This window comes from Diuraphis noxia, unplaced genomic scaffold (assembly GCF_037042655.1).
Source record: "Diuraphis noxia isolate RWA-SAM2 unplaced genomic scaffold, SU_Dnox_SAM2 contig0003, whole genome shotgun sequence".
NCBI lineage: Eukaryota > Metazoa > Arthropoda > Insecta > Hemiptera > Aphididae > Diuraphis > Diuraphis noxia.
In genome coordinates, this window is record NW_028301713.1 from 21232304 (window position 1) to 21453091 (window position 220788).

The following is a 220788-nucleotide window of genomic DNA, read 5'->3' on the forward strand; positions in this document are numbered from 1 at the left end:
AATGTTCCTTAATAATTTTATTAAAACATAGGCATAGGTCAAATGAAAAAAAAACTTATCATTTGAATTGGAAATCAGAAAAGTTTAACCTATAAGGTTAAATACTAAATTTTATTAAGATGGATTGTTAAATAAAATATTTATGACTCGTTATAAAATGTTAACTATAAATTATTGGTTCATTAAAAAATATATATATTAATATTAATATTAAGAATGGCAAAATATACATGTTATATTCTTTTATCTAAACACTATAAATAACTTTTTATATACCTGAATATTATGTAATACATTTCCGAATTGTGTATGTTTCCTGTTAAACGAATTTCTATAATTTGTTTAAATAATGATTGTCTCATATTAATAGAAACACGTTGTATATAATATATATATTACATCGAATATCACTGCATTTACCAGTATAGTATTGGCAGTCAATGTTTAACACTCGCCCGAAACACTTGGGTACCACCGCGCACGTACATTTAGTGTTCCGCGGTGTTCGTTATCTTTCACTAAATAGTAAAATATATATTTGAAATACATTTTACTATTTTTAGTACATTTAATGCGTTTGTTACAAGATATTATATGACATAATATTGAAAATAAAATAAACAATATTATTTATAGTAATATGAACTAATTAAACGACTATTAATATTAGTTAAAATATCACACCTGCGCTTGTAGAATAATTTTGTAGGGAATCAAACAGAAGAATACCATTAATCGGTAATAATAATATGTCTAGTGCCAATGTCCAGACCAGTTCGTATAATAAGTTCTACATACTGTTTCAGGTAATATATTTGAACAGTTGTATTTTATTAATTATATAATAATTTTTATGAGTTTTAATTTTAGATTATTGGATTAACACTAATATTTTATGTATACCAATGGATTGTTCAATATCGGGGAGGATTTAGTTTCACTGAACCTAAAAAAATATTCAATTGGCATTCAATATTGATGACAATTGCATTCGTTTATTTATTTGCAAATGGTAAGTTTAGTGAAAATGTATTATTTAATAAAATTTATAAAAATTAACTGTTTAAAATATTTGTTCCAAATTAATTCAAAATTTTTAAAAATTTAATAATAGGTATTAGGTAAAAAGTTAGGTGTAATGTGCATTCGGAACTTATATAACATGTAACCCTGGATTACAGTGTACGCGAGCTATATAGGGCATGTACCTATAGGGTTTGACAATGGACGGGGCTATATTTTTTCAAGTAAATACTAAGAATATTCCGAAATTTTTATTGTTAAATTAATTTAATTACCAGCCCTGTGAGATGTTACAAATATTCACTCATTTTTAATTTTTAGCAACAAAACGTTTCAAAATTCACATTTGTGGAGCTCTGACAAAATAAAAAAAAAATTATGGAGGAGGGTGGAAAATAATGATTAATTTAATTTTTGAAATAGCATTATGATACCTAATAGAATAAAATTAAGTTCGCAAATGTTGAATAAACAAAACATATAATTACTGTAGAAAATGATCTACATTTTAATTTGAAATACTTCAATTTTCTTATCTAAATATGATTTTGAATGTGTTATTTACAGTATTTATTTATTTATTTATTTTATTTTTAGCTATTCTTCATTATCGTACATTTCAGAATAATACGAAACGAAAATTAAAAAACCAGCATGCTATTATTCATGGTTGCATATTAATCCTTATTGTATTTGCTGGATTTGCTGTTTTTATTTCACACCAATATGCTGATCCTCCAATTCCTCATTTATATTCTTTACACAGTTGGTTAGGAGTTATCACTGTTGTAATGTTTTTAGCCCAGGTAAGTTCGCGATAGATGAGTTGATTCCCGAGACCTATTTTATGCATTAGTTGATTTCCGGGTAGGTATGAGTTGATTCCCTATTGTTGTATAATATCATTACCTGCAGATACCAATTTATAAAAACATGTGATGAACATCTTTACCAAATTACTAGATTTTTTTATATTTGTTTACTAAATTACTAAATTTTTTTGTATTTTTTTCTTTAATAACTAAATGTTTTTAATAATTTTTTTAATAAATAATAAATATAATATTATAATATAATACAAAAAATAAATTTATAAATAAAAATTGAATGATTTTCAAAATATGAAAAAACTAAAAAAAAAAAAGAAGAGAAACTTGTCAACCAACCAGTTGTGATGGTGTTTCTTGAGTTATGCTAATAGGCTAAATATTTTATTAAACATCGAAAAAAATATATAATGACCCTGGAATCAACTCAACGGTATCGGTGCACGTAAACAGGTACCTGTGAATCAACTCGTAGGCAGCCGGTAAGTTTACCTAATATATAGATATAATAATAATAATAATAATATTTATTCATGGAATTCAATACTAATTACAATATAAATGAGATAGTAAGAGCATGCAGCTTGTTAAAAATGAAACACAAAATATAAATTTGAAATAAAAGTATAATATACCTAAGTATTTAATATAACAACTAATAAGTATATAAAATGTAATGAGCAATTACAAAAGTATTGAGTTAATTTTATAAGTAATTATACATACAATTAAACTCTATATTAGGTATATGAATAAATAAAATAAAATGAATAATAGTTTTAACTAAAATATATAAGTTTTATGGAAATTCGTTGAAAGATAAATTGAAATAATTTATATCTTTAATAGTATTATATCTAGGCCCTATATATTAGTGCCTTTTTAAGACATTGCATAATATGGAGAATTCAAGAAGTAATTATTATTTTAGTGTTTTATAGTTAGAATAATATAATAACTTATTGTGTGATCCCATAAAAGTATAAAGTTAATACGTCTCAGTAATTCAGAACAAACGATTAAATTATTTTGATTAATTTTAAAGTTTTAAACCTACAATGTACTTTTAGAATTGGTAGATTAAAATAACCTTCAACATCTGCAGACTGCAGTATCCTCTGAATGTGGAATTCTTTCGACGTGGCATTTAAATAAAAAGAATCTTAAAGAAGATATTTTGAGTTACAGCTACCTAGGTAACATTATTATAACCTTAAGAGTTCCATAGCCGCAACTGGAGGCCAAACATTGGGGGTGCTAAAATTATGTAGATGAAACAGGTCCGTGGAGGCTACGCCTAAGTAGCATTCTTCAATTTTATAATTACTATAACCAATCTTAAATGCCCTGTAAAAACATAAGCACACTAATATTTAAGTATCTAAACAGTAATATACCTCATAAATATATTAGGTATATTACCTATATATTCATATAATTACCTAGTATAAACAGATAAAAATGTCAATGTTACATAACTAATTTTTGATACAGCCATATTATATAACTATAATCATCATAAATAATTCGTGTTTCCACCAAAAACGCCAAATAAAAAAACTATCTTACTTATAACAAAGAAAACTTTTTTTATATGATTTTTCCATTTTTTGTATTTTTGATCTGGGGGTGATAAATTAACGGTTAGGTAAGCACCCCCTAGTTGCGGAGAGTTCCATATTCCTAATGTGATGAGCGAACCAATAATGAGCAATAGGTATAATAATTTTAAAGAACTTTCGTCCTGAAATTCCCTATAGGTCCATTTAATATGCCGAATTTCTGAATTTTATTTAATATAAAGTCAATATGGTTAGTTAGGTACTAAAAGACAATTTTGGATCAAAATGAATATCAAGATCGTTAACTATAATAATTAAAGTTGTAATATTGTACTGTTAGGTCACTTAAATAATAGTTTACTAGAACAGTATTATTATTCAATAGAAACGAAATATTTATATTTTATTAATTTATTTAGTTTTAAAGATAAATTATTTTTTACACACCAAGACTGATTGTTATTCAAATCAAAATTTTGCAAGCATTCTGTATCTTTTGAATTCTTTATCTCCTACAATATTTCTATACATACAAGGTGTATAAAAAAATTATAAATTGTAATTAGGTTATAATTATAACTGATAAACGATAATATATTATATGATAAAATCAGCGAGATGATAAAATATTTTACATAATAAATCTGTAGCAGTGTTTCTATTTTTTTTATAGGTACCTTTTTTATAGGTAGTTATAACAATATTAAACAGTAGTTAAAACGTTTCCAATTTTAGGAACATCTTATATATAAATTGAATTATTGATTAGTAATGTTTTAAAATATTGCATTTTTATAATGTTATGTTATAATATTTTATGTTATACAGCTTTTTAGTGGACTCTATTGTTTTTTGTATCCGGGAGTAGCTGCACGGCATAGAGAAACTTTAGCACCTTATCATGTGTTCTTTGGCATTTCTAACTTCGTTTTAGCAGTTGCAACTGTGGTACTAGGATTCTGTGAAAAAATTATTTTTTCCTTGTACGTATTATTTATTTTTAACGTAGTTAAATGTTTTTTCCTATAATTTCACTATTTTTTACAGAGAAAATCAATACAAAAAACTCCCGGCAGAAGGTCAGCTTGCAAACATTTTAGGTGTTCTTTGTGTATTTTATTGTACATTAGTGGTTTATATGGTTACTAAACCTGAATTCAAGAGACGCCCTAATCCAGAATTTGAGTCTCTACTTAAATGATGTTTTAGAAAACGTAAGTTTTATACTTCTGTGTTTTTTCACTAAAGTGAAATATTATACTGATGACTGAATTCATAAACTATAAAACAAATTAATATTTTCCATTTATCCAATTTTTATTATTTTTATACTTAGATGTATTTTGCAAATTGACATCGTTCGATATTTCGATATTCGTTCAGTGTTAGATATTTGTATTTAAATGCATAATTAGCCTACGAATCCTGTAATTTATTAGTAACTGGCCAACTGGGTATTATAAGTACCAACCAATTACTTACTAATATTACTTTGTATTTCTGTTAGTGATGCACACATATATTTCAAATGACAAGGGGTTGCATCGAAAAAGTATACATATCAAAAAATTTTATATATTGTATTCATTTTTATATTTCTATACGTAAAGTAAAAAAAAACTATGTGAAGGGGTTAACACACAAACCCTAACGGCATGGACGCCCGCTGGAAATTTATCAGGGAAGGGCATAATGAAATCAAAGACCATAAAATGTATCAAAAAAAGTTTATTCCTTGAAAACTACAAAATGTGTAAGAAATGAAAAGATATGAAAGATATGAAATCAAACACCGAAAAGTACATTAAAAAATACATTCCTTGCAAACTAAAAAATGAGTTAGAATTATATACTATTTATTCGTTATTAAATAAAAACTGAAGTCTTCGTTATTCTTGTTCTATTGTAAACCTTGTTATTAACTTTTCAATGAATTTTTCTTTTCTTAAATTAATTCTCTCACGATGGACACTTAACATACATAGGTCATTTAGATTTAATCGGTCTTCACCCGTCGTAGACCGGCGCCAAGTTTTAACTCTTCGTAAAGTGCTAAATGACCTTTCGGCTGTACAACTTGTAGCTGGCAAAAATAGAAAAATTTCTAATGCAATTGTAATATCAGGGAAAAATATTTTGTTATGTTATAGTAAATCTATTATGTCTATACTTTGGCATTCTTTTTTATGCCATAAACTATACCAACTATTTCACTTTCAGCTAACAGATTTTCAATTTTATAAAAAATATAAATATTAGTTATGCTTTTAGTGTACTCTTGTTTGTGTATCGGTCATCTTAAGTGGCTTTAGGCGATTAATATTAATTCACAAAATTTAAACATAATTAATTTTGCGCGATTAATGTAATACATCGTTATTTTGTACGCCTTAAAAGTTAAAATGTATTGTTATTATGATCAACAACTCCACACACTAAAGTAAAAATATCGATGAAATATTTATTTAAATCAAAATAAAAGTTAAAATTCAACATTCTTTTTGAATTCTAGGAAGAGGAAAATGCCCCGTCTTGCCCTCCCTCCGGACACCAATGCCTAACGGGCTGACCCACTTATGTGAGTACACCGTTAATATCGCTGCAGTATAATAACGTGCTGCAATTGTATGGAGAAAATAGAGATTCCTCGCTCTATCAAAATGATTGTCAATATTGTATAAATTACCTATATTTTAAATTTAATAACCGTAGATTAAGTGAATAAACTCATAAAATGTTGTAAAATAGTATAGGAGTTGATGACGAAGTTTTGTATTATATTATATTTATAAATAATTTATAACTATGTAACTTATATTATGACCACAACTCCAATGTAAATTGTAATAAGTTATAATGTACAAATAACATAATATTATATATAATATTAATTTAAATTAAATTAAATTAATTTTAATGTTTAGGTAAAAAAGTTAAAAAATATATATTTTTATTTAATTATTTCCAAAAAAATTAAAGATGGCCATTTTGTAGAGTTTATTTTTCTGAAAATATTGACGTTTCAACATTTTATTTTCATTAATTTCCTGACTTTTAAATTTTTCTAGTTTTTAAGAAATAAAATATGATTATAGTTAATTAATAACTATTAAGAACACGGAAAGTATTCGGCTGGCCGTATGGGAATGCGCGCGGCGCGGCGGGTCATATCATGTTTGATAACATTACGGTGTTAAAATAATTCGCAATTTTTCTCGAAATTGAAAAAAATATTAAAAATCAGGAAATTAATAAAAATAAAATGTTGAAACGTCAATATTTTCAGAAAAATAAACTCAACAAAATGGTTATCTTTAATTTTTTTTGAAATAGAAAAATAATAAAATATATTTTTTAACTTTTTTACCAAAACATTAAAATAAATTAAAATATGAAATAATTGTAGTTCTTATCTCTAAAACCAAAATTTCGATATCAGCATTATTTCGGGAGATATCGCAATGGGTAAATCCTCACGGGACACCCTGTATATATATATAATAGCCAATAGTAGGTACCTACAACGTATCTTACTTCGTCTAGGTTTGATCTGGCGTTGTCCCCCCGGGGAACATTTGATAAACCTACAGTCTACTATAAAAGGTATAAATGTATAATATTATTAATTTTTTGTTATATTAGAAATGCTTAGTAAATTTAATTATAGTATACCAGATATTTATATAATATAAATTTACTCATGATGATGTTCACGAACATTAGATTTGATGTAGATCAAACTCTTAGGCCGCCGCCCACTTGACAAAATAACAGTAATAATATCGTTCACGATTTTTTATTAGTAGGTATTCTTATAATATAATATATTATTTAATTATTAGTATAGGACCAAAAAATACAAAATAATGACTATGAAATGTCAAATTAAATGTACATTTTTCTTTTTTATGGCATGCCAATAAGAAGCGGCGTCGAATTGCGTCCCTAAATGATATTTTGTCCGAGTTGCGTCCGCGATTTTGTCACGATACATATACGAGTTGCGTCCACAAGTTTTTCAGCGACTGAGAATAATGTTAGGTGATAAACTCATAGATGGTATAAATATCTCAATTATTATCGAAACCTTATTATCTGTCCGGGAAATTATAAATACACCCTTACACTTTATTGTTGGAAATTAATTCTGTTTATGTTAGCATCAGTCACACTTCGACATTCCATGTTCGACAAATCAACACAAATTTAACACGTTTTAGTTCGTTCAAAAATCGGCATACAAAAATTTACCCATTTTATAAAATAATACACAATTACAGCTTTTAACTACAGCATTTCATAAAATTTACATTTCATTTTAGAACAATAAATAATTTAATATATATAATCATTAATTACAATACACATTAAACCACACCATTTATACAAATGGCAGTCCTCAGTCTGTAAAAGGGGGAAAGAAAATATGTACATGGAGTATAGGTATGTATACTATTAACCAGGACGCAACTCGTACTTGTCGCGAAAAAATTGCGGACACAACTCGGATGTGTTGTGCAAAAACCACGGACGCAACTCGGATATCGCGATGTATATTTTCGTATTTTGGGATGCAATTCGTATGCAGCCCAAAGTAGACGTTTTACAAAAACAAAAAAGGTTGGAAATTGGAATGCACACACTGCCTTTACATCAAACAGACAAAATGTTTTAAATGTGATGACGAGCCTCGGCGATTGTTTTCCCGCAAACACGTCATGAATTTTGTTTTCCGTTAGTACCTGCAGGTTAGAATATGCTCAACGTCACGATTTTCTGTTATCACCAAAATAAAACCAAGCGTATACGTATTAGCTGTTTAGTTTTTTCTCGTTATTATTCGCCTAAAACCGAGTGCTCAGGACGCTTTTGGTTCATCCACCAACAAATCGTTTTTTAGACCATTGGAAAATTGTTTGTCTAACCAAATCGCCTACCCATGTATTTTTCAGTGTACCGGGGCTACTTGGTGCTGGCGTACACGCTGGTTGTGCTCGCCATTCAAATGTTTGCATGTTTTCTTTCCACTATATTGGTCGATTACCGGACTGGTACCGAGATGAAGACACTCAAAGTCGAAGTGTAAGTATATTGATGAATGTGGTGCAAACCATTTACGCCCATCGCGCATCGCACCTTTTTTATAACCCACTTGCGCCCGAAATATTTTTAATAAAAATTTGTTAAACCCATGCGACGTTGCCAAACTGTATTTTGGAATACAAGCAATATTATTTATTACCTTATAAAGTTAAAACTATTGTACATATTATTTTTACCGTTTTAACTATTTTTAATTTTTACGTTACACTCTTATCGGTATTATCGAATATCGGTCCATTTTATCTTAATTAGAAGTCATGACGACTCTCACTTCCCTCTTTGTGTATGCGTTGTGCGCCTTGTGCAACCTTTTTTTTTTATTATACAGAGTGATTATTTTATCAAACAACACTTATATGGTGTTTGTGTGTAAATACCACCTAACATACACCTATAATACACAAACACCACCCAAAACCACCCAACTTTGGGAGGCTATATCTTGTAAACGGATTAACGAAAAATTAAAATTTAAACGTGAAAATTCATTGAAAATATAGCCTTTTTAGTTTATGAAATTTTAAGTATAGGTTGCAGTCATTTAAAAATCAAAAGTTTATAATGAGTGTTGTTTGATAAAAGAATCACCCTGTATTATGCGTGTGAAAAAAATCAACAGTATTAATTTTTATAATAATTGTATGTAGGTAGGTAACTAACCATATATTGTATTTTATGTGAGATAAATTATGACTACAGTAAATCAAACTTAGTGTGAATTAATATTAAGGGTTGTTTAACTTAAAATTCCTTAATTTAATGTTAGTTATTGTTATATTGATTAATTTTTTTAAACCCAAAATTTTGAAAAAATTTAAAAATTTAAATTATATTATAAAAGACAATTATAATTATTAAATTACTAAATTACTAATAATTGTCTAAATAATAGATTATAACAGAGGTATTCAAACTTTTTCAGCACGCGGCTCCTTTGGGTGTTCACAATATGTTTACGGCTCCCAAATTATTATGAAAAAATTGAAACAACACAACGGATACAATTTGGGAGATATGTTATATAGGTGATAATAACAGTGACTTTAGTACTAGAAATAAAACTTCAAATGTTCGAATCGTAAGATGTGTCGTTTTCATTTCAATAATGATTGCAGATAATATTTATAATAATTATATACAGGACCTAGGTATATGATGTATGGTTTTCAGTGCTTTGACGCGGCTCCCTTTGCAAACTCTGGCGACGCCCCTGGGAGCCGCGACGCACAGTTTGAATACCTCTGAATTATAACATAATCTACTTAATTTAAGTATTTATCAAGATAAATGTAATCTATATAATAATATGAATCACAGCAGCAACGTTGCATACGATATGGGCGCATATGGGTTATATATCGACAGGTATAGTACCTACTACCTTATCCTTCGGTCGCATCTGTCCATATCCCTCGGTGCGCAAATGTACCATTCTGGGGCGCAAATAGGCTGTAGCCAATGAATGACCTTGTCTCTGGCGGATGAAGCGATGCTTCAGTGCTTTTTTGTGCGACGGTAGCGTTAACGTATGCTAGTTTTTAGGAAAAACTTAACAGCTTATGGTGTGTCCAATAGGACTAATGACTTGGGTCACATAACATTCAATTTCGACACAGATATCCTTTTTTAAATCTATATATTATTTTAAGTATTAATTAAATCGTGTTGTGTGAGTTCATTGTATAAGCACTCAATACTCTTTAAATGTTTGATCCTCGTCTAAAATTATTCAATGTTCCACTTTGAATTTGGATACCGTTATCATCAATCAATTAATTCAATCTTAAAAATATAGTATCAATTTCTTCATATCGAATACAAATTCTACTTTGCAATTTCTGACTTTAGTTATTGATTAATGTCGCAAACAATACGTTTTTTAAAACATTAAAAATTAAGCATTTAAAAAAAAAATTTCAAGCACTTTTTTTTTGGTCTTATTAAAAAAGCCGTAAATTCTGCACAAAGTACCTAAAATCAATTCTTCAAATAATTCAGTTTTTTCTCTAGTAAGTTATTAATTAAATAACATTAACATACATAAATATTATATTATTGCTTTATTTATACTATTGCCTATAATATATTTTGAAAATTCAATCATTGTAATGTATTATTGACTTAACCATATCCATACATCTCACTAGTCTATTCAATTGGAATGTTAAACAATTGTTTGTCTACATGACAGCAGAATACGAGACATCTACAAATGCCTTGAATCAAGTAAACCTTATCTTATTATTATTAATAATAATATAGACATATTAATTTATATAATTAATTGTGTAGCACATACTTTTTAACGTGTTCTGTTATTTTATTTAGGTAATTTTGTGGGACAAAATTATTTTGAGAGGAGAAAACGCCAACTTGCATCTTAAAGATATGTCAACAAAATATTACTTTTGGGGTGATGTTAATGGTTTAAGGTAAATGAATATCATATAATAACGATTTCTTTAAAAAAAGAAAAATTATATGTAATATGTATATTTGTTTAACATAAAAATACTTAGATCTAATTCAGCACTAGCAGATAACAAATATATAGTTAGGTAGGTATTATCATATTAGTATAATATAATGTTATACCATATGTTCTAATTTAAATTTTGATTTTTGATTTTCAATTGGACAATATAGATTATATTTATTTCAAAAAGTTCATTCCCAGTTGATTCAACTTAAAATCACAGAACCTTATGTCGTTGTATAAATAATACTTAAAATTGTTATAACACCATACTTATTTATTGACAATAAATAAAATTCATTCTTTTTCTTATACCTAGGTACCCATTTAATTAAAGTCATTGTTTAAATAAATCATTTCTATTATTATTTTATTTTGATTTTGGAAAAAAATTTGCGTTCAGATTTGTTTTCTTCATTTATATTTTATAATTGTGATAAAACTATATGATTCAATTATTATGATGTTTTACAGAGGAAACAAAAACGTAACTCTAACCCTTTCATACAACATTATACCTAATGTGGGTCGACTGCCAATTGTGGGCGCCATCGGATCTCATTCATTTAGTTTTCCTTCACAATATACACAATGATGACACAACATTGTTCCTGATTTGAATATATGAATATAATATTATGTTATATGTTAATGTATGGTTTTTTCTTCAAAATTATTTTATTATTATCTAAATTTAAGTCCAAATGTTTGTGTTCATGATTTGTTTTGTATTTCCTAAAGTATTATAATGACATAATGATTAATGGCATTTGAATTTAATATAGCAATGGTAATGTGTTAAGTTTACGTAGATGCCAAAATTGTGTCTGGTTCTTTTTCTGTGGACCAAATCACTGGATATTTTCAAAAGTTTTCTAAGTGTCTAAAAAAAAAAAAAAACATCATATATTACCAACAATTAAACCAAAACAATATTAAAGTATGAAATTGTGAAATCTCAATTTTCTAAATCTCCGCAGTCTCTTTCGTCTTTAAAATTCTAAATCCTTATCGAACACTTTGATACACTGTGATAGAATGTAAACTTATATAATCATACTTATATATATATAGGTACCTATAATGTGTCTTACTTCGTCTAGGTTTGATCTGGCGTTGTCCCCCTCCCATCACGGAAACATTTGATAAACCTACAGTCTTCTATAAAAGGTAGGTATATTTGTATAATATTATTAATTTTTGTAATATTAGAAATGCTTAATAAATTTAATTATAGTATACGAGTTCCCAGTGGCGTAGCTAATATAAGTAGCTAATACCTAACCTAACCTAACCCTAACCATGGTCTACAATATTCACTCAAAAGTCTTAAATTGTATTTTACTAACTTTAAATTGTCATCTTTATTTTGTTAGTTTTCTATAGCTTCGGCCGTGCTAATAGGTATTTAGTGCACCGCTGTGTAAAAAATTGATCAGCCCCCCCCCCCCCCGAAAAAAATTCTGGCTACGCCGCTGAGAGTTCCCTTGTATTAAAATTTTAAGTAGGTACCTTACAGTATCCACGTACATAAAACTGTTCGTTTTACGATAATATACCCTATACCAGAAGTGACGAACCTTTTTTGGGTCTTGTGCCAAATCCTTGCAATTAAGGGTTTGAAAATTGTTCACGGGCCCAAAGTTAGTAAGAATAGAAAATATTAAATATAGTAACATAATCAATTTTACATATAGGAGTATTATAACTTTTAAAAAGTTTATAATTTATAATTTATTTGAATTTTTTACAATAAAATTTAAAGAGCAGCATAATTTTTCTCAATTTCAATTTTTCACGACGTCCGATTTAAATTTTATAAACGTACCACTTTTGGCACGCGTGACGTGGATTTGCCGTAAAAATGTGAACAACACGTAATAAAATAATTACAACATTGTAATGATAAATATTTTATGTAAATATGATATCGACTATCGACATACCGTATTTATATGAGTAGGTACGTCATTTACGGTAATGCAAAAATTACAGTTTTAGTTATTACGCTATTTCTCGTTTAACGGAACGTTATTTTTACCGTAAAGTTTAGCGTATGTTTGCAATAAATCTATATTAGTAGGTATTCTTATTACGTATTATAATATATTATTTAATTATTAGTGTCGGAATACAAAATAATGACTTTGACATGTCAAATTTAATGTACATTTTTCTTTTTTATGGCATGCCAAAGAAGACGTTTTACAAAAATAAAAAAGGGTGAAATGCACATTGTGCGTCTGTGCCTATACATATTTAGAAACGGACGAAATGTTTGAAATGTGATGACGAGCCTCGGCGATTGTTTTCCCGCAACACGTCACGAATTTCGTTTTCGGTTACCTGGTTAGAATATTATGCTCAACGTCACGATTTTCTGTTATCACCGAAATAATATTTGATAATATCCATTATCCGTCACCCGTTAAAACCAATCGTATACGTATTTAGTGTTTAGCATTTTTTCGTTATTATGTTCGCCTAAAACCGAGTGCTCAAGAGTCAAGACGCTTTTAGTTCATCCACAGACAAATCGTTTTTTAGACTGTTGGAAAATCGTTTGTCCGACCAAATCGCCTACCCATGCATTCTTTACTGTCCCGGGGCAACTCGGTGCTGGCGTACACGCTGAGCGTGCTCGTCACTCTAACGTTTGCATGTTTTCTTTCCACCATATTGGTCGATTACCGGACTGGTACCGAGATGAAGACGCTCAAAGTCGAAGTGTAAGTACATCGATGAACGACTTTGTCTCGGGCGGATGAAGCGATGTTTCAGTGCTTTTTTGTACGACGGTAGCGTTAACTTATGTTTGTTTTTAGGAAAAACTTACCAGATTATGGTGTGTCCAAAAAGATCAATGACTTGGGTCACATAACATTCAATCTCGACACAGATATCCTTTTTTAAATTTATATATTATTTTAAGTATTCATTAAATCGTGTTGTGTAACTTCATTGAATAAGCACTCAATAAATGTGTGATCCTCATCCATTTTATTCAATGTTCCACTTTGAATTTGGATACCGTTATCATCAATCAATTAATTCAATCTGAAAAATGTAATATCAATTTCTCATGTCGACTACAAATTCTACTTTGCAATTTCTGACTTTAGTTATTGATTAATGTCGCAAACAATGCTTTTTTTAAAACATTAAAAATTAAGCATTTAAAAAAAAAATTTCAAGCACTTTTTTTTTGGTCTTATTAAAAAAGCCGTAAATTCTGCACAAAGTACCTAAAATCAATTCTTCAAATAATTCAGTTTTTTCTCTAGTAAGTTATTAATTAAATAACATTAACATACATAAATATTATATTATTGCTTTATTTATACTATTGCCTATAATATATTTTGAAAATTCCATCATTGTAATGTATTATTGACTTAACCATATCCATACATCTCACTAGTCTATTCAATTGGAATGTTAAACAATTGTTTGTCTACATGACAGCAGAATACGAGACATCTACAAATGCCTTGAATCAAGTAAACCATATCATATTATTAAGTTATCAATTATATAGTTATATTATTTTATATACAGTGAAAACTTTCTATAACGAATCTCAAGGGACCATGTGATTTCTTTCGTTATTGAGAATTTTCATAATAGAGAGTAATTAATAGGTTTTAAATCAAACCAACCATTATAAGTTAACTTAATGTTATTTACATAATATAGAGTTTTTCGTTGTAAAAAGTTTTCACTGTAGATATTTGTGTAGCACATGGTTTTTCTCATGTTCTATTATTTTATTTAGGTAATTTTGTGGGACAAAATTATTTTGAGAGGAGAAAACGCCAACTTGCATCTTAAAAATATGCGAACAAAATATTACTTTTGGGATGATGGTAATGGTTTAAGGTAAATAAATATCATTATAATGATTTCTTAAAAAAAATAAATAAATTATATGTAATATATATATTTGTTTAACATAAAAATACTTAGGTCTAATTCAACACTAACAGATACCAAATACGTTGTTAGGTATTATCATATTAGTATATAATGTTATATGCACTAATTTAAATTTTGATTTTCAACAATTGTGAATTGAACAATATAGATTAAATTTATTTTAAAAAGTTCATTCCCAGTCAGTGGCGGCGCCAGAGGTGGGCCCGGGCCCACCTTAAAGTCTCGAGCCCCCCCCCCCCCTGTGGCTCACCCCAAAAATTAAATTTAATCATACTAGAATACTAAAAAATATCTCATGAATAAATAAAAATATGAAAATATTAAGTCATAATAGTGGCGTGAACAACATTTTGAATGGGTTGAAAACTATGCACTATGCTAAGCCTCATAAATAACGTGTATTTTCCAGCGGCTGAAAATAAAAATAATAAGTTATACTTACTAGTTATTATTAAATATTAATCAATGTTATTAATAATTTTGTTGAGAATTCCAGGAACAACGGGATTAGATTATTAACCAACTATGATAAAGTAATTACAAGGGAAAGCATTATATTTTTAAATACTTTTGATGAATTTACTTTTACATGAATATAATATATTTTGTTAGGAAATAAATACTATAATACATGTTTACAAATCATTGTTTTAGTAAGTTAACCCGATGAAGTGTAAAAAAAATTGAAAAATTGGAAGTTGACCCTCCCCCTCTTGCAATTGCTTGTCATCACTATTGTTTATATATATATATATATATATATATAACAAGTCAACAATTTGGCCCTCCCTAAAAAATTTGGGCCTCAGCCTGGCCCACCTGGTATTAAAATTCTGGCGCCGCCACTGTTCCCAGTTGATACAACTTAAAATCACAGAACCTTATGTCGTAGTATAAATAATACTTAAAATTGTTATAACACCATACTTATTTATTGACAATAAATAAAATTCATTCTTTTTCTTATACCTAGGTACCCATTTAATTAAAGTCATTGTTTAAATAAATCATTTCTATTATTATTTTATTTTGATTTTGGAAAAAAATTTGCGTTCAGATTTGTTTTCTTCATTTATATTTTATAATTGTGATAAAACTATATGATTCAATTATTATGATGTTTTACAGAGGAAACAAAAACGTAACTCTAACCCTTTCATACAACATTATACCTAATGTGGGTCGACTGCCAATTGTGGGCGCCATCGGATCTCATTCATTTAGTTTTCCTTCACAATATACACAATGATGACACAACATTGCTCCTGATTTGAATATATGAATATAATATAATGTTATATGTTAATGTATGGTTTTTTCTTCAAAACTATTTTATTATTATCTAAATTTAAGTCCAAATGTTTGTGTTCATGATTTGTTTTGTATTTCCTAAAGTATTATAATGACATAATGATTAATGGCATTTGAATTTAATATAGCAATGGTAATGTGTTAAGTTTACGTAGATGCCAAAATTGTGTCTGGTTCTTTTTCTGTGGACAAATCACTGGATATTTTCAAAAGTTTTCTAAGTGTCTGAAAAAAAAATATCATATATTACCAACAATTAAACCAAAACAACATTAAAGTCATATATAATTGTATTAAATCTCAATTTCCTGAATAATTTTTGTAATTATTATTAATGAAAAGATAACGTATTTATCATTTTTAAGTATTAAATTTATGAAATAAGTGTAATGTTTTTCTAATTGAATTTTTAATATCATTGGTTAAAAAATATTCATCACTTCATTAATTGAATGAATAAAATTGGTGAAATTATATAAAATATCCAATGTTTTTTTTTTTTTTATAAAACCATAAAGCATAATAATCGTCTGACAGTAATGTAAAAATAATATTTGTCTTTGAAGAAAAGAATTGAGATTCCTCATAATATTGATTTTAAAAAGTGTAGTCACGTTGGTTGCAGTTTATTAACTTAAAAACATTACAGATAATTAACTATTGATATAGTTAGTCTTAATTAAAATAATGGTAAATTGTAATCTAATGTATAATAGGTAAGAAGTATAGTTTTCAAGTGGTAAAAAATTAATTTTTAGATATATGTGATATATGTAGTGTAGTTTATTCTATAAAATAATCTACTCATCTATTTTAAAATTACATTAATAAATCATTAACTTAATTTATATTTACCAACTATCTTTATCTGGAATGAAATAAGTAATAACTGCAGAGTAAACGAATAACTACTAAAAATGAGTCAAGTGTGTTAATGTTAATTTACTGATTTGTACAAAAATTATTAACCAAAATAGTGAGACTAATGTAGTGGCAAAAATTTAAAAATAAAAACAGTCAAAACAGTTACAACACATATAGCTGAGGTGCATTTCTACTACATATTATGATGATTTAAGCATAAGTTACACTTTATTAACATAATCAATTTAGTAATAAAAAATAATATACTTATTAACACATACTTGGTTTTCAGTTTGTAACCTGCCAATAGTTTCTTCTTTTTTACTAGCTTCTTCAGCTTCTAGACGAGAGGCGAGACTCATAACAGCCATCATTTCTTTGATGCGTTCCTCCTGTTGAATGATCAATGCATTTTTCTCTTCAATTGTCTGAAAAACAAAATTTAAAGAAAATAAATTTGGTGAATCTATTTCTTCAACATAAAGTATGAATAATTTTACCTTTGCTGTGAGATTGTTAACTAGCTGGTCGGCACTGGTTTGGGTAACAAGATGTGAAACCTGTGACCTATATTTACTCATGATCATCTCAAGCGCAGTCTGGTGCTCAGCAACCATTGCTCTTAATATTCGGTTTTCTCGTACAATCTCTTGTAGCTGTCGACTCTCGGTGCGTATTGAGTTGACCAGTTCTTCGTGTGGCAAACCTCCCTCTTCCATGTCGTTGAGTTCTGACAAATCGTCTGTATACTAGATAAAAAACGGTGAAAACATTTTAATGATTAACAGTAGGCACTATAGACTTGGTTATAAAAAGACAACTGGTACTCATAGATGGACTTAAGATTTGATTGTTGGAATCTCATCTAATTTTATTGCTTAATACTGTGTTCATAAAACATTTGCATTAAATTCTTATTCTGTAAACTCGATAATTTTAAAATTATAGATATAAGATATTGTAAATAAGAGACCAAGGGGTAAATCTATGAAAAATTCTAGATGTTTCAGGACTAACTAAAAAATAACTGAAAGCCGAGTCTCAGGGTAAATTCATATAATGGTGAGAGGGGGAAGGGGAGACTTGGGTACCAATCACTAGAAACCAACCTCAAGTCTACCTATGCCGGAACCCGTTGTTCGGTACATACATAATAATAATATTATTGTTAATATCTAATCACTTGTTTCATAGCGTCGATCTTCTTGTAGACGAACTGGGCTTGGGACAATAACGAGTCGGCTGCTGTGTCGTGTTCCTTGAGCTTGGACGCCAATCGCTTGGCGTCCGACAATATCTGCTGTACGGTGACGGACATTGCACTGGATCCGGTAGACAATCACAAAGTGTCGATGCAGTGCCGAAATGACGACAAAATAGTGTTAATGTCTTCTTGGCAAATCGCGGCGGACGTCAACGAGACGACGAGACGAGTGTACAACGGATTTTCGAAGTGCCATTGACGAGGACGACGCGTCCGCACTACTACTATTTACGTGCTCCACGAAGGCGACCACGAAACAACGATTGCTATTGCTATGGAAGTGTAAAATGGAATACGGAAGCGTAGGCAGACTAGGCAGTCGAGTAGGCGGCGAGCCCTTAAGGTCTAGGCCGGAGTGGGGCGACGATCGGCGGTACGGAAATTTCCAATCTCGACACGATAGTTTAATGACATTATAGGTACAATGTAATAATATGCAATATACGTCGTGTATATAGTAATATTTATGGCATGATATTGTTTTATAACGCTCGTGTCGTATGATGCGAATAACAAACGGACATGAACACCACAGTCGACAATATTATTTTGTACGCACACCGACTGCTGGTTAGTAAGTACGATATTATCGTTCTATAATGCGCCTCTGATCTTTACTAGTCAGTCACAAGTTCAGTACCTTGGCAAAGTGCAAATCTGTGTTAATAATAATAATATGTTACTGTTGCTCTGCAGTCTGCACACTGTTAATATTTTTACTTTGTTTTTCATTTTTTCAATATTGTTATCATTACACTACCACTGATAAGAGTGATATTACCACCGTTGTTTTGTGATTACCACAATGTAATATCATGCGGCAGCCTGCTGCTGAGCAGCTGCACATCGGCAGTTGGCCGTCGGGCCCGGGGCCTGTCGGCAGATACTGTTTGGCGGCTGCCGAGAGAGGTCTGATTTTTCGGAAATCAAGAACTCTCGCGACGTGTTTGATGACTTCCGTTATTTGTATTTTTATATAATAATATCCATCTAAATATTTTTTCCGTGATTCTTGGTAGATTAAACGGTAATGGACAGCGATATTGTTGATGTCAAACATGAAGTCGATTACGATCAAACATCGGTTACGAATTTTGTGTCAACAAATATCATCAGTCATGATTCTGTCGTGAGTAAATTTCTTTTAAAATTATTTAAACGATAATTATTGGGTTTCGTGATATTTTAGTTTCAAAAAAAAAAAAATCTGATTTACCGTAAATATAAGCTATAATTATTTACCATAATATTTGAGATAATTTTGAATAAAATGATGCATCCATTCTATCTTGAACTCTTAACGTTCTGTTTATATTATTTATAAACAAATTCTCTCGGTGTAGTGAATCAATCAATTTATTTCATCCACTGTAATTTTTAAAATTTAAACTAAACTGGTTTATTATGCGAACGTCAACTAAACCAGTGGCCTGTGGCAATTAAATTATTTTCTTCTTTATTCAAAGTTAGTTTTCTACTGTTCTCATTGAGGTCAACATTTTATCTATCGTCTTATTAGTCTCTGTATGCTGCAATACTATATGATTTATATTAAAGAATTGGCATGGCAATTTAAGTATCATTTAATATTTATACATACCTACAAATATAGTTTATTCTATAATAATAGTAGTTTAATCTATACAATTAATATTATTATTGGCTATTATCTAAATTTGGCCCTAGATTAAAGAAAAAATTTTAAATATAAACAATTACATTTCACTAAATACCTTTTACAACAATACATTTGCCAATTGTTTTTTGTTTTAGGTGATTTGTGGTAAATGCGAAAAACAAATGTTATATCAGGAGTATGATTCTCAACACCGCCAGACTCATTATGGGCTTTGTTGGATTGTAGACGTAGAAGATGAAATTGTACTGTTTAAATTTAAATATTTTTAAAATTATATAGAATTATTTATATACTTTTATATTTTATAGGATTTCTCAGACGCATCAAAAATTCAAGAAATATTAAAAAAAACTACTAACAAATCTAAAACTAAGTCAAAATTTATATGTGAATGGTGCGATACTGTTAAATTGACAATATCTGGATTTTCCAATCATATAACAAAATGTAAACAAAATGTAAGTACCTCAGTACTTATATAATAGCTCTATTTACTAGATAATTTAACAAGTAGGTAATTTTTATTACTTGTGAATAGACTTTCAAACTATTTCCAATAGTATCATTATTTATAGGTAAATAAAAGAAAAAACAAAAGAATTTAAAATTAAATTTGTCACTTGCTATTACACCATATTTTATGGCACACCTAGGTTCTAATATTTAATTACTAATTCAGATCAATAATAATTGTTTATTAATATAAATATTAAATTTACATTTAAATAATTGTAAAAATTAATAAAAATTATTTAATTTGAAACCTATCTTTTTTTATTTATAATATTTGTATACTTTAATTTAATTTTTGGTTTAGTTTTTCAGTGTTGGAATATATAGTTTCTGTTTTGGTGGTGTTTATATGTATGGACCCCTTGTATAAAAATAATTAATAGAAATTTACATCTAAAAATTATGTAATATATAATGATACAGTTTGTTGTCTGTTACTTAATAATATATACTTATAAATTAAACAAATTATACCTCAAATTATTTAATTACAAATTCTCTGTAAAACCTTTTTTTATGTAGAGTATTTATTTATGAATACTAAATAATAATCATTTAACCTAAAAATGCCTTCACTATATTTATTATATAAAAAACATTAATAAGTTGTTATATTATACAAGTTTTTATATATATATTGGTATAGGTACTATGTTCATTGAAGAGTGTTATATTAATATAACAAATTTACATTTATTGTTTTCTAATTTCATGATCAAGGACGTTAGCATGGAATATAACGATACCATGTATAATTGTGCTACTTTTTTTTGTAGCCGTTGGATTTTTGATGTTGATTTGTAATTGGAAAATTATAACAGTTGTGTTATAAAATTTTATATTCCTAATTAATAGCAAAATATACAAATTTAGTTTTTTTTCCTATATTTCTTAATTTTTTAATTTTTGTATCTTTTACGATTAAAAATTTGTCAACTATAAATAGTTCTATGGTATAAAATGTATACACTTAAAAATCTTTTTGTGTTATATTAACGTTTGAAAATTAATTTTCTTTTATAGCCGGTGAAAGTGTTGAGTGTAAATAATGAAATTCTGAACGAGTCTTGTGTAAATCAAAGTACATCATCAACTACTCATAATAATGACTCTATGGTAAGTTATTAAATTAACGTATGTTTTTTTTTTTTAAATATAAATTATATACCCAGTCTTAATTTATATCAATATCTTGACTTTAACACACCTTATGCAAATATGAATAAAATAATATTGGTTTTAAATTTATGTTTATAATAAAATATAAATAAATATTTTAAGCTTAAAAAAATGAAATTATAGGTAAAATCAAGAGTTTATAATAATGTCCTCTATACTTTTTTTTGTTGTTTGGTGTTTATGACTTGCATTCATTACTTATCTGTAGCATAGGTACAGCACTACATACTACTAGCATAGTACTTGCATTTTCAATCATGACATAGTTATTGCAATAAGATAATAAAAAAATGAACAACAGCCAGCAATGACACGCATGAAGTCTATTGAACTTTTATATTTTTTTGTCAAAAACAAATTTGGTAATTTTAATCCTCTTAAATGAGTGGTACACTTAAATTCTAATTATTATCAACTGGAACTAATACAAAATCAAATATTAAAAACTATAACGTCAATCCGATCCATTTAGAATACTAGGCTCAAGTCACACTGTTATTAAAAAATCAATTTTCTTAATTATTATTTGTGTAAATTTTTTATATTTATTTTGTTGAAATACCTTAGTATTAAATTAATAATAACATTTTCAAAATGTCTTGAGTGATATTTTCTTTGTATAGGGTATGATACATGGACAATCGACTATTTTACAAGTACTTACATTTTCAGTTCATTAACAAGTATAGACATATTTAAAGATAATAATAAAAGTTGTGTGTTTTAACAAATTAATTGAATGGTAAAATATATTTTCTTATTCTAAATTTAGAAAAGAAACATAATTATTATTAATTTTAATAACCTGATAGTGTATTTTGATTTATAAATAGTTTTAAAATTAATTGAATTAAAAAGCATATGTATTTATATTTTCAAACTATTATTTTTCAATTATTGTTTTTAGTTATCACATACTTATATTCCAATATTTACTTGTGTATAACATAAAGCGAAACCAAAATATATTCAGTAATACATTCAAATATGTTATTCAGTTATTCTATTTGTTATTGATGTTTAGGTGTCATGTGGTCGTTGTGGAGAAAGTATGATTTATGAAGAGTACATAAATAAACATAGACATACTCACTATAATTTATGTTGGTTAGAAGGTGAAGAAAAATTGGTATGTTAAGATGTTATTTTTAATATTTAAATATATGTAATTTGTATTGTAAATACGTATATTATGATAAATAATTAAAGAAAATTTATTTTTTAGGATTATTTAAATGAGAAAAAAATAGTTGTTTTACTCCGTGAATTTTTACCAAACTCTGTTGTCAAAAAAAAATTTATGTGTGAATGGTGTAAAGATTTGAAAAAAAGTGTGTTGGGCTTTGCTTCTCATGTAAAAAAATGTGCCATAGAACAAAAGGTAATCATTTTTTCGATTATACAATTGTACAAATGTATACTCCACTTTTATTTATGTAATTTTATTAACATGGATATATTTTTCGGCTGGAGGTCAGTAGAAAATTTGAGAAATTAGTAGTGTAAATAATTTGACACTGTGTGGCTCAATCTAGCAAGTTGATTAAAAGTTGTTGGAACTTTTTTTTTTAATACATTAAGGTACTAGGGCTTATGCTATCTATACATAGAGATTTATTTATTTATCTTATGGCATATTTTGACACATAATATACATAAAAAGTTGTAACATGGAATAAAATAAGAATAATAGAATAGAATAAAATAAAATAAAATAATCCATATAAAAAAATAGTCTACCTAAAAATGATGGTAATATAACAATATCTATTGTGTAGTTCAATATTTTCTCTACAATCTGATGTCCAAGGTAGCTATCCAATCAAGAGCTTCACTTGTTAGTCTAAAGAAATCACTCATTTTACCTTTGGATTTTCTTTTAGGACAGTCTGACACAATGTGTTGTATTGTCTGAGCCGCATTTCCACAATCGCAAGCAGGATTATCTCGAAGCTTCTACTGGTGCATAGAATAACCACACCTTTCATGACCGGTTCTGATATGGTTTAAAGATACCCACTCTTGACAGGGTAATTTGAAACCCTCCAGAGGTTGTGTAGGGTTAACGGCTAAGTCAGCATTCTCGAGTGTAAGATTATTCTATGCAGTACGTCATTCCGTGGATGAATTAAAGTTGGTCAGAATAAGGTGCTGTGATCCAGGTTTTCTAGATTTCAGACGTGTTTGTGGGGTGTTGCACAGCATTTGTGATAACATAGAATTGTTTAGCGGATCCTGTTTTACAATTAATCTAACGAGAGCTTACTTTCTTCTAATATCGGGGGGAGAGATATTAAACAATTTATATTTGAAAAGCAGGGATTTGAATACATACACAATCTACATCACCAACTTACTCAATGATATCTTAGCAAATTTACTTGCATATCAAGCCTCATTAATTTTATTTATAGATTTCTTAATCATGGTAGTTATTGGACTTTGTAAAAAAATCAATCCAACTTGAGATTGAAACAAATTTGATTTGGTTCTATTGGTTGTATTATCTTTCGGCGTAAAAACATATCCATGTTTATTATATGGGCAAAAATATTGTTCATGGTTTTATATAAAAACCATCCGCAAAGATATTGGTTTATTTTTTTAAAGCTCTTTTTTTAGCTTGCACTTCCACCTCCTAATGAAACTGATTTACTCCAACCTAAAGACGAAGAAATCAATATTAAAAACAATTCCATGGTATGTATATTTTTGTTTTTTTTTTTACAAAATTACAATGTTTAATTTTATTTATTTTTTCTTATTTATCAAGGTAATTTGTGGTCGCTGTAATAAAAGTATGACGTACAAAGAGTATGAAGATACCCATAGTGCAACACATAACAATTTATGCTGGATAATTGGTGATGAAAAACCAGTGAGTAATTTTTTCTTGCAATTTCGTATAAACAACATATTATGTAATGCAAGTTAATGACTAATAAATAATATTGCACTTAACGATATACACGTGCATAATGAATAGTTATTATTAATTAGGAACTAATCAATATCTTAAATTTTTCTTTTTGAAACTACTATAAATAAGTTTAAATTTTAAGATACTTTATTAGGTTATTTAGGGTATAAAGATTAGGTTACAATACTTATATAGGTGAAAAAAATATATTTATAAAATATAGCAAAATTAATAGCTTATTTTATCATAATTCAAAAAAAAATAATTCTTTAGATTATACATTTTTACTGATTATTCAGTTTTTTTTTTTTACTGAAATTTATCATATTATAGTTACTTATTAATATTAAGTTTGCTGCTGCTAAATTCTCTTTGTTAATTTTGTTTTTTTTTCAATAACAAATAACAGTATTTTGTCATATATATATATATATATATATATATATATATTTCAGATATGAGATATTATAAAAAATTAAGCCAAATAAAATCTATACGTTAGTAGATGTAGCAAGCATTTCCCTTACACCCATGGCAGATAATGAAAGAGATTCAAGTTTTATATTAAACTAAATAGCTTTTTTTGTTTAGGATTTCGATGATGAGAATGCGATACAATATTTGTTACGACTAAAATTACCAAAAAATGCCGCACGCCAAAAAAAAGTTAAATTTGTTTGTGAATGGTGTCAGAATGAAAAAAAAAGTGTAGTTGGTTTTGCTAGCCATGTGAAACGATGCACATCTAGACCGGTAAAACTGATAACTTAATTCATTTTGTGTTAAATAAATATTACATAATTTATACTATAATATATTAGGATAAACTGGGACTGCTCAACCAAAATGATAATGGAAATGATATCAATAAAAAATCTGATATAGAAATTACAAAAGAAAGAGATGATTCAATGGTAAGCTTCAAATGGTATAATTATAATTATTTATAGATGTGCGTTTTCTAAAATCGTAAGTTCAATGTTAAGGTGACTTGTGGTCGTTGTAAAAAAGAAATGACTTTCATTGAGTATCGTACTCATCACTATTCTAAACATTTTAATTTATGTTGGATTGATGGAGAAGAAATACTTGTAAGTATAGTTTATTAAATGGAAAATAATATTATTTTAATCTTTCATATATATATACATATTTTTTTTTGAATTAGGATTTAGAAAACTATGATGCCATATTAAATAAATTAAAACAATTCATACCTTTTAGTGCCGTTCGTAAACGGTCAGTAAAATTATGTTGTGAAGATTGTAAAACTGTTAAGAAAAGTATTTCAGGATTTGCAAGCCATGTAATATTTTGCAATAAAACTCCTAATGTAAGTCATATTATTAAATAATTGTAATATTATTACTGGTAACAGTTCTATCATATACAAATTATCTGAATATTAGTCTATTTTAATATAATTTAATTTTTAGATGCTGAAAGAAGGGACGAATTTTTAAATTTTCAATCATTTAAGTCCTGTCTTCAACTTAACTGTCTTTTGATGATTTTTTTAAAATTCCAATTTTATTTAATACCTTAAAAATGGCAATGCTTAATAATATGCAAGGTTTTGCATGTGTCAAATACCCAACACTTGCTCCCTTTAAATAAATCAATACATGTTTTTTTTCAGGACATTGATCAATTTTTAACTAGGTGTGAAGACTGTGGAAATAAAGTTAAACCATCATCATTAATAACTCACAAAATGAAAAGTTGTAAAGGTATGAATTACATAGAAAATGACAATGATATCACCATGAATAATAAAGTGAGTTGAAGTTAAATTTTTCTAAATAGTAATAACATTAATTATGTATTAAGCAAATAATAATAAATAATTGTAAATACCACTAATTTTATCTTATTTTTTTAGTCAAAAAAATATTTCAAAATGCGTCGTAAAAAAAGGCCTCCAAACGTGTTAAGTTTTCATCCAGATACTAAATATATTACTGAATATTATGTAAGTTATTTATTTTTCACTTATTATAAATAAATACATTTTTTTTAACTATTGTTTTTATAGGATTTTATGTGTCGTTTATGTAATTTTGTTACAATAAGTGTCAATGACATGATTGATCATATTATGAAGATACATGATATTGTTTTAAATAAAAAAAAAGATAGTTTAGACCATTATACAAAAAGTAAGTTCTAATTTTTGTTGGTTCAAACATTTCATTATAATATATTAATTTAATATTATGCCATTGGTGTTTTTAAACAGATACATATGAAGTACACAGAAATATATACTTAAAGCCTTTATTGAATTATTATAATTTGTAAGATCAATTATAACTTAATAAGTAATTACTTTATATTTATTTATTAGAAACATTTAAATTTTTTTTATTTTGTAGCTTCACAAAAACATTTTGGAAGGATGTTTGTCACAAAGATTTTAATCCTGATGTTTTGCTCTTAACTAATGATGAAGCATTAAAGTATATACCCTCCATTCAACAATCTTGTAAGATATTTACATCAAATGATGAACAAATTCATGTTGATCTTTTCAAGTCTGTTTATGTCAATGGTATATTATTTATAGCCGATAGGTATGCTTACTATATTTTTAAATAACCTTACATTTATTTTATAGGTATGCATTGGCTGTTTACTGGCGGTCCTAATTGGGCTATGTCATGGTGTCCTGTTCCAAAAGAAGTTCAAACACAGTATCTGGCAATATCATGCCATCCTAAACCAGATCTAGAACATAAAGAGATGGAAATCTATGAATATCCGTCTCTTGTGCAGTTATGGAGATTTGATTCATTAACAAATGTTATGTAAGCTTTGTTAAGTGGATTTTTATTTTTAAATCTATTAAAGCTTATTATAATTATATTTTCTAATTAATAATATAATATTGATGATATTGTTTAATATTATTGACTTATAAATAATTCAACATTTCTCTCAGTTCTGAATCTGCCTCAACTACGCCACATATGTCATATGGTGTGGCTCATGATTATGGTGCTGTCTGGGATATGGCATGGTGCCCTTCTGGAGCTTATGAACCCCCCCAGAAAATGGGATTGTTGGCATTGAGTACATCTTGTGGAGATTGCCCTGTGTTTGCTATGCCTTTTGTGGATGATATATTAGAAATGTATTGCTTTAAATGGATAACAAATGTATTAATAAAATAAAAACTAATGATATTCAATGAATCTATTTAGGTTTTACATTTACAAAGCGAAACATATAGTAGCAAGAAATTTTGAATGTGAATGGATTGATGGTGGTGTACAATGTACAAAAGTTTGTTGGCAGGCAGTTTCACCATTCAAGTAAGAACAACAGTTTTCTTAATTTCTTATAAACTCTTCATAATATTCATTAAATGAATATTAGGCTTCTTCAACAATATAAATATTTTGATTTGACGATATTGATATCCTATTTTTTTTCTCTCTGAAATTTAAGTATCAATAATAATAAATTGTAATATATCGTACAATATATCAATAATCAATATACATTTTTAATTATAGTTCAAGCAACTATATTTCAAAGCATTGTTATATTATATAATTATTTTAAAAACAATTAATTTACTACTTACTAATCATTATTTAGTGAGTTATATGCATAGATGATATCGATACCTAAATTTATTTTTCAATATCCAAAAATATATTGTTGAAGAAGTTTAATGAATATAATTAAACATTTGGTAAAAAGTTCAACTAAAAATAACAATTTAAATCACATGCTAATATTTTACTACTGTGTATTTCTGTATTGATGATACTGATTAAATAATGTATGCCCCAACCGGTTTTTTTTAATATCACCCTCTGATAATTAAATTGTTTAAACTTTGATAACTGTTGTAGTAATAGTCATAAGATTCTATTTCATTCTATTTTGCTGTAATTAAGAATATTTAGTTATTAATTTTACAATCAAGGTGTTAAAACTGAGAGAAATATTATATACTTGAGGTATGGTAGGATACAGGAGTGGTGTATAATGCTTACTTCATTTACTGTATTTTAAATCTTCTGGCAATACATCCTTAAATTTTTTCTTACAATGCTATTAAAGTTTTAACATAATTTTTCAGAACTCTTATTTGTGGATATTCAAATGGTGTCGTGAGTGTTTTTCATATAAATTTCAAGTCAATATTCTTAGATAATGATATACTTTATCCAAGCCATACTTTCATAGCAAGTAGAAGTAGTATTACCGGTAAGCTTATTATATAGTTTTTAAAATAATTTACTTTCTTATAATGTGAATTACTTTTAAGGTCTTTCCATGAATTATTTTAATACTACAATATTGGCTACTTCAGCAACCGATGGCAATGTAACTCTATGGGATTTGAAGTCTACTGAAAACCCAATCTTTCAAAAGCGATCTTATTGTCCATCAGACTGTACTTGGCTTCAACAGTGTTACACATTGGTATATTGTAGTAAAGTTGTTAAGTAAGTTAGTTGGTTGCATAGTAATATTAAAAATATTTATTGACTGATTTATCATATTATTTTATAGTCCTGTATTTTCAAAAGTTCGTACTATTAATTTTTCAAACTGTGACAATGATGTTGAGGGTTATAATCCCGAGTTATATGTTCTAAAAAGTGTAACTAATAGAAATAAGATACTCGGTGACTGTGATATATTGAAGAATGATAAAAAAATAAATTGTGATGAGGCTGATGAAAACAAAACTCTTAATGAATCCAATATGAGTAGTGATGACGAATCATATAAATCCGATAACTCAAGTACGTATTGTGATCAAGATAATGCAGGGAAGTCTGGAGATTTACAAAAAAACATTGATGAAGAAGATTTTTATGGTCCTACTTTTTCTCAAAAGAGTACTCATTGGGTTTGTTAACAATTTTTTTTAATAAATGTAGATCAGTAAATTGTACAAAATATTTTAGTCTGTATCTACTTCGAATTGGATGAATGTCATAGCAACTGGAAATGAAAATGGAACTATTTATGAAAAGGTGTTTCTATCAGAAACCAATAATATAAGAAAAGGAAACTCAGTAAGTTACTTAAAGTTAAATAGTATTTATTTTTATAGTAAATTAATTTATTTCTACTTTGAAAAAATATTTTTCCACATTTCAAATATAGATACCGTTACACTTGAAGGTGCTACTTTGATTAGGAAACTAATTCAATCTTAAACTATATAGAAAACATTTATGAATATATCATATTTAACTTAGAATAAATACATCACCTTGATCAATAGTCTATGATAGTTGATATTTATCTTTTATTTTAGACAACACTTCAATTGATGGTAAGACCATTATTACCAAATGATAATCCTCAAGAGTATTCTGATGGTTACCGTTTTAAAGAAACCATTAAAACATTTGGACTTGAATCTAAACTTGTAAGTAATAATATTAAATTATGCATTTTAGTTCCTCTAAACCAAAAATATTTTATGTGCTTGTTCTGTTAGTTTCTTTTCAATGAAAATGCACCCAACGACCCAGACGCCAGCAAACCTTTGTTAAGATACCCTCTTGACAATATAACCAAGGTAAACATTATATTCCTAATGTTTTGTATTAAAGTATAATATTTAATAGTTTATTTTTATTTTTAACAGTTATCTTGGAATCAGAATTTTAATTCTTTTCGTTGGTTGGCGATTGGAACACAAAGTGGTTTTACTCTAATTTCACCATCACGAGCAATACCTGATAGTTGTATAGATTCATTTTATAAAACAATTTTTACTCCTATTGATAACATTCATGATACGACTGATATTTCTTTGTAATTATTTTAAACTAAGTCTTAGTTTAAATGACATCATTAAGAAAAACCATTTTTAATATTTGTATTTTATTAAAATATAATTAATTATAATGATAGAATAACCAGATATGTCTATAGTTATTTTGAAGTTTAGTATTCAGTTAATTTTTGATCGACCGGTAAAGCAAGTTACAAAATTCTCATACCATGATTTGACTATTTTCAATTTTGATTGTCTACATTAATCATTTAAGGTCTAAATCAGCGGTTCTCTAACTGTGGTACGCGTACCACTAGTGGTACGCGAAAGACTCCATGGTGGTACGTGGAAGGCTGCATGGTGATAGAGTGGAAAATTAAAAACAAATATTAGATTCTTAGCGTAGCGATGATTTTACAATATTGTGTTTTTTTTTTAATATTCAGATAATAAAGATTTTAGGTTAGATTTCACGGAAAATACGTCAAAAAATAATATGTCGTATAGGTATAACTGTTGATATTGTCGATATTTTTAATCATCAGTGGTACGCGACTGATTGATATTTTACTAAGTGGTACGCGATAAAACAAGTTTGAGAAATTATAATACTTAGGAATTTTTTTATTTTCATTTAGTTTTCCTAAACGTTATATTTGAATGTTGGTATTCTATCCAATGCAATAATCAGCTTAAAAAGTCAAATCTCTGAATTACATGTAGAAAAATAACTTAACAATAAATATTAGTATTTAAGACACCAAAAGATTTAAATAATTGATTTTTGACGAAAATATTATGAATGAAAAATACAATATTATTGGTAATACTGATAGTAAAATCATGATGAATACTATTATTAATATTTAAATACTGTCAGTAAGGATTTACTAAATTATTTGCTTAATACCAAATTACAAAAACCAGTTATATCCAAGATCAAAATTAATGTAATTATTTATTATCTTGAATATTGTCGGTAAACTAAAGAAAATGACATTAGTTACTGTATATTACTTTTACTAAATAATGATGATACATTTTTCTTTGTTTATTAATTTAGTTTTTTCTATTGAAGGAATTTAAAAATGGACATTTTATACAAATTATTGTAATATTTCAATTTATTATTGAACACTTGAATGCATTATAATAATTACAATAATTTTTTTTTCTTATTATGATGGCCTAGTTTGATTTAAAACGACTAATTATACATTTACTTTCAACTTTCTATTTCAATGATACTATGATCAAAGGCACAGACCGAGAATACTTGTGTTAAAGCTTTTAAGTTCCTACAACATTTTATACAAAACAATTGCCCATTAAATCTCACACATTTCTTCACAAGACTGTGCAGCTGCCTTGACACAATTAACCGGGTAGTTAGTTTTATTACAAACAAACAAAAATAATCATTTTATATGAAATTATACAATAAGTACATAAATTGTAATTAATAATATGGGGATAAACTTATAAGAATAAAAAAACAAGGAATACAATTTTAAAATTTATTTTTTTGCATCAATTACATTAAATATTCTTAAACTAACATTTTTTGCAAGTAAATTTAACAAAAAAAAAAAAAAAAAACTTAAAAATAAATTAATAATAAAATTTTCTAGTAAACAACATTTTTTATGAACATTATATTAAAAAACATTAACCTACTTAGTTAGGAGCCATATAACAGTTTTCATCAAGAAATATGAAATCTAATCTAAATATTTTAATAGATGGCATTCCCTTATAATTTGTACTGAAAAACTAAAATAATATAAGTTACATTTTTATTACAATTGATATAATATTTAGACATACATTCTCAATAACTTACATACTATTAAGAAGATTAAAAAATATTTTTATAGTTTCAAAATATGAACAAATGAGACCAAAACAAAAAAAAAGAATTATAAATAAAAATTAATACAGTCATTATTTATTACTTTGCTAAGATTCTAAAACAATAATTATAAGTGATAACGAACAAGCAATAACAATCTATTGTAATCTATCAAATGACCATTACACGTACACCTACAATTATCAAAATGAGTAGATTAACAACAAGTAGATTAATGATTTTAGCGGAATCCGAGTCAGAATTAGGATACCGTATTACCGTACAACCATGTTTAAAAACCTAAATGTTAAGGGAAGTAATACAATTAAATCATAGAGAACATTTATAGTAGTATGTATGGAGTACCATATTCAATTAAATATTGTGGATTTTGGTTGGTTCAATATTAAATAAAAATGTATCTCGTTTAAGACGATTCATTGTATATAATATAACCAGCATCATAATTTATTTCAGCTACTCTGTTTTCTTGTATTTGGATTGCTGTGTAACAATTATCACTGTTTATAAAAGATAGAAAATCGTGGAGATGATTCTACTTAGTGTAAAAAAAAATTGCCAAAGTTACAGGAATCATTTATGTTTCCCTGTCGCTGAACTTCTAAGAGGCCTGTTTGCCTAAGAGGCCTGTTTGCCATGAGTCAAATGCTCTTATACAGTGAACATTTTGATCTATGCAAAATACGTCTGTTAGAACCAAAGAGGGGCAGAAACGTTAAGTTTGAAAGAATTTTTCAAGACAAGACAAAAGATTCTGAATTAAGTAAAAAAATTGTTAAAGTTTTGGTAATTGTAAGTGTTTAGCTGGCACTGAATTTTTAAAGAAACCATTTGCCAGGAGTAATATGATATCACTCAGTAACAAATTCTGTGTGCAGGAACCTAAGAAGGACAGAAACATCAAATTTGAAAAAAATTTCCAGCGCAATACAATTAAATCTATTATAAGTCAACAAATTGTTAAAACCTTAGTAATTGTATGTATTTAACAGGCACTGAATTTTTAAAGAAACCGTTTGGAAGGAGTAATATGATGTAACTCAGTAAAATATTCAATGTGTGAAAAACTTGTTTATTGTCAAGGTTAATAGAATATACAGGTTGTCTCACTTCAGAATTTATGAAAAAAATGGGATTGGGGGAAATATGATCTTGACGTCACTGCTGGAACACTGATGTGGTTCATGTCGTGTTTTGCGTTTTGTGTATGCTCACTAGCAGTCATTTTTAAAGTTATTGCGAGGGTTTTTTCCAAAAATATTTTTCAGTTTTTATATACACAACTGTAATAATAATGAGTGCAAGAGGTGGTTGTTGTAATTGTGCTGTTGCGACATGCGATTTGTATTCAGGAAAAACAAAAAAAAAATAGAATGACTGATATTTCGTTTCACAGGTACCTATTTCATTAATTTTTATAACATTAATGATACTATTTTTTATAATATTTTGTACATAGTTTTTACAATGTTCAGTTAAGACTAACCGATAGAATTCTATTGGTTATCACATGCAATTTTGCCGGTTAGTGTTATCAGACACTAACCAGACATTATAAGAACTACGTACAAAATATTATAAAAAAAAGTTAACAACTATTTAAAATACATAAAATTAATAAAAAAGTTAAAAATCATTTTAAATAAATATAAATTAAAATACCTAGCTATTTACACAAATTATGTATATAAATATTAACATATCCATTTGTGTTTATTTTATTTTGTTAGTTAATTACACTATAATTTTTAGGTTTCTAAAAGAACTTGATGTCCAGAAAATATGGACGCAAAAATGGAAACGGTAAGACGCCTGGAATCCCAGCAAATCTTACATTTGTTCCAAACATTTTAAATCGAAAGACTTTGTTCGTGATCTAAAATCTGAACTTATGGGTAGTAAACCTGTCAGAAGGTTAAAACCTGGTTCTATACCACACGCTGAACTTACCAACTTGTTTTTCTATTACATCACAATCTGCTTTAGAACGCAAGTAGAATAGAAGCAAAATCAATAAAAGAGGTATTATACCTATTATTATATTGTTACATAATAATAGTTTGCCAATTTTGTATTTATGAATAGTAGAAGTATTTTTTTTTTTCATAAACCTTAAGTTAGGTGTAAAGGTAGGAAATTAATTATTAATTATTTTTGTTACAGTCTCATGATCAGTTAATTGCTACTTCTCTTAACACAGAACAAACCACATCCATAGTTAGGTATGTTTGATGAAGCTTTCACTGAAAATGATCAAACTTTGGAACCAAATTATAAAATTATGTTTGACAAGTTATATAAAAAACATCAAAATTTAAAAAGTGAGAATGAAAAACTGAAAATTGAACTTTTATCATACAAAAACTTAGATTTTGATTATAAAAGAATAAATGAAAATCTCAGACATGGCATGAAAATTCTTCAAAAACGTTTGAAAACTTTAAATTCAGCTCTCACACAATCACAAAAATCTTCTTCAAAGTTAATAACAACTCTCACTCAAAATAAAACTATTGCTATATAAAGTAAAGCAAAATTATACTTGTCAACAATATTTACTCTAAATCAATTAGATCTTTTGATGAAGAAGAAAAACAGGTACATTGGACAGGAGAAGAAATATCAAAAGCCTTCACACTAAGATATTTTAACAAGCGAACATAATATGTGTTTGTCAAACATGAACAGCATTACCCACTTCTATATAGGTATATCAAATTTAAATACATTAATATGTTATTCACTTATTTAATAATAAGAATACATGTTTAATAATATTATTTTTATTATTATTTTTTTGCAAAGGACTGTCATCTCTTCAATGATGAGGGAAAAGATATATGCATGAGGAACGGTACTCTTCATGATGTTGTAGTGATCCCTCACTAACGCCTATATTTGAGTTCAATGACATTTGATGACGGTCAGGTTTTTCAAAGGAATAGTTTATAGAGTTTATAATTTGCACAACATTAAAAATTATTAAATGTTTATTAAATAAAAACTAACCTTCGATGGGTCTAAAGGTACCAACTGGTAAAGGGGGTCGGCTTATTGTATGTCACGCAGGATGTGCTCGTTACAGGTTCATTGAAGGGTCGAAATTGGTGTTTCATAGTAACAGCAGAAATACAATCGATTACAACGGCTAAATTAATGGTGAAGTGTTCAAGCAGTAGTTTATTCAATTGCTGAATAACCTTGAAGAGCCATCCGTTATTGTAATGGACAATGCACCATATCATTCTACCCTCAAAGCATCATACCCAAAAAGTAATTGGTGAAAAGCAACGTCCAACAATGGTTAACAGATAAAAACGTTAAATTTCATCCATTAGAAACATTACCGGAACTTTGTCAAGCAGTAAAGTACCTAAAGCCACGAGAAAAAAAATACGAGCTGGATGAAATCACGTTGGAAAAGGGTCATGAGGTAATCCGTCTACCACCTTACCATTGAAAATATAACCCGAAAGAGTTAATTTGGGCTCAGGTGAAGGGCGAAGTGGCGAAAAAAAACAACACATTAAAATGGTTGACATTGAACCTCTAACACATGAAGCATTAGATACAATGACAATAGATGATTGGAAGAAATGCGTCCGTCATGCACAAGAAATTCAAATAGAAGACAGCAAAAAAGAAATTATTCAAGACACCATGATCGAACCAATAACTCTAACCATACTTCCAGGTGACAGTGAGTGAAATGACGACGACGATCAAGATGATATTGCTGAATTTCTACAGTAAATCTTTGCCCTGAGTTAAATGCTCTTATACAGTGAAAATTTTGATCTATGCAGAGTATGTCTAGTTGAACCAAGGAGACGGACAGTTATGTTAAGTTTGAAAGAATTTTTTCAAGACAATACAAAAATGAACGGTAATAAGTAAACAAATTGTAAAAAGTTAAGTAATTGTATGTGTTTCGCTGGAACTGCATTTTTAAAGGAACCGTTTGCCGGGAGTAATATGATATCATTCAGTAACAAATTCTATGTGTGCAGGGTTTGTTTATTGGAACCTAAGGAAGACAGAAACATAAATTTTGATAGAATTTCCAAGACAATATAGAGGAATCTATTATAAGTAAACAGATAACTTAAACATTAGTAATTCTATGTGATTAGGTGGCAATGAATTTTTAAAGGAACCGTTTGCCGGGAGTAATAAGATATCATTCAGTGACTAATTCTATGTGTGCAGGATTTGTTTATTGGAAACTAAGTAAGACAGAAACATAAGTTTGAAAAAATTTTCCAGCGCAATCTAAATTCTATAATAAATTGCAAAAGTTATAGGAATCATTAAAGTTTCCCAGTTGCTGAACTTCTACAGTAAATCAATGCCCTACGTTAAATTCTCTTATATAGTGAAAATTTTGATCTATGCAGAGTATGTCTGGTTGAACCAAGGAGACGGACAGTTATGTTAAGTTTGAAAGAATTTTTCAAGACAATACAAAAAGGATCAGTAATAAGTAAACAAATTGTAAAAAGTTAAGTAATTGTATGTGTTTAGCTGGAACTGAATTTTAAAGGAACTGTTTGCCGGGAGTAAAATGATATCATTCAGTAACAAATTGTATGTGTGCAGGATTCGTTTATTGGAACCTAAGACAGAAACATAAATTCTGATAGAATTTCCAAGACAATACAGAGAAGTCTATCATCAGTAAACAGATAACTAAAACATTAGTAATGCTATGCGAGTAGGTGGCAATGAATTTTTAAAGGAACCGTTTGCCAGGAGTAATATGATATCAATCAGTAACAAATTCTATGTGTGCAGGAATTGTTTATTGAAAACTAAGAAAGACAGAAACATAAGTTTGAAAAAATTTCCAAGACAATATAGAGGAATCTAATATAACTAAACAGATAACTAAAACCTTAGTAATTCTATGTGATTAGGTGGCAATGAATTTTTAAAGGAACCGTTTGCCAGGAATAATATGATCTCATTGAGTATCATTATCAAATTCTATGTGTGCAGGAATTGTTTATTGGAAACTAAGGAAGACAGAAACATAAGTTTGAAAAAATTTCCAAGACAATATAGAGGAATCTAATATAACTAAACAGATAACTAAAACCTTAGTAATTCTATGTGATTAGGTGACAATGAATTTTTAAAGGAACCGTTTGCCGGGAGTAATAAGATATCATTCAGTAACTAATTCTATGAGTGCAGGGTTTGTTTGTTTGGAAACTAAGTAAGACAGAAACATAAGTTTGAAAAATTTTTCCAGCGCAATCTGAATTCTATAAAAATTTGCAAAAGTTATAGGAATCATTAAAAATCCCCAGTTGCTGAATTTCTACAGTAAATCAATGCCCTGAGTTAAATTCTCTTGTATAGTGAAAATTTTGATCTATGCAGAGTATGTCTGGTTGAACCAAGGAGACGGACAGTTATGTTAAATTTGAAAGAATTTTTCAAGCCAATACAAAAAGGATCAGTTATAAGTAAACAAATTTTAAAAAGTTAAGTAATTGTTTGGGTTTAGCTGGAACTGAATTTTAAAGGAACCGTTTGGCGGGAGTAAAATGATATCATTCAGTAACAAATTCTATGTGTGCAGGAATTGTTTATTGGAAACTAAGAAAGACAGAAACATAAGTTTGAAAAAATTTCCAAGACAATATAGAGGAATCTAATATAACTAAACAGATAACTAAAACCTTAGTAATTCTCTGTGATTAGGTGGCAATGAATTTTTAAAGGAACCGTTTGCCGGGAGTAATATGATTTCAATCAGTAACAAATTCTATGTGTGCAGGAATTGTTTATTGGAAACCTATGAAAGACAGAAACATAAGTTTGAAAAAATTTCCAGCGCAATCTAAATTCTATAAATAATTGCAAAACTTATAGGAATCATTAAAGTTCCCCAAAATTCAGCAATTTCTACAGTAAATCAATGCCCTTAGTTAAATTCTCTTGTATAGTGAAAATTTTGATCTATGCAGAGTATGTCTGGTTGAACCAAGGAGACAGACAGTTATGTTAAGTTTGAAAGAATTTTTCAAGACAATACAAAAAGGATCAGTAATAAGTAAACAAATTGTAAAAAGTTAAGTAGTTGTTTGGGTTTAGCTGGAACTGAATTTTAAAGGAACCGTTTGGCGGGAGTAAAATGATATCATTCAGTAACAAATTCTATGTGTGCAGGAATTGTTTATAGGAAACTAAGAAAGATAGAAACATAAGTTTAAAAAAATTTCCAAGACAATATAGAGGAATCTAATATAACTAAACAGATAACTAAAACCTTAGTAATTCTATGTGATTAGGTGGCAATGCATTTTTAAAGGAACCGTTTGCCAGGAATAATATGATCTCATTGAGTATCATTATCAAATTCTATGTGTGCAGGAATTGTTTATTGGAAACTAAGGAAGACAGAAACATAAGTTTGAAAAATTTTCCAGCGCAATCTGAATTCTATAAAAATTTGCAAAAGTTATAGGAATCATTAAAGTTCCCCAGTTGCTGAATTTCTACAGTAAATCAATGCCCTGAGTTAAATTCTCTTGTATAGTGAAAATTTTGATCTATGCAGAGTATGTCTGGTTGAACCAAGGAGACGGACAGTTAAGTTAAGTTTGAAAGAATTTTTCAATCCAATACAAAAAGGATCAGTAATAAGTAAACAAATTTTAAAAAGTTAAGTAATTGTTTGGGTTTAGCTGGAACTGAATTTTAAAGGAACCGTTTGGCGGGAGTAAAATGATATCATTCAGTAACAAATTCTATGTGTGCAGGAATTGTTTATTGGAAACTAAGAAAGACAGAAACATAAGTTTGAAAAAATTTCCAAGACAATATAGAGGAATCTAATATAACTAAACAGATAACTAAAACCTTAGTAATTCTCTGTGATTAGGTGGCAATGAATTTTTAAAGGAACCGTTTGCCGGGAGTAATATGATTTCAATCAGTAACAAATTCTATGTGTGCAGGAATTGTTTATTGGAAACCTATGAAAGACAGAAACATAAGTTTGAAAAAATTTCCAGCGCAATCTAAATTCTATAAATAATTGCAAAACTTATAGGAATCATTAAAGTTCCCCAAAATTCAGCAATTTCTACAGTAAATCAATGCCCTTAGTTAAATTCTCTTGTATAGTGAAAATTTTGATCTATGCAGAGTATGTCTGGTTGAACCAAGGAGACAGACAGTTATGTTAAGTTTGAAAGAATTTTTCAAGACAATACAAAAAGGATCAGTAATAAGTAAACAAATTGTAAAAAGTTAAGTAGTTGTTTGGGTTTAGCTGGAACTGAATTTTAAAGGAACCGTTTGGCGGGAGTAAAATGATATCATTCAGTAACAAATTCTATGTGTGCAGGAATTGTTTATAGGAAACTAAGAAAGATAGAAACATAAGTTTAAAAAAATTTCCAAGACAATATAGAGGAATCTAATATAACTAAACAGATAACTAAAACCTTAGTAATTCTATGTGATTAGGTGGCAATGCATTTTTAAAGGAACCGTTTGCCAGGAATAATATGATCTCATTGAGTATCATTATCAAATTCTATGTGTGCAGGAATTGTTTATTGGAAACTAAGGAAGACAGAAACATAAGTTTGAAAAATTTTCCAGCGCAATCTGAATTCTATAAAAATTTGCAAAAGTTATAGGAATCATTAAAGTTCCCCAGTTGCTGAATTTCTACAGTAAATCAATGCCCTGAGTTAAATTCTCTTGTATAGTGAAAATTTTGATCTATGCAGAGTATGTCTGGTTGAACCAAGGAGACGGACAGTTAAGTTAAGTTTGAAAGAATTTTTCAATCCAATACAAAAAGGATCAGTAATAAGTAAACAAATTGTAAAAAGTTAAGTATATGTTTGGGTTTAGCTGGAACTGAATTTTAAAGAAACCGTTTGGCGGAAGTAAAATGATATCATTCAGTAACAAATTCTATGTGTGCAGGAATTGTTTATTGGAAGCTAAGAAAGACAGAAACATAAGTTTGAAAAAATTTCCAAGACAATATAGAGGAATCTAATATAACTAAACAGATAACTAAAACCTTAGTAATTCTATGTGATTAGGTGGCAATGAATTTTTAAAGGAACCGTTTGCCAGGAATAATATGATCTCATTGAGTATCATTATCAAATTCTATGTGTGCAGGAATTGTTTATTGGAAACTAAGGAAGACAGAAACATAAGTTTGAAAAAATTTCCAAGACAATATAGAGGAATCTAATATAACTAAACAGATAACTAAAACCTTAGTAATTCTATGTGATTAGGTGACAATGAATTTTTAAAGGAACCGTTTGCCGGGAGTAATAAGATATCATTCAGTAACTAATTCTATGAGTGCAGGGTTTGTTTGTTTGGAAACTAAGTAAGACAGAAACATAAGTTTGAAAAATTTTTCCAGCGCAATCTGAATTCTATAAAAATTTGCAAAAGTTATAGGAATCATTAAAAATCCCCAGTTGCTGAATTTCTACAGTAAATCAATGCCCTGAGTTAAATTCTCTTGTATAGTGAAAATTTTGATCTATGCAGAGTATGTCTGGTTGAACCAAGGAGACGGACAGTTATGTTAAATTTGAAAGAATTTTTCAAGCCAATACAAAAAGGATCAGTTATAAGTAAACAAATTTTAAAAAGTTAAGTAATTGTTTGGGTTTAGCTGGAACTGAATTTTAAAGGAACCGTTTGGCGGGAGTAAAATGATATCATTCAGTAACAAATTCTATGTGTGCAGGAATTGTTTATTGGAAACTAAGAAAGACAGAAACATAAGTTTGAAAAAATTTCCAAGACAATATAGAGGAATCTAATATAACTAAACAGATAACTAAAACCTTAGTAATTCTCTGTGATTAGGTGGCAATGAATTTTTAAAGGAACCGTTTGCCGGGAGTAATATGATTTCAATCAGTAACAAATTCTATGTGTGCAGGAATTGTTTATTGGAAACCTATGAAAGACAGAAACATAAGTTTGAAAAAATTTCCAGCGCAATCTAAATTCTATAAATAATTGCAAAACTTATAGGAATCATTAAAGTTCCCCAAAATTCAGCAATTTCTACAGTAAATCAATGCCCTTAGTTAAATTCTCTTGTATAGTGAAAATTTTGATCTATGCAGAGTATGTCTGGTTGAACCAAGGAGACAGACAGTTATGTTAAGTTTGAAAGAATTTTTCAAGACAATACAAAAAGGATCAGTAATAAGTAAACAAATTGTAAAAAGTTAAGTAGTTGTTTGGGTTTAGCTGGAACTGAATTTTAAAGGAACCGTTTGGCGGGAGTAAAATGATATCATTCAGTAACAAATTCTATGTGTGCAGGAATTGTTTATAGGAAACTAAGAAAGATAGAAACATAAGTTTAAAAAAATTTCCAAGACAATATAGAGGAATCTAATATAACTAAACAGATAACTAAAACCTTAGTAATTCTATGTGATTAGGTGACAATGAATTTTTAAAGGAACCGTTTGCCGGGAGTAATAAGATATCATTCAGTAACTAATTCTATGAGTGCAGGGTTTGTTTGTTTGGAAACTAAGTAAGACAGAAACATAAGTTTGAAAAATTTTTCCAGCGCAATCTGAATTCTATAAAAATTTGCAAAAGTTATAGGAATCATTAAAAATCCCCAGTTGCTGAATTTCTACAGTAAATCAATGCCCTGAGTTAAATTCTCTTGTATAGTGAAAATTTTGATCTATGCAGAGTATGTCTGGTTGAACCAAGGAGACGGACAGTTATGTTAAATTTGAAAGAATTTTTCAAGCCAATACAAAAAGGATCAGTTATAAGTAAACAAATTTTAAAAAGTTAAGTAATTGTTTGGGTTTAGCTGGAACTGAATTTTAAAGGAACCGTTTGGCGGGAGTAAAATGATATCATTCAGTAACAAATTCTATGTGTGCAGGAATTGTTTATTGGAAACTAAGAAAGACAGAAACATAAGTTTGAAAAAATTTCCAAGACAATATAGAGGAATCTAATATAACTAAACAGATAACTAAAACCTTAGTAATTCTCTGTGATTAGGTGGCAATGAATTTTTAAAGGAACCGTTTGCCGGGAGTAATATGATTTCAATCAGTAACAAATTCTATGTGTGCAGGAATTGTTTATTGGAAACCTATGAAAGACAGAAACATAAGTTTGAAAAAATTTCCAGCGCAATCTAAATTCTATAAATAATTGCAAAACTTATAGGAATCATTAAAGTTCCCCAAAATTCAGCAATTTCTACAGTAAATCAATGCCCTTAGTTAAATTCTCTTGTATAGTGAAAATTTTGATCTATGCAGAGTATGTCTGGTTGAACCAAGGAAACAGACAGTTATGTTAAGTTTGAAAGAATTTTTCAAGACAATACAAAAAGGATCAGTAATAAGTAAACAAATTGTAAAAAGTTAAGTAGTTGTTTGGGTTTAGCTGGAACTGAATTTTAAAGGAACCGTTTGGCGGGAGTAAAATGATATCATTCAGTAACAAATTCTATGTGTGCAGGAATTGTTTATAGGAAACTAAGAAAGATAGAAACATAAGTTTAAAAAAATTTCCAAGACAATATAGAGGAATCTAATATAACTAAACAGATAACTAAAACCTTAGTAATTCTATGTGATTAGGTGGCAATGCATTTTTAAAGGAACCGTTTGCCAGGAATAATATGATCTCATTGAGTATCATTATCAAATTCTATGTGTACAGGAATTGTTTATTGGAAACTAAGGAAGACAGAAACATAAGTTTGAAAAATTTTCCAGCGCAATCTAAATTCTATAATAAATTGCAAAAGTTATAGGAATCATTAAAGTTTCCCAGTTGCTGAACTTCTACAGTAAATCAATGCCCTGCGTTAAATTCTCTTATATAGTGAAAATTTTGATCTATGCAGAGTATGTCTGGTTGAACCAAGGAGACGGACAGTTATGTTAAGTTTGAAAGAATTTTTCAAGACAATACAAAAAGGATCAGTAATAAGTAAACAAATTGTAAAAAGTTAAGTAATTGTATGTGTTTAGCTGGAACTGAATTTTAAAGGAACCGTTTGCCGGGAGTAAAATGATATCATTCAGTAACAAATTGTATGTGTGCAGGGTTCGTTTATTGGAACCTAACACAGAAACATAAATTCTGATAGAATTTCCAAGACAATACAGAGAAGTCTATCATCAGTAAACAGATAACTAAAACATTAGTAATGCTATGCGAGTAGGTGGCAATGAATTTTTAAAGGAACCGTTTGGCGGGAGTAAAATGATATCATTCAGTAACAAATTCTATGTGTGCAGGAATTGTTTATTGGAAACTAAGAAAGACAGAAACATAAGTTTGAAAAAATTTTCCAGCGCAATCTGAATTCTATAAAAATTTGCAAAAGTTATAGGAATCATTAATGTTCCCCAGTTGCTGAATTTCTACAGTAAATCAATGCCCTGAGTTAAATTCTCTTGTATAGTGAAAATTTTGATCTATGCAGAGTATGTCTGGTTGAACCAAGGAGACGGACAGTTAAGTTAAGTTTGAAAGAATTTTTCAATCCAATACAAAAAGGATCAGTAATAAGTAAACAAATTGTAAAAAGTTAAGTATATGTTTGGGTTTAGCTGGAACTGAATTTTAAAGAAACCGTTTGGCGGAAGTAAAATGATATCATTCAGTAACAAATTCTATGTGTGCAGGAATTGTTTATTGGAAGCTAAGAAAGACAGAAACATAAGTTTGAAAAAATTTCCAAGACAATATAGAGGAATCTAATATAACTAAACAGATAACTAAAACCTTAGTAATTCTATGTGATTAGGTGGCAATGAATTTTTAAAGGAACCGTTTGCCAGGAATAATATGATCTCATTGAGTATCATTATCAAATTCTATGTGTGCAGGAATTGTTTATTGGAAACTAAGGAAGACAGAAACATAAGTTTGAAAAAATTTCCAAGACAATATAGAGGAATCTAATATAACTAAACAGATAACTAAAACCTTAGTAATTCTCTGTGATTAGGTGGCAATGAATTTTTAAAGGAACCGTTTGCCGGGAGTAATATGATTTCAATCAGTAACAAATTCTATGTGTGCAGGAATTGTTTATTGGAAACCTATGAAAGACAGAAACATAAGTTTGAAAAAATTTCCAGCGCAATCTAAATTCTATAAATAATTGCAAAACTTATAGGAATCATTAAAGTTCCCCAAAATTCAGCAATTTCTACAGTAAATCAATGCCCTTAGTTAAATTCTCTTGTATAGTGAAAATTTTGATCTATGCAGAGTATGTCTGGTTGAACCAAGGAGACAGACAGTTATGTTAAGTTTGAAAGAATTTTTCAAGACAATACAAAAAGGATCAGTAATAAGTAAACAAATTGTAAAAAGTTAAGTAGTTGTTTGGGTTTAGCTGGAACTGAATTTTAAAGGAACCGTTTGGCGGGAGTAAAATGATATCATTCAGTAACAAATTCTATGTGTGCAGGAATTGTTTATAGGAAACTAAGAAAGATAGAAACATAAGTTTAAAAAAATTTCCAAGACAATATAGAGGAATCTAATATAACTAAACAGATAACTAAAACCTTAGTAATTCTATGTGATTAGGTGGCAATGCATTTTTAAAGGAACCGTTTGCCAGGAATAATATGATCTCATTGAGTATCATTATCAAATTCTATGTGTGCAGGAATTGTTTATTGGAAACTAAGGAAGACAGAAACATAAGTTTGAAAAATTTTCCAGCGCAATCTAAATTCTATAATAAATTGCAAAAGTTATAGGAATCATTAAAGTTTCCCAGTTGCTGAACTTCTACAGTAAATCAATGCCCTGCGTTAAATTCTCTTATATAGTGAAAATTTTGATCTATGCAGAGTATGTCTGGTTGAACCAAGGAGACGGACAGTTATGTTAAGTTTGAAAGAATTTTTCAAGACAATACAAAAAGGATCAGTAATAAGTAAACAAATTGTAAAAAGTTAAGTAATTGTATGTGTTTAGCTGGAACTGAATTTTAAAGGAACCGTTTGCCGGGAGTAAAATGATATCATTCAGTAACAAATTGTATGTGTGCAGGGTTCGTTTATTGGAACCTAACACAGAAACATAAATTCTGATAGAATTTCCAAGACAATACAGAGAAGTCTATCATCAGTAAACAGATAACTAAAACATTAGTAATGCTATGCGAGTAGGTGGCAATGAATTTTTAAAGGAACCGTTTGGCGGGAGTAAAATGATATCATTCAGTAACAAATTCTATGTGTGCAGGAATTGTTTATTGGAAACTAAGAAAGACAGAAACATAAGTTTGAAAAAATTTTCCAGCGCAATCTGAATTCTATAAAAATTTGCAAAAGTTATAGGAATCATTAAAGTTCCCCAGTTGCTGAATTTCTACAGTAAATCAATGCCCTGAGTTAAATTCTCTTGTATAGTGAAAATTTTGATCTATGCAGAGTATGTCTGGTTGAACCAAGGAGACGGACAGTTAAGTTAAGTTTGAAAGAATTTTTCAATCCAATACAAAAAGGATCAGTAATAAGTAAACAAATTGTAAAAAGTTAAGTATATGTTTGGGTTTAGCTGGAACTGAATTTTAAAGAAACCGTTTGGCGGAAGTAAAATGATATCATTCAGTAACAAATTCTATGTGTGCAGGAATTGTTTATTGGAAGCTAAGAAAGACAGAAACATAAGTTTGAAAAAATTTCCAAGACAATATAGAGGAATCTAATATAACTAAACAGATAACTAAAACCTTAGTAATTCTATGTGATTAGGTGGCAATGAATTTTTAAAGGAACCGTTTGCCAGGAATAATATGATCTCATTGAGTATCATTATCAAATTCTATGTGTGCAGGAATTGTTTATTGGAAACTAAGGAAGACAGAAACATAAGTTTGAAAAAATTTCCAAGACAATATAGAGGAATCTAATATAACTAAACAGATAACTAAAACCTTAGTAATTCTATGTGATTAGGTGACAATGAATTTTTAAAGGAACCGTTTGCCGGGAGTAATAAGATATCATTCAGTAACTAATTCTATGAGTGCAGGGTTTGTTTGTTTGGAAACTAAGTAAGACAGAAACATAAGTTTGAAAAAATTTTCCAGCGCAATCTGAATTCTATAAAAATTTGCAAAAGTTATAGGAATCATTAAAGTTCCCCAGTTGCTGAATTTCTACAGTAAATCAATGCCCTGAGTTAAATTCTCTTGTATAGTGAAAATTTTGATCTATGCAGAGTATGTCTGGTTGAACAAAGGAGACGGACAGTTATGTTAAATTTGAAAGAATTTTTCAAGCCAATACAAAAAGGATCAGTTATAAGTAAACAAATTTTAAAAAGTTAAGTAATTGTTTGGGTTTAGCTGGAACTGAATTTTAAAGGAACCGTTTGGCGGGAGTAAAATGATATCATTCAGTAACAAATTCTATGTGTGCAGGAATTGTTTATTGGAAACTAAGAAAGACAGAAACATAAGTTTGAAAAAATTTCCAAGACAATATAGAGGAATCTAATATAACTAAACAGATAACTAAAACCTTAGTAATTCTCTGTGATTAGGTGGCAATGAATTTTTAAAGGAACCGTTTGCCGGGAGTAATATGATTTCAATCAGTAACAAATTCTATGTGTGCAGGAATTGTTTATTGGAAACCTATGAAAGACAGAAACATAAGTTTGAAAAAATTTCCAAGACAATATAGAGGAATCTAATATAACTAGACAGATAACTAAAACCTTAGTAATTCTATGTGATTAGGTGGCAATGCATTTTTAAAGGAACCGTTTGCCAGGAATAATATGATCTCATTGAGTATCATTATCAAATTCTATGTGTGCAGGAATTGTTTATTGGAAACTAAGGAAGACAGAAACATAAGTTTGAAAAATTTTCCAGCGCAATCTAAATTCTATAATAAATTGCAAAAGTTATAGGAATCATTAAAGTTTCCCAGTTGCTGAACTTCTACAGTAAATCATTGCCCTGCGTTAAATTCTCTTATATAGTGAAAATTTTGATCTATGCAGAGTATGTCTGGTTGAACCAAGGAGACGGACAGTTATGTTAAGTTTGAAAGAATTTTTCAAGACAATACAAAAAGGATCAGTAATAAGTAAACAAATTGTAAAAAGTTAAGTAATTGTATGTGTTTAGCTGGAACTGAATTTTAAAGGAACCGTTTGCCGGGAGTAAAATGATATCATTCAGTAACAAATTGTATGTGTGCAGGGTTCGTTTATTGGAACCTAACACAGAAACATAAATTCTGATAGAATTTCCAAGACAATACAGAGAAGTCTATCATCAGTAAACAGATAACTAAAACATTAGTAATGCTATGCGAGTAGGTGGCAATGAATTTTTAAAGGAACCGTTTGGCGGGAGTAAAATGATATCATTCAGTAACAAATTCTATGTGTGCAGGAATTGTTTATTGGAAACTAAGAAAGACAGAAACATAAGTTTGAAATAATTTTCCAGCGCAATCTGAATTCTATAAAAATTTGCAAAAGTTATAGGAATCATTAAAGTTCCCCAGTTGCTGAATTTCTACAGTAAATCAATGCCCTGAGTTAAATTCTCTTGTATAGTGAAAATTTTGATCTATGCAGAGTATGTCTGGTTGAACCAAGGAGACGGACAGTTATGTTAAGTTTGAAAGAATTTTTCAATCCAATACAAAAAGGATCAGTAATAAGTAAACAAATTGTAAAAAGTTAAGTATATGTTTGGGTTTAGCTGGAACTGAATTTTAAAGAAACCGTTTGGCGGAAGTAAAATGATATCATTCAGTAACAAATTCTATGTGTGCAGGAATTGTTTATTGGAAGCTAAGAAAGACAGAAACATAAGTTTGAAAAAATTTCCAAGACAATATAGAGGAATCTAATATAACTAAACAGATAACTAAAACCTTAGTAATTCTATGTGATTAGGTGACAATGAATTTTTAAAGGAACCGTTTGCCGGGAGTAATAAGATATCATTCAGTAACTAATTCTATGAGTGCAGGGTTTGTTTGTTTGGAAACTAAGTAAGACAGAAACATAAGTTTGAAAAAATTTTCCAGCGCAATCTGAATTCTATAAAAATTTGCAAAAGTTATAGGAATCATTAAAAATCCCCAGTTGCTGAATTTCTACAGTAAATCAATGCCCTGAGTTAAATTCTCTTGTATAGTGAAAATTTTGATCTATGCAGAGTATGTCTGGTTGAACCAAGGAGACGGACAGTTATGTTAAGTTTGAAAGAATTTTTCAAGCCAATACAAAAAGGATCAGTTATAAGTAAACAAATTTTAAAAAGTTAAGTAATTGTTTGGGTTTAGCTGGAACTGAATTTTAAAGGAACCGTTTGGCGGGAGTAAAATGATATCATTCAGTAACAAATTCTATGTGTGCAGGAATTGTTTATTGGAAACTAAGAAAGACAGAAACATAAGTTTGAAAAAATTTCCAAGACAATATAGAGGAATCTAATATAACTAAACAGATAACTAAAACCTTAGTAATTCTCTGTGATTAGGTGGCAATGAATTTTTAAAGGAACCGTTTGCCGGGAGTAATATGATTTCAATCAGTAACAAATTCTATGTGTGCAGGAATTGTTTATTGGAAACCTATGAAAGACAGAAACATAAGTTTGAAAAAATTTCCAGCGCAATCTAAATTCTATAAATAATTGCAAAACTTATAGGAATCATTAAAGTTCCCCAAAATTCAGCAATTTCTACAGTAAATCAATGCCCTTAGTTAAATTCTCTTGTATAGTGAAAATTTTGATCTATGCAGAGTATGTCTGGTTGAACCAAGGAGACAGACAGTTATGTTAAGTTTGAAAGAATTTTTCAAGACAATACAAAAAGGATCAGTAATAAGTAAACAAATTGTAAAAAGTTATGTAGTTGTTTGGGTTTAGCTGGAACTGAATTTTAAAGGAACCGTTTGGCGGGAGTAAAATGATATCATTCAGTAACAAATTCTATGTGTGCAGGAATTGTTTATAGGAAACTAAGAAAGATAGAAACATAAGTTTAAAAAAATTTCCAAGACAATATAGAGGAATCTAATATAACTAAACAGATAACTAAAACCTTAGTAATTCTATGTGATTAGGTGGCAATGAATTTTTAAAGGAACCGTTTGCCGGGAGTAATATGATTTCAATCAGTAACAAATTCTATGTGTGCAGGAATTGTTTATTGGAAACTAAGGAAGACAGAAACATAAGTTTGAAAAATTTTCCAGCGCAATCTAAATTCTATAATAAATTGCAAAAGTTATAGAAATCATTAAAGTTTCCCAGTTGCTGAACTTCTACAGTAAATCAATGCCCTGCGTTAAATTCTCTTATATAGTGAAAATTTTGATCTATGCAGAGTATGTCTGGTTGAACCAAGGAGACGGACAGTTATGTTAAGTTTGAAAGAATTTTTCAAGACAATACAAAAAGGATCAGTAATAAGTAAACAAATTGTAAAAAGTTAAGTAATTGTATGTGTTTAGCTGGAACTGAATTTTAAAGGAACCGTTTGCCGGGAGTAAAATGATATCATTCAGTAACAAATTGTATGTGTGCAGGGTTCGTTTATTGGAACCTAACACAGAAACATAAATTCTGATAGAATTTCCAAGACAATACAGAGAAGTCTATCATCAGTAAACAGATAACTAAAACATTAGTAATGCTATGCGAGTAGGTGGCAATGAATTTTTAAAGGAACCGTTTGGCGGGAGTAAAATGATATCATTCAGTAACAAATTCTATGTGTGCAGGAATTGTTTATTGGAAACTAAGAAAGACAGAAACATAAGTTTGAAAAAATTTTCCAGCGCAATCTGAATTCTATAAAAATTTGCAAAAGTTATAGGAATCATTAAAGTTCCCCAGTTGCTGAATTTCTACAGTAAATCAATGCCCTGAGTTAAATTCTCTTGTATAGTGAAAATTTTGATCTATGCAGAGTATGTCTGGTTGAACCAAGGAGACGGACAGTTATGTTAAGTTTGAAAGAATTTTTCAAGCCAATACAAAAAGGATCAGTAATAAGTAAACAAATTGTAAAAAGTTAAGTATATGTTTGGGTTTAGCTGGAACTGAATTTTAAAGAAACCGTTTGGCGGAAGTAAAATGATATCATTCAGTAACAAATTCTATGTGTGCAGGAATTGTTTATTGGAAGCTAAGAAAGACAGAAACATAAGTTTGAAAAAATTTCCAAGACAATATAGAGGAATCTAATATAACTAAACAGATAACTAAAACCTTAGTAATTCTATGTGATTAGGTGGCAATGAAATTTTAAAGGAACCGTTTGCCAGGAATAATATGATCTCATTGAGTATCATTATCAAATTCTATGTGTGCAGGAATTGTTTATTGGAAACTAAGGAAGACAGAAACATAAGTTTGAAAAAATTTCCAAGACAATATAGAGGAATCTAATATAACTAAACAGATAACTAAAACCTTAGTAATTCTATGTGATTAGGTGACAATGAATTTTTAAAGGAACCGTTTGCCGGGAGTAATAAGATATCATTCAGTAACTAATTCTATGAGTGCAGGGTTTGTTTGTTTGGAAACTAAGTAAGACAGAAACATAAGTTTGAAAAAATTTTCCAGCGCAATCTGAATTCTATAAAAATTTGCAAAAGTTATAGGAATCATTAAAAATCCCCAGTTGCTGAATTTCTACAGTAAATCAATGCCCTGAGTTAAATTCTCTTGTATAGTGAAAATTTTGATCTATGCAGAGTATGTCTGGTTGAACCAAGGAGACGTACAGTTATGTTAAGTTTGAAAGAATTTTTCAAGCCAATACAAAAAGGATCAGTTATAAGTAAACAAATTTTAAAAAGTTAAGTAATTGTTTGGGTTTAGCTGGAACTGAATTTTAAAGGAACCGTTTGGCGGGAGTAAAATGATATCATTCAGTAACAAATTCTATGTGTGCAGGAATTGTTTATTGGAAACTAAGAAAGACAGAAACATAAGTTTGAAAAAATTTCCAAGACAATATAGAGGAATCTAATATAACTAAACAGATAACTAAAACCTTAGTAATTCTCTGTGATTAGGTGGCAATGAATTTTTAAAGGAACCATTTGCGGGAGTAATATGATTTCAATCAGTAACAAATTCTATGTGTGCAGGAATTGTTTATTGGAAACCTATGAAAGACAGAAACATTACTTTGAAAAAATTTCCAGCGCAATCTAAATTCTATAAATAATTGCAAAACTTATAGGAATCATTAAAGTTCCCCAAAATTCAGCAATTTCTACAGTAAATCAATGCCCTTAGTTAAATTCTCTTGTATAGTGAAAATTTTGATCTATGCAGATTATGTCTGGTTGAACCAAGGAGACAGACAGTTATGTTAAGTTTGAAAGAATTTTTCAAGACAATACAAAAAGGATCAGTAATAAGTAAACAAATTGTAAAAAGTTAAGTAATTGTTTGGGTTTAGCTGGAACTGAATTTTAAAGGAACCGTTTGGCGGGAGTAAAATGATATCATTCAGTAACAAATTCTATGTGTGCAGGAATTGTTTATAGGAAACTAAGAAAGATAGAAACATAAGTTTAAAAAAATTTCCAAGACAATATAGAGGAATCTAATATAACTAAACAGATAACTAAAACCTTAGTAATTCTATGTGATTAGGTGGCAATGAATTTTTAAAGGAACCGTTTGCCGGGAGTAATATGATTTCAATCAGTAACAAATTCTATGTGTGCAGGAATTGTTTATTGGAAACCTATGAAAGACAGAAACATAAGTTTGAAAAAATTTCCAAGACAATATAGAGGAATCTAATATAACTAGACAGATAACTAAAACCTTAGTAATTCTATGTGATTAGGTGGCAATGCATTTTTAAAGGAACCGTTTGCCAGGAATAATATGATCTCATTGAGTATCATTATCAAATTCTATGTGTGCAGTAATTGTTTATTGGAAACTAAGGAAGACAGAAACATAAGTTTGAAAAATTTTCCAGCGCAATCTAAATTCTATAATAAATTGCAAAAGTTATAGAAATCATTAAAGTTTCCCAGTTGCTGAACTTCTACAGTAAATCAATGCCCTGCGTTAAATTCTCTTATATAGTGAAAATTTTGATCTATGCAGAGTATGTCTGGTTGAACCAAGGACAGTTATGTTAAGTTTGAAAGAATTTTTCAAGACAATACAAAAAGGATCAGTAATAAGTAAACAAATTGTAAAAAGTTAAGTAATTGTATGTGTTTAGCTGGAACTGAATTTTAAAGGAACCGTTTGCCGGGAGTAAAATGATATCATTCAGTAACAAATTGTATGTGTGCAGGGTTCGTTTATTGGAACCTAACACAGAAACATAAATTCTGATAGAATTTCCAAGACAATACAGAGAAGTCTATCATCAGTAAACGGATAACTAAAACATTAGTAATGCAATGCGAGTAGGTGGCAATGAATTTTTAAAGGAACCGTTTGGCGGGAGTAAAATGATATCATTCAGTAACAAATTCTATGTGTGCAGGAATTGTTTATTGGAAACTAAGAAAGACAGAAACATAAGTTTGAAAAAATTTTCCAGCGCAATCTGAATTCTATAAAAATTTGCAAAAGTTATAGGAATCATTAAAGTTCCCCAGTTGCTGAATTTCTACAGTAAATCAATGCCCTGAGTTAAATTCTCTTGTATAGTGAAAATTTTGATCTATGCAGAGTATGTCTGGTTGAACCAAGGAGACGGACAGTTATGTTAAGTTTGAAAGAATTTTTCAAGCCAATACAAAAAGGATCAGTAATAAGTACACAAATTGTAAAAAGTTAAGTATATGTTTGGGTTTAGCTGGAACTGAATTTTAAAGAAACCGTTTGGCGGAAGTAAAATGATATCATTCAGTAACAAATTCTATGTGTGCAGGAATTGTTTATTGGAAGCTAAGAAAGACAGAAACATAAGTTTGAAAAAATTTCCAAGACAATATAGAGGAATCTAATATAACTAAACAGATAACTAAAACCTTAGTAATTCTATGTGATTAGGTGGCAATGAATTTTTAAAGGAACCGTTTGCCAGGAATAATATGATCTCATTGAGTATCATTATCAAATTCTATGTGTGCAGGAATTGTTTATTGGAAACTAAGGAAGACAGAAACATAAGTTTGAAAAAATTTCCAAGACAATATAGAGGAATCTAATATAACTAAACAGATAACTAAAACCTTAGTAATTCTATGTGATTAGGTGACAATGAATTTTTAAAGGAACCGTTTGCCGGGAGTAATAAGATATCATTCAGTAACTAATTCTATGAGTGCAGGGTTTGTTTGTTTGGAAACTAAGTAAGACAGAAACATAAGTTTGAAAAAATTTTCCAGCGCAATCTGAATTCTATAAAAATTTGCAAAAGTTATAGGAATCATTAAAAATCCCCAGTTGCTGAATTTCTACAGTAAATCAATGCCCTGAGTTAAATTCTCTTGTATAGTGAAAATTTTGATCTATGCAGAGTATGTCTGGTTGAACCAAGGAGACGGACAGTTATGTTAAGTTTGAAAGAATTTTTCAAGCCAATACAAAAAGGATCAGTTATAAGTAAACAAATTTTAAAAAGTTAAGTAATTGTTTGGGTTTAGCTGGAACTGAATTTTAAAGGAACCGTTTGGCGGGAGTAAAATGATATCATTCAGTAACAAATTCTATGTGTGCAGGAATTGTTTATTGGAAACTAAGAAAGACAGAAACATAAGTTTGAAAAAATTTCCAAGACAATATAGAGGAATCTAATATAACTAAACAGATAACTAAAACCTTAGTAATTCTATGTGATTAGGTGGCAATGAATTTTTAAAGGAACCGTTTGCCGGGAGTAATATGATTTCAATCAGTAACAAATTCTATGTGTGCAGGAATTGTTTATTGGAAACCTATGAAAGACAGAAACATAAGTTTGAAAAAATTTCCAGCGCAATCTAAATTCTATAAATAATTGCAAAACTTATAGGAATCATTAAAGTTCCCCAAAATTCAGCAATTTCTACAGTAAATCAATGCCCTTAGTTAAATTCTCTTGTATAGTGAAAATTTTGATCTATGCAGAGTATGTCTGGTTGAACCAAGGAGACAGACAGTTATGTTAAGTTTGAAAGAATTTTTCAAGACAATACAAAAAGGATCAGTAATAAGTAAACAAATTGTAAAAAGTTAAGTAGTTGTTTGGGTTTAGCTGGAACTGAATTTTAAAGGAACCGTTTGGCGGGAGTAAAATGATATCATTCAGTAACAAATTCTATGTGTGCAGGAATTGTTTATAGGAAACTAAGAAAGATAGAAACATAAGTTTAAAAAAATTTCCAAGACAATATAGAGGAATCTAATATAACTAAACAGATAACTAAAACCTTAGTAATTCTATGTGATTAGGTGGCAATGAATTTTTAAAGGAACCGTTTGCCGGGAGTAATATGATTTCAATCAGTAACAAATTCTATGTGTGCAGGAATTGTTTATTGGAAACCTATGAAAGACAGAAACATAAGTTTGAAAAAATTTCCAAGACAATATAGAGGAATCTAATATAACTAGACAGATAACTAAAACCTTAGTAATTCTATGTGATTAGGTGGCAATGCATTTTTAAAGGAACCGTTTGCCAGGAATAATATGATCTCATTGAGTATCATTATCAAATTCTATGTGTGCAGGAATTGTTTATTGGAAACTAAGGAAGACAGAAACATAAGTTTGAAAAATTTTCCAGCGCAATCTAAATTCTATAATAAATTGCAAAAGTTATAGGAATCATTAAAGTTTCCCAGTTGCTGAACTTCTACAGTAAATCAATGCCCTGCGTTAAATTCTCTTATATAGTGAAAATTTTGATCTATGCAGAGTATGTCTGGTTGAACCAAGGAGACGGACAGTTATGTTAAGTTTGAAAGAATTTTTCAAGACAATACAAAAAGGATCAGTAATAAGTAAACAAATTGTAAAAAGTTAAGTAATTGTATGTGTTTAGCTGGAACTGAATTTTAAAGGAACCGTTTGCCGGGAGTAAAATGATATCATTCAGTAACAAATTGTATGTGTGCAGGGTTCGTTTATTGGAACCTAACACAGAAACATAAATTCTGATAGAATTTCCAAGACAATACAGAGAAGTCTATCATCAGTAAACAGATAACTAAAACATTAGTAATGCTATGCGAGTAGGTGGCAATGAATTTTTAAAGGAACCGTTTGGCGGGAGTAAAATGATATCATTCAGTAACAAATTCTATGTGTGCAGGAATTGTTTATTGGAAACTAAGAAAGACAGAAACATAAGTTTGAAAAAATTTTCCAGCGCAATCTGAATTCTATAAAAATTTGCAAAAGTTATAGGAATCATTAAAGTTCCCCAGTTGCTGAATTTCTACAGTAAATCAATGCCCTGAGTTAAATTCTCTTGTATAGTGAAAATTTTGATCTATGCAGAGTATGTCTGGTTGAACCAAGGAGACGGACAGTTATGTTAAGTTTGAAAGAATTTTTCAAGCCAATACAAAAAGGATCAGTAATAAGTAAACAAATTGTAAAAAGTTAAGTATATGTTTGGGTTTAGCTGGAACTGAATTTTAAAGAAACCGTTTGGCGGAAGTAAAATGATATCATTCAGTAACAAATTCTATGTGTGCAGGAATTGTTTATTGGAAGCTAAGAAAGACAGAAACATAAGTTTGAAAAAATTTCCAAGACAATATAGAGGAATCTAATATAACTAAACAGATAACTAAAACCTTAGTAATTCTATGTGATTAGGTGGCAATGAATTTTTAAAGGAACCGTTTGCCAGGAATAATATGATCTCATTGAGTATCATTATCAAATTCTATGTGTGCAGGAATTGTTTATTGGAAACTAAGGAAGACAGAAACATAAGTTTGAAAAAATTTCCAAGACAATATAGAGGAATCTAATATAACTAAACAGATAACTAAAACCTTAGTAATTCTATGTGATTAGGTGACAATGAATTTTTAAAGGAACCGTTTGCCGGGAGTAATAAGATATCATTCAGTAACTAATTCTATGAGTGCAGGGTTTGTTTGTTTGGAAACTAAGTAAGACAGAAACATAAGTTTGAAAAAATTTTCCAGCGCAATCTGAATTCTATAAAAATTTGCAAAAGTTATAGGAATCATTAAAAATCCCCAGTTGCTGAATTTCTACAGTAAATCAATGCCCTGAGTTAAATTCTCTTGTATAGTGAAAATTTTGATCTATGCAGAGTATGTCTGGTTGAACCAAGGAGACGGACAGTTATGTTAAGTTTGAAAGAATTTTTCAAGCCAATACAAAAAGGATCAGTTATAAGTAAACAAATTTTAAAAAGTTAAGTAATTGTTTGGGTTTAGCTGGAACTGAATTTTAAAGGAACCGTTTGGCGGGAGTAAAATGATATCATTCAGTAACAAATTCTATGTGTGCAGGAATTGTTTATTGGAAACTAAGAAAGACAGAAACATAAGTTTGAAAAAATTTCCAAGACAATATAGAGGAATCTAATATAACTAAACAGATAACTAAAACCTTAGTAATTCTATGTGATTAGGTGGCAATGAATTTTTAAAGGAACCGTTTGCCGGGAGTAATATGATTTCAATCAGTAACAAATTCTATGTGTGCAGGAATTGTTTATTGGAAACCTATGAAAGACAGAAACATAAGTTTGAAAAAATTTCCAGCGCAATCTAAATTCTATAAATAATTGCAAAACTTATAGGAATCATTAAAGTTCCCCAAAATTCAGCAATTTCTACAGTAAATCAATGCCCTTAGTTAAATTCTCTTGTATAGTGAAAATTTTGATCTATGCAGAGTATGTCTGGTTGAACCAAGGAGACAGACAGTTATGTTAAGTTTGAAAGAATTTTTCAAGACAATACAAAAAGGATCAGTAATAAGTAAACAAATTGTAAAAAGTTAAGTAGTTGTTTGGGTTTAGCTGGAACTGAATTTTAAAGGAACCGTTTGGCGGGAGTAAAATGATATCATTCAGTAACAAATTCTATGTGTGCAGGAATTGTTTATAGGAAACTAAGAAAGATAGAAACATAAGTTTAAAAAAATTTCCAAGACAATATAGAGGAATCTAATATAACTAAACAGATAACTAAAACCTTAGTAATTCTATGTGATTAGGTGGCAATGAATTTTTAAAGGAACCGTTTGCCGGGAGTAATATGATTTCAATCAGTAACAAATTCTATGTGTGCAGGAATTGTTTATTGGAAACCTATGAAAGACAGAAACATAAGTTTGAAAAAATTTCCAAGACAATATAGAGGAATCTAATATAACTAGACAGATAACTAAAACCTTAGTAATTCTATGTGATTAGGTGGCAATGCATTTTTAAAGGAACCGTTTGCCAGGAATAATATGATCTCATTGAGTATCATTATCAAATTCTATGTGTGCAGGAATTGTTTATTGGAAACTAAGGAAGACAGAAACATAAGTTTGAAAAATTTTCCAGCGCAATCTAAATTCTATAATAAATTGCAAAAGTTATAGGAATCATTAAAGTTTCCCAGTTGCTGAACTTCTACAGTAAATCAATGCCCTGCGTTAAATTCTCTTATATAGTGAAAATTTTGATCTATGCAGAGTATGTCTGGTTGAACCAAGGAGACGGACAGTTATGTTAAGTTTGAAAGAATTTTTCAAGACAATACAAAAAGGATCAGTAATAAGTAAACAAATTGTAAAAAGTTAAGTAATTGTATGTGTTTAGCTGGAACTGAATTTTAAAGGAACCGTTTGCCGGGAGTAAAATGATATCATTCAGTAACAAATTGTATGTGTGCAGGGTTCGTTTATTGGAACCTAACACAGAAACATAAATTCTGATAGAATTTCCAAGACAATACAGAGAAGTCTATCATCAGTAAACAGATAACTAAAACATTAGTAATGCTATGCGAGTAGGTGGCAATGAATTTTTAAAGGAACCGTTTGGCGGGAGTAAAATGATATCATTCAGTAACAAATTCTATGTGTGCAGGAATTGTTTATTGGAAACTAAGAAAGACAGAAACATAAGTTTGAAAAAATTTCCAAGACAATATAGAGGAATCTAATATAACTAAACAGATAACTAAAACCTTAGTAATTCCCTGTGATTAGGTGGCAATGAATTTTTAAAGGAACCGTTTGCCGGGAGTAATATGATTTCAATCAGTAACAAATTCTATGTGTGCAGGAATTGTTTATTGGAAACCTATGAAAGACAGAAACATAAGTTTGAAAAAATTTCCAGCGCAATCTAAATTCTATAAATAATTGCAAAACTTATAGGAATCATTAAAGTTCCCCAAAATTCAGCAATTTCTACAGTAAATCAATGCCCTTAGTTAAATTCTCTTGTATAGTGAAAATTTTGATCTATGCAGAGTATGTCTGGTTGAACCAAGGAGACAGACAGTTATGTTAAGTTTGAAAGAATTTTTCAAGACAATACAAAAAGGATCAGTAATAAGTAAACAAATTGTAAAAAGTTAAGTAGTTGTTTGGGTTTAGCTGGAACTGAATTTTAAAGGAACCGTTTGGCGGGAGTAAAATGATATCATTCAGTAACAAATTCTATGTGTGCAGGAATTGTTTATAGGAAACTAAGAAAGATAGAAACATAAGTTTAAAAAAATTTCCAAGACAATATAGAGGAATCTAATATAACTAAACAGATAACTAAAACCTTAGTAATTCTATGTGATTAGGTGGCAATGAATTTTTAAAGGAACCGTTTGCCGGGAGTAATATGATTTCAATCAGTAACAAATTCTATGTGTGCAGGAATTGTTTATTGGAAACCTATGAAAGACAGAAACATAAGTTTGAAAAAATTTCCAAGACAATATAGAGGAATCTAATATAACTAGACAGATAACTAAAACCTTAGTAATTCTATGTGATTAGGTGGCAATGCATTTTTAAAGGAACCGTTTGCCAGGAATAATATGATCTCATTGAGTATCATTATCAAATTCTATGTGTGCAGGAATTGTTTATTGGAAACTAAGGAAGACAGAAACATAAGTTTGAAAAATTTTCCAGCGCAATCTAAATTCTATAATAAATTGCAAAAGTTATAGGAATCATTAAAGTTTCCCAGTTGCTGAACTTCTACAGTAAATCAATGCCCTGCGTTAAATTCTCTTATATAGTGAAAATTTTGATCTATGCAGAGTATGTCTGGTTGAACCAAGGAGACGGACAGTTATGTTAAGTTTGAAAGAATTTTTCAAGACAATACAAAAAGGATCAGTAATAAGTAAACAAATTGTAAAAAGTTAAGTAATTGTATGTGTTTAGCTGGAACTGAATTTTAAAGGAACCGTTTGCCGGGAGTAAAATGATATCATTCAGTAACAAATTGTATGTGTGCAGGGTTCGTTTATTGGAACCTAACACAGAAACATAAATTCTGATAGAATTTCCAAGACAATACAGAGAAGTCCATCATCAGTAAACAGATAACTAAAACATTAGTAATGCTATGCGAGTAGGTGGCAATGAATTTTTAAAGGAACCGTTTGGCGGGAGTAAAATGATATCATTCAGTAACAAATTCTATGTGTGCAGGAATTGTTTATTGGAAACTAAGAAAGACAGAAACATAAGTTTGAAAAAATTTTCCAGCGCAATCTGAATTCTATAAAAATTTGCAAAAGTTATAGGAATCATTAAAGTTCCCCAGTTGCTGAATTTCTACAGTAAATCAATGCCCTGAGTTAAATTCTCTTGTATAGTGAAAATTTTGATCTATGCAGAGTATGTCTGGTTGAACCAAGGAGACGGACAGTTATGTTAAATTTGAAAGAATTTTTCAAGCCAATACAAAAAGGATCAGTTATAAGTAAACAAATTTTAAAAAGTTAAGTAATTGTTTGGGTTTAGCTGGAACTGAATTTTAAAGGAACCGTTTGGCGGGAGTAAAATGATATCATTCAGTAACAAATTCTATGTGTGTAGGAATTGTTTATTGGAAACTAAGAAAGACAGAAACATAAGTTTGAAAAAATTTCCAAGACAATATAGAGGAATCTAATATAACTAAACAGATAACTAAAACCTTAGTAATTCTCTGTGATTAGGTGGCAATGAATTTTTAAAGGAACCGTTTGCCGGGAGTAATATGATTTCAATCAGTAACAAATTCTATGTGTGCAGGAATTGTTTATTGGAAACCTATGAAAGACAGAAACATAAGTTTGAAAAAATTTCCAGCGCAATCTAAATTCTATAAATAATTGCAAAACTTATAGGAATCATTAAAGTTCCCCAAAATTCAGCAATTTCTACAGTAAATCAATGCCCTTAGTTAAATTCTCTTGTATAGTGAAAATTTTGATCTATGCAGAGTATGTCTGGTTGAACCAAGGAGACAGACAGTTATGTTAAGTTTGAAAGAATTTTTCAAGACAATACAAAAAGGATCAGTAATAAGTAAACAAATTGTAAAAAGTTAAGTAGTTGTTTGGGTTTAGCTGGAACTGAATTTTAAAGGAACCGTTTGGCGGGAGTAAAATGATATCATTCAGTAACAAATTCTATGTGTGCAGGAATTGTTTATAGGAAACTAAGAAAGATAGAAACATAAGTTTAAAAAAATTTCCAAGACAATATAGAGGAATCTAATATAACTAAACAGATAACTAAAACCTTAGTAATTCTATGTGATTAGGTGGCAATGAATTTTTAAAGGAACCGTTTGCCGGGAGTAATATGATTTCAATCAGTAACAAATTCTATGTGTGCAGGAATTGTTTATTGGAAACCTATGAAAGACAGAAACATAAGTTTGAAAAAATTTCCAAGACAATATAGAGGAATCTAATATAACTAGACAGATAACTAAAACCTTAGTAATTCTATGTGATTAGGTGGCAATGCATTTTTAAAGGAACCGTTTGCCAGGAATAATATGATCTCATTGAGTATCATTATCAAATTCTATGTGTGCAGGAATTGTTTATTGGAAACTAAGGAAGACAGAAACATAAGTTTGAAAAATTTTCCAGCGCAATCTAAATTCTATAATAAATTGCAAAAGTTATAGGAATCATTAAAGTTTCCCAGTTGCTGAACTTCTACAGTAAATCAATGCCCTGCGTTAAATTCTCTTATATAGTGAAAATTTTGATCTATGCAGAGTATGTCTGGTTGAACCAAGGAGACGGACAGTTATGTTAAGTTTGAAAGAATTTTTCAAGACAATACAAAAAGGATCAGTAATAAGTAAACAAATTGTAAAAAGTTAAGTAATTGTATGTGTTTAGCTGGAACTGAATTTTAAAGGAACCGTTTGCCGGGAGTAAAATGATATCATTCAGTAACAAATTGTATGTGTGCAGGGTTCGTTTATTGGAACCTAACACAGAAACATAAATTCTGATAGAATTTCCAAGACAATACAGAGAAGTCTATCATCAGTAAACAGATAACTAAAACATTAGTAATGCTATGCGAGTAGGTGGCAATGAATTTTTAAAGGAACCGTTTGGCGGGAGTAAAATGATATCATTCAGTAACAAATTCTATGTGTGCAGGAATTGTTTATTGGAAACTAAGAAAGACAGAAACATAAGTTTGAAAAAATTTTCCAGCGCAATCTGAATTCTATAAAAATTTGCAAAAGTTATAGGAATCATTAAAGTTCCCCAGTTGCTGAATTTCTACAGTAAATCAATGCCCTGAGTTAAATTCTCTTGTATAGTGAAAATTTTGATCTATGCAGAGTATGTCTGGTTGAACCAAGGAGACGGACAGTTATGTTAAGTTTGAAAGAATTTTTCAATCCAATACAAAAAGGATCAGTAATAAGTAAACAAATTGTAAAAAGTTAAGTATATGTTTGGGTTTAGCTGGAACTGAATTTTAAAGAAACCGTTTGGCGGAAGTAAAATGATATCATTCAGTAACAAATTCTATGTGTGCAGGAATTGTTTATTGGAAGCTAAGAAAGACAGAAACATAAGTTTGAAAAAATTTCCAAGACAATATAGAGGAATCTAATATAACTAAACAGATAACTAAAACCTTAGTAATTCTATGTGATTAGGTGGCAATGAATTTTTAAAGGAACCGTTTGCCAGGAATAATATGATCTCATTGAGTATCATTATCAAATTCTATGTGTGCAGGAATTGTTTATTGGAAACTAAGGAAGACAGAAACATAAGTTTGAAAAAATTTCCAAGACAATATAGAGGAATCTAATATAACTAAACAGATAACTAAAACCTTAGTAATTCTATGTGATTAGGTGACAATGAATTTTTAAAGGAACCGTTTGCCGGGAGTAATAAGATATCATTCAGTAACTAATTCTATGAGTGCAGGGTTTGTTTGTTTGGAAACTAAGTAAGACAGAAACATAAGTTTGAAAAAATTTTCCAGCGCAATCTGAATTCTATAAAAATTTGCAAAAGTTATAGGAATCATTAAAAATCCCCAGTTGCTGAATTTCTACAGTAAATCAATGCCCTGAGTTAAATTCTCTTGTATAGTGAAAATTTTGATCTATGCAGAGTATGTCTGGTTGAACCAAGGAGACGGACAGTTATGTTAAGTTTGAAAGAATTTTTCAAGCCAATACAAAAAGGATCAGTTATAAGTAAACAAATTTTAAAAAGTTAAGTAATTGTTTGGGTTTAGCTGGAACTGAATTTTAAAGGAACCGTTTGGCGGGAGTAAAATGATATCATTCAGTAACAAATTCTATGTGTGCAGGAATTGTTTATTGGAAACTAAGAAAGACAGAAACATAAGTTTGAAAAAATTTCCAAGACAATATAGAGGAATCTAATATAACTAAACAGATAACTAAAACCTTAGTAATTCTCTGTGATTAGGTGGCAATGAATTTTTAAAGGAACCGTTTGCCGGGAGTAATATGATTTCAATCAGTAACAAATTCTATGTGTGCAGGAATTGTTTATTGGAAACCTATGAAAGACAGAAACATAAGTTTGAAAAAATTTCCAGCGCAATCTAAATTCTATAAATAATTGCAAAACTTATAGGAATCATTAAAGTTCCCCAAAATTCAGCAATTTCTACAGTAAATCAATGCCCTTAGTTAAATTCTCTTGTATAGTGAAAATTTTGATCTATGCAGAGTATGTCTGGTTGAACCAAGGAGACAGACAGTTATGTTAAGTTTGAAAGAATTTTTCAAGACAATACAAAAAGGATCAGTAATAAGTAAACAAATTGTAAAAAGTTATGTAGTTGTTTGGGTTTAGCTGGAACTGAATTTTAAAGGAACCGTTTGGCGGGAGTAAAATGATATCATTCAGTAACAAATTCTATGTGTGCAGGAATTGTTTATAGGAAACTAAGAAAGATAGAAACATAAGTTTAAAAAAATTTCCAAGACAATATAGAGGAATCTAATATAACTAAACAGATAACTAAAACCTTAGTAACTCTATGTGATTAGGTGGCAATGAATTTTTAAAGGAACCGTTTGCCGGGAGTAATATGATTTCAATCAGTAACAAATTCTATGTGTGCAGGAATTGTTTATTGGAAACCTATGAAAGACAGAAACATAAGTTTGAAAAAATTTCCAAGACAATATAGAGGAATCTAATATAACTAGACAGATAACTAAAACCTTAGTAATTCTATGTGATTAGGTGGCAATGCATTTTTAAAGGAACCGTTTGCCAGGAATAATATGATCTCATTGAGTATCATTATCAAATTCTATGTGTGCAGGAATTGTTTATTGGAAACTAAGGAAGACAGAAACATAAGTTTGAAAAATTTTCCAGCGCAATCTAAATTCTATAATAAATTGCAAAAGTTATAGGAATCATTAAAGTTTCCCAGTTGCTGAACTTCTACAGTAAATCAATGCCCTGCGTTAAATTCTCTTATATAGTGAAAATTTTGATCTATGCAGAGTATGTCTGGTTGAACCAAGGAGACGGCAGTTATGTTAAGTTTGAAAGAATTTTTCAAGACAATACAAAAAGGATCAGTAATAAGTAAACAAATTGTAAAAAGTTAAGTAATTGTATGTGTTTAGCTGGAACTGAATTTTAAAGGAACCGTTTGCCGGGAGTAAAATGATATCATTCAGTAACAAATTGTATGTGTGCAGGGTTCGTTTATTGGAACCTAACACAGAAACATAAATTCTGATAGAATTTCCAAGACAATACAGAGAAGTCTATCATCAGTAAACAGATAACTAAAACATTAGTAATGCTATGCGAGTAGGTGGCAATGAATTTTTAAAGGAACCGTTTGGCGGGAGTAAAATGATATCATTCAGTAACAAATTCTATGTGTGCAGGAATTGTTTATTGGAAACTAAGAAAGACAGAAACATAAGTTTGAAAAAATTTTCCAGCGCAATCTGAATTCTATAAAAATTTGCAAAAGTTATAGGAATCATTAAAGTTCCCCAGTTGCTGAATTTCTACAGTAAATCAATGCCCTGAGTTAAATTCTCTTGTATAGTGAAAATTTTGATCTATGCAGAGTATGTCTGGTTGAACCAAGGAGACGGACAGTTATGTTAAGTTTGAAAGAATTTTTCAAGCCAATACAAAAAGGATCAGTAATAAGTAAACAAATTGTAAAAAGTTAAGTATATGTTTGGGTTTAGCTGGAACTGAATTTTAAAGAAACCGTTTGGCGGAAGTAAAATGATATCATTCAGTAACAAATTCTATGTGTGCAGGAATTGTTTATTGGAAGCTAAGAAAGACAGAAACATAAGTTTGAAAAAATTTCCAAGACAATATAGAGGAATCTAATATAACTAAACAGATAACTAAAACCTTAGTAATTCTATGTGATTAGGTGGCAATGATTTTTTAAAGGAACCGTTTGCCAGGAATAATATGATCTCATTGAGTATCATTATCAAATTCTATGTGTGCAGGAATTGTTTATTGGAAACTAAGGAAGACAGAAACATAAGTTTGAAAAAATTTCCAAGACAATATAGAGGAATCTAATATAACTAAACAGATAACTAAAACCTTAGTAATTCTATGTGATTAGGTGACAATGAATTTTTAAAGGAACCGTTTGCCGGGAGTAATAAGATATCATTCAGTAACTAATTCTATGAGTGCAGGGTTTGTTTGTTTGGAAACTAAGTAAGACAGAAACATAAGTTTGAAAAAATTTTCCAGCGCAATCTGAATTCTATAAAAATTTGCAAAAGTTATAGGAATCATTAAAAATCCCCAGTTGCTGAATTTCTACAGTAAATCAATGCCCTGAGTTAAATTCTCTTGTATAGTGAAAATTTTGATCTATGCAGAGTATGTCTGGTTGAACCAAGGAGACGGACAGTTATGTTAAGTTTGAAAGAATTTTTCAAGCCAATACAAAAAGGATCAGTTATAAGTAAACAAATTTTAAAAAGTTAAGTAATTGTTTGGGTTTAGCTGGAACTGAATTTTAAAGGAACCGTTTGGCGGGAGTAAAATGATATCATTCAGTAACAAATTCTATGTGTGCAGGAATTGTTTATTGGAAACTAAGAAAGACAGAAACATAAGTTTGAAAAAATTTCCAAGACAATATAGAGGAATCTAATATAACTAAACAGATAACTAAAACCTTAGTAATTCTCTGTGATTAGGTGGCAATGAATTTTTAAAGGAACCGTTTGCCGGGAGTAATATGATTTCAGTCAGTAACAAATTCTATGTGTGCAGGAATTGTTTATTGGAAACCTATGAAAGACAGAAACATAAGTTTGAAAAAATTTCCAGCGCAATCTAAATTCTATAAATAATTGCAAAACTTATAGGAATCATTAAAGTTCCCCAAAATTCAGCAATTTCTACAGTAAATCAATGCCCTTAGTTAAATTCTCTTGTATAGTGAAAATTTTGATCTATGCAGATTATGTCTGGTTGAACCAAGGAGACAGACAGTTATGTTAAGTTTGAAAGAATTTTTCAAGACAATACAAAAAGGATCAGTAATAAGTAAACAAATCGTAAAAAGTTAAGTAATTGTTTGGGTTTAGCTGGAACTGAATTTTAAAGGAACCGTTTGGCGGGAGTAAAATGATATCATTCAGTAACAAATTCTATGTGTGCAGGAATTGTTTATAGGAAACTAAGAAAGATAGAAACATAAGTTTAAAAAAATTTCCAAGACAATATAGAGGAATCTAATATAACTAAACAGATAACTAAAACCTTAGTAATTCTATGTGATTAGGTGGCAATGAATTTTTAAAGGAACCGTTTGCCGGGAGTAATATGATTTCAATCAGTAACAAATTCTATGTGTGCAGGAATTGTTTATTGGAAACCTATGAAAGACAGAAACATAAGTTTGAAAAAATTTCCAAGACAATATAGAGGAATCTAATATAACTAGACAGATAACTAAAACCTTAGTAATTCTATGTGATTAGGTGGCAATGCATTTTTAAAGGAACCGTTTGCCAGGAATAATATGATCTCATTGAGTATCATTATCAAATTCTATGTGTGCAGGAATTGTTTATTGGAAACTAAGGAAGACAGAAACATAAGTTTGAAAAATTTTCCAGCGCAATCTAAATTCTATAATAAATTGCAAAAGTTATAGGAATCATTAAAGTTTCCCAGTTGCTGAACTTCTACAGTAAATCAATGCCCTGCGTTAAATTCTCTTATATAGTGAAAATTTTGATCTATGCAGAGTATGTCTGGTTGAACCAAGGAGACGGACAGTTATGTTAAGTTTGAAAGAATTTTTCAAGACAATACAAAAAGGATCAGTAATAAGTAAACAAATTGTAAAAAGTTAAGTAATTGTATGTGTTTAGCTGGAACTGAATTTTAAAGGAACCGTTTGCCGGGAGTAAAATGATATCATTCAGTAACAAATTGTATGTGTGCAGGGTTCGTTTATTGGAACCTAACACAGAAACATAAATTCTGATAGAATTTCCAAGACAATACAGAGAAGTCCATCATCAGTAAACAGATAACTAAAACATTAGTAATGCTATGCGAGTAGGTGGCAATGAATTTTTAAAGGAACCGTTTGGCGGGAGTAAAATGATATCATTCAGTAACAAATTCTATGTGTGCAGGAATTGTTTATTGGAAACTAAGAAAGACAGAAACATAAGTTTGAAAACATTTTCCAGCGCAATCTGAATTCTATAAAAATTTGCAAAAGTTATAGGAATCATTAAAGTTCCCCAGTTGCTGAATTTCTACAGTAAATCAATGCCCTGAGTTAAATTCTCTTGTATAGTGAAAATTTTGATCTATGCAGAGTATGTCTGGTTGAACCAAGGAGACGGACAGTTATGTTAAATTTGAAAGAATTTTTCAAGCCAATACAAAAAGGATCAGTTATAAGTAAACAAATTTTAAAAAGTTAAGTAATTGTTTGGGTTTAGCTGGAACTGAATTTTAAAGGAACCGTTTGGCGGGAGTAAAATGATATCATTCAGTAACAAATTCTATGTGTGCAGGAATTGTTTATTGGAAACTAAGAAAGACAGAAACATAAGTTTGAAAAAATTTCCAAGACAATATAGAGGAATCTAATATAACTAAACAGATAACTAAAACCTTAGTAATTCTCTGTGATTAGGTGGCAATGAATTTTTAAAGGAACCGTTTGCCGGGAGTAATATGATTTCAATCAGTAACAAATTCTATGTGTGCAGGAATTGTTTATTGGAAACCTATGAAAGACAGAAACATAAGTTTGAAAAAATTTCCAGCGCAATCTAAATTCTATAAATAATTGCAAAACTTATAGGAATCATTAAAGTTCCCCAAAATTCAGCAATTTCTACAGTAAATCAATGCCCTTAGTTAAATTCTCTTGTATAGTGAAAATTTTGATCTATGCAGAGTATGTCTGGTTGAACCAAGGAGACAGACAGTTATGTTAAGTTTGAAAGAATTTTTCAAGACAATACAAAAAGGATCAGTAATAAGTAAACAAATTGTAAAAAGTTAAGTAGTTGTTTGGGTTTAGCTGGAACTGAATTTTAAAGGAACCGTTTGGCGGGAGTAAAATGATATCATTCAGTAACAAATTCTATGTGTGCAGGAATTGTTTATAGGAAACTAAGAAAGATAGAAACATAAGTTTAAAAAAATTTCCAAGACAATATAGAGGAATCTAATATAACTAAACAGATAACTAAAACCTTAGTAATTCTATGTGATTAGGTGGCAATGAATTTTTAAAGGAACCGTTTGCCGGGAGTAATATGATTTCAATCAGTAACAAATTCTATGTGTGCAGGAATTGTTTATTGGAAACCTATGAAAGACAGAAACATAAGTTTGAAAAAATTTCCAAGACAATATAGAGGAATCTAATATAACTAGACAGATAACTAAAACCTTAGTAATTCTATGTGATTAGGTGGCAATGCATTTTTAAAGGAACCGTTTGCCAGGAATAATATGATCTCATTGAGTATCATTATCAAATTCTATGTGTGCAGGAATTGTTTATTGGAAACTAAGGAAGACAGAAACATAAGTTTGAAAAATTTTCCAGCGCAATCTAAATTCTATAATAAATTGCAAAAGTTATAGGAATCATTAAAGTTTCCCAGTTGCTGAACTTCTACAGTAAATCAATGCCCTGCGTTAAATTCTCTTATATAGTGAAAATTTTGATCTATGCAGAGTATGTCTGGTTGAACCAAGGAGACGGACAGTTATGTTAAGTTTGAAAGAATTTTTCAAGACAATACAAAAAGGATCAGTAATAAGTAAACAAATTGTAAAAAGTTAAGTAATTGTATGTGTTTAGCTGGAACTGAATTTTAAAGGAACCGTTTGCCGGGAGTAAAATGATATCATTCAGTAACAAATTGTATGTGTGCAGGGTTCGTTTATTGGAACCTAACACAGAAACATAAATTCTGATAGAATTTCCAAGACAATACAGAGAAGTCTATCATCAGTAAACAGATAACTAAAACATTAGTAATGCTATGCGAGTAGGTGGCAATGAATTTTTAAAGGAACCGTTTGGCGGGAGTAAAATGATATCATTCAGTAACAAATTCTATGTGTGCAGGAATTGTTTATTGGAAACTAAGAAAGACAGAAACATAAGTTTGAAAAAATTTTCCAGCGCAATCTGAATTCTATAAAAATTTGCAAAAGTTATAGGAATCATTAAAGTTCCCCAGTTGCTGAATTTCTACAGTAAATCAATGCCCTGAGTTAAATTCTCTTGTATAGTGAAAATTTTGATCTATGCAGAGTATGTCTGGTTGAACCAAGGAGACGGACAGTTATGTTAAGTTTGAAAGAATTTTTCAATCCAATACAAAAAGGATCAGTAATAAGTAAACAAATTGTAAAAAGTTAAGTATATGTTTGGGTTTAGCTGGAACTGAATTTTAAAGAAACCGTTTGGCGGAAGTAAAATGATATCATTCAGTAACAAATTCTATGTGTGCAGGAATTGTTTATTGGAAGCTAAGAAAGACAGAAACATAAGTTTGAAAAAATTTCCAAGACAATATAGAGGAATCTAATATAACTAAACAGATAACTAAAACCTTAGTAATTCTATGTGATTAGGTGGCAATGAATTTTTAAAGGAACCGTTTGCCAGGAATAATATGATCTCATTGAGTATCATTATCAAATTCTATGTGTGCAGGAATTGTTTATTGGAAACTAAGGAAGACAGAAACATAAGTTTGAAAAAATTTCCAAGACAATATAGAGGAATCTAATATAACTAAACAGATAACTAAAACCTTAGTAATTCTATGTGATTAGGTGGCAATGAATTTTTAAAGGAACCGTTTGCCAGGAATAATATGATCTCATTGAGTATCATTATCAAATTCTATGTGTGCAGGAATTGTTTATTGGAAACTAAGAAAGACAGAAACATAAGTTTGAAAAAATTTCCAAGACAATATAGAGGAATCTAATATAACTAAACAGATAACTAAAACCTTAGTAATTCTCTGTGATTAGGTGGCAATGAATTTTTAAAGGAACCGTTTGCCGGGAGTAATATGATTTCAATCAGTAACAAATTCTATGTGTGCAGGAATTGTTTATTGGAAACCTATGAAAGACAGAAACATAAGTTTGAAAAAATTTCCAAGACAATATAGAGGAATCTAATATAACTAAACAGATAACTAAAACCTTAGTAATTCTATGTGATTAGGTGGCAATGAATTTTTAAAGGAACCGTTTGCCGGGAGTAATATGATTTCAATCAGTAACAAATTCTATGTGTGCAGGGTTTGTTTATTGGAAAATAAGTAAGACAGAAATATAAGTTTGAAAAAATTTTCCAGCGCAATCTGAATTCTATAAAAAATTGCAAAACTTATAGGAATCATTAAAGTTCCCCAGTTGCTGAATTTCTACAGTAAATCAATGCCCTTAGTTAAATTCTCTTGTATAGTGAAAATTTTGATCTATGCAGAGTATGTCTGGTTGAACCAAGGAGACGGACAGTTATGTAAAGTTTGAAAGAATTTTTCAAGACAATACAAAAAGGATCAGTAATAAGTAAACAAATTGTAAAAAGTTAAGTAATTGTATGTGTTTAGCTGGAACTGAATTTTAAAGGAACCGTTTGCCGGAAGTAAAATGATATCATTCAGTTACAAATTGTATGTGTCCAGGGTTCGTTTATTGGAACCTAAGACAGAAACATAAATTCTGATAGAATTTCCAAGACAATACAGAGAAGTCTATCATCAGTAAACAGATAACTAAAACATTAGTAATGCTATGCGAGTAGGTGGCAATGAATTTTTAAAGGAACCGTTTGCCAGGAATAATATGATCTCATTGAGTATCATTATCAAATTCTATGTGTGCAGGAATTGTTTATTGGAAACTAAGGAAGACAGAAACATAAGTTTGAAAAAATTTCCAAGACAATATAGAGGAATCTAATATAACTAAACAGATAACTAAAACCTTAGTAATTCTATGTGATTAGGTGACAATGAATTTTTAAAGGAACCGTTTGCCGGGAGTAATAAGATATCATTCAGTAACTAATTCTATGAGTGCAGGGTTTGTTTGTTTGGAAACTAAGTAAGACAGAAACATAAGTTTGAAAAAATTTTCCAGCGCAATCTGAATTCTATAAAAATTTGCAAAAGTTATAGGAATCATTAAAAATCCCCAGTTGCTGAATTTCTACAGTAAATCAATGCCCTGAGTTAAATTCTCTTGTATAGTGAAAATTTTGATCTATGCAGAGTATGTCTGGTTGAACCAAGGAGACGGACAGTTATGTTAAGTTTGAAAGAATTTTTCAAGCCAATACAAAAAGGATCAGTTATAAGTAAACAAATTTTAAAAAGTTAAGTAATTGTTTGGGTTTAGCTGGAACTGAATTTTAAAGGAACCGTTTGGCGGGAGTAAAATGATATCATTCAGTAACAAATTCTATGTGTGCAGGAATTGTTTATTGGAAACTAAGAAAGACAGAAACATAAGTTTGAAAAAATTTCCAAGACAATATAGAGGAATATAATATAACTAAACAGATAACTAAAACCTTAGTAATTCTCTGTGATTAGGTGGCAATGAATTTTTAAAGGAACCGTTTGCCGGGAGTAATATGATTTCAATCAGTAACAAATTCTATGTGTGCAGGAATTGTTTATTGGAAACCTATGAAAGACAGAAACATAAGTTTGAAAAAATTTCCAAGACAATATAGAGGAATCTAATATAACTAAACAGATAACTAAAACCTTAGTAATTCTATGTGATTAGGTGGCAATGAATTTTTAAAGGAACCGTTTGCCGGGAGTAATATGATTTCAATCAGTAACAAATACTATGTGTGCAGGGTTTGTTTATTGGAAAATAAGTAAGACAGAAATATAAGTTTGAAAAAATTTTCCAGCGCAATCTGAATTCTATAAAAAATTGCAAAACTTATAGGAATCATTAAAGTTCCACAGTTGCTGAATTTCTACAGTAAATCAATGCCCTTAGTTAAATTCTCTTGTATAGTGAAAATTTTGATCTATGCAGAGTATGTCTGGTTGAACCAAGGAGACGGACAGTTATGTAAAGTTTGAAAGAATTTTTCAAGACAATACAAAAAGGATCAGTAATAAGTAAACAAATTGTAAAAAGTTAAGTAATTGTATGTGTTTAGCTGGAACTGAATTTTAAAGGAACCGTTTGCCGGAAGTAAAATGATATCATTCAGTTACAAATTGTATGTGTCCAGGGTTCGTTTATTGGAACCTAAGACAGAAACATAAATTCTGATAGAATTTCCAAGACAATACAGAGAAGTCTATCATCAGTAAACAGATAACTAAAACATTAGTAATGCTATGCGAGTAGGTGGCAATGAATTTTTAAAGGAACCGTTTGCCGGGAGTAAAATGATATCATTCAGTAACAAATTCTATGTGTGCAGGAATTGATTATTGGAAACTAAGAAAGACAGCAACATAAGTTTAAAAAAATTTCCAAGACAATATAGAGGAATCTAATATAACTAAACAGATAACTAAAACCTTAGTAATTTTATGTGATTAGGTGGCAATGAATTTTTAAAGGAACCGTTTGGCAGGAATAATATGATATCATTGAGTATCATTATCAATTTCTATGTGTGCAGGAATTGTTTATTGGAAACTAAGGAAGACAGAAACATAAGTTTGAAAAATTTTCCAGCGCAATCTAAATTCTATAAAAAATTGCAAAAGTTATAGGAATCATTAAAGTTTCCCAGTTGCTGAACTTCTACAGTAAATCAATGCCCTGCGTTAAATTCTCTTATATAGTGAAAAATTTGATCTATGCAGAGTATGTCTGGTTGAACCAAGGAGACGGACAGTTATGTTAAGTTTGAAAGAATTTTTCAAGGCAATACAAAAAGGATCAGTAATAAGTAAACAAATTGTAAAAAGTTAAGTAATTGTATGTGTTTAGCTGGAACTGAATTTTAAAGGAAACGTTTGCCGGAAGTAAAATGATATCATTCAGTTACAAATTGTATGTGTGCAGGGTTCGTTTATTGGAACCTAAGACAGAAACATAAATTCTGATAGATTTTCCAAGACAATACAGAGAAGTCTATCATTAGTAAACAGATAACTAAAACATTAGTAATGCTCTGCGAGTAGGTGGCAATGAATTTTTAAAGGAACCGTTTGCCAGGAGTAATATGATATCAATCAGTAACAAATTCTATGTGTGCAGGAATTGTTTATTGAAAACTAAAAAAGACAGAAACATAAGTTTGAAAAAATTTCCAAGACAATATAGAGGAATCTAATATAACTAAACAGATAACTAAAACCTTAGTAATTCTATGTGATTAGGTGGCAATGAATTTTTAAAGGAACCGTTTGCCGGGAGTAATATGATTTCAATCAGTAACAAATTCTATGTGTGCAGGGTTTGTTTATTGGAAAATAAGTAAGACAGAAATATAAGTTTGAAAAAATTTTCCAGCGCAATCTGAATTCTATAAAAATTTGCAAAAGTTATAGGAATCATTAAAAATCCCCAGTTGCTGAATTTCTACAGTGAATCAATGCCCTGAGTTAAATTCTCTTGTATAGTGAAAATTTTGATCTATGCAGAGTATGTCTGGTTGAACCAAGGAGACGGACAGTTATGTTAAGTTTGAAAGAATTTTTCAAGCCAATACAAAAAGGATCAGTAATAAGTAAACAAATTGTAAAAAGTTAAGTATATGTTTGGGTTTAGCTGGAACTGAATTTTAAAGAAACCGTTTGGCGGAAGTAAAATGATATCATTCAGTAACAAATTCTATGTGTGCAGGAATTGTTTATTGGAAGCTAAGAAAGACAGAAACATAAGTTTGAAAAAATTTCCAAGACAATATAGAGGAATCTAATATAACTAAACAGATAACTAAAACCTTAGTAATTCTATGTGATTAGGTGGCAATGAATTTTTAAAGGAACCGTTTGCCAGGAATAATATTATCTCATTGAGTATCATTATCAAATTCTATGTGTGCAGGATTTGTTTATTGGAAACTAGGGAAGACAGAAACATAAGTTTGAAAAAATTTCCAAGACAATATAGAGGAATCTAATATAACTAAACAGATAACTAAAACCTTAGTAATTCTATGTGATTAGGTGACAATGAATTTTTAAAGGAACCGTTTGCCGGGTGTAATAAGATATCATTCAGTAACTAATTCTATGAGTGCAGGGTTTGTTTGTTTGGAAACTAAGTAAGACAGAAACATAAGTTTGAAAAAATTTTCCAGCGCAATCTGAATTCTATAAAAATTTGCAAAAGTTATAGGAATCATTAAAAATCCCCAGTTGCTGAATTTCTACAGTAAATCAATGCCCTGAGTTAAATTCTCTTGTATAGTGAAAATTTTGATCTATGCAGAGTATGTCTGGTTGAACCAAGGAGACGGACAGTTATGTTAAGTTTGAAAGAATTTTTCAAGCCAATACAAAAAGGATCAGTAATAAGTAAACAAATTGTAAAAAGTTAAGTAATTGTTTGGGTTTAGCTGGAACTGAATTTTAAAGGAACCGTTTGGCGGGAGTAAAATGATATCATTCAGTAACAAATTCTATGTGTGCAGGAATTGTTTATAGGAAACTAAGAAAGATAGAAACATAAGTTTAAAAAAATTTCCAAGACAATATAGAGGAATCTAATATAACTAAACAGATAACTAATACCTTAGTAATTCTATGTGATTAGGTGGCAATGAATTTTTAAAGGAACCGTTTGCCGGGAGTAATATGATTTCAATCAGTAACAAATTCTATGTGTGCAGGAATTGTTTATTGGAAACTAAGAAAGACAGAAACATAAGTTTGAAAAAATTTCCAAGACAATATAGAGGAATCTAATATAACTAAACAGATAACTAAAACCTTAGTAATTCTCTGTGATTAGGTGGCAATGAATTTTTAAAGGAACCGTTTGCCGGGAGTAATATGATTTCAATCAGTAACAAATTCTATGTGTGCAGGAATTGTTTATTGGAAACCTATGAAAGACAGAAACATAAGTTTGAAAAAATTTCCAAGACAATATAGAGGAATCTAATATAACTAAACAGATAACTAAAACCTTAGTAATTCTATGTGATTAGGTGGCAATGAATTTTTAAAGGAACCGTTTGCCGGGAGTAATATGATTTCAATCAGTAACAAATTCTATGTGTGCAGGGTTTGTTTATTGGAAAATAAGTAAGACAGAAATATAAGTTTGAAAATATTTTCCAGCGCAATCTGAATTCTATAAAAAATTGCAAAACTTATAGGAATCATTAAAGTTCCCCAGTTGCTGAATTTCTACAGTAAATCAATGCCCTTAGTTAAATTCTCTTGTATAGTGAAAATTTTGATCTATGCAGAGTATGTCTGGTTGAACCAAGGAGACGGACAGTTATGTAAAGTTTGAAAGAATTTTTCAAGACAATACAAAAAGGATCAGTAATAAGTAAACAAATTGTAAAAAGTTAAGTAATTGTATGTGTTTAGCTGGAACTGAATTTTAAAGGAACCGTTTGCCGGAAGTAAAATGATATCATTCAGTTACAAATTGTATGTGTGCAGGGTTCGTTTATTGGAACCTAACACAGAAACATAAATTCTGATAGAATTTCCAAGACAATACAGAGAAGTCTATCATCAGTAAACAGATAACTAAAACATTAGTAATGCTATGCGAGTAGGTGGCAATGAATTTTTAAAGGAACCGTTTGGCGGGAGTAAAATGATATCATTCAGTAACAAATTCTATGTGTGCAGGAATTGTTTATTGGAAACTAAGAAAGACAGAAACATAAGTTTGAAAAAATTTTCCAGCGCAATCTGAATTCTATAAAAATTTGCAAAAGTTATAGGAATCATTAAAGTTCCCCAGTTGCTGAATTTCTACAGTAAATCAATGCCCTGAGTTAAATTCTCTTGTATAGTGAAAATTTTGATCTATGCAGAGTATGTCTGGTTGAACCAAGGAGACGGACAGTTATGTTAAGTTTGAAAGAATTCTTCAAGCCAATACAAAAAGGATCAGTAATAAGTAAACAAATTGTAAAAAGTTAAGTATATGTTTGGGTTTAGCTGGAACTGAATTTTAAAGAAACCGTTTGGCGGAAGTAAAATGATATCATTCAGTAACAAATTCTATGTGTGCAGGAATTGTTTATTGGAAGCTAAGAAAGACAGAAACATAAGTTTGAAAAAATTTCCAAGACAATATAGAGGAATCTAATATAACTAAACAGATAACTAAAACCTTAGTAATTCTATTTGATTAGGTGGCAATGAATTTTTAAAGGAACCGTTTGCCAGGAATAATATGATCTCATTGAGTATCATTATCAAATTCTATGTGTGCAGGAATTGTTTATTGGAAACTAAGGAAGACAGAAACATAAGTTTGAAAAAATTTCCAAGACAATATAGAGGAATCTAATATAACTAAACAGATAACTAAAACCTTAGTAATTCTATGTGATTAGGTGACAATGAATTTTTAAAGGAACCGTTTGCCGGGAGTAATAAGATATCATTCAGTAACTAATTCTATGAGTGCAGGGTTTGTTTGTTTGGAAACTAAGTAAGACAGAAACATAAGTTTGAAAAAATTTTCCAGCGCAATCTGAATTCTATAAAAATTTGCAAAAGTTATAGGAATCATTAAAAATCCCCAGTTGCTGAATTTCTACAGTAAATCAATGCCCTGAGTTAAATTCTCTTGTATAGTGAAAATTTTGATCTATGCAGAGTATGTCTGGTTGAACCAAGGAGACGGACAGTTATGTTAAGTTTGAAAGAATTTTTCAAGCCAATACAAAAAGGATCAGTAATAAGTAAACAAATTGTAAAAAGTTAAGTAATTGTTTGGGTTTAGCTGGAACTGAATTTTAAAGGAACCGTTTGGCGGGAGTAAAATGATATCATTCAGTAACAAATTCTATGTGTGCAGGAATTGTTTATAGGAAACTAAGAAAGATAGAAACATAAGTTTTAAAAAATTTCCAAGACAATATAGAGGAATCTAATATAACTAAACAGATAACTAAAACCTTAGTAATTCTATGTGATTAGGTGGCAATGCATTTTTAAAGGAACCGTTTGCCAGGAATAATATGATCTCATTGAGTATCATTATCAAATTCTATGTGTGCAGGAATTGTTTATTGGAAACTAAGGAAGACAGAAACATAAGTTTGAAAAATTTTCCAGCGCAATCTAAATTCAATAATAAATTGCAAAAGTTATAGGAATCATTAAAGTTTCCCAGTTGCTGAACTTCTACAGTAAATCAATGCCCTGCGTTAAATTCTCTTATATAGTGAAAATTTTGATCTATGCAGAGTATGTCTGGTTGAACCAAGGAGACGGACAGTTATGTTAAGTTTGAAAGAATTTTTCAAGACAATACAAAAAGGATCAGTAATAAGTAAACAAATTGTAAAAAGTTAAGTAATTGTATGTGTTTAGCTGGAACTGAATTTTAAAGGAACCGTTTGCCGGGAGTAAAATGATATCATTCAGTAACAAATTGTATGTGTGCAGGGTTCGTTTATTGGAACCTAACACAGAAACATAAATTCTGATAGAATTTCCAAGACAATACAGAGAAGTCTATCATCAGTAAACAGATAACTAAAACATTAGTAATGCTATGCGAGTAGGTGGCAATGAATTTTTAAAGGAACCGTTTGGCGGGAGTAAAATGATATCATTCAGTAACAAATTCTATGTGTGCAGGAATTGTTTATTGGAAACTAAGAAAGACAGAAACATAAGTTTGAAAAAATTTTCCAGCGCAATCTGAATTCTATAAAAATTTGCAAAAGTTATAGGAATCATTAAAGTTCCCCAGTTGCTGAATTTCTACAGTAAATCAATGCCATGAGTTAAATTCTCTTGTATAGTGAAAATTTTGATCTATGCAGAGTATGTCTGGTTGAACCAAGGAGACGGACAGTTATGTTAAGTTTGAAAGAATTTTTCAAGCCAATACAAAAAGGATCAGTAATAAGTAAACAAATTGTAAAAAGTTAAGTAATTGTTTGGGTTTAGCTGGAACTGAATTTTAAAGGAACCGTTTGGCGGGAGTAAAATGATATCATTCAGTAACAAATTCTATGTGTGCAGGAATTGTTTATAGGAAACTAAAAAAGATAGAAACATAAGTTTAAAAAAATTTCCAAGACAATATAGAGGAATCTAATATAACTAAACAGATAACTAAAACCTTAGTAATTCTATGTGATTAGGTGGCAATGAATTTTTAAAGGAACCGTTTGCCGGGAGTAATATGATTTCAATCAGTAACAAATTCTATGTGTGCAGGAATTGTTTATTGGAAACTAAGAAAGACAGAAACATAAGTTTGAAAAAATTTCCAAGACAATATAGAGGAATCTAATATAACTAAACAGATAACTAAAACCTTAGTAATTCTCTGTGATTAGGTGGCAATGAATTTTTAAAGGAACCGTTTGCCGGGAGTAATATGATTTCAATCAGTAACAAATTCTATGTGTGCAGGAATTGTTTATTGGAAACCTATGAAAGACAGAAACATAAGTTTGAAAAAATTTCCAAGACAATATAGAGGAATCTAATATAACTAAACAGATAACTAAAACCTTAGTAATTCTATGTGATTAGGTGGCAATGAATTTTTAAAGGAACCGTTTGCCGGGAGTAATAAGATATCATTCAGTAACTAATTCTATGAGTGCAGGGTTTGTTTGTTTGGAAACTAAGTAAGACAGAAACATAAGTTTGAAAAAATTTTCCAGCGCAATCTGAATTCTATAAAAATTTGCAAAAGTTATAGGAATCATTAAAAATCCCCAGTTGCTGAATTTCTACAGTAAATCAATGCCCTGAGTTAAATTCTCTTGTATAGTGAAAATTTTGATCTATGCAGAGTATGTCTGGTTGAACCAAGGAGACGGACAGTTATGTTAAGTTTGAAAGAATTTTTCAAGCCAATACAAAAAGGATCAGTAATAAGTAAACAAATTGTAAAAAGTTAAGTAATTGTTTGGGTTTAGCTGGAACTGAATTTTAAAGGAACCGTTTGGCGGGAGTAAAATGATATCATTCAGTAACAAATTCTATGTGTGCAGGAATTGTTTATAGGAAACTAAGAAAGATAGAAACATAAGTTTTAAAAAATTTCCAAGACAATATAGAGGAATCTAATATAACTAAACAGATAACTAAAACCTTAGTAATTCTATGTGATTAGGTGGCAATGCATTTTTAAAGGAACCGTTTGCCAGGAATAATATGATCTCATTGAGTATCATTATCAAATTCTATGTGTGCAGGAATTGTTTATTGGAAACTAAGGAAGACAGAAACATAAGTTTGAAAAATTTTCCAGCGCAATCTAAATTCAATAATAAATTGCAAAAGTTATAGGAATCATTAAAGTTTCCCAGTTGCTGAACTTCTACAGTAAATCAATGCCCTGCGTTAAATTCTCTTATATAGTGAAAATTTTGATCTATGCAGAGTATGTCTGGTTGAACCAAGGAGACGGACAGTTATGTTAAGTTTGAAAGAATTTTTCAAGACAATACAAAAAGGATCAGTAATAAGTAAACAAATTGTAAAAAGTTAAGTAATTGTATGTGTTTAGCTGGAACTGAATTTTAAAGGAACCGTTTGCCGGGAGTAAAATGATATCATTCAGTAACAAATTGTATGTGTGCAGGGTTCGTTTATTGGAACCTAACACAGAAACATAAATTCTGATAGAATTTCCAAGACAATACAGAGAAGTCTATCATCAGTAAACAGATAACTAAAACATTAGTAATGCTATGCGAGTAGGTGGCAATGAATTTTTAAAGGAACCGTTTGGCGGGAGTAAAATGATATCATTCAGTAACAAATTCTATGTGTGCAGGAATTGTTTATTGGAAACTAAGAAAGACAGAAACATAAGTTTGAAAAAATTTTCCAGCGCAATCTGAATTCTATAAAAATTTGCAAAAGTTATAGGAATCATTAAAGTTCCCCAGTTGCTGAATTTCTACAGTAAATCAATGCCATGAGTTAAATTCTCTTGTATAGTGAAAATTTTGATCTATGCAGAGTATGTCTGGTTGAACCAAGGAGACGGACAGTTATGTTAAGTTTGAAAGAATTTTTCAAGCCAATACAAAAAGGATCAGTAATAAGTAAACAAATTGTAAAAAGTTAAGTAATTGTTTGGGTTTAGCTGGAACTGAATTTTAAAGGAACCGTTTGGCGGGAGTAAAATGATATCATTCAGTAACAAATTCTATGTGTGCAGGAATTGTTTATAGGAAACTAAAAAAGATAGAAACATAAGTTTAAAAAAATTTCCAAGACAATATAGAGGAATCTAATATAACTAAACAGATAACTAAAACCTTAGTAATTCTATGTGATTAGGTGGCAATGAATTTTTAAAGGAACCGTTTGCCGGGAGTAATATGATTTCAATCAGTAACAAATTCTATGTGTGCAGGAATTGTTTATTGGAAACTAAGAAAGACAGAAACATAAGTTTGAAAAAATTTCCAAGACAATATAGAGGAATCTAATATAACTAAACAGATAACTAAAACCTTAGTAATTCTCTGTGATTAGGTGGCAATGAATTTTTAAAGGAACCGTTTGCCGGGAGTAATATGATTTCAATCAGTAACAAATTCTATGTGTGCAGGAATTGTTTATTGGAAACCTATGAAAGACAGAAACATAAGTTTGAAAAAATTTCCAAGACAATATAGAGGAATCTAATATAACTAAACAGATAACTAAAACCTTAGTAATTCTATGTGATTAGGTGGCAATGAATTTTTAAAGGAACCGTTTGCCGGGAGTAATATGATTTCAATCAGTAACAAATTCTATGTGTGCAGGGTTTGTTTATTGGAAAATAAGTAAGACAGAAATATAAGTTTGAAAAAATTTTCCAGCGCAATCTGAATTCTATAAAAAATTGCAAAACTTATAGGAATCATTAAAGTTCCCCAGTTGCTGAATTTCTACAGTAAATCAATACCCTTAGTTAAATTCTCTTGTATAGTGAAAATTTCGATCTATGCAGAGTATGTCTGGTTGAACCAAGGAGACGGACAGTTATGTAAAGTTTGAAAGAATTTTTCAAGACAATACAAAAAGGATCAGTAATAAGTAAACAAATTGTAAAAAGTTAAGTAATTGTATGTGTTTAGCTGGAACTGAATTTTAAAGGAACCGTTTGCCGGAAGTAAAATGATATCATTCAGTTACAAATTGTATGTGTGCAGGGTTCGTTTATTGGAACCTAACACAGAAACATAAATTCTGATAGAATTTCCAAGACAATACAGAGAAGTCTATCATCAGTAAACAGATAACTAAAACATTAGTAATGCTATGCGAGTAGGTGGCAATGAATTTTTAAAGGAACCGTTTGGCGGGAGTAAAATGATATCATTCAGTAACAAATTCTATGTGTGCAGGAATTGTTTATTGGAAACTAAGAAAGACAGAAACATAAGTTTGAAAAAATTTTCCAGCGCAATCTGAATTCTATAAAAATTTGCAAAAGTTATAGGAATCATTAAAGTTCCCCAGTTGCTGAATTTCTACAGTAAATCAATGCCCTGAGTTAAATTCTCTTGTATAGTGAAAATTTTGATCTATGCAGAGTATGTCTGGTTGAACCAAGGAGACGGACAGTTATGTTAAGTTTGAAAGAATTCTTCAAGCCAATACAAAAAGGATCAGTAATAAGTAAACAAATTGTAAAAAGTTAAGTATATGTTTGGGTTTAGCTGGAACTGAATTTTAAAGAAACCGTTTGGCGGAAGTACAATGATATCATTCAGTAACAAATTCTATGTGTGCAGGAATTGTTTATTGGAAGCTAAGAAAGACAGAAACATAAGTTTGAAAAAATTTCCAAGACAATATAGAGGAATCTAATATAACTAAACAGATAACTAAAACCTTAGTAATTCTATGTGATTAGGTGGCAATGAATTTTTAAAGGAACCGTTTGCCGGGAGTAATATGATTTCAATCAGTAACAAATTCTATGTGTGCAGGAATTGTTTATTGGAAACCTATGAAAGACAGAAACATAAGTTTGAAAAAATTTCCAAGACAATATAGAGGAATCTAATATAACTAGACAGATAACTAAAACCTTAGTAATTCTATGTGATTAGGTGGCAATGCATTTTTAAAGGAACCGTTTGCCAGGAATAATATGATCTCATTGAGTATCATTATCAAATTCTATGTGTGCAGGAATTGTTTATTGGAAACTAAGGAAGACAGAAACATAAGTTTGAAAAATTTTCCAGCGCAATCTAAATTCTATAATAAATTGCAAAAGTTATAGGAATCATTAAAGTTTCCCAGTTGCTGAACTTCTACAGTAAATCAATGCCCTGCGTTAAATTCTCTTATATAGTGAAAATTTTGATCTATGCAAAGTATGTCTGGTTGAACCAAGGAGACGGACAGTTATGTTAAGTTTGAAAGAATTTTTCAAGACAATACAAAAAGGATCAGTAATAAGTAAACAAATTGTAAAAAGTTAAGTAATTGTATGTGTTTAGCTGGAACTGAATTTTAAAGGAACCGTTTGCCGGGAGTAAAATGATATCATTCAGTAACAAATTGTATGTGTGCAGGGTTCGTTTATTGGAACCTAACACAGAAACATAAATTCTGATAGAATTTCCAAGACAATACAGAGAAGTCTATCATCAGTAAACAGATAACTAAAACATTAGTAATGCTATGCGAGTAGGTGGCAATGAATTTTTAAAGGAACCGTTTGGCGGGAGTAAAATGATATCATTCAGTAACAAATTCTATGTGTGCAGGAATTGTTTATTGGAAACTAAGAAAGACAGAAACATAAGTTTGAAAAAATTTTCCAGCGCAATCTGAATTCTATAAAAATTTGCAAAAGTTATAGGAATCATTAAAAATCCCCAGTTGCTGAATTTCTACAGTAAATCAATGCCCTGAGTTAAATTCTCTTGTATAGTGAAAATTTTGATCTATGCAGAGTATGTCTGGTTGAACCAAGGAGACAGACAGTTATGTTAAGTTTGAAAGAATTTTTCAAGACAATACAAAAAGGATCAGTAATAAGTAAACAAATTGTAAAAAGTTAAGTAATTGTTTGGGTTTAGCTGGAACTGAATTTTAAAGGAACCGTTTGGCGGGAGTAAAATGATATCATTCAGTAACAAATTCTATGTGTGCAGGAATTGTTTATAGGAAACTAAGAAAGATAGAAACATAAGTTTAAAAAAATTTCCAAGACAATATAGAGGAATCTAATATAACTAAACAGATAACTAAAACCTTAGTAATTCTATGTGATTAGGTGGCAATGAATTTTTAAAGGAACCGTTTGCCGGGAGTAATATGATATCATTCAGTAACAAATTCTATGTGTGCAGGAATTGTTTATTGGAAACTAAGAAAGACAGAAACATAAGTTTGAAAAAATTTTCCAGCGCAATCTGAATTCTATAAAAATTTGCAAAAGTTATAGGAATCATTAAAGTTCCCCAGTTGCTGAATTTCTACAGTAAATCAATGCCCTGAGTTAAATTCTCTTGTATAGTGAAAATTTTGATCTATGCAGAGTATGTCTGGTTGAACCAAGAAGACGGACAGTTATGTTAAGTTTGAAAGAATTTTTCAAGCCAATACAAAAAGGATCAGTAATAAGTAAACAAATTGTAAAAAGTTAAGTATATGTTTGGGTTTAGCTGGAACTGAATTTTAAAAAACCGTTTGGCGGAAGTAAATTGATATCATTCAGTAACAAATTCTATGTGTGCAGGAATTGTTTATTGGAAGCTAAGAAAGACAGAAACATAAGTTTGAAAAAATTTCCAAGACAATATAGAGGAATCTAATATAAATAAACAGATAACTAAAACCTTAGTAATTCTATGTGATTAGGTAGCAATGAATTTTTAAAGGAACTGTTTGCCAGGAATAATATGATCTCATTGAGTATCATTATCAAATTCTATGTGTGCAGGAATTGTTTATTGGAAACTAAGGAAGACAGAAACATAAGTTTGAAAAATTTTCCAGCGCAATCTAAATTCTATAATAAATTGCAAAAGGTATAGGAATCATTAAAGTTTCCCAGTTGCTGAACTTCTACAGTAAATCAATGCCCTGCGTTAAATTCTCTTATATAGTGAAAAATTTGATCTATGCAGAGTATGTCTGGTTGAACCAAGGAGACGGACAGTTATGTTAAGTTTGAAAGAATTTTTCAAGGCAATACAAAAAGGATCAGTAATAAGTAAACAAATTGTAAAAAGTTAAGTAATTGTATGTGTTTAGCTGGAACTGAATTTTAAAGGAAACGTTTGCCGGAAGTAAAATGATATCATTCAGTTACAAATTGTATGTGTGCAGGGTTCGTTTATTGGAACCTAAGACAGAAACATAATATCTGATAGATTTTCCAAGACAATACAGAGAAGTCTATCATTAGTAAACAGATAACTAAAACATTAGTAATGCTCTGCGAGTAGGTGGCAATGAATTTTTAAAGGAACCGTTTGCCAGGAGTAATATGATATCAATCATTAACAAATTCTATGTGTGCAGGAATTGTTTATTGGAAACTAAGAAAGACAGAAACATAAGTTTGAAAATATTTTCCAGCGCAATCTGAATTCTATAAAAAATTGCAAAACTTATAGGAATCATTAAAGTTCCCCAGTTGCTGAATTTCTACAGTAAATCAATGCCCTTAGTTAAATTCTCTTGTATAGTGAAAATTTTGATCTATGCAGAGTATGTCTGGTTGAACCAAGGAGACGGACAGTTATGTAAAGTTTGAAAGAATTTTTCAAGACAATACAAAAAGGATCAGTAATAAGTAAACAAATTGTAAAAAGTTAAGTAATTGTATGTGTTTAGCTGGAACTGAATTTTAAAGGAACCGTTTGCCGGAAGTAAAATGATATCATTCAGTTACAAATTGTATGTGTGCAGGGTTCGTTTATTGGAACCTAACACAGAAACATAAATTCTGATAGAATTTCCAAGACAATACAGAGAAGTCTATCATCAGTAAACAGATAACTAAAACATTAGTAATGCTATGCGAGTAGGTGGCAATGAATTTTTAAAGGAACCGTTTGGCGGGAGTAAAATGATATCATTCAGTAACAAATTCTATGTGTGCAGGAATTGTTTATTGGAAACTAAGAAACACAGAAACATAAGTTTGAAAAAATTTTCCAGCGCAATCTGAATTCTATAAAAATTTGCAAAAGTTATAGGAATCATTAAAGTTCCCCAGTTGCTGAATTTCTACAGTAAATCAATGCCCTGAGTTAAATTCTCTTGTATAGTGAAAATTTTGATCTATGCAGAGTATGTCTGGTTGAACCAAGGAGACGGACAGTTATGTTAAGTTTGAAAGAATTCTTCAAGCCAATACAAAAAGGATCAGTAATAAGTAAACAAATTGTAAAAAGTTAAGTATATGTTTGGGTTTAGCTGGAACTGAATTTTAAAGAAACCGTTTGGCGGAAGTAAAATGATATCATTCAGTAACAAATTCTATGTGTGCAGGAATTGTTTATTGGAAGCTAAGAAAGACAGAAACATAAGTTTGAAAAAATTTCCAAGACAATATAGAGGAATCTAATATAACTAAACAGATAACTAAAACCTTAGTAATTCTATTTGATTAGGTGGCAATGAATTTTTAAAGGAACCGTTTGCCAGGAATAATATGATCTCATTGAGTATCATTATCAAATTCTATGTGTGCAGGAATTGTTTATTGGAAACTAAGGAAGACAGAAACATAAGTTTGAAAAAATTTCCAAGACAATATAGAGGAATCTAATATAACTAAACAGATAACTAAAACCTTAGTAATTCTATGTGATTAGGTGACAATGAATTTTTAAAGGAACCGTTTGCCGGGAGTAATAAGATATCATTCAGTAACTAATTCTATGAGTGCAGGGTTTGTTTGTTTGGAAACTAAGTAAGACAGAAACATAAGTTTGAAAAATTTTTCCAGCGCAATCTGAATTCTATAAAAATTTGCAAAAGTTATAGGAATCATTAAAAATCCCCAGTTGCTGAATTTCTACAGTAAATCAATGCCCTGAGTTAAATTCTCTTGTATAGTGAAAATTTTGATCTATGCAGAGTATGTCTGGTTGAACCAAGGAGACGGACAGTTATGTTAAGTTTGAAAGAATTTTTCAAGCCAATACAAAAAGGATCAGTAATAAGTAAACAAATTGTAAAAAGTTAAGTAATTGTTTGGGTTTAGCTGGAACTGAATTTTAAAGGAACCGTTTGGCGGGAGTAAAATGATATCATTCAGTAACAAATTCTATGTGTGCAGGAATTGTTTATAGGAAACTAAGAAAGATAGAAACATAAGTTTAAAAAAATTTCCAAGACAATATAGAGGAATCTAATATAACTAAACAGATAACTAAAACCTTAGTAATTCTATGTGATTAGGTGGCAATGCATTTTTAAAGGAACCGTTTGCCAGGAATAATATGATCTCATTGAGTATCATTATCAAATTCTATGTGTGCAGGAATTGTTTATTGGAAACTAAGGAAGACAGAAACATAAGTTTGAAAAATTTTCCAGCGCAATCTAAATTCAATAATAAATTGCAAAAGTTATAGGAATCATTAAAGTTTCCCAGTTGCTGAACTTCTACAGTAAATCAATGCCCTGCGTTAAATTCTCTTATATAGTGAAAATTTTGATCTATGCAGAGTATGTCTGGTTGAACCAAGGAGACGGACAGTTATGTTAAGTTTGAAAGAATTTTTCAAGACAATACAAAAAGGATCAGTAATAAGTAAACAAATTGTAAAAAGTTAAGTAATTGTATGTGTTTAGCTGGAACTGAATTTTAAAGGAACCGTTTGCCGGGAGTAAAATGATATCATTCAGTAACAAATTGTATGTGTGCAGGGTTCGTTTATTGGAACCTAACACAGAAACATAAATTCTGATAGAATTTCCAAGACAATACAGAGAAGTCTATCATCAGTAAACAGATAACTAAAACATTAGTAATGCTATGCGAGTAGGTGGCAATGAATTTTTAAAGGAACCGTTTGGCGGGAGTAAAATGATATCATTCAGTAACAAATTCTATGTGTGCAGGAATTGTTTATTGGAAACTAAGAAAGACAGAAACATAAGTTTGAAAAAATTTTCCAGCGCAATCTGAATTCTATAAAAATTTGCAAAAGTTATAGGAATCATTAAAGTTCCCCAGTTGCTGAATTTCTACAGTAAATCAATGCCATGAGTTAAATTCTCTTGTATAGTGAAAATTTTGATCTATGCAGAGTATGTCTGGTTGAACCAAGGAGACGGACAGTTATGTTAAGTTTGAAAGAATTTTTCAAGCCAATACAAAAAGGATCAGTAATAAGTAAACAAATTGTAAAAAGTTAAGTAATTGTTTGGGTTTAGCTGGAACTGAATTTTAAAGGAACCGTTTGGCGGGAGTAAAATGATATCATTCAGTAACAAATTCTATGTGTGCAGGAATTGTTTATAGGAAACTAAAAAAGATAGAAACATAAGTTTAAAAAAATTTCCAAGACAATATAGAGGAATCTAATATAACTAAACAGATAACTAAAACCTTAGTAATTCTATGTGATTAGGTGGCAATGAATTTTTAAAGGAACCGTTTGCCGGGAGTAATATGATTTCAATCAGTAACAAATTCTATGTGTGCAGGAATTGTTTATTGGAAACTAAGAAAGACAGAAACATAAGTTTGAAAAAATTTCCAAGACAATATAGAGGAATCTAATATAACTAAACAGATAACTAAAACCTTAGTAATTCTCTGTGATTAGGTGGCAATGAATTTTTAAAGGAACCGTTTGCCGGGAGTAATATGATTTCAATCAGTAACAAATTCTATGTGTGCAGGAATTGTTTATTGGAAACCTATGAAAGACAGAAACATAAGTTTGAAAAAATTTCCAAGACAATATAGAGGAATCTAATATAACTAAACAGATAACTAAAACCTTAGTAATTCTATGTGATTAGGTGGCAATGAATTTTTAAAGGAACCGTTTGCCGGGAGTAATATGATTTCAATCAGTAACAAATTCTATGTGTGCAGGGTTTGTTTATTGGAAAATAAGTAAGACAGAAATATAAGTTTGAAAAAATTTTCCAGCGCAATCTGAATTCTATAAAAAATTGCAAAACTTATAGGAATCATTAAAGTTCCCCAGTTGCTGAATTTCTACAGTAAATCAATACCCTTAGTTAAATTCTCTTGTATAGTGAAAATTTCGATCTATGCAGAGTATGTCTGGTTGAACCAAGGAGACGGACAGTTATGTAAAGTTTGAAAGAATTTTTCAAGACAATACAAAAAGGATCAGTAATAAGTAAACAAATTGTAAAAAGTTAAGTAATTGTATGTGTTTAGCTGGAACTGAATTTTAAAGGAACCGTTTGCCGGAAGTAAAATGATATCATTCAGTTACAAATTGTATGTGTGCAGGGTTCGTTTATTGGAACCTAACACAGAAACATAAATTCTGATAGAATTTCCAAGACAATACAGAGAAGTCTATCATCAGTAAACAGATAACTAAAACATTAGTAATGCTATGCGAGTAGGTGGCAATGAATTTTTAAAGGAACCGTTTGGCGGGAGTAAAATGATATCATTCAGTAACAAATTCTATGTGTGCAGGAATTGTTTATTGGAAACTAAGAAAGACAGAAACATAAGTTTGAAAAAATTTTCCAGCGCAATCTGAATTCTATAAAAATTTGCAAAAGTTATAGGAATCATTAAAGTTCCCCAGTTGCTGAATTTCTACAGTAAATCAATGCCCTGAGTTAAATTCTCTTGTATAGTGAAAATTTTGATCTATGCAGAGTATGTCTGGTTGAACCAAGGAGACGGACAGTTATGTTAAGTTTGAAAGAATTCTTCAAGCCAATACAAAAAGGATCAGTAATAAGTAAACAAATTGTAAAAAGTTAAGTATATGTTTGGGTTTAGCTGGAACTGAATTTTAAAGAAACCGTTTGGCGGAAGTACAATGATATCATTCAGTAACAAATTCTATGTGTGCAGGAATTGTTTATTGGAAGCTAAGAAAGACAGAAACATAAGTTTGAAAAAATTTCCAAGACAATATAGAGGAATCTAATATAACTAAACAGATAACTAAAACCTTAGTAATTCTATGTGATTAGGTGGCAATGAATTTTTAAAGGAACCGTTTGCCGGGAGTAATATGATTTCAATCAGTAACAAATTCTATGTGTGCAGGAATTGTTTATTGGAAACCTATGAAAGACAGAAACATAAGTTTGAAAAAATTTCCAAGACAATATAGAGGAATCTAATATAACTAGACAGATAACTAAAACCTTAGTAATTCTATGTGATTAGGTGGCAATGCATTTTTAAAGGAACCGTTTGCCAGGAATAATATGATCTCATTGAGTATCATTATCAAATTCTATGTGTGCAGGAATTGTTTATTGGAAACTAAGGAAGACAGAAACATAAGTTTGAAAAATTTTCCAGCGCAATCTAAATTCTATAATAAATTGCAAAAGTTATAGGAATCATTAAAGTTTCCCAGTTGCTGAACTTCTACAGTAAATCAATGCCCTGCGTTAAATTCTCTTATATAGTGAAAATTTTGATCTATGCAAAGTATGTCTGGTTGAACCAAGGAGACGGACAGTTATGTTAAGTTTGAAAGAATTTTTCAAGACAATACAAAAAGGATCAGTAATAAGTAAACAAATTGTAAAAAGTTAAGTAATTGTATGTGTTTAGCTGGAACTGAATTTTAAAGGAACCGTTTGCCGGGAGTAAAATGATATCATTCAGTAACAAATTGTATGTGTGCAGGGTTCGTTTATTGGAACCTAACACAGAAACATAAATTCTGATAGAATTTCCAAGACAATACAGAGAAGTCTATCATCAGTAAACAGATAACTAAAACATTAGTAATGCTATGCGAGTAGGTGGCAATGAATTTTTAAAGGAACCGTTTGGCGGGAGTAAAATGATATCATTCAGTAACAAATTCTATGTGTGCAGGAATTGTTTATTGGAAACTAAGAAAGACAGAAACATATGTTTGAAAAAATTTTCCAGCGCAATCTGAATTCTATAAAAATTTGCAAAAGTTATAGGAATCATTAAAAATCCCCAGTTGCTGAATTTCTACAGTAAATCAATGCCCTGAGTTAAATTCTCTTGTATAGTGAAAATTTTGATCTATGCAGAGTATGTCTGGTTGAACCAAGGAGACAGACAGTTATGTTAAGTTTGAAAGAATTTTTCAAGACAATACAAAAAGGATCAGTAATAAGTAAACAAATTGTAAAAAGTTAAGTAATTGTTTGGGTTTAGCTGGAACTGAATTTTAAAGGAACCGTTTGGCGGGAGTAAAATGATATCATTCAGTAACAAATTCTATGTGTGCAGGAATTGTTTATAGGAAACTAAGAAAGATAGAAACATAAGTTTAAAAAAATTTCCAAGACAATATAGAGGAATCTAATATAACTAAACAGATAACTAAAACCTTAGTAATTCTATGTGATTAGGTGGCAATGAATTTTTAAAGGAACCGTTTGCCGGGAGTAATATGATATCATTCAGTAACAAATTCTATGTGTGCAGGAATTGTTTATTGGAAACTAAGAAAGACAGAAACATAAGTTTGAAAAAATTTTCCAGCGCAATCTGAATTCTATAAAAATTTGCAAAAGTTATAGGAATCATTAAAGTTCCCCAGTTGCTGAATTTCTACAGTAAATCAATGCCCTGAGTTAAATTCTCTTGTATAGTGAAAATTTTGATCTATGCAGAGTATGTCTGGTTGAACCAAGAAGACGGACAGTTATGTTAAGTTTGAAAGAATTTTTCAAGCCAATACAAAAAGGATCAGTAATAAGTAAACAAATTGTAAAAAGTTAAGTATATGTTTGGGTTTAGCTGGAACTGAATTTTAAAAAACCGTTTGGCGGAAGTAAATTGATATCATTCAGTAACAAATTCTATGTGTGCAGGAATTGTTTATTGGAAGCTAAGAAAGACAGAAACATAAGTTTGAAAAAATTTCCAAGACAATATAGAGGAATCTAATATAAATAAACAGATAACTAAAACCTTAGTAATTCTATGTGATTAGGTAGCAATGAATTTTTAAAGGAACTGTTTGCCAGGAATAATATGATCTCATTGAGTATCATTATCAAATTCTATGTGTGCAGGAATTGTTTATTGGAAACTAAGGAAGACAGAAACATAAGTTTGAAAAATTTTCCAGCGCAATCTAAATTCTATAATAAATTGCAAAAGGTATAGGAATCATTAAAGTTTCCCAGTTGCTGAACTTCTACAGTAAATCAATGCCCTGCGTTAAATTCTCTTATATAGTGAAAAATTTGATCTATGCAGAGTATGTCTGGTTGAACCAAGGAGACGGACAGTTATGTTAAGTTTGAAAGAATTTTTCAAGGCAATACAAAAAGGATCAGTAATAAGTAAACAAATTGTAAAAAGTTAAGTAATTGTATGTGTTTAGCTGGAACTGAATTTTAAAGGAAACGTTTGCCGGAAGTAAAATGATATCATTCAGTTACAAATTGTATGTGTGCAGGGTTCGTTTATTGGAACCTAAGACAGAAACATAATATCTGATAGATTTTCCAAGACAATACAGAGAAGTCTATCATTAGTAAACAGATAACTAAAACATTAGTAATGCTCTGCGAGTAGGTGGCAATGAATTTTTAAAGGAACCGTTTGCCAGGAGTAATATGATATCAATCATTAACAAATTCTATGTGTGCAGGAATTGTTTATTGGAAACTAAGAAAGACAGAAACAAAAGTTTGAAAAAATTTCCAAGACAATATAGAGGAATCTAATATAACTAAACAGATAACTAAAACCTTAGTAATTCTATGTGATTAGGTGACAATGAATTTTTAAAGGAACCGTTTGCCGGGAGTAATAAGATATCATTCAGTAACTAATTCTATGTGTGCAGGGTTTGTTTGTTTGGAAACTAAGTAAGACAGAAACATAAGTTTGAAAAAATTTTCCAGCGCAATCTGAATTCTATAAAAATTTGCAAAAGTTATAGAAATCATTAAAAATCCACAGTTGCTGAATTTCTACAGTAAATCAATGCCCTGAGTTAAATTCTCTTGTATAGTGAAAATTTTGATCTATGCAGAGTATGTCTGGTTGAACCAAGGAGACGGACAGTTATGTTAAGTTTGAAAGAATTTTTCAAGCCAATACAAAAAGGAGCAGTAATAAGTAAACAAATTGTAAAATGTTAATTAATTGTTTGGGTTTAGCTGGAACTGAATTTTAAAGGAACCGTTTGGCGGGAGTAAAATGATATCATTCAGTAACAAATTCTATGTGTGCAGGAATTGTTTATTGGAAACTAAGAAAGACAGAAACATAAGTTTGAAAAAATTTCCAAGACAATATAGAGGAATCTAATATAACTAAACAGATAACTAAAACCTTAGTAATTCTATGTGATTAGGTGGCAATGAATTTTTAAAGGAACCGTTTGCCGGGAGTAATATGATTTCAATCAGTAACAAATTCTATGTGTGCAGGAATTGTTTATTGGAAACCTATGAAAGACAGAAACATAAGTTTGAAAAAATTTCCAGCACAATCTAAATTCTATAAAAAATTGCAAAAGTTATAGGAATCATTAAAGTTTCCCAGTTGCTGAACTTCTACAGTAAATCAATGCCCTGCGTTAAATTCTCTTATATAGTGAAAATTTTGATCTATGCAGAGTATGTCTGGTTGAACCAAGGAGACGGACAGTTATGTTAAGTTTGAAAGAATTTTTCAAGACAATACAAAAAGGATCAGTAATAAGTAAACAAATTGTAAAAAGTTAAGTAATTGTATGTGTTTAGCTGGAACTGAATTTTAAAGGAACCGTTTGCCGGGAGTAAAATGATATCATTCAGTAACAAATTGTATGTGTGCAGGGTTAGTTTATTGGAACCTAAGACAGCAACATAAATTCTGATAGAATTTCCAAGACAATACAGAGAAGTCTATCATCAGTAAACAGATAACTAAAACATTAGTAATGCTATGCGAGTAGGTGGCAATGAATTTTTAAAGGAACCGTTTGCCAGGAGTAATATGATATCAATCAGTAACAAAATCTATGTGTGCAGGAATTGTTTATTGGAAACTAAGAAAGACAGAAACATAAGTTTGAAAAAATTTCCAAGACAATATAGAGGAATCTAATATAACTAAACAGATAACTAAAACCTTAGTAATTCTATGTGATTAGGTGACAATGAATTTTTAAAGGAACCGTTTGCCGGGAGTAATAAGATATCATTCAGTAACTAATTCTATGTGTGCAGGGTTTGTTTATTGGAAACTAAGGAAGACAGAAACATAAGTTTGAAAAATTTTCCAGCGCAATCTAAATTCTATAATAAATTGCAAAAGTTATAGGAATCATTAAAGTTTCCCAGTTGCTGAACTTCTACAGTAAATCAATGCCCTGCGTTAAATTCTCTTATATAGTGAAAAATTTGATCTATGCAGAGTATGTCTGGTTGAACCAAGGAGACGGACAGTTATGTTAAGTTTGAAAGAATTTTTCAAGGCAATACAAAAAGGATCAGTAATAAGTAAACAAATTGTAAAAAGTTAAGTAATTGTATGTGTTTAGCTGGAACTGAATTTTAAAGGAACCGTTTGCCGGGAGTAAAATGATATCATTCGGTAACAAATTGTATGTGTGCAGGGTTCGTTTATTGGAACCTAAGACAGCAACATAAATTCTGATAGAATTTCCAAGACAATACAGAGAAGTCTATCATCAGTAAACAGATAACTAAAACATTAGTAATGCTATGCGAGTAGGTGGCAATGAATTTTTAAAGGAACCGTTTGCCAGGGGTAATATGATATCAATCAGTAACAAATTCTATGTGTGCAGGAATTGTTTATTGGAAACTAAGAAAGACAGAAACATAAGTTTGAAAAAATTTCCAAGACAATATAGAGGAATCTAATATAACTAGACAAATAACTAAAACCTTAGTAATTCTATGTGATTAGGTGGCAATGAATTTTTAAAGGAACCGTTTGCCAGGAATAATATGATATCATTGAGTATCATTAACAAATTCTATGTGTGCAGGAATTGTTTATTGGAAACTAAGGAAGACAGAAACATAAGTTTGAAAAATTTTCCAGCGCAATCTAAATTCTATAATAAATTGCAAAAGTTATAGGAATCATTAAAGTTTCCCAGTTGCTGAACTTCTACAGTAAATCAATGCCCTGCGTTAAATTCTCTTATATAGTGAAAATTTTGATCTATGCAGAGTATGTCTGGTTGAACCAAGGAGACGGACAGTTATGTTAAGTTTGAAAGAATTTTTCAAGACAATACAAAAAGGATCAGTAATAAGTAAACAAATTGTAAAAAGTTAAGTAATTGTATGTGTTTAGCTGGAACTGAATTTTAAAGGAACCGTTTGCCGGGAGTAAAATGATATCATTCAGTAACAAATTGTATGTGTGCAGGGTTCGTTTATTGGAACCTAACACAGAAACATAAATTCTGATAGAATTTCCAAGACAATACAGAGAAGTCTATCATCAGTAAACAGATAACTAAAACATTAGTAATGCTATGCGAGTAGGTGGCAATGAATTTTTAAAGGAACCGTTTGGCGGGAGTAAAATGATATCATTCAGTAACAAATTCTATGTGTGCAGGAATTGTTTATTGGAAACTAAGAAAGACAGAAACATAAGTTTGAAAAAATTTTCCAGCGCAATCTGAATTCTATAAAAATTTGCAAAAGTTATAGGAATCATTAAAAATCCCCAGTTGCTGAATTTCTACAGTAAATCAATGCCCTGAGTTAAATTCTCTTGCATAGTGAAAATTTTGATCTATGCAGAGTATGTCTGGTTGAACCAAGGAGACAGACAGTTATGTTAAGTTTGAAAGAATTTTTCAAGACAATACAAAAAGGATCAGTAATAAGTAAACAAATTGTAAAAAGTTAAGTAATTGTTTGGGTTTAGCTGGAACTGAATTTTAAAGGAACCGTTTGCCAGGAGTAATATGATATCAATCAGTAACAAAATCTATGTGTGCAGGAATTGTTTATTGGAAACTAAGAAAGACAGAAACATAAGTTTGAAAAAATTTCCAAGACAATATAGAGGAATCTAATATAACTAAACAGATAACTAAAACCTTAGTAATTCTATGTGATTAGGTGACAATGAATTTTTAAAGGAACCGTTTGCCGGGAGTAATAAGATATCATTCAGTAACTAATTCTATGTGTGCAGGGTTTGTTTATTGGAAACTAAGGAAGACAGAAACATAAGTTTGAAAAATTTTCCAGCGCAATCTAAATTCTATAATAAATTGCAAAAGTTATAGGAATCATTAAAGTTCCCCAGTTGCTGAATTTCTACAGTAAATCAATGCCCTGAGTTAAATTCTCTTGTATAGTGAAAATTTTGATCTATGCAGAGTATGTCTGGTTGAACCAAGGAGACGGACAGTTATGTTAAGTTTGAAAGAATTTTTCAAGCCAATACAAAAAGGATCAGTAATAAGTAAACAAATTGTAAAAAGTTAAGTAATTGTTTGGGTTTAGCTGGAACTGAATTTTAAAGGAACCGTTTGGCGGGAGTAAAATGATATTATTCAGTAACAAATTCTATGTGTGCAGGAATTGTTTATGGAAACTAAGAAAGACAGAAACATAAGTTTGAAAAAATTTCCAAGACAATATAGAGGAATCTAATATAACTAGACAGATAACTAAAACCTTAGTAATTCTATGTGATTAAGTGGCAATGAATTTTTAAAGGAACCGTTTGCCAGGAATAATATGATATCATTGAGTATCATTATCAAATTCTATGTGTGCAGGAATTGTTTTTCGGAAACTAAGTAAGACAGAAACATAAGTTTGAAAAAAATTTTCCAGCGCAATCTGAATTCTATAAAAATTTGCAAAAGTAATAGGAATCATTAAAGTTCTCCAGTTGCTGAATTTCTACAGTAAATCAATGCCCTGAGTTAAATTCTCTTGTATAGTGAAAATTTTGATCTATGCAGAGTATGTCTGGTTGAACCAAGGAAACGGACAGTTATGTTAAGTTTGAAAGAATTTTTCAAGCCAATACAAAAAGGATCAGTAATAAGTAAACAAATTGTAAAAAGTTAAGTAATTGTTTGGGTTTAGCTGGAACTGAATTTTAAAGGAACCGTTTGGCGGGAGTAAAATGATATTATTCAGTAACAAATTCTATGTGTGCAGGAATTGTTTATTGGAAACTAAGAAAGACAGAAACATAAGTTTGAAAAAATTTCCAAGACAATACAGAGAAGTCTATCATCAGTAAACAGATAACTAAAACATTAGTAATTCTATGTGATTAGGTGGCAATGAATTTTTAAAGGAACCGTTTGCCGGGAGTAATATGATTTCAATCAGTAACAAATTCTATGTGTGCAGGAATTGTTTATTGGAAACCTATGAAAGACAGAAACATAAGTTTGAAAAAATTTCCAAGACAATATAGAGGAATCTAATATAACTAGACAGATAACTAAAACCTTAGTAATTCTATGTGATTAGGTGGCAATGAATTTTTAAAAGAACCGTTTGCCAGAAGTAATAAGATATCATTCAGTAACTAATTCTATGTGTGCAGGAATTGTTTATTGGAAACCTATGAAAGACAGAAACATAAGTTTGAAAAAATTTTCCAGCGCAATCTAAGTTCTATAAAAAATTGCAAAAGATATAGGAATCATTAAAGTTCCCCAGTTGCTGAATTTCTACAGTAAATCAATGCCCTGAGTTAAATTCTCTTGTATAGGGAAAATTTTGATCTATGCAGAGTATGTCTGGTTGAACCAAGGAGACGGACAGTTATGTTAAGTTTGAAAGAATTTTTCAAGGCAATACAAAAAGGATCAATAATAAGTAAACAAATTGTAAAAAGTTAAGTAATTGTTTGGGTTTAGCTGGAACTGAATTTTAAAGGAACCGTTTGCCGGAAGTAAAATTATATCATTCAGTTACAAATTGTATGTGTGCAGGGTTCGTTTATTGGAACCTAAGACAGAAACATAAATTCTGATACAATTTCCAAGACAATACAGAGAAGTCTATCATCAGTAAACAGATAACTAAAACATTAGTAATGCTATGCGAGTAGGTGGCAATGAATTTTTAAAGGAACCGTTTGCCGGGAGTAAAATGATATCATTCAGTAACAAATTCTATGTGTGCAGGAATTGTTTATTGGAACCTAAGGAAGACAGAAACATAAGTTTGAAAAAATTTTCCAGCGCAATCTAAATTCTATAAAAAATTGCAAAAGATATAGGAATCATTAAAGTTCCCCAGTTGCTGAATTTCTACAGTAAATCAATGCCCCGAGTTAAATTCTCTTGTATAGGGAAAATTTTGATCTATGCAGAGTATGTCTGGTTGAACCAAGGAGACGGACAGTTATGTTAAGTTTGAAAGAATTTTTCAAGACAATACAAAAAGGATCAGTAATAAGTAAACAAATTGTAAAAAGTTAAGTAATTGTTTGGGTTTAGCTGGAACTGAATTTTAAAGGAACCGTTTGGCGGGAGTAAAATGATATCATTCAGTAACAAATTCTATGTGTGCAGGAATTGTTTATTGGAAACTAAGAAAGACAGAAACATAAGTTTGAAAAAATTTCCAAGACAATATAGAGGAATCTAATATAACTAAACAGATAACTAAAACCTTAGTAATTCTATGTGATTAGGTGGCAATGAATTTTTAAAAGAACCGTTTGCCAGAAGTAATAAGATATCATTCAGTAACTAATTCTATGTGTGCAGGAATTGTTTATTGGAACCTAAGGAAGACAGAAACATAAGTTTGAAAAATTTTTCCAGCGCAATCTAAATTCTATCATAAATTGCAAAAGTTATAGGTATCATTAAAGTTTCCCAGTTGCTGAATTTCTACAGTAAATCAATGCCCTGAGTTAAATTCTCTTATATAGTGAAAAATTTGATCTATGCAGAGTATGTCTGGTTGAACCAAGGAGACGGACAGTTATGTTAAGTTTGAAAGAATTTTTCAAGACAATACAAAAAGGATCAGTAATAAGTAAAAAAATTGTAAAAAGTTATGTAATTGTATGTGTTTAGCTGGAACTTAATTTTAAAGGAACCGTTTGCCGGAAGAAAAATGATATCATTGAGTATCATTATCAAATTCTATGTGTGCAAGATTTGTTTATTGGAACCTAAGGAAGGAATTCTCTTATATAGTGAAAACTTTGATCTATGCAGAGTATGTCTGGTTGAACCAAGGACCGACAGTTATGTTAAGTTTGAAAGAATTTTTCAAGACAATACAAAAAGGATCAGTAATAAGTAAAAAAATTGTAAAAAGTTATGTAATTGTATGTGTTTAGCTGGAACTGAATTTTAAAGGAACCGTTTGCCGGAAGAAAAATGATATCATTCAGTAACAAATTCTATGTGTGCAGTGTTTGTTTATTGGAACTTAAGGAAGACGGAAACATAAATTTTGATAGAATCTCCAAGACAATATAGAGGAATCTATTATAAGTAAACAGATAACTAAAACCTTAGTAACTCTATGTGATTAGGTGGCAATGAATTTTTAAAGGAACAGTTTGCCAGGAGTAATGTGATATCATTGAGTATCATTATCAAATTCTATGTGTGCAGGATTTGTTTATTGGAACCTAAGAAAGACAGAAACATAAGTTTGAAAAAATGTTCCAGCTCAATCTAAATTCTATAAAAAATTGCAAAAGTTATGTTATGTTATGTTATGTTAAGTTTGAAAGAATTTTTCAAGACAATACAAAAATGATCAGTAATAAGTAAACAAATTGTAAAAAGTTAAGTAATTGTATGTGTTTAGCTGGAACTGAATTTTTAAAGGAACCGTTTGCCAGGAATTATATGATATCACTCAGTAACAAATGCTATGTGTGAAGGATTTGTTTTGGGACCTAAGAATGACAGAAACATAATGTTTTAATGAATTTTCAGTTTACTACATTGAATAATAAGTATTAGAATTGGAAAAATGTTTAAGTAGTCAATTAGTTTTTGATATGATATCATATTTTACTGTTGTGAATTGTTTTTTTTATAATAGATCTAATTAGAAATTGGTAGTATTTTATTTTATTGGTTATAACTAGTTCTGTAATTAGGTATTTTATTTTGTTATTTTTCATATTTATTTACCTTATCTATTAAAGTTATTATACATTATTTAATAGTATTTACCTTGTATTTACAAAGAGTTGTTAGATGTGATATGATTTTATACCATTACAAAGTTGAAAAAGACAACTAAAAAAAAATGATACATATTTAGGATATATTAATTTGATTGTTTTCTAGTTATCTCAATTATTCATCATTTTTCAATCCAGACTATTTTTAAAATTATAATATTGTATTTGCAATTTACTTGTATTATACCTATGAATATTATTATGTTTTTTATACTTATTTTAAAATAATACATTATTTTATTGTGTAATATTTGGTTTTGTTTATGTCGTAACAAGTGTTGAGACATATTTTATTTAGATTAAACTATTTTATCTTTTTTTACCTATTTAAGCAATTATTCGGTTTTGGTAACTATACTTCAAAAAAATATTAATACGGTTGTGAAATAAATTTATTTTCTCTTGTTAAGGTTGATAATTGATTTTATACCTATTAAGAAGTTGTATGAACAAAATAAAAAAGATCTACAAAGTGATTTTTGATATTTTAGATTGTCTAATTATATTATCCTGTTATGAAATGTTTTTATGATTATTATGGCATATTCAGTCCTGATTACAGTCAAATTAAAGATTAATAAAGATGATAATATAATAATTTATTATTTCTGAAGTATGTAATACTGCAATTATTATTATTAAAATAAGTTAAAACTATGGTTCATAATGTTTATATTTTGCTTTATTTATACTTGCCCAAATTGTTTTGAAGTTAGTTTATGGCTATTGCTATTCGATCTAGTGGTTGAAGTTGTGGTCTTGAGTTTAGTTGTTGTGATTTAATGAACAATGTCATGATTAATGGTTGATAATCTAGAAAAAGGTTTAGTAATTAACAGACATTTTGATAATATACGTGCATATGGATGATCTGCTTGCACTATGTAATTTTAACAATTTATCATACATTTGTTGAACATTGTCTCACTAAATTTGGTACATTATCAATAAGTTACTTGTTATTTAAATCAACAGGTTACCTGAAATGCTTCAAAAAGTCAACTCCTATTATTGGCTTAGTTACATCTGCAATAACAAATTGCCTGCAGTATGGTTGATGTTGACCAAGATTCAACGATATGGTTCTGTTGCCGTAAGTGTTGATAGCTGTACCATGAAGAAATTCTATAGCTGAAACATTTACAATACAAATAGTATTGTTTGAAATGTTTGTAAGGATGAAATTCATAAGCGCTTGGTATATAACTTAAACACGGTTGTTTTGCTGCATACAGTTTAAGATATTAGATTTTCATTGTTTATCTATATTTGATGGTGGTACAACTGAGATCTCTGCTTCATTGTCTACAAGGCACTTTAGCTTGCTTATGAAATCAGTAACAAATAAGCGATTAGTGTGCTTGCACAACCAGTCGCCACTCAACTAGTTTAAATTTTAATTTTTCACGTTGTGGAAGCTCGAGTCCATTTTGCACTAAGGTTCTCACTTGATCCTTAAATTTGGAATGATAATAACATAGCTCATCTCTCATTTTGCTTCTGTCATGATACTTGGACCTTGTTCTTTTGTAAGTCTTGGCGTTCCTTCTCTTTTGGTACAACCCCGTTGACTCAACTCTTTAATTGCTTTGGTAAGTGAAATAATTTGCAGTTCCATAGCTGAATGCGAGTTGGTATGAAATTTGCATTGCTTAACCGTGTTCACGGCTGCATCGGTGTTTGTTTCACTTACTTTGTGGTAGCTTTTTTCAATCATTTTTGAAAAAATAGATAGGTAGCTAGTCTGAACTGGTAGGGAGTATAGTTTGCACATGCACTGGTAGACACTGCAACAATACACTATTCAACATATCATCGGCAAACTGGTCGCCATCTAACTGCTGCTTCTAATGAAACAAGTACGACGGTACGACCTAACTCCAAGTCACGCAATAACTTTTTTCTTCCAATTCGGATAAACGTTCAGTAAGTACTTATTTTTAGATACTAAATATTTATTACTCACTGGTGGTTTTTCTAGAATATCTGATACGTACGTTAGGATGTCCCCGTCGAACGCGTCTACGTAAAAAGAAATTTCATCTCGTCGACAGAGACAATTGCTGTGACAAAACAGGATTACAGTTTGATGAATCACATTTTTGGGTTCTGTAATCAAAATGGGAGTTCTTGAACTGATGTATGGCTGTTGCACTTTCGGTGCTTGTTGTCCGTTTTCATTCATGTTTTTCAAGGTTTACTGACAAGTGACAATCACAATACTAACGTCGAGATTAACACTTTGTGGACGTTTATATATTAATTAACACCAAAAACACCACATTTATGCATTTTGTAATTTATGAAAACTATTAGAATAAGAACATAACTAACAAGTAAGTACAGTGTACGTTAGTATTTAGTACAATAGTACATTACTACGTTTAAGGCCGTTTAACCACGAACTAAGCTTTACTCAAATTACTGGTTTAGCGGTTTTACACAAAAAACATGCTTCTTTTTTTAACAATATGTGAAATAATAACCTAACCTTAAATAAGAGGCATAAATTATCAGTCTGACCAACTGTATCAAAGAACGTACAGTGAGGTATTTTGAGACACAGAAACACAAATGGATCTTCGCGGGAAAACATTTTTTGTATCCGTATATAATATTGCCTATAGATATTTGTAATCTAGGAAAAAAATGACACAGAAAAAAACGTCAAGTAAAAATCGACACAGGTAAAAAACGTCATGGAAAAAAACGCCAAAAATGTTTTTTTTTAATCTAAAAATCACAATTATTATTGTTTTTAAGTTTAATAATAAAAGAATGAGACAATATTATTATGAATAATTTGGTGAAAAACGTCGAATAAATAATAGATTTGAAAAAAAAACAAATTTAGAATATTATAATTATTAAGGTATAGTAGTTATTAGTTATATAAAAAAAAATATATCAATATCGTATAGTATATATTATGCTAATACCTATAATCTGTTTTATTTTCTCATTATAAAAATGTTATTTACCTCGTGTTTATCAGCCTAGATGACTATGGATTTTTCCAATTTGAGGATGTCCAATCTTTAAGTCCGAGTACATTGTTCCGCTACATTTTAATGAACGTTCTTTTGAACATCTCCATGTTATTCGTTTACGTCCTTGATGTTTCATTATATACGTATATCCATCACTCCAACAAATTTTATTCCCACCTTTATTTGATTTTATTACTTCCATATTTTAAAAAAAACCACGGTAATAAATATAACGTATCCACGTCGAAATGTAACTGACATTTAGGATTGACACAACATGTATGAAAGTTTCAGTTTATACCTATACATATACTCCTACATTGACCATTGTTATCCAAATTCATAAATTGTAAACCTTTATTATACCCAATACTCAATAGAATCTATTGAATAGATTATAGGATTATACGTATATGTTTGTATAAATATATATATGTCCGCCGATCATCATGAATAATTCCACTATTCCTCATTGCAAGACTGTCAAATATCTCGGTCTCACATTTGACAGAAAACTCACATGGGGTCCTCACCTCAAGGACAAACGAAAACAATTAAATAGTAGACTTCATCTACTTAGACCCTTACTAAGATCTAACACCAACATTCAAAACAAAATCCTTATATACAAATGCCTCCTCCGACCCTTATGGACCTACGGCATCGTACTATGGGGCCCAACCAAAAAATCAAATGCAAACACGATCCAAGCATTCCAATCAATTTTTCTACGTATCATTGCCAAAGCTCCATGGTACGTAACGAACAAATTACTCCACGATGACTTCCAAATCAAAACTGTCCACGACACAGCCACCAATTTCTATAAAAGATTTCATGGGAAACTCCTCATGAACCACAACCACCTCATCTCTCAACTGGCCTCAAAAACTCTTCCAGGCAACCCAACAAGACGTCTCAAACGCAACTGGTGCAGAGATCTGCTTAACCATTAAAATACATTTATATAAGTCATAAAAAAAAAAAAAAATAATTAATTATTTATTTTTAATTCTTTGTAAAAGGTGACTCGACTGCGAGTCTTCCTTCATTATGTCACTCAAAGTCTTTATATTATTCTTATATCATATTTACTTATTGTATATAATGTACAGATTGTAAATTCTCAATAAACGCCATAATTTAAATAAAAAAAAACAAAATATATATATATCCTATCTACGACAGTTATTTGGAATGGGTTAGATAAGACACTTGGCCTTTAATTGTTGTTACCTATATAGTTCTTAAACTTTTGAACCGACGACGCCTTGGGAACTATAGCTGTTTTAACAATACTTCCACGGCGCAATACTATAATAACACGAATACTGTATACATAACTATATTAATGATATTATAGCTAGGTACTATATTATTATACTATACGATGTTGATATATTTTGTTTTATATAACTACTATACCTTAATAATTATAATATTCTATATTTGTTTTTTTTTCTTTCAAAACTATTATTTATAGACGTAATAATATTATTATGTCTATGGTAAACGCCTATAATATGAGAATCCCTGGTTAAAAAATAATATTTAACAATTTAAGGAGCCAATTTAAATATACATTTTTCAGGAGCCAATTCAAGGATCGAATTTATATTTACCCAAAATTGGGAGCCAATTCAATGGTAGCCAATTTCGTGTCTTGTTTTCTCGGAGTCGTGTTGATCGGTACAACTTGGTAATAATAGTATAGGTACCTAATAAATATTCCCGTCATCCATAATCCATACAACTATATATACAAGATAATATAGATATGATATATTGATTGATTAATTTATATTTCACATTATTAATATTAGGTATATTATATATTATAATATTATGAAATAATTTATACAATGTATATGTACTATTACCAGACTTGTAAAGTACTTGAGTAAAAGTATTCAAATACTTTTTAAGTACTCAAATACGTATTCTAAATACATTTGAAAAAAGTACTTGGGTATAGTATTTGAAAGTATCTGTATTTAAAATCAAATACTATTTTTAAATACTTTTTTCGTCTTACTTTTTAATTATTATAAATTTATAACTTAATTATTCTTATTCTAATTAATTTAAGTAAAATTAGAGTTCTATAAAATAAAAAAAATAATTTAGTTGATTAATAAATAATAATTCAATTTATCTATAAGGTCATTAGGATAAGAAAAAAAGATAAAACATATTTAAAAAAAAAAAAGTATTTGAAAGTATCAGTAAATACTTTTTAAAAGTATTTGTATTTGTACTTAAATACTTTTTTTTTCAAGTATTCAAATACGTATTTTAAATAGTTTTGAAAAAAAGTATCTGCGTATCTGTACTTGAATACTTTTTAAAAGTATCTTTTACAAGACTGACTATTACCTTAGTATTATGAATTAATCCAGTTAATCATAGTTTTTAGTCATGAATGTCGACTGTTGTTATCCTATTTTTTATTATTTGGAAAAATTAAATTAAATAAAAACGGACAATAGTTGTTATGAATATAATATGAGTATACATATATCGACGCAAAATAATTATAATTTGTGTATTACAATCAATAAAAAATAAACAGAGGTAATTAACTATTTATTAACTAATTTCCGTATTATAGAGAGTCCGTATTATTACATAAGGAGTGTTTTTACAGTATTATTATTGTTATATGACGCACTTGGGGTATTTAAAATTAAAAATTTACATGAATAAATAAAATAATACCTATTATACTGACAAATATATACGAATTCATTTTGAATTTGACAATTGACTTCAGACTTCAGACTTCAGAGAGTTCAGTGTTCCAAGGAAGACGAATAAGTTTTCACTTTTCACATTTAGTTAGGTTTATTTGCATATTTTATGAATATCTGATTATTTTTATTTATTTTTTATTAATAAAATATCATATATTAAAGTATTATTATGGAAAATAACGAATTTTGTTAAAATCAAAAATATTATGTAATATGTATGTCTTGATGATTGACATTTCAAATGCTTATAAAAATTGTGAACAAAAAACCTTTTAGAGATTATAACAACAATTGAAAACTTTGTATATGCCAAGCCATTTATTAAAAACTAAAATTTCAAACTTATATAATAATTAACAAATTTTAATTTTTAGAATTATCTTTAAAAACCAAGGATTGCTTAAAATATATCATATTATAATTTACAACCAATTTATATATTATGTACTATATTTTCAGCTATATTTTAAAAATAGTGTTATTTTTCTATAGGTATACTTGAAAAAATAAATAGGTACTTAGTATAAAATGTTGTATTGTATAGTGGCTCTATTGCCTAATAGTTCAAACATAAATAATAGTATTATATACCTAATATGTACGTATGTACTACGTAGGTACTCGTATATATGATATAATTTTTATCAAAAAATAATTTGTAATAGATTGACATAAATGATTAAATAAGTTTTATCAGAGACGAGACTATATATAGATAATAGCAAAATATTTTAATAAATGTAAATAATGTAATACACAGTCGACTCCGCTTTATTGGGACACATCGGTTGCATGTTATTTTGTCCCAATAAAGCGGTTGTCCCAATAATCCGAAATGAAAAAAAAACATACAAATTTATTGAAAAACTGATTTTTTATGTTTTTATTATTACAAATACATATTAGTTATTACATTGTACTTTATTGACTTCTGCAGTATTAAGATGATGTCAGCGCACTATTTGTTTTCTCTTTCTGGCTCACTCGTAACATAGACAAAACGCATATACACGGAATCATTTTTTCTATATCTTGAAGTAATTTTAGAGTAAAACCTCCCATTACAAAAAATATAGAAAATAATATTTTTGAGGGAATGACTTATCGATTTGTCTAAATATTGTCTCTAAATAATTTAAACATTATTTAAATGTACAGTATTTTTTTGTTTATTTTGAAAGTCGAATACAAAGTTAAATATCAATAAAATATAAAATCGATATGTCGTTTCCTCAAAAATATTATTCTTTATCTTTTTTGTAATGGAAGGTTTTACTCTAAAATTACTTAAAGACATAGAAAAAATTATTCTTCGTAAATGCGTTTTGTCTATGTTACGCGTTACGCGTGGGTCAGAGAGAGAAAACAAATAGTGCGCTGACATCCTCTTAATATAACGATATAACCAACCCTCCTCTCAACCTCTTTATTTTTTTTAGGTATTTTTTTTCTCAATTTTTTCTACTTTACCACTTTTTGCATTCATTTTGTAAATTCAATAAAAGATACTATATTCGTAAAAATTTTTCGGAATTACGTTCTGACGAAGTGGTCGACTGTACTGGTACGACGGTCATCCTAGTTCGCAGATGGCATAGATCCAGTGACTTTCGAGTTCCGCCCAGCGCACGTCCGAATACAAGGCTCCTAAATTATTTTTACAATAGCAGTTGAAGAATAAAAGAAATACATGGTCACAATTTTTTTTACAAGCATTCAAATTTTAATTTTGACAGCCTACGTAAAAATCGCGAAAATTCACAAATTATTTTAAGCTAGAAATTCATAAAAAAAAAAAATGTTTTTAAATCTAAGATTTGAAATTTTTTAATAATCTATAATATTATATCCTAGACAATTAAACCGTCTCCGCTCAGAATCGTTTTTCTTATACAATGATGGAATATCATTGGATTCAAATTTAATTCCATCCATTACAGTAACCCGCACTATAATTGTAACCTACTGTACAGCAGAGCGACATCAACTACTTAGCCGTTTTTTTTTGTTTTTCATTTTATAAATTTGAATAGGTAACGTTTTATCCATTAGATTAAAAATCTTAAAAATTAATAAATAAGGTTATCCTTATAATTTGATATAATAATAACTTTGATGTAATATTTTTTTTTACTACCGTTTAAAATTTGAATGTTAAAAAAATGAATGTAATTTAAAATATATGTATATACAAATTATTTAATATTTTAGTTTTTGAAAATGTATAAAACGTTTAACTTTTATAGCTGCAATGATTGACAATTTAAAACAATGTTTCGCGTAAATTGTTAATTCTGCTACATAAATATATAAAAGCAATTATTATACAGTTTTTTAATAATTTTTTTAGTTATTTAAATTTGGATGAAATTGCATATTAATAACCATGGTTACCTATAGGCTATATTGCATGCAAGAATAACAATTTTATAGTTATACTGTAGCTGATTTAATTTTAAAATATTATTATTCGCGATTAGGTACATGAAATTTCTAGAGTGTACCTATATATTCTAATTTTTATAGTTATATAATGTCGTTTATGACTTTTATATTAACACTTTATAGTTTATTGTATATAAGTATATATATATATATATACTATGAATGACTGTGTCAGTACATCATATAATGATGAATCTATATCTAATTTGATGAATTTGGAATTTTTTTTTAATAATAAACAATATAATTAATTATATAGTATACAAAACATCCAAGACTGACAAACCGTCTCCGCTCAGAATCGTGTTTTACATAAATACAATAATACGATATAATGTATCATTGAATTAAAATATAATACCATCCATTATACGGTAACCCACTAATAATCTATTGTACAGCATAGCGACATCAACTTTTCCGCTTTTTTTTTTTTTGTCTACATTTTAAAATGTTTTTACATTTTTTTTAATATACCTATAGACGCTGCATTATGGTATATGCATTAGTAGATGCGTTCTATACTCAATTCAGCCATGATCACGGTGACAAATATAACTCCGTTACGTACGAAATTCAAATATATCCTAGCAAACAATTGCACATGTTATGGAAATAATTTATTTAATTACTCTTTATAGTACCCATATTATTCAAAATTATGATAAATTTATTGTCAAATCATGTATTATTATGATAGGTATCTATAATCTATATTACACTTATTATTTATTAATCAAATCTAAAGATTTCTAATAAATAGCTACTTTCTAAATTTATATTTTTAGAGTGCTCAAAGAAGTTAAAGAATAATAAAATTGTCAGGTGTATAAACACTATGAATTTATAAATGTATGAATTTATGTTTTTTTTAAAAATATTTTTACATACATTTTGTATCAATTACTAAATGTAGTATTACTATTACAGTATAAAGTATATTTTATTTAAATTTTCTTTGATAAAATTTTCGTTTGGGCCATTTTTGGCACTTTTTCAAAAATTATTGTGTCCATTTTTGTAATAGCCAGTGGCGGTAACACTGTTTTCAGCTTTAACCGCAGAATGTTATCAGAATTCGATTGACCATTATTGAGGTTTGTGTGTTTGTTTATTTTCCGTGTTATCTCTTCGTTTGTTTTCTGTGGGCGCCGTGCTGTAACTACTTACTAATTATAAGCTTGTTAATTCAATATTTTTTTCCAGAAATAAATTGTATCCAAAATGATATAACTTTTTCGTTTATAACAGTTTGGTATTGAAATCGTCGCTATTCATCAATACAATTATTTAGAATTTTTACTGACATTAGTGTTCGTGTGTGCGTTCCTTTGAGCATATCTATTTCATTTTTTCATGGCGTTCATGTATATTATGTCCTAATAATCGTTGACAGACAATCCCATCATAATCATGCCGCCAGTACTGAAATGTATCGAAATGGATAACTTCAAGTCCTACAGAGGTCATCATATGATTGGCCCTCTGAAGAACTTTACTGCTGTAATCGGACCCAATGGTTCTGGTAAGTAGTAGTACTTTCATGGTTTGAGAGTTTAAGCATACTGTATCGCCTTATAATTTTTCCATCGTCTGTTGTTTTACAGGTAAATCCAACTTTATGGATGCTATAAGTTTTGTCATGGGTGAAAAAACTACTAGTCTCCGAGTAAAACGTCTCAGCGATCTTATACATGGTGCTTCCGTTGGGCAACCTGTCTCTCGCAGGTATTTGTCTTGCATGATGAATGGTTAATATTTTATGTATTGATTAGTAGAATAATTGACATTTTTAATTTGTTTTTATACAGTGCTAGCGTAACCGCAGTTTTCAAAATGGATATTGAAGGAACCGAAAAACGATTTACTAGAACTGTGCAAGGATCGTCTTCAGATTATCGAATTAACGATGAAGTACATATATATATATATATTATTTTAGTTATATTTTCATACTCAAATTGGTTATTTAAATGTATATTTGGTGTTATTGTAGTCGGTTCCAAATCAAGAATATTTTGCACAGTTGGAACAAATTGGCGTGAATGTAAAAGCTAAAAATTTCTTGGTATTTCAAGGAGCAGTTGAATCAATTGCCATGAAAAATCCAAAAGAAAGAACCGCCTTATTTGAAGAAATTAGTGGGTAAGTGCTTTTATATTAATTTATGTTTTTTTGAAATTCTTTATTTATTTAATAATCATAATTTTTAGTTCTGGTGCACTTAAAGAAGATTATGATCGATTAAAAGCAGAAGTTATGAAAGCTGAAGAAGAAACTAATTTCACATATTTGAAAAAAAGAGGAGTTGCTGCCGAGCGCAAAGAAGCAAAGTTAGAGAAAGAAGAAGCAGAAAAATATCAGAAACTCAAGGATGAATTAGTAAATATAAAAAATATTATTCATTAAATTAGATATAACATATAACCAAATGACTATAAATTGGTAGTACCTGTTACCTGTAATGATATAACTTTTGAATATGTTTAGGCACTAAAAGAAGTTGAATATCAGTTGTTTCGCTTATATCAAAATGAGAATATGATAAAAAACTATGAACAAGATTTGGAGGACCGTAAAAAAGAAGTTGCTAAGATAGAAAGTAAAAAGGAAAAGGCTGAAGAAGTAGTTAAAGAAAAAAAAAAGGAGCAAGGCAAGGCTAGTCGTGATTTGGCTAAAGTTGAACAAGAAATAAGAGAAATTGTAAGTCAAATTAATTCTAATCTTTTACATTATCATAGCTTGAAAGGCAGGATTTATATATTTACATAATATATTTGACCAACAGCTAAATATTATAAAGTATATGTGTATTTTATTAACTAAATTCAATACTAACTTGTTTCATAATTATCAGATATTGATTCCAATTATTGCTATCACTACCTAATATAAGTATCCAACTGATAATCCTTATTTTTGCATATATTTACTTATAGTTATAGAAAATAGTTGCAAATTTTATTTTTTAAATAAATTGAAATATTTTTTCAGATTAAACTTTATTTATCATAATATTTAAGTGTATTCTATCTGTACAAATACCGAGTCAAACTTATTATTGTCTTAATTCAATCGTGTATTTGATTTTAATTTTTAGGAAGTGGAGATTAATAAAAAACGTCCATCATTCATCAAGTCCAAAGAAAGAGTGGCACACATACGTAAAAAATTAAACACTGCAAAAAAATCATTAGCCGAAGTAGTAATGGCCAATGATGCTCACAAGAAGGATATTGATGAATTAGAAGCTGAACTTAAAGAAGTTGAAAAACGGCGTCATGAGTATGAAGAACAAGTGGCTGGGGAAAGTCATAGTCAAGGAAGAGATGTTCAGTTAGAAGATGCTCAGGTTTTGGAATACAATAATTTAAAAATTGATGCTCGCAAACAGTCAGCATTGTTTTTACAAGAACTTGACTCTATCAACAGAGAACAAAAAGCTGATCAGGATAGATTAGATAATGAGTTACGCTTAAGATCAGAACTTGAAAATAAAATAAAACAGAAAACTCATGAAAAAGAAGAGGCCCAAAAGCGAGTTGACAAATTAACCGAACATATTAAATCAAGTGAAAATGCATTGGAAGAACAGAGACGTTTATTTGATGAACTCCGTAAAGATGTTGGTTCATCTAAAGACAAAGTGTCCAAGCTTCAAAGGGATTTAGATAATGTTACTGAACAGTTAGGTGATGCTAAAGTTGACAAACATGATGATAACAGACGTAAAAAGAAACAGGAACTAGTTGAAAATTTCAAAAAAGCATATCCAGGAGTGGTAAGTTTTTTATTGGTCAAAAGTAATTTGTTTTAATTTTTAGTTATTTCCTTAAATTACTGTTTTTAGTATGACCGCTTGATCAACATGTGTCATCCAATCAGCAACCGTTACAATGTAGCTATTACAAAAGTATTAGGTAAGTACATGGAGGCTATTATTGTAGATTCTGAGAAAACTGCACGTTTGTGCATTCAATACTTGAAGGATCACATGCTGGACCCAGAAACATTTTTGCCCATTGATTATTTGCAAACAAAACCACTGAAGGAGAGGTTACGAAACATAAGTCGTCCACATAATGTCAAGCTCATGTATGATGTACTAGAATTTGATCCAGAAATTGACAGAGTTGTTTTGTTTGCAACCAACAATGCACTTGTATGTGAATCTCCCGAAGATGCCAATCATGTGGCTTATGAACTTGAAAGAGATGGAAGATATGACGTAAGATTAAAATAATTAATTTTTTTTGTAAAATTTTTTATACTTTTATTATGAATAACATTTTAAATATTTCTCTTTAAACAAGATTTTTTTTCAGTTGGTTAAAAAATAAAAATAATTTTGTGTTTATTGTTTATAATTATTTTATTAGGCTGTAGCATTGGATGGAACGTTTTATCAAAAATCTGGTATTATATCTGGAGGTAGTTTGGATTTAGCTCGTAAAGCAAAACGTTGGGATGAAAAGCATATGACTCAATTGAAGGCTTCTAAAGTAATGTTTACTTTCAATATATTTTTTATGCATATTATTGTCGAGCCATTCTAATTTTTTTTTTTTAGGAAAAATTGTCTGAAGAATTACGAGATGCTATGAAGAAATCACGTAAAGAGTCAGAACTGAATACTGTTGACTCCCAAATTAAAGGTTTAGATATGAGACTCAAGTATGGAAAAACTGATAAAGAAAACACTGTTAGTATATAATAATATCATTTAATACACGTTTTATGTTATAAAAACTATATTATAATTTATTTTTTTTAGCTTAAACAAATCAGAGATTTAGAGAAGGAATTAAAATTCTTAGAAAACAAGTTAGAAGGAAGTGGAGTAAGTATTTTTTTAGATTTCAAGAGTTGGGTATTATAATATATAGTTGTAAAATTCGATCAATATTTTGTCTTAGCCTCGTATTGAAGAAATTGAAAGAACAATGCGAACTCGTGATATTGAGATTCAATCTATGCGAGGTCGCATGAATTCAGTTGAGGATGACGTGTTTGCTGACTTTTGTCGTCAAATTGGCATGACTAACATTCGTCAGTATGAAGAACGTGAACTCAGATCACAGCAAGAGAGAGCCAAAATTCGTTTGGAGTTTGAAAACCAAAAAAATCGAATAATGAGTCAATTAGATTTTGAACGCACCAAAGACACGCAGAGTAAGTTTAAAAACACTGATCATACAATCACAATTTATTGATCTTAACATATTTTTTATCTAGACAATGTGACACGTTGGGAGAGAACAGTTCATGACGATGAAGATGAACTTGAACGTGCCAAACAGGCGGAACAGAAACAAATGTCTGAAATAGAGACTGATATGAAAGAAGTGGATAGACTGAAAGCTCAGCGACAAACTAAAAAACAAGAAGTAGATCAAATGGATGAAGTGATCAGCAAGGTATGTTAATAAAATATATTTCATTTAGTTATGATTTCGACAATAAGAACATTTCATATTTAGGCAAGAAAAGAAGTCGGTGCTATTGCTAAAGATATTCAAGCAGCTCAAAAGCAGGTGACTAACTTGGAGAACAAAGTAGAAATGCGTAGAGCTGATCGACATGCAATCCTAACTCATTGTCGGGTATGGTAGAGCTCAATGTGATAATAAATTTCATTTTTTGTTTTAAACATATCAATGTTAAATGATTCATTTAGATGGAGGACATTAACATACCGTTATTACAAGGCAATTTGGAAGATATTATTCAAGAACAGTCTGTGAATAACTCCGAAGAACAAGGGCGAGACAGTACAGCCAACACACAAGAGATTTATGATCAGGAAGCAAGGTTAATTATTAACTAAATTAAAGAAAATATATCTATATTTTTTAGTAGATTTATTTTATATTGTGTTACACATTTATAGAATTACTGTGGATTACTCTTCATTACCTGATAATCTCAAGGATTTAGAAGATTTAGATGATATTAAGAAACTGACAGATAAAATGGCCAAGACTTTGTCTGAACAATCGATGAAATTACAAAAGATTCATGCCCCTAATTTTAAGGTAAATCCATTTTAGTTGAAATATGTATTTGATATTTTATTTATCTATTAATATTTGATAAATTTACAATTATAAGTTTAATACAACCACAATATAAATATATTTTTTTATGACATATTTCAAGGACTAACTTCTTATTCTCTTGAGTTTTGACCATTTACTATGAATCGGCTTGTCACAAATTTTCTAAATTTTATCGTAAAAATGTTTATAATATTTCGTCAACATTGTTATTTTCTATTTTGTTACTTGTCTGCGTTTATTTGAATTGTTCAGTTTCTGTTTTGATATTTAAAATTAAATAATTAAATGAAAATGTATGTCAAACAGGCAATGCAAAAATTGGATCAAGCTAGAGAAAAAATGCAAGAAACCGATCGGGAATTTAACACTGCCAGGACTCGTGCCAAGAAAGCTAAACAGAACTTTGAACGTATTAAGAAAGAGAGACACAACAAATTCACAGAATGTTTCGAGCATGTAGCCAATGAAATCGATCTGATATATAAGGTATTTGATTTATTTAAAATATACATTTTTTTTTTTTTAATAATATCAAATTTTGTTTTCAACAGGCTTTGTCAAAAAATCAATCAGCTCAGGCTTTCTTGGGACCCGAAAACCCGGAAGAACCTTATTTGGATGGCATAAATTACAATTGTGTAGCTCCTGGAAAACGTTTCCAACCCATGTCCAATTTATCTGGAGGAGAAAAAACTGTCGCTGCGTTAGCTCTGTTGTTTGCCATACACAGGTAACTTGTGAACGGTTTGATTTTTTAAGCATGCTCACTCCCATTTTTTCCTTTTTTAGTGCATTTATTTAAATTCTGATTTTTAAAACTTTTAAGTAGACTTAAAGACCATATTCTCAAATTTCTGATATTTTTCGTACTTCCTGAAAGGTATCCCGTGGCAATGCCAAATTCTATTTTTTAAATGAGATCACTCCTTTTTTACTGGAAATTATTTAACGGATAATTAATTTCAAAATGTTGGTGTATGCAGTCCTGTAAAGTATACTTTTAAAAAGTATTTGAGTAAATACTCAAATACATTTTTTTTCAAAGTATTTAAGATACTACTCAAATACTTTAATTGTAAAGTATTTCAAATGCTACTCAAATACTTTAAAAAAGTATTTGGAATACTTTTCAAATACTTTTAGTTTTTTAAGTAAGTTTCTAATGATTTATGGTAATATAAACACATAGTAAGTTTATAATAATTTTTATTTTATATTAAGAACATAATGTTTTCAAAATGTTCATCGGTCATACTGCTTCTCTTTTTGGTCATGGTTGCTCTACCCACACTAAGTACCCACTCCACTGAAGCACTACTTGGCTGCGGAGTATTGAATTTAATGAAAAAATAAAATGTTCGAAATAAAAAACCAAAGTATTCAATACAAACAAGTACTTAATACAAAAATACTTAAAAAATTATTTAAAAAGTTATTCAATACTTAACTTGAATACTTTTACTCAAATACTTTACAGGACTGGATGTATGTAAATCAAAGTTCTAATGAGTAGAGTTTCTGAGTTTATAAAATGTTTATACCAAGGACAATAGTCCTTAAAATGGTTTTATAAAAATTAAATTATGTAACGATAGATGTAGTATTTATTATACTTGGATAATTTTTACAAATTATGCTAATTTTTTCAAATCGTCCAAGTCCTACACTATCTTCATAATATCCTTAAAACACATAGTTTACATAATTCAAAAACGACTAGTTTGAATTTTGATTTAGATACATAAAAAAAATTCTTAACAAAAATCTGCTTATTTAAAAAAAATAAATAAAATGGGAAGTTTTTATTTGAAAAACTGATAGTCGTCCTAAAATGTCAAAGATTTCAAAAATGGTCTTAGATTGTGTTTAAAAATTCCAAAAGTCTGGACTTTTATATAATCGTAATTTAACCTTTAAGATGGGTTGAGCATGATTACAAAATCCCCTATTTAACTACGTTATATTTAATTTGTTTGAATTATAGTTCTATTGATTTGTGTTAAAAATTTGTACATTTTACTTACAAAATTTAAATAACAATAATGGACATAATTTATATAGATATTGTTACGCTCATATCTAATAAAAGTTATGATGACTAGTGCTTGAAAAATCACTCTGTATAATGTGATGGACTTGTATTAATTATTTATTCGTAGTAAAAATGTATTCACTTTGGAAATTTTATGAATTCTAAACAAATGTTTTTTTGCAGTTATCAACCAGCTCCATTTTTCGTACTCGATGAAATAGACGCGGCCCTGGACAACACCAACATCGGGAAAGTCGCTTCTTACATTCTACAAAAAAAGACCAATTTGCAAACCATTGTTATATCGCTCAAAGAAGAATTCTTCCATCACGCCGACGCTCTAGTCGGTATCTGTCCAGATGTAAGTAGTTGTATATTATCATCTATTTTGGTGAAATTTCATATATATGCATATATGCGCAAATATTATGAAAAATGTTTGGCGTGGCGCACCGTGTTGTCGGGTCACTATGATAATATATTCAATCATTCAATAAGAGTACGTAACAGTGGTATTTGTTGTCTCCGTCTTACCAGTGCGTAATATAGCAAATTTACGCTCAGCAGAACACTTGTAGCTCTTTTAGTTTAAAAATTACAATGAATCGACCAATTATGAAAGTTGATGGTAAGAACATTATCTGTGTTTGCACGTTGGTTTTTTACGATAATTCAATATTCAAGTGAGTTATGAGCATATATTATACAGTACATTGAAATTCTCATAACTAACTTAAAAATTGAATTATCGTAAAAAACCAACGTACAAACACAGATAATGTTCTTACCATCAAGTTTCATAATTGGTCGATTCACTGTGTAATTTTTAAACTAAAGGAGCTACAAGTGTTCTGCTGAGCGTAAATTTGCTATATTAGCACTGGTAAGACGGAGACAACAAATACCACTGTTCCGTACTCTTAGGATTGCTTGAAGTATGTACAAATTATGCGAAAGACTACGAATAATTGAACGTTACCGTACATAACTGTTTATATTGTATTATAGGTTACCCTATTCCTATCAAAATAAGTTACACTTATGATTCTAATGTTTTTGTTTCATGTTGTAGGAAGGTCAGTGTTTGATCAGTAAAGTGATCATGATGGACCTTGCAGAGTATCCTTTGGCCGAAACTGATGAAAGTATTGCATTTTCTCTACGCTAAGCATTCCGGTTAAACATTGCGGACAATTCGAGGGAATAAATTCGGCATTCTACACCACTTGAATTTTATAAATTTTTAAATACACCTTAGGTTTACACTTTTTATTTTTAAAACTTTTGAACGATTTATGTAATCAGAAGACGTTGTATTACCTTCTAGTTTTTGTATATGTAATTTAAAAACTCACGCCAATGTATTCAATTTGGTTTTTACAATGAGAAATATATATTACGATTAACAAACGCAACACTTGTTCCTGTTTTGTATTCTGTTGTGTAAGTCCTTTGCTCTGAGTATAAATTTTGTACAACCATCTACGCTATACATTCGTGGGCGATTGTGCGTTGGAAATCCAGTGTGAATTTTGGGACACTTGATTACCGACATGATCTAGTGGTTCGTCATGGCGACTTTCTCTCTTCAAACATTTTACCAACGACTCTTTTCCAGGGACATCGTCCAATAATAGGACGAAAATTTAAAAGACTGTGTACTTAGAACGAACTACATAAATGTGCTTGTAAAGTCGTCAATACCATCAAAGACGAATAATGTTGAGCAACTTCCACTCGGTCCATCTCTCCGACTAGAAGTTTGAAAAATTCTTGTTCCCCGATAGATTCAAATAAGCAGCTTAATGTACGTGTTCATTTACATTGAATTCAGTCATATTTCTTGCATTTCCAAATGTCCATTTATCTGAAACAGTAAATAAAAAATGAAAACAGTCTATTTGGCCGAGTGCTGAATTCAAGTTACCATTCAATCTTTCTCACAGTTCTGCATATCTTTTTTGCGTCTCTTTGATGAGTTCGGTCATTTTCGTTTGATTCTTTGATAAATTCAACAAACACAAACAATATAAAACCACCGCTGTTTGCAATATCGGACATGCGTCAATTGTTCGCCGAAAATAGTTCGCGTGACTGTTGCTCGCGCGTCTGATGTTCGCCTGGAAATTATTCGAATACGAAAATTGTTCGTATGTTCACATAACATGAAATAAAAATAAATAAATAAATAATAATAATAATAATATACTAATGATACATAAAAAATAAAATACAATGTTAAATAATTTTTCCACGTTTGTGGATGTCAATGATATTAAGGTTATTGCAATTGAAAATTGTATGCAACACCACGAAGATAATCAACTGTTGTACGGTTATTATAATCTGCGCGTATTTTTTTTTTAAATTTAAAATGTTTTAGATTAATTCCTATGTCTCCACTCGAGCATTATCTGGTACATGATTATAATATGTTCATAACTTTTGACAACTTCGTCATTTTCCACATGGATTCGACCACCACACTTATATTTTTTATACAATGGACATTTCCAATAGGTTTTTGTTTCCGTTTGTTTTTCGCAGTAGAGCACGTAACTTTTATTTACGAGTACCTATATATCTGTACCGCGATCACTTTTTACGTATTTTAAAACCACAGTAATCAGAGGCGTATTTAGGCACAGGCCCTATAGGCCCGGGCCTAGAGCGGCAACATCGGAGGGCGGCAAATTTCAACAATTTTTTTTTACAAAATTGGAAAAATTATTTTTCATTTGATGACATCAAACTCAACTAATTTTTGTTCGCTCAAAATGAATCATATATCTATATATATCTCAATGTATCTTTTTAATATAATATTATAATATAATAAATTGTATATTTAAATACGTTTTAGAAATAATTGTAGGAAGGATGAAGGGGGAGGAAGGAGGCGAATTGGAAAGTGCCTAGAGGCGGAAAAACCTTAAATACGCCACTGACAGTAATTAAATATTTATTGGGGTAAAATAAAATTGGATGGTCAAAAATTAATGTTGTATAATTTTTGTGACAAGTATGTGTTAGTATTAGTATTGTTATTATTAGGTACCTACTCTTCCAGAACACATTAGGATTTTTGTGCCCATTATATTATAATGTTCGACAACGAAATACGTTATCGATATGATTTTAAAACTTCACACATTTCACACTAAACCAAATAGTATATTATTATTTATTAAATGCCGTATGGATTACAAAATATATTACATGACAATCGAGACTTATTATTTTGTTTTTACGAACAATTGTCTCATTCGAATAATTTTCCTGCGAATAATATTGTCACGCGAACAACTGTCGCGCGAACTATTTTCGACGAACAATTGACGTGATACCTGCAATATCTAAGCCCTAGCACGGTATGAAAAGGCGGCAAGAGTTATGCCTATATAAACATTCAGTGAAAATTTCAAGTATCTGCGGTCATTTGTTTCAGAGTTACGCCAAAATAAGAAAGTCGCTAAATGTGAAATCCAGTGAAAATCCAATGTTGTAAACATTTAAATTTCAAATGCTCATAAAAATTTAATTTGAATTTCCGGTGGACATTTTTTTGTGATAAAGATTGAAAAACTTGTAAGGAATCCTGTATTAAATTTTCAAATCTTAGATTTAAAAAGATAAATTTTTTATGAATTTCTAGCTTAGAATAATTTGCGAATTTTTGAGATTTTTACATATTTTGTCAAAATTCAACCTTTGAATGTTTATAAAAAAAAGTTGTGATTATGAATTTATTTTATTTTTCAACTGCTATTGTAACAATATGTTAAGAGTATTGTATAAAATTTTCAAGCTTTACTACCCAACAAATACATTTTTATCGATATTAATTTTAAAAAAAAAACTAATAATTGATCGAAAATTGCAAGTATCTATGAATAGTTCAACTGAAGTCGAAAATGTTTGAAAATTGCATGGTGGATAGAATATACTTATATAAAATTTTGGTGAAAATTTCATGTATCTATGGCGATTTGTTTTAAAGTTACATTAAAAACCAAAATCGATTTTGTCGAAAACTGATTGTGCGTAAAATTTTCCGTTTTTCCCTTAAGTTTTAGTTTGTTTATCCCGATTAAAGTCAAAAATCGAAGCACTTTTACTGCCCCAAAACGCGATGACAGACACAAAAAAAGAAACACACACACACATCATGGTAAAATCAATAATATTCATCGCTAGCTCCGTACAGAATCTAAAATTATAATACAGTTTAATTTAACTTTTAACAATAAAAAATATAATTCAAAAGAAATACTATAATACCAGGTACATTGTCCAGATACGTTTTCGATAATACACTTTAAGATTATTAATTATTCCTTGGTCCATATTTATCCATTGGAATAATAATTAGTTATGAAACTAGAAAGTTTTAAAAATGTCCATCATTTTAAGCGCGGTATACCTTAACTTTAAATTAATAAACATCAATCTCTACCTCAGTGGGTCAAAATCCATTATTATTAGGTGTTCAATAAAAAAAAAAATTGAGGCCACCAAACGAGTGATCAATATAATATCCTTTTTAAGTCGAAAAAAGCTACCACATTAAGTATATTTAACATATAGGTAATCTTATAAAAATCGGCCGAGTAGTTTTCAATAGTCTTTGATATTTTTTGTATATCATATCTGGCTTAAATGAAAATATAAGCCACATAATATTTATAAATTCATCACTAGGTAACCAAAACTATAGTGTTTATTCGTCACAGATATTATATTCATTTGACAATTTGACGCTTTCGTAGATAAACCGTTACGTATTTTTCTTGTATATTGTTATTCACATAATATTGTATAAGTACTATTTATTGTTGCCGATTGGAAACATTTGTTGTATTTCAAGATGATGATGAAATCCTTGATAACAGTGGGTGCCGTCGCGGGAATTGGATTAATGTGGATGAGTGGAAAATATTTGTATAAGAAAACAAGAGCAGATTTGAAGGTAAACAAATTATAATAATAATTATGTCAAATATGTTCACGAGTGGTATTTGGGTTAGATTTTTTTTATAAAAGTTAAACATTTTAAGATCCTTAATCAAATATTACGTCATTTAATAATAATTATAGATAGTTAAAACTTAAAAGTTTAAGTTACATACATTTATACACGCAATCAGTTTTTATAAAATATATTGTTACTTAAAATTTTAGAGCAATCAAGATCGATTATGTTATGGACCTAGTACATTGGCCGTCCAATCAAATCTAGACGATGAAAATCAACTATCCTATACAGTAAGATGAGCATATAATAATTGATTAATGTTTTTTAAATGTTTTTGAGCAATACTTATTAATTTCCTATGTATTTACTCTTGTAAATGTTCAAATTTATTGCGCATTTCATTAAGAATTGTAATTATGTAATTTTTTCAGATCGCGCAATGTTCGAGTGCTGAAATGCCTGCAACTCTGAATTTACTATACAATGAAATATTACCACCGCAGGTAACACATTATTTAAATTTCTCTCGACCCTTATTTGAGATTTCTCATTATTTACCTAACTATATGTGGTGTAAATCAAGAATAAAATACATAATTTAAATTTAGAACTTCCTTCATATATTATTTTACTATAAAAATATTAAAATTTTTAACTAACACGCATCAATTTCAGCCTCATTGCCCGATGATAAATATAGAGTTACAAACAAAATCTATGAACCCGGTTGAACTGCTCCATCAACTTATACCGGGGATTAAATATGAACATGAAATTACGCGCAAGACACCTGTAACTGTTAGAGTTGAAACTATAATACATGGAAAACCTTTTCGTGCACAAGGTATTTTTTTTTTATATTGTAACATACTTCTATTAACAACTGATATTTTTAAATAGAGTTTTTCATCCCTTTAAATATTTCATCTACTGCAGTAAACTGAGATAAATTGTTTTATACAATAATCACTTATTATTGGTATTAAATTATGTTTTACAGGACCAACAAAAAAACATGCAAAAAGGGTAATCAGCATGATGGCTCTGCACTATTTTTACGGGTATAATTATATTTACGATATTCATTACATATCTACCTTTTTCATTAATAAATACATACAATTATTTAATTTCAGATATGATCATGCAATTAGTGTAACACAGGGATGGATTCCTTCACTTAAATCATTCAAAAGGATCCGATAAGCAACACAACCGCAATACCCAATTTACCAATCGTACCTATACTGTTTCTTTTTACATAAAATATTATCTATCATACACAGTGACTTAGAGACTCAACGCCTATATTTAACATTTCATCTTATAGCTCAATATTTTTGTATATATATTATATTTCCAAAATGTATTACATATTTCTTTTATTCCTTTTTTTTTATTATGAGAATATAAAGTGCTTTAAAAAAGAATAATTTCGATGATCTTAAAATTGTTGTCGGACAATTATTATTAGTTCCGTGTTTAAATATAAGTCACGTTTTACTTGTGACATCGTAAAATCACACCTTTCGTATCTAAAATACATGAGTGGTATTTATTTATCACGACTAAGATAACTATAGGGAAAAATTAACTTAAAGTATAATTAAATATTAATCAAAGAACATTTATATCCATCATACACAGTGACTTAGAGACTCAAGGACTAAGTTAACACTCAACGCCTATATTTAACATTTCATCTTATAGCTCAATATTTTTGTATATATATTATATTTCCAAAATGTATTACATATTTCTTTTTTTTTATTATGAGAATATAAAGTGCTTTAAAAAAGAATAATTTCGATGGTCTTAAATATTGTTGTCGGACAATTATTATTAGTTCCGTGTTTAAATATAAGTCACGTTTTACTTGTGACATCATAAAATCACACCTTTTGTATCTAAAATACATGCGTGGTATTTATTTATCACGACTAAGATAACTATAGGGAAAAATAAATACCACGCATGTATTTTAGATACAAAAGGTGTGATTTTATGATGTCACAAGTAAAACGTGACTTATATTTAAACACGGAACTAATAATAATTGTCCGACAACAATATTTAAGACCATCGAAATTATTCTTTTTTAAAGCACTTTATATTCTCATAATAAAAAAATAAATAAAAAAAATATGTAATACATTTTGGAAATATAATATATATACAAAAATATTGAGCTATAAGATGAAATGTTAAATATAGGCGTTGAGTGTTAATTTAGTCCTTGAGTCTCTAAGTCACTGTGTATGATGGATATAAATGTTCTTTGATTAATATTTAATTATACTTTAAATTAATTTTTCCCTATAGTTATGTTATACCTAAGTTATCTTAGTCGTGATAAATAAATACCACGCATGTATTTTAGATACGAAAGGTGTGATTTTATGATGTCAAGAGTAAAACGCGACTTATACATGGTTAGGTTAGGGGGATAGCTCCCTGACTTACTCCCCGTTCTGCATTTTCAAAATTGTTGGGTACACTAATTACCTCGGAGGGCATTAACGTTTTTTGAATTTTGAACTTTTTAAATTTTAGGTTTATTTTTTTCTAAAATTTTATAATTTGTTCACCTGTATAATATTTACTTTTGAAACCACTGTTAACTTTTGATTTTCAAATGGTAACATATAATCAAAATATCATGAATTATTAAAATCATTTTTTTTTCATAAATTTACGTGTTAACATTTTTATTTTTTGTTGATTGGTTTGTGAGATACAGCTCCTTAAAGTATTAGTGATTTGAATTATTTTTCAAATAATTGAAAAGACCAAGAGCTAGTGAGAAATTCGATATTGATGAATTCAAGGTAACGAAATAAATAGCGATCAATTAAAGATTAATATTGTATTTGAACCATAATTATTTATGAATTTATCGACTAATTATTGGATTAATTAGATTTATTTTGTTACCTTTAATTCAGCGATATCAAATTTAGGTATCATTATAGTTTCCTGTTCTTTACAATTATTGGAATAATAGTTTTATTAATTCTTGATATTTTAATTATAGGTATGTTGTCATTTGAAAATCAAAAGTTAACAGTGGTTTCAAAAGTAAATATACAAGTGAACAAATTATAAAATTATATACGGTTTTAGAAAAAAAATAAACCTAAAATTTAAAAAATTCAAAATTCAAAAAACGTTAATGCCCTTTGAGATAATTAGTTTAACCACTTACATGGATCACCCTGTATATAAACAATTGTCTGGCAACAATTTTAACAACACCAAAATTATTCTTTTTTAATCACTAAAATTAAAAATTTGAACTTTAAATGCTTATAAAAAAAAATGTGACTATTTATTCCTTTTATTTTTCGACTGCTATTGTAAAAATATGTTAGGAGCTTTGTATTAAATTTTCTGATTTTCAAATCTTAGATACAAAAGGAAAATTTTTCTATGAATTTCTAGCATAAAATAATTTAAGAATTTTCGTTATTTTTACGTATGTGGTTAAAATTCAAACTTTGAAGGCTTATAAAAAAAAAATGTGAGTATATATTTATTTTATTTTCCAATATTTTTCTATTGTAAAAATATTTTAGGTGTCTTGAATTTCCCGTTTTTACCTTAATTTTTAATTTGTTTATCCCGATTATTTAGAAAAAATGTTGAGAATTTTTTACTTTTGATCCCCCAAAGTACCAACTAGATTAACTTTCTAATCGAACAGGGTCCTGAAGTCGAAAATCGAAGCACTTTTACTAACCTTAAACGTGATGATAGCCACAAAAAAAAAACACATCACGGTAAAATCAATACATTTCTCGCTCCGATCAGAATCTAAAATGTGATCCAATAATATATACGGTCTCTATATATTTCAATGGTCAGCCGTCTATATTTTACGGCCGCACTGGTCACGTGATTACCTGCACAACATGTATATGTCGTAGCCACTTGATGAAATTGATCTTTTCATGAAATGGAAACGGATTTTTTACACTTCGTGAAATTTGAAAATATTTCACAATATGGTCACTTTTTCATGAAATGGTCACCCTAATTTAACATCGTGTAATTTTTTTCATAATGTGGTCGTTCACTTTATGCACTAAAATACAACATTTATTACACACGTAAATGTACAAGCTTTAATAAACATAAATGTAAGTTATTTTTATCTAAAGTTAACTGAAGTTATTATATAGGTATAATAGGTATATAGGTATTACATAATATATTTATATCTATTTTTATCATATTAATCATATTATAATAATATTTTTATTTATTAGAGCAGGAAAATGAATTATGACAACGACTGTTACATTTTAAACCATCTTTAAAACAAACACATCTTTTGCTTTGACAAGCACTTTTACATGAACAACTTAAGAACCCCTGACCACCAGATACAACTTGGACAGTTTCACGCAAGGTTAATTATTTTTGTTTGTCAATCTGTTCAGCTAAAATGAAATTTGCAGTTGCATGCTGCATAATTCCAGGATTAAACCATCCTTTAATAAGACCATGTGTAGTTCCTATTTTATACATCTCATTTTTTTCTTCAATAATGACAGCAATCACGCGAGCAGGTCCGATGGTCCTCTGTCGACTTTTGGAACAGAAATTGTGATGCAGTCATTAATTTTGAACTCTGGAATTACGGCATTGCTAACCTGTATATAAAAACAACAAAATTAAATTATTAATTTTATTTCCTATATCCTATAGATAAACTTAGGTATAAGTACCAAGTACCTGTAACATTTTTTCGGCAGCTTTGTGCCCAGCTTTACGTTCTTCGTGTATTGCATTATTTGTTTTGCACAAATCACAAACATCTTCTGTGGACTCGTTTTTGCACATTTTGCAATATTTAACAAGAATACTTTGTTCAATATTTTCGTTTTCATATTTGCTGTAAATTTCTTCAAGGTCCTCTTCAGCTGTTAATTTTTTTATAACTTCTAACCAAAAGATGTATTTGTTTTAAAGGTAGTTTAAAATGTAACAGTCGTTGTCATAATTCATTTACCTGCTCTAATAAATAAAAATATTATTATAATATGATAAAAATAGATATAAATATATTATGTAATACCTATATACCTATTATACCTATATCATAACTTCAGTTAAATTTAGATCAAAATAACTTACATTTATGTTTATTAAAGCTTGTACATTTAGTATTTACGTGTGTAATAAATGTTGTATTTTAGTACATAAAGTGAACGACCACATTATGAAAAAAATTACACGATAGGGTGACCATTTCATGAAAAAGTGACCATATTGTGAAATATTTTCAAATTTCACGAAGTGTAAAAAATCCGTTTCCATTTCATGAAATGGTCATCTTTTCATGAAAAAATCAATTTCATCAAGTGGCTACGACATATTATATATATTACACTTATTACGAGTATTGCACCAGTCTGCACGCTCACGTGTTCGTCGGCATAATATTATATATATATATATATATATAATATAGTACTTACCCATATAATAATATGTGCGATTAATTTCTGGTTTTCTGGCACGGACAATATAATAATATAATATAATAAATGTCTCACGATAATGCACTGCGGCGACAACAATACACGCGTATAATAATATAATAGGCGCGGCGTGCCATCATAATCGATCAAGTCTCCTCCGCGATGATCTATATATTGTATACATATTGTTATTCTATATAATGTACTTAGTACCTATATATATATATATATATATACATGCCGCAGTCAAGCAGCAGTTTACTCTCTCACTCTGTGCAGTCTCCGATACATTATTATTGCAGTATAGATTTTATAACAATAACGCAATTCGTCCGAGCGATATAATAAAATAAGCCAATAAAAAAAAAAAACAAACGCGACTGCAGCGGCTCTCGCGACGTGCAGCGGCTCTCGCGACGTGCAGCGGTGTGTCCAGGTGTACTCTTTATCATAAACCAATAAATTTCCAGGCACGTACCCCGCCGAAAATAGGTTACCGACGCCTATTGAAAATAAATCCTTAGCCCGCCGCCGATCCCCCCCCCCAGCACATCATCCCCCACCCACTCACCCTTCGGTACATTACATTCTCTCGTTCCGTAATTTTATTTATTATACCTAGTTATTATATAGGTATATATATACGCATATGGCATGCACAACGGTTAATGCACACATAATAAGACAGCTGATGATGTACCTCGCCTAATATAATATTATATGTATATGTATATGAAAATATATGATATACATATCAATATATAATAATAAAATGCAGGTAAGATATATATATATAATATACATGTGTATATTATACATTATACACAGTATACAGTAGACCTGATAGGTAGTGTTGTGCAGTGTAGCGTTTTTGTGCTCCGTTATCTTCTTTTTTTTTATCGCAAACTAGCTTATACTTCTTTTCGGTGCGTTATTTATAGTTATAATTTTACTACCGTAATTTCGTTCACGTTATTCACTATCATGGCAGACCAATTAAATGAAATTTTGGAATCATTAAAGGAGATCAAATCTACACAAACTAAATTGGTAAATGCTGTTAATGATCAAAGTAGAACCTTAAGAAGTTTTAATAAACGTTTTGATGATCTTAATGAAAAGCTTGAAAAATTATCTAACGATAATATTGTGATGAACAATCGTGTCTCGGATCTTGAAAATAAAGTCAAAGCTTTATATCAATCTAATTTAACTACTCATAATGACTCTGATCGTGATATTATTAATGAAATCCTGGACAGACAATCTAGAGCAAATAATATTTTATTGTTTAACTTTCTAGAAAAATTATCGGAATCTACATCTCTAGATACTGATTCCGATCGGTTAAGGATAATATTCAGCAAACTTGATCTCAAATTTGAACCTATTAAATTACACCGCCTAGGTATTAAATCTAAGTGTTAACATTGATAAATGTCCTATATTATATTATATTAGTATTAGTTGATAAGAAAGGGGAACTGATTATGTGATTATGTAATTGATGTTATTATGATTCTTATTATTAAGTTTAGTTTAGTCTCAACAGCCGTACGTTGCCTGTTGTGCGAGTCACGTTGTTCCTAATCATGCAGTGGCGGCCTGGCCAGGTCGGCGAGTCGGCGATCGCCGACTGGGCCTTTGGCTAAATGGGCCCTTACAGCCAAAGCCATTACCCGATTGAGATTATATTATTTTAAATGTTCATAAATAACTTAGTTTGTAGATATTATCTTAAATCGTGTTAGATAGTCGTATTGTGTTATTTTAAAAATAATGAATACCATGCGATAAATACTATAATATATTATATAATATTATAAACCGATAAACAACGGATAAACCACAGTAAGATAAACAGAAAATTGGAACACTATGCCACTATGGTACCTCAAAATTAGAAAAAATGTAAAACTGTAAAAAGGCCCATAGCCATTTGCATTTGCACATTTGCTATTAGTCTTATTGGTCAGGGGACTTTTTAAATTCTAGCCGACTAAAAAAAATGAACCCAGGCCGCCACTGTAATCATGAGCTTTAATAAATAAATGATCAGTAATTTAAGTGTTGTTAATAGTCAGAAGTGGGATAACCAAGAAGAATAAGAAGATGCATTAACAGAAGAACGACGACCAAAACGTTGGGGCAAATATCACGATGAATAATGAAGGTAATGAAAGTAACAAAATATCGACGCCATTTGGTGAGGTAAATTATGACGGGAAGAACGCCGAACATGGAAGAAAGAATCCTAACCTACAAAATACAGACCACAATTATATCGATCGTTCCATAACGAACACAAACGCGGTACCAACAGCGACTAGTGGTATAGACCCAACAATGAAGGCGCTGATAGACCAAAATCAGGTGTTGATAAACAGTTTACTAACCATGAACTTGAGATTACAGGAACGTGATAAAACACCGTCATATGGACCCGAGTACACTGTTATGCCGAACTTTTTAAGTACACTGCCCGAATTTGATGGTCGCGGTGACAAACAATCTGCAGAAGATTGGTTGGCGGCGATAGAGGGAGTTTCTAAATTGTACCGTTGGCCAGACGCTTTCAAATTGGAAACTGCACGTTCTAAGATGACAGGCCCCGCGAGCCATTGGTATGTTGGAAGAACATTCTGTGCGTGGGACGATTTTGTTGTTCAGTTTCAAAGTACTTTTGTTGGATCAAATTTGAACGTGGTAGAACGTATGAAGCGAATGTTGACAAGATCTCAAGGTAATTCGGAAACAGTGGCCGATTATTTCCATCATAAATACAAATTATGTCGTGAGTTACACCTTTCGTTGAGTGAGACAAAACAACAGATTGCAGCAGGATTAAGATCACGTGATTTATGCTATTATCTACTTGCCAGACAGCATGTTGATGAAAACAGCTTATTTTCAGATTTAATGTCTTTTGTGCAAATCAACGACGCGCGATCCGAGTTCTTCAAGAAAAATGATGTAATCAGTAAGAAACCACCGTATACACATAAATCTGATGGGTATAGTTCAAAGACAAGTAACTCGCATAGTAATACTACAACTGAAGATACAATTAACGCTAATGTAAAAAAATATGTTAAGTTGCCACCACGGAATGATAAAGACGAACCACTTTGGTTTAATTGTTCCAAGTATGGTCATGTTTCAAGATACTGTTTAAAGCCTAAGAAACCAAAATGTACAAAATGTGGTAAGTTTGGACATGAAGTAAGTACTTGCATTACAAATACAGTTAATAAAGACTCATCATTAGTATCACTAATAAGTTTGACACCGAACAAAGTAAATGAAAAATATGTTTTCGATGCATTCGTTAATGAAATACCAGTCAAATCATATATAGATACAGGAAGTCAATTGTGTCTAATGCGAAGAAGTGATGCCGAGGATCAAGGGCTGGAGATTGAGTCGTTGCGGAATGACATAGAAGTAAGAGGCTATGGTGATGGAAAACTATTGCCATTAGGAATTGTCACTGTAAGTTGATCAAGCCACATCTCAAGTACCTATTCACATAGTTCCAGATGATGCACAAAATATTTCTTTAATAATTGGCCAGCCATTCATTGAGCAGCCGCATATTGTTCTAGTTAAACGTGGAGACACTGTGCGCATTTATGAAGATCATAAGGAGGGTAATGACATATTTGATATAGATGTTCCTACTCTACCTCCTCGTGTAATGAGTCTGTGGGCAAAAAAATCTGAAGTGATTTCACCAAACCACGTAGGTGTAATTGAAGTACGGTCAGATAATAAGTCACTTAATTTATATGTCAAAGCACAAGTTAGAGAAAATTGTTGCATCCCAAATTGTGTCATAACCACAGATGAGAAAGGTAATGCACGTACACCAATTATAAATTTTTCAACAACAGATGTACAGTTTAAGGAGAACGAAAAGATAAGTAAAGCAATAGTCTGCACTGAAGTAAAGGACACTCATGTAAAGGCGGTGGAAAACGATAAAATGTCAATTAAGCATGGAGACCAACTAACGGACGAAGAGAGACAAGCACTTACAGATTTAATACAGAGATATCGAGGTTGCTTCGCGACGAACATGAACGAATTGGGTATGGTCAAGGGCACAGAATGCGAAATAATAACAACTACAAACGAACCAGTTACTTTCCGACCTTACCGACTAAGCGACACAGAGCGAAAGTTGGTACGGGAGATGGTTGAAGATCTAAAGACATATGGTATAATTTCAGACTCAAGCTCTCCGTATGCTTCACCAATTCTACTTGTTAAGAAGAAAGATGGAGGTAGTCGATTTTGTGTGGACTATCGAGCCCTTAATAAAATAACTGTGAAAGATCGGTATCCATTACCTCTCATAGATGAACAGTTGGACCGTCTATCAGGTATGAAGTTTTACACCAATCTAGATATGTTTTCAGGTTACTATCAGCTGCCCATGAGCAAAGACGCCGCTGAGAAAACATCGTTTATAACGCCAGACGGACAGTACGAGTTCATACGGATGCCGTTTGGTCTAGCCAATGGACCACCTGTATACCAACGAATGATAAACCGAGTACTTGGACCCCTGCGTTTCACAATAGCAATGGTTTTTATGGATGATGTACTAATTCCTAGCCGAACAGTCGAAGAAGGACTTATTAATTTAGAAATTATACTCAAGGTATTTAATGAAGCAAATCTAACATTGAATTTAAAGAAATGTAACTTTTTATGTACAAAATTTGAGTATTTGGGGTTCGAGATTTCGGAAGGAACCATAGCACCGAGTAAACGGAAAATACTAGCCGTGACAAACTTCCCTAGGCTGCGTGATGTTCATAACGTACGTCAGTATTTAGGATTGACTGGTTATTTTAGACGTTATGTACAACAGTACGCACAAATAACGAAGCCACTTACACACTTACTGCACAAAGATGTTGCGTGGGAATGGACACAGGACCAAGAAAAGGCATTTGAAAAACTAAAACAGGTACTCACTAATAAACCAGTGTTACAATTATATGATCCACTTGCAGAGTTGGAACTACACTGCGATGCTTCGCAGCTAGGTCTTGGAGCCATACTTCTGCAAAAAGATCAACAGGCTTTGATGCATCCAGTTGCCTATGCTAGTCGGCAAACAACTGTCGAAGAAGCTCGTTATCATTCTATCGAACTAGAAACATTAGCTGTAGTATGGGCACTTCAAAAGTTCCGCACCTATTTGATAGGAAAGAAGTTTAAAGTCGTCACAGACTGTGCTGCAGTTAGGTGGACTTTCAGTAAGAAAAATATTATACCCAGGATAGCAAGATGGTGGTTACAAACAATGGATTTTGATTTCGAAGTAGAACACCGTGCGGGTGACAAAATGAATCATGTAGACGCCCTATCTAGGAACCCAAATGAATGTGATGAGATGGTAGATGAGACAGAAAAATTATATGTCTTGCTGAACACCATGAACAATGAAGATTGGTTGACGATCGCTCAACGTCAAGATAAAAAAGTGAATGATATTATAAGAATAGTAGGACTGGATGAAAAAAAGATACTGACTAAAGCTGAAAGAAAGGTACAAGATGAGTATTGTGTAGTAGATGGTAGATTATATCGCCGAAATGATGATAAGCTACTGTGGGTGGTGCCAGATAAAGCAAGAAGTCAGATCACAAGATTGTGCCATAATAACGTTGGATATCCAGCAAGTGAGAACACATTAGAGAGATTACGGCGTCATTATTGGTTTCCATATATGAAGAGGTACGTCAAAGGATTTGTTGGATCATGTCTTGACTGTCTCTATAACAAGGTACCAGGTGGACGACGACAAGGAGAGTTACACATCATTGACAAAATTGGGATACCTTTTCATACGGTGCACGTAGATCACTTAGGACCATTTATTAAAAGTAAATTAAATAATTTATATTTATTTGTGTTAATAGATGGGTTCACTAAATTCTCTATTCTAAGGCCAACAAAGAACGTTAAGAGTAGTACTACTGCTAAGCTAATGGAGGAGATCATATCTACATTCGGACCTATGACACGAATAATTAGTGACCGTGGAACTGCCTACACGGGCAAGGAGTTTGAGCAGATGTGTAGAGCTCATAACATCATACATGTGAGAAACGCGACAGCTACTCCGAGGGCAAATGGGCAATGTGAACGTTTGAACCGAACTATTCTATCTATGCTGACAACCACGTGCACAACAGAAACAGATTGGGATAAGGAAATAGGAAGAATACAGTGGAGCATAAACAATGCTCTTAATAGAGCAACTAAGGCTACTCCTTTCGCTTTGATGTTTGGGTATACACCGAGAACGTACGATGGCGACAGGGTGCAGGACCATGCAAATATAGTTCAAGGTGATTCACATGATCTATTAAAACTAAGGACTGCGGCACTGACTTCAATAATTGAAGAGAAAAAAAAGATCCAGGCTCATAATAATACAGAGAAGACAAAAGCTCATAAGTATAGTATTGGTGAATTGGTAATGGTGATGCACCAAGTGGTAGGGCAGCCAGGGGAAACAAAAAAGTTGGCACTTAAGTATAAAGGACCCTATGTTATCACAGAAGTGTTGCCTCATGATCGCTACCGGATCCAAGACCTACCCGAAATACAAAGGACCCAAAAATTCTATGAAGGTGTGGTAGCCATTGATCAAATGAAACCATTTGACAGCACATCATATGGGAGCAGTGATGAACACCATGAAGGAAGTGATGATGAACAGTTCAATGTAGTATCTGAGATGGAGGCTCAAGAGGAAAAATCAACATCAATAGGCAAATCACGGTCCTGTCGAAAAAAAAGAAAACTAAAGTACCTTAAGGATTATGATTTATGAATAATATATACAATATTATTTTTCTGTTAAAATGTATGTATTAATTAGTTTGTATAAGTATTACTACAAGTATTTTATTACTATCCTGTTATTATTGGTTATTATATTAATGTAATTACTTATTCTTTTTTTTTATTTATTTGTAAAACTTTTATTATATTCCACTCTATTAATATTGTTTTTCTGTTAAAATGTATGTATTCATTAGTTTGCATAAGTATTACTACAGTATTTTATTACTATTCTGTTACTATTGGTTATTATTAATGTAATTACTAATTACTTATTCTTTTTTTTATACATTTGTAAAACTTTTATTGTGTTATACTCTACTGAGGACAGAAGAGAAAAGGATGGCCGAATGTTAACATTGATAAATGTCCTATATTATATTATATTAGTATTAGTTGATAAGAAAGGGGAACTGATTATGTGATTATGTAATTTAATATGTTATTATGATTCTTATTATTAAGTTTAGTCTAGTCTCAACAGCCGTACGTTGCCTGTTGTGCGAGTCGCGTTGTTCCTAATCATGAGCTTTAATAAATAAATGATCAGTAATTTAAGTGTTGTTAGTATAAGTATGTCCGCCCGTTAAAGATCACATTATCAGATCCAAAACAAACATTTGATGTTCTTCAGACTCAGTCAACTCTTCGTACTTTACTCGAATTTAAAGATCTCCGATTCTCATCTGACCGTACATTTAAACAACGAGAAACTATGGCTAAATTACGACAAGAACTAGTTCAACGGCGTGAAAAAGGTGAAAATGACATTATTATTAAATATGTTAGAGGCAATCCTACCATTATCAAATCAAAAAACATAATAAGATATGCACCGCTCAAAAATAATCTTATTAATAACTCTCAGTTAGATGTACATATTTATTATCAAAATGCTCGAAGTCTAAACAACAAAATCTCTCATTTAAAATCTCAAATACCAAACTCACTATACGATATATTTATCATAACTGAAACATGGCTCACGGACACTATCGACTCATCTGAACTGGGTTTTCTTGGTTATGAAGTATATAGACATGATATAAATAATTATACCAATTCACTATCCACGCAGTCCGCAGTTCGTTCGTTTCTAATCGCATTATAATCCATAATGATAAAATTGAACTTTTGTTTATTAAAATAACTCTTCCTTCCCATACCCTTATTATCAGTTCAGTTTATATACCTAAACGTTCTAATATTGATGTGTACAATGAATATTTTGATTTTGTTGAAAAAATCTTAGTTAAATTCCCTAAAGCTGATTTCTTATTGTTAGGCGATTACAATCTACCTTCTTCGAATGTTTGTAATGCTGATTTATATTTTAATGATAAATTGTCGTATTAAAATTTTTTTCAGTATAACCATATTTGTAATGTGAAAAATGTTATTCTTGATTATGTTATATCTAATCCACTAAATATTAATATCATATTAGACAACTGTCCTATTAATCCCGTAGACCTCTATCACCCTCCTCTTAGTATTGTTTATAGTCTTAAAAAATGTTGTAATTTAAAGTTTGATGATTTTGTATTTAATTGGAATTCAGGTGATTATCTTTCTATTATATCTTATCTAGGATCCATTAATTGGTCTACCTTGTTTAATTCTAATTCTAATATCAATGAAAACTTAGATACGTTCTTCTATCATACCGATTATGCAATAAATAATTATATCCCTAAAAGCCGTAGACATAAATTTTGTTTCCCAATTTGGTTTAGTAATGAATTGAAAAAAAAAAATTAAAGAAAAAATAAAGCTCATTCCTTTTTTAAGATTTTAAAAACCACCGTTTCATATACCTATTTTTCTGATATCCGTAAAGAATGTAATTATTTAAGATACCGCGACTATAAAATCTTTATTAAAAAGACACAACATTCAGTTAAACTGAACCCAAAATCATTTTGGAATTTTTTTCGATTACAGAAATCTATAAATCAATTACCCTCTTCTGTGTTATATAATGAGAAGGAGGCTAATACTGGTACTGTTATTGTTAACCTATTTAGAGAACACTTTTCAAATATTTATAAAAAAAGCACTTCAAATAATTCTGAAAAATTTATTTTTGATAATTCCTCACTTAATCTTAACTCAATCAATATCTCCAAAACGGAAGTTTTCAATGAACTTTGGTCTATTAAGATAAATTTATCTTGTGGTCCCGATAATATTTCAACTAGATTTTTTAAAGAAACCTCATTTATTTTGTCAGATATTGCAACTTTTTTATTTAATAAATCGCTCCAAACAGGTGTATTCCCAGACAAATGGAAGACTTCTTATGTTACACCAATCTTTAAAAAAGGTGACAGATCTCAAGTTTCAAATTACCGACCAATTTCTAAAAATTCAATCCTCCCTAAATTATTTTCGAAAATTGTTAATAAAAAGATATTTCCCCTTTGCGAAAAAATTATTTGCAATGAACAACACGGTTTTCGACCAAAACGTTCATCTGTAACCAATTTATGTGTTTTCAAACAAACTATCTTAAACGCTTTTAATGATAAAGCTCAGTTAGATGTTGTGTACACAGACTTTGAAAAAGCGTTTGATAGAGTCGATCATCAATATTATTAATATCGTACACAAATTGTTAAATATGAAAATTTCACTTCTAATATAATTAAGGTTGTATCTGGTCTCCCCCAAGGAGATCATTTATCACCATTACTATTTTTTCTTTTCATAAATGACATTGTTAAGGTTTTAAAACATTCGGATTGTTTATTACTTGCTGATGACACTAAGCTTTTCAAAATAATGAATTGTATTGATGATTCTAACAACTTTCAAATTGATTTAGATAACTTTTATAAATGGTGCCACAAGAATGGTATGTCATTGAACATTAATAAATGCTCCACTGTATCATATTCATTAAAAAAATCCACTTTATATTTTGATTACTCTTTGAATAAACTTAGCTTAACCCATAATGATACTATCAAAGACTTAGGTGTGATTTTTGATTCAAAACTGTCTTTTAATAAGCATTTTGATTACGTTCGTAATAAATCATTTATGAAATTAGGTCTTCTAAAACGCACTTGTATAGATTTCTACGATACCTCAGCATTAAAAACTTTATATTTTTCTTTAGTCAGATCTCAAATAGAATATGCTTCATTATTATGGCACACTGATAATATCGGTCAAAATACCAGCCTTTCCTCAATTCAATATAATTTTTTAAGATATTTGTCATTTAAATGTAATGTGGAAAGATCCCCTCATTCGGGATATAATATAATCAGTAATTTTTTTAGAATTGATTTTTTAAAAAATAGATACCTTACATTAAATTTAAGATTCCTATTTAAATTATTGCATAATATGATAGATTGTCCAGAACTTCTTGGAGAATTAAACTTTAAGGTAAATACAATTAACTCTAGAATTAAACATACATTTTACCTGTCAAATTTTAAAACTAAATATGTCACACAGTCCTGCTAACATTTTAATGTCTGCGGGTAACACTGCAATACATTTTGATTTATTTCCTTAAGTACTCACGATAAGCATTTTCTTGTATTTCATTATTATTGTTATTTAAATAATTACTTTCTAAACTACTTATAACTTATTAATTATTATTATTTTTATTTTGTTATTATTGTTATTGGAATTTATTCCGTAATAAAGTAATTATTATTATTATTATATCCCTGACAGCACCCTATTGAAACTAGCGAACGGAAATTTGGTATGTCGTCTGTGTCTTGGAAAATTTTTTAGCTATATACATTTTTGATTATAATACAATTATGATATAAACAAAGTATAAACGATTTGATTGGTTCAGTTAAAAATTTAAAACTTTAACACTTGAGTTTACAATAATAATTTTGTATTTGATGAATAATAATAAGGTGATAGCCAATAAATAGAGCTGGCCCGACATCACAAAACCAAGGTGGATTGATATCAATCTACCTTACACAAAAACAAAACGATAATACAATTCTAAGAATTACGCGTAATTCGTTGTTCATCATTTTCTGGAAGTTCAAATATCATTTTGCTAATTATATAAGATCAATTTATATTACCTATTATCCAATACAAGATGAAAAATACATTACTCAATTTTCAAAGTAGTTTTAAAATATTTCATCATTCATCAACAATGTTTTTCGACACTTCAGTAATGAATATAACTAGATGGAGGGAGGGGTTAGGACACCCCCTTAATATGCCAATGTATAATATATACAGAGTGATCGCATACTACGGTGCTCTACGTGCTTTCATTCTCTAGTTAGTTAAACTACCCATGTTCTTTATTCGATGTCGTAGGTACTTCTCCTTGCACTAATGTCTATACCTATAACCTATATATAATAACAGTTAACTCTGTACCAGTTTAATAAAAACATTTTTGAAATCAATTTTTGAGTTGCGCATAACTGTTTTTTATGTTCATATCTAAAATACTGTGAAACTCTAATATCATTATTATTATTAAAGTTTCGGTGTATGTTTTAGTCTCAAAAAAAAAAAAACCAAACAATTTGGTATGAAAAAACTTACACACTTACAGTACTTTATTTTAATGGTACAACTGTACTTGTGTATTTCCCTCATTTCCGGTACAATTGCAGTACTGCAACCTACAAGTGATGTATAGATTATTATCATTTGGGTTTAGCTATTCATTAAACCTTGTGAAAAAATCATATCGACCACATCATTTATGTAAGGCGTTAAAGTTATTAAAATCTATATGGTTGATACTGAATATTTAAACTCAACAAGTTTTTTAAATAAAACTTTATCTTACGCCCCAGACCCATACTCATTCTGCAGTATATAGTTTTTTGTACCTTGTTCATTCCGTTGCGTTGTCTGGAACTGGAACGCAAATTTAAACAAAATTAACTTTCGATAAAATCGATTTTATATGTTGGTATAATTCTAAAACAAATTACCGTAGACATATGACATTTTCACTAACTGTTTATACTGGCATTTTCTATTCCAAGTCGTTTTAAAAGCGCTGAGAAAAAGAAAAAAGAGAGTAAGTGGCGGGATGTCGCTCTTTTGTACAGTAGGTAGAAAGTTAAATTTCTAAAAAAATAAAAAATATAATATAGGTATCTTAGAAAATACATTCCAAATTAATAAAATCTGATTCATTATGCACGACTCATTCAGTCATTAACTACGACATAAACTATTAAAATTAGAATTAAAGCATACTAGGTACCTACTCTAGAAATTTCAAGTACCCATGTGAACTATAATATTTTTAAATTATAATATAACTAAAAATTGTTATTCTTGGTTCTTAATAATTATGTAATTTCATCCAAATTTGAACTTAATAACTGTACAAAAAACTATGTAGGTACCTATGTATAGTTTTTTTTTGTCACTTAATACCACTAGATTGTAAAAAATTCAATTCATTCCAACATAATCCGGCCGATAAATTCAGCGTTCCCTAAATTGGTGAACACACGGTAGGTATATTATATAAATGATAGATTGAAAATTCGAGAAAATATTATCAAAGTCAAAATAATATGCAGAAAAAAAAACAATTATTTTAATATTAAATGCAATTAAATATAGAGTGCTATAAATCATTCATTTGTCCCGGTAAAAAATCTCATTGAAATTATTCTATGTGTGAACCGATAATTTTACTTTAATATATAAAATTCACGTAGTCGTGTCGTTGATCTGTAGGACTTAAGTTGTAAGCATATAAATAATTTTTGCTGTGTTCGCATGACGGTTTTTGCTGGTAGGTGTTGCTTCTAGTTGGACTTGAGGTATACTGACCAATTTTGTGATCCACACTTGCATGTCAAGGCTTGGCATCATCGATTGCGTTGATTTATGGCGCAGGGACAGCCTACAGTTGTCCGTGATTGGACGTTGCGCGTGAATCATTACGTCGCGGACGCTGATTGGTGCCGTTCAGTTTAATCGGTGTCGGTTTTTACGCCCCACGCAGGTTAATATCCTTGTGATTTGCTAAGTGGGGTGGTGGCCAATTATTCTTATAGATTTTTCCTATTTTTAGCCCATTCATTATTTAATTGGGCGATACTGGTTTGCGCACAAATACCAAAAAGACAACTTGTTTGGGCACAAAACTACCACTCGTTTGGGAACAGTTGAACCGTAACCAAGCACATGGTTTGCGCACTAGTTTAATACCTAGCATATTAATAGTTGTTTATTTATAAGTAAATTATTAAAGTACTTAGGTACATACATTTTCCTTCTCACTTAACAGACTTAGGACTGTCTATGAATATATTCATAGATATGGTTAAAAATGCTTGTTAATACTTGCTTTTTAATAATAATTGTTAATAAATTTATAATATGTTAAAAATGCATGTTAATACTTGCTATTTTATAATAATTGTTAATAAATTTATAATTGTGTACATTTTAATTTTAATTTTAATATAATATGATTGGTAAACGTGTCTATTATTTTCCGTAAAAACAGTTTTCCATTATTTTTATGTATTTCATTTGGTCTATTTCGCCAGATCTATATCTTGTCCATAAGTTTATGCGATGTTCGACTGATTCTATTGACTCCTTACTCCTTATTTTCGTGTGCGCAAACCAGTTGTACATTTAATATAACTGTGTGCGCAAACGAGTTCCGATTTTTCAGGTAAAAATTGTAGAATGTGCGCAAACAAGTTGCAGCCATCTAATTACCTAGTCATATACCTTATATTAGTAACTTCGTATACAGAGTGTCTTATTAATAAAAAACGGAAATATTTTTAATTCTATTTTATTTATAAGACTTACACAATTAATGAAAAAAAAAAATACTGTAGATATATGAAATTCACACCAAATGTTTATTTCATTGATTTCTATATTGGACAAAATTTTCAAAAGTTTTTTAAAGGGAATTTTTATTCTATAAATGTTAATAAAATTTTATTTTTGCCGGATCAAAAAACTTAATAATACAAGGTCCCCCATAAGTTTATATAATAGCAGTAGGCAATAGTTGTAAGATATTAAAAATACAAAGGCACGTTTTTTTTTATATTTTATTAATTTGGAATTTATTTTGTGATACCTAACTACCTATTTTTCTTTTAAATAATAAAAATATAATAAAATTAATACAGTATAAAATATCCTATAGACTGGTAGTCTCCGCTGAGAATCGAATTTCGTATACCATGATATTATTATATCATTGAATTCAAATTTAATACACTATTTATTACAGTGACCTACTTGTAATGTGTAAATGTAAAAAAGTAAAAAAAAAAACGAAAAAGGAGGTTTATATTTGAAAAACTTAAGTTCGTATTGTCACGGGATCAAATTTCAGTGATAGGTACAAAAAATGTCAAAAATTCGAAAAGTGGTCTTCAAATGTAAAATGTCTAAATTTTAACACATGCATAATTTCACCATAAAAACAGGATAATCACGCTTAAAAGATCACCCCTTATTAGTTATTAGATATTAGTTGCCGGACGACAGGTACCTATATACTACCTTCGCTGCACGATGGATATACTCTTTATATACAAATTAAATACAACACATAATATATAACGCTTATTATCGTATATAATATATAACATACAATTTTGTATTGTACGATTTAGGTGTATTATATATAACTACCTACGCACTTTAATGCTTTATAATAATATATATAATATGTATAATAATATGCGGATATTGTTATTATATTCTTGTACATATTATAATAATATATTTTTACGATCCGATTCACTGCGCGTGCGTGTACCTACCTATATAATCATATATTACATTGTATTATTATAATGACGGCGGTCTGGCATAGCGACGGCTGCAGTGCATGTTGCAGGAGGTTATTTGTCGCGAGCTCTAATTGTTCGGGTGAAATTTTTATGTCACCCATATCATATAAATGTAGGTACCCACATGTATAATATATAGTGACCGTTTCGTTTGATATAATAAAAAAAAGAAATACTACGTATATAGAACACATACATAATATGTTATTATATACTGTCCCATTCATATATACGTGTTGCCGCCGTCTTCTTTGCAGTCTACATCATTCAACGCGCCGACCCAAAAACGGTCATCTCACGTGCTGTACATTATATCAATAAAAATAACAACAACAACAACAATAATAATAAACATAATAGAATAATATTATATACAATAATACCTATGCAGTTACCAGCCACCCCCCCTTCTCCATATACGTACACATAATTGTGCAAATACCAAAGACCTATCCGAAACGAGTCTTTTTTAAATTTCCGCCAATTTACTATCTGTTCGACGCGAAATACCGACTGACTCGTGTCCGAGTATTTTTTTTTTTTTATTGATCACAAAAAAACCTCGACAGCAAAGGTCATTATAGTTACTGAAAGTTAAAAAATATGCATGAATAAGTAGTGTTTACAACGATACTTACAAAGATGGATTATAAATGAAATGGGATGTACATTATTTTCAGATTCTGAACGAAGTGATGAATGTATTGATTTTACAATGATGTGTGTGTGTTTTTTTTTTTTGTGTCATTGTACAGCATAACTAGTCGAAATAATACTTCAATTTCAAACTTTGTTGGTGGTTTCCGATGTAAAAGTGAATATCCTTGGTGCATTATATAGAGGTGAAAAGTAAACATTTTCCAATAGTTCTAAAAAAAATCGAGAAAAACAAAAAAAAAAATGACAGAAAAACAGAAATTTTTACGCAAAACCAGTTCGATTTTTTTATATGGTTAAAATTTAAAAACTAATTACTATAAATACTTGAAATTTTCACCAAATGTTTATGTTTGTGATATCTATATTTATTTTAATTTTCAAAAATTTTTGACTTTTTTTGAGTTATTTATAGACCACTGAAATTTTCGATTTTTATGAGAATTTTTTTTTTTGAAGTGCCGGTAAAAAAATGTTGGACGACCAAAAAAACTTGAAAATTTAATACAAGGTTCCTTATGAGTTGTTCTTATTGTAGCTAAAAAAAAATTAAAAATAGAAAGTCACAATTTTTTTTTATAATCATTTATAGTTCAAATTTTTAAGAAATCTGTCGAAAACGCGAAAATTTGCAAGTAATTTTGAAGTTGAAAAATCATAAAATTGTTTGTGTTTATAACTAAGGATTAAAAATACAACACTAAGTTTTCTATTAGTTTTCTTTCAAGTAGCTATAGAGAAAACTCGAAACATCATTATAGGAAAAATTTTAAGAGCGTTTGAATTTTAAAGCAATCACAGTAAGTTCAAATTTTGACTAAATACATAAAAATTAAGGCAATGTTCAAAATATCTTAGATAGAAATACATAAAGTTTTTCTTTTTAATTCTAAGATTTGAGAATTTAATATAAGGCTCATAATATATTTTTACAATAGCAGTTGAATAATAAAAGAACTATTTAGCCACAACTTTTTTTTTACAAGCATTTAAATTTAAATTTTGACAACATAGTAAAAATCACGAAAATTCGCAAATTATTTTAAGCTAGAAATTCATAAAAAATTTTCTTTTTAAATTTTTCTTCTTCTTCTGTGCCTTCACAACTCTGTAAGAGTTTTGGCTGCCACCGTTACTGTTCTCCAATAATCACGATCCTGTATCCTCTCCTCCCACTCTGTTACTTCTAACCTCTCTAGATCTTGTTGCACTCCATCCATCCATCGTTTCTTTGGTCTGCCTCATAAATAATCATAAATTTTTAATTATCTATAATATATCCTAGACAGATAAACCGTCTCCGTTCAGAATCGTTTTTCGTATACAATGATACCTATCATTGCATTCAAATTTGACCTACCCTAGTCAGAGGGCACCCCCAATGTAAAGCAGAGCGATACTCACTTACCCGCTTTTTATTTATTTATGATTATACAATTTAGAGAGTTTTAAAAAATTCAATAAATCAAAATTATTCGTCCGATTATTTGTATTTACAAGTGATATCGAATATACCTAATATCTATGTTCAAAATTTAAATATTCGATATAATTAAGAGGATGCGCTGACCTGTTTGTTCTCTCTCTAGTCTCTATAGTCTACGCGCGACGTAGATAAAACGATTTTACACAGAGCCGTTTTTTTTCTTTTAATGTTTTTGAATAATCTTTGAGGAAAATCACACATTACAAAATCGAAACAGAATAATATTTTTGAGGGAATGACATATCGACTTGTTTAAATATTGTCTCAAAATAATCTCTTATGTCTTTCTCTTAAAAATATTGTCCTCTATAAATTTCGTATTAGGTGATTTCACTCTAAAGTCACTCAAACGATTTTAGGCGAAAGCGTTTTATCTGTGTTGCGCGTGAGTCTGCAGCTGAGGGAGACTAATATTGCGCTGACATCTTATTATACAATACACACTCGCCAAGCTGTTATCAAGATACTCAAAACTCCTCTTTCACTCTATCGAGCCCTCAAAGAACGCTGCTTCAATCTGTACATTTTCACAATATATAAACTTAAGCAATTCACTATAAATAATTTATATTATTACTTGTACTTACATGAAATATTGAAATGCATTTAATAATTTTAATCTGTCTTTTAAACGTAGGCTAAAAACAGTAAAAACCTTTGTTGTTGAAGTTTTTCATAATAATTTTAAAAAATATATACAAAAAATATAAACTCGTCTGTAGGTTCTATTGACACATATAATATTTCGATGATTGTTTACGTGTAAAAAGGTATATTATGCTGTTCGTCGGCGGAGGTTGTCAATATTCGGGCTGAGAGAGGTGGCCCTGCAGTGGCTAGGCGAAAGTATTATTATTTTGGAGAAATTACTCAAAATTTTTGGCCGTTTATCATTGGAAATATAAATATATATATAATATATACTATGTGTATAATATGTGTCTTACTTAATAATAATATGTAACATACCTATACAGTATAAGACTACTTGTTGATTATAGAAAAATGTAATACTTAGTAGGTAATAAAATTAGTACGCCGAAAACATTTGCAGTAAATCGATACAGACGGTCATCGTCGGTCGGTTGCATTGCATTATTAGGAAAACACAAAAACGCAATAGGCTGCAGGTCGGATGATTTTGTAAATTTTTTATCTTTTGCTTTGGTGGAAATGATGTTTGTTATGATTAACAAGTGTGGTGGGTGGATGGGTGGGTATATTGTATACATTTTTGCTCCTAGCCAAAAATGAGTTCAACAAGCCACTGCAGGGAGGTGCAGACCTTTCAGAACTCTCGGAAAAATGTTTAAATGCTTTTCTAAATATTAACCAAATTAAATAAAACTTTTATAAAATATATTTTACGTCATAATATTATAATAAAGAACATTTTAGGTGGGTGGGACAAAAAAAAATATTTAACTTTATTTTTGTCTCCATAATAAACCTTAATAAACATATTATATGTTTAGTACATATTATATTGTTGCAGGGACATTAAATCACGTGATTAAAAAAAAAAAAAAATTATACCTACCCATTTAACTACGCAGCACTCTATGTTAAATTTTTTTTTTTTTTTTAGAAAGCTATTTAATTTCCAAAATATTGTCCAATTACTGCAGAAGAAGCGCTACTGTTGCGACTGTGATTCGTGACTGTTTATTTTTTGATTAATACATTATTACGTGCTCGGAAACAGTGTAAACTGCCATCTGAAGGGAAGTAAAACTATAGCTAACCTACCTATAGTCACATTGTTAAACAAAAACTGAGAACAGCTCGTAACTGATTTCATAAATCGATAGTTTGTCATCATCATTGATTTCCTGTAAAAATTTCAAAATGTTTTCAACCTTGCTGCAATCTCCGTCTCTCCGTGTGTTTTGCATTTATAGTAATTTACCTTATGTCCATTTATTTTTGCGTGCCATTTAGTTATGCAATAGAATGATATTATTTGAATATTAATATACTTTTCAATATTTTCTATATTTAATTTTTATAATTATAGCATTGAATCTCTTCGCTATAACAGCTAGCTAGAACAACATTTGTATAATTTTTATTATCTTTTTGAATACTTCTCTATAAAAGCACAACATTTTAACTAAAAATGAATAGAGAAATGAAATTGAATTTAAACCTTTTTGTATCCATTATTTGAAGTAAATAACTCAAAATGATAGCTGTAAGTTCAGATGTGACATTTCATGACGTATTGGCTCATCCTGAATGAAATGTACGGATATAAATTTCCGACCGATACGCATAATACCCATTACACTGATTTACATTTTGGTTATTTTTTTAAAATTATATTATATAATAAATTACTTTTTACTTTTTCCACCATTATCAATCATACATATACAGCCATAATTTGAAGTTAAATTGTACAATCCATATAAAAGCATGAAATGCGAAAAGTTTTAAAGTAGTGCACTAGTGCCTATAAAGCTAATTTACCAATCGTTAAAATAAAACAAACTCTTTTTATAGATTTCTGTGTCAGAATTAGGGTTGTCAACAAATAGATTTAAAAAACCGGTTGCTGGTATTGGCGGTATTAACCTATATAAAAAGCCTATATTTCCGTATGATCGAAGAATATATTAATATTATCAAATTTATAAAATTATGTAATATTTATAGGCTATATTCCAAGTGTTATTCAATTTACTATATTAATATTAAATAAAAATTTACTGAAATTGATGAGTTTTTCGTTTTTTTCTGTATATTTGGGGTGGTATTTTCCAAATTCTTGTCCAGTCAGTGTATACTTATGAATAACTGTATATAATACACAATAAATAAAATATGCAGGTAAATATACAAATGTGTAGAAACAGGGTGTTATATAACATTTTTGAGATTAACATATTTTTCTAAATCTGATGGAAATATATAGGACAATAAATTATTAACAATATTAAATATTATATATATTAACACGTGAACTAAATAAAAGTAATGTATAGTATAACAATAATTTTAAATTTTAAGAACATTTAAACATTAAATGAGATTATATCAAAGAACAATCTGTGTCTATATAGTTTGTAAATTTACCAAGTCCAAAAAAAGTCGACCGATCTAAAGCTTGTGAATAAATTACGATCAGATAGGAACAATAAACTGAAAAGAATCAAAGTTCAAAATAATAGAACAGCAATTTTAACCTGCAAAAGTAGGCAATTGTTTGTAATCGTTGACTGCAATGAATAAAGATTTTCGTCAAATTTCGTTGTACCAAAGTCTATTCTTTCCTATATAGTTTAGAGAAATTTGCAAACCTAAAATACATAACAATTAGATAACAGTAAATATCTTTCTGTATCAGACACCTTCTGCAAAGGTATATATTCTGTTTCAGCTCCATAATTTTTGTTGAATTAAAAATATTTACTGTTTACTGTATAGATAGAGTACCCATGTATTCAGTGTAAATAGTGTAATATATATATTAATATGTTTTATATGTTTTAATGACTAAAGACTAATTAGTATTCGAAGCATCGTTCAGCTCGTAATTATAATAAATATAAAAAAAAATTACAAACGTGCACACATATCAATGTTATATTTGATGGAAAATTATAATAAATTACTAAAAAAGGGGACATGCATTCTGTCGTCGAAGGTCATAACAAATAAATTATGCAGATAAATCAAAAATTGTGTTTGGCTAATATTTACCGGGTATTGCAGAGTTGAGCGGGAATTACAGCATAAAATGTCTATTCGAATGTCCTTTAATTTACTAATGTATAAAATATGTTTTTTTATTACGTATAGGTACCTATTCGGCATTAAAATTATTGTGACAAAATATTCAACAAATCAAACTACTAAACTAAGCATTCTAAAAATATTGAAAATACATTGTAATATTTTTTTTTTTTATATAAATATTTGAAGTTCTAGTTTTGTCAAACCTGAATATTTGGATCATGGCTTCGCTCTCATTCACAGTATCGTTTTAAATGTGTAACGAATTAACCTATTAGACACAATATAATGGTTATACGTCTCTTCTCGGTGTAACTATGCAATGTATCCCTATAAATTAATATGTACAATTTATTGTGGTCAATAGCCCCAGTCGCCGAAGCAGTGATTATCAATAAAATAATAATAATAATCATCTACAAAATTAGATGGATTTCCAAAACCACTGCAGTTTTGGTCGTCAGTTTGATGTAGTAGCAGGTTATGATGATTTCTCAACTCCTAATGGCTGACAAAACTTGACTGCAGTTCAGAGCATCGTATTTCGACATCGAATTGACGTCAATGAAATCTCATAATCTGTAAGCAAATATAATACTCGTATTATAACAGAAAGGAAAGAAACTCCATTCATGGTTTCAGTCTCATTCACAGCCTCGAAGGTCTCGGACGGTATGTCTGGTATAAAAATAATCGTAAACACACTCCACGTGTTCCTATATAACACTTACAATGTATTATTATAACAACAGTCGCGGTAATAATATGCCCCGCTTATTCGTCACCATCAATATACCTTTAAAGACGATTTATTCGTCTGGAAATGTATAATTTTCCATACTGACGGACGCGCACAAATAATATACATAGCGATACAGTGTCGATTATTATTCCCATTCAATGGATTTCGACACATATTATGGATACTTAGGTAGGTACTGGATGAGTATTATTGGTTCACAACGGATTTTGACTTCCAATAAGTCATTCGAGTGGAAAAAAAAACGTGTTTTTATTCGGATTATGGCTCGAAACGATGAGGCCATTTGGTAAAAAAAATAATAATAATAATGATAAATAAAAAAAAAAAAACCTAAACGTTTCGGTCGAGAAGGACACCGGATATATGACAGCGTGTATACAGGAACTGCATTCATCGACTTTAATCAGGGTGCACACTACTTTATCCCCCTGCACAGTTTAATTCTCTCTACGCACTTTTCTACCCTCGAAATAATTTCGTAGACAATGTCGAACAAGTCTTAAGGGACAGTAACCACCACCGTGAGCCACCCGGATTTCGTCCGAAATTGAAATACGGATATTGCAGTATATAAGGGGAGAATCGGCGCCCCAAGTTCAAAAAATGGTGGACGTCTACTCGGGCGTCTGTGCTGCAGTGTGTAGGCTGTTGATTTTAGTTTTGTGTAATATTTACGACCGTATCTGATCATCACCGCGGTGGTAGTGCTGTATTAAACACTTCGAATAAACCCATCATCGTATATACTGCAGAGGCAATTGCCGTTTTTATGTTATGTGCCTAATTTGATGCGATGGACGAACAAAAATCGTATCCATTTTACAGGAATTATTACATATTGTACGAAATTGGAATGAACTAAGCGTGCGATGAATAAGGTACCTATATATGCGTAATATTTTGACAAAATACGACTCTGTCAATTAACTCATCGTGAAATATTGAGAATAAATATACATTACAATCACTTTTAATTAAGCACTGTAATCGACATAGTTATTGAGGATGCAGAAAATCGAGAATTTCGGTGGAAGCTGCGAAGGGCCTAAATGGCGCGGGAAGCAAAAAAAAAATTTACACAGTTATTTTTATATTAGGTATTAATCATGTATGCCCATCCTCGTGTATTTAATTTGACTATTCAAAATCTAATATTTTAAATTTTTAACTAAACGTTTTTAAATATTTGGATTTTCATGCCATTTAAGAAAAGTGTGGACATTTTTTACAGTTTAATCAAGAAAATAATCTTTTCTATGTGTCTAAATCAAAATTTAAATATGAATAATTTTTTAGTTTTGTACTTTGTGTATTACTGATGAGATTGCCCAAAAATAGAATTAGAGAATAATACGGAGGTTAAAATTGTTTTGCAATCATTAATATTATATTAATGTATTAAAACGAATTTGAAAATTTTTTAAAATTTTATGAGAATATAATAATAATATACGCTGTACTAAATAGATTACGTCATAACAATATACTTAATAATTACTTATAGTTTTTTATGTGAAATCATTATTATAAGGTACTATAATCATGCAGCGTATTCCTTAGTACATAAAGTTCAATTATACTCAGAAACTATACCAACTCGTTCAAATTTAAACGCGTCAACATTTTCAAAAAAAATTCAGAATAATAATATACAGTGATGTAAAAAGGGATAGGTTTTTATTTAAAAAAAAAATAAGTTTGTACCACCACTGGATTATCTTTGGATATGTACAAAATCTAAGTATCTGAAAATATTATGGTCTTTAATTATGTGTACATTTAAAAATTGTAAAATTAAAAATTTTAATAAATTCATTATAAATGAAAAATATGGGATGATCGTATTATTACTTGTCGTGAATGTTGTATATTATATTATTATTATTTGGCATCACATATTTTTTTAAAGGAGAATTATTTGTTGTTGTTGTTTTTTTTTAAATATAAATAAAAATTAATTTAATTTTACGATTTCATTGAGCATATTATATTACATAATAAGTATATATAAACGAATAAACGTTTTCATAGTAAAATATATATCATAAAAGTTATAAATAAATATATATATATATATATATATATATATATATATATATATATATCGATCATCTGCTTTACGATTTTGTTTGTTAACATTAAACAGCTCTTAACTGAAAATATGTAGGTATTCTAAAACAATCATAAAGTTTATATATTATCATTTTTCTTATTGTACTACCAATAAAGGGGAGTAAATTGTGGGCGTGTGTTTATTTTTGTTATATCATAATGAATGCTGCATATAGCATACGCCTACCATCACATATTTTATCAATAATAAAACACTTGTTAAACATCATTTTCCGATTTTTGTTTTTTAAACACATGCCTTCGAATTGTTTAATACGCCATTTGTACGATATTCGCGTAACGCACGCGATCACAAAACCGTTTGTTTTTATATTTTGGCGCCTTTCGCATATTATATTATTGTATACAATATTTTATAATGCGAAACTGTAACGTGCTTCGCGATGGCGTTATGACATTATATTATATTATATAAATGTTCTTGGGACGCACATTCTTGTCGTCGAAGTTAAGTTTTAATGGCCAACAGATTTCTCGTTTCGCCGTTCAGCGGAAACAAGTGTGATAAAAATATATGATAAAGCTCGCGTGCATATTAATTTTTGTTATTGATAAAGCGATTGATCACGTGAAAATACTCTTAAAACAAAAGCATTTATTATGTCGGTATGCATGGTTGAGTGCAGGCGAATCACTATCGAATATATACAGTAAACGCGTGTCTAATAATATTATATTATGCTGCCCAGAAAATATAGAGAACAGGTGCGAATTTTTCTCCGCAAACCACCATTGTCGAGGTCACCCTTCGGCCTCTAATCCCATCGAGCTTATTTTTAATGGTCGCATGACTTTATGCACTGTACATATAACACATATATAATAATTTATAATATATATATATATATATATATATTATATACCAACCACGTAGTTGTTATTATTTATTACACAAGTTTTCGTCTGATTAATTTCCGCGACGATAATACGCTCCGTAGTATACGCTAAATCAACAAAATAGACAAGTCCAAATGAAGAATAAAATGGGAGATATGAAATATTAAATATATATATTGATTAATAATAATAAAATTATGTCGGAATTTTCGGGAGAATTTAACTCTTTTATTGAGAAATGTAAAATTATTCATAAAACATTTAATTATCCTACTGACACAAAATGTAGTAGAAAAAGTGATCATCAATCGTACTAATAAAATATATAGGTCACACTCACTTAACGCGTGCATTTATCTTATCAAAAAGGAACCAGCGCCAACGTGTGATACTTGCAGTAATGTATAACCTTAACTGCAATATTTTCATCATCTGCCCCAAATTCATCAAGCTCGCATCAAGATACTCAAAAATCACTCTACCAAGTCTTCAAAGACGAGAACACTGCTTCAATCAGTAAATTTTTTCACAATATAAACTCAAACATTTCACTATAAAAAATATATTATTATTACTTGTACTAAAATGAAATCTATATAAATTTAATCTGTTTAAATATTGTTGAGATGTAAGCTAAAAAACTTTGTTGTTGAAGCCTTATACCTACCTATGTAATAAAAAAAAAAATATTATTTGCACAAATTATAATATGCGTTTGTCTTGGGGTCGATAGAAAAAAACCGATTGTTATATACGTACTTACCACTTTATGTATATCGCTCTGCTGTACAGTAGGTTACAAGTGGGTTACTGTAATGGATGTAATTCAATTTGCATCCAATGATAATATATCATCGTATACGAAAAACGATTCTGAGTGGAGACGGTTTATCTGTCTAGGATATATTATTATAGATTATTAAAAAATTTCAAATCTTAGATTTAAAAAAAAAATTTCTTATGAATTTCTAAGCTAAAATAATTTGCGAATTTTCGTGATTTTTACGAAGGTATGTTGTTAAAATTCAAACTTTGAATGCTTATAAAAAATAAAATGAGAATGTGTGAGTTACACTCTGGGGAAGTAAAACTTCTTTCATAAGTATTGGGTCCGTTAAATCATAAGTGAGTAAGGGAAGAAGTGAAAAAAATCAGTACGAAAAAAAAACACATAACCTAACCTCACTTTTTTCACAAAGAGGAGAGTAGAATTGAAAAAACTTAGAAAACACACTAAGCAAATGACGCGCTATCATCACACTCGGACATATAACATTTAACCATTCGAGCGATTTCTGTCGCAGTCATACACACGCATTCATACACCGTTTCATTTTTTCGTGACGAATTTTTTCTCCATCCATTATACCTCAAGAAAGAAGTTTTACTTCAAAAATATTGAGACTATATATTTCTTTTATTTTCCAACTGCTATTGTAACAATGTGTTAGGTGTCTTGAATTAAATTTTCAAGCTATTTTACCCAACAAATAAATTTTTATCGATATTAATTTTAAAAAAACTAATAATTTTTGAAATTTTCATATTCCTATCAACAGTTCAACTTCAGTCAAAATTGTTTGAAAATTACATGGTGGATAGAATATACTTATATAAAAATTCAGTGAAAATGTCATGTATCTATTGGTCATTGGTCATTTGTTTTAAAGTTACATCAAAAACCAAAGTCGATTTTGTCGAAAACTGATTGCGCGTAAAATTTCCCGTTTTTCTCTTAATTTTTAGTTTGTTTATCCCGATTATTTAGAAAAATATTGAGAATTTTTTACTTTTGACACCCACCCATCTCCAAGTACCAACTAGATTCACTTTCTAATCGAACGAGGTCCTAAAGTTGAAAATCGAAGCACTTTTACTGCCCCAAAGCGTGATGACAGACACAAAAAAAAAAACACATCATGGTAAAATCAAAACATTTCTCGCTCCGCTCAGAATCTAAAACTAGTCATTATATGTATATATATATATATATATATATATATAATAAAATAAATATGAATATAATACACGAATTTATGATAGACTATATTTTAGTATGAGGTATTAAGTCAGTTGGCATAATACACTCGAATGTTTACTCAAATTGAATAAGAATAATGTAATTTTTTTTTCTTTTTCGCGACGCGATTCAATATTTAATCCATGGCGGAGAATAAAATAGCGTGATTAATCGTCATTTGTCAAATGTGTATTGTGAATTATAATATACCAGCTGACGGCATGATGTGTGCAATAATGAAAATATCATATATAATATGTGTACAATGTGCATTTGTCGAGGTACGTATTACAATATTTAAGATATGATTCGCGAGGATTATATTGGATTATTTAATAAAAATGCATGCCATATAATATTATATAGGTACCTACTGCAATAGGACGCGCGGATGAGATTGGCCATTTAACGAAATAATTGTTTTTTTTTTTTTTTTAAGACTTAATTCATTATTGTATTTACAAGATTTGTAAGTACGCATTCTTATGATCTGCTCCGAAACTCGCAAGGCACTCAAAAATCCGCTCTCATTCCACCAAGCCTTCAATGAAGAGAACACTGCAAGTTCAATCTGTACATTTCACTTCAATATAAGAAATTTTCTGTAAATATAATATCCATCAATATTTGTATTTAAATATAATGTATATTACTACCTTTCGTTTAGATGTTAATTTAATGTAGCCCGATCACTTTTAGTGTTGTTGAAGTCTTTTCATCTAATAACAATAACAAAAAAAAAAGATATTTAAATTTCAAATAAAGTCGGTACATTATATACATTCATAAAATATATTTTAATCGTATACGACATTCACCTGATATTGCAGATAAGTTGTTGCCAAACTATTAATATATCATTTACTATATAAACTAGTATATCCACATTCCACACTGCAAGTACCTGTAATTTAACTATATATATCAGCTAAACTGCCTGTGCGGTTTTTTGTTATATTGTTATTACTGGATTAAAATATATTAGAATTTGAGCAAAACAATCAAAGCAGATAGGTTTTTTTTTATCAAAAATAAATAAATAATTTCCAATCTGTAAAATTAAAAATAATATGTAAATTTGGCGCGAGATTACATAAACTGGATGACCGGATGGATTATAGGCCCTCACTACTCCACTAATGTATAGGTATTAGCTGTACAAATATTATTATTATTAGTTTTTTATTCGTGGATCATATATGTACATGTATAATGTATATATTACAAACACCTATTATATATTTGGGGTGAAATAATGAAAAACGTTGCGGAAAATAGTAATGTTAATGTAGTTTTTAACAAAATCGATTTTCGTTTTAATTTAAATCTAGTTTTTTTTTTTAAATTTACATTGAAGTAAAATTTTAATCTTTTGTATTAAATATTTGAGCTACATTGTTTAAGCTTTGAAAATAATCATTTTCATGTTTCCCAAATATTATTTTTTTTCTATAAAAAAAAGCGTGTATAAAGTGTGTCTAAAGTCACTATTTTTAATCAAGTAATTATGAATAAATTTTGAAGTTTGGTGCCATAAGGGTTTTAACGTCATTCACCCTAAATGCGGATTATTGTGTATCCACGGAGTCTAAGTACACGAAAAAATAACATAACCCCATTGGAAATTATCTTCCCGCGTATAATAATATGTTTGATGTTTAGATTATAACGTATAATTTAGTTAATAGGATAATAGGCAGAGATTTGTTTGATTAAAAAAAGTTGTTAGAAATAATGAATTTAATCCATCGGTATACATTGATTATGATCTAATGCATATACATAGAATATATATTTTATAATTTTTGGCGGGTGGTTGAAAACCAGAGAGTTTGTATATATATATACAAAGATTATAAAGTATTGTAACGGACTTTTGTAGAAATAATATATTAAATTCATTGATTAAACAATAATAATAATAATTGACGAGGATGTTAGACGAGAGAGTTATGCGGTCGTTCAAAGAAATATTGTGATAAAGGTCACTGTTATTGGCTAAAGTGTGTAATCATGACAAGTTGTAGAAATAACAGTTTAAATAAAAAAAATCGTAAGTCACAATTTTTTTTTATTAGCGTTTATAGTTCAAATTTTTACGAAATCTGTCGAAAACGTGAAAATTTGCAAGTAATTTTGAAGTTGAAAAATCATAAAAAATTTTGTGTTTATAACTAAGGATTAAAAAAAGCGTGAAAGTGGGTATCGCTCTGCTGTACATTAGGTGGTGGGGTGGACCTCTGACTAGGGTAAGTTAGATTTGAATGTAATGATAGGTATCATTGTATACGAAAAACGATTCTGAACGGAGATGATTTGTCAGTCTAGGATATATACTATTATTTAAATATTATCATGTATTCTATTTTGAAACAAATATTTTATTTTTCAATTAAGACGCATTTTACATGAGGCATGGTTAATCAATTTTTCCAAAAACATTGCATGTAGTTATCAGAATTCATAATACCTTATATTATCATAGATATACATATACACCTGGTTTGAGGATAAATCGTTATCGTTACGCGATTTCATAAAAATTTAAAACTCAAACGCTCAAAACATTTTTCCTATAATGACGCTTCAAATTTTCTCTATAGCTATTTGAAGCAAAACTTACGGAAAACTTAGTGTTGAATTTTATAACATTAGTTATAAATACAAACAATATTATGAATTTTGAACTACAAAATAATTTGCAAATATTCATAGTTTTGACGAATTTTTGTCAATATTTGAAATTCAAATACTAATAAAAATTTAATTTGAATTTCCGGTGGACATTGTTTTTATGATAATGATTGACAAATTTGTAAGGAATCTTGTATTAAATTTTCAAATCTTAGATTTAAAAAGAAAATTGTTTATGAATTTCTAGCTTAAAACAATTTGCGAATTTTTGTGATTTTACGTATTTTGTTAAAATTCAAAATTTTAATGCTTATAAAAAAAATTGTGACTATGAATTTCTGAACTTATGAACAAAAGGGTCTGAAACAATCAAAATGTTATTTTTATCATCTCGAGAAAAAAAAAACTACATAACGCTAATCATATAATATCATAAACAAATAAAAAATAATATTTGGTGGAGAATGACAAAAAAAAAGAATCGCAATTATTTATACGAGAGAAAATATTTAGTTTGAAAATTCAAAAAAATACGAAAAATTCCGAGGAACTCGAAATTACTTAACCAGGAGTAAAAAATAAAACAGAGCATTTAAATTTAACGGCGAGAAATCGTTAAACACTGAATTAACCAAAGTGTGAAGTTATATAGGCTCGGATAAGTTATTTCGGAGGGGCTGAGGAGATGAGAAGAAACGGTAACGACCGACAGGTGTGAACAATTATAAATATTTTTTTAACAAAACATACAAACTCACAGCTTGCCAATTTCTGTACGAAATTTCAACTATAATGTAGTAATAAATAGCAATAAAAGTAAGTATAATTTTTTACGAGAAAAATCCCTTTTTGTGAAATTTAGGGACCGATTGGCGTGTGAATGGTTTGGGAGTTTTTTTTTAAAAAAAAACTTAACGAAAATATAGACGAGCTATAGTTAAATCAATATTTTTATAGCAAGCTTTAAAATATGTTATATTTTTATTTTTAACGTGGTCAGTAATATTTTGGATGACCTGGTAATGTAAAAACTAAAAATACATAAAAATTAGGCAAACGGATGGTTATATATAATATATAGCTATACTAACATAATCGTACGAAGAACACGACAGACAAACTACAAGTCAACAACATAAATATTATAATATAACGTCCGCTTGATTAAACGTATAAAATTAGATGTAATACTTTCTTGTATTGTGACGTGGGGACATACTTACTGTTATACCTATTATAGAGTAATATATTATTTATATTTTTTTTCTCGTGACCCAATTTCCCACAGGATGTTATTAGTACACATCATATTATGTGCCTATACATTATATTATATACGTATAGTGCAGTCACACGCCGCGTACTAAACTGGAGACTAATAGAGCGAAATATGTCAACTCGTTCTGCGTGCACAATGTGATCGCTCCGTCGTCGTGTCATCGCGAGTGTGCAAATTAAATCGAATTAATAATAATAATAATTGGGTGCAACGAAAGAGAGAAGAGAGGGGGAAAAACAAAACAAAAAAAAAACCGTCGAGGAAAAATCATCGTATACGGCCGACTGGCGGCGGAAGATGAACAGCTGCTGCCCGCGGCCGAGTTATGATAATAATAACAATAAAATCATTTTCCACATGTGCGATCGTCAAAAAAAAAAAAAAAAAGGAAGAGACCGAACCACCACTGCCACCGCCACTGGCTACAAACTAGACCTGTCAGCCCATATAACTCGCTGCGGCGGTCTCTCTCTCTCACTCTCTCACCCCATCGCATAATCCCTCCTCACCCCTTCTACTCACCCTACCCATAGTCGTATTTATATACATATACTATAGTGTGTTATTGTAACATATTATGCCGCTAATGCGTCCCCTAAAAGTCACGCATGTACAAAGGGCCCACTTTGTTGAACCTCTGACGTTGGCGGCGGCAGCGGCAGCCATATATATATATTATGTATGTACATGGTCGGGGCGGGGGGTATATATATATATATATAATAATAATAATAATAACAATAATAATACGGTATAAAGATACACAATAAACAACAGATTTATATTGTGCGCGGCTGCAGACGAGGAGCTCAATCATCCGAAAAACGCTGTATTAGATCCGGCGGTGGCGGATTTATATAGATTTTTTTCGCTTTCTTTCCACCCCGTGCGTCATTTAAGCATTTTTAGCGGATCACCGTTGACGTGTATAATAATAATAATAATAATAATAATGTGTTTGATATTATTATATTATATATTGTGTGTATGGATATATAGTATAGCTCGCTTTACTCCTCGCTGCAGTCCTCATCGTCCCGCCGTCTGCGCCGATACCATCGAGGTATTTATCATTCACGTATACGATAGTCGTATATAAAATAATTATATACTAAACACACTTATAAGCATATAGCTTGTATTATAAAAGGGATATATTTAGGTACCAGGGCAGATGCGATTTGTCCAAGAATTATTGTTTACACAACTTTATACATAGAAAGAAAAAAAATCGCTACGAAGCATTATTGTATGAACCGTTCGTCGGCGAAATGGTGGACACATTTATTGTTATCACGAAGAAAAAATCTTGTTTACACGCATACTGTGCTGCATGATTTTCAATGATAGTTTCCGTTTGGAACATTATTTAATTGGTCGTGTGCAGTGATTCATAATACAAAATATGCGTTTGAATAATCATTATAGTGCTGTGCAATAATTTGAATTGCCAAATTTGTATCTTGTCTGATTCGTGACCATAATATTATATGATTTTATGGGTCATTTAAACTGCGACTGATGACATTTCCATATTGTACATTATAAATTGTAACAAAAAAAATAAAAAAAATATCGAATCAAAGGTTTCACTCGCATGCAGAAATACACCTATACGGATACTAATAATTGAGATTGGGTTAATAAACAATTTAAAATGAAAAAAGAAACACGACTGTTCAACTTTGCAGGTCATTCTGGTATCGTTGAAAATGAGATGGCTGATAAGGCAGCAAAAGATGCAATTAAAAAACCTTTCAGCATTAAGAACAGACTTAGAGCAGTTCAACTACTAATCAAACAAGATGTAATGCCCATAGTGAAACTTCATTGTATCAATATGTTGCGGGCAAACTGGAATTCCGTGCGCACGAAACTCCACGAAATCAAACGTGATGTTTTTATATGGCCTACCCATACCGATACGTTCCTAGAAAGCTCAAAGTAGTCCCAACTAGACTACTTCGAACTTCATTCATAGTCATCTAATGAGTAAAAACTATTTCCAATAAGTCCAACATGCGGTACCGATCTAACAATCAAACTCATAATGACCGAATGTCGGTCATTCTCGCTGAACCAAAGATTAACTTCAAATTGTCCTTGAACACCCGTCAGAATCACTCGATCACTCGCAGCCACCTTCAACTTCATTTCAAAGGCAGAACTCTAAAACAAGATATAAACATGTACACTAATCCATGGTCTAAATATCCTTATGAATAAGTACCTAACTCGATGCAAGCAATACTCTTTGTATACTAATGGCTTATGTCGCTGAGGGTAAATTTTGTTAATGAAAAAATAAAATAATTTAAAATGCCTAATAATGAACGAAATATCATAATATATCAATATATGTATCACGATACAAGCACTTACGAAAAATATTGTTTTAATTTAAAAATGTCATATTAAAATATTATTGTAACTATAAAATTGTATTACCTAATTTCGATGCAATATTGTTCTGCAAACTATAAACAAATATATCTATTGTCAGCAGATTTATTTTCTGTATATTAGAATGTAAAAATGTAATATAATATAATATACAGGGAGTATCAGAAAGATCCAAAAAAAAAAAAATCATGCTAATTGAACGTATGACAAAAACTGTTGTTAGTATTACAATATGATAAGTAAATAATCTAAGAAATATACTCGTATTAGAAAATTCGCAAAAATCATATTTAAAAAAAAGTTGTTATGTTCCAAATTAATTTAACCAAAAAAATATTGAATTTAAAAAAAAATTAACTGCTTGACTTAGGTTAATCTTTTTACCAACAAAATTGTTCTTATGATCAGATTCGCAAATATAGGTTATTTTTAATTTATCCAAAATATTTTTATCATTTTTTAAGTTTTTATTTTCAGTATTAAACAATAAAAATTAAAATAATTATACTAAAAATGAAGCGCAAGTGTCTATGAATTATATAGAAAAAAATTTTTAAATATTGAATTCATAAAAAGTATTATTCCATATGTTCAATCATCGTGAGACACTCTGTATAATATTTTATTTTATGAAATCGTTTAGGGATAATATAGATGACCACGGAATATTGAAAAAAAAATACGATTTATTTTCTTGTTCGAGTCGAGGACAATTGCACACATTGCACAGTTAGATGCAAATGCCATACCGTATAAGAGGGTATACATTTGAAATTATTTAAATTATGATTAAATGCTTATGAAAACAATTAAAACAGACCATTTTAGACATTATTTAAACGGTTATTCCATTAAAATCAGTTAAATTCGAGACAATTAGATCCTTTGGAGACATTTATACAGTTTTGGGTAAAATATAATTTCTGTCATTTGTCATTCAGTTTGGCGCGCGGAAGATACAGCTATCAAAGTAAATTATATACATACTACGGAATAATGCGCGTGGTGAAACTGACAAGTTAATAATATATATATATATATATATATATATATATGTGGTATAGCACATGTTACAATGTTAGTTTGACGACATTTTACACAACATTGCCCATATTTCGTTGTTACAAATGTTAAGGAAACAAAAGCATTAAAATAACTTAAGGGGGGTTTTTTACTAGTTTTTTGGCATGCCTAATAATCAGTGTATTATTCGTTTGTTGGAAAATCATTTAGAAATAAATGTATACCTATATAAAGCTAATAGTAACTGTTGAAAAATCCATTCAAAGCATGGTGAACGACTGTTGTAATAGTTATAAATGCAGCCCATCTATTATATAATTTAATTGAAATAAAATATATAAAAAAATACTATATGAAATTATATTATATCAAAGTATAATGTTTTTTCAGTGTGTACAAAGTTTAACAGGTCTATTTGACTAATGCTATAACTTTTTTTTGTATTCAATATTATTAGTTTTTTTTGTTTGTAGTGATTTATAGAGCTCTGAGCTATAATTTCCGTACGTTATGTTATATTTTATATTTTTACAACTAAAATTAAATAATTTAAATTTTGTAATACATTTTTTTATGATCAAAAAGAAAGCTATTTTATAAATAATCATTTAAAAACAGTTTTGGAGTTTAAAACTTTTAATTTGGGTTACATCATTGATTTTTAAACAATTTTCAAAGTGTAAAAATTCAAACTTATCTCTTGTTAATCAGTGTTTTGTTATGATTAAAAGGTAAATAATCAATAAAAAATACATATTATATTTCATCATTATTTAACATGCTACGTGATGCTACCACCACCATTAGTCAAATAGACCTGTTATCAACACCCTGTATTTAAATCCAATGATGCAATTAAAAAGAATTAACGTTAATGACTAGTCATTTTGTAATTTACGATATTTCCGATCAAATTAGACAGTATACGATATTGACTAGAAAAAAACGTCAATGACTATAATTGTTAGGCGATGGATGCAATTTAGAAATATTTTCAAGGTAATGATAATAATTCCTGGAATTTTCAGATTTGCATCACACTTATAACACAAAAATTATTAAATATGTCTTCTAGCTAATGAGTGTCAAAAAAAGCTTGGAAGGTCGTTGGGTGAACCCGCACCCAACATTGAATAATATAAATTTTTGAATTTCCTACTATCTATTATTGCATAGCGTTTAACTAATATCTATTTATAGTACCTATCTACCTTCAGAGCGCACAGTACATCAAATTATATAAAAATAATAAAAATGATTCAATTAAATTAATATATATTATTATTTAATATAATATAATGTATAATTTACCTCATGTTATAAAATTTCTGACCCAGTTTAGATATTTCGCTATAAAAAATTATCAACATTATCTATCAATATAAGACATTAAAGTAATTCCCTAGCCATAGTTGAGTGAATTTTCACAACATTGCCTACTGTGTAAATTTATGCCAAGGCGTTGATGATAATATTGTCTACTAATGTTAAGAGAAGTTCATTACATTAGCTAGCCATTTACGTCATTATCTAATTTGCATGATTGACGGTAACGTCGGTAACATGTATATCTTCTTCTTAAGTCCAAAAACGGGATTTAGGAGACCCTTCAATTAATGTTATACAGACAATAATCTCTTACCAGCGATTGCGATTTTCTGGCTGTGATCTACTGGCGTCCTCCAAGAAGTGATGGTTTTCATCTGGTCTATCCGACGCATCATCTGGTGTTCTCCACCGCTCTTATTTCCTTCAATCTTTCCTTCTCATGGTAATATGACCAAATAATAGCCTTGTAATTCGCTGTTTGCATATCGTTGCCAGTGTTATTTTAATTTTAAGCATCACGATGTCTAGAGATGAGAAATTAGTTCTCTTTTTCGCATCCAAAATATTCTCAACACGTAAGCTCACATTTCAAAGGCGTTTATGAGCCTTACATTCTCCGCTTCGAGTGTCCATGTGTTGGATCAATCATGTAGCACCACTGAAAAGATAAGTGACCTTAGTACATATGTATATTATTAGAACATACGAATATAAAAACGCAGGTTATATACGTTGTATCGTATTGCAATAATCAATTTAAATTTATAAACCATTTTTCGTTTGTCGACATGAATCGTGTATATTATACATCGATGTAGTAATCATTTTTTTCTGAAAAGATATTATAATGAGTATACGTTTATAGTATAATACGGTAGTAAATATTATACGTCTCGAAAATCGATTTTCGTCACTACAATTGATAAATCGTGTGCTTGCAAATAAATGAATTGCGATATTGGGTGTACGGCGGCGCAATTCGCACGTGATGTACATTGTTGTACATAGTTTATAATAATTAATAATCATATTGTGTTCGTAAATCAGAACTTTCAGCGCCACCGGTGGATTGAATATACGTTTTAAAATACGTCGGAACTCGAGGGGTGTCCTGAATAAAACGGCCGTCTAATTGCCTTGGGGACGATTTTCCGGTATTTAAACGGCTGTTGTTTTCTCGAAGAACCGATACCGCGGTTCTGTTGCCGATCCCCTCGGTGACGCAGGGCAGGGGACGTACGCGAATGTTTAGCACCGCACGAGGTTCCGGCTTTAATTCCGAGAGCACTTGGTCGTCCGTCCTCTGCCTTTTTATTATTATATTAAAATGTTTGAAAAATTCGTACGACCAAGCGCGTACCTAACATAATATATAAATGTGTATCCAATAAATAACTATAGGTAGGGTGATTTTTTGAGCATGCTCGTCCTATTTTTATGGTTAAATTATGCACATGATTATATTAAAATTCAGATTTTTGGAATTTTTAAATACACCTGAAGACCATTTTTCGAATCATTGACATTTTTTGTCCGCTTAAGAATGATACTGTGACGATACAGACTTCAATTTTTCAAATAGGAACCTTCCTTTTTTTTTTTTAAGTAGATTTTTTTGTCGAGAATTTTGATGCATCTAAATCAAAATTCAAGCTAGTATAGTTTTTGAGTTATGTAACTTTGTGTTTTAAAGATAATGTAATGTCTCTGGTAATTTTTGAAGATAGGACGGGACTTAGACGATTTGAAAAAAATAGCGATAACTATTGATTTATCAACATAAATAATTTACAATAATGATCCAAGTATAATAAATACTACATCTATCATTACATATTTTAGTTTTAATTTTTATAAAACCGTTTTAAGGATTATTGTCCTTGGTATAAACATTTCATTAACCCAAAAACTCTACTCGTTAGAATTTTGAAAATTAAAAATGTTCAAAAAAAATTATCTGTTAAATAATTTTCAGTAAAAAAGAGGTATTCTCATTTGAAAAATAGAATTTGGCATCCTACTCTTTAATTAGTACGAAAAATATCAGAAATTCGAAAATAATATGGTCTTTAAGTCTACTTAAAAGTTTTAAAAATCAGAATTTGAATAAACGTGTTATTAAGAAATCACCCTGTATATAATGTGTGTGTGTATGTACACATAAATGCATTGCAGTGGTTATATTATTTTACTATAGTTAATGCGGAACAGTCTTACAGTGTTATTGGTGTTAAAACAATAGGTTTAATAATATAACATGTCGCATTGACGATTTATATTAATAAATTATCGATTGCTACTATGTAAAATCATCGTGTATTATGATCTCGAGAATTCGTAAATCGCCTGTAAAAGTGCATTATTTTCAGTGCATAAGAAATTTAATTAAATTTTCTCTCCCGAATTGCTGCATTCTATAAAAAACAAAAATACATAAAAACCATTTGTAGGTAAGTAGGTACCACAGAAATGTCAGAACTGAACGGTAGAAGAAATTTTATAGGACTTTATTTCGTAACAACAGATCACCCCGATGCAGTGCCTACACGTCACGGCGTATATTGTACGGCCGAAAGTATATTATTTAAAAATATAATATATATATATATTATATTTCTAAACGAGATGACCGTGTGACGCACTGCACAATGTATTATTATTTATTATTATTATTATTATTATTATTATTATATGATAGCGTGAGCCTTGTGCAGCTCACTCGTACAGTATATATGTGTAGGAATAAACACAAGGGGAGGATTGCGGCGACGGTCGTCGTTGTCATGCAAATCGGAACAAATTTAAATAACCCTATCCCTCTTTAAAACATTACGTCCGGGCGCGGCCCACGAACGCGTTTCATTGACTTTACCGACCCCATCATATCGGCTATATATATGTATATATATTTATATTCGTAGCACAATGCTCCTTTTATCACCGTACACATTATTATTGTACGAGTATAATATTATTATTATTATTGTACATAATATTACGCTGTTGTCTCGCACCGGTTAAGTATTATTCCATATTGTCCGAAACCTTATACTGACTACAACTACGGTATATGTACATAATATACATCACACATAATATTATAATATATGCAGGCGCACACTATATATATACAATGCAATGTATACAATATTATATATACATAAACAATGTGATGTGTATAGAATGCGAACGGTTATTTTTTTCAACTGAGCGACACACCGAAAAAGTCGAAACGGAAGTGGGCTGCTGTTTGTTCACGAACCGCTGTATACAGACTGCAACAATATTGGAATTTAAATGTCCAACATCCGTTGTTTATACAAAGATATAAACTCGGAGACAGAAAACTGTCCGAATTCGTGTACGGTCACTTAAAAGGTCTTATCCAAAACGATTAGCTCGACGACCCGTCATCAGAAAGTCGTTTCGTCGAACGCTATAATCATAATATTAACTATTATACTACCTAGTACCTAACACCCATCTATTCTTTGTTTTATTATGGCACGACATATTGTTTTTGTTTTTTAAATTTAAATATATTATGTAGTTATCGTTTCGATCGAAATCTAGTAAGGATTATTTTCGTATAGGGTGATAGGTCAATCAGCGAAATCTCTAACACAGCGTTTTATACTGACCGTTCTTCAACTACTAAAATGTAAACGAACCCTTTTTAAGCGTACCAAAATAAGTGGTCGTACTTCTATTCCACCCTACCTATATAGATATAAAAAATGGACCAATGAACCCTGGTTGTAAACGACATGATATATATTTAATATTATTTATACTTACAATGTAATAGTATACTGTATCGTAAAAGTTGTAACTATCTGTACTGAATTGATGTTTTAAATTTTTTTCATCATCTATTATCGATTGATGAATTGGTTAAATGTTGCAAAGTTAAATTTTATCCACTTGAAAATGGTTTAGAATAAATTAGAAACATTCTTAATTTTCAATCAAATATATTGGTTAGGTAAGTGAGATTCATTATTGTACTATTACCATTATATTATCTAAGTTTTTTCTTTAAGTTTTTTTTGTCGGTTTTTATTTAAATTTAAAATGTAAATTAAAAAATACGAGATCAAAAATATTGCTAAATATCATTATAATACCTAAATAATAATCAATAATATATTATTGTAAATTCAAAACTATACATAAAAAATAGATGTTTTCATATTATTTACGAACGCAATTCAATAATTATATGTTGAATTCGATGTTCGAGATGTCTGACATTTTTTTCGAATATAAATGTTGAAATTCAAAGCATAATATTTGCATTATTGAAAATTGCACATAAAAAATTATATTGTAATAATTTAGAGGTTACCTCCCACAAAAATGACGAATGGATCTTCGCAGGAAAAAACTCTGGATCCATTTCGTCATAAGTTATAGTGTTATCAATATTGTCCTTATCAAATGTTATGGTGATTAAATGCGCGGTGATTTATTTTTGGCATTTGTTTAAATTTGTCATAGATGGATTACGAGTAAATGACGCCGGGGGCAAAATAAATGTACCTAATGCCTCTTTGTCACAATTTCTAAAATTCTTAATATTATACTATTATAAATAATAATTCAAATTTAAACGTTTACAGTGTAGTTATTATATTTAATAACAAATGCAATATTTATTTATTTTCTTATTTAGTATATATAGGTACGATATACCTACTATTATAACTTAATTATTACATTATTTGCACGTTTTCCAAACAATAGATTATTGGTGTTAAAAATATGAAAATATAAAAATATAAAAACTATGATTGTGATTATGGTGATTTGCTTATTTGAGATACCTAGCGTTTGTATAATTGAGACTTAAAAGGCTTGAATTCTGTTGGTATTTGAGACTTTGGCTAGTCCCGTGAGTTGAATTTAATGTAGGTACTATAATTGTATTGTACCCAATTAATTTGATATATAACTTTATACAATATAGATGCAATAAGATCTATTGTGTATCGCCCTGGCATTGATGCTTTTAAGTTAATTTTATAGAATTAACGACATGGCATAATACGTATGTAGTATTTTCAAGCTGTTAAATATGTTATCTTATTATAACACAATAACTGTAGTACTATAATAGTAGGTATACTACCTTATTATTTGTATTAAGCAAAGACTATATTTACACAATTATACATTATTTTTACAATTTACACATTTTTTATACACACTATATTATAATTATACTAAATTATTTGTGATTTAATATTTTTTAACAAGTATTATTTACTATAGAAAGTAATTTTATATAATATATACTTTAAAAGAATTTTTTGCTTAAATGTTGATTAATTTTAAGTAAATTATTGACAATTTTGTCTCTACAAATTAATTTTAAAACCATATTCTAATTGATTTAATACAATAACAGTTATACTTACTCAATAATGAACCTATACTGTACAGTGTACAGCAGAAACACTTCAACGTTTTCAGTATTATTATTTTGTAATAATATTACCAATGTTTTTCTAAATTCCTTTTCTAATCACATGTGTAGTTTAATAAAACTTGGGCATTCGATAAGAATAATATTGATAACACCGACTAATGACGTCATGGATCCGGAGTTTTTTCCTGCGAAATCCATTCGTCAAAAATTAGCCACTACAGTGATGTACCTAAATTGCCTACTCGAAACGCCGCGTGACCATTATTTTATTACTAAAACGGATTTAAAACGATATCACGATTATGATAACATTATATCGGAAAAAGTGGCTTGGTGTGGCCCGGTGTCTGCACACAATTGCATACGCTCTCTGAATGTATGCACCACCCGGCGTTGCTAGTTCCCGGATGGGTGACCACCTTGGATGCTTAGCAATAAAATCCTTGTCACACATACAATACGTGTTCCAAACCAACCGTTCCACCTACAAATAGTTAATGTTAACTTAATGCCCATAGTAGTTGTCAAGCTTAGCTGTATTAATAAGCATAAAAAAAGTATCGAAAAAATGTATTCCAACAAAGAACGTTGTGATTTTTTGTTTGAAAAAAAGATTCCATTAAAACAAGTTTATAAAAAATAAGTTTGTACCCTATAACAATGCAGACTCGATAAATATAATTAATTGTTGATTTATAATAAAAATCTAATAAAAAAAAAATAATAATAATAATTAATATTGTAGTCTGCTAGTTGGGAGATAGTTGCTTACCATTTTCTATTTACTTAAAATAATTCTAACCCTCTTGCCAGTAAGTGTTGCCGCTGGGTGATTACTTCATCAAGTCAATCATGTCATTAAACGTAAATCCTCAAACATGCTTATTGTAAAATGTATTTATAAATTGTATGTATTAAAAATAAAAGTTAAAAAAAAAAAAAAACTATTTATAGTATACTACAATGTAAGGACTTCTAAAACCATTCATTTAATCTGCACACACACACACGTGTAGTTGATTGGAGTCAAACTGTGTCTTACTCAGTGTTGTGTGATTCCATCAAAAATTTCAGTTCTAGATTAATATCGGTGCATCGAGATGATAGTGCTACAAGAATGACTATAGTAATGACACTATTGAGAATAAAAAAATAAAAATAATCTGTTAGTATAAACGCGTAATCATAATACAGTTTGCAGATAGTATAATCGTTTAAGCGTACCTATACTGTGAGGTGGCCATTTTTGAGCCTATATACACATCATAAGCTTGACGACGACGTTTGTGCGGGTCGCCGGCCATCAGCTACTTATAATATTTATTATTATTTTTGGCCGCATCTGGTAGTCATATTTTTATCTCGTTTTTGTACATGCTCTGACGGTGCTCATTTTGTGTCTGAAAATCCCAACGGCAAACACGCGAATAAATGATCTGTACGCATGTTAACAGGAATAATGAGGGACCTGCGGGTGCCGGAGAATTGTTTGAAAGTCGTCGCGCTCGACTATATATCGGATGTTCGGAGATCGCACCGGCGAAGGACATGGGTGGGTAGTGGCTGCAGTGGGCTGTTTACATTGGCGATTTAGCAAAAAGATGAGCGCGCGCGCGCACCTAAATATATTATACAGTCGGATTACCGTTGTGCATCACGGCCGAAGGATTAATGATCGGATGGTGATGTGCGCGGTGGTGGTAGGGACGAGTGGACGACGACGTAAGGGAGGGGGAGCGATCGAGATCGGGGGAGGGGGGAACGATTGTACAGTTATATATGGAGGGTACTGCAGTGCGCGCGGGTAGCGATAAAAAGTTGAAGCGATTTGTCAGGAGGGCTTTCATCGATATTTCCCTTACGCCCGCCTCACACTTTCCACTTATATATTATACGCGAGTCGTGTAGTATTATAACGATAGTATTTGTATTTTTTTTTATTATTATTACTGTTTTTTTTTCGGGCGAGGCGACGAAATATGACGTCTTGGCAAAATCCGATGTTGAATGATTGGACCTCATCAACAACGATAGCGCCTATATATAGACGCAATCGGTCTTGCACACAAGCTCACGACTACGCTTTTTAAAGTTATACACACGCACGCTTGTTTGAATAAGCGAGCGAGCGAGCATCCTCTCCCCCAAAATGGTTTCGAGTCGTTCGCGCGACGACATCGTTTACGTAATAATGAAACACGTGTAATGTACATGAGTGGAAGGGGAGGCCTCGAACCTCGTATATATATATATATATATGTATGTGTGTCATGTTTATAATATATTTGTCATAAGTAAGCGCCCATCGTTTGTCTGCAAACAATCAGAATTACATTTTTTAATATTTATATTGTCGTCGCACTGCAGATAAAATTAATTTTATGTATCGAGATTGTCAACACCTGCAGCGGAATCTTTCTCGTTTTCGATCTTTGACGTCTTCATGCTGTTTATCGTACACAGGGTGATACTCTAAGCTCGTTATTATCCCCGTTTTTCATTGAAAACTGAACCTATATTCGAAATCTGATTTTTGGAATTTGTGTGTATATTGATCGTAGCATAAAGATTATATTTTTAAATTCTTTAGATTTCTTATAGGTATACTATTCAAGAAGTATGGTATGATTGGTATGGTGATACGAACTTCTGTATTTCAAATGAAAACTCTCATATTTTCTAATATAAATTATGTAATGGATGATTTTTTTGAAAAATTTGATGCATCTAAACCAACATTTGAATGAGTAGTTTTTCGGTTATTAAAATGTTTTTACTAAAAGACATAATATAGTCCTTAAAAATGTATTTAAAAAAATAGAAAATAGATATAATATTTGATCTAGTATAATTCATAATAATTGGATTATTTTCATAATAATTATATTAATGTTAATAGATTAATATTATATTAATAAAATGTTTAATTGCCAAATTCCTTGAAATCTTTTAAGTTCATTATATCATGGACCTATAATTATTCTAACTAAGTTGAATAATTTAAATTCATTTTTAAAAATAAAAAAAAAAATAACCATTAAATAATTAACAGTAGAAAAGAAGTCTTATTTAATATCTAATTTATATCGGATAATTTCATATATAATAATAATTAATAAATAATAATATAAGCATTCCTAGGTAATATAGTCGTGTATTATACCTGCAGTGTTCGTTTGCATAGTGATTACTTTCGATAAAATTGTACCAAGCTTTTACCTTCTATTTTTTTTTTTATCATCTCAGCCAATCATAATTTTTTTATAACTTCGATTTATGACTATTACGAGTAATAATCTTCGCGATTTATTCGATTAAAATAATACGTTTTACGAGATATTTTCATGCGTGAGAGTGACACGATAGAGGCTGACCCATCAATGAAAAACGAATAATAATAATTGCGAGAAGCTCAGGCATACGTTAATCGTTAATTTAATATATTATTTATTGATTGTTATTATTTGTTACCTATTTACTTTTGTATGTATATTTGGTATTTTTCAAACTTTTCGTAAAAATTGTCGAACATATATTAAAATCAAGTATTTCAAAGTTGTTGTTTTCATTGAATGTAATTCGTATTTTTCGATGCGCCATCGTTAATAACTTTCATGTTGCACAAAATCCTAAAAATATAAATAAAATATAAAACATATATTGTAATCAATGTGACGGATAAACATTAACGAATGCGATCAAAAGAGACATCCATGATGGTTAAGTAAACACAAAGCTCGAGCGAAAAAGAGATATACAGTATAATACTCAACAGACTTCGCATTGGGAACATCAAAATTACTCGCATGGTTACCTGGTGGCCAGAAAGGAGCTTCCCATTTGAAATACCTGCGGAACTATATATGTTAACCATCAAACATATAATTAAAGTCAACTGTTCATCGATGTACAACCCAGAACGGATCGAGTACAAGATTTCTCACAACCTGCAGGACTCTCATACGCACCGGTCTCAATCCTGAAAAAAAAACCATAATATTAATGTTACGAAACGAACAAAATTGTTCAAACATAAAAAATAAATAAATACATGCTGTAATCCAATCATTTTAACCTATATTCGTATTTAATCCTGCATAATATATATCTTAACCTTTTTCGATAATTGCATACATTCTAACTCGTATATAGGTAACTATTATAATAGTACCTACGAGCTACGCACTATTCGCTATTTTTATAAAACAATGAATAATTAAAAATATAATTATTAAACGTGGTATTGAATTGTATTTTCAATGTGTCCTAATAACATCTCAATCAAGTAATTTTATTACACGCACATACGATTTAAAGTGTTGGCATAATTATTTAGTATAGATCTCATGGTTTGTAAAAGTACAATTTTCAATACGATATGACTCAAGGAGTTAGGCACTTATTATATACCGCGTTGGTCAAAAATAACAATATTAAAATCAATAAATTCTCTGTGTTTAAAATAACGCTGCGTATAGGTACAGATTAACGAATTGTGTTTAACGCGTGCTACGAGGTATAAGAATGTATGTGATGTGATTCCTATATGAAATGCCCAGACTTGAGTGTTTCGGCCAACAGAAGACGCTGTGACTTAAAAGTTGTATTTCAGTGGGAGGATCCTTGGAACATTTGTGAATGTATATATATATAATAAGTATATTATATATTCGTTGGATTTTTATGACCATTTAACAACTTTTTGTTTTTCCCTCCGAATCGCAGTCATCCCCCGCAACGGAGCGCATTTATTTATGACATCTTAAATTTTTAAAAGTAATATCATAAAATGTATAAATAAACGAAACAAGATTAGCAGCAAAATGGGCTTTATTAGATTAAGCATCAAACCCAGCTGAACGAATTTAAAAAGAATTGTTCCATTTAGTTATTAATGTGAAACAGCGTAATTTACAGTCAAGTATATAGTTGAATATACTTGAACAAAACAGTAAACACATTGTTGAAGTAATAAAAAAATAAAAATACACTTTGCGTCGTTGGTATTACTAAATGTGTGCTGCAGCAGAGCTTATTAGTTGTCAGTTTTATAACTGAAAATTTTATGATACTAAGTCAAAGTGTTATATTAATTGATACATAAAACTGAGGGAATGTAGGACATAAGTCCTATGCATATGCATTGCTGCTTGTACAACTTTTTCCTAGTAAAACATAAAAAAGTTTGTTAAATTAAATTAAATCGTTTTCAACTATAGATACTATTGTGCTATATATATATATATGTATATTATACGCATACAATTATTTATATCTCAACCATAAATTATGAAGATGTCACATATTTTTTTTTTACCAAAACTTTAAGATTGTTAAATTGTATCATACCTTTAAAAGTTAGCCAAAATAGATTATTAACGATTGCCAAAGTGTAAAATTGGAATAATACTTTTAAGAAACTCAATTAAAATCTAACCATTTTCTATAGTTTGTCTATTTAACACAACTATCTCTGTATTGTGTTATTACAAAAGTTGTACACGAAATGTAGTTTTTTTTAACCGATTACCTTGGATTTCTTGGTATTTTTAATGGATTCTATAAATATATACAAAACAATTAATACAATAGTCCTGCTATTATATGCAATTTAAGAAGTAATTAAGTAAAAATAATATTTTCAATTCTTTATTGCTCGTAATGTATAAATATACATTTTTTTCCAAGCGGATTATATGCATAAGCAATATTATAATTCGTAGAAATAGAATAAAAAAATAACATTTCTATTGACAAAACAATTATTCAAAGATTCAAAAAAGACATTTTCTTTAAAATGTTATATTTAATCATTATCAATAATAGTCGAGATTTAATTATTCATAGTTAACAATAATAAATTAATATTATGGAAATTATACGTATTCTATTCATATTATAATATCAAAGTAATTAGGAGCGTAAGTTTTTTACGGTGCAGAATATACAGATAATTATTTAATTATTTGTAACTAAACTGTGTTACCATCGTACTATAATATCTTGTAATTTATACGTTTATATAATTTGAAATGTTATTTATTTTTTATCTCCATTATTACATAAAACGTTATGTTAAATGTTAATGGTCTCTATTATTTAAGGCAATTTCGTGTTACAAATGAAATTAAAATTAAGCAACGTGTTTTCGCATTTTATAATAGGATTATTATTTTGAAAGAGCCATTAAAATATTAAAAAAATAAAGAAAAAAATGTTTTTTAATAGCGTTGCATAGCCGCGAGTATGGCTGGTACTTATATGTGATATACATGTATATTATACACCGTATATAAATCAAACATTTTATTACGAGATATCCAAGGAGAGTGCAGCACAAATTAAAGACACTATAAAATATGCATTTTTCCATGCAAATAGTTGGTGCCTGCAGGAAGTTATCACGATGAGTGTTTTTACGAGTTACAATTTGTAATCAGCAATCACGTAGGTAGTAGGTACCATAAGGATACTGAGTCGGTTTATCAAAGTAGTTTTTTTTTATAATTATTATTTTAAACATAACCTTTTGCATAACAAAACGCCACTATACTGCGTACACCCCAACTTGTTTTATACATCTTTACAGAGTATTTTTTTTAACTTCATTAATGGCATTCCTCGCTGGAGCAGTCGGTGGATGAAATTAACGAAAAATCGAATTCATTTATACAGTCGTGAATTTTAATCAACGGCCATTTTCGCACTAAAGTTAAATAACATAATAATACATATATTATAATGTTATATTTGTCTTCCATCCAAACGTCGTTTGCAATAATTCGATGCGGTTTTAATGCCGAACTATAATCGAAATATAATGCTGCAAATCAGTTAGATTATATGGGTCACCGACAAAACAATATATTCAAATAATGGAGGGTAAAGGTTGATTCGCTACAATTCTACCACAAAATTATATAGACATGGTCACTGCAGCTTTGAAAGTCGGGAGTGGAGATAAGTGTGTTTAGGTCTTAGGAACCTAATTTTGTGGGTCACAAGTACTCTAACCTAATAAAACCGTTTAAAAATATACGCAAAAAAGTGCAGATGCTATCCAATTTCGTATCGGTCCGAAGACATATACTCCGAGACACGCCAATAATATGCTATAAAAACTGTATCACAACGAACATAATAATATGTGCGCGTGCACTGCAAAGTGCATTATTACGTTTAATGATTAGAACGTGGATTAGATGCATTAAAAACCAAACAAATATTCACTAATGTGTTGAATAAAGAATAACGGAAAAATATTTGTTTTGAACATTTAATTTAAAAAAAATATATTTAAAATTATGGAACCTATTATTATTACTATAAAGTATAAACACTTAACTTCATTTTTTCCTGAAATAATGACAATAATGGTCCTACACTATGGCCGTAAGCGATATTTTCTGATCTTATTGGTATTTTATTTCACGGATAATTGATCTAAGGTCTAAAATCTATGGGAAAACCGTTTGTATACCTACATGTATACTTTTTAGTTAATTTTGATATCAATTGAAACTATAAAAATGTAATTTATTATTAATTAATTATTAGTAATTGTTATTTATATTACAATATTATATATATAAATGGATTTATATCTATCTGTCTGTTTGTTTTTTATGTATTTCTAAACGGCTGGATCGATCGCGACGAAATTTGGTGCAGAGATATATTAGACCTATGGGCAGAAGATAGGCTAAGTTAAAAAGTGATAGGCTCAACCCCGGCAGGTGCGCAAACAGAAATTTTGAGATTTACGACGGAAATTTTAGTTTATAAATGGTTGCTATTAGTGCGAAAGAAATCATTATCCTTAAGTTTGTTTCGTGTTCATGGCACATGTGTCTATATGGCATTACAAGTTTTAATTGATATTTTGTATTTTTGTTTTTTGCACGGGTTCAGCTAGTATTATATATTTCTAAAATTTAAAAAGCGGGTAAGTGGATTTCGCTCTGCTGTACATTAGGTGGTGGGGTGGAACTCTGACTAGGGTAGGTTAGATTTGAATGTAATGATAGGTATCATTGTATACGAAAAACGATTCTGAACGGAGATGATTTGTCAATCTAGGATATATTATATTTAAATATTGTCATATATTATATTTTGAAACAAATATATTATTTTTCAATTAGGACGCATTTTGAATAAGGCATGGTTAATACATTTTTCCAAAAACATTGCATGTAGTTATCAGAATTCATAATACCTTATAATTTATATTATCATAGATATATATACCTGGTTTGAGGATAAATCGTTATCGTTACGCTATTTCGTAAAAATTTAAAATTCAAACGCACTTAAAACTTTTCCTATAATGATGCTTTGAGTTTTCTCTATAGCTACTTGAAGGAAAACTTATGGAAAACTTAGTGTTGTATTTTTAATCTTTAGTTATAAACACAAAAAATTTTATGATTTTTCAACTTAAAAATAATTTGCTAATATTCATGGTTTTGACGAATTTTTGCGAATATTTTAACTTCAAATGCTAATTTAAAAAAATTGTGCCTATGTATTCTTATAAGTTTTTAATCACTATAAGAATAACTTATGAGAAACTTTGTATTAAATTCTCAAATCTTGGAATTAAAAAGAAAAACTTTTATGAATTTCTATCTAAGATAATTTGAATATTGCCTTAATTTTTATGTATTTAGTCAAAATTTGAACTGTAAATGCTTTAAAATTCAAACGCACTTAAAATTTTTCCTATAATGATGTTTCGAGTTTTCTCTATAGCTACTTGAAAGAAAACTAATAGAAAACTTAGTGTTGTATTTTTAATCCTTAGTTATAAACACAAACAATTTTATGATTTTTCAACTTCAAAATTACTTGCAAATTTTCGCGTTTTCGACAGATTTCTTAAAAATTTGAACTATAAATGATTATAAAAAAAAATTGTGACTTTCTATTTTTAATTTTTTTTTTAGCTACAATAAGAACAACTCATAAGGAACCTTGTATTAAATTTTCAAGTTTTTTTGGTCGTCCAACATTTTTTTACCGGCACTTCAAAATAAAATTCTCATAAAAATCGAAAATTTCAGTGGTCTATAAATAACTCAAAAAAAGTCAAAAATTTTTGAAAATTAAAATAAATATAGATATCACAAACATAAACATTTGGTGAAAATTTCAAGTATTTATAGTAATTAGTTTTTAAATTTTAACCATATAAAAAAATCGAACTGGTTTTGCGTAAAAATTTCTGTTTTTCTGTCATTTTTTTTTTTGTTTTTCTCGATTTTTTTTAGAACTATTGGAAAATGTTTACTTTTCACCTTTATAATGCACTAAGGATATTCACTTTTACATCGGAAACCACCACCAAAGTTTGAAATTGAAGTATTATTTCGACTAGTTATGCTGTGCACAGACACAAAAAAAAAAACACACACATCATTGTAAAATCAATACATTCATCACTCCGTTCAGAATCTAAAAAATCATCGAAATATACAATATAAAAATTGTAAAATAAGCCCTTGAAATAGAAAAAATGGATAAATGCCAAAATATGCAAAAATGTGCACTCTAAAAATTTCAATTTTGATGTAAAACTTTTTTTTTAAGTTGTGCGGGTTTAAAAAAATCGTAACGAAAAACGAAACGCAACGATTGTTGTAATTGTTATGTTGTTTTTATACAAAACTTATATACATAATATACATATATTTATAACATAAAATTTATAATTCACTTATAATTTCACGGGCCCCAATACTTCTGAAATAAGTTTTACTTACCCAGAGTGTAACGGGGGGCTCACACACTCTCGTTAGTTATTTTAAATCGCCATGAAACAAATGTTATGCTCATCACTTAGTGCATCATATGCAATCAATCAAAATAAAATAATATACTATGCAAATGCATATTAATCTGTAAATAATTACATCGGTATATATTTCCATCATATTATATTATTATATCATATTATAATTAATAATGTGCATTTTATATATTATATGTACTCATAAATAAAAAATCGCTGTATAAATTTCATATTATATATTATTATTATACGTGGCTTATTATTTAACGATAAAACGTTTACGATTCACTGCAACCACTGCACCGCGGCCTATCGCCTGCAGTATCGCTGTTATGGCATATTATAATATGTTGTACACGATATTATATGATATTAATATTATTACTATTACTATTATTATTATTATCATTATTATAATATAGTTGCGGGATCCACGATTTCCGTGCTCACCACCGTGATGGCGCGCAGACAATTTCTCCGAGCGGATCTCAAAGCCGTCGAGCATCAGCAGTGCGTATAGTGATGGACAAGAGGTGTATACCTATATATACACCTGTTTCCCCGCGCAGTTTTGACGCGTTTTGATTGGCCGTTTAAGCCCGAACAAGGGCAGTCAGCCAACAACAAGTCATTATTATCGTTGTGTGGAATAAAAAAAGCGAACAAAAAAAAAGTTTCACCGCACAATCAGGTTAATCGGTTTATAATTATTGCAGTGGGACGTAGATTACGGTTATATCCATTGTTGTCCTCTCAACAATGGCTGCAAAACGTTTTTTTTTCCTCTCTCTCTCGCTCACTCTTTTTTTCTTTCGCGCACAATACATAATGATGGAAAATACATTTTTTATGGCCTGAGAAGTTTTGCCAGGCACACACAACGACCGGGCGCTATTATTATATTTTTATACATCTGCGCCAAAGTTAATTAGATTTGTGCGTCTACGTGACATCTACTCGCTATTATATAAATTATTATTGCATATACATATAAACATATACCTGCGGGCTGCGGTACCTATGCGTTGACGGATATCGGCTAATCCATTGGGCAATGTGTCACGCAATATTGACCTTAACAATGATAAACAAAATTTAGCTATTTAATATCGTTTAATGGTGAACAAATCTCGTTGTGCGAACAATGCTGCCGCCGCTGTATATTGGAGGTTTAATTCCATTTCATATACCTAATATCATATATTATGTATAGGTACATGCGATGTATTATAATAGTTTATGTATGTATATGGCATATACGATTAGGATATTGTTAAATTATGCCGGTCTCCATAAATTAATATAATTCGATAATAAATCGCTAGATGATTTGTTAATTATGCTATGTCGATATAGCCTGCAATCGCGTAGATTTAGATTTATAATTATTATTTAGTTTTAATCATAATATTGGATAATTCAACTATTATCTCAACAATTTTTTGTCCGGTTTAATGCAATGATCGAAATTTAACGGGTATAAAATATGTGTGTATTACAGTTGAACGACTTGAACGTAGAATTCGCATAATAATCTTTTTTTACATTTTGTATATTAAGAATAACTTTATATAATGTCTACTTTAGGCAATGGACACCATTAATATCAAACTACTGGAGCGACTATGTTCCCCTTATAAATAAATTAAAAACCATCAATAGCTTTTCGCGAATAATTGGAACTTCCCCCATAGTCTAAAAAGATTAATGAAGAGGCGAATAGTCATCATAACCCATACAAGAATAGGTTACACACACACACCTCACCCACTCTTTTGTCATCACCAAAAGAATCTTCTCCAGTATCCAGTCGTATGCAACACATGGAAGTAAACCTTCTCCATCGACCATATCGTCATTAAATGCCCAAAATACGCCGAAGGACGGACAATTTTCAACATATCAATGACCCTCCGACTTGCTCTTAACGAAGAAAACACCGAAACAAATTACGAATTTTTTCATTTTATTTATAATTTAACCACAAATTATAAATATGCTTAAATAATACAATCCTGTTCATATTTTTGTTATAAATGTTATAATATTGTAGGCTAACCATCACAAGGCGTTGAAGACTTTATGCCACCTATATTTAAAAAAAAAAAAAAAATGTTAATAAAAACAAATAAATATAATACTATACTATACACGTTATTTCTTATATTACCTTTGTAACGTGGTCGGGGGAACGACCAGTTAAATATAAGATATCCAGTGAGAGTCGTAGGACCCTATAGATATAATTACCGTAGCCAGGGGTAGATAGATAGATAACAGGATCTTAAATATATTTAAATAACTATAGGAGTCCGTTTCGGTTATCATTAAGTTCTATTGTATATTAAACTCTTACAAATAATAATACTCACAAGCTGTATAAATTATATTCTATCCAACTATTTGACTGTATCGTAGTTATACGGAGTTCAATATTCATTGAGCGTTGAGGTCTAAGGTGCATAGCGAACTAACTTACTTCATATGGTGTGTATTAGCCATAGGCATTTACAATTATGAGTGTGTGTTAATATTATTGTATTGGTCAGCAGTTAATAGTACATATAATTAGGTAACATGTAATATATATTATAATTGTTACCCCTTTATTTATCAATTAATTTACTTGTTGGTAGTTGTAAGGTATATAACACACATTTCTATAATAATAGTTTTTGAAAAAAAATGCATTGCACGCATTATTAGTGTCGATATGTTATTATATTGCATTAAGCTTGACTTATTTATTATAATCTTTGTTTTCGAAACGAATATTATGACGACTATATAATTGTTCTGAATCGAATAATTGGAGTACAACGCTTTCGTTAAACGCTATTAGTATTGTAAAATCTTTTTTAAATTTCAAAAGCAAACAGTAAATATAATAATATGGTTGTATCGCCGTTAAATATGCTTCAAATAGATTTATAATATTAATATATTTTCTTTATGACGTGCACTACAAGCCCATTCAATTGAACAGCACTTATTATTTTGATCGTTTAGGCACTATTATTATTCGATCTCTGTATATATACACGCTGATTGCGAATTGCGTATTCAATAAAAAAAAAGTGTTGTTCGTAGTGTTCGTACTCGTGTCCAAATGTCTGGGAAAATATCGTCTGATGAATAGAGCTGGTCGTGTAGACGCGTTTAATAATAGTATATTTTATAAACATAAATATAAATTTGATTTCAAAATAATCAATTTGAACTGCCATAATATAGTGTGTCGGCGAGACGGTGGCGCTCAATGCCATACATAAAATGCGATATGAAAATAACAATAATGATGATGACGAAAAAAGGGTAAACAAATCTGTTTCGTTTCGAACTCGTGAGGTTGTTAAACGAAACGCACTTACATGATATTATTCTAAAGTAAGTGCGCGTACAAATATTATTTAATCACGTTAAAACTGTGTGTCACGTGTACAGTCGTGTAAATGGCGTCACGTGGTGGTGCACGCATGTATTATGAGTGTGTGTGTGTGTGTGATAGTAACGATAATATATACGCGTTATAATAACAAGTTATAATATATTGCGTGTGTGGGTGTGTGAGTGTGTGTCTCAAATCGAATTTGGCCGTCTCTCGGTCGCTCGCTGCAAAGTCCTTTAGCAATGATCTGTACATACATTATATTATAGTGTGTATACGTGTAATCTAATAACGACCATATAATCTTTATAAACGAACACGGTCAAAAGGACGACGTTAACTCGATATGTTAAAACACCCTCCAAACGTAATCTGATTAGCGAGGCGGCCCCTGCGCTTTTGAATAGAGCGGGCGAACGCCAAAATAGCACACACACACACACACACACACACGCAGTCTATATAGTTAGGAGCAGAGCTGCTGTATGTAATGATCCGCGAGAGAGCTAAATATTATACGTACGTATATCATATTATCATCAAACACATCACTTCTGCAGTTCGTGCGCGACCATTCTCATATGACGGCGATGACGATGATGACCAGCACAAGGACCATCGCGGTGACGGTTTTTTGAAATACGCTGATCGTTTTGCCGGATATTAACGGCGTCATCGGTTCGCGTTTAATCGCGATCAGCGCGACGTCGTCCGAGCGGGCGGGCCGGAAGCGAAGCCGGAAGTGACGGCGGTGCTGTGGGCGTGTGGCGCGCCGCGGACGAGACGGGGCCGCGGAAGACATCATCGAGGGTGTATCGATTACGATGTAATACACTTTGCTTCTTTTAAAAGGGCTTTAATGAAATGCCGTCAACGTCGATTTGTTGGCTGTCCGGACGATTGCATATTACTATTATTATTATTATGTCATGCACGAGCGCAGACGATCAGCGATATTGTTGTACATGCTGAAATTATGTGAACAAAATAAAATATTTATATTATATTAAAATGTGACGTGAAACAAGCGATGGCCATAATACTTATTAGGTATTCACGTGGTACTGGTTTGCGAACAAATATCAAAAAAACAACTTGTTTGGACACAAAACTTCCACTCGTTTGGGAACAGTTGAGCCATAACCATACGCATGGTTTGCGTATACTTACCTTTTAGACTTAAATAGTTTAATACCTTGCATATTAATAGTTGTTTTTTTTGTATTCTACATATTTGACATCAGCAGAAAAGGTCATTAGTCATAATTAGTATAGGTACACAATTATTTTTTTTTTATTTTATTATACAAATTGGTCTTTTTTTTAAATTTGAGAATCCTTGCTATGGCGGTAGCGTCCGATCCGAGAGCTGTGTTCAACGTGATGGGTACATTTGATAATATTTGTTTATTAATAAGTAAATTATTGAAATACTTATACATACATTTTCCTTCCTCCTCAACAGACTTAGCACTGTCTACTAATGTATTCATATAGGTGTAGTTAAAAATGCATGTTAATATTCGCTTATTATAATAATTGTTAATAAATAATATTTAACACTTGTTCAAGTTAAAAATACAAGTTAATTTTAATTTTAATATAATATGATTGGTAAACATACTTGTAGGATAATATAGGTACGTGTCTATTATTTTCCGTTATAACAGTTTCCCATAATTTGTATATATTTTGTTTGGTCTACATTTCCGTACTCTTTATCGATGATTATCAATGCCCATCTGTAACCGAGATAAATTAATATAATTATTTTCGTGTGCGCAAACCAGTTGTACATTTAATATAGGTAACCGCGTGAGTGATTAAGTTCCGATTTTTTAGGTGAAAATCATAGATTGTGCGCAAACACGTTGCAGCCCATGATGCGATTGTGTCTAGACGATTTCCTTCGTAAAATTATTTGTTTTTCACGCGTAAATTAAGGTCGAAAACATAAACAGCAGCAGCCACATTATTAAAACCGTCAAGTCGAGCAAACTACCCAAAAATAAATAAGACATATATATATATATATATTATAGAGCATAGAATATATCTTCAATTATAATTGCATATAGTTTAAAATTTTGATATACATATTATATAAATATACATAATATAAGTTGTGGTTATAATATAACCACAGAATATATAAAATTCTACCGAACATTATAATATGTGAATTGTTTAGGGTTTCCGATCATTCCTAATTGAATTTATTTATTAATATTTGGTACAATTTTTTAATTATACATAATGTTGCAGACATTGTGTATTTTTATTTAATTGCTGACTACTGCAGTAATTATGTTCTCCTTCTCAATATGCGCCGTTGTTATTAGTTTGTACTTATAGCTATCAACATATAGTAATTAATAATTATCTTATTTTCTAATAATTGTGCTTTGAAGATTGTAAATGTTATTTCGATGAAAAAAAAAAGCACTATTCATAAATTATTAGTTTTAATGTCATAAAATAATAAACAGAAAAAAATCGTTTACTATTGCATAACTCTTTTAGATAGGCAATGCGTTATTTCGTTGAGTTTAATTTTAAAATGTTTAATTGAATTTATTTGATTAAATTAAAACCATACAATAGGAGGAATTATTTTATTTATATACTTCGAATCACATTATGGTCCAGTTTGAATATCGTTAATATCAACTATAACAATAACAATACCCACTCAATATCTGTGCCAAATAAAGTATGGGTTATTATATTGCATCTGTCCCCCTCACAATAGAGGTAAAATGTTTAAAATCGAATTATCAAAACATCCATCCATTAAACATTATTACACGTATTAAATGTCATTAACTATTAAGCGTTATTACGTTTTGAAATAGGATTATTGCTATTGGTAGTTTTATTTAATCCTGTTGTCAAGAACAATATATTATATTATTTTATGTGAATTATAATTTAATAATAATGCAAACAATACATACCTAAGTATACGGTTATTCAGTAAATTATCATGGTAAAGCCAACTGTAAATATATTATTTTAAGATAGTTTTTTTCTTCGAATTTATAGCTCATTGCACTTCACCTAAACGATAAACAAATAAATTCTTTAAAATAAAAAATAGTTTTTTTTTAGATAATTTTTTAAATGTATTATTACTTTATTTTATTAAATATGTGAGTCTCAATTTTTCTGATGATATAAGAGATAACATACTATCTACTTTTGACACATTGACACGAGTGAGTGATAAAACATCTGTTCATAATACCTTAGTAGAAAATTATGTAGAATTTTATACTATACCAACCTACGTGTCAAAACAAATACTGCACACTGACTTAAAATTTATAACAATAAATATTATGAAGCGAAAATATTTTATAAAAGATTCCATTACCGTTTAATTAATCGTCCCAATCAACCAATAAAAAACTTGGACACACTCCTACAATACTTGAAAATCCTCCGAAGCGTTTGAAGCGTAAGTAATTACCTCTTAATCAAATTAAATTTATTATAAAGTTAACAGATGTCAAATGGTGTTATCAATGAGTGGTTTCTTTTAATAAAATCTCAGGACCCGTTTACTTTTATTACATACTCTGACTTTAGTAAGAGACTAGTATATAATAGATACAGATTGTTTATTACTTGTAAATAAAATTTAAAAAAATAGTATTATAAACTATAATTTTAGATATAAGTGCAAATTAATATTACAAGCATCGTTCGAAAAGTTATTATAAACGTCATAATATAATCACATCAAACATTTTGAGAACAGCATTCATTCATTCTCTGTTTCTAATGTTTCTATCTTGCAGTAAATTAAAACAAGAACTTTATTACACCAATCGATTTACCGTTCAATCGGATATAATATAATAATATATTTATGTTATTTCGAATCCTTTAGACCAGGGATTCTCAAATTTTTATGAAAACTGTACCCCTTTTTACCAATCAATTTTTTGGGTACACCCCTTTTTAGTTACTCAGCTAAAATATATGTATAAAATTATACATATATACCAAATTTTGTTGGCCAGAGCCGTACCCCTTAAAAAATTTCGAGTACCCTCGAAAGGTACGCGTACCACAGTTTGAGAGAATACATGCTTTAGACTTTAGAGACGCATTCGTTTTCTTGAATATTATCATATCCTTAACGCATCATCATTGGTACTTGAAATAATAACATACACTTCGGTATAGTAAAATATACATTATTCAATGTTACATTGAAAAATTATGTAGGTAAAACTGTAAAAGGTACTGCGAACATAATGTGAAATTCGTATAATATATTACAATCTTTAAACTTTTTTTTTTTATCAAATATAAGCTCAGTAAAATTCAGTCATAACATTATACGACGCCTGCTGTAGTCGTATAACCCGTGTACATGTATTATTATATTTATCTTTCGCTATAAATATTTAGGTACTTAAGCTATTTATTCACAACAAATGTAATGCGCACGCGTTCTTTCCATTTTGGAAACTCTGAAATTCACACGCACTTTATCGAGTAACGCGATTGCCGATATTTAAAAAAAAAAAAAAACATTTTAGGACTGACATTATAAAATATATTTTGTATTAATACTCGTATATCCCAGAAATACGTATAACCGCATGTCATAAATGTGGGTAATTATAATATAAACTAGGTACTATAAAATCCAATTGGTAATTTATGTGATGTATAGGTAATAATAAAATAATATCGAAACAAATGCAAATTACTGATTACTGATAAACTGCAGATTGGCTTAAAAAAAAATTAAATATTTACAGTTTTTCCATTTTTAATTTTACCTTTTTTTTTTTTTTTTTTATTTAATATAATATAAATTTACAATCTGTAATAAAAATAAAACAATAAGTAAATGTGAAATTTTTTTTTTTATTTACAAGGTTAGGAGGCTTGACTGAAGAGAGCGTCCATTGACACTACTTCAAACTGGTTATTATTATTTTTTTTTTTTTAAATTTTACCTATACCTCAATAATGCGATAAAAATATTAAACGTGTAATAATTTATATATATTCTTGTTATAGTAATATATTAAAATGCAATGGAAAATTTTGAATATTATTATGAAATCATGTAATACGCTTTATTATTATTATTTTTTTTTTTTTTTTTTGTAAATATGCTTACGTCCATTACAAATAAGTGTTGCAACCGAATTTGACAATAAAAACTCCCTTTTATTGTTCACGTTTTACGCCCTCGGACGATGATTACGATGATTGAAAAGCATGCATAATGCAGTAATGCATTATATTTTATTATATTATTATGGTATTTACGTAAGCAAGTAGCATCAGCGAGTGAATGTCAAAAATCCGCAGCTGCAGCTGTAAAATGTATGTACGTCGGACAGAAAATCGACGTGGGCTGCAAAGTCCTAAAACTATTCCACAGCGACGTCGAATTGTCTAATATTATTCTGGAAACGAATATTATTGTCTTCAGCCAACAGAGTGCGAATTTCAACATCCTATGATGGACATATGATGTGATGTTATAACCTTTTATACAATACGATGTATCTGCATCATAAATAGATTGCAGTTGAACTATAGTTGGATTTAAATATTTGCCCTGCAATAATAATGATAACTATTAGAACATGGATGTTTATGACGTTAACTAATTTTGCATAATATTTGAAATTTTTGAGCATATAAATGCATATATTGATTATTTCTAGATTATTTAGCATGCATATTATAAATTATAAGTTTAATATTAAAAATATATTATTATCATTTATCACCGTTAATTTGTTAAACTTAAATAAATCAAAATAAAAAAAATCATCACCAATATTATTGTATTTATGAGTTAACACAATCATAGAATTAAAAGATAAGATATTTTATAAACTAGCGCCGCAGTGGCTACGGAAACTGACGAAATTGTACTAAACACATGTAAAATTTGATTCTATAATAGATCGGAAACTAATTAATTATTTTTTCCATATTTAATAGCTGTGTATTTTGTAATAACGTAATTTTAAATACACATTTAAAAGAGTGTATAATTGTTTTTTTTTTTTTTTGTTTTTTTTTTAAATTAATGTTTATACCTTTATTTTGTGCATATTTTTGTTGAAAAAATAGATATATTTTATGGCATGATATAGGTAATTGCATATTTTGACTTTTTTAAATGCATATTTTAATGACATTTTGGCCATTATATCATCCGAGCTCTAATTATTACATAATATATACTTAAAATTGACGAGATGACTTACAGAAGCGTGCTTGTATATATAAGGCGATGACATCGGTGGTCACTCTGTATACATGGCGTGTACAATAATATTATGCTATTTTATATACATATGCCTATTATTACCTATACGTGTATTTGTCGATATGCACGCGTTATATACACACATTAGACCGAACTTCATAGTTCGATAAAAAGGTGAGTTTATGTCACGATAACGCGTCCCCGGTATACATTATGTCCGTTATTGTTATTATTACTATTATTATTATTATATTCGCCGGTCCGATGCGGGATAGGAAGAGGATATATTTTTATAGCCTTATATGATGTACTCACGGGGGCGAATTGATTAGATATATATCCCGTGTGATGTTTGTGAGGGGTGGGGGGCGTATAATATTATTGCCCATACAGATATAATGTTGCATATAAATAAAATATAATAAATTTAATAATATGGACTCGGGACGTTACGAGTCCAGAGATGCGTAGTGTCTGTTCGTATATAGATCCCAAGCGGGTTGTTCGGGGGCTCGTGTTTCCGACCCGTTCGAGTACTTTTCGCCGCCACTCGATTTTATATATAAACGCCCTTCTTATATACACATACCCTCCACACACATCTCCACTTCTTCACCACACCATCAACGCCACTCCAATCGCCGACTACCACCGCACCACACTGCAGTGGGCCCAATACACTATTTGTCTTGCTGCTGCAGCGATCTCAAGTCGTCGTCGCCATATTTTGTCCGGAAAAGCGCAGACGTCGTTTTATGATATCATTGTCAGTGGCTATTTTTAATACTGCGACCCACTTTGTGCACTACGAAAAAATAAAAATTTGCCCCACCTTTAGTATAGTACTAAAATATTATGCGCAGCCTTATATCTTGGATTTTAGAAATACATTTTTTTTTTTTTTGTGAAATATGTAAATAGGTACCTATATAAAAATAATTATACCGACATTTTAAGGTAGATCACTTGAAATAAATCACAATTATAAAGCGTTTTTTGTGTAATAAAAAATAAATTCACCATTTAGCCACATAATTGATTTAGTAACTAAGCTCAAATTTCGATATGTGCACTATACGGGAAATCAGAAAAAATAGCCAATGGGTAAGTTATATGATATGCGAAATATTGCAATAAGTATAATCATATACTATTCAACATCGTATATAAGCACCAATGTACCATCATATTTTTATTATAATATTTACAAACGTTTTTCACCGGATAAATGCAGAAAGAAAAAAAGATATATTATACGAAACTATACGACATAGTATTACACCGTATATTATTATATAGGTAGGTATTATAAATTATTGTTATTTATGAATGTATAAAAATGCATCGCGTTCCCGATAAATCTTCTGGTTACTCGCGGATGTACGACCCACGCCATTTTGGTAATCACTGACCGTTCAAGAAATGCCGTACACGCATACATAATATACAAGTATGTGTATATATATATATATATATATATATATATAATACGAATACACGGGGAAACAAAGACCGACCTTTTCGTCTGATGCAGTCCGGAAAATAACTTTAAATGGATGTTATGGAATTAATACAAATGATAATAATATAACGGCGTATATACCCGCCACCGCACGCACATATATACTATTGTACATACATACTTACATATATATATATATATGGCCATTGCATCACGTCAACCCCGATCATCGGTTCCCGCTGCTATTTATATTGTTTTTATTGCTCTCCGAGCCGTTTTCATCCACTTTTATCACTGTTTTACTGCTGTGTATATACATTTCCTATATACACAATAAACCTTATATTATATTATATATACTATTATTATTATTTCCTCTCGTGTATACTACATACAGTCGGTAGTGCATCCGGAAGCCAATGTCGACTACCGGCCGGATGAGTACATCGGGTTTGATATTATTATATCGTCACCGTCGACTCATATACGAACACGAGAGTTATACTGCTCTCTTGAATCCGCGGAATATTGCAGCCACATCCGCAGATCACCCCCTCCCCCTCAAACCGTTACGGTACGTTCAATTAAACCACCGGCGATGACCACTTGTTGACGATCTACATGGCACATAAATTATTGATCATTAACGTTTAAAAATAATAAACAATAACATATATTATTATATGTAATGTGTCATAAATCATAATAAGTATCGCTGAAAATAATTTCGCGACACTGCATCAGTCAGTGGCGTATTTGACTTAGTTATATGGCGGGAAGAGGGCACTAAAATATTATATATACAAGCTTAAATTCTACCCTATTTATTTTACCATGAACTGTTTTTATTTTTATCTTAATTGTGTCTGCAGATGACACTTTTCTAGCAGAAATAATGATAAATATTCATTTTCAAAGAGATTTTTTGTAGCATTATATTTAATCATTCTTTGTACTTTTGCTTTATAAAATATAAAAACCAATAATTATTTAAGTCATGGGGGGGGGGGGCAATCATCTCCTCCCACAAATACGCCACTGGCATCAGCCGAAATATTGTACTAGAATATGACAAATGCTCGAGTATTAGACACTAATAATAGACTTATACAAAGACAACGTTATAATATTTTATTGTAAACTATAAAACACACGGTACAATCTACGTATTATTAGTATTTCAAATAATTTTATTAGAAAAGTAATTCGAAAGTGTTGTCCAGTAATGATATTAAACAGAGTATATATATATATATATATATATATAGTATTATATACTATATAATTAAATATGAACCGCAGATTAAGTTTATTAACTGTTGTTATATATAATAAAGTAATTCGAAAGTGTTGTCCAGTAATGATATTAAACAGAGTATATAATATATATATATATAGTATTATATACTATATAATTAAATATGAACCGCAGATTAAGTTTATTAACTGTTGTTGTATAATATCATACAAAATATAACAAAAACATTATTAATATTAAAACTATTAACTAGGTTAAGTGTAAACATGTATATATGTAAGTTTTATCAAATATAGAAAGTAGGTTAAGCGATAATACATATTATATAAGTGATAGGACTAGAAAAATGTGAGTCCTTCAGTGGTGATCATTTGATGCGGTCACAATTTACCTATTTACTATATTATATTGTGCAGCGTGTTTAGAGTACCTACATCAGTTATGGCCTTACACAAATAGTTAATATTCTATAAACTTAAAATTAATAAAATGGTTAAAATCAATAATTTACATAATTTTTTTAATAACTGGTATACATAACATTAAGTATAATATTTTATTAAATATTAGTTTTAGAATGAAATTTTATCGTCAGTAATATTTTTTATATAGAAAAATAAAATTAACCTAAAGTATTAAGTAGATACCTATATCTAATATATATGACATATAACTATCGCAATTAATGTCTTGTTACTACGTAATGACGTAGCTTCAATTATTTGTTACAGAGAAAACGATTTTTATTTAACGTAAGTATATTTCAGTACGTGCTTAATACCTATATAAACTAATAACTTTAAATTTTGTAGGAGGTAAGTTAATACATTCTTAGCAAATAATGTTGATGTATTTTTTATGATGATTTTAATTACAATAATAAAAAAATAAATAGTGTTTACCAATAGTTATATACCTATTTGGACATTATTAATTTTCTATCTATTTCAAACCGCAATACCGCGTTGACCGTTGTGTAGTTGTTTCGATGTTTTTTTACTTGAAATACTGTGGATACTGCAAAAATATATGATCATTATATTATATTTTGCTACTTTAACGTGAAACTTTCACGCATAATCATTTCGATAAAAAAAATATAAAACAGACACAACTAAACTATATCTACTACATTATCGCAAACTCATAAACCATTCAATGTATTTCGCATTACCCGTGTAGGTAAATTCTGCGGTGTCGATAAGAAATGAGCGTTGGTTTAAGATTTTCGACTTATGTCGTTTTCCTCTGGCGCACATACCTTATATTAAATTGATCCCGTTATTGATGAGACACGCAATTTACGTTAACGATGATACCGATGTGAATATCGACGAGTTGAGCATGGAGTTTTCCGATGTGTACCTATAATATTAATATTATATTATATGTAACAATAATATAATATTTAATAGGGTTTTAATCATCTGCGTGCACAAATAATAAATACATATTTTATAATTATTATATTATAATGAACGCGATGCAGCTGTGGCACAACCAGGGGGGCAAACGATATAATTCGCTTCCCCAACCAGAAATCTCGCTGAAGTATATTATCTCTTATGTGTATATATAATATATATATATTGAAACAATGTAATCCCCCCCCCCCAAAAAAAAAAATCATTTTCTAGTTGCAACATTGCAGATGCGATCATATATCCGCATGCGTATCAACATCACTTTAAAACTATGAAATAGGCGTAACAAAATGGGCGAGGGCAGCATATTATAATTATAGTTTTATATATTAGCATTTAGCATATTATAATTTCAATATGACTCTATATAGAAAGATTTGTTGCGTAAAATTGTGTCAGCTACTGAACAATAATTTTTTTTTTTTTTTTTTTTATTATTAGAAATAAGCCTCGGCTGCGGAGGCCATTGGCTGACATAGTTTACATTGTTAATGATAATTGTTGTATACACTATTTACATTATTTACAAAAACATTACACATATTACACATATTACAACATAATAGATTATAGTTTATTAATTAGGTTGGTCTTGATTAAAAAGGACATCATGCGGTGATGCGGCTAATGTTGTCTGGGTGGAGGGCTTCCGATATAATATTTGATACTCCAGCTTCTCAGTGCATTTTTTAAGAAATTTTGACTGGGCGACAAATACAATTTTCTCATAATAAATAGTCAATTATAGTAAGTAATTATTTCATGTGACATGTTCATCCCTCATAATTATTATAAATAAATCTTAATGTTAGAAGTAAATGGTAGGTAAAATTTATAAAGAAGTCATAATTTATTTAAAAAAGATAATGTAATTTTAAGAAAGATATAATACAAAATATTTAATTACCTATATAATCTAATTATAAATATTTGTATAATGATTACTTGTTTATTATATAAATTGAAAAACATATTACAAAATTATGTTTAGACTTAGCAATATTACTATTTTTCAAAAAAATTTTTTACGAATGGCCGATTTTTATAACATTCTTGGTCAGGAAGATTGTAACGTCTTTCCTTTGTTCTTAAAAATTTGGCCACTGCTGGCCTTGGATCAAAATTTGCTGTCCCAGTGCTGTTTAGAGCAATATACATTCTACTATTAATTGCATCTCTTGAATAGCAAGACTGTTTGTTGCTTTTTAATATAGTGTGACAGGATACAGCACGTTCTGGTCCACAACTATGTGGTGTTATAGTGGCATATGCTTGTATTAGTTTTGCAAAAAATATCGTAGAGCTGCTTATTTTTAAATAATAATATAATTTACCCGTTGGATCTGTAATGTTTATAGGACACGGAAGTTTATCTGTTGCATATAAACCAATAATTTCGTCACAAAACGTTGATACATTTTCATTTCCGAAAATGCCTTCAATATCACATCTTATCGCGTTGATTGTATCTTGAGGATTTCGTGCATTCAAAAAAGTTTTAAATCGTTGTATAATACTTGATTGATCATCGGCAAGTCGATTACTTAAAAATTCTTTTGCGCTTTTTACTATTTCAGTTCTTACGCTGGTTACACAGCGTTTCGTAGAAACATATGCATTCGGAACTTTTCTTTGGTTCTTAGTAGTGTTATCATCATAATTTATTTCATCGCTGTTGTCAGGTATTTGATCATCTAACAATTTTTTTAGTTCTTCCTCTTTACCACCAGGATAATAGGCAGTCTCCATCAGTTCCAAAGATGAAATGGCTATGTTTTTAGACGTCTCGATGTCACATAAAGTAACCATTGACTTTTGACCATCCTTTTGAAATCTTTCAAAAAGGCGAAGTACATCCATCATTAACGCTGTATAAAATAATTGATCTCCGTCTTCTTTCCATAATTTTAAAAATCCTCTGACTATTGCTTTTTCTTTTTTATTACTAATTTCCGCATCGGCTGTAACTATATTATTCCAATGTTTTATCATAGATGGCATATTTTTCCAAACAGATTCGCACAATAAAATTAGATGTTCAACAAAACGAACTTCAAAATGTTGTGGAAATCTGTAAAACTTTACTCCTTCCTTTTCCGAAATCATCTTGAGCTCATCGGTGCGAATTGCAGAACCTCTATAGAATGTAGCAACAGATTTTATATTTATTTTCCAATGCTTAAATTCTCGTGAATCGTTATCGGCGACTATTTTTACACACATTGGAATTTTACGCTTATTGCTATACATTATAATTTATAATTAATGTATAACAATATTATTATAACTTATTTTCTCATATCTACAATGATAAATGCGTTTTGTGTTTAATATCGATTGACGAATACGATAATAATATGAACATTTCACATTATTGTAATATCTATAACCTACACATTCATTGCAATTATTAGGTACTTAATTTTTTTTTTTTTTACATATAATAAAATTTCATCTTTTATAAATTGTGTCGCCCAGTCTTTAAAAATACTATCTACTAGGTAACAAAATATTTTCACTGGGCGACATTAGTGTCGCCCAATTAACTAGCTTAAAAAATACACTGCAGCTTCTCGTTTGTCCGATTCGAAGGAACGGCATTCAGATACGATGTGTTTGATAGATAGAAGTATACCACAACTGGCGCAAATGGGTGGGTCTTCTTTCTTCATCAAGTACTGGTGAGTTAGATGCGTGTGTCCTATGCGCATTCTATTTATGGAGACTTCCATCTTTCTTGAAAAATCAGGTGGGGAATGCCATGTGTGAATGGTGTTTTTGATTTGGTTAAGTTTAGAGGCGCCTTGTTTCCATTCCCGTAGCCATAAATTGTTTGCAATTGTTTTTGATAAGGATCTGGCGTCGTTTAAAGTAAAACAGTTAGGTTAGGTTAGGTTTAATAGCGTCAGGGGAGGTTAATGCTTGACGAGCTTTTTCGTCAGCTCTTTCATTACCCGAGATTTGATTGTGGCTAGGAATCCAAATCAGAGTGATTGAGTGGCCTGACTGTGTAAGATCGTTGAGTTGGTTATGTATTTTCCTGGTGATCTCATTTGGGGTGATGGGGTTATCGATACTTCTTAACGTGCTTAGTGAGTCGCTTAGGATTACTGCTTTATGTGTGTGTGTTGTTTTAATGAGGTCCAGGGCAAAGAAGATTGCCACTGCCTCAGCTGTGTAAATTGAGCTAAAGTTTGGTAGTCTCAGCATGCTGACGTGGTCATGGAGTACTACCGCTGCTCCAACTCCATTTTCCATTTTAGAGCCGTCAGTGTAAATTTTGGTGTAGTCGTGAAGATCGTCAATGATTGAATGGAGTTGTTGATTGTAAATTAAGGGCAAGGTGTCTTTCTTCGAGAATGAACTAAGTTCACTGTTCACGTAGTTTTTTAATAACCAAGGTGGTGACTGTATATTTTCGTTTTTGATAACGTCAAGATGTGGGAATGGGATGTCTTTTAGGGCGTTTGTGATCTGTTTCGAAACATTGAGATTATTTTGGGAGCGTCTGGCTGCTAATAGCATGGAGCTTTGAACTCTCCTGATGTAAAGTGGGGCTACACCGGCTGTGTTAAGCACACTGGGAATGGGGCTAGAGCGATATGCTCCGGTGACAAGCCTTAGCCCTGTGTTGTGTACAGTATCGATCATTTTGAGTGCCGATGTTCTAGCATTTATAAATAGGAAGGAATTATATTCAGGGCCGCATTATACTAGGTGCAAATGGAGCATTTGCTCCAGGCGGCAAATTTTGAGGGGCGGCAAAATTTGCACTACCAGTCTAATAAATAATAAATTACAATATGTTAAAATATTTTTTTACTATGGATATTTTTAAAAATAATTTGTAAATTAAAATTGAAAATGATGCTAAATTATTTTTATTTCTCAATTTTGAATTCTACTTATAATGGAATCAAATGTGAATAATTGTCGTTACAATAATTATTGTCATTCGTCGACTATCCTAATTCTTTTTTTGGTGGTGGTGGAGGGGGTGGTGGCTGGAGGAGCGGCAAAAAATGTTTGCTCCATGGCGGCATTGGGCCTTAATCCAGCCCTGATTATATTCGAGCCTAGAAAGAATGAGTGCTTTGTATATTTGTAATAAACTAGATGAGTGACTTCCCCATGACTTGTGTGCCAGACATTTTAGGGTATTCATTCTTATAAGCGAGTCTTTTCGGATAGACTTGAGATGAGGTATCCACGTGTTTCTTGAATAATAATTATTTGTTATCGTACTTTTTAATATATACTATATAACAACTGTCGTTTTATCGCTGGCAAGATTCCCTCGCTAATGACGCGCGCAAACTGCATTCTTATAATAAGGTGTAGTATAATACAATAATAACACGTCGCGCGGTGCATTTTGCTGCAATGAGAGTAATCATTGCAATGTTAAAAGATGGAAAATATTTGTCAGGGTGGGGGGAGGTGATATTCAGTCTTTATTAATATTATTATATTATTATCCGAATTAATAATATAAATACGTGTTGCACGCCCACCTCATCCCTCGCTCCACCAACCTCCCTCGACCATCGTTTTACAATAGTCATCGCCGTTGTATTATAAATATTATTATACAATATTCGTATCTCATCTATCGATAACGTCAATGAGCATCGATTACGCGTTTTCATATTATACGAGCAGTCATCATAATTTATCTATTTAAAATACAATAGGAACTCGAGGGAGGGGAAACTCGACGTTTGACCGGGTGAGAGCAATTGAATAAACTCGAATAATGTGACAGCATGAGATATACAATCGCAGACCGTATGCATTAGACTAATTCGCTAGTAAAATGTTTTAGTACGGTGATTTATAATATATTATACGGATACTATTATTATTGCAGTTGTTATTATTATTAAACATAATATATAGTCGCCGGCGATTCGTTTTAATTTTTTTTAAATGTTCAACGTTATTATCTTTTCGATTGTGTCATTTTTATTTATTGTTATATATATATATATATATATATATAAGCGGAGTAGTGTACAAACATTTTGCGGGGTAACCCCGTACCACCCCACTCTGCCAATCTAAACTTTAAATACTTATAACTCATAAACTACTTTTCCTAAATTCGATTTTTATGAATCAAAATACTTAGAAAAATATTTTGCTTTGGAATATGAAATTAAAACTCTATGTCGTCATTCAAAAAAGTAAAAAACTTAAAAAATGATAAGGATAAAAAACATACAAAAATATAATTTTTGAATAAAAACGTTCGTTTTTTAACAAGTTGAAACTATGTAAAAAAATATTTTGAAAAAAGTCAATACTTTTTTAAATAATGAGTGTTCTTCGTTAAAAAAAATCACCCTGTATATATATATTGTCTTCACTATTATAATGGTATTATAATTTATAACATCACAGTATTGTTTAATATACATAAATTTAAAAGATAAAATTACAGTATAAAATAATATCATTTTAAAAATTTTAATATAGAATAATGTATATACCAGTGGTCTTCAACTAATGGGTCACGTAAGCTTTAAAATTGGGTCACGATAAGTCTTCTTTTTAAAATAAAAATAAAATTTTTAAAATTATAAAAGGTAAAAAAATAATTTTAGATTCTGAGTGGAGCGATGAACGTATTGATTTTACCATGATGTGTGTTTTTTTAGATTCTGAACGAAGTGATGAATGTATGGATTTTACAATGATGTGTTTTTTTTTGTGTCTGTCTACAGTATAACTAGTCGAAATAATGCTTCAATTTCAAACTTTGGGGGTGGTTTCCGATGTAAAAGTGAATATCCTTGGTGCATTATAAAGGTCAAAAGTAAACATTTTTCAATAGTTTTCAAAAAAATCGAGAAAAACAAAAAAAAAATGACAGAAAAACGGGAATTTTTACGTAAAACCAGTTTTCGACCAAATTTATTTATTAATATGGTTGTAATTCAAAAACTAATCACTGTAAATACTTGAAATTTTCACCAAATGTTTATGTTAGTGATAACTATGTACAGTTTAATTTTCCCAAATTTTTGAGTTATTTATAGACCAATGAAATTTTCGATTTTTATGAGAATTTTTTTTTTAAGTGCCGGTAAAAAAATGTTGGACGATCAAAAAAACTTGAAAATTTAATACAAGATTCCTTATGAGTTGTTCTTGTTGTAGCTAAAAAAAATTAAAAATAGAAAGTCACAATTTTTTTTTATAAGCATTTATAGTTCAAATTTTTAAGAAATCTGTCGAAAACGCGAAAATTTGCAAGTAATTTTGAAGTTGAAAAATCATAAAATTGTTTGTGTTTATAACTAAGGATTAAAAATACAACACTAAGTTTTCCATAAGATTTCCTTCAAGTAGCTATAGAGAAAACTCGAAGCATCATTATAGGAAAAGTTTTAAGTGCGTTTGAATTTTAAATTTTTACGAAATAGCGTAACGATAACGATTTATCCTCAAACCATGTATATATATCTATGATAATATAAATTATAAGGTATTATGAATTCTGATAACTACATGCAATGTTTTTGGAAAAATTGATTAACCATGCCTTATTCAAAATGCGTCCTAATTGAAAAATAATATATTTGTTTCAAAATAGAATATATGACAATATTTAAATATAGTATATCCTAGATTGACAAATCATCTCCGTTCAGAATCGTTTTTTGTATACAATAATACCTATCATTGCATTCAAATTTAACATACCCTCGTCAGAGGTCCATCCCACCCCCAATGTACAGCAGAGCGATAGCCACTTACCCGATTTTTTTTTTTTTTTGTGTGTCTGTCTTCACGTTTTGGGGCAGTAAAAGTGCTTCGATTTTTGACTTCAGTACCTCGTTCGATCAGAAAGTGAAGCTAGTTGGAACTTGTGGGAGTCGATAGTTCTTAATACCTTTCTAAATAATCGAAAAAAACAAACTAAAAATTAAGGGGAAAAAGGGAAATTTTACGCACACTCATTTTTCGACAAAATCGATTTTGGTTTTTGATGTTACTTTAAAACAAACGACCATAGATACATGAAATTTTCACCTAATGTTTGTATAAGTATATTCTATCCACCATGCAATTTTAAAAATTTTCGACTTAAGTTGAACTATTCATAGGCATTTGAAATTTTCGATCATTATTAGTTTTTTTTAAATTAATATTGATAAAAATTTATTAGTTAGGCAGAAAAGCTTGAAAATTTAATACGAAAATTCACAAATTATTTTAAGCTAGAAATTAATAAAAAATTTGCTTTTTAAATCTAAGATTTAAAAATTTAATACAAGATTCCTTACAAGTTTTTCTATCTTTATCACAAATAAAAAGTCCACCGGAAATTCAAATTAAATTTTTATGAGCATTTGAAATTTAAATTTTACAACATTGGATTTTCAGTTTTAGCGATTTCCTTATTTTGGTGTAACTCTAAAAAAATGACCGCAGACACTTGAAATTTTCACTGAATGTTTATATAAGCATTTTAATTTTTCAACTTTTTTAGTTCTTTTTTCTATTAATATCGATAAAAATTTATTTGTTCGGTAGAAAAGCTTGAAAATTTAATACAAGGCTTCTAACACATTTTAACAATAGCAGTTGAAAAATAAAATAAATTCATTGTCACAATTTTTTTTTTTACAAGGACTCAAAGTTTGAATTTTGATAACATACGTAAAAATCACGAAAATTCATAAATTATTTTATGCTAGAAATTCATAAAAAATGTTCCTTTTATATCTAAGATTAGAAAATTTAATACATGGCTCCTATCATATTTTTAAAATAGCAATTGAAAAATAAAATAAATGCATAGTCGTCACAATTTTTTTTTACAAGCATTCAAAGTTTGAGTTTTGACTAAATACGTAAAAATTACGGCGATGTTCAAATTATTTTATTATGCTAGAAATTCATGAAAAAATTTTATTTTAAATCTAAAATTTGATTTTTCATAATCTATAATATATCCTAGACAGATAAACCGTCTTCGCTCAGGATCGTTTTTCGTATACAATTCGATATAATATCATTGGATTCAAATTTAATTCCATCCATTACAATTTACAGTAACCCACTTGTAACCTACTGTACAGCAGAACGACATCCACGACTTAGCCGCCTTTTTTTAATAATTAAATTTAGAAATTTAATAAATGAAAATACAGTTTAAAAATAGTAGTGTATGTTGTGTATTATGTATCATCAATATTTTATTGTTATTCTATATTCTATTCTATAATATTATAATGAATATTAAATCACGGTATAATGTTTCATATTGTACTGGTATGATTGACGATTGTACAGCATTTTATTTATAATGCCTATTGCAAAGCATTAAGCAATTTTTCGATTTTTTATAAAGCTTACGTGGGTCGCGAAAAATGTAGGCTTAAAAATGTGGGTTGCGAGTCCAAAAAGGTTGAAGACCACTGGTGTATACGATATTTAGTTATAAAATAAATATTAACTGTTATCACAATTATTATTAAAAGTCTAATGGTAATAAAATCTATCTATTATATTAGAATTAACAATAATTAATCATAATTAATATAATATAATATTATTAATAAATTTACTTTTAGTCAAAAATTGATTAATATACTAATCATTAACTGACAACTACACCATATATACTTACAGTGCGTCAATAAGCAGATGAAATTGAATATATTAATATATAAATAGATTGTATGTAGGTGCCATAGGTGCAGTTACAGTGTACACGCGACTCATCATCTATACATCATATACCTATTGTTTGTAAAGTATCTATAAAAAAAAATATTATTAATTGCAATTATAAGTTATGACTGAACAAAAAATGTAAGCGTATTCTAAAATATTTCTATTGATATTTGAATGAAGATTAAAACGAAACGAAGAAAATTGCAAGACATCACATTAAATAAATTTCATAGAAAAAATATTTATTTTTAATATTTTTAATTATTTTTTAATTATAAATAGATTTTTGATACTTAGAACAACTGTTTTATATTGCAGACATTAAATTTGATAGTAAAAGCTACGATGTATTAAAAGAACTTTCAATTAAAATTAAATTATACGCTCCTTGTTGTAACATTTTTATTAGCAACAAAAAAAAAAAAAATAATAAATAAATAAATTATAAAATATCCCAATTTAGACAAAACAGTAAATTAAACGATAATAATACTTGTACTACTGGTAGTTTTATTTTATTTAAAAATAAGGTAATTGAAAAAATAACTATAAATATAAGTAAAACTTCAACAAATCAAGAATATCAATAATCAATGCATATGTATATAGTGATAATGTATTCACTGTTTATACAAGCCATGAACTTCATCCATTAATTTAAAAAAAATGTATTTTAATTTTAAATTCTCAGTCCCTAAATAAATATTTTCACATATTATCGCTCTCGGAAAATATGAGCGTACATTTTCTTCCACTAAATACATAATTACAAAAGGTTTTGGATGCGCATATATAGTTTAATGATAAAATCGTAACTACACGTATAAAATATAAGCTTACATAAGCTAACTAAGTTTTAGCGACTGTTTTGACCTACCCATATAACGATATTGAACCTTAGTTTAAATTGAATTTACAAATGGATGCAGCACGTAAACCGTATTAAATAAATCTTTTTGACCGCAAAATGTTAATTTTCTGCAAAACGGTTTGTTTTTCAAACAGAAATCAACGACGTATAATATATAAGTGACCCTATATGTACGACGGATGTGTGTAAGAGAGATGGTGTGTAAGTGCGCTGCAGCAGTGAGGGGAGCAGGAAAAAACAAACAACTTTGGGATTAACAGCCGAAAGATAAAACAAGAGAAAAGCCATTATTGAATTTAGAGGGTGTGCGGTCGAAAGGGTTTTAAGAGTTACAACTCGAAAGTCGCCTCGACCTCACATTTGTCTAAATTAACCCCCCCCCCTCAGGCCTCATGACGGCCACGTCCGCGTGGGTAGTGCCGACGAGGTAAGGGCGCGGAGCGGTGCGATGGCTTTGTAGGAAAGTTCGCCGGTCGGTGCGTTATTTTTGCGGGACAAAACTTTCTGGCCATCTGACCACCACCCTCGAAATGGATATCTGAACGACTTTTGACTGCTGTTCATACCAAAGATTCGCTGAACGGTTGCCAACCTCCACGCGCTGCGCCCGACCACTTAACTCCCGCGCTAATGTTCTCGCGCGATTTGAATTATATCTCAGTCGGTATTTACAAAGTTTCGTCTTTATTAGAACCGACGTACTTTATAGTCGCACTGCGCCGTTATACACACATTAGCCGAGCTGGTTTGCAGCATCACATAAGACCACACGGTCCACACGTATATGTTATACGACGTTGTATAGTGCAGAGTGTGGATACAAAGTGCGTAAATGTATTATATTATTTGAGTTTTTGGCGCAAAATCGTCTTGCGCCGAGATTAAAACGTTTAAATCATAATATCGTGGGCACAGCACTGCACGCGAGCGCGACGGTTTGACAGAAATATATATATTATACACTATACATACCGACGATAACATAACCGACCGTTTCCGATTGAAATTAAAAAACTTCACCCCGACTTGGCACACACGCGCCCTCGATATATTACATCGGCATATATATGGGAAAGAATAACACTGTCAGATGAGAGTATAAAAAACGCGACGAGAACAAAAAAGTAAAAAAAATAACCGTTTCGCCGCCGCCGCCCGTGCAGTCGGGAGAAAAAGACGTTTCCTCCCATTTATTATATTCTTTTCGGTTATTATAATAATATGACCAAGCGTCTTTGGGATCGTCCTTGCAGGCGTACACTCATTATTGTTGTACACATAAACTATATATACACTATACTGCAGCACCCATAAACGATTAACTCTTATGAATGTATATACAGACCTCGCCGCCGCCGTAGTAAACGGACTCATTCACAAATTATACGTATACCCCTTTTTCCCATTCACGAGACTCTGCTGCAGCAACAGTGATGTGTATACTTTTCGTTTCGTTTTTTATTACTATTCAATAGGATTTAATGAACCCACGCACACATCACACCGTTTATCTCTATATATATATAATATACACATGTGCATCACCGTGGTGGCGGGATTATTATATAATTTATAGAATATAGTTACGCGTTCGGATTTATATATATATATATTACCCGATTTCGTCGCTTGCGTGTAACAATATTGGGCAGCTGTATAGTCAAACTGCGTAATATATCGTTATATACATCATCATGTAGACACACACACGCACACATACATCATATAATATTATAATACACTATGTTTAGGCATAAAAGGCATTACACATGCACACACGCCAACCGGAATGATGACAATAACATCATGCAGTGCACAGGTATATACCTAATATACGTATAGTAAATGGGTAGGTAGGTGCGCGTGGTTTGTAAATCATTAGGTAAATGATACGAATGATACGGTCGGAATATGAAGGGTCTATATATATATATGTATATTATATTGTACCTATACTATGAAAAATAATGAATGAAACGCGTTTTATTGGATTCCTGTCTTGGTTTATATTACCCCAGTTTGGACGAACGACCGCGACTGTGATTGATTAGACTTGACCGTGGTTTATGCGGTGCGTGTGTGATATATTTTGGTCAATGGTCGAAAATGTATTACTATATTATAATAATATATGAATTATGAAGACTATATATACGAGATTATGACGAAAATATCTACCTTATATTATTCTTGATGTGTCGCTCTTATGTTTAATTCGATTACTAATTATCATTATTACAATGATATACACGAATATAGCACAGTGATAGCACATTGTTATCATTCTGTCTCGCTTAAAGACCGCACTAAATTTACATCAAATCCTGCGCCACCTACAATTAAAAAATAATATTAATACATTATTCAACACAATATATTGATAGACATTGAAATTATTTCTAGTAAGAATAAATAGTAATTTTATCACATGTTCACGCGGTGTACCATTTCTCTGAAGTACCTATATATATATATATTATTATCCACGAAATTTAGAAGATTGGGGTATTGTATACGTAGATTAGGTGACGAACAGGACATTCTATGATTGTGTAATATAATTTTATATTTCACGAATTTTTATTTTCATTCATAATATTTAATTTTCTATTATTTTATTCCTATAACAATTTTAATTTTCGTGTAACCTCAAATAAGCCGAAACTAGTTGCTATATAAATAGTCAAAAACAATTTTAAGTTCTTATAAGTGGAGAATAAACATATTATACGTGCAATGTCATTTTATAAACATTTTTAGATACATTTCTAATAAAATCGAATATCTATTTAAATTTTAAATTTTAAACAGAAAACAAAGACTTTAGTTATTTTGTTGTAATTTAAAAAGTATAATTTATTAATCAAGACTTGAAACTTTTCGTCATTACGTATATTTTAATGCACGAGAATTTTATTTTAAAAATATAAATACAACCTATCATGTCACTTATATCAAAATCTTTAGAAATATATAATAGTTAACCAACCGTTTCAATTCAGATTCGCTTTTTAAATTTATTCAAATTCTGATTTTTGGAATTTTTAAGTATATACTCAAAGGATTTAATTTCAATTATTTAGATTTTTATACCATTTACAAAGTGTCCTGTTTTTTACTGTAAATAATTGTCAATAAACAGATGTTTTTTCGTGGGCAATACTATATGATATGACATATATAAATCAAAATTTGAAAGAGTAAGTTTATCATCAAACGGATATGACAATCCTTAAAATTTAGTATAAAAATTTAATAAAATATGGTTACTTGTAGTGAATTCCAATTCGAATAGATTCATTTTTGAAATATAAAATATTATGGGGAAGATCATAATAAATAGAGTGAGGTGCCGAGATGTAACAGATAGAACTAACTTTTGGAATAACTTTTGTTCAAATAAATATTTTATTTTATAGTACTGAAAATAAAAAAAAATTAATTTAATAAAAAATTATTTTGATAAATTCAAAATAGTCTATTTGTGAATCTGATTATAAGAACAATTTTGATGTTAAAAAAATTTATCTAAGTCAAGTATAGCTTATTTAAAAAAAAATTTTTGGTTAAATCAATTTGGAACGCAATAACTTTTTAAAAATTATATGATTTTTGAGAATTTTCTGACATTAGTATTCTTAAATTATTTATTTATCATATAATATTCAAAAATTTTGTCATACGATGAATTAGCATAACTTTTTTTATTTTGGTCAGGTCTTTCTATTACATTCTGTATATTATACAGCTGTCAGCTCATTAAAGTACCTCACATATAGATTACTCCTATATATAACTATATGTCAGCTAGTATACCAATTAAATGATTACATTTACTTACAAAAAACATAATACAAGTATTAACTTGATAATAATATATTAAATTTATGTTTACAGATATCTGGAATATACACACAAGATAATAATATCTTCTATTTATAATCATCGCACTTTACTATATATTATGTAAATATTTTTGTCAAAATACTGGTTTATAAATTTGACAGATAACTGTCGAAACCTTGTCCAAACTTTTTTATCTTTTATTATGTACTTTGCTTTACTACGTATATATATACAATATTACAATATCAAAATTATTTAAGTTTCTCTTTGTTTGAATAAAAAAAGTACCCGTTTGAGAAAATATTTGTGAAGTAAAAAAAATTAATCTAAAAGCATATTATGTTCAACAAACTTTTTAATCAAATTAAATCTAAATTTAAATCTTTAAAAGTGCAGTCAATTTTATCATTTAAAATTTTTATGAAAATTATTTTCTTAACAAAAGTGTTATGTAAAGGCGTATTGTTATATTCGCGACGTTAACTAAAAATGTTGATAAAACAATTACAATGTTTTAAGCCAAACTTATAAAATTTAAAATCAGTTGTTTAGATAATAATTAACCCAGTGAACATAATATATAATATTTTTCATGGTTAATAGTTAATACCAACTACACATTATCGACATCACCTTTTCTCCACTTTCCAGTATAATATTATACGCCTATTATATTTCTTATTTTGTAGATATTATTTGTAATATTAAATGTGTACAATATATTTTATTATTGTTATTATAGACAATAATTATCGTAATATCATTAATCACAATCGTAAAATTAATGTAAAATGAATTTTTAATCGCAGAAATAAAAGTGTTAAATGAAATCAAGTTGCAGTACCTACACGGTATAATTTAAAAATAATGTACGTTTAAAATTTGAACACACTAATATGCTCGTAAAATAACAAACAGAAACAAAATTACCCAAAGTTTTCGAGTTCTTAATTGTATTTTCTGGAAACAAACACAACGGTGTAATATTGCGACTAGATTTGAATTTTGTGTAATAAAGTTTGTCGGTCGTGCATGTAAATTGCGACCGTGTCATAAAATAATAAATGTCCTATTAGCTCACATGCTTAAAGTATAAATGTAATTTAATTTGTTCAAAGTATACATAATTAATGTCTACAAAAATTATAATAAATTATAAGTCATAGTTCCTTAAGTAAGTTATATTTTGTTGAAAGTTATTTTGACATATACTTTGTGCGAATAATTAAGAATAATTTGTGAAAATAATGATAATGTAATTCAATTAAGTATATGAATGTAATTTTTTTTTAATGCTTTTACAAGTGTAATGATTAATGTTTGTAAATTTATTTATTTTTAGATTTCACATTTTTATAATAATTCTATGTAATCACTATAATCATTAGTAGAAAAGAAAAATTCTGATCCACTTTTACCTCAAACAATATGATTTGTAATGATTAATTTTATTCGATACCTATTCGTTTTTAAAATGAAGTCACTATAACTCGGTGTGGTGCAACTAGAAAATATTTTTGGAGGTTCAAAATACTAATAAATTAACTTTTATAACAAACATACAATAAGATATAGATTTAATATAATTATTTGAGCACATTTAAAATGATCACTAAATAAACATAATTATTCATTAATGATCTTCGTATCATTGATATCTTCGTATCACCTACTATACGCTGGTGTACACAGTCTTTTTTTATGAAGTTCGACTTCAATAAATACAAAAGAGATTTTAAAATATGTTTTTTAATATATCCCTAAGGGGTTTTTAATAATTATTTTTTTATTTACTATTTATTATTTATTATTTACCATTACCTAAAGAGTCACGCTAAATATATATATCAAGTATTGCGGGAAAAAAATATTAAATATTAAATATCGATCAACCAACGATACAAGTTAAAAGATAAATAAGTCAAATAACTATAAAGTATACATCCATTAAATATGTGAACTACGAGACTACGTATAAATATTAAAGAATTAAGATGATGTTGTTTTTATAAAATATAATATACAAGATATAATTAAAACTATTATTATATTATACAAAATCTACACGTATGATCAGTTAACAAATTAAAATAGTGTATAATATAGGTATATCCTCCTCCTCATTCAACCTGCCACTAGCCGAAATTTTAACGAATTATATTTTTTGAGTCATCTAATATGATGGTATAATATATCAGAATATTATTCAAAGGTAAATAAATGCATTTGTAGTAAATAAATATAAAAATACAATTCACATATTGCGACCGTATATCAATGAAGCTTTCTGACCCCACTTCAAGGAGCTCTGACTATAAACAACCAAAAACAAATCTCAGGGCCCTAACTAGGCCGACACTGGTTTTTTTTTTTTAATTATCCCGCGGCAACTAAGGCCATTGGGAAGGGGGTAGTACTGTAGGTTGGTTTTACACGTGGGTGAGAGTTTTGGCAGAATTTCTATTGAGGCACCCGTAATAGGTTTCTGCCATGCCCCGGAGTGGGGGATGGTGCACTTGTTCTCCGGACACCGTGACTTGCCCGGAGAAAAATGCCGCCCGATGGTCAAGGATCGAACCCGGTCCGGCTGAGTCACAACCGACGCGGTAGACCACTCGGCCACCTCGTCCCCGACACTGGTTTTATTGTATAGTATAGTCTCATTTCACGCAAAGACGACTTGTCGGTGTCGGTCCCGAGCCGTGCCATTATTATTATAACGCCATTTGTCCCGTGTCCGGTTAGGTCATATATATATATAATATTGTGTGCACATCGAACCGGCCGCGTGTTTGATTGACACACCGTTCAACACAGCTATGTACAAACTTATCATACTATATATATATATATATATATATAATTTAATATGCCATTTTCAATTAAACGCCGACTGACTGACTGTAGTAAACCCCATGAGCGAGTGAGCGGTGTCGACAATAATATTACATCGTGTTGTCGGAAATTAAATGGACTATTAGTCATTGATTGGATTATCGGAGAATTCGCGGCCGTCAAACGCACATGTCGCCTCCGTTCTGGCTTAATACCCTCTTCAATAAATTACATCGGGACGGGGCAAAAAACGAAAGAAGTATAACATATAATAATAATATACATTAATATACTATGTATAATATATATATTATATAATATATACATATATAGCAACAGCCCTTTTTTTTTACAAATTTTCCTTGGCGGCCTATCGTTTCTTTTCGGAACAAAAAAAAAACATCTCAATATATAATATATTATATATACATTATTATAATACACACACACACACACACATACACACACATATATATATATATACATGTAACCATCGACTCACCCGCAGGGACCCCTGGACTCGAATTTTGTTGTGGGCGTGTAGGAATTTCACGGACAAACGAGCCCGGAGGAAGTGAACCCGATTGAATGTCCGCCGCGGGGTGCAGTATATACCTACCTATAATATATAATTTTGTTATTATAACGAATTATATTATTATATATAGGTAATATATTATGTACATGTTATTATATTATGTAGGTTCATTTATATATAGTGTGGAGATTGCCGCTCGCGCAGGTGACACGACGAAAAAAATTATAAAGATCACACCGCCGCCGCCGAACCAAATATCGCGGGCATTATTAATATACAATATTATTATTATTACGATATTCGGCATAACGAAAAAATAGTATACCTATACGATATATACACGTCGTATATTATATTATTATACATCACTGTGTATGTGCATTGTGCAACGTCCGTCTCCGCTGCAATTGACCTCAGAGCCGCCGCGTCGGCGGTGTCCGTGTAGACTCGGCGACGTCTCTGGCCCGAGTGCGTTGTGTATTATAATAATAATATTATATAATATGGGCCTACGATTATCATAATATATATATATATATATACGCAATGCACATATATGTAATAGGTGCCAAGCTGTCTGTGACCTAAAACGCGCGTTTCTCTGATTTTTATCGCTGTGTACGCGCGGTGTATATACATGTGTGTGTGTGTGTGTGTTTATTACATCGTTATATATATACATATTATGTACTTATGTATATGTATATACACGCTACCAATACCAATGCGTGTGGAATGCAATATTACAACAAACGATATATCTGTATTTTACCTGCACATATACGTATGTATATACCCATGTGGGTATATATATAATATGCTTATATACAGGCCGGCTTTCGGTGTTGTAAAAACATTGGACATATACCTATTAAACGGTTTTAACGGCCCTTTAAAACGACGATGACGACGGCCGTCAAAACACTAACGACAGCCGCCGCCGACGACATACGTATGCTGATACGCGTGTCATAAAAATAAAAAATAATAATAATAATAATAGACGGTATAACATGCACACACAAACGGTGTTTAAAAATGAATGATTTTGGTCCTGATGATCGACTATTATGCCTGCAGTTGTGCACAAAATGTATTATAATATTATCACGATAATGTAATATGTACGTCAGTCTTCGATATATTATTATATGCTCATCACAGTGCTGGCGAATTAAGGATTTTGTCATTGGGGGGGGGGGGGGATATATGCATTCGCAAACATTTAATTTCTCTAAGGAGAGACTGAGAGAGGTGTAGTTCACTTACCACATCGATATCACAATATTAGAAATAAGTAACAGAAATAAGAAACCAAGGGGAAGATTTATCCCCATACCACCCCCCCTACGTAAATACGCCATTGTCATATCATTATATTATATCGCGTATACGGTGTACAAGATGTAACTTGTTTTGTATCACGTACTTCCGATTCTGCGAAATACTAACAATTTATTATCCGTTCCTATATATATTGTATTATTTTATGCCCGAAATTTCTGTACGTCACTGAACGTTGATATTATGTACGACAAACTATAATATAATAACAACAACAAAAGTATAATATTATTATTACGACACACACACTCACATACTGCAACAGCAGTTATAATGGTTCACGGACAATTGAGTTTTATTTATTTTTAAATCCTCATATACAAAAATGTATCATTATCGTCGTCGTCGATGGGAACATGGAATTATATAAATCATATTTTATAACATTATAACTAATCGATTCGGTGTTTTTATACGAATAACAATAATAATTACGTTTCACTCGTTTCAGTAGATTCCTCTATTTATTGTATTTATAAATTATTGCAACTTATTTTTATTTTCGCAACGAATACATATTTTCATAACACATAGTAGTTATTGCGCAATTCGCACAGAACATAATATCGATGGAAACTATTTATTACACATTTCTAAAATATTATTAATGATAAATCCTACCATATAATTCAAATCAGAATTTTACCTTTTAAGAAACTTATGGATCAATAAGTTTGTACAAAATCGACGCTGTTATCAGTTGTTTTTTTTTATGATAATAACCAAATTCGTACGAACAATTGTTGATGGAAGACACCTATGTACGATAAACCATCATCATATACGTTGACTCGAACGTGTTAAGCCATATATCCGTGTTATGATGTATATAATATGTATAATAATAATAATAATAATAATAATAATAATAATATATTCGAAGGGGCTGGAATCACTAAATCGAACCTCGCGGGAAAACTTTATCACGTCACAAATGTTCCAGCCACTTATCCGCACACACAATCTTATTGCCTAAAAAGCTCCTTGTTCCGTTTCTTTACGCACTTATACTACACCCGTCTGTGGCACCCACCCACACCATCATCACCGCTGCCGCCGTTCTCGCGCGTCTCCTCTAAACTGTCCCGAAAAACTTTTCGCCGCGGCATAATCCGATATCAGTATCGTATTACGGTTGATATGTATATGAACTTATAGTAGTGCCAAGATGGCGTCGGGTTGTTGTTGGGTCGTTATCGGGACGTCTGCGGAGAGATAAATGACTCCATTTTAAAAAGCGTCCTCGGTTTTCACACCGCGCGTGAAAAACAACCTTATATTATATACGCTCGCGACTGTCGTTCGCACCCCCTCTCCCACCACCACTTCTCACCCACGACCGTCACCGAATTTCCCGTGGTTTCATGCTCCTCACCCACTCTATCCAGTCCACGCGTTCCAGCGTCGTCGTGTAACCATCATCCCTTCCCCGCATATACATACCACTAGCTGAACGACGGAAAGAGATTTAGAAAATGTTTGCAGTTTATTGCCGTGGCGACGGTGGTGGTCGTGGAGCGAAAAGAAAAAAAAAACCTCCCTATATATATTATATATACAGCGCATCTTCCGGTGTATGATCGGATATTTGTAAAACAATAATGCGCGTTCGGTTCGCCTTAAGCGATTCTTAAAACATCAATAATAGTCAAGACGAGGATACATTATATATATACGAGAGTGAGTGTATAGGCGCGATGGAAGTGATGTGCGCGTGTACACTGTTATGTATATAATCTATGTATATATATATATTATATAGTGTATATTTTTCGTTGCGGACAGGACGTCTCGGAGATAGTTTTGGGTCCCTCTCGTTTTTCTCCTCTCCATACTATCCTGTGGTCGTATATGAACTTTCTTGAGTTTTCGAGAAAGTTTTCAAACACACTTACACCGCAAACAGTTGTCTACTGTTCGTCCCGTGTTTTTCAAGTATAATTCCTCGCGGAAGTAAAATTTAATGCCCTCGTGTGTATGTGTATACTGCATGGCTGCTGCTGCCGCTGCTGCAGAGTGTGTTATTTCGTAATTTCGTACATAACTATAATATTCACTATATATATATATATATATATATATATATCAGTTTAACCAAATATTATTATTAAACGACGTACTGCAATGCGTGGCCACGTTATATATCACATTTTCACGTTCTATGTAGGTACATATATGAACATATATGCACATATTATAATAATATTCAAGCCCATAATGGTTTTTAATTAATTACGTTTTAAGATTTAACGCATAAAATGGCATACCGTTCAAACAATGGAAATAATAAATATTCTGTTTTCACCCGTAAAGACGATTATGGGAATTGCTTTAACAATTAGCAAAACTTTGTCAGTTTATATATATATATATATATTCATTATTCCTACGTCATATATTATTCGAATTAATTCGTAATTGGTAAATTTTATATCTGTATTTACATGTCCCATTATTATTATTATGTTAACGTCGCGTCGTAGCATGATAAATCCGTTAGATTAATTTAGTGTTGAGCCGGTTGAATTGAGAAAGTTGTTGTTTTTTGGTGTTACCTAATTATTTTTTTTTTTAGGTTTTTTGAGTCCATCGATATATTTTCACTGGTCAGCAACAAATTTACAAACAAAATTCAAAATTGTATTCGTGCCCAGTATCCATATAAATAGACCCGAATACCTATTATGTTGAAAAAAATTATATTTTATATTGTTTATGAGTTGAAGTATAATATATATCTAAGAAATAATAATGGTTATTAGAAATTAATTTTTTAATTTCCAGTAGAATCATTTTATAGCAAAAATATTAGACATAAAAATAACACTAAAACGCTTATAAATTATAATACTTGTAAATTTTGAGTTTCATAGCATAAGCACACATATTATATTGTTTTATTCTCTTTGAAGATTATACTAAATGAAAAATAATTGTTTATACGACAATCGCAGCACATAAATAATATAATATTGTACCTATACATTTATAATAAATTATCATTGAAAATGCGCAACGTGTGTGTTTGCAGCGAGTTAAATCATTATACCATAACGTCATGTCGTTATTTATTTAGTCGTTGAAAAATCGATTAATAATAATATATATTATACGGCGATTGACTGCAATAATCTGCAGCACAGTCCAAAATTCCAACAACATGAACCAAAATCACATGGTCTTAGTACCTACTCTTCGTACCTTATTATAGTTGCATATAGGTACACTACACAATCACATAATATGACAAAGCTGTTAACTGCTGCAACGTGCGTGTGCGTGTATAATGTACACACACACATATATATATATATTATATAGTTATTTCATTTTAAACAAGATTACGTTGATGGGACACCGGCCATTTATGGACGTCCGGGGGGTAAAACCATGGTGTTCGCGCAGTTTTTACAATTATTATTATACTCGAATATTTCGCTACGGAATTCAGATCATATCCGCCGCTCAAAGTCATATTATACCACCCGGCGGGTTTTTATAACTCACCAATGTCGTTTTTATGAAAGACATCACACTATATATATATATAATGGCATATACCTATACTACGACGCGTACACATTATATTTACGATGAACACGGTGAATAGAGGGACGCGGTACAATGGGAATGCCAAGACCTCATGCATTCAGCGCAGACTTACCGGCACCGGATTGTCTGCTGCTGCTGCCGCATGCCTGCTGCAGGTGTATCGAAATTGATCCGATTTTCTTTCCGTTAAATCGAATCCCCGTGTATCGTGTTATGCATGATATGTATATACGATTATAATTCGGCGAAACTCGTGAATGAAGTCTTCGTTGCGAGACGCACACAATTCTAAACACTTTATACGCCCTATATAGTTCGACTGCAAAATTCGTATACATTATTATGATATACAAACAAATTAAATACGTAGGTATGTATATATATAATCGTCTATTAATCCATTATAAATTATAATACAAATTAGAAACTAGAAAGCGACCATAATTATACACACAAACATTAATTTATATCAATGTTGTTTTACTATAGGTACGAGATGAAAAATCTAAATACTGGGTGGGGTAGTGGGTTCTGATGATTTATAGAATACTGCGGTTAGGTACTAAAGTAGATAAGATAAACTAGTTTATCGCCAGATTAAAGTTTATGATGTTTAGTTTTACTTTATCAGTAATTATGGACACGTGAATCAGCGCGTTTTTGCCGTTACGACGTTTATTGGAATGGTGATATTACCTGGCCACCACGTACTCCTGATTTGACTCCACCTGATTTCTTTTTGTGGGGTTATTTGAAATCTAAAGTATTCACTAATAAGCCACATACACTACTAGAGTTCAAAGAAAACATTAGACGGGAAATTACAGCCATCGATGTGCATATCCTACAGAGAGTTATGAACAGTTTGAAAAAACGCGGATTACCGACTGTATACAAAATGGAGGCGGCCACTTAAGTAATGTAATTTTTTTAAATTAAGATTTTTGTTTATAATAATTAAAAATAATCTTGATATTGAATAAAATACAATTTGTTTCATTACTTTGTTTTTAATACTTGACCAATATACTACAATCAAAATTCGTCAGAACCCACTGCCCCACCCTGTACATATGAAAGGAATAAATCCACGTGTCATCACTGTATTTTATATTGTTACATAAACCATTATATTATTATTAATATTATGGTCACTAGTAAAATGACGGTGTACAAATGTAATAATAATTGTTTTAAATTTCAATTATATACTATATCACAGTAAAATGTGTTATTTACCTAGGTATACAGTCGAAGAAATAAAAAAGTGACATTACTTGATATGAATATAAAAATTATGAAAAGGATTCTCAGTTTGTAATACTTACATTTAGCTAGCTCCTATAAAGTCTGTATCTTAGTGTGGTTGTGATGAAAATATATTGTTATTCAATCAACTGCATGACAACATAATTAATAAGTCTTAAATTTTAAATACATTAATAAATTATAATAGCAACTGCATGTACTCGTTAACTTGCAGTGTCTGTTTCTGTAAAACATATTAAAAAAGTAATATCAGAAATATTAAGTATGACGAGTTTTATTTTTATATAATAAATACTATATGGCGTTAAATACTATTAAGTATTAATATAACTGATACCACGGTTATCTACTCATCTATATACCTATAATAGTAAATAATCATGGTTGATATTTAATACTACATAATAGTAATAACTAATAAATGGTAGTTACAAAAAAATTGATTTCTAAACTTCAGAATGTTTATCATTATTTATTATCATACCAAAAATAATCATTAATAATTATTGGTTCCTTTGCAATAAATATATTATAACATAATATAGGTACATAGATTGTAAATTGGAATGACACCGTAATTGTATAATCATTTTATAAACAGCAAAATTCCAGCACAGCATAATTATTTCTCTCATATTATGAGAGTGTGATTTCGCCTCAATGGCCATCTAATGACTTGACTATTTACTCTTCTCCTTATAATATATATAAAATATATTTTTTTTTTTCGTATTTTTTTTTTTTTTATCGACCGTTATGGTAATAACAATAATAATTCCCGACCGTACGTCGGACGAGAGAGTCAAATAAATACGAAATTAATGATGCTCTGAAGGTGCTACTGTCGGTTTTTCTCACCTGTATTAAAGACATTATATATATATATATATATGATTTTTTTTTTCATTCATAAGCCGGAAACCGAGATGAATGAAGCCCCCCAGCACGACTCCACGCACGGATTTCTACACTCCCGCACCCCATTAAAATACATACAATGTAATAATGATAATAATACATGTGAACCGTATAATAATATAAAGGTAGTTCTTCCCGCCGTGAATAAATCGCTGTGGTGTACTATATAGGTTATTAAAGGCACACATTATACTACTACGTATATGCAGCTTATGGAATAGTATTATTTTTTTTTCACTTCTTTTCTGACTGCAAAAGGATACGTCGTCGTCGGCGGGACCTTTAATCGGATTATTGAGTACCGTATATACGCACACTTGACTTTCGGTCCGACGCGGACCTTCCCATAATAATATGATATAATATGCAGGTGAACTCGCACAACTGTGATTTTCAGAGGTCGTACAAATATATATAAATACCAAATCATTCGAAACCATAGTCAGGGTACCTATATACACCACATATATTATTATTATTATATACACCGATAATATTGTGCGCACTGTATAATGTATATATATATTATAGACGTATACTACTATACGTATATATAGCTGCTCCGACTATATACTTACACCTGTTTAAACATATACCTATCCAATATTACAGGTATACCTGACCTGTGTAAGACATAAGTACTCGTATCACACATACATACATATATATATATATTATATATATATATATAATATATCGGATATCCTGAATTTTTTTCATAATTTTTAAATATGTAAAATATACAAACGATGTGATGAAACATAATTACATAACTTAATAGTTTCAACAATATTTTCAAATTTCTTCTATTATACAGTTATTCTTTATACAATAATTTAATACACTATAAATTTAAAACCATAAAAAATATATATTTATATCATATTCATTTATAGTTAATTCTGGTAATAAAATAAACAGTTTTGCATTTAATTTTATATGTTGTTTAATCAAATTGCTACAATTTGAAGTTCGAATATACATACAAACTATTATCACATTAAATCCAAGACTATACAAGTATAAACTAATACTACCATACATTTTTAACTACGCTGCTCTTGAGTTTTGTTCAAATCTATATAAGCTTATACACATATTATAGTCAGTGTTCGAATTGGAAAAAATTAAATATAGGAGCTCTAAAATCCGACGATTTCAAAACTAATACGTTCCAAGAAAAAAAATATTTGACTGCATCAATCCAAAAATCATTAGATTTTTCATATACCTACTATATATTTTATAAATTATATAATATTTGAATTAAAATTATAATTCATGTTTAAAAATGGACTTCTATATTCACCTATATAAATACTCATCCACTACATTTAGTTAATACTTAAAAAATCAATTTTATTAAATAATTAAATTTTTTCCGTCAAACGTCAAACAACAATGTGTAGATAAATTTTAACACATTTATTCAATATTCTTAATTATATTATCATAAAGTTATTATACATACCCATAGCGTATATTTTGAGATTGAGAGGGATCGTTGGACAATGCCGTAACTAGGCATTGGCAAGGTGGGCGGGGGCCAAGGGCGCAGTTTAAAATGATTGCGCTAGGGGCGCAATTTTTATTACATATAAATACTAAAAATTAATTATTAATTTATAACATTGATTGCCAAGGGCGCACATAAAGCTAGTTACGGCACTGTCGTTGGATAGATGGAATGTGAGCCAATGCAACATGCGTGTAACTATAATGTACCTAGGAAGAATAGTCCTAGAGAAGTCTTGTCAAATAATTAATAAGCTAACTGGTCTAAAATTTAAATATAAAATTTAAAACAAAATCTAAAATTGATAAGATTTTCAATTTATGTGTATTTGACACTTGACAGTTTCACTAACAAAAATATAAACCCCCTTTTGATGACAAATGAATGCAGACATCAGGTTGTGTCGTTGCCGTCTCTCTTGAATACCAGTAAAAAATAAAAATAAAAATCGTTGGGGCACTTAAAAAAACAGTATAGAGAAGCTCCATCTCACTGTGCGTCACCTAATTTGAGTACTGTACGTAGTATAAAGTATATATTATACAAATAATATCAATTTTTATAGTTTAATTAACTCAAGCTTTAACGTTTAAGTTATAAATTATAACTTATAATTGAACAACTATAAAGTTGTTACACAATGTGTTATTAAATTGTTACATTTATTATTTGTATTATTTTGTATAAATTACCGGAAATAATTTTTGAAACGAATTTTTTCTACTTAAATCCATAACCCTAAATAACAATTTTGTTTTGAGGATTAAATGTAATTGTAAAAAGATAACGATAAGTAAAGACTTTCAAATTATACAGAATTAATAATCCCAATCGACAGCCAGCTAAAAAAGGATGATAATATTATGTTGATATAGTATACTGTATATAATATATTGATTATAATATTATATACATATGTGCATATAATGATTTCTGTTAATATTTATTTGATAAAAAACAAATAATATAATTTGATAAGAATTGTATTAAAATATTAAGTCTAATCATTGAAAGTTAGAAATCTTATTAAAATAAATCCAAGCTATATATAATCACCACAGAAGAATACTATTCACTAAAATTATATTGCATCAATAATTTTTCTGAAATTACTAAAACATTAAATTTGTTTAATCAAAATCCTTTATAAATAAATTTATAATTTACATTATTTGTGTAGTTAAATTTTCCAAATATTATTTAATCATAGCTTAAATAGTAAATTTACTTAAATAACTTATTTATTTTAATTACCTGCTGCAACTTTATAAAATACAAATCTTGAAAATACAAATTATCTCAAAAAATCTTCATCACAACTGTAATGCCATATTTTCTATACATAAACCTGTATAAAATGAATTATATTTTTTAGTATTTATACATTTTAATAATAGAATCCACGATAAATGATAATAGATGAAAGGAAAAATAATTTTAAAACAAAAACTAAAGTCAAATAAATCCTAATTATAGGCATGGATTCTATAAAGTAAATAATGTAGTTTTATACGGTTATCATAAAAGTAAGCATTAAAATTTACGCGGAACCTAAATGGATAAATTATAAACAAACCGAAAGCTTTGTCCTCTGCAGGCAATTCCTATAATATACTTTACAAAATATATAGCTTTTGCTATGACAAATTATAATAAAGTTTTTTATATATATTTTTTACTTCGTTCGTTATGTTTGCTATTCAAAATCCCTCGCAAAAAAATCGGATGCAATTCCAATGATCCGTAATTTCAATTTTTCATTATTTCGTCGTTTTTATTCACAAAAAATATTGTTTTACAATTCAATTAATGTAATTCGAAGCCACTTTTTTTTCATCCCCCACCATCACTAATCCCTTGTCGTCGTTAGCTTCTATGAATATAAATTAAAACTACAAATTGAATCGTGATTGAACCCTCGATCGACTGGTAAACAAAAATATAACAATATCAATATAATATATTGAAGTATTTAGTATATGTAATATGTATGTATATATAAATTATTTATATTTTTCCATAAAACTACACGTATTTTTGGAACGTTACCAGATTATATGAAGAGATTTTGGGACCATTAAAGTGTAGCGTGGAATGCTCTATATATGCATGTGTGTGCGAGTGCTATAGTGGTGCTCAGGTTTATGAATTATTAAAACCAAAATATATCCCTCTCTTCCTCCGCGGTAACTCATTTAGAGATGCTAACAGATTTTGAAATTATATGAGTAATTTTGTTTACAAATGGTCTCTGGTTGGAAAACCCATTACCCGGAGGATCAACGGCTGTAATTGGAATGACCCGTAGATTAGGATGAAGGAGATTGCTTGCTAGACGTTCATTAATTGTGCTTGGAAAATGCGAAATTAAAATTAATTCCAGGTCAGGTCAGGTTGGATTCGAGAACTATACTGCAGAACTCGGGGCGCTAAAACGATTACCCTCCCATATATACTAATTCCCGTTCTAAACTTGTGTATTTTTGTATTAAATGAAAGCCCAAAGCCCGTGTATAAAATAGAGGACAAAATCACATAAACCACCGTATATAGTCTATAGGCAATAATATATTTTCCTCTGCCATCATGATTAGGTACATACATATAAGTGTTTGTTGAGCATTAAATAGTATTAAAGTTATATATATATATATATATACATATATATATTATGTCCAGTAACATAAATATTAATATTATATTTTTAGAATCTGCAAGCTGTCCATAATAGATCGTAAAACCCGTTACGAATGTAACATATGATTGTAATTTGTAAGTCAGTGGCCCCAGACTCCGAGGCTGATCCTATAAAATTGTTATTATATTAAAAATATTATGATAAAATAATATATATTTCAGCGGACTCGATAATTCCAGTATATTAAATCGTTTTTGCATATTTGAATGTAAGTTTTGTAACAAAGATATAAAATATAAATATTGAAATATATAATACATTTTCCTTTACTTATTATTATTATTGTTATATAATACAACGAGTAGTGAAACATTAAATATTATATTTTTATTATTTCTGAAGAAAAATCAGTACCTACTGTCGTTGAAAACTTGCTAAAAGATCACCCCTGAAACGTGAACACTCTATTAAAAGTTGAAGAGGCTCATTTCAAATGCAAAACGCTGAACTTTAAAGTAAGGCAGACTTTTAAAATGTTTATGGTAACTCGTGGCCTGATGTTGCCATGCCGGTGTGATCACCATTTTCCTTCCTTAATGCTGTCATATACCCGAGCGATTCGATGAAAGAATACATGCCATTATTTTTTACTACACAGCTATTTTTTCGGACCAATATCAGCGGCTGTTTAAAAAAAATAAATAAATAAATAATAATAAAAACCCATTGTAAATAATTTGGAGCCATTATGGAGCCGGATATGAGAGCCAACGCGTCCCCAGAATGGCACATAGAAGACACCTGGAACCTTTGTGTAATGCCATTGTGGCACGCACATACAACTCTTCTGACTCGGGAACCGCACTGTATAAATATAAAATTACGTACACGCTGTATTAGACTGTTGTATATATGGTATAATATCCGGGCTATATTGTATATTATATTATATATACTGCATGTATATATAATATTATGGTATTATACTATTATGGTACACGTTATTATGGCCAGGATCAGGATTCACAATATAATAAAACCCTTAAGAAAAATGATTACATCCGTTAATAAATATTTGCGGTTCTCCGTTGATATATTACCCCGGGCATTGAGTTGGGGAGCGGATGAGCAATGCGGAATGTGCATCTCGTAATTTTATCTTGCAAAAGGAAACAATTGTGTCACATGAAACGTATATGCATTTTAAAATACCAAGTCACCAAAAAAATATCCTTTTGTAAACTGCCATAATAATATACGACCGATACAATACCATGTCGCATATCATATAAATGTACATAATATAACTTTATGCATATACTGTTTAGGTATTATATAACGATATGGCGTGATATCATTTAAATTGCCGTTTTATGTATAAAATGATTAGTCATTACATAGATATACCTCATAACATGATTAAAATGTACTAGAGGAACCTCCTATGTATGAAAATAAATTAAAAGCTCAAGAAAAAACTTAGAATCACCATATCAATCGAAACTAATATAGCCTAATAATGCGTGCGACTTAATTTATTTTATTACGTTTTTAATGTGGATTAACGTTTCGGTTTGAATATATATATATATATATATTATCGGTACTATACAGAGTATACATTATATTATACTTTCATTTTAATTAATTGACCAAAGTATAAGTATCCACCTGTTTAAAGATATGCACAAATCATTTTAAGACTATACAATTATATACCTATCTATACTTAATTATGCTTTTAAAGTTGTTTTTTAAATTAATTACTTTATTTTATAAAAACTTTTATAATTTTAAAAATATTTAAATAATAAATTGTGGTAATAATATCATTATAAATTCAAGAGTTAATCATTTTAAAATGTAGTTTATTCGAACACTAAAGGATAAAATGAATTTTTGTTCAATTTTAAAATTAATACAAAGCACCGTTATAGCTTTATGTTTAAATACGGTGTCTAATTACATTCTGTATGAGATGACGAGTTGCTTGTTTTCAACTCGTTTTCACGAATAAAAGGCTAAAACAAAACTTTTCATCTGCAGATTAACTTTGCGGTCCTTTTTTAGCGTCTCTACGAGGGTTTTGTTGTATATACAAACGACCTAAATTAATCATATGTATATATAATTAGTAAACTCTGCGTATATGGAATGCAAAGTTTATAGAATAAAAATAAACGTATGATGGCAATGACGACTAAATGAAAAGTCTTGCAGCACACATATTATAATATTATATATATGTGTGTATATGTATAATTTCACGTACTTACCTGTATGGCACAATAATTATTTATTTTAACCAATTAAATGTAAAATGAACAGTCGATGGTTT

At 29.7% G+C, this 220788-nt stretch overlaps 8 protein-coding genes, 2 long non-coding RNA genes and 2 pseudogenes across 15 annotated transcripts; 9 read left to right on the forward strand and 3 right to left on the reverse strand.

Annotated features, from left to right (window-relative positions):
* Positions 1–421: 421 nt before the first annotated feature.
* LOC107163735 (transmembrane ascorbate-dependent reductase CYB561-like) lies at positions 422–6812 on the forward strand. The gene is made up of 6 exons (XM_015511291.2): positions 422–806; positions 871–1012; positions 1621–1829; positions 4241–4395; positions 4460–4626; positions 5925–6812. Exons 1-5 carry the CDS (start codon positions 750–752, stop codon positions 4611–4613), a joined length of 717 nt encoding a protein of 238 aa, XP_015366777.1. The 5' UTR covers positions 422–749; the 3' UTR covers positions 4614–4626; positions 5925–6812.
* Positions 6813–7990: 1178 nt separating this feature from the next.
* On the forward strand, positions 7991–11755 carry LOC107163732 (signal peptidase complex subunit 3-like). 2 transcript variants are annotated; one of them, XM_089224466.1, is made up of 5 exons: positions 7991–8494; positions 10091–10131; positions 10653–10741; positions 10844–10947; positions 11466–11755. In XM_089224466.1, exons 1-5 carry the CDS (start codon positions 8352–8354, stop codon positions 11584–11586), a joined length of 498 nt encoding a protein of 165 aa, XP_089080592.1. In that variant the 5' UTR covers positions 7991–8351; the 3' UTR covers positions 11587–11755. The 2 variants fall into 2 exon arrangements, with proteins under 2 accessions (XP_089080592.1, XP_089080591.1); XM_089224465.1 differs by having other exon boundaries at positions 7992–8494; positions 10058–10131.
* Positions 11756–13395: 1640 nt separating this feature from the next.
* On the forward strand, positions 13396–16233 carry LOC107163742 (signal peptidase complex subunit 3-like). Its single transcript, XM_089222159.1, has 5 exons — positions 13396–13720; positions 13817–13890; positions 14403–14491; positions 14767–14870; positions 16056–16233. The coding sequence occupies exons 1-5, from the start codon at positions 13578–13580 to the stop codon at positions 16174–16176; spliced, it is 531 nt and encodes a 176-aa protein (XP_089078285.1). The 5' UTR covers positions 13396–13577; the 3' UTR covers positions 16177–16233.
* Positions 14916–19015, reverse strand: LOC107163733 (FGFR1 oncogene partner 2 homolog). Its single transcript, XM_015511290.2, has 4 exons — positions 18286–19015; positions 17603–17851; positions 17384–17530; positions 14916–16463 (listed from the first exon to the last, which is right to left on the reverse strand). The coding sequence occupies exons 1-4, from the start codon at positions 18418–18420 to the stop codon at positions 16386–16388; spliced, it is 609 nt and encodes a 202-aa protein (XP_015366776.2). The 5' UTR covers positions 18421–19015; the 3' UTR covers positions 14916–16385.
* Positions 19016–19141: 126 nt separating this feature from the next.
* LOC107163755 (uncharacterized) lies at positions 19142–30517 on the forward strand. 4 transcript variants are annotated; one of them, XM_015511327.2, is made up of 28 exons: positions 19142–19495; positions 20140–20247; positions 20314–20463; positions 21542–21634; positions 22321–22353; positions 22722–22826; positions 22923–23078; positions 24320–24397; positions 24471–24575; positions 25209–25370; positions 25439–25531; positions 25604–25708; positions 25786–25950; positions 26257–26394; positions 26500–26589; positions 26653–26776; positions 26857–26914; positions 26993–27168; positions 27235–27424; positions 27559–27750; positions 27821–27931; positions 28711–28838; positions 28900–29080; positions 29148–29490; positions 29549–29659; positions 29905–30018; positions 30091–30171; positions 30241–30517. In XM_015511327.2, exons 1-28 carry the CDS (start codon positions 19397–19399, stop codon positions 30412–30414), a joined length of 3663 nt encoding a protein of 1220 aa, XP_015366813.1. In that variant the 5' UTR covers positions 19142–19396; the 3' UTR covers positions 30415–30517. The 4 variants fall into 4 exon arrangements, with proteins under 4 accessions (XP_015366813.1, XP_015366814.1, XP_089078283.1 ...); XM_015511328.2 differs by lacking the exon at positions 22321–22353; XM_089222157.1 differs by lacking the exons at positions 26857–26914; positions 26993–27168.
* A 961-nt stretch (positions 30518–31478) lies between these two features.
* Positions 31479–102145, reverse strand: LOC149057029 (uncharacterized). Of its 2 annotated transcripts, none has more exons than XR_016191008.1 (4): positions 101695–102145; positions 100678–100828; positions 100394–100510; positions 31479–32418 (listed from the first exon to the last, which is right to left on the reverse strand). It is a non-coding gene; the product is annotated as an uncharacterized LOC149057029 (long non-coding RNA). The 2 variants fall into 2 exon arrangements; XR_016191007.1 differs by having other exon boundaries at positions 101664–102145.
* LOC149057030 (uncharacterized) lies at positions 33540–34769 on the forward strand (annotated as a pseudogene).
* LOC149057031 (uncharacterized) lies at positions 35260–35798 on the forward strand (annotated as a pseudogene).
* A 6884-nt stretch (positions 102146–109029) lies between the features above and the next one.
* On the forward strand, positions 109030–117391 carry SMC1 (structural maintenance of chromosomes 1). Its single transcript, XM_015521999.2, has 20 exons — positions 109030–109410; positions 109493–109613; positions 109697–109799; positions 109882–110030; positions 110099–110267; positions 110376–110588; positions 110986–111666; positions 111736–112113; positions 112265–112387; positions 112456–112587; positions 112660–112725; positions 112802–113057; positions 113121–113302; positions 113366–113488; positions 113563–113696; positions 113776–113920; positions 114251–114430; positions 114496–114674; positions 116160–116337; positions 117049–117391. The coding sequence occupies exons 1-20, from the start codon at positions 109299–109301 to the stop codon at positions 117142–117144; spliced, it is 3720 nt and encodes a 1239-aa protein (XP_015377485.1). The 5' UTR covers positions 109030–109298; the 3' UTR covers positions 117145–117391.
* Positions 117346–118148, reverse strand: LOC149057032 (uncharacterized). Its single transcript, XR_016190859.1, has 2 exons — positions 117904–118148; positions 117346–117843 (listed from the first exon to the last, which is right to left on the reverse strand). It is a non-coding gene; the product is annotated as an uncharacterized LOC149057032 (long non-coding RNA).
* Positions 118149–121104: 2956 nt separating this feature from the next.
* Positions 121105–122483, forward strand: LOC149057033 (uncharacterized). The gene is made up of 5 exons (XM_089223998.1): positions 121105–121241; positions 121383–121454; positions 121627–121795; positions 121952–122012; positions 122088–122483. Exons 2-5 carry the CDS (start codon positions 121407–121409, stop codon positions 122155–122157), a joined length of 348 nt encoding a protein of 115 aa, XP_089080124.1. The 5' UTR covers positions 121105–121241; positions 121383–121406; the 3' UTR covers positions 122158–122483.
* Positions 122484–128189: 5706 nt separating this feature from the next.
* LOC149057034 (uncharacterized) lies at positions 128190–129938 on the forward strand. Its single transcript, XM_089224731.1, has one exon. It carries the CDS (start codon positions 128598–128600, stop codon positions 129936–129938), a length of 1341 nt encoding a protein of 446 aa, XP_089080857.1. The 5' UTR covers positions 128190–128597.
* Positions 129939–220788: the final 90850 nt, after the last annotated feature.

Bases quoted from the DNA above. Each gene is read 5' to 3' on its own strand.
- LOC107163735 (XM_015511291.2), top strand. From the start codon at position 750: ATGTCTAGTGCCAATGTCCAGACCAGTTCGTATAATAAGTTCTACATA. The intron at 807-870 runs GTAATATATTTG...TTTTAATTTTAG, and splicing joins AGTTCTACATACTGTTTCAG to ATTATTGGATTAACACTAAT. The intron at 1,013-1,620 runs GTAAGTTTAGTG...TTTTATTTTTAG, and splicing joins CGTTTATTTATTTGCAAATG to CTATTCTTCATTATCGTACA.
- LOC107163732 (XM_089224465.1), top strand. From the start codon at position 8,352: ATGTATTTTTCAGTGTACCGGGGCTACTTGGTGCTGGCGTACACGCTG. The intron at 10,132-10,652 runs ATATCCTTTTTT...CCATATCCATAC, and splicing joins AACATTCAATTTCGACACAG to ATCTCACTAGTCTATTCAAT. The intron at 10,742-10,843 runs GTAAACCTTATC...TATTTTATTTAG, and splicing joins CTACAAATGCCTTGAATCAA to GTAATTTTGTGGGACAAAAT.
- LOC107163742 (XM_089222159.1), top strand. From the start codon at position 13,578: ATGCATTCTTTACTGTCCCGGGGCAACTCGGTGCTGGCGTACACGCTG. The intron at 13,721-13,816 runs GTAAGTACATCG...GTTTGTTTTTAG, and splicing joins AAGACGCTCAAAGTCGAAGT to GAAAAACTTACCAGATTATG. The intron at 13,891-14,402 runs ATATCCTTTTTT...CCATATCCATAC, and splicing joins AACATTCAATCTCGACACAG to ATCTCACTAGTCTATTCAAT.
- LOC107163733 (XM_015511290.2), bottom strand. From the start codon at position 18,420: ATGTCCGTCACCGTACAGCAGATATTGTCGGACGCCAAGCGATTGGCG. The intron at 17,531-17,602 runs GTAAAATTATTC...TTTGTTTTTCAG, and splicing joins TTAACAATCTCACAGCAAAG to ACAATTGAAGAGAAAAATGC. The intron at 16,464-17,383 runs GTATGTGTTAAT...TTTTTTTTTCAG, and splicing joins GGTTACAAACTGAAAACCAA to ACACTTAGAAAACTTTTGAA.
- LOC107163755 (XM_015511327.2), top strand. From the start codon at position 19,397: ATGGACAGCGATATTGTTGATGTCAAACATGAAGTCGATTACGATCAA. The intron at 21,635-22,320 runs GTAAGTTATTAA...TTCTTTGTATAG, and splicing joins CTCATAATAATGACTCTATG to GGTATGATACATGGACAATC. The intron at 25,532-25,603 runs GTAAGCTTCAAA...TTCAATGTTAAG, and splicing joins AAGAAAGAGATGATTCAATG to GTGACTTGTGGTCGTTGTAA.
- SMC1 (XM_015521999.2), top strand. From the start codon at position 109,299: ATGCCGCCAGTACTGAAATGTATCGAAATGGATAACTTCAAGTCCTAC. The intron at 109,411-109,492 runs GTAAGTAGTAGT...GTTGTTTTACAG, and splicing joins AATCGGACCCAATGGTTCTG to GTAAATCCAACTTTATGGAT. The intron at 114,675-116,159 runs GTAACTTGTGAA...GTTTTTTTGCAG, and splicing joins CTGTTGTTTGCCATACACAG to TTATCAACCAGCTCCATTTT.
- LOC149057033 (XM_089223998.1), top strand. From the start codon at position 121,407: ATGCCTGCAACTCTGAATTTACTATACAATGAAATATTACCACCGCAG. The intron at 121,796-121,951 runs GTATTTTTTTTT...TATGTTTTACAG, and splicing joins AAAACCTTTTCGTGCACAAG to GACCAACAAAAAAACATGCA. The intron at 122,013-122,087 runs GTATAATTATAT...ATTTAATTTCAG, and splicing joins GCTCTGCACTATTTTTACGG to ATATGATCATGCAATTAGTG.
- LOC149057034 (XM_089224731.1), top strand. From the start codon at position 128,598: ATGAATAATGAAGGTAATGAAAGTAACAAAATATCGACGCCATTTGGT.